Source organism: Anas platyrhynchos, chromosome 6, assembly GCF_047663525.1.
Source record: "Anas platyrhynchos isolate ZD024472 breed Pekin duck chromosome 6, IASCAAS_PekinDuck_T2T, whole genome shotgun sequence".
Taxonomy (NCBI): domain Eukaryota; kingdom Metazoa; phylum Chordata; class Aves; order Anseriformes; family Anatidae; genus Anas; species Anas platyrhynchos.
Genome location: NC_092592.1, coordinates 38,941,509 through 39,229,866, shown reverse-complemented (window position 1 = coordinate 39,229,866; position 288,358 = coordinate 38,941,509). Strand labels below are relative to the sequence as shown.

Genomic DNA, 288,358 nt, shown 5'->3' with positions numbered 1-288,358 from the left:
TTGTCACCATATGTCATGACACATGACAAATAGCTGTTCAGACTAAATGGCCTACCTCTATCATACCTCTTCCTGCAAAACCATAGCTAGGTTCACAGTCACTTTTGAGGATGCAAATGCTTTTATTACACATCAGCTCTATGGGCTTGCTCTATTTTAGAAACCATCTTTCTTTAAAATCTGTCTTTTAATTATCAGGTTCAAACTTCCCTATCTGACTTTTTAGCAAATTTTGAATCCCAACAACACATTATCAATATAAGACAAAACTGAAAGAATTTCTCAAGTTTCCATTTTGCTGGTAATTATTTACAGACAGCATGAGAGCAAGACACGGATGAAGAATGTATGTCCGCTTTCATATCCATGAAAGTTGCACTCAGCACCAAGGGGGAAATGTTTTAGCCGAGGATAAACTATGAAGTAAACATTAGAAGCAAATGTGAGTCTTGTTTCGGTAAATCCATCCCTTGAAACTGTTTCTTCCTTCAGTACCAAATAGTCTTTCTAATCTTTTGTCTTTTCAAATAGCTGTGATAATATTAAAACCATGCTTCATGGCAAATAGCATTTCTGGGATTTTCCTAAGAGATGTGGCTTTGGATAAGAAAGTGCAATTGAGTTAAAGCAGTAGGAGAGCCCGGAGTCAGTGGGGTTTGTTGTGATCAGTTGACCACTTCCCAGTAGGCGTCTCTGCAGTCGCTCAGAATTACTAAGAACCGTTTCAAGGAATATAGGTAATTCTGTCTACCAAATAAATAAATAAATAAATAAATATAACAGACAAGAACAACAACAAAAATAATAACTAACCCAGCTTAAAATACTTTTTAAAAAACCCTACTGGCATCTGAAAAGTAAAAATCTGTTGAGCTTGCTTTTAATCCTGGTGTACTTAACTAAGTAAAAATCAGATGGACAAAATTTCCTTATGTGCACATGGATTACAAAACAGGTATTTCTGTGACCACTGAAATTTTTAAGATGGAGAAATGACAAATGCAATAAAATAATAATATTAATAATAATTAAAAACAAACAAACAAACAAACACATAGAACATACCACTTCTTTCGTGCAAGTATGTCACATCACTTTAGAGATTAAATAAGAATGCACTATTTGACACAACAATTTGGAGTAGACATTAAAGCTGAAGAAATTCCTTGCTGTCAGAAAAAAAAGCATGTCATGTCTGCCCTGCCCTAAGCATGGCTCTCTGTGGCCTGGCTCTGATTTTTGCTGGAGTGCCCAGAAAAACTTTGTAATCCCAGTCATATTTTCTCCTAATTTTTCATGTTGAATTGAATTGAAGCTGGCTGATAATAGCCAGGACAAACAGCTGAGGAGCTCTCAGGTACAGCTCACACAATTTTCAGCCTCTTGTCTTTTCACTTAAGAGTCCCTGATCTAACATCAACAAGAAAAAAGAAAAAAAAATGTTAAAAAAGAAAAAAATCTAAGCAGGACTTCCGTAGCTTCTATTGACACATAAATGCATGTATATATACATCCATACAGATGTCACACACTTCCCTAAAATACTGGTGCATGCAAAATTGAACGAGCACTATCTGCTCTTATTTTACCATTATTGCACTTCTAAGACAATACCCTGCTACCTCTATAAAGAATGATAGGGCAGGCAGGCTGGAGTAGCTGCAGGGGATCCTATGCCTGTTGACTGCCAAAGCTGCTTACTACTTAACAACTGATCAACTGGCCCCCAAGGCAACAGCTTAACAAGCCCCAGTAGAAGTGGACTCGAGATTTCTTCCTCAGCAAAGAAAATGAAACCATTTACCAGGTATGACCAATATCTAGGAATCAAGGGTAGCCACACCAACAACACTTCAGCTCCTGAGCTCTTTAGAAACAGCAAGGTATTTCTAGCCTGAATTCCTAAAGCCGAGCACAGCTTACTGGCATTGCAGCAAGCGGGGGGAGCGTGGTCGGGGGCTGCCTCCCCCGCGGGCACAGGGGCAGAGGGGGGCTGCTCGGTGGGAGCACCGCCGTGCCCATGTGTTGGGTGTCAGGAGGAGAGAAAGGAGAGGGATTCAGCACCGAAATGCAGCAATTCCTCTGGGGTGAGATGTGGCAGCTGTTTACCAGCACAAAGCAATTCTGTACAGCCGTTTCGGAGAGGAAATGAAGAATACTGTACTTGGCCAAAACTACAGGGGGGATTTTAGGAAGGCAGAATTTAATTACCCAAGTTGGAATTTGGCCAGGACACCAGGGCTCACACCTCTGCTCTTGCAAAAAGTGCCAAGGGGTCTTTAGTAGTAACAAACAGTCAAGATTTGGGGTTAGTGTTTCACCTGAACGACAGTGCCTTCAATAACATTTTGCTCCTTGACAGAGTGCTAACAAAACTTTATTCAAAAGCCCTTGGTTTTGCAGTCCTGCAGTAGTGTTACCATGAAGAATGACTTTTCTTATGAAGTTTCTGTTTATCTCAGGACCTTCTAGTGAAAGGTGCCTTGTAACACTTCTTCAGGTCCGCTGCAGGAAATGAAAGCAGTCTTTCCCATTTTCAGGTGGGGTAGACTATAGAGACTGGCACCTAATATATCCAGATTAGCTGCATCAGCCCCGTAATCAACCAATAACCTGACACATTTCCCAAAGCATCTATACCCCTGTTCTTCCATCCCTCAAGTCAGCAATATTCTCTGTAGGAGACTTTTTTAAGCAATTTTTCAAAAGGAAACTTGAAGCTGGAGGGAGGGCTGGTATTTCTCAGTTTGTTTCTTTGACTTGCTTTTTTATAGTTTTAATCCTGCAACCATCAGGAGAGGTGTGAAGAAAACCTGCAAGGACAAACTTTATTTGAAAATTGGAATGACCCGTTGACAACTCACCTTCCTGCACACAGATTTACTAGCACATGTTACTCGGTGTATTTAGTAGGGCGTTATTTGCAGGACCAGGCAAGTGTCCCCCACTTCACTTTTTTTCTCAGTTTTCACTTCTGCCATTTCTTATTTAGCCATAGTCTCCAAATTAAACCTTCAGCTTTTAAAATATTGTTTGATTCATGACTCCTGCTCTTCATTTCTAGGTCGTTATTCAACTTGTCTCTTTATGAAATGTACTGAAGAACTTGACAATTATGAGTCTGCAGACTGCTGATACATCTCTGTATTACGTTAACCAGTGTCACATCATTTCTTTCTACTTGTAACAGACTGTTTTAAACTAAGATTGAAGCAAGAGTTGTTTTCCATTCTGTGCCACTGCAGTGCCTTCTACGGAAGGACTCATAAACTTTTCTGTGATAATCAAATTACTGCTATTAACAATAATAACACACAAGATATTGACTCTGGAACCCCACTAAATTTCCAGAGACTCTTCCACTAACAAAAGCTTCTTAGAAAAAATGAAGTTTTAAAAATTCTGTCTAAATCAAAAATATATGTGATGACTTCTAAGAAGGTCAGAGTCCCCGTGAAGGAGAAACCATACAACAATGAGGTCCTAAGCTTTTGGAAGAGCTGTGCCAGGTTTCAGAGGCAGATTTTTGGAGTTTACCAGCAAGCTCCAGCTTTTCTCAGGTATGCTTAAACTTATGCATTTCAATCAAGTTTGCAAACAGTAATCCTTATAACATTATAACACTCTCAATCTGTAGGGAGATATAAGAAGGATCTTTAGGACGTTTCTCAATGGGTTCCAATAAGTAAAAATTGAGCATAAAAGCAATAAACTGGTTTTACATCATACTCAATATCACATTCAACACATGAGAAATGGATGACATGCTACGTACACATGATCTCAGTGGAAAATTAAAAGGGTGGGGGGGTGGCAAAAAATGTTCAAATTTACTCAACAAAAGTATAAATAAAAGCTTTAACTCAAAATTCTAAGCATGACTGCCCTTGCGATGCAGCAACAGTATGTGAAATGTGAGCTCCATGTCTGCCAGCACCAAGAGGATTTCAATATCACAAGTCTTAATGATTTCTATTGCCTCATTGTAGAATTCTCTGAAAGAAAACACGGGACTGGATCAATGTAGTCATTGACTGACTCAGTGTATGGATAAGTGATGCACATTAATACAGTCTGCATTCAACTGGAGTGTTCCTCAGAATTACAACTAAAGGTATAACAATGCAACCTCAACCTGACTAATAGTTGAATTGACTTTTCCAGTTCTGTTTTCAAGTAGACGCTGCTAGCTCCATTGCAAGGTAGTGTTGCAAGCCCCCAAGCATCCTCTCCATAAAAAGTGAAGTATCTTTGGATGAAGTTACCCTCTGATACAAACCTTCATAGAATACATCAGCACCGTTTAAAAGTACTTTGCACTTCTAAAGCATCTCTGTAGAGTATACTGATCTATAGGTGCTTTATATATACTTTTAAACCTCACAGGAGATGGTGTGAGATAAGAATCAATATTCTCAGTTTATAGACGAGCAACCAGATTAAACAACATACCAAAGGCTACAGATTTTTGCACCATGTGCTCTTAAACTGGAATCCTTTTCTGTTGCTGGGATGCATATACAATTGTCTCCTAAGCTACAAAATTTATCCTTGTCTCAACTACCAAGAACTTGCCTGTAGCATGTAACTATTCTCCAACTTTCCAACTTGCTTTTTTTTCATTTGTTTGTTTTACTGACCCTCTGTATCACCTCTATAACATGAAAACCCAGACAAACCATCAAGTCCTGCTTTCTGACATAGCAGAGCAAGGGGATTAGAGAATAACAGTTCAGCCTGTAAAAGTAAATTACATATACTGTACATGCCATACTGCATTTTATGTGCTGCAGAAGAGATCTTGTCTGTGCAGCTGAGGGCTGAACAGGGTCCTGGGTGTTACACTGTTTATTTCAATGGAAAAGTGACCAGAAGTAGGAAATCCCTATGACCAATAAAATTAACACTGCAGTTCACTAGTACCCAGAGGCCAATGGCAAGCCATACACTTTGAATTTTTGGGCCATGGATACCTAGCAACAAATAATTCATCATTCCAAGATAACTACCCAAAGTAAACAAATACAAAGTCTCAAACACAGTTTTTAAAAGAAATACAACCTTAAATATCTTCTTCCCAAGTGTTCATCTTGGAGTTAGATTAGTTCAGTGTTTGGTCCACTTTTTTGGCACAGAAAAACAAGCAAAAGCTACTTCTGTGATGGGAATATTTGTAAAGAGAAATGAGGGGAAATGTACAGAGAAACTTTAACCTTTGAGAAAGTTTAACATCCAGAATTTTAGAAAATGAGATTCCAGATTCTGCTTCAGTGTGGTTAAGTTGCACCTTTGGATGTTATTTTGATTGGTTTCAGCAGCAAAACTTCCTTTCTAATGAATGAAGAGAGTAAACCGGTAGCATGGTGTGAAACACAATTATCCACAGTACAGCTGCTAACAAAGTCACTGCTATAGAGCTTCTTGGTATATGTCTTCTATATTGATTGATGATGTCATTTAACAAATAATTAATAGGTAAATGTATCAAAATAATGTCAAGATTTGAATATGAAAAATGTGCTTTTTTTGCTTGCTTTTCCTTTATTGAAACTGATTATTCTAATTTCACTCTTAGAAAATAGATCAATCATGAGAGTCATTTTTGCAGCTTAGGTTATTCAGCATGGACTAGTCCTCAGTTTAAAGCAGAGAGATCATTGTTTTTTGGTTCCATGCCACATGAAGTCTACCAAGCTTAATAAAGAATATAAGGCATAACTGTGACTTCTGTGAAATAAATACAAACTTTCTCCAACTTTCTCCAAAGAGTCACCATGACTCTTTGGGGTAACATGTATGCAGGTACCCTTAGCCAGAGATTTATCCAGTATAGGTGTACTCATGGTATAAACTTCAGTTCCATTGTTCCTTCTAAATAATGATGATAAATAATTTATTGTGCTATCAGATCTCAGCTATGAAAGCTTTTATTTAAAAAATAAAAATAAAATATCTTCTCATACTTCTTCATTTTCTACATGGTATAATTTCAGAAGTTCTCAGTAACCATTTTCCAGTTATTAGCAACTCTCAAACAGGACAAAAGGTTGTCACACACAACAATTGCTGTAAGTACAAGGCTAAGTTAGTTAAAATTATACTGTTAAAATTCAATATCTAACTATTTATACATATATCTGTGTTTTTGCTTCCATGTCTTCCTTCACAGAAAAAAAATCCAAAATACCTGTTAGGTTGCCTAGACAGACGTTAGATATGCTGAAACATTTTTGAAGATTTAAATTATAGCCACCAAAATAAAGTTCATGAATATTTTCATGTCTAGGTGTATCTACAATTTTTCTTTTCCACTGAAAGAATTTCGCTTAACATCATGGGTCAATCAAGTGTTTTAGTCTCAGGAGAAAGTGGAAGAAATCACTTGAAAATGGCTGGAAAAAATCTTAGTTCCAGAAGGAGTTTTGAAAAGGTGGATTCAAGGTCAGCAAAGTGCTAAATGCTGTTCCCGACTCTTGCCAATCCCTTGGTGCTCCCGTTCATACAGCAAGTTGATTAGAACAAGCAGAGCTGACTGCCTTAAAGATGCCTTGTAGCTGGCCACACTGTATCTGTTAGACTTGTAAAAATAAGGTATGTTTTATGGAAAATGAAGGCATATGTCCTTATACATCTTAGAAAAGGAACACATGCTCTGAGTCTTAAAAGGTATAAATGTATAAGATGTGATTTTAGTCATAAAGATACATAAATATATTTTATGAAATCTCTCTCAATTTGCCTGGAAGATCTGAAGAATGGTGCAACTTACATGTCTAATCAAAGTGGCCTTTTCCTGACAAAACAATTTTTCCAAACAGAATTTAACGATAGAGCAAAGGCAGCTTTGAGTTTAGTTAATCCTGTTCTGTTAAGCATGTATACATAAAGCACAATGATCAAAGTAATGAATGTCATAGTATTTTGGAGGTTACTGTCTTATCTAGAGAGCAAATACCGCTATTGACTTGAATCCCAATAAACTGACATTATTATGTGCCAACCAGTCATTTTTATATTAAGAATAAGATAGTACATGTAGAATTGATTATAAAAGCTAAATGCTCTTGGGATCCCCTACACTGAAAATAAGCTCAACAAGCTCACAGTAAAGCTAAACAAACTGTACAAGCTTGTGAAGCTTTGTTTAGGCTGGAGATACCGGGGAAAAAGAATAAAATAAAAAATAAAAAAAATAAAAAAAGAGAAAAGATTTTAAGGTTTGGAAGTAGGTCTTCAAAAAGATCATCTCAATAACTACTGGATTCTTTAGCTAGAAGGAGGTTAATTTTCTTTTTTTTTAAATTTTCTTCCCAGTGTTTTCACTAATTCAATACATCCCAAACCAGTTCAGAACATAGACATCAATAGATGACCTAGCAATTAGCTGACCATATTAGGTTTCTGACTTTACACAAACTTACCTTCTTGTTTAACTTCAAGTACACAATTTTTTGCATCTGTAAATTATCAAAGGTAAAATAATGTATACAAGATTACATGATATGAAAAGTGAAAATTTTAAATTCTTATAACAGTTATATTTTGGGAGAAATCAGTACTTTTTTTAAACATGCATTCATGTACTCACTTTCTAGGCAAAATATATACATACTTTTCAACAATAATTTGAGAATTTCTGCCACCAATCATTTCAGAATTAATTTTTGTAAAGTTTCAAAATGTATTAAGAAAATCTAATATAATATAATCAGCTTTTTACCAAAATTTCACCTGTACACAACAATTTATGATTTAAACAACTGGAATCACTGAGGTTTACCACATGAAAAATATGGTGTTCTATATCAAAAGAATAAATTAACACTACTGTAATTTATAACTACCATTTTGAATTTCATAGAGGTAATTCAGTAAAATTATTTACCTAACTTCATTAACACAAATGTCTGACATACAACAAAGTCAAACCTCAATTTCAAGCCAAAGTTTTTATGTGATTGATAAACCATAAAAATAATACAACAGCACTCTTACCACATTGGATTAAAATTAAAACAGGATGCGGACTGTAAACCAAGTTGGTTTTAGCTAGTTTTTCTGTTTTTTTCAGAATTTCACAAAGAACCTTATTTCATCTCTAACAACAACAAAACAAACAAACAAACAAACAAAAACGTTTTGATACCTACCCCTTTTGCAGTATTAAAAATCACTTCAACAGGACTTCAAAAGTTTGGGGAGTAATTCCATAGGTTTTGTACCTGTGCAAAACTTATCTTTCCATGCTTTCCTTAGAGCTTCTATATTTCTACCAATTTTCTATCTAATAGGATTTCAATGGTTACAAAGTCACTGTAAGATTTTCATTTTTTATGGATTTGTTCTGAAAATAGAAGCCTAATGCATGAATTCCTTGGTGGAATTCCATGACTGCTTATGCAGAAGGCCAGGCTGGATGACCATAATAGTCCCTGTAGGTCTTAACATCTATGAATCAATTAATATATGAATATGATATAATTTAGAGTGTTGTTTTCATGGATTCACTTGAGATTAAATACAAATGGTTAAGCCTTAATTATTTTAACATCTGATATTTGTCAAGCAAATTGCTTCAAAATCAAACCATGACTTTCCATCCTGGTGAAAACATTTAATTACACTAACTACTAGTAAAATTAGTTCAGTCTGGTCTCAAATGCTTTTGGTTAGTGTTAAATACTGACATGCCTATTTATCATCCCTCTGGGTTCTGATGCTCAGTAATGTTTCCCAGTTCCGTCAAGAAAAATGTTGACACACTCACCTGCAGCAGAGGCAACACAACAACATACTTGTGCCTTGTTCAAGCATTTCCAAAGCGCTGAAGTGTAATAAATATGATTATTATGAATACAAGGACATTTCAGAAGAGCTAAAAACATGAATTTTTTGTATAAGCTTAAGAACTTTTTTAAAAGCCCTCCAAACAATAACTCTAAGTCAGTAAAAAGAATCGTCAGTGACAATTCAATTCACATAAAAGGAAGCAATGCTTTTGACACACAACCAATGGAAGGTATTATGATTATTAGTAAATCACCCTTCTGCTGAGGACCTGACAGTTTTTTGATAACATAACTCACATGGAGAAGGTGGTAGGACCAAGAGAACTATATTTTCATGAACTCTTCAATCTGTTTTCCTTGTAGCAGCTGAAAATTTCTCCAGGAAAATTCTTCCATGTTGCAAAGATTTTTTTGGAAATGGGCTGACAGTGAGCCAAGCCAAGAAATAGCAGAATTCTGCAGGGAAACAGAGTGTTGTTTAAAAATGAGACATTTACTAACAGCGGTGTTATGTTATTTATGGTTATTAATATGAGAGTGACCACAATAAACTGAGGTAGCGTTATATTGTTTTCAGTTGTTTGTACTCTACATTTTCTTCATGACAGTGAAAAAGGTTCTCTGGAATTACTCTAGCACTGCATAACTGGGAATAGCACAGTGAAATATAGCAGAAAAAATAACTTTCAGCCAAATAATGTGTTACTTAACACTGTGACAAAAACTGGCTTTTATTACAAGAAGTCCACATATTTAAGTATCACATGTTCTGAATGCATAACTCATTCTTACATTCTGAGTTTCACTCATGCGGGAAGGCAGCCTGCTAAAACCCTGTTTTAAATGCACATTGTGATAAAAAATAATGTCATTGCTTTAATGTGAAGATTTCTACAGGCTCAGGTCCTGCTCAAAAGCCATCACTGCCTGAGTAGCTGGTTCCAGGTCTGGACAAATATTTCTGTGCTGGTAAAGAATCAAATATATCCTATAAAACCACCTCAGATGAACAATATATAGAGAGAGAATTAAACTAATTTATACCTATGTAGAATTGAGAAACATTAAATATGAGCATTTTAAGATTATTAAAAAAAAAAAAAAAAAAAAAAAAGAATGAGATAGTTTAATTAGGATTTTGTAGATCTGTTAAAATGTATAAGGGTAGAGCTCAGGCTGCAAATACAACCTTACCTTGAGAACCTTTCCCTGATAGGATCTCAGCAGAACCTGCTCCTAATAGTGTTTTTTTCTCTGTGTTGTTTCTTTTTTTGATTTGGGTTGGGTTGGGTTGTTTTTTTGTTTGTCTGTTTGCTGTTTTTTGTTTGTTTGCTTGTTTGTTTGTTTTTTCCTAGGACAAGACACACACACTGGTAGAAAGGTGTAGTCAAACACAAAATGCTCTTCAGGCTGGTAGTTCTGATCTCCTTTAATCTCCTTCTCTTGATTAACAGTAAGGGCTTCTGTGAAGGACAATTGACTTGGTGCAATAGGTCATTTTCCGGTCTCAACCTTGACAGTGTAATCAGATACATGGCATGCTTAATAGAGGTCAGTTAATGCAAAGATTAAAATTAACTGGAAGTCAATAAGGGAATAATAAAGGAAAATGATCATCCTGTTGCTCCTACTTTGAAAGAGTAAACCTTACATTGCAGGCCAGTAGTAAAAAAAATTTAGTCACAACTGATCCAATAGGCCTTCATAAGCCCTCCAGCAAACAATTTAATGATTTCAGGTACCCTTTAAACTAAGTGGCCAATCACTGTTAAATCCTTTGGTATTCATTGTAATAACATTGATCATGATGAACTCTTTTGGTATTAATGTGGATGTAATATATACCTTTTTAATTATAGAACAAGAAAATCCAATTACCCCTTTGCCTCATCAAAGTTCTTTGCTAGCTGTGACTATTTAAACATACATTATGAAACATTCAAACTGAAAGAGATTTTTGTGCAAAGCAAGGGCCAGATCCTGCTGGATGCTGACCCCTCTCATCTCACAGGCATTTCGGGAGAAAGCAAGTGTGCCAAGCACCTCTGAGCAGGCATATGGTCCTTTGCAGAATCAGGCCTCAGTAGCACATGGAAGGATACAGAATGTAATGAGCGGCTTTAGGAAGACCCTGATTAAAAGGGCAGAAAGCATTTGTTTATGTAATGGAGTGGAAGCTGTTCTGAATACTTAACACGGTTGGTTGGGACACAATTTATTCTGCAGGAAAGGAGAAAAAAAAAATGATGAGCTGAGCAAACTGATTTTGTTTTATTCCATGTGCCACAGGCTGAATGCTCCAAGTTTTTGACCTGGCTGCAGGAGATGAGTTGTATTCCAGCCCAGGTCTCCCAGCCAAGCACCCAACCTCTGATGGCTCTCGCCCACCGCACCACCAAGCAGCCCATGGGAACAGATCGGTCTTGCTGGCCTTTCCTGAGATCTGCTCAAGCCACTTACCACACCATGTGGGCAGGGATTGTTTACACAAGTAAGACCACTATGATTTCCCCCCAAATCAATAATGAGAAAGAATTATCTAGCAGAAAAAAAAAAAAAAATACATATTCTTCCCAAGAGATTAAAGGCTATTTTCTTATTCAGTTCCTACTTCGGGAAAACTCTGACAAGCTGAGCACAGAGTTAGAGATTTAACTGTCGGGAGGTAAAAGCAAAAGAAAAATAAAGATCTGGAATTAAGCTCTTCTTTTTTGAGTTGATCCTCTGATGTAAATAAAGCTAGCTTCAGAAATATATAATTACACTGTGAATCACACAGGTTCCCTTACACAGTGGGAATCGACCTTTTTGAAGGATGAGCTCGTGTCCAATGATTGATCTTCATTAGTTAATGAAAAACATGGGGGCTTGTTCAAATATATTTAGAGTTGTTTCTTCCTAGTAACTGCCCAATCAAAACTCAACTCAGAGGTTTTATATTTTGCTTGGGTTTTTTTTGTTTGTTTGTTTGTTTTCTGACCATCCCATCATTTCAGTCCCTCAGAAGCAATATTTATCTGTCAGAACAGGTCCAGCAGAACTTCTTGTTTCATAATGTCACCAAGGTAGAGTATGAAATATTGCAGAAATCTGCTGCTAAAATTAACCTGTTTTGTATTTTCTCTTATTTCAGTTCAAAACTACCACAGAATCACACAAACAAGAAAATTGCTTGATGACAGCAGTATATTAATCCAGGCACAGTTGCTCAAAATGGCAAGTTGCAGTGGGGATAGTAAAGTACCCAGCTTGGTAGGTATGCCATTGGACTTGGGATCGAGTGAGTGATGTACTACAGTGTATAAATACACCTAAATATATAACATATACTTAAATATACCCAAACTATATGTGCTTTAATGGGAAAATGACATTGTAATCATGACAGACTGGAATTCATAAGTTATCACTGAAGATTTGTGAGCTAATTGCCTGATTTCTATAGCTCCATTGCAACTAGAACCCATTAATCTCAGAAGTAGGATTCAGAAGGAACAATACCAAATTTTCACAATGCTTTAATGCTATGTGAGGCAGTTAAGGATTAATAAAGATATTTTAAACGTAGAAAATCTTGTTCTTTCTTTAGAAATTACATTCTGAAAATCTTTCCTAAACATTATTTGAATAAAGCCTCATTACTCACAGTCCAGAGAAGTTCATTAGGAGAAGATCACTTTGGAAAGCATTCAACTAACTAGCCTTTCTTCTCAGCAGTGAATTACATTAGCTACTTCCTAGTTATTTAAATCTTGAAATAAAAGATGTAAACGCTACAGTGACATCTTAAGATCATTGGTAAGGCAGGTCTTGCATGCACAAAAATGCCCAGCTGGTCTGGAGATAAAACAGATTGATAATTAGTTGCAAAATGTAACATTTCATCAGGAATATTTTGAATAATCCAATTTATCTTTGTCAGATATGCGGCACATATTTTTTTTCCTTCGGAGGCTCTTTGTTCTTTAACATAATATTATAATTTCAGCCTCCTAATTAAAGCGCCAGTCGGTCGGACCTGCCTTGATGTCACGCGGCGGACCGGGGGCTGGCGGCACGGCGCGCAGATAAGGTGCGTGCCCCGAGCCGCACGCTGCCACGGCGCCTGCTGCCTCCCACCACCCTACGGAGGCTGCAGCCAGTTTGATACGGGGAGATCAAAGCCGGCCGGTTGGAAGGGAGGAGGCCTGGCTCTGCTGGCTGGGCCGCGCGATCGGGGCAGGCGTACAGCAGCTGGGACCGCTGCTTCTTTGCGCTCTCAAAGCAGAAAGCAGCCCGACAGCGCGGGCTCCCACTGCCGCGTGTTTGCTAATTAACTGATGAGATGGCGCCATCCCTCCTGGCTGCCCACGCCACGCATGGAGGTGTGTGTCCCCAGGGATGTCCCAGAACCGGTGGCAGTACCAGCGTTTGGTGTCCCCATTGAACAGGAGAGCACTGCCTGCCTTTGCCTGTGCTGTCTCGTGAGATGCCCACCGCCTTTCAAGGCTCCAACCTTTAGCCCCAGAGCAGCAAAGGATGTTCCGTGAGCACACGTGGCTTTTTAGTGCACCCAGCCAGGAGGCCAGGTTTACTACAGATGTATCAAAGATACAAAAAGGGCCTTGCAGAGGCTCTTGCAGAGCCACCGAGTGCCTGTCGGAAAGCCCTGTCCAGCTCATTCCATGTCCAGATCCACACGTGTCAGAGAACAGCTTGCAATGCCAGAAGGCATTTAGCGAAGCTGTTTTCTCAGAAGTGATACAATACCCAAATATCTCAGCAGCCTAAACAAGGCTGAAAGGTTTCCTGTTGGCTCTTGTAACATACCTGTCAGCTCCTTCTCAGCCTTGCCATTCCAGCACTTACATTTATGCACCATCAGGGGCCAAACGAGCTTTTGTGACCTGCAGCAAGAGCTCACGCCCATCCATGCTGCTGGCTATTGCATGTACAACACATGAAGTAAACTCTGTCTCACATACAAGAGTCTGACTTTTCTAATTTCTATTCATATTTATGAAAATAAAATTAATTTGGGACCTAGATTAAAGTTTCTCGCTTGTTCTTTCCCAAACTACCTTCAAGAGGAGATGGAAGTCATGTAGCCTTATCAGGCTGCACCTCTGATATGATAATGATATCTGTACTGCCCAGAAAGTAGGTCACAGTAATTCTTCATAACAGTTTTTGTAACCTACTCAGGGACTACAAGGCCAGCTATTTTAAAGATAATTCTGAATTCCTTTAATAAGATTTTATTGGATTCAGATAATTGATCCGATTATTGAAACCTGGGGAAAGTGCTATTGACCTGAATATATAAATCAGTAGTTCTGTTTCTTAAATGAATTTAGGTCATTACAAACTTACTACCTCTGCTTAGTATCAGGAAAGGTGCTCACTGCAGGCCTGACAGACACACATCCAGTCCTCATACATGGTCCTGTGCATGAAACATCCAAACTGCTCCAGCAGCTCCTCCCTCTGCATCTCAAGATGGATCAAGGATCTTGAAAGTTAAGTTGAGCTCATCACATTTTCTTTTATCTATAACAATAAGCATCATGGCTTTTGCTTTCTTTATTTTTTTTTTATTATTTTTTTTGTAGGCAGCACCAGCAATGTCTGTACCTCTACAGCTGTTTGTTCTCGTTTCCAGTATTCCATCTAGATCTGACAACTCAGTGCTAGAAAATTCCAGTTTCTTTTCCACTTTACTCTTTGCCTAGTTTCCCTACTCTTATCTATATTTTTCTCTGTAATTTTTAATTTTTTTTTATCCTTTCCATGCTCACTCTGTTCTCATCCATCCTCTCAGAGAAGGAGGACCCAGGAGTCCGTTCCAGTCACACCTCCTCCTCTTGCTCGCTCCTTGCCCCATTACCTGCCCTGCTGCAGGTTGGTTGGGCAAATGCCTGGCCTCAGCTGCTCCACAGCCACTCCCAATCCCCAGCCCAGGGGGGCCACATTGCACAGAATCTTTCTGGCCACGTGTCCTGCCCCACACTGGGGTCTGTCCTTGCTTTTCCCAGCCGTGTGCACTTGCACACACACACTAAAGGCTTTATCTAGGTGTTGTGGAAGGAAAAAATCCCATTTCTTCACTTCTTGCAGTTTATCAAGTCTTGGTGTGGGGTGACCAGTTGCTCTGATTGCCTGGGTATGCCCCACTGGCTGGGCCATTGCTCACCCTATTTCTTTACTTTAATGCAATGCACTTGATTAGATCTCACACACCAGATACAGCAGTGATGGACATGATAGAAATACGCACAGAGACAGAAAGCTGGAGCATCCTCATTCCCACTGGTCATATATAATGTTACTGAAATTATTTGTACAGCCATGCCAGGGACGTGCTGCTATCATCCCGGATCAGTTCCTGATGACTGGCCTTCTGCAGAAGCGGTGGGTTGCATTCACGAGGAGTTGGGGAAAAGAAAAAAAAAAAAAAAAAAGCACAATTTCTTTTCAACAATACTCAATTGTATAGTTGTCAAAATATTTTTTTCCTTGACCTTAATAACCACACTTTTAATTTGACTATGCAGACTAATTTTTCCTTTCACCTGGATTTTGCTTTTTACATGTACCTTTTTCTCTCTTACAAACTCCATGCATCACTTGTGCTACTTCAAGTGTTTTCACAGCTCTTCTGTCCTGAAGCAAAAGGCTTTCTCCAAGTACTATATCAGCCTGTTAGCAGCTCCAAGCCAGTGGCAGTTCTACCCATCTTTCTTTAACCCCTCTGAGTTATCTGAAAAGCTGAAACAATAGGAAAGCTTTGTCTATTTGGGTAAAGACACAAAAAGAGAAAGTATTAACTAGAGAGTTTAAAATAAAGACAACAAGCAAGCCTGGCATTGCATACCATTGCTCTTTAAAGCACTTTCTCAATGCTCTCCAGTGGTTGCCTCCATCCTTCATGTTCAGCTCTATTTTAAGACGCTTCTTGAAGACTACCTGGGATGAGTGGCCAAAGCCATCCTGACTTTGCAACCCTGAAAGCTCTCCAGAGCTTTACTCCAGCCCTCAGTAACCAACCTGTTCAGTTGTGCTTCTCTGTGATTTCTCCTGTGCGGCTGCATTTTATTTTGTTGTTGTGGAATTACATGCTCTAATTGCGTAAATAAACAGTCAGAAACCAGCCCAAACCCCTGGGCGTCCTGAGGGCTTTCCCTTCCCTGCAGACTCACTGTCCATTTCCAGGTTCCCACTATCTTTGCTTTTCTCCTTTTTTCCTGCTTGTACTGCCTAGAGGGGAGAATTTGTCACTGAGCGCAAGCAACTCTCAAACTTCTGAGAAAATCGTAAACAGGCTGCAGTCCCCTATGAAAGTGAGGAAAACAAATTTGTGAAAGGAAAAATCAACCATCTTTAGTTTATTTAGCATTGAAAAGCTAATTGCATTCATCCTCAGAAGCATTAAAAACACCTCAAAGAATTGCAAAACACACAAACTCTTGAGCCGACCTCTGGGACAGTCCCTCTCACCTGTGCTGGGGGTGGATGGAGACAGAGCAGCCCTACAGACTCCATCCCCCCAAAAGTCCCAGGCAGGGGTGCAGGTCCCCACCCCAACCTTCAGGGCAGGGAGCAATGCCCCAGCACAGCCCAAGCAATTTTGTTGTCCTTCCCTGAGAAGCAGAGGCTGGGTTCTTTAATAATATCACTAAAACTATTAGATTTTATTTTTTTTTTTGAATAAGACATTGTTCAGTCAGATGTAAGGAAAGTAACTCCATGAGTAATTTCCTAAAGCTCTTGAAAAAAAAAATTGACTTTGATAGAGTCCTACAGCATTTATTAGGTGCAATTCCTGAAAACATCTAAATAAACATACAGTCAATTCCTAGAGAAATTACTTAGGAAAAAAAAAATAAAATAGAATACAATAAAAAGAAGGAAGAAAAGAACAGAAATGATAATGTTACCTGGGATTTTTGCAAAAATAAATAAATAAATACAAATTTCTACAGTAAGATAAAACCCTCGATTAAATTTTACAGTCTAGTATAAAAAGCACTACATAAAGGTTGTTATTTTCTATTAACTATTGGGTTTTTCTTTAGGGCTCTCGCTAGCTCAGCAGGGTTTTTCTCAGCCCTGATTTAAGACAGCCGGAGCTCAGACCAAACCAGTGAGGAGGATTTTCTTGAAAGTCGAGGGAACTGTCAGGTCAGAAGAAGAGCACGGGCACAGTACGGGCGATCATTTTCCCTTTCCCTATTCCCAGACGGACAGCACAAGGACACGCAGAAGCTGGCCCCAGCTGCAGCAGCTCCCAGAGGAAGATGCTGTTTGCCCAACATTAGGCAATGCAACTTAAAACATGCAATAAAATACAATTAGCATCTCCTGTAAACACCAGCTTCCAACCAGGAGACCGTATGAGGAAAAAACATGCAAACAGGAAGCTAGATGAATAGAAAAGAGAGAAACTGCAGGGGACAGGTGGTGAGCAAATGTGCATGGTCCCCACCTCGGTGGTGCCCTTGCCCCCTTTGGGTTTGGGTTGTGGCCTGGAGCCCATCCCAAGCCTTCAAGCTCCTGAGTGTGAACAATTTTGGGGTAGTATGAATTTACACAATTCCTGTTTTCCTTTCCTTTTCCTTTGTAAAAAAAAAATAAAAAAATGAATAAATAAATATATGTTGTACGTAAAAAATATTGAATGCTTTTAGCACAAGAAATAGTTTTTTGTCTGCTTTATCTGTATGTTATTTTGCTGTAGGCTTCTTAGATATCTACACATCTCTAGTTTTGAAACACAGGTTTTCCTTTCTTTTTGTTGATCCTTTCCAGTAAAATAATTGCAAGTACAGTTAAGTTTGTGTGTAATCAATATCCTCCTGCCAGGTTAAGGGGCTGTGATAACAAGAAGACAGTCCCTCTCCAAAACTAATCACTGACACTTACTATTAATCATTTCTGAAGGTGTTTTGTTTGTTTGTTTTTTCAAACCAAACATGAAGAAGTGTATTGTTTGTACGCACAATCATAAAGTGATCATTTGCGAGAGCTATAGATTATCTGTGTGTAGTATAATCTTTCATCGGAGGTTTGTGTTGGATGGGCCACAACATTTTATATAAATGGTAAATGGTACATAGCTCAGCGACATGCTGAGATGTATGGGTGAGTCTGCAGATTAACAAAGTAAATGTACGAGTAGAGGAAAATACCACTTTTTTACCAAATAGAAGCCATTGTCTTTCCACAGGCTTTGTAAATATGTCATTTCCAATCTGAAAAACACATTTTCAGTAAATTCTCAGAGCACAAATATCAAGAAAACTGTACTAGAAAATCTGTAACATTAGGATGTCTCAGCAGTCCTCTCTTTTTCTCAAAAAAAAAAAAAAAAAAAAATCCTATTTTAATTCATCCATTTAGGAAAAAGGAAAGAATATAACTTATACCAAATGAAGATGACATATATATTGTGATATATCCTAAAATTCAATCATAAATTAATCATAAAGCAAAAGTAAGTTGAAGTCAGCGTGAAAAGGAAAAAGAAATAAAGCCACACCTAAATTGAAGAACTCTTTCTCTCTAGCAACTTCGTCAGCAGCTCTGACTGTCATCAGGGGATAAATCAATTTGCAGCAGCTGCGGACAGCTATTTAAGTGTGAGCCCTGAATAGCTTAATTGGGGAAGTGTGTTAAAAGTTGAAGGCATGGAGTTGCATGTGGTTTGCAGTATCCTTGCAGGTGTGTGTGTGCAATGCACTTGGAAAATGTGGTTCTTTAGAAAATCTCTTTCTCACCATCCTGGCAGTCATGACATGCTTGTCTCTGCTCATCCATGAAATTCCCAGATATTGTTATCTGATTCATGTACCTTTCTCAAATGAGAGGGCAAAATGATGACACAGAGTGGGTTATGGAACTTATTTAAAAGTTAAATTTTAACTTTTAAGCAAAGGTGGGCCTTTGAGGACAGGAGATGAGAGTGCTGGTGGTACTGGGCAGGTCCAGCTCTGCCAACAGACTCCAAAACCTTGGGAAAGGCTCAGGAGATCCTGCAAAGCCCCTGGGAAACACATCCTTCAGTCCTGGCAGCTAATGGAGAATGAGATTATATATCCCATAGCTTTACCTCATCTAATGTAAATATTGCTATCCAAATCTCTAATTGCTCTTTTTTAAACCCCTGACTCTCCATACTTCTGGAAATCTTGTGGCAATGCATCCTACTTCCATGTCCTTTCATCAGCCTGAGACGTACTCCCTGTCACCTCCTTTGGCCGTGCCTGTATTCTTGCATCAGCAGAAAGGGAGAAAAAAGGGTATCCTGGATAATTTTCTGAGTACTACTCATTATTTGATACCTCTTTACCATTTTCATTCTTGTTAGCCACAAAATTCATCTTCCGATCTTGACAGCCTCTCATCATGCACAAACCTAGCCCTGTGTCTAATCATTTCCATCAACTGTCTGTGAACTTTTTATATTTCAGCTGTATCTTTTTTGAAATGGAAATGAATACAGTGTTCAAGGCAAAAGCACATCACCCCTTTATGTAACAGTATTCAAATATTTCAGCACTATTTTCCCTTCTGTATTTGCATACATCCTGTGCTGTGGTTTGCTTTGTATCAGCGGCGATGCGCACAGAAACTGGTTTCGATGAAGGACACACAATGTGATGCCCACCAATTGATTTGGTGGGCAGAAGTCATCTGGTTCTCACTGTTGTCACCAAGAAGTGGGTCAATCTTTTTCTCCATACAGTACTTTTGCCCCTAGGAGGCTAAGAAGAGTACTCTGGGCACTTATCAAGTGTCCTGAGAAGAGTTAAGTTGCTTTACGCATCATCAGCACTTACCTTGATGTCCTCGAGAGACCTGACCATGTTGGGATCACCAGACAGAGCTGAACTGTTCCTCAAATGAAGAACTCAGACCTGCTCCTGACACTCCAGCATCCCAAGGACGGGGCTGTATTGGGCACGGCCAGAAGCTTTTTGCTCTGCTCCCAGCATCAGCCACACAGCATAATGGCCGTGCTTGCTCTGTCTAAATCCATTTGCTTTTGGATGCTTAATAAAGCTACTTTTAAAGCTGCTTCTTTACTCATGAGTGGAAGTGACACAACAGCATTATTTTTCCAAATATTGGAACCTCAATAATATATCGCACTACTCTCTTAGCCACAAAGGTATTTTTTAACTAAAGCAGGGTGTTTTTTATGGGTCAGATGTTGTTGTCCTACTGTACCACAGCTTGTATCCTCCTGATACCACACATGTTTGTTCTCTACTTAATTTTTAATGTATGAATTTGTTTTTATATTAAAATTCAATAAAATTTTAATTATAAAACATAATATATCACACTGAAGTATATATATCTGCAGAGACACACATCTGTGGTTTTACAACAGATGTGTGTATCTCTGCAAATATTTAAGATGCAGATTTCACCATTAAAACAGGCACTTACCCAGTTTGATTACAGCTGAAAATTTCAGGTAGGCCCAGGTTGAATGCCCCTAAACCAGTCCCCGATCTCAGTGGAAGCTGAAAGGTGATAACTAGACACTGGGTGTCACAAGGGACCAGGAGGAAAAGGCATTTGAGTCATGGGAAGCTGAAAGACATGCAGAAACTAACAAGTTTAACTAGTTTTTGCACCAATGTGTATTTATAGATCTGAATGCTTTCTAATTTGTTTGGATTTTAGCCTTTCTAGGTAAGGACATCTTGCAGCCTGACTTTTCTGAATCTTTTATCCACCTAGCATTGAGTGGCAGAGGAGACATGGCTCTGTAGGTATCTCACGTGCTGTATGCACAGCATATTTTGTGTGAGGCGCTCTTTGGTGGGACCTTGTACACTCCACTTCCTTTTCATTTTGTAAACCAGGACTGATTCTACCCCTGCAGAAATGAATGGACATCCATATCTGCCACATCTCCACATGTCGCTTCCTGTGCCACAGATACAAGATCAGAGTCTAAGATACACTTCAGAAGGCGTGTGGGATGAGAGAGAAAGAATTAAAGATAATAAAGAGTGGTCAAAATTTAGGGCTGGGTTCATGCTTATTAAAAATAGTCTTTTGCAAAGTTTTGCAATGATCATGTAGGTATAAATCAAAAGGAGCCCCAGTAGGATAAAAAAGAAAAGTTATGGGAGGAGAATGGGGTCCTATGAAGAGTAGGTATGCAGAATTTTTCAGAGTAAAATGCATCAAAATATTTTTTTGCAGATCAAACCCCAGTGTTCCCAGTTTTACTGGTGCAGTTCTGGTACCGAGGGAGCACTCTAGATTTACACCACCGTAAGTAGGTGCTAAACATGGCTCATGACATGCAGGGAGGTCGCCCTGGAGGTAACCTGAGCTTGCACCATGGCAGCAGCCTTCATGGCAGCAGAGAGAAGCCTCTCATATGGCCCACGCCATGGGTCAACCAAAAGCCATCGAGGATCTGGGGCCTGGCCAGGATGGAGGGGCCACCAAAAGGTCCTCTCGCAGCTCCTTTGTCTCCCTTATCTCACAGCCAACTTTCAGTTTCTCATCTTACACTTTCAAATCAAAATGTGGAATATTTAAATCCTCATCTGAATAATAAATATAAATAAATCCCCATAAATCATCCAGAGGAGCCTCCTACAGCATACATCTTGCTTTGCAGTGCCTCTTAAATTGGCATCTTACACGTTGTTGCACCAAGCATTACCAGCATTTTCTTTAAAGACAGATAAAATTCAGTTCTTGAAATGCAGCATATTTTCCTATTCATTGCCCACATCATAAGGCTGACCCACATAATTTTAAGCGAGAAGCTGAAATCTTAACCAAATTCCACAGAGATTACATGTGATATTGTTTTAACTGTTTGCTGAACTCTTTCTGTTATTATTTGTTCTTTATTTTGGTGAAATAAAGTGAATAAATAATCGCGTTTCACCTGGGAGTATGAAATTCTAACAATGAGTTTTTAGCAATGAAACCATTTTTTTGGGAGGGATAAGGGAGAAATCTGAGTCTGCGAGCAAGGTCTGCAGGTTGTCTACATGTTTAAAATATTAATCAGTTGGCAACCTTTCTCCTCTGGAACAAAAAAAAAAAAAAAAAAAAAAAAAAAGAGAGAGAGGGAGAGAAAAAAAAAGACATATTATGTAGAGCCAATAACACTCACAACTTGAGAAACTGTAAGATGATCATTTCCTCAGAAAAATCCATCACCAGTTTAACTCCTAAAACAGAGTTAGTTCTCAGGATTGCTTTTTTTAAACAAATGAAATAGCTGTTAGTTTTCTTAAAAGTATGAAATGGCTGATGCTAACGATGAGTTTCTGTCATAATTGCAGCAAGCTGTCATCAACAAGAAATTTCAGCTAAGACCCTGCTTTGGCAGAACTCCTGGGAAGTACAGCACAAGAGTAAAATCTTCCATGTCAAACTTCTGCAGATGATGCAGATTTATGCTGTCTATGAGACTCCAATATTATGTGCTGTCGTTCACCTTTTTCTTTCTTTAAAAAAAAAAAAAAATGCTATTATTAATAATCTCCTTGGCATTTACCGCTCTGTGATTTCCTTTTTAAAATGATGACTGAATCTGAAGTTTTTAACACCATAAATAAACTAAAACCTTTGTGCTTCAACAATGTCAATCCTGTTTCTGTGGAGCTTTCCCTTTTTTCTTCCCTTTTGCTTCTTTCAGAGAAAACCTAAGCACACTGTCTTCTTAGACTTTCAAATATGACACACAGATCTATTTTTAAGCATCTATTTTCAGATGCAGAAATAAACTCTTTCCTTGTTCATGTCTTTTTTTTTTTTTTTTCAAATATTATGGGAAATATGCCTGATGTGACGTTCCCTTCATTCTCAGCACTCTCAGACAACTTATTCACTGCTCATGCTGGAGACAGTGGGAGCTCCAAACGTGCAAGCACAACACGCCAAGCCCAAAGTTCAGTCTTGCTCTGCCATCAGGAACTGCAGGGAGCAAACTGGGCTTTGGCACAACACTCAATCCTTTGAAAATCAGTGTAATATAGGTGCCTCTGTTTTGTAAGCCATCATTTTTATATTTCTTTTGCTTATAAGAATGAAAACCGGACCCTCAAAACCCTTTGTAATTCAGCCTAGCAGCCATGAAATACAAATATTTCCATAATCCAAGTAAGAATTAAAAGTCAAATTACTTTATGGATTTATTTATATTTGTACACCAGGGACATCATCAAAACAGACCTCAAGAGCTGAAAAACAATTTTTTTCTTAAGCACAGTTTTTCTCCTTCAGTGTTAGGTTAACAGGTTCAACTTTGTGATATTGCAAGCCAAGAGGGGAAAAGCAACTCAGTGAATTTAATGAATCCGATACTCGTGGTACAAGGCATCTAAACATGTGTGAAAGAAGTGTGAACATGTTACAACAGCGTTTTAGTGCAAATGTTCTCAGACTCATCTGCACAAGTGTGTTGTTGAGATTTGCATGCGGCTGCACCATGCCCTCGGTTCAGCACAAGCAGAGGGTGATGCACCCAAACGAGCTCCATCCCTGTGCCACAGGGACTGAGGAGTCCGGATGTGTTCCCCTTCCCTGCTGCATATTTACCACGCAATTTTAATCATGGCTTTGTGGTGAGTTTGCTTCTTTTTTTTTTTCAATAGCTCGCCTTTCACATTTGGGGGAATCTACTCTTTTTACCAGTTGAAATTTGGGATTATGTTAAAAAAAAAAAAAAAAAGAAAGAAAAAGTGACCTTTTGATGCAGCCTACAAAGTACTCCCACTAAACAGGCAATAAGTGAATCTAATAGACACCCCAACCCACGCCAAGTCCCATAAAATCAGGGTGTGAAGCATAAGGGAGAGAGGGATTCATATTAATAATTCATTCCAAGCAACCCCCTGGAGCAGTTTTACTATGATATGCTATGCAGAATGCTTCAACACACTAATTAATATTTTCAAAGTGTTCCACGAGCCCCTTTTAAAAGCACTTTTGCCATTCATTGAGCATTCTGCATTTTCTAAAGGAAAGATGAGTTTTGCCCCCCAAACCAACTGATGAGCTGCCCTCTTCAGCCGAGACTTTCGGAACGGAGGAAAGCACTGCGAAGGCAAACACACCAAACATTTTACATTCACTGGATTAATAGCCTGTGCATCTTTGCTCTTCAAATCCAAAATTAACTGGAATAAATTACGCTCCCTTTGCAATACATGTAACCAAAAACGCAGGTGACCTCAAGAGATATCTCGTAATTGCAGTGAAGAGTCCCTGCCGCATTCCCCTTCCTAACTAATACAGAAATAAAAGCACTCTAAATAACTTGATATTGATACAGCACTAACTTCTTCTAATGCACAGTATCTTTTTTTTTTTTTTTTTTTTTTTTTTGGTTTGTTTGTTTGTTCTGGTTTTGTGTTTGTTTGTTTTTTGTTTTGTTTTGTTTTCAATACGTTAGAGCATATCTGCTATTTATTCCCAAACAGCACAACTCCTTACTCCTATTAACAAGAAAATATAGCAGGAATTATTCTATGATGAAAACGTGGAGCTTTATGAAGAATGGACTTAAGCCAGTACTTTCACATCAGTAGAAAAACCTATCTGTAGCTGCACATCAGCATAGGTCTCCCCATCATATTTCTATTAAATGCACTGTAACACATTAAAAAAAAAAAAAAAAAAAGACCCAGGGATAACACGACCCACACATGCACAAAAATCACAACAAAAGAATTTCTTTAGTAAAAAATGAGGCAGAGCGTACAACGTGAGTGAACTCTGCCCAAATGGTTGTTTCCTGTTTTGTACCAATAATCTCTTTTTTAATTAAGCACTGAAGAATTCAACTAGTAAATTATTTTTAACCTCTGACACACCAGAGAATATTTTGAAAAAGTCAGGGGTGGGAAGCGGTCTTCTAATAAATGAGACCCTAATCTGGCACTGGGATAAGTTGCAAAAACTGATGAGTTTTAGATGGAAATGGTGGAGAATTAAACTGTGGAGCCTGGGAGTGTGGACTAAATATGCTCAAATCTCCTGCATGCATGCAAAACTCAGGCCCTCCTTGTCCTTTGAAGAGCCAAACAGTGCATTTTTGCAGAATCCCTGCACGGGACTCACTGCACCTCACTCTGGGGCAAATGTCAGGGTTTAACCTGAAAGAGGTGCAGTCAACCAACCTCTAGAACAGATTGTACGTTAAACTATCTTGTCCTTAATGAAAAAGAAAAAAAAATAAGATTGTCCACCAGTTAGATGGATTAGCTGCTGTCCAACAGGCACGAAGCAGGGTAGGGTCTGTTACTGCACATGCATGTACAGCAGTTTTGCCAATGCAAATAGTAACAACCAAGGTGATCGTGTTGGTTTTGGACACTCCCTGGAGAATGCCCTCAAACCCCAGCCTGGCTGTTGTTGGAAGATGCAATCCAGTACAGCTCTGAAGTCCTGTTCCCAGAGCCTCCCCCTTGTACCTAGGAGTGTTAAGGCAAAGCCTGGCAGCCCACAAGCACCCAGAAAAGAGCCAAACTGTTCAGAGAGACACCAGCGGCAGGTAGGGACTGAACCACCACGCTGGGAGCACACACAGATCAGCCCATCATCCCCCATTTAGCCAGGCAGCACGGAGCCAAGACCCCAGTGGTGCTGTTACCCTGCCCAGCTCCCCCATCCCACTGACACCCCCAGCAGCAGCCCAGTCTCCTGGCACCACCAGGCTCCGTTTGTGCACAAGGGGTCAGAGATTTACCCTTTTTTTCCAACATTTGCTGCATCTGCCCTTGGTTTGGCAACACAGTGACCCACTGTTACCTGTGTTTGAAAAGGGGTTGGGCACAGTTTGGTAAGGTTAAATCAGAGCACGGGCAGGTTGGCGTGGGGACAGCGGACGTGAGGGCCATGATGGAGGCCCTCTGAGCTTCACTCCTGGTCCAGCTGCTGGCACTGTTAGGGGTGGGTTTTCCAGCAGTGAGATGTTGATGTGAAACTCGCTTCCCTTGAAAAATGGGTTGGCACACGCTGCCTTGGCAGGGGCGGTGGTACTAAGTGCTGGTGGCTAAAACCTGGTGGAGAAACTTAAAGTTCTGCATCCAATAGGTGGGTGATACCTTCAGGTGAAGAAGGGAACAAAGGAGGGAGATCTTGTGCTTTCCCTGCCAGGAAAACATATCGGGTCAGCGACCTGTACACAGACCCAGGGCAGGCTGCTGGCTGAGCAGCCCCGTCAGGCTGCGGAGCCAGAAAATCCTTCCAGAGCCTGACCACAAGACCCAAACCCACCTGGCAGGCAGGGGGAAAGGAGCAGAAATTGCTTCCACGGCTGTGCTGGTGTGCAGTGATGTGCTGACTTTTCCGACAGGCACACACATACCTCCCAGACAGGATGATATAGCCATCAGGGTAGCTGCACGGCGAAGAACAGGATCTGCCCCCAGCACCCCTCCGCCTCCCTCCCCTCCTACACGCGCTTTAATATGGAGTAAATTTAGCACTCCCAGAAGTTGCCAGATTGATAGCGAGGAATTCTTGTTTTTAAAAGACCCTTAATAGCTGAAACTGTTGGAGAAAACAGCCCACACTGACTTTTGTACAGCTTAGGCTGTGCGGAATAAGCTACGAAACGCGAAATATGACCTTTCCCCCCAATAAATGTCCAAACACGAGCCTGCCCTTGGGCTTGCCTCCGTGGGCACCGAGGCTGAGGAGGGGCCGGGGACAACCCGGGACGTTTGGCCTTGGAGGGGGACTCCAAGTTGCATGCCGCGTCCCACCAGCTCCTTCTCCTTCGCTTTTGGCAGAGGGGAAAGAAAAAAACAGATTTTGCATTAAATGCAGAGTTAAATGAAATCGTTTGAAAGCTTAAGAGTGCCATCGTGTGGATAAGGAGACCCTGCTTCGAGGGCCGGGAGCGGGGTCGAGGCCCTTGCCCCAAAAGCCCCATTTCAGGGGTGCAGCAGCGAGACCCCCACTGGGGGTGGTGCCCACCCGGCCCCAGCCCCTGTGCGGAGCCCACCCGGTGCTCAGGGTGCCCCTCGTGAGGAACACCGCTCCGGGGTGCCCTCTGTGTCCCCCCGCTGCACATTTGGGGTGGGAGGGTGCTGGTGGCAGGCACAGAGCCCCCCGGCCACTGGAGAGAACCAGGCCGGACAGGCACCAAGCCTCCCAAAACGCCCGTGTGATTCGGGAGCACAAATCCAGCTCATGAGCCTAAGAAACACAGAAATGTTTCTAAAGCCCCCTTCTCCCTCACCAAACACAGCGGGCTTTACTTTCCTAACGAGTCTATTTTGGGGTCCACTGACTCATCCACCCCGCACTTGCTCTTCACTCTTTTTTTTTTCTCTATACAGTCATCGTTATTTTTTATTGTCATTGCACTTCATTACCAGTTTAACCTTTTCCCTTTTTTGTTTATAGAACACACTTTGTCCTGGCACAAATCACATGAAACTAAATAAACCATGTTACAGGGAAGCAAGAAGAAAATAAATGTCTTCATTCTGAAGCCATTTCCTTTGTGCTTTTGGACTACAGGGCTATTTGCATCTCAGAGTTTCATGTTTTACTTGACTTTACCGCCAAATTAGAAAATAAAATGATAAACTGCTATTCGTGCTTTTGCTTTTGCAATCTATAAAAAATTACATTTGCAATATTGAAAATCTGTGAGGTTCTAAATTCCATACATATTTAGGAAATCTCAGCTATTTCCATTTTTTACGGAAAGCAGACTACGTTTCACCAAAAAAAAAAAATATATAGTAAAAAAGCAGGGAAGGACCTTTTTTTCTTCAGGTTTGAACAGCCATAGGCAACAAAAGACTTTTCTTTTTGTCAGAGTAACTGCTCTTAATTAATGAAATACTGTTAACAAGATATTTAAATGCACGGGACTGATCCCTCTCTGAACTTGACGGCCAAATTCCTTCTCTATTCAGGAGCTCTGGGTTAAATATCGGTGAGTTTTGTGCCAGCAAGGTTTTAATCCAGGCCCACTGAAGTCAGTAGGGTGGCTTAGGCTGCCTTAAGGGGGGCACCTTGAGCCCCAGAAGAAAGCTTTGTCCTTACATATCTGTCCTTAAGCCATCCAGGCCCCATATTCGACCTGCCATCACGCTCTGCTAAAGAGCAGCTTCTGGACTCCCAAGCGTTTGCTTCTTTCTTGAAGAACTTCCAAATTCGACCGCCGTGGGGGGAATGCTAAAAAGACAGCTCATTTCCATGGGGCCACACAAAAGCAACGCCACGTCCCCTCCGAGGACAACTGCTCAACACCTCCTGCCTGTTTCCCAAGCAGCACGGCCATCAATCACCGCGACGGCGCACAAAGAGCCCGGGTCCCTTCCCGGGTGGTTCGGTGCCTGCTCCACTCCACGTCCTCTGCATCATCTTCTTACGAAAAATAATAATAATAAATAAATAAAACACCGCCAAGCTTAGGAAAAAGAGCAGCATTTTACCCAAAATACTTTCAGGGGGGGTCAGCTATCATCCACCCCACCTCATCCCTGGGTCACCCCCTCTTCTCCAAGCACCAGAACCTTTCTGGGGACCAACAGCTCCCCGGTGACACTTCCAGCGGGTGACGTGTCACCAGGAGAGGCACAGCCCCTGCATCCCATGTCAGACCTGGGGGCTTTCCCTACCAGGGGCTGCAACCTCAGCTCCCTGTGCCCCCACGCTGCAGGGGGAAGCTGCACCCATCCACTGCAACTGCACCCAGCAGAACAGACAGGGAGAATACCGGGGTGGGAAACTGCATCTAATTTGTTTTAAATCCACAGAAGTCTTAATCTTTTGGGACGTATTTTTACTTTACATATTTGTTAATGTGAAATGTTCCCGTTGCCAAATATGCTTAATATGCAAGTGGAAACCGATTCTGCTTTCACCTCCTTACTCTTCCTAAAACAAAAATAAATCTGCTTTTGCATTACACAGATTTCCCTCGTACACCCATCCTTTAAAATGCCAGCTGAGAAAGTATAAGCACAAATGTCACCGGGAGGGTGGGATTTTCCTTTGTTGTAAAAGATGTTGTGTCAGAAAATTCCTGCGCTCTGCTTTTCTAAACAGATATTGTTGTGGCTTTGGAAGAAATAGTACAAAGCTTTTAACACGGGGCACATTTATTTCGAGTGTTAAATCTCAGCAACTGAAAGTGGCTCTTACAAACTTCATTTTAAAAGCAGACTAGACGCGGGCTATTACAGCCCTGAAATTGAATAATTCATATTATTTGCAATCACTTAGGAAAGCTGCTGAATGCAAACGAATAAATATTTTGAGAAGTACAGAAAACTGTCCTTCAACAACAGGGAAAATAGAGACTTGCTGGCAGGAAAGAAGAAAAGCATCTCTGTGTCAGACACATTTTGCTGTGTGATGACACGAGTAAAGGACGGGTTTGAAGAGCATCTGCCCAGCACAGCCAAATAAAGGGTTCGTAAGAAATTGTCTCTGGATGGCTGTAAGCCCAGCCTGCCCGTGATGAGCCCAGGATGTCCTCGAGGGGCTGCCCATGGACAAGTGGCACCCCCGGCAGGGCCCAGGCACCCGCCACTCACTATGGGTTCGGCTCTGCAGCCCCGTCCGAGGCACAATGCTGTTTAGGGTCTGGAAGAAGCCCTGCCTAACACGCATTACTTCTATTACTGCATTTGTCATCAGTCATATGATGGTAATAAAATTTGTAACTGTTTCACTTACACTAGTGCTGCGATTTACCTAGTCTAATAGACAATGCAAATGCTAAAAGGCACATATACATCTTCATTATATAAGCTGGTGCCTGAGTCATTTTCCTCCAGAGACAGTTTTATTCATTTTTATACAATTTGCCTACTGTACAGTGCAGATGGTTTCTATTAAGTAAAATATCTGTTTGCTTCCAAATTTTTAGTTTTCATGATTAAATTACTTCAAAATGATGGTACATTGTATTATCCTCTTTCATGACTTAATTTAGTTGCAACAGCACAAGTATAAGCTCTAAAACCCCGTTTCATCCACTTAGAAGGATGGATATTTCGGCCACACGCTGAGAATTTCTTAGGTCTGGTTTACGCCCGCCGCGGCATTTTCCCATCGGCCGCACGCGTGCGGATTATTTACCGCATGCACACCCTAACGCAGGGCTTAAACAAAAGCGTGGGACAATGCCACAGGAGGAGGGAAAAAATAAAACCAGCGAGCGGAGCCCATTGCTCGGCAGCGGGGCTGAAGCGGCGGCAGGGGTCTCGGAGCCCCCCGACAGCCGTGGCGCTGCTGCCCCCGGGTGGACGCGGGCCCACGCTGCACACCGCAGCCCCCCGAAAGCCCCCCGGGGTCCGTCTGTCCAGCCAGGGGCTTCGAGCAGCCGGGGGGGTCCGTTGGGGTGGCTGCAGGCTGTTGGTGTCTCCCCTTTGCTCTTCTTTGATGATCCCCGGCGCCCCACTCTGAGCAGACATCCAGAAGGGGAGGCTGAGGGGAGACCCCATAACCCCCGTCAGTCCCTGAAAGGAGGCTGCCCGAGGAGGTGTCGGTCTCTTTTCTCAGGGGACAAGTGAAAGGGCACGAGGCAACAGCCTGAATTTGCACCAGGGGAGATTTAAGTTGTTGGATATCAGGAAGAATTTCTTCATGGAAATGGTGGTTGAGCATCGGGACGGGATGCCCAGGGAGGTGTCAAAGAGATGTGTGGAGATGGTGCTTAAGGACCTGGCTGAGCGATAAACTTGTAGTGTTAGGTGGTGGTAGGACTTGGGGATCTTAAGGGACTTCTCCAACCCAAATGATTCAGTAATTCTCCAACTGTGGTCTCTCCCAAGCCTCTCTACTGCCCCGTTACCCCAAAGAGTGGGTTGGGTGCCCGGCCAGCAGCCCCTGCCTTTGCACAGGGCCACCCCCCTTACACCAAGCTCTCACACAGCCACATCCTGCCAGCACTGGGTCCTGCCACACTGTGTAATATAAAAACCCCGTCTGGGACACGGATCTACCACAGCTGGCTGCTTTTGAAGTCCATAACAGCGGACAGGGGTGTAGGAGGTGGGTGAGGGGTTGTAGGGTGGGGAAGGGGGAGCACCAGGCCCTGGCTGGGGTCTGCTGCCTTAGTGAAAGCACACTGGCTTTGGGGACAGCAGCAAACCTGCTGGGATGAAAGACTGGCACGAATAAATAAACAAAAACAAGCCACAGCATGTCTCTTAGCCAGTCCTCGATGCCAAATATGACCTAAAAACAAGCTAACAACACTTTCAGGCGTGCACAGAGCTCTACTAAATGCCAGAAATGCTAGCAAGGCAAACTGGTAAGGGAATAAGTGATCCAATTTCATGATCTGCAATGGCAATAAAAGTTCCCTCCCAGGGACCGGAGGATAGAAGCAAATCCTAAACAAGCGGCAGCCCCAAGCCGAAACAGTTCTGGTGGCTCACACAAACAGTAGCATAAACCCTTCCTGTTCCCTGCCCAATCCAAAAAGAAAGCTTGTCGTGTCTTCCAGGATGTACAAATCTTCTGGAGGAAGATAAGAGGAAGAAACACACATCTGTAACAAGTCTCCACAACGTCAAGTAAAAATCCATTATCAGCACAGATAATCTACTGGCAATGGCAACACATCCTCATAAATCAGCCAAAGCAAAATATTACTTTCATATCCGTTTGAGATGTTCAGGGAAATAAGGATCTCATCTCTTTAACTGACACAAAAATTATCTGTTACATCAGAAAAGACAGATTTTGAATGTCAGCAAAAGCAACAAGGATATCTATTATATTCAGCTTGTCCACAGCCTTTGTCCTTGATAGAGGCCGGTGGAGAAAACCTTACAGGAACAAATAGCAACCTCTGCTGTGGTCAGAGTAGGGCACATAACAGACTCTTCACCAGAAAAGCTGCCCGGTTGCCCACTCCACACCCCTAAACATCATCTTGAAGGAGATAGGACACGGAGAGCAGATCACTGGCTAAAAGCACCCAGGGGGACCAGACTTACGGTGTATCACAGAAAAGCAAAACTGGAAGCCAAACACTACTCCTGTCTCCAGCCTGGCAGGAAAAATGGCAGGCGAAAATGTTCTTATGGGCCTGGGTAATGTAATCACACACATACAGAGGAATGGAAAGCAACCACAAACACAGATTCCTGATACAGGCTGTAATCTTACAACTGTCTTATCTCTAAATTTAGAGATTTGTTGAAGATAGGAAGCAGGACATTGACATGTACAGCATGCTGGGTATCAGTGAAATGTACGATTCTTGTTTTCCCATCTGCCATCCCTCAGCAGGGTAAAGAACTTCCTCCTACAACACATGAACGCCTTCCATTTTAGAGTTTTTCTATGGAAAGCAAATGAAAACTCTCAAACTTTGGATATATCAAAACCATCTTGAACGGTCTTTCAAAAGCCACCTTTTCTGATAGCTGCACCAGCTGCACTTAGTGATGCCAAATAATTCCTTGATGGATATCCAGTGAGGTTCAAAATGTAACTGGAGCACCTGCAGTTCAAATCCACAGGATGACTATATGTGGTTGATAACACAGAGAAACGTGGTTGCCAACAGAAACAACACTGCAAATGAATTACAGGTAAGCAATTCAAGTAAAGCCAACATTTTTTCAGAATTAAATCCCACAGTATGATAACCACAGAATAAAATCATTTCCTGGCTCTAGCACACGACTTCATTCTCTGTCTACATGGGATCTTTGTAAGCACGATGCCTGAAATATGTAACTACAAAGTTGCTATCAGAAGGATGATGTCAAGCTTACAACCAATGTCCAATGTGAACCACATCACTAAAGAGAAGCAGACTGTGCTGGAGCTGGATTCGTATGCAGTTAGCAAGAAAAAAATGTTGACCCCAAATTCTGAAGATACTACTCAAAGTTTTTCATTTTTGAGCTTCTGTGCTCTTAAGATATGTCTCCATTAGCAATTTCATGCACTCCCAGGACAGGACAGAATCGCAATGCCTTTGAAGGTTTCTGGTCCCTAGAGGCAGCAGCAGTTTGAATTTTAAGTTCACCGGGAAGTTTTGTACTTACTGAAAAAAAGGAGTCTGCAGACTAAGTGGAACATACTGAGGTGCCAAAGCAAAAGTGCTAAAGTAAATTAAGCATTGAAACAGCACTATAAAGCATAAACAGAAACAAAATCTTAGTATCTGGAGTTCTCAGAGAAACGTCCAATAATTTCTTTAGGCAGGAGGAGGCAAAAGCAATATAGTACTTGAAAAGGTACACTGATTTTCAGCTACCAAGCAAAATGATGATGAACAGAAGACACAGTCCTATCAAAAAAAGTAGAGAGCAGAAGATGGTCACCACAGGGTATTGGGTATTTCAGCAGCCACACATCACCATACTCCCTGGGTGAGAGATACCAAAGAAATGAGACCTCTGAGTACAAAATTGGCAGACGGTTCATCTAGAAGAGAAATATTGTCTGTTCTGGAACTGACTTATCTCTTGGATATAACATTAGAGAATAAACCATGATGGCAAAAGGGAATAGTGCTGTGAAACCTTCCAAGGGTGGGAAAGGCCAAAAAAGTCAACCGCCCCATCGTCCTCCTTGCCCAAAGAGAGGAGAGAGAAGCTCAGAAACAAGCTCTTACCCTGAAAGTGCAGTGGGCTTTTGAGCAGCCTGAATTCAGAAAGCCTGTAAGACAGAAAGATAGTGTCCAATCAAGCTTTACATGAAACAAATATAGCCAAAACCAGAAACTATGTCTCCTGTTCAGAGTGAAGGGCAGAGAACACAATAATTGGCCGTGGTAGTGAAATAAATAAGTCATATCAATGAAAACTCTCACAGACAGAAACACTTCACAAAAAGTTACCTTTAGTGTTAATGTCATTTCATTTGAAGTGTTATTAATGCACAGTGATTACTTGTACTTCAACAGAACAGGAAAGAGAAGGAGTGTTGTGATTTAGGACCACTCGTAACTGGCCATGTCAGAGAGACAGCCCATCTTGTAATGAAGGTGAGCACCTGTCCCAGAGTATGTTTTGTTACACAGAAACTATAGCATGATGTGCTATATTATGGTGAAGATTTGGGGTAATAATGCATAAATTGGAATGTAAATGCAGTATTTCAGAGGTGGAGGAGGAAAACCAAAGAAAGAGGAAATAGGGAAACTATTCTCTTTGTGAGAGAAAAAACATCTTTAAAAAAATTTTAGTAGAGTAAACGTTTTAAGTGCAGTGGTATATAATGACAAGCACCACTGCAAATGGCAAGTAAGTGAATTAATCCCCTGTTCAGCAAAATGTTTAAATCATCACCTTGACAGGACCATTCACATGCCTTTGGGATCAGGTTCTCAAAGGGAAATTAAGTCTTGATCTTAAAGCATTGGAGTGTGAGTCAAGAAACATACTTTTCAGGCTCTGCTTCAACACAGGTTTCTTTGGGATTCTGAGCAAGTCACTTATGCACTCTGTACATCCATTACAGCCATATAAAATAGTGCATCGCTGCTGTGCTCAGGGATAAAACCTTATAAGCACTGAGATGGTCTCTCAGGAGATTTTTAAGGCGCCTTATATAAGGAGAGCCATTTTTGGTTGAGACTGCAATACAAATAAGAGCTGTTCACAGGTATTCCCAAATCAAGGTCAGCAGACCAGGTCTGCTACCACATCCAGAAGAGTAAATACGCACCTTTGTTCATATCTCCTGATATAAATCTCTTTGATTTATATCTCCTGCAATCAGAATTGTGACTTCAACTTCAGACAGGTGGCCAGTCCAGCAAGTTTATTTCAGTACTGTGGCAGTAGTCATTAAACCTGATAATGGACTAACACTTACAGCAGTAAAGAACTTGCCCTGTCTGCTGAATAACTCAGGTTCTAGTGAAATGAGTGGATCCATCCTGGCTGCAGGCCAGCTGAGAAGTAGAAAGATTTATGAAAACTCTCAAGAAAACGTTTCAAACAGCTGTAACAGAAAGGAAATCCATGCAACATCTGAATCACAGAATTATTACCCTGCCACTCCATACAGTATTGCCAGGGTCCCTCCAGCAACTACATTATTTAATAGACCATTTAATAGACTATTACGAATCCAGTTGTCTTCATTACAGCAAACAGGCAAAATGCACAGATAATGGAGCTGTTTTGTGGGTGGAACAACTGCTTGGAACAAAAGGTGAAATAACACACAGAGAAGCCTCACAACTGGCAGAAGTAAGAGTGCATTATATGGGCTGAAAAACAAAATTTCAGATACTAAAAAGCTTCATTCTTAGGCTAGCTTCGACAGCAGGAAAAAATAAGTAAATCAGTTTCTATGAATGGGAGGGTGGAGGCATGTGGTGCTAATTACCTGATATGCATCACGTTTTAAAGTGCTTGCACAGATGTTGACCATTTTTTAGGGTGAGTCAAGATACTGTCTGGTTCTTCAGGACAACTGCAACACCTGCAAACAATCAAGATGGAGACAAGGTCCAGCATTTCACATCACTCTTGCTGCATACGGTGATTTAATATTTGTAGGGTCATGATTCAATCCCGAAACTGAGTGTGGATGAGCCACGCTGTGTCTGATCCAAGGAGGCACTGGACGCATGCAAGAGAACAGAGAAAAGCGTGTTCAGGAACATGCCGAGCGCTCAGCACATGACAGCACCAGCTCCTAAATCAGTCCCACCCGCGGCCCTGCTGAAGCATCACGGTCAGTGCTGGGTTTGGAGGCTGGAGATTACTGCACGTATCTAACAAACACGGCGCTCAACCAAAACACCACAATAAGGCCAGGGTAGTCAGGAAATGCTTTTTTTTGCTGATGCAAAAACTTTGCAGATTAAAATAGGGTCCTCTTCAAATGCTAAACTTGCAGCACTTTCCAAAGTGAGAATCGTAAAGTGACAATCCAAAGCGACTTTCCAAAGTAACAATTGTATCACAAAATATACACTAAAATAAAAATTTACAAAGAGTAACTCCCTTTTTCACAGCTTCCCAGCCACCTTGACTTCAGCAGTGGCTTAGCAATTGGCCCCAGCTGAGGAGCAGCTGTCTGAGAGATGGAGCTCAGAGCTGCAGGGCATTCCCTGCCTCCTGCTGGTGATAACACCAGAAAGCAGATTTCTTCCCCTTTTTGGAGCAGCAGCACTCTCCTCCATGACATCTGCCAGGGCTGCAATGGGGAGGAGGTTTGGGGTTCTTGTGATCCCAGGAGGAAATGTTGGGTGTTATTTCTTCTCCTGTTAACTCCATGCACAGCCAGCTCGGAGCCACAGCAGCAATTCCTCCTGATCCTAGTGTTCCTGTCGGTGTCCATCCCTCACGAGGATCCTGGGTGTCTGCCACTGAAGGGGCCTCCAGTATTACTTCCTGACATGGCTTTTAATGAATCATTAACTAAATATTAGAGTAAGCCACCCAAAATGTTTTCGATTTTAGTACTTCATAGAGCAAATTCAAGATAACTTTAGTATTTTCTATATTTTAATGAAGCAGAATTCAGGAAACGTAAAGTTTTACCTGTTCTTATGACAAGGCAGAGTGACGACACCTCTGAAGCTCACAGAAACCTCTCGCGGCATTCCCAAGCAAAGAAGAGGTCCCACTGAAAAGCAGAGCGACGCAGTATGTTTAATACTCCTACACAAATCAGGGAAATAAGTATACCATATAGCCTCAAAAGGAGTCAGAAAAACATATAGCTGTTATTTTTTAGACCCAAGACAGCCAGGCATTTTAAGCCTGATGCCCCACACTCTCTAAATCTTGGGGTGCCTTGGGGCTGTGGTGGGTGCGGACCCACACAGACATCCCAGGGCTGAAGCTGTCAGGGATCCCACACCTGGGCACAAAGAGGATTTGTTGTTGTTTTTAAAACAGTCTTTCAGAAGAGTTCCACGTGGTTCTGTATCGCTAGAAGAGAACTAGCCACTAATCTTGCTTTCCCACTCTCCGTGGTGTAAATTAAAACTCCTCCAGGACTGTTTACTGCAGAAAGACAACGTGTGGTAGTAACAAGCCATTTACAGCAGTGAACCCGAAATAAACAATTTGGACACTTTGATTCTCCACACACTTCAGCTTGAAAGGGAAGTAAAATAAGCATGTGGACTTGCAGCTCTGCCCATGTGCAAACAATTTTAAAGACAATTAACCTTTCATTTATAAGACTAAAATATAGTGCTGTGTCGGAGCAATCTATCGTGCCTGTGCTTATATCCAGTAGCTCTCACTTCTGAAGATAACTTAGAGAAAAAGCAAATCCACTCTTTCAGAGCCCCTGCTGTGTCTTGAAACAAACAGGAATCTACAATTATTCACATTAAACATGCTAATATAATCTGAACAGAAAATTGGATCACTAGGAAAAATAAATTCATATATGAAAATTTTACCAGAGCCATCATTAACACAGATCAGGATGTCTAATGTAAAGTGTGTGCTCCAGTGGTCTTAAATACAAGAAAAAGTATGTCCTGGTAAATTAGTTCTCTGGAGGCCAAAGTTGAGAACAGAATAAGAGCATATCTTCATTTTCAGCAAACATCAATTCTTTTTCATGGTAATATCATTAAACAATCCTGTCAGCGCAAAATTTCTCAGGGAGCGTTCCGGGACAAAAGTCCTTTTTCCTCCGGGATTTTTATCATGCCAAGCAATCAATATTTTAGCAATGTTTCACCCATTTAAGTGCAAGCCCTGCCATAACAGGCAGATGATAACGTGTTCAGAGCTCAGGGCATTTCCAGGGCATGTTGTCACCTGGTGCATCACCGCATTGTATGATGCGTTTAAACTTTTTCTTGGTCACAGGAAGATCAAATCACTAAAGAGGTGCTAAAACTGAATATATAACACTCAGGGAATATTGCTTGGGACTGTGCTTAATTCTCCCTTCCTGCTGAAGATGGGCAGGGTGAGTTCATGGTAAACAGATCCACTGGAAGCGCAGGAAACCAGCGCTCACAGCCAGACCTCGCTCCATCAAACCAACCAGGAAGGCATGTTCCCATCTGGATATTAAATAAGGAAGCGGCCCTCTGTTCTGAATGAGCCCAACATCCACATTTTACTATGCTAGCCACATTAACAAGGTTTTGCTTTTTCTAATTTCACAGTGTATCAAAACAGACACAAAATGTTCTAAATTACCAGTGCAAAATTGTAACCCGCTCTAGAGCCAACGACAAAGCCTGATAGTTTCCTAGGGAAAACACATTTTTCAGCAAAACTGAAAACTCAGAAAGTGTAAAATTTGTACTAGCATTTGCGTTGGCACCCAGGGTGCAGGTGCTGCTGCATGGAGCATAAAAAAGAGGAGAAAACAGGAGGTTTTCTTGCTTTGCAGTTGAGATTCAGCCTTCACCAGTTGTGCAAGACTCCTCACCTCACAAAATAATTTCAAGAGGTGGGCTTTGAAAAAGAAAAAGCATTTAAATTAAAAGGTGTCACCACCTGCACGTAACTAAATGAACTTGCTTACCTCGCGGTGCCCAATAAACATTAAAACTTTGGCTTTTATTTGTCCCAGTTGTAATCCATGGAGTGCTACCATGTTTCTTTAACATCTGGGACTCATCTTATCTCTGCTAATGACTCACTGGTCTGCAGAAAAGGCATGCTGAGGCGCAGATGTGCAGTGTCACACAGGCTTAATGGCATGCAAAGGGAACAAATAAAAAGGTACGTGTTAACGATTACGGGGGTAAGTGCACGCGGTTCAAAAGGTGGAGGATTTACATTGCGAGTGGGGAGGCAGCCAGCAAAGCGCTGCAGTCGGGAGCAAGCAGGGCTGACTTCCTCACTTCGGCACGGTTATTAGGCTGGGGAATGGGCTTTGCCAGAGATGCACAGTGCAAGATCTGCCTCCTCCGTGCCAACATCCACATGTTGCCGCTGCTCGTGCTGCACCCAGCTGAGTCTATGGAGGAGATGGGTATTTATAAGACATGTAAAGTTACGGTATGCAAGGACACATCAGTCAAATCCTATTTCTGCTAAAGAAAAGGGAGACTTTTTCAAAAGTGGTCCATTAATAGAAATTTGACTTTGCCCAAGACATGTATCTTTAAACCGCACCGTTGAAGAAAAGCTATTTCAACAAGTACTTCTTTTATAATAAATACAAGGAGATTCGCAACCAGAAAGGAAATTGTATTTAGGAATAAATTTGTGTTAGGATTTTATTACTAATTCATTACATTCTTAATCTGAAAAATCCTGAAGCAGCACAACTACTTTAGAATTATCATTAATAATTACACTGATACTGAATTCTTTTATGCAAATAGTACAGTAGACTTAGAGATAGGACCCTTTGTAAACCTCCTGAGTGTTTGCAGGAAGTTTAATTCATTTCATATCTCCTCTAGTTTGCAAATGAGGTGTGAAACAATTGTCTGCTTCTGGAAGGTGTCAGCATTCAAGTGCCACACAGAGTCCATACGCAGCTCCGTTAAGTTAATGGATTGGTATATACTGTCGTCCAATATATCCAATGTCACGCAGCATCGAGTGAGGTCATCCAGATACTATTAATTATTACAATTTACTGAGTGCTGACAGTGTGCGTGGCACCGTATGGCTGGCCTGTGTCACTTCGCAGTGAGCCTGAAGTCTCCGTCTGCTTGCCATCCCATGGGGAGAGGCAGCGAGGGGCACATCACCCATGGGAAGGGGGCCAGGCACAGCCCCAGAGCACAGGACCACGCTGGTAGGAAGGGGACCAGCTCTCTGCTGCCATCGGGAACGCCTCTGCCTTCCCCAAGGAGAGCTGAGCTTCTGAGCAACCATCAGGACAGCTGATTAACGAGATGCTGTAACCAGCCTCCCAGATACCTTTTTTTTAATTATTTTTTTATTTTTGTAAGGAAAGACATCTTGTTGCCAAATATTTCTGTGAAAGAAACAAAACAGTTTTGCTAAAGAGATTTCATTTGAATATGTTGTGTCTGAGCCTCATCCTGGAGTGTCTCAGCTTTTGCATCACCCTCTGCTAATGAGTTTATCTCCCTGGGTAGTATGTGTCTGGTAAATTTTTCAAGAACTGATCATTAGCAATGTTTTGTATATTTTATTTTCCTGTTTTCACTGTATATAGAGTTGTCATTTTTAATTCATTGCCCACTGGAATTTTATGAAGGAAAACTTGCATTCTCTTAAAAAGAATACTAGCATGTTGGTACAGATTTTAATAGAAACACACTGTGCTGCAGGTGAAATCTTCTGATTCTACCACAAGTACACGAGAAATTGGGTGACACAACCAGAACTGTGCTGAGAAAGCACAGAGGTAAGAAACATGCTCATCCCATGCAGGAGGAATATTGCACCAACAGGTTAGAAAAGAGTCCTAAATTGTCCCTGTACATACCATGGCCACTGCAGTTTCTGAAGCACGTTGCTCCTTCTGGACTCTGCCACCAGATTAGAGAACTTGAGCTCAATAAATTGGGGATTTTGTTGGTGCAAAACCCTGAAAAAATCAAGTTTAATCCTGATTTATGGGGAAAAGAGTAACATAATCTTCTTACATTATCTTATTTAAAAACGCATAGCAGAATTATCAAGTAGTTTAACCTAATTTAGCTTTTTTTCTATTAGATTTGCAAAACAAGACTAAATAAAATTAGTGTGCATTCACATAATGCTTCTTTTCATAATGGTTCAAGAAAAATTCTGGCAAAGAAAATTCCTTATTGTGATACGGTGTTATAATGTAATACAGTGCTCACTGTTAATGCACCCTTATTTTTCAGTTTAATACACCACTACATCAGAGCGCTGACGTTTTTCTCTATTTCATCATACAGGAGGTATGTGTGATTTGCAGCTTGCTGCGGTGTCTCCCAAGTTGCAGCTGAGTCCCAAGGAGATCATTGTTTCAGTGAACCTCAGTGAAGTTCCCGTTCAGCACAGGCTGCATGTCCCGGAAATAAAACCACCTTTCCTCTCTTCTCAGCTGTCTTCACCCATTTTTTACTATAGAGAAACACTGGGCTCTGTGGAAGCACAAAGCACTCCATCCCCAACACCTTCCCACAACATGGGAGACTGAAGAGAAGTCCTGCTAATGAAGCCTAAATCTATGAAGCTATATAGCACAGAAGCTGGTGGGTCTCAGTCATTTCTTCCTCCTTCTGAACTAAACCTCAGAACCACGAAGCTCAGAGCAAGCAGCTCCTTTCTTGCAGCTCCATTCATGGAGAGCAAATCTACAGCCTTTAAAAAGAACCTCAAAAGCACACTGATATGGGTTGCCTAGCTGCCACCTCCGAATTTGAAAATCCCAGGTTCAGAGTTTAGTGTACAAAATAGATTATATAAACAGGGCTGTTTTCAACGCACTTGAATCGGTATTTTAGAAACCGTTTTCTCTTGCACCTTCGCAGTGAGAGAGCACACAGTCTGGTTTGGGATTTCACTGTCTGAAGCACTCCAGGAGTGCAATGCAAATCAGCTGTTATCACAGCCCATCCACGCATCTTCCCGATGCAAAGAATCCAGTTTTCACATCTCTGAATGTGTCACAAACTAAAGAAAATCCACCAGAACATCGCGCAGAACACTTCTGAATTTCTACTTGAAATCACAAACGTCTTTGCTATGATGCTCATTGATCATGAGGCCAAGCATTTAAAATATCACAACAAAACATACTGACAACTCCAGTGTCTCTCAAGGAACATACAGAGCAGAACAACGTGGACATTTTGCTGAAAACTGTGCATATTATATGACAGCATATTTATCTGTTTTTGTTCATCCTCTGAAAACACGTTTTATTGTGACTAAAGAAGATGGATAGTCTGAATAAGTTATGGGGTAACTAAGCCCAGATACCAGAGGACAAGGAAATATTTGACATCTTAGTGGTAATTTTTAATCAGAAGACCTACACAGAAAAAAAAAAAAAAAAAAAAAAAAAAAAAAAAAGAATACATAATAAAATGATTCCACAAGAGAAAAATGCATGACTTCAGTCTTACCTATAACATTATAAATGGATTTTGTCAGCTTGCAGTCTTACAAAGCTCGTTGATAGTAAATTAAATTTGGTCAGTTTATAAAGGTATTGCTTTCATGTTTCTCTCATAAGATCTTACATTCCTCCGAGGTTTGGAATCACCTTGCTTCTCCTAGCTTGTCTTCTGTCTTCTATTCTTCATTACACAACAGATGACCTATCAGATATTCTTCTTCTACTCCAACAGATTTCCCGTTGCCAACCTTCAATGAGAATAAAGCCTGCAAGCCTTTTTATCTTCATTCTGCTGCTGTTTCCATCGTGTGTTTTTTTTTTTCCTTTTTTTTTTTTTTTTTTCCTAAAGATCGTTTGCCAGCACTGCTTTCTCAGTTTTACCCAGTGGAACAAGCAGTGTCTTCTGAACTGACAATTCTGACTTTTTGCTGCTTGTGATTTTTCTAAAGCATGACAACTACTTGCATGAAGACATGGCAAACCTTTTCAGATAAGGAACTCAAAAAAAAAAAGAACAGCCTTTCAAAGAACAGTAGTGGTTACTGCAGAATGAAACAAGTCTCTTATGTATTAATTTAATTCAGTCATACCTTTTCCATGGCAAGAACAATTAGAATCATGTTGTTTTGTGTTTTTTTTTTTAACACATTGTATTAAATTATTATTTTTTTTCAGAAAACGTGCATTATTATACAAAATTCAGAATGTTTTTTTTTTTCTAGCAACATACAAAAAAATAATAATATTTGATATTTTTTATTCTGTATGAAAAATATAAATTGAAATAAGTAGAAATTGGATCGCCTCCGTTGTATTACAGGAAAAGGAAGGTTAGAGACATTATTTATTGAAGTATTATTCTCTGCGTGTATGGGATCTGCCACTTTGCAAATTAATTATTGGTCTATCAGTAGTCATAGGCAGGCAGAGATGGATGCCATGGTTGCTACTGGTTGGTGTTTATTCTTCGTAATTAAGCATTAAGGGGCTGACAAAGACCCAGCAGCATGCCCCAGCTTCCCACCAGGAGCAGGTGAAGCTGCAGAAGTGAAATGTGTTCATTCCTGTGCCCCAGGTGCCCTGGTTTTTCTCTGGCAGAACATACTGGCCATACATTTGGGTTTGATATTCCTTTAGCAAAATGTCTGGGAGTTTTCCCTCTCTTCCTCCTCACTGCTTTTAAATAGGAAGGAATTGTCAACTCTCCATCCTTTCAGTGCTTGCAAGGTGTAGGGTCTATTTTTTAAACGGCTGCCTGGACTACGAAGAACTAAAAGAAACTGACTGGTTTCTGAAAGAAAGAAAAGGGTCCTTGAGTGCATGCCTAGGAGCTGCTTCTGTAAAGCCCCTGGTGTGACTAATCTAGCAGTGTGAGTAACGAGGCGAGGCTGGGGAGGGAGCGGGGGCACCGAGGGAGCTAACAGCACGGCGCTGCCTAAGGCAACGGCTGGGTGCTGGGGTGCAACAAGGCAGGCTTACGGGCAGACGTGAAATAAATAAACAGTTCTCGAGTCTACAAGTCAGTAGGGATGGTTGCATCAAGGCCCTGCTGTGAGGGCTGAAGCCTGGATCAGGAGGATGTGGCTGAAGGGGACTCGGACGATGCTCAGGCAGCAAGGGATGCTGCCAGGGGAAGGCTTTCTCAGGTCTGCGGTTTGAGTTGTAAAAGAATTACTAACAGTGATGACAGAGGCGGTGTTTGTTTTGCACAGCTCTCCGTACGGCTGATAGAAGTTAGAGGAAAAAAAAAAAAAAAAAGCTGGATGCTTTTCATAGTGAAAGGCATTGCCCACGCCTTTATCTCTGCTCTTCAGTGGGAGTTCTCATCAATACCCAACCTAGGTGAAACGCTACGAAGACATAGTACTGAGGACAGCTGCTGCTATAAATGCAGCTGGAGGAGGGTGAGTCAATAGATCCTTACCTACAGAAACAAAACTATTTTATCCCTCTTCCGTAATGGATTGGGAGAACAGCTATCAGGTTATATTATCTTATTGTAAATGTGAATGGAGGCAAATAGCCTTCTCCAGTGCTAAATTAAAAGGAGGATTGAATCAATATATGTGAGAAGATGAATCAAGTGTCCATTTCCTTGAACTGATAGCAAATATAATGTGGTAATGCATGAGAAGCCCTACTCTAACATTGCTAGTGTGTAAGTATAGGGTTTTCACTCAGCGCCAGCAAGAGAATGGGGCTCTTCTGGCTTGGGAAGCCAAAAATGAGAGCTGATGTAAAATGCATTGCCAAAAGAAACAAGCACTGTGAGTTCAACTGTTTACCAATAACTTTAGCTCGGCAGCAAGTCTGTCAACTCATTTGTTTTTCTTGTCTGCCAGACTGGAAGCAGTGCAAAACAGATCCTTTAAAATCATTTATTATCATATCTGCTATTGTCTGTGCATGCTGGCAGCATCTCCACCATAAGTGATGGCCCTGTAACAATTCCAAACTGGCTTTAGGAGTTATTTTGAAAAACTAAGAGGCAGCAATCAGTAATACATCACCTGCTATCTGCTGACTTGCCTCAGGCCAGGCAAAACAGTTTATAGGTGAGAGCATGCAATGTGACTCGATCACACCTTCCCTCCTCACAGTGTATCTTTCTTCTTAATGCCATCAGCACTGCCCATTGCCTTAAATTTTTCAGAGGATTAAACTACAATTGCAAAACAGTGCCATTGCCACTGCCATTATGTTTTCGGCAGTACTGATTAATCTCACAAGCTTTCAAACAAATTAGCAAGTTCCTCACTGAGATAATGTGCAAGGGAAAAAAGAGGTAAACGAGATGGTTATTGACATTATTAATGTATTGATTTTGGAATAAAGAGCCTCTATTCTGTTTCCAGCCCTGTCACAGACTTTGGATGTGACCTTGAGCTTCTCACTTCCTTCATCTCATTTCCCTACCTGTACAATTGAGACAATAATAATTCCTCACCCTTCACCTTTGTGCTGCAATGGGCAACACAGATTATCTTTTGACAGCACATTAAAGCGCCTTTCCTGAGCACACTTAGGTATGATATAATACAGATATGACCTTTTCCTCCCACTGACAGTTTTCCTTAAAAAATAAACATTTAAAAAAAAAAAATATCTACGTGAATATGGCTTAGAGCCTGCTTAGTATTTCAAATAGCCTTACCATATACTTGTACTATTGGTATCTGTAAAATCATCATGCAATAACAGGTTGGGAGGAACCTCAGGAGAATGTCTAATTCACACAGAGCAACAGTTTTAAGCTTTTATTCATAGGTAAAAAACTGCACAACACATTTGCCATTGGCTAATATGAAATATAGCACAGAACAGCCCAAGACAGGACTATTCTGCAGGACACCAGCGAGAACTCCTTTTTCAGGGAAACTAAGGCCAGTTCTCTAATTCTGTCAACAATGCTCATCGTTGTTTCAGTCCTATTTCAGCAGCCTCTATTCATCCTTTGATGAAATCCCTAGATCCACAGGCCTTTCTGGAAATTAACTGCTTCTCTTTCTCTTCCCTTTCAGTTATCACTTTCCTCTTTTGATCTCTTTGCCTGACTCTGCTGGCCACCCAACAATGGACCTCGACCTCTCCTGGCAGTGAGGTCAGTGGCTGAGCAGCCAACCCACACAGACAGTGTAATGTCCATTTTTACAGAAGTGGCTCTCAGACCTGCCTCTTCAGTCACATTTTGCCTCCTTTCATCGAGCAATGCCTTTCACTCTCTCTTGACACCTATTCTGCCATGCAAATTCTAATTTAAAGTAACTAAAATTGGACTCCTGATGTCCTCTTAAGACAATCTCCTCCCTGAATTCACTGTCAGCCCTGTTAATACTCTCATCTCTCCTGTCATTCAGAACTGTAAATGAAGTGGCCGTTAATGATGCCGTCGTATCTTGAACATTTTAGCCAATTAACAGTGACTAAAATGACAGAGATGTGAAGATAATGAGTACCTGTGCCATTGTTTGTAAATGTATCCACGCTCAGCTAGAATTTCAATTTTTATCACTGAAAAATATTATCTTAATATACTTATATAGAAAACATATTGTACATAGTATGGACGTGCTAAATCTAAAATCTGGAAATAAAGCCTATTAACCATTACAGGTTTTCTGTAACTTCTCTGAAAAATATATTAAATATTAGAAAGAAATACTTAGAATGGTCCCTAATTAGAATAAGTTTTTAACAGGTGATTGATGAATAAGATGAATAGGATAATAAGATGAAACATGAAAGTTTATATGTTAGATCTGCACTTTTAGAAAAGTAATGCGTTCACATTATCCCTACATATATCTAATTCTTTCACAGCATTAGCAAGGTCTTACAGAGGAATTAATGTGTTTTTAAAAACTGTGTTATGGGTGAGAATGAAACTCCTGTATATTCAAACACCTTCTAGCAACAGGGACCTGATGCAGGTCACGTGCGTGCTTCCACACTACCCAGTGAACACAAAACCTACAGGTATCAGTCCTGCTCAGCCCAGGCTCTCAGATACAGACCCAGGTGGAGAGCTGAGCACCGTGCAGATCGACAAAGCATATGTTCATGCACCGCAGGATCCCAGCAGTCATCGTGTTTTTCCCTGATCCATTACCGTGTGGTACTGCTAGGCAGAGAGGGGGAAAGAAGAACTAATAAATCAGCAAAGTGCAGGAGGGAGAATTATGGGCAATACTAGATGAAAATGTAGCTCTTGCCTGCAAAAAGTAATTAGTGTGAGGACTAGCACGAAGGATGCAAGCCTCTGAAGTTCTCTGCATTCTTCCCATATGCACCAAAAGTTGTGTTCTTTGTAATTAACACAGATAACAAATAAAAATCCTTGTGAAAACTTTTTTTCTTTCTTTTAAATCACAGATAATCTAACATATCTCAGGTTTTATGCTTCCCTTCCTACTTGCTACAACAGTTTCTTAACCATAATAATTACTGACTTAGCCTGCCAGACTCTGTCATGTGGAGAAGCTACAAGACCCTTCTCCTGTTGCAAGACTGTCGTCCTGCTGCATCTCTCACATGCCTTCTGGCTGTAGATGCTTTCAGGATCCCCCAAAGGCTTCTTCACTCTGTCAGAAAATAAGTGAGCATCTTGTTTCTGTGCAAGATGTTTTCTAACTTTTTTTTTTTTTTTTTTTTTTTAATTTAAGGTCTGGAACAAAATAAGGCATTGTCTTGAAATGGAAAAAGCACACGCTCTGCTGTCTGCCAGGTCTTGCAGCTGTTTGAGGAACATCAAGTAAAGTCGTCCTGGCTGAGCTGTGCTTTGGTTCAGAGAAGAGCGTTCAAAGTTCACAAGGGGCAGAGATTCCCCCTGTGAAATCACTAATGGCAGGTTTGCAGAGTCCGTGTCAGTCCTGCAAAGATACTTAACATAGATCAGACAAATTAAAGTCTTACACAACCTCAGCTGGCTCATTTAATTCACTGTAAATGCATCTTGAAACTCCAGATGATTCTAGGTGCTTGCATGAAAAAGAAGTCGGTCTTCCTAGATAACACAAAGGAAAATTCAGAGTAGGGCTGAATAATCTTTTCCAATCAAAGACTCATTTGGGATTCCAGCAATGTTGCCAGCACAAATGAAAGCAAGACTTGTCATATTTCTTACCAAAAAAGAGAGAGAGAGAGAGCACATATCCCAGCATTGTCTATTGCTAAATGATCGGGACTTTCATCTGGGCTGCAGGGACTCCAGTCAGTCCCTGTGATCTGCTTGATTCAGATGAAAAAGCATACAGGTGATATTTCCTAGACCAAGGTGAATAATCTGACCACATTGGTATTCTTGAACTCTCACACCCTGAGCATGAATTTCATCCTAAAACGGAGACAGGTCTTCACATAGAAGTCTTTATCAAAATTGGAAGTCCTGGCTTTTCCTGCAGGTGTGCATCTATCGAGGGAAAAAGAAAAAGGCAGTAACACAATTCCAGGCAGGGCAGTTCAAGGAGTTCTGCATAAAGATGTAAAGCAGCTTTAATACATAACATTAGACATATCAGCTGAAGGACAATTTGTCAGACTTCTCTAACTGGGTACTGCTTTTAGCACTGCAAACATAGTCCTGGCAACACCCCCTCAGCATGGATAAGTACTGAGTGCTTTCTGAAAGTGGCAATTTGTTCACATAAAAGTGAGCAAGATACAGTGAGAATTCCAGTCACAGGCAGTGCAGCAGCTATGGCTGGACCACAGGGGAGGCTGTGCTGGGCTCTCAGGGGCATGTGGTGGCCCTTGGGGTTGAGCTCTGCTGGAGCCAGGCAGGGGCAGCAGCCACCAGCCAACCCGCACCAAGTCTCCTTCTCATCCTTCCATAAACCAAAAACATATATGCAGAAGAGCTCATCAAAGTTGTGAAGAGGACTTAAGGAAACAGCTTCAGAAACAATATTAGGTTTATCATAAAAATAAAAATAAAAGTAAATAAAAATAAAAATTAAAATTAAAATTAAAATTAAAATTAAAATTAAAAAGAGAGAGAGAGAGAAAAAAAAAAATGAAGTAAAAGACAAGGGAACTACCTGCCCCGAGGCAATAGTGCCCTGTGCCAGTAAGAGATCTGGCTTGCAGCCTTTTAGCAGCAACTTACTTTATGCTCATTTGGGGTGAAATCTGTGTTAAAAGCAATGGCTTCACACCTTGACTCAGCCTTTCCTGCAGCAGCCCCCATTGCTCCTCTTCGTATCGTCCTTGCTCCTCTCAAACCCACGAGGTGTGGTTTTACACCGCAGTCACCTACATTCCCCCAGCACACTGCAGGAGCAGGAGATGGGCAGGAGGAGGCCATCATCCTCCCTCCTTGGCCTCTGCACCCCGAAGGCTCATCCCCAAGCCAGGCATCTAGCTGGTGTGCTAAAAAAACCTTGCGCTTGTTGCATCGGGGATGCTGCTGGTTGCTGCTATGCCCTGGAGTGGCTGTGATGCTGTAGAAGAGCAGCTGAGAGCAGCCCATAAATCTACACTTGCAGCTCATTCCATATCGAAGCACTTTGATTTACTTAGGAAATAAAGTATCTTCTGTTGCTCCATTCAAATGTTATATACAGATTTAATCACAGGCCCCATGATACTTGGTGTTTTTCACAAAGCTGTGCTTCTCGACATCTCAGATTTCTTTTTTTTCCTTAAGTACCCATAAGGTAAAAACCAAACAACAACAACAACAAACAGAAGCAAAATACAGGGACGCCAATGACATTTTGCTTTTTAAATCTTATTCTTAAGCCAAATGACATGATCTGAGGAACTCACCTTAATTTTGTGTGCTTGGGGTTGCTCGTGCACTACGAGACATGCTCTGTCATTGGCATATAGCACATCACAAGGCTTTGAATACCACAAGTGACTTGACAATGCTCTAACAAAAGGGAACGCAGTCTGCTGGGGGGTAAAACAAGGAGGAAAGGAACAGAAGCAAGCTCCTGGATTCAATTTAGGAGAAGAAAAGGGTCCCTTGAAAGCAATAAGAGCTTAGGAAAAGGAGTAAGGAGAACAAGCTAAAAAAAGGGAAAGGTTGAAACAAAGATTTGAAAGGGTCACACTTGTATAAAGATGCTTATCGAAACCACCAAAGCTTTGTCAAGACTGAACTTCTGAACCTGCTGAGATATCAAATCCATCTTTCACTTCCCTGGACTCAGAACATGTCCTCACACTTCCCCTCCGCGTTTCTAACCTTCCCTCCCCAGCTGCTCTCCAAGACATTTACCAGTCCCCAGGGAAAGGAGCTGTGATTCAGCTCGACCCCTGCTAGCAGGCCCCCAGCATTTAGCTCAGAGACCTTCAGCAGCAGCACCGAGGCTGGGAAGTGCAGAAGCCACGGGGCTGGGAGCTGGAAGGCAGCACCAGGAGCAAGGAGACAGCAGCAGGAGAAGCAGGTGCAGCAGCGGGGCTAAAACCTGCTCAGGCCTCCTTAATTTAATATGTGCACTAGGTTCAGGAGAGCTTGCACTTACTGGCCCTGCTGATCCTAAAAACTTACTACTTGTGTACATGTGTTATATATGTATATATATATTCCAAAACTATGTCTGATAATTTATGAAAAAGACAGTAAAAGTTTCCACATGAACATATTGTTGTGGATTGTTGAGCAGATAAAGAGAGAAAAGCCACAGCAAATCTGGCTTTTTTTTTTTTTTTTCCCCTTCCAGAAGCACTTTTGGATGTGTTTCTCTTTGCTGGAGGGTCTCTAAACACCTTACTGAGCTTCCCTGGTGTCTTGGGGTCATTCATGGATTATCCAACTTGAAAACCTTCTGGTTTGCTTGAATACATTTCTTCTTCACAGGTATCAAAAGTTCGTAATCCTTGGAAACTGTACTGACAGCAGCCTATCATGCCATATCCTCTGACCTTGGATAATTGCTGACTTTCTTCATAAATACTTCATGAACTCTCACTTAAAATGGACCATACCTCCGAGCTCTCACTTTCAGACAGCCTCTTTCATTCAGCGACCAGGATTGTAGTTTCTGAAAGCATTCTTGGTTCTTTTGCACTGAATCCTCTGAAAACTTCCTCTCCTTCAAATCTTGTCTACATTTCCTAAGCCATGTTTTTGGTGCTTCATACGCTGTGCCTTGGGAAAAAGAAATACCTTCCAGAAGTACTTTCTAAGGGCACAATGTCCCTTTTGCTGCTGTGCTCACACACTTCTCGCTGCCTGCGTTAGCCAGGGAGCTTTGTTTGGGGGAATCCTTTGATTCCGTTTCCTGACGTGTTTGCCAGCACTGACTGCATCACAGACAGCCTAATTGCAATTTGGCAGCCTCCTGCATCAGTGGAGGGAGGTTTGAGAGCAGGTGTAGGATCCTGCAGCCCATGAGCACTGCTCTGGTGCCTCCTCGGCAACTCACATCTCCTGGCCGAGGTGCCACCAGCGGTGACACACGAGGACGGGCAGCAAAGAACCAGGCTGACAGCAGCGGTCCAGGGATGGACAGACAGCAACAAAACCTCTGTAGCATGAAGGATATTTAAAGGATGAAATAACTGCTAAGCAACTCAAAAAGAAAAATGCGGAAGTAGCTTTTGTCTCTAAGTGGATGTAACACTCCGAATGTGTTTGTTATTTTAAGCACTTTTGTCTTTCTTAAATGTCTGGCCGTAGTCAAATTTTGTGGCCAAATTCAGCCCTGCTGTAATTAGCATATCATTTATCTATAAATTTGTTTCTCAGTATGCCATTCTTCCTGCCAAATGCCTATTCCTATTCCAGTAATCATAGCCATGAAGAAAAAAAGAAAATAGATTTATGTACCTCGTGGCAGTGTTTTTTCCCAAGGCAGATCTGCAACTTGAAGCACATTTCCCCCATGTAACTGTGGCAATCACCACCCTATTACATTTGGGGAAGATTGCGTCTGGACTGCCAAATTTTCAGGTCAAATCTACATCGATTAGAGAGAAACGGACACTCGTATTTCCATCAAAAACCTAAGCCAGCAGCAGTCAGGTGGGTGAAACAAAATCCAGGAACAATTGGAGCTGGGGAGAGACCGATGCAGTGCCAAAGGGCATCTTTGGGAACTGTCCCACTGCCCTCAAAGCCTTGCTGGACCGAGCCATCAGTGACCAGGTGCACATGGCCCTCACCTGCCTTGCTGGGCTCTGCCACAACACAGTCAGCTCTTGGAAAGTGAGCAATGAGTTATCGCAGCGTCCTTCAGCAAAGGCATTACAGGAACAAAACACTGGGTACCGGCCCGCCTGTAAATATGTCAAAAATCAGAGCAGACACAAAACTTAGGCTGCTGTGGTTTGAGTCTCTTTCTGTCTTTCCTGGAGCCACAGCTACACCCCCCTGCAGATAAACACGGTGCAAGGCAGAAGGAAAAGACGCTGTGGAGCCCTCCACACTTGCAAAGGTATCTGGTTAAAACGTGGCCACATGACAGAACCAGGTTCAAGGTATAAAAACCCAAGGATTGAAAACTTTGCTCATATATATTCTTCAAGTGGTGTTTAATACTGCTTCTTTTGTTTGTTTTGACAATGGATCTTATCTTTTGGTAAGGGCTGTGTTCAGGACTATTATTACCCTATATAAAAGCCTCATAGTCTTTCTTTCCACTTGTTCAGCACACCAGAGTGGCATAGCAAATTTAATCGAAGAACGCAGCTCCAGGGAGAGCCTTTTGAGACTCTCCCCTTTTTCATAATGCTGTTATCTCCACTTCCTTGTGTTGGGGATGCATAAAAATCACAAAAAAGTCATTCTGAGTATATTCTTCCTGATAATTATTGTCAGACTCCGAGATAAGTACCCTACGTGATGTAATGTGTGTTAGAACCGGCTCTCTGAATGCAAATCCTGCAACTCTTATAGGCCCAGACAATGGTAGCCCTAAACACTAGGGCCTAGTATTTTGCCACAGACAAGAGAGAGCTTTGATTTTTTGTGTTTTGATAAGGCACAATCTGGGTGCCTTTATCTCAGCTGTTATATTTAAAGATGACATTCTAGCCTTGCAGCCTTGCCTATTGTTTTGACCCTGATTATCTCCAAATGTTGTTGTTTAGTCAAACTCACCAGTTTAATGAAAGGCCTGCTCCCAATTTAAGGAAAATTATTTAAATGCAGAGTATCCTATACACTGTGGTTTCGAAAAGAACTAGGCGGTTAATCAAAAGTTAATTGTATAATTCTCATGCAGATTAGGGCCTCTTGCAAATGAATCCCAGGTTGTGATTATTAAAAAAAGGGAAAGTGCTGGAGAAATGCACAAGGGTCTTCAGTCTGGTAAACAATCAGCTAAGGTTTAATTTGTGGTAAACAAAGTGCTGATACACTAGGGGTCTCCAAAGGAGACAAAAAGGTGAAAATAAATTAAAAAACAACATACAGATATGATCTTTTTGTTTTTAGGCATCTTTCAAAAACACCAGCTAAATGAATAAAAAGTAATCCATTAATATTTACTGGCAGCATCCTGGCAATATGCAAATGACAGCAGTTGTATAATTATACTCCAACCCTCGGACAGGGATCTTGATCATGAAATGTCGCCACCATCTCCAATAAATACCTATGTGGTGCTCCCAAGTACAATAAATGGCTATAATGAACAGTTTGATTAATCGCAAACTGTTTCTCTATATGCCAATAAACAACCTTGGCAGAAAAGAGCACAAGTGATATGTTTAAAGCCTGTAAGTATGCTCCAAAGGTATCCGAGCAAAGGAAAGGAAAGGGATGCTTTCTATGCCACATAATTATTACAAAGTTAAAAATAAAATAAATAAAAAGGTTGTTGAAGTCAATCTTTAAAGCCTATCATGATGAAGTGGTGACAATTACACTGACTGAATTGTTTTTTACTAGTTGGAGCTATCTGTGATGAAAAGTAAGTGATGTGGACACAGTTATGGAAAGGCCGTATGTGACTGCAAAGCCCACTGATGTGGCGCTGTCAAGTGGGACAGGACAGTAAGAACCAGAAGTGCCTGTCTGTCTGCCAAGAATTACTCTATTATTAGCTTATTTATTTACTGATGACAATATGCTTGGTCCTGTTCAAACCAGACCTCGGGAGCATCCCCAGACCAAGACGCAAACCACCGCGTAAGCCCTCATCCCGAGAGACAGATGCTTTTTGACTGGTCTTCAATTTAATACAGGGTCTCATGGACAACTGTACAGCTAACCCTGGCTCTTCAACACACCCTGAATCATAATTTTTTTTCTCTGAGATGAAGAGACTTATCCTTTAGCTTTCAATTAAGAACAGGATCCTCAGCCAGACACTGCTGAATTAAGCAAAAACTTCAAATGTCTTCTTAGCTGGCCACATTCAGTCAGACTGAACAGTTTTCAAGAAAAGAAAAGGCTAATGTATATTTAGATAATTATATTTATATATGCACAGGCTCACAAATATAAATACTTATGCATCTCTGTCTATATATGTATATTTATGTATGTATAAAACTATAATAAACATTTTCAGATTTTCAGCAAGAAATAGTAATGCAGCAGTCACAGTCAGATCCACAATTAAAGCATTAGCAGAACATGCACAGGTTTTACCAGAATTTGGCACAGTTTCTGAATGTATTAAATTAAATATGGAAGCAGGAAAGAAAAGCAGGGACTAACCACAAGAAACTATAGTTCTACCTTCAGTAACAAAATGCTACCATTAACTACAGTTTCAAGAAGAAATAAATGCAATACTCAGAAATTCTAAATGCTCAGAATTTTTTTTTTTAAATATATTATAATCTGCCAAGTATAAGGATTTTACAGAAATCATTGCAATATTTTAAAGACTATTTATTTAAAAGGTAATCACCAAAGATAGAAAGCCTTCTATAATTTGTGCTGCAGCCTTCATCTGGAGGTGAAGGGAATGCTATCTGACATTAATTAGTAATTAAGGCACACTTGTATTTGCCAGTAAATTGAAAAAGATTACTAAGAATCAAAAAAAAATGTCTCTAAAGGGGGTTTTATTTCCTTTTATTTTTAATTATTTATTAACTCTATTATTTTTACTTACAGCATTTTATTTTGAATGGAAGGCAGGAATAATGCTGCCTTACAAATAAAAACCTGGAAATTATTAATTGCCCATTATTAGCTTTAAAAAACATCAACGTCCACTCCCATATATGTGCATCATCATAATTAAAATAATTTCCCAGGGAGCTGAAGTCTGCCTGAAAACATTTCGAAACTCCGCTGTGGTGTTACTGCGTGCAGCTGTAGGTGCTCCAGGAGTGCACTACAGCAGGAATCTGCTGCGCCAGGTCCTCTGGATGGAGCTTGTCTTGCGGTGACCTTTGCAACCACATCTGCAAGTCGTCTGCCACCATCTGCCCCCGTGTTATTGGCGTGGTTTTGCCCTGCATTTGTAAGAGAGGAAGCAAATGACATTCCCTGCAAAAAGCAGGAAACCTGGAGCGTCTCGAGATGCAGGGCCACCATACGGGCTCCTGGGGCAACAGACGAGCAATACCCACTGCACACAGAGTTTGAGGTTATTGTTTCTTTTAACAGAGGAACCCCAGAACATCAGAGACCTTTAAATAGCATTGCTTGGGGTGCAGGTAAGGTTAGCGTTGACTTTTCCCATGTTTCAATCAGACCTTCGCAGATACCTAATAAATCTTACATCAGAGAAAGACTTTTGAAACTAAATTGTTCAGTAATATGCATTTTCAATCAAAACACAAGGGAGACTTTAAAAATTTACTGAGCATAAATAAAATATTTGATCTTTCTGATTCTTATTTTCCAAACCCTTACAGACACTTCATACTAATATTGACATTAAACTTCAATATTGATGTAGGAATGATGAAACAGAACTGTGCAGTATAAATATTTTAATAGGATGCAGTGGGACGTTTCCACAAAAATAAGTGTTTTTCAAGGCATGCTCATGCTCGTTTCCCCACTAGCATGAAACACAAGTCCCGGGTGGCTGCTCCCACACCTGATGAGGCTACCAAAGCCCCATGGTTGCACCCACAACCTGCAGGCACCTGCAGGCAGGGAGGCAGGGCAGTGGCAGCAAAGTGCTCAGAACTGAGCAGCCTCTTACCTTGCTCTCAGTGTTGGTGGTCCCCACTGCTCCCTGGCTCCAGGCAAGTCTGCAGAGATGCTTAGAGAAGGCTGCAGACTTCTCCCCAGCCTCAGCATGGCTGGCAAAGCCCAGGAGCAAACAAATCATGCCCCAAGGATGCACCTCTCTGATGTGGTCCAGTCCCATGTACCCTGTGCCACTCATACTCCTCAGGTGAGTTGAGACATCTACAGAGTTATAGTTCCTACTAAAGCACATTAGATGCCTGCTCAGCCTAGCAAGTAAAATCACAGTCTCCAAGGCACATGTTATTTTTTTCCTGAAAAGCATTTTGGTGTCATTTTATTTTATTTATTTATTTTTTATGAAAATCCCCTTTTTATATTTAGTCGTACTCATTTCATTGTGGAGGAAAAAGCAAGGGATCTGAGCCAACATGAAAAAATAGAGTCTAATCTACTTTAAAAACAACAACAAAATTCAAGTAATTAGAGCCAGGTTGCATGGGAATCATTAGAGAAGTCAATATCCAGCACCAGGAAAGTTATCTACAAAGTACCAGATGGTCACTAGTAAAATAAAAGGATCTGAGAACTCAAATGCGATCTTTCAGGGAAAATAATAATAATAAAGAAAAAGGAAAAAAAAAAAAAAAAAAAAAAGAAAAGATTGTGAATTTTCCTTGGGGGAAAACAAAACTAATCAAAATTACATTCTTCAATTTTGTCATGAGTTTGGCTAATCGATATGTAAACATAAAGGCTGGGCTGCAGGGTAAGCTCCTCTTGCCTTTCACATGAGTAGAGAGGCCCGGCTTTGAGGTACTCAAGCAGTGAATTCAAAGCAAGAATTCATCAAAATACTTGTCTGAATAGGACAGAGCATATGGAGTAAGTAAGGAGAGAAGGGAGCACTCATAATACCTCTCCTGAGGTACCTCCAAGCCAGCAACATCCCTGGGCCACGTGCCATCTCCGTGTCCGTGCAGACAGGGCCCAGTGCTGGGGTCCTGGCATGGTTTCTCCTCCTCACACAGCCTGTCCTCCTCACACAGCGTGGCCTTCCTTCACTAGGCAGGAGGGCCAGGAGGTCTTTGCAAAGGCGTGCAGATGTTTCTCCAGTTTTCTCTTACGCAATTATTGCAAGTGAAGCTCAAGAAGTCACTCCCCCAATTAACCTTGGATGACAAAATTAACTAAGAACTCTTCTCACATCCTCCTGAGAACTTGCTTTTCACACCATGCCTTTAGGCATCCTATGGCATCCAGCAAAAGTCTTCTTTCCCTGAACAAATGGGACGTTGCCTTCTTTGCCAGCAATGGAAGTGTGCCCATGTGGTCGCTGTCAGATAGTCTGACTAAAGTCTCCGAAAAACTGATTGCACCCACTGCAAATTAAGAAGAAAGTCTCAGCATAAATACATGTATTTAGAGATACTATCAGACTGCCATTTCTACAGCATTCTTTTCAAAGTGGACTTTTAAGGTACAATAGGAAAGTAATGGAAGGTGGCAGATCAGTTGCTAGCACAGTTATTCAGAGCACTTAAAGTAGACACATCTTGGCCTGTTGAGGGTTTTCTGTTAATTTTGTTAGGCCTATTTTGAAGTGATCAATGTTTGCGGAGATGCAGGCAAGCAAGCAACAAGCAGGCATGAGCTGCCTACTGAGGCAGAATTTAATTGCAAATGTGACAAGGAGAAAGGTCCCAGTCAGAGACAAGAGAACAACAAGACCTGGCCACCTGAAGAGTTTCAGCAAACCTCCTGGGATCATGGGCTCTTCAGATCCCAACAGCGCAAACTTTTGGGAGCCCCTGGGCTGAGCTGCACATGGGCTGACACCTCGGCCTGCAGAGACGCATCCTAACCACAAGCTCAAAAACTCCAGCCTTGAGTTTAACCAAGGCACTTACTTCTGCTTTACCCAAAAGGAGGCCCAAGACCAGTGGTGTGATTACACACAGGACAGCTAATTCACCCTTAGTGCCTGATGGATGACAGCAAAATGCACACACAGCAAAATCTGATTTTTAGATGAGGAACTCCTTACTTCATAGAATTTTTACTAATATTTTGGCTATGGCTGAAGAGAGTAACAGCTGCAGTACAGGAAAAATAAAGGAAAAATAATCAGCTTGGAACAAACTGTCACTGATTTCCTTGTAGTCCATGAAATTAGGCATATTTAATCCAAGCATGTGTTAGGTTTTCAGCCCTGAGCCTAGGGCTGAAGTGTGCCTCAGAGTATGGTAGATAGGTGGCCAAAGTAAAGCTAAGTGTCATTTTTAATTCTCTGAAGCTTCTTTGCAATGTAGGGTTGAAGTCTTTTGCAATCTGTGAATTCATAAATACAAAAACATGATCATTTGGCATGAATTTAGTGTAGGTTTTGATTGTATCTAGATATCACTCTTAGCAGTCTGAAACAGCCAAAATTAGTGTTATTTCAGCTAAAGAATAACTTAATTGTCTGGTAATTAAGAATTGGACAAACGGAGGAATGCTAAGCATACTGCCCAGTACTTATTTGGCTTTTCTGTAAAGGGTTAAGATAATTTTCATAATTTTATATTTACCTCAAGTTTTAAGACACTGAGGTCACCTATGCAAATTCCCCTACTGTTAGCTTAAGTGCAGAAAATATGCAGAGGCATTAAACTGGTAATTTATACTCTTCCATGAATCAGTCAAGGGCTGTTTTCATGAGTGTCAAGACTGAGAAAAAGAGGTTAGACAGCAAATATACATTAAAATTATAAAGCACTCAGTGATAAACATCTAGAAGACCCTGTTTTGACTTGTACGTTATTTCTGCCATCCATTAGATAACAGATCAGTATTTCTACTATTGCAATGAAACTTGAAATACTTTAAAGCTCATACAAAATGAATTCAGCTGTACAGCTTCATGGATGTTACGTTTGGTGTAACAACCTACAGAGGAGTCACTTTATTTTAAATGAATTAAAGATGAAAAGTGACTCCATGACATCACCCTGACATTTCCTAAGATGGCAAGAGCAAGCTGATGTCACACATATTCTAAGTAAACATGTTGAAATATATTAGCTAATATTTTTATCTGGACAGCAATCAAATTAAGTCAACAGAAAACAAAATAGGTTGAAAGCAAACATTTCAATTTTTACTCTCTTGAACAGGAAAGAACAAATTATTTATAACACTGCGGTTTTTATGTGCAGGCAAGACCTTCACTTTAGACTTTAGGAAAGAAAAAAAGAAAAGAAAAAAAAGTATTACAAGCAAGCTTCTTTTCAAGTCTGCACAAATCCAAATTTCATAGGTGTGCAAGCCAACATACCCAGAGGACCATGATTCATAATTCTATCTAGAAATGGGCTAAGTAGCACTTGTTCTAATGTGAACATTGCAAGAGGTTGGGAAAAATACCAGATGCCTGTTTTTTTGTTTTTGTTTTCACAGAGACAGACACTGTTTCTGTCTCTCATCCCGGTCCCACTGTGAATCACATAGACAAATACTGGCACTTCTCAAAATTGCATTTCACCCAAGCCTAAAAGGCAAATGGCAGTGACTTTGCAAACCTAGAGAGACTCATTCAGAAGAGTTTGAATCTCTGTCAAACAGCTTGCTGCAGCTTTAAATAATAAATAACATTTTCCACATTATTGACACATTTGTCATACAAACAAATGATGGGAGAGAGCGATGCCCATCTCTGTCTCCATGAGCCTCAAGGCCCCCATCCCTCACCTGTTGCACAGCAGTGAGATTAAATGTCAAACCTGACACCAGGTGGAAAGCTGTTTTTATGGTTTTATCTACTTTTTTTTTGTGTTGGCTTCACACCCAATTTTATTTTCAATGACAAAGCATACTAGAGTCTTTACATTTTAGCAGGAATATCTGGTACTAGGAAGAGATTACAGCAACAGCAAACGTGGCAGCTCAAGCTAAAGCACAACTGATTACAGCCCTCCTAACTCAGGTGCTCTTAATTTTCTCAAATCCCTGTGGGGCTGAAATTTTCCATGTTTGCTCTCCGCCCAGAGGCAAACAGTTTGTTGTTGAAAGAGTCAACAGAACCTGTTTTGCTTTCTGTAAATGTTTAGGGAAAAGTTTTCTTTAGTCCCGCAATCCAGCAATGTTCACTTGCAGTTCATTGACAGATCATTTTTGACCATTTCCAAGGTATTAGTGTCTGCGAGGAAAAAATTAAGTTTGAAGAAAAAAATGTTTGCACATTGGGAACTACAACTCTCAGAAAATTTAGAAAGCTCATTTGTATAATTGGATTTTTCAGCTAGGATTTTTTTTAGATCAAAGTTGTGATCACTTGTTATTTAGAAATTTTCTTTAATTGTAGCTTATGTTAAAATATGCAAATACACAGGCCTTTCAAATAACAACTGGAGGAAGGAGAAGCATTACCACCCAGCTTATTGATGCCAAAACCAGGCTACTGAGAAAAATTGAGTTTTTGGCAGAATGAAGCTCCCTTTGTATGACAGAAGGATGCCAGAATTTGTTTGGTGATGAAGATAATTCAATACCAGAATCAAGATCAGAATGAAAGTTCTCGGGCAACATCAAATTTACTGAACTGGATCGAACTGGAATGAACTGGACAAATTTACCTCCCTGTGCCCAAGCTTTGACACCTAAAGAATGGATAAAATAATCTGCACTTCTCATTAGTAAAAAGAGTACAACTTTCTCGTACTCTGTTCTCTAATATGCAAACACGGAAGAGGCAGGTAAACTCTTTCAGCCTGTAAGAGAAGTAAAGGCTTATTCCTCATCCTCAGAATACAGCTTAGCAGAAATAGTTTTGTTGATGCAGAAGCATATTTTATAAAAATAAGAATGAAGGTACGCACTGTTCCAAGTAAGCTCTTTGGCTTTGCTGTAAGGGATGGAAAGAGCTCTGAACATCTGCTTTCAAGTATTTATCCGTACTTAACCACAGCTGCAATCTTTCACAAGGCAAGATCAGTCTTTATCTCCAACTGGATATACCACATTACATACAGTGAACTCAGTACATTTTTCAGAGAATAGCATATAAACTAAAACCTTTTCTGCTCTGTAGACATTAGGAAGTACACGGTGGTTTTTGTAGAAGTAAGGGATTTGTATAACTGTCCCGATATTTAATTCCTTTATGGATGGTTGTTGGACAGCATCTCGCATGTCAGTGGGCTGATGCTCTCCTCCCTGAGAAATGGTTGTGTCCAAATAATTTCATTTGTAATGGTTAAATAAAGAAGAAAGAAAGAAGATTTAAAAGGCAAAACAATATCTTGCTAAACTTTGCTAAAATCTTATTGTAGTAAACCCTTCTGAATTGAATTTTATACCGAGTAACTTTGTTTACAATTGTAAAAAATGGCCAGTCTGTGGCCAGAAACTTCTGAGGAAAAGTTCTTCTAAAACATTCCGATCTCTTCTTTTTCTTCTTCTTTTTAATATTTATTTTTGTTTTTGCCAGATTAAGACAAACTTTTGCTAAATAACATAGGAACACCATAGTGATTAATCATCATGTACACAGAAAAGGACATCATCACTTGTAAAATTTCATGTTTTCATTGCAGTAGCCAAAAAAGTGCAAAGAGTAGATGGGCAGTTACTCAGAAAAAAATCTCACACGCAGGGAAACAGGAAGCTTTAGAGAAATGCAGCCTCGGCATTCATTTATTCAGCATTATTAATATAGTCACCTGCTTGTCAATTTACCTGAAATAAACAGTCTGTTTTTATTAACAACATTTTGTAACATTTGAAATAAATGCAGAATGATGAAAAAAAAAAATATTTGAGAAATGATTCTTTTCTTGTCACAGGCCAACAGCCACACATTATAATAGCTTGCTGTATTTCTTGCAATTGTTTTCCTCAAGTGCTTTTTTTGTTGAACATCTACTGTGCCATCTTTTTGCACAGGACACCAAGGGCCTGGGGCATATCTTTTTGCCCCATTGGAGACTTTTTCCTCAGTCTCCCATGCTATGGAAGTACTACCACACGAGTGATGCTGAACATTGCTCTTGCCTTTGTAACATTTCAGTTCTCCCCAGTCATCCAGTGTGTTTTAACTAGCTATGACGAATAACTGCTGGTGGTCTCTTGACACATAAACCAGATGTTTAGGAACAATAGAGCTGAAGAACATAGCTTTGGTGCTGACTTGTTGGCAATGCCTTAACACATTGCTGTTCTTGCCTTGTTTATCAGGATATATTACCAAGATCTCACTTTATAACAGGGCATGAAGACAGTACGTATGGAAACAACTACACAGCATAAGATAATGACTGTAATTGTCCAAAATTCACAGCCATGCAGAAGAACAATGATGACAGCTTCACAGCAGGAATTTATTGTTTGAAGCTAGCTACCACTTTTATTCCATGTCTTTAATGTCCCAGATCTGCTCAGGTTTTGCTATTTTCTGAATATTTTCTTCACCACCTGTGCCATATTTTGCGATAACAAAGTTTGTCTACAGGTCTTATTCCTGCATTATGCGCTGTAAGAGTCTGAAACAAGATTTGCTTTCATATGCAGACCAAACCACTGGGCTCTGCAGGCAACAGTCCTTGCACAGCTACCTAATCTGTGTGCAGCAGTTCATGGCCACACCAGCTGCCCTGTGATCTTCAGGTAGTGTGGAGTCTCTGCAGACTGGCTCCACTTCAGGTGTTTTTAAATGCCAATTGTCTCTAAAACAGTAAATGTTTAAATTGGAATCTGCGCGGCCTTATTTTACAACACATTGACTGCAAGGACTCTGCCTTTGCCCAAATCAAATGTGATGCTCACCTGGCATAATGGAAAATGTCAACATTTTCCAGTTTTTCTGGGCATCCATGTTTGTGCAGAGGTTTATGAAAGCCTTCACCTCTATTGACAATGAAGGTTTGGTTTAATACAGCAAAACTCACAAGTCAGACATTGGAGCCAAAGTGACTTTTTGGAGGAATCTTTACAAGCAGCCTCACTAACAAATGAACAAATGCTAATTTTTTTCCTCTGGCAAAGGCTTTCCATCAGTGGAATGTTACGAGATTCATGGGTGGCTGAAAAACAGATGATGTGTAATAGTATATGTTCAACAAAACATACATTGTTCCTAATGTTCTAAGGATTTTACTTCTAATTGTATATATACAATATATATACACACAAAAAGTTTGAGCTTCACTGCACATAAATGCATGTTTAGAAGACGGCAGCAAACACTAGTCTATAGTACAGGCTCCCCATGAGACAAATATAGACTTACTTCATCTTTCAATTCTGGCATGCACTCGGGTTTTATGGGTCTGGTACAAAGCCTGCTGAAAAATCACTCCATTGACTTCATATTTCTTTGAATTAAACTCATCTTGACCGAAAGCACCAGCTTCTAGTGTAGGTTGGCCCCTGGAAATACACATTATTTTATCCATTAACCACAAAGAAATTAATTCCTAGTTATGTATAAAGTTCCAGCTCTCTCTCTAAATCTTTCCTTTTGCTTACACATTTCTGCCATTGTGCTAGAGACAATATTTGGCACTCAGCTGATGGCCTTGGTATAGTCCTCAGTAAATATAAGGGACTATACAAAAGCAAATGAAAGATCAGATGTCAGACCGCTTCCTCTTTCAGCTCTGAAAGGCTGAGCATTTTGAGAGCAGCTGTATTGGCTCCAGTGAATGTTTTGTCGAGCTCTACAAATTAGTTTGCTGTAATTCTACTGCTGAATGCCAGCAGAAGGACAAGTCAGTTTCTTCTTTTTTTTTTTTTTTTTTGTTTCTTCTTCTTCAACTATCCAACCCACTCATATTTTAGTGCTCAGAGGCTGTACTTGAGAAGAGGCAGTGATACCCCAGATTACCCCTAGGCGGTCCCCTAGCAGTGTCCAAGCATTGCCGCAGGAATCTGGCCGTGTTTGTTCAGCTTTAGTAGAAACCTAGACACTCCAATTTTCACTCAGTTTTTCTTTTAACATAATCCTGATGCACCACTTTCCAGTAATTTCAAGGTCACAAACTATTCCTATGACAATAAACTGTGTTCACCAAAATCTGTTAGTGTTTTGAATGAGATTGCTCAGGATGGGATTTTACTGGGATTGCTCAGGAAAATACCTAGTGTGGTTTGAACTACATCAATCAAATCTTCATCAATGATCTGGATGACGGCATTGAGTGCACCCTCAGTAAGTTCGCAGATGACACCAAGCTAGGTGCGTGTGTCGATCTGCTCGAGGGTAGGAAGGCTCTGCAGGAGGATCTGGATAGGCTGCACCGATGGGCTGAGGTCAACTGTATGAAGTTCAACAAGGCCAAGTGCCGGGTCCTGCACCTGGGGCGCAATAACCCCAAGCAGAACTACAGGCTGGGAGAGGAATGGTTGGAGAGCTGCCAGGCAGAGAAGGACCTGGGAGTGATGGTGGACAGTCGGCTGAATATGAGCCAGCAGTGTGCTCAGGTGGCCAAGAAGGCCAACGGCATCCTGGCTTGTATCAGAAACACTGTGACCAGCAGGGTTAGGGAGGTGATCGTCCCCCTGTACTCGGCTCTGGTGAGGCCGCACCTCAAGTACTGTGTTCAGTTTTGGGCCCCTCGCTACAAGAAGGACATCGAGGTGCTTGAGCGGGTCCAAAGAAGGGCGACGAAGCTGGTGAGGGGCCTGGAGAGCAAGTCCTATGAGGAGCGGCTGAAGGAGCTGGGCTTGTTCAGCCTAGAGAAGAGGAGGCTCAGGGGTGACCTTATTGCTCTGTATAAGTACATTAAAGGAGGCTGTAGAGAGGTGGGGGTTGGCCTGTTCTCCCACGTGCCTGGTGACAGGACGAGGGGGAATGGGCTAAAGTTACGCCAGGGGAGTTTTAGGTTAGATGTTAGGAAGAATTTCTTTACTGAAAGGGTTGTGAGGCACTGGAACGGGCTGCCCAGGGAGGTGGTTGAGTCACCATCCCTGGAAGTCTTCAAAAGACGTTTAGATGTAGAGCTTAGGGATATGGTTTAGTGGGGACTGTTAGTGTTAGGTTAGAGGTTGGACTCGATGATCTTGAGGTCTCTTCCAACCTAGAAATTCTGTGATTCTGTGATTCTGTGATTTTCCTGAAACATCAGTAAACTATATAACACTCAGGCCACAACATCTAACAGTTAATACATTAAGGTACCACAGACCCAAAACAAGTTAAGTTTCAGGCTTCATCTGGTAGAAATTAACATAAACCCACTAAAGTACATGGAACAGCACAATCACATTGACTTATCTATTTTCAACACCAATAAAACATGTTCGTATGTGGCAACATTTCTGTGCACAACCCTACAGCATGTTTTTTCTCCTCTGTTCCTCACAAAAATTTAATTCTACCTGCCTTACATCAATGTGTTTTTTATATTTCAGGATATCTAACGTGTTCTTCAAGACATCAGACAAGATCTTAGCAGGTTCACATAAATAGCAGCTTGGACAGGACTTTTCAGGTTTAGCTATTCCCCTCCATTTGTCTTTTCCCTCCACAGTACCTTTTTAACTCCAGATCATGCTTTATTTTCTGCCATCTTCAACCACTGGAGTGCTATATAACATTGTTTTGTTAGTTAGTGCCTGCTAGATATAACACAAAGATTCAAGACCTAAGGAGCAAGAAATCACAAAACGAACACAAAGCATTAAGTGGCGATGCCAAACTGTAGGGGAAAGAACAGGGAGCTGACAAAACACAAGGATGGAAGCAACATTCCAGGGGGAGATGTTTCAATTACGCTGAGGAAAGCATAGCCAGTGGTGAGCCTGTCCTGTAAATGATCTCAGCTTTGATCCAGCTTTTGTCTGCCATTTCTTTCTGGAAAACACTTTGGAGATCATTCTCAAGGCCACGTAGCTCCAGTTTAGTAACCTTCTCTCTAAGCCATCACTACATGATCTGCTTAGATGCAACACACAGGAACTGAAACCTCGCTAAGATCCTAGTTCTGAAGGTAGAACCTTTGACCAGTTCCTGACCAAGCAATGATATTGGATAGCTGTGAAGACTTTGAAATTTTCTGGTCTAATTCTCATTTAAGTGAATGTGAAAACACTATGGTTTTATTTATGTTTTTATTTATTTTTCCTGAGGTGCTCTTTGGAGGACAAAATAATTAAAACAACTTTTTAAAAATTATATTTGGTTTTCACCCTCATTGAGGACAAATATTTTTGAATGTTTAAAGCAATGTAGTGCATAGATTTTTAAAAAATGATCAAAAACTATATCCTGGACACAAAAAGTACAATACTTCATTTTTGCTACTGCTTTTGAATAAGCACCAAAGTGCACCTCTCTGGAGATGTGTGCTCAATATGTGCTCAGAATCAATTTGTAGTATATTGTAGTGATGGACTGGACTGGAGCAGCTACAGTCTATTGTGTCAAAGTGTATTTTGGGCAGCCTTTAATCTGAAGAGCCACTCGAGTGTTGTGTAACTAGGTATGTTAAACTCATTACATTTTTGATAGAGTATAGTAAGTCCCTATTCACAACAGCCACTTTCAAATTTGTGACTTTTTTTTTTTTTTTAATAATAAAGACCATAGTCTGCATCACTAGCTGACAATATTCAAGACCATTGTATAGAATAAAGTGATTTAAAGTGACAGTGGTCCTCTGGAAGGACTCTGTAGCCTGGAAATACTGCGTGTGTCACCATGACTTCATTTATCCTTTGCATATCTATTAAAAAAAAATAAATACCATATGTAAAAGGAGATCATTTATATTTAGGTTAACAATTCATTATGCATTTGTACTTGCAAAGGTCAAATATTTACAAATATTAGCAAACAAGAAGCAATGCAGTGTGAACGAAAAGCTTTTGTTGAAAGAGGGAAATGAGAGAACTTCAGTGACTTGCCCCATCTCCATACTGGCTTCCAAGACAGCAGCTGATGTCTATTTACACTTTTCCTCCTCAGAGCAGGACTGCTTTTTGCCAGGATTCCACTCTGCACAAGTCCTAAAACAAAAAAAATGAAAATGAAATGAAGGATGCTTTCACTTGCCCACCCTAACAAAAATACCTCTTTCTGCTGACTTTGCCAGAGTTATTATGCCTTTCACAGAACTTACTCTTTTTCTAAATGATCCTTTGCCTGAGGAACACAAATAGCTCAGGCTCTGTATGAATACCCATCCCCACTGTGACCGTAGCTGATAGTCTTCAACCATTATTGACTTCTAAAAGCAATGCTAGGGAGGGGACACTGCAACTATCATTCAATCCCTTGTTGCCGAAATAAAAACCCACTAGCAGAAATTCCATTTAGCAGGGATAAAAGATAGAAAGCAGAAACTGTATTAGCAGCGCCATTCAGCTGCAGCTCTGGGTTTTCTCTTTCTCTGAACTCTGACCTATTCTGAACTGTAGACAAGGCAACTGGCATACCCCAGAGGAAGGAACACATCTCTGCTGAAGAACTTCTCATCCAGGCTTTGACCTGGATGAGCCAGACTCGGAACCAGGCTCTGAGGGTGCCTGGCTTTGTGGTGGAGCTCTCAGCTTTTTCCCAAAAGTAGTCCTGAAAGAAAAACCTGCCGAGAATAAGCAAAATGATGTATTCATATGAGCAGATTACGTGTCCCTTGAACTAGTACACACCCAAACATCACCAGTGTTACTCAGGAAAGCTAGAGATGCTTGTGAAAATTAATTAAGATAAGCTTGGGTCCACTTGAATCAAAGGTCAGGAAAGACTATATGCAATCAAAATATCATAAAGGAGATAAAAATAATCATAAAAGAGGTAATGACAATGACATGAATAGGCTTAGGACATTACAAACTACTAATTTTTCAATGCTTTCTCTCTTTTGCTGGGCACCTCAGAGGAAGCAGGGCCTGAGACACTTTGCAATACATCTCTGCATAAAGAGAGGTGAGATGGCAGCATACTTTGTGCTTGTAACAATGATCAAAAAATTACCTAGCAATATGCTTGCAACATACAAAAATCTCAAATGCAAATTTGTATGTGAGCATAGAGTCTCTGGGTGACAGACAAAGATGGTTTACAGCCAGACAGAAATTTATATGACATATAGCTAGATATACAATATAAAGATATTAGATACAGCTACACCAAGCTCAGAAAAAGATAAGATGGCTACAGAAATTATAAACAATTAAGAATTATTGATACCCCTTTAGAAAATCGATAACCCTTTAAGCCACATGATTAATTTCTTCACCACTTAAGTTCTAAGGAAGGGAGCCCCACCATATGGATGTCCTATGTCTTGGCTCTCTGTTCCTTCTCTCTCCTGAATTCACTCTGGCAAAGATTTAGGTTAAGGTTTCTACAAGTGAAGTACAGGGTATGACATCTGTCTGTAGGTCTGCAACAGGAATTTGGGAAAGAATGACAGGATCAGTTGATAGCCCAAGAAATCTGACACTTTTAGAATCAATAATGTGTGTCCGGAGCTGGGTTATCAAAATGATGTGGCCAGAGTCCTGCCTGAGCCTTCTAGTGGTCCTGAAGCTGATGAGCACAGGAAAGGAGAAATAAAGCAGTGCCAGGGCTTGAGACAGGGAAACGGTGCCTGGCAGCAGTCCTGGACTTGCCTCTTCACGGGATCAGATCTGCTGGCAATTGTACCAGGAAGTGATGAGCAAAAGTTTCTGCTTGTGCAACATTTTCAGGATGGGGATTAAGAAACCATTCTGCAGGCAAGACTTACTAAGGGATGTTACGGAGACTCAGAAAGCAGAGCATTTTAGGTTGAATTAAAAATATATGTGTATACACATACCAAGTTCACAGACTAATTGCAAATTGCATTCTAGCATCTAAGAAAACATACAAACCCTACTAAGGCTAATACTTATGTAAAACAGTGCTCTTCACTCTTGCTGGTCTCTTTGATACCATATTTAGTTCCCTTTCTCTGGGAATATTTCTAAATATCTAAATATTCCTACTTAGACTAAATATTTTCTAGTGCATTCAAATCCTACTTTACCATACACCATACAAGAAAAGTGCAAGAATGTGAATTCTCTTCAGAGCAGAGGTAAATCTTGTCAACTCTTCCCATACTACAGGTGAAAAAAAAAAAAAAAAAGAAAAAAAAAAAAAAACAAACGTAGTCAACCTGCTCCCCAGTCCAGGTGAATTATGCTGAATCACTGAAGATAACCTGAGACACAATGGCACTTGAGATACAAGCAGTTTGCAAACATCTGAGAGGTGGTCGTGCAACCATCAGAAGAGCTGTGTTGGAAGGCCTGGTTGGAAAAACCAACGCCTGCTCACCTGGAGAAGAAGAACAAGGGCTCCCAGTGTGTCTTACCTGGTTACTTACTGAGGGACTTTAGTAGCCAAGCCAGCCCACACTTGCACTGGAGTGGTAAGAGCAACTGCTCTCCTCAAAACTCTGAGAGTCCTCTTGGCCATTGGCTTTTACAGACCCCTCAGACAAGTTTCCTGGCCTCAGCTGTACAAAACTTCTGGCCTGGGCTCAGCTGAACCTCTGGGGAAGAAATATCTTTGAGGATATTCTAAAAAAATATACACCGAACCCTTCATCCAACCTGAGAGAGTATATAGGAATACCCAATTTGATTAAGGTAATATTAAGGAAAAAGGCAAAAAGAAACTCTTTGTTGAAGGTAAATTGAGAACTTTTGAGGACAGAAGTTACAAGAAGCCAAAACTTCAATACTCAAAGTTGAACACTGTTCCCCATTTAGGAATGTTATGATTTTCCATCTGAAAAAAAAAAAAAAAAAAAAAAAAAAAAAAAAAAAAAGCCTGGATATTGCTGATGAAGGGTACGTCTATGTAGACCTTAATATGAAAAAGGGAACACATTTTGTTTGAACATTACAGCCGTTGGCATCTGCTCAGCTGCTTATTAATTTTTAACCATACCTCTCCCTGTGCCACATTCAGCCCGCTTTCGTTTCACTGGAGCCAACGGTGTTACCCCAGGGGTGAGTTTGCCCCACTGCAATGTGCTGCGTGGTGGCCTCTGGTGAGCAAATTAGCATCTTTCAGTTTCCAAGAAGGTGAGCAAAAGGCCTTTAAAGCTTAGTAGGAAAAAAAAAAAATTAAAAAAAAAAATAACCCTGCCAAATAGTAAAATTTGGCCATCATTATTGCTGACTGTTTTTCTTTTGAAAAGCAAACTTTGTTGTCAGCTAACTCAGGTTTCCAAAATTAAGTATATTTCTATTTTGAAATCTGTTAAACTACAAAGAATCCTATGGCTTTAAATCTGGGTTGGCACACAGGTATTTTTACTGCTATTAATTATTTATGTTCGTAACAAAATCTGTCTTACATTTCTGTCACTTTCTTTTCTATCAAAATTCAAGCCAATTTTCTACAGGAGTTGATACAACTTTGGAATTGCCAAACTTGACTTAAAGTGTCATAAATAGCATGGAACTAATAAGGCTCGAAGTATCAATAGGTTATATGAAATATTCAACAAAAAGATCAGAAATCCTATTTCTAGATGCAGAAACTTCATGATTCTGGTTTTCTGAATATGGGGAACAATTTTTTGTGTTTGTTTTATTTTTGTTTGTTTGTTTGTTTGAAAACATGTACAGGTGACATGTGCAAGGCAGAATTACATGGGAGGAAACTGTTAGAATTGTGCTGGAACTAATGGACTGACAGGGGCAGCTGGCAGTCTTTATCCCATGATGCTAAATTAACAGGACTAAAACCAAAAAAAATCTACTATAAAATGGGAGATTATGAGAGAGAAATGAAAGTGCAGGAGATAAAATGTACCTGTTGTTTGTAGGCTGATCCCAGTGAGACAAGGATTTCAGAATAATAGAAAGGAACTATAAATACTTGGCAATTCTTAATGTATTCTTAATCTATATTAGTAGCTTGTAAATGCCTGCAACAACAAAGGACTTCTTGGACAAAAGAGAAAGGTGAGAGAGTCTAAGAAGAAACACATTTTACAATTTTGTAAGAAAATTAAAAGTGTTGTAACAAATGCCTCATACATGTTTAATTGTACTGTATTTTCTAAAGCCAAATCTGTTGTAAATTCTCTTATACATGTACCCATATAGTTTACAGTGAATCCTTGAAAAGTTCATCTTCCCATTACAGTCTCTTTTTTAAATATACATCTGGGAAAAGGACAGTTTTTTGTTTGTTTGTTGATTGTTTTTGTTTTGGTTTGGTTTGGTTTTCTGTTTGTTTGTTTTAACCTGATGAGTAAGTGCTTCTAGTTGAGGCAGCTATAGGCTCAATTAATTGTAGGAGGAAGTTGGCTTCACATACAATCTATATAAATCACACATTTAAGCATGTGTATTTTTAATAAGTGTTCCTTAAGAGCACATATGAAATAAGATCAGCTCAGTATTTCAAAAGCAAAATTATTCAAGGTTTGATTCTATTTCTGCTTAGACTCAGCATCTGCTTCGCTGGGTGATGGGTGTCTCTTGACATCAAGTACACATGAAGCTAAGGGAAAAATGTCAGGAGAACGGTAATAAAATCTAAAGAAATAGTTCCAAAGTACTGTTTCTTTCTGCATACGTTTCTGTATCACTTCAACAATACCTCAAACAAATCAGAAAGCTTGTTTGAGTTGCTTCACTTCTAAGTCTTTGATTTTATTACTTCTGTAACTTTGGGCTTTGATTTTAATTGTTTGATTTTACGAGTAGTTTATAAAAGGACAGCTTTCATGTATGCTTATTGTATATTCAAAAATAATTAAACTGCTAATGGTCAGGTATTTACAAAATCACTTGCAGGAGACAATATAAATCAACTGCTGATGCCAGAAAATAACCTGAAGCAGGAAAAAGATGGGTCTTGGTACATGAAGGTTACTAGAAAGATTAGTCTAGGAACAGCAGTTTAAGTAATCTAATGCTATACTTTTCAAGATTTTTTCCCTAGGAAAAGAACAAGACCTATTTCTTTTACTTCTCATTTACATTTTCAGCTTTCCTCATAGACAGATATTTACTTACCTGTCTCAACATGATTTCTTTTCATTCTCAAAAGGCATTTATGTAAACCATTCAAATGAATTCATGCCTCTGTATAAAAATAAAATAAATGTTTCAATTCTGGGCAACCAGTTAAGCTCCAAACCAGAGCTGTGCCAGGTGCTGGGCATTCAATTGTCACTGACTTTGTTGGGTAGTAAAGGTGTCCAGAACCTTGCTGGTTCAACCACAAATCTTTTGTCTGCATAGTAAAGCACCTATTAATTAAGTACATGACAGTTCATAATTCTGCTTTAGAGAATTGGGAAAACAGAATTGTTTGTACTGATAACATGCAAAACCACTTCTTTATCAGCTGTTTTCTACCTTTTGCAAACAGCAATGCATTGATATTTGGTCATGAGTAATAATTCCGTTGCCCTGCTGCCAGAGTACATTACACACTCAAATACACGTTGTGAGTAGGCATTAGAAAATAAACTTCCCTTTTGCATTCTTCAGCTTTGCATGCTAATTGTCACACTCCTACAGCTGAGAAATTACATCAGCCATCGCAGTGCTGGAAACGCTCTTCCATGCTGTTTTGCCAGTACACTTCAGTCCTGCCCTTCTGCATCCCTGTTATTCCAGCCTTTGCCCTCTCTTGAGCAGACGCTGCCAATTGTGTTAAATTGGGTAGTGGTTTTGGAATTGAACAAATTGGGACTAGAAAAAGACCCCAAGCTCATTTTCAATTTTGTTCTGAGCTCCTATTTGAACTCAAGTAGTTAGGAAGGCAATAAATAGGCCAGGGCCATAGGGGAACAGCACTTGATGTACATTTGGGTCAGGGGCTACCACTAGGATTTCTTTAGAAATCCAGATGATATTATATTAAAAAAAAAAAAAAAAATCAAACCACAAAAAAGTTTTGTATGGAATATTTTGGCTAGTTACAGACACACTACTTCCATAGATACTACAATAACAGCAAAACCTCAAAAGAGGTAAGAATAATATTTAGAACAAAGTTTATTTTACCCAGTTATTTACACATAGTAAAGTTAGCTTCCCAGATGTCTCATCTTCCATTTTAAAATTGTTATTCTACACTGTTTACAAATAATTACTATGAAAAGAGAATAATTGTGGAGACCTTATGTTTAAATCTGTTTTTAATAAAATCCATAGTTTAGTCTGTAATAAATCAATAACAGCTTAATAGCTATTATTATTATATACTTACAAAATAATAGTAGTTTACTATTATTATATAGTAAGCTATAATAATAGCTTACTATTATTATATACTACTATTATATAATTATACTATATAGTATAGTATAAACTATACTATTATTATATGTATTATTATGTATATATTATATATATACTTTAAACTGCATTCATGATTATATTATCCAAGTTTCTTATAGCTGTATAATTAAGCAAGCACACAGATCTGTCTGCACTTTTTTTTGTTCTTCAGCTTTTTTTTTACGTGATTAAAAAGGAACATGGTGATGGAAAATTGGTTGTTTATTTTTAATAGAGACTTTATTATATTTGTTTAGAGTTTGGTGGGCTGTTTAGCTCAAGCTTGCTATACTTTTCTGATGCAGAGCCTGTTAAGGATTTACATTAGAATGGGCAAGCTTGAAAAAAAGATATTTGTGCTTAGAGTGGAAGGTGATTAAGTTCACAAGGCAAACACACTCCCTGGATACTGGACACACAGTGAAGTGTTTAGCTCACAGCGTGGCAATGTAGTGGATTTGCCCCCACAGAAATTTCCTCATGAGATTTTCATAAACAGAATTAAAAATATAACTTTAATATCTTCAGCTGAAATTTTGGGAGCATCAAGATCAAGACTCTTAGATAATTGCAGACATATCCGGGTTATCATATGGGACAATGTACTACATGAACTGATGCTATGCATTCTAGATGTGGGGTGATACAAAGAATGGGATTTCTGTTTTAATTGTATCTTTGCAGAGATATTATAATCTCATTATTTTAGAGGGCTCTACTTGCTTCTTTTTAAGGCACTTTTAAGGATATGCATAATTAATAGTACATGAATTCTTTTATGTTCATTATTGGCATGACTTTTGAAGTAATGAAGGGGATATTTTACTATTCATACAAATAGTTTTGATTAATGCAAACAAGCAATTGTTGTTTCTCTCATTCCCTCAGATTTGGACAATGTTTATTAATGCTAATTTCTGAGTGAAAGAAAACATTGAAATAGTTCTTTTAATTGAATGTATTATTCAAATAAATGACCAAAGAATACATACATACATACATACATACATACATATATATATATATATATATACACATATACACATATACACATATATACATATATACATATATACAAACACACCATGAAACACCCATCTTTGCTGGTATGGAGACAATGCCCTTTAGGGACACTCTTGTATGTTTCACTAACCCTAAATTTACTTCCAGGAAGAATAAAATCCACAAAAATCTTCAAATTGTTTACAAAATTGTCAGAGTGGTATGAATAGTAATTGGAGGCGTTTATTCTCATTTTCTTTGAGATCCAGTTTCTATCACTTTAGCAGTCAGAAGTTTGCAGCCCTTTAAGTGATACAGAATATGTTAATTGAATTAGAAATAAATTAGAAAAACAGTCCAGGAAACAGAAATGACAAAGCTTAGAGCTATACTTTTGAACATTCCAAGAGCAGAGCGGTTGGTTTAAAAAATATAACTTCTACCAATGATATGATACATACTGGATTACACAAAGGTTTGCCACTTTGGTACAAAAGGATAAAATTGTCTAAAGACAGTAATAAGGGTACATAAGCAAAATGCTCCAGTCAGTTCACACCACTAACCATAAATATCTGAATAAATCCCATGACCCTTGAAATAAATCTAAGAAGTTTTCTGTTGAGGAATTGACTAAACTTTCTTCAAAATGGGACACAGATTTAGAACAGCCTGATAGTATCTGTCTCAATATTATTTGTTGGTATTCTAAAAAGACAAAAGAGATTCTGAAAAAAATAAAGACTTCTTGTTTATACAGTGCCAACTCCTGGGGCAGGTTGTTACGTTGATTTTAGACCTGTGTACAATACTTTTATCTAAATAGAAATTATATTCATTACATTAAATGCAGAAGAGCACTAGGTTATAACATCCAGAATGTCTACTTACTGAAAGATTTTTCATTCACGCTTATCACAGGGAAACAAGACTTCATAAAGTCATAAAGTTGTTAAGTTACTTTTTGGTAAGAAGAACATCTAAACAGAAATATATGACCTGGTTCTGGGTAGGTCCTGAATGACATGCAGATGTAAAAGAAAGCATTTAGTGAATATGGAAATATCTCACTACTTGGTAATTAGTTTTTATACGTTAACTTCAGGTTTATGTGAACTGACTTCCACCAGCCATACACACAACCACAGCCCTCTCATAATCTCGTCTTCAGCTAAGGTGAGAAAACTGGAGACTGGGGTAGGACAGACATCAAAAGTGAATCTGATCTACAACAGCTCTAGCATTGGTTTCATGCTTTGCCACGATGGTGAATGAGGTAAGGAAACCCTTCCCTGTGTGTGGTAACACCTGGCAAGGCCAACAAAGTTGTCGCTCCAACTTGCAAGAAGTTTTGGCCGGGACTGGTAGCCAGCACACTGCACACTCTACACAATGCAGAGGTGGCACAGAAGTACCAAAACCTTAACCCCCAGCCCCCAGGTTGATAACTTCTTCCTAGTAATGACCAGAAAGCAGCATGGCAGTAGAGAAACACCTGTAATGACATCTGCTGTATAAGTAATTTGTAATAAATAAAATAATAAAATAAAATAAAATAAAATAAAATAAAATAAAATAAAATAAAATAAAATAAAATAAAATAAAATAAAATAAAATAAAATATAAAATAAAATAAAATGGAAATAAAGTTACTGGTTAAAGCAGAAATAGTTTGGGAGATCACACTTTCAGACGATTAAGAGCAAACAGGGTGCATTAAACATTTTAGAAAACTACTCTTCCAGATCTAATAACAGCACAGAAACTTTTGGAGGAGAAATGATGACTTTTGTAAGTCTTCCTACAGCTGTTTTCCATTTTTCTGCATAGGGAATAAACAAACCTCTTCATTTTCACTTAATCATCTTTTTATGCTTTAACTTAAGCTTCAATGTCAGCCAGTTAAAAAAAAAATGAGAAAAATTCATAGCTGCTAATCAATCTACCTTTTTTGAACATGGACATTTATTTCATTTATTTGTTTGAAACTAATTTACTTGAAATCAGGTTATGTGACTGTAAACACTAAAACTGCATCTGTAACTGGCCTGTTCTCAATGCAGTTGAGTGACTGATGCCACGTCAGAATTCAAATGAATTAAATGATTTCAGTTTAATAAATCATTGCCCAGAGTACCTACATGTAAATATTGTACAGCTGGTTACTCACTTTAATCTCTCAGTGACTTAGACAGAATTAGCTCTTATTATATCTCGAACTTGATGTTTAAACTGATTTCTAGTAAGGGCTATGTGGTCCTGAGCCAGCATAATATACATGTATTTTGCACATTGAAAAAGTCTTTCTGTCTTCATTCCCTGAGGCAAATGTATTTCCTCTTTCCTTCCTGCTTTTCACAAGGGAACTGGTCTTTTCAAAATATTAAAAAAAAAAAAAAAAAAATCAACCTGGAAAAGGCTATCACTTTCTGAGATATTAAAAAGTTCTTAGCATGTGTAGTCTAATGACTTCTCTTAATTACCAGATCGGCTCTGTCAGATCTGATCATTGCTCTGTGTACATGTACAGGTATGAGAACATGAAAAGGCAGGGAGCAAACTAATAAACACCAACCATATATTTCAGGCTTGGAATTTCAGAATTTAGCACGAGCCAGGATTTGAGGCAAGGCGGGGATATGCTCTGCTAAGGTAACAAAGAAGCTCAAGCTATTTTTTTACACAACAGCAACATTTAACTTGGCGTTTTAAAAGATGATACTCACAAATACGGTTAAGTCATGTATTCAATTCTGCCCAACTACTGGTGTGAAATTTTAATCAAAAAACTAGAGAGCTCATTCAAAAAAGAAATTAGTGAAAAAACTTTGGTCGTCTCTCATCAGTGAAAACTGATTTAGTTATGCAAATTACTGCTATGAATATTAAACCACTGATGAAAGGTTTTTAATGAAGGGATCTTTTGTTTTGGAAATGCAAGGGTATATGCTTTAATTTCTTGCTAATTTACTGTTCTTTGATAATGTTCGCATTTTCCCCAAAGTGACTTCACTGATGGGTTTAATACTGTGAATAGAACTACAGGCCAACAATACTGGTTTTGACAAGCCTTCCCCTGTGTAACTATAGATCATGATTTGCAGCCCCTTATGCACAATTCTATTAGGGTGAATTTTGTCTACAGGGCTTTCCATGAAATGAATTCTCATTTTAATGTTAGCCTCCTGCAGTTTTTAATTTTTAATCTGTAATATGAAATTGCAAATTTTACAAACATCATTTGAAAAAGCCACTAGGACAGAACCGAATGCCAAAGTTTACATATTGCCTAATTAGACTGTTATGAGAAGCAGCTTATCAATGTCAAGCCAAAGATCATCAAAAAATCCAATTACTAATTTGAAAAACACATATATTTATAGGTTCATTTTGTTTAATTTGCATCCGATTAGCTTAATAATTGTTTAAAAATTGTATTAAGGTTAATAATTTTGGTTCCGTTCTCAACACACCTGGGCTGTGAAAGCAGTTTAGCAAATTAGTCCACTACCCTACCCGAAAGAAAGCTCAATTGCAATCTTTTCCATCATAAAGCCCAGAGAATTCATTACTCAGATGACAAGGCAATTTTAGGTATGAAAAGACATTAGATCCACTTACTGGCTGTCTCTCTTCACAGCTGTATTACCGGCCAAGTGCTAAGAAAGGGAGAGCTCATTCTGTGGGGGCACGTTGAACCTTTTTGAGGTAGGCACCTTGACCTGCAGCACGGTGCCTTGTACAGGACAACCGAGGTCTGCTTTGCTAGCCTAGCACAGCACAGGAGGATTTGGACTATTAAAAGTTGGAAATAAAAGTGGCCACGCAGCTTGTGGCACTAAGGGTTTTGTTTGCTTTTTCCAAACTGTAAGGGAAACTTTAAAAACACACATTTATAATTACAGCAGTGAATAGATCTGTGAAATAGATGCCCCCCTCAACGTTTCTTAATGACTTTAATTCACGTGAAAGATTCACCCCACTGCCATTCCTCCCTCATTCTGTCCTCCTGGTGAGGCCAGGAGTGTCCCGAGAGCACACAGAAGTGTGCCCAAAGGGAATTGCTGATTTTGGAGGCACAAGGTGCCTATGGGGCCAGGTCGGGAGCTGGGCTGGGATGAGCTCCATCAGGCAGCCGGACCAGGCCCGTTTCCAGCGTGGCGGACGAGCAGCCTTTGCCCTGAAACTCAAAAGTCAAACTCTGTCGCTGACTTCCCTTATTAAAATGGGAGCGTGGTTGAGAGGGGCCATCTCTTGCCTGGGGATGCCAGTCTTTCCCTGTAGTTAATGGAAAGAAGGAGGCTTCTCTAGAGGGCGAAGGCGAGCTGAAACCTCAGCTGGAGTGCCCTGGAGGTACTGCTGTGTCTCCACTGCCTACACAGGGATCTTGGGAGGCAGGTCTCCGGGTGATCAAATTAGTCTTTGTGTCTGCCTCATTCCCTAATTGTCAGTAGATATCCCAACTAGTGAACAATGTACAGCATAACAAAGGAGGCACACATATAAAAAGGAGCAGAATTAGCCTGCGCTAATTGGTGGGCCTGACTTTGCTGACAGGAACCAGGCAGTTAAGAGGAGGGCTAGGAAGTAATTCACTAACTAAAATACACCTCAGAACACAGTAGTAAAATGATTTTATCTTGGTGATTTGACAGACTGGAACAGCAACAGATGAAAGTTTTTCATTTGTTTGTTTGTTTTAACCTGGCCCAGCTACCAGGTCAGACTGCTAGAAGTCTCGGCTGTTGATGTAAATGAGTTGAAGGCTTTGACTTGAAACTTGTTCTCGGTGGGTCCGATTAAAGTGAATTTGGCCCTCGTTTTACATGTGATTTCTGACAAAATGATCTGTCTGACCCTCCTACAGGGTGTTATCATTGTCCTTTATTTAAAAATAGATCATTTGGAGCTTTATGTACGTATGCAAAATATTAAGTACAAAATTCACACAACTTCCACAGTTGGCTGGCTTGCAGAATATTTCTCTCAAACAAAACCAAGGATTTAAAACTTTGCCTTACTTTGCCTTAGTAAATGTGCTTTTAGCTTGTTAAGAAAAGCCCAATCTTTAAATATAATTTAAAGCTCTAATTAGTTGATTTTAGGCAATTTTTTTTTGACATTTTAATGGCAAGGATACCTGGATTTTTTCTGGTATTCATGAAGATATTTGATAAAAAGGTAGATGCAACTCTCTCTGAAAATAGCAAAAAAACAAGTTCATGGGATCTTTTCTAAGCCATACAGTAGCCATTTAGATTTTCTTATATGCTTTCAAAGCTATCCAGGAGCCTGGTAAAGGCTCTTAATTGCAGAACTTCCCAATTTCTACTCCACTAGCACTTCTTTAACTAGGTCTTTTCCTCCAAAATACGATCCTGTCACTGAAGGAAATAATACTGAGGAAATGAAATATGGAAGTTAAATATTAACTTTTTTTTCCCTTTTTAGAGAAAAAAAATAAATATATATATATATATATACTTTTCAGATGGCTGCAAGTCTGAGCAGTCCTTTCATCTCCCACTCTCAATGGCAAAAGATGCATTTCTAGAAATGGCACGCAAGTTTTATGGTTAATAAAATAGTTTATTGCGCCATTATTGTTAAGAAGTTTTTCTTGCAATGGAAAAGCATTCAGGTACACACTAAAACAACACCAATCCCACAGAATATTGTGTTTGTTCAAGCATTCAAACTTGATTAAACTTCTCTTTCAAAGTACTGCTGCATCACAGTTCAGTGAGCCCAAATCTCTCCTAATGCTTGGACACTTCTGATAAAGGATTTGTGTCAGGAACGTGTTTTAAAGTGCTGTTCTGAAGTCGGAATAGTTCTAGACAGAGATATTCAACTTCCTGCTAGGGAGAGGTGCTCAAATTAAGCATAAGAAGGTACTTGTATCTACCCTGAGTACCATAAAAAGCTATCAGATGACCCAATATAACTAACAGTTAAAATTCTACTTCTACATCACCTTCTTCCAGTGTATTGCCTCCCCAAATTTGAGCCTTTCAAGTGCACATACAAGCGCAAGTCACAAGCCTCAGAATATTCACTAACTGAGTTTTGGAGATGCAAGTAACCCCAAAGGCTTTTTTTTTTTTTTTTTTTTTTTAAAGAAGGGTGCAAGTTCCACCTGTTTCAGTTTTATTTTGTTTGTTTGTTTTCTTTTGTTTTTTCTTCCTCCCCTGAGGACAAACCATAAATTCTATCCTAAAGAAGCAAGAAAGGAAGCTGAAATAAGAATCTATGGAGATGACATCCTCAAAGATCATCAATTACCTGATATCTTTTAATCTTTGAGAATTGGCTCCATCAGATCTCAGCCTTTGGGAAATTATCGAACCTGACAGTGTTTACAACTCAGCATCAAGGTTAACAACTACAATCACACTGTTCTCTCAAAATAGCATTGCACCTTAGTGTCAAGTCAGGAGAGGAATGCCATGGAAAGATACAAATTAAAAGATGGAAAATTCAAACCAATACAGGTTTTCTTGTAATTAAGCAGCTGATCTTGTTATCAAGAAACATTTTTGAGCTATGAACTCACAGTAGTCAGAAAGGATATTGGATATGAAAGAGAAAGTCAAGAGTAAATGACATATCTATATATAAACTATACCATTGATTACAGTACAGGTTTGAAATATTAAAATCTAATGTCAGGATTATTTTTTTTTTTTTTTTGGAAGATTGCTTAGAAAATATGAATACCGAGTTAACTAAACGCTCAGCCTTACAGCGAATATTTTAGTTACCCATTTTAATAAAATGTGACCAGGCTCTTAAACAAAAATAGAATAATAAAAAATAATAATAAAATGGACTGCATATTTACTATCTTACTGTATCCATGTAAAATGTTATTTAAAATTTTATTTAAAAGCCTTTCTGGAGAGTATATATTTATACCATTACTGAAAATTATATTATCTTTACATACTTGCAGGTATTTATGGAATGTTCTTGTTTCTTTTGGACAGATAAAATATATATATATGTTTTTGCCTTTCAAAATATAGTTTTCAAATATATTGAACCCAAAAAAAGTCTGATGCACTGTCAGGCACCTCAATTTCTTATACGTCTCCCTAGTTTGGTATAAAGGAAACAGTCTGCTGATGAAAAGAAAGGCAGCTGTGATATTCTATCTTATGTTTATTTTACCTGGCCATGGATATTCTCCACCACTCTTCGCCAACATTATTTAGTACTCATTCTCTACTGTTCTACTGTCTAAATATCTCTCTCCTCCTTAAAATATATTTATAAATGTAAAAATATATAGACACATACAGAGAAAACTATGAATCCAAATAAAGCCATGAGTAACTGTAAACATATTTTTATGAATCCCTGAAAGCTACATTTATTATATAAAACAAACAAACAAACAAACAAACAAAAACACAAACACAGAATTAAAGTCAACTTTATTTTATTTACTATTGTCAAACAAAAACTTTCTAGGGCGAGACATTAAAAGAAGTGAGGCATATATAGAAACTTAATTACATTCTTTCAAAATCCATAGTCAAAACATCCTAGTTCAATGGACACATAGCACATTACGTGGTGTACAAAAGTGTTATTGCAGATAAAGACATTATGGCGACATCTGCCTGGCACTTTAACACCTCCTTATATTAAAAATTACATACACTTCCAATGCTAAGGATCAGCTGTTTCTCCACCTTATGTTTTCAGTCTATGCCTCTTGAAAAATGCAGAAATATTTCTTTAAGTGAAAGCCAAACAGTATTTGGAAATAAATAAATAAATACATAAGTAAATGAAGTCTTTGCTATGATCACTTACAGTTCATACCTGGGGACAGAAAAGGACACTGTAAAGTCACATCCCAAAGGTAAATAAATCAAGGTAGTGATAGAGTTATAAATACCTCCACATAGGATATTTTACAATTTATATTGAAAATAAGCATTACAGAATTTCTGAGTTTCTCTTAAATTATTTTTGTGTCACTTTCTTTCAGAAGTTCTGCATAGGTACCCTTGTTTTTCCCTTGGATATTTACCTAGCATAAGACTCAGAATATTTTAGCTTGAGACTCAGACCATTTTAGGAGATATTTTCGTGTAATAAAAGAATTGCAATTTGCATTCTTTAAGGACACCACCACCTTCCAGAAACACATTAAATGAAGCAGAATGAAATCGAAGTAGGGCAGTTTGGGAATTATTTTCAGCTGTGTTGCAGCTCTGAAGGGCTCTTTCAAGTTAGGCATTCAATTTAGGCAAAAATACCTGGCTTCTTGTAGAGTTTATAACCTAAAGGCTATTGATTTGGCAGTATCAAAGTCGGTGAAGATTCCTGGAAGGAGCTGAGTGTCGGTGTACACTCAGGAGATGACCAATGACACAAGACATGGGATGACAACCGCACATTTATATTTGCCATCAAAATTTTTGAGAAAATAGTTAACTTGAGACTCCTGGCTATACTTGAGAGCAAATTGCAAGATATTTATGCGTACTAAGTTACAGAAAATAATCCTATGACACATTTTTCCTTGTGGGGCTGTGAGTCTCACGAGATGAAGGTTGACCACCTTCTGTCCCCCTGAACTACTGTAATGGTACAGATCTGGTCAACATGCCTAGGGATGGATACCACTTTTTCTTTACTCATGTTTAGCTTGTACTAAATAGTAATATAAAAGTAGAAAATAAATTAGTTCACTGCCACAGAGATATTAAATGTATATCAAGTATTAATTATGCATTTAGTATGTTCAGAAATTGGTAACTCAGCTCTGAAAAATATATATAAGTGTATAACTTTGATAACTTTATATGCATACTTTACATATACATAGAAAGTCACAAACTAGGAGCAAACAAAAAATGAGATATCAGACAGAATCACTGGAGACAAAAATATATATATTAATTAGAATCAGAAAATATGCCTGTGTTCAGCTCTATTTCTCAATAAGGCTATAACGTTTGCATACGTATGGTTCACTGGAGATTGTTCTCACTGTAGGGGTGTTGGTAGGACTTTGCTTTCCTCTGAGATTCTACAACTAAAGTAGGTTATTTTTTCCCATTCTGTGTTAAACAGACGCATAATTTACTTCAAACCACTGTTACCATTGCTCCCCGAAATGATGTGCATAGGCTGCTGATCTTTAAAACTTGTTAAAATACATGTATATACATATATATATACATGTATATCAGTTTACTAGTTTTGAAGAGACAGACTTCAAAACAAATCAGAGACACCAAATACTTGAGTTTAAAATCCTGTATAAAACCTTTAACGTGACCTGTAGAATTACCAATTCTGCTGCATGAAAGTCACAGATACTGTCTTAAAACAAGAGTGTGGACTCTTTCTGCTGGTGTCAGTTAGGACGAGACTGGTTTTTAGAATAAAAGCAAGGACAAAACTAACAATCATCTTTAGAAGGGAATTTCTTGCACTGCCCCAAAAGGCCATTAGGACCTCTTTTGCTAAGCGAGGCCCCATTTCTGTAGTATCTCAGCAGACAGAGTCAGCTGCTCTTTATGGACTATTATTTACTTATTAATTAGATATTTCAAGTCAATTTACTTAGTCTGGGCATTAGCTGCTCAACAGAAAACAACCACAGAGCAGTTACTTTCCTGTGGATCGCAGCCCCAATTAATAAGCCCGAGTGGCTGAATGGGGAGCAAGCTCAGGCCCTGTGTGGCAGTGGGGTTAAGCAGTCACAGCCCAGCTTCTGGCACGCTTCGTTAGCCCCCGCTCATCAGCAGACACGTGCTGACCACAGCTGAAGTGGTGGGATGTGTGATACCCTAACGCAGTGTGCCAGGTGCTATGAAAAATGATTTGCTCCTAGCGGCGCTATCTAGTTAAGGGTGTTCTCTCAGTTCTTCTGAAATAGTTTGTGAAAAGGAGCTGAGAATCCCCCCTCCTGCTTCTTTCAAGAACTTTGTTTGAAAAAAAAAAAGAATATTGCCCTGTTAGGAAAGCCTTAATTAGGTTTTATCCAATGAGTCAAGAGTAACATTTATGCAGAACAGCTTTTGTGTGGTGAATGTCTTGTTTGCACAACCTGTGACACTCAACAAACCCAAACAAAATGCCCCTTTGCTCATCTCGCTGACGAGCTCTTCACTTTGCACAGCTTGGCACAGAGGCCAAGACGCCCTCTTATATCCTAGTTGCAGCTACTGAATGGAAAACAAGGCAGCTCCTTCAATGCAGTGATGGAAACTTGGCAAGTGTTCTTCCTCTACCCTCACAACTCCGTGCCTCTGCCCAAGGCTTTCATCTCCTCTGGTATGGAGGCCGCCTCACTATCGAACACGTACTAGCTAAATTAGGGAAGATGGAATGATCCCTTATCATTAAGGCTGTGTGTGATGCAATTAAAACGGAGCATTTGCTCACAGCACAAGAGTTCAGCCCTCTTATCCTGGAAAAAAATAAAAATAAAAAGATGGGGTCTGCCTTAGGACTTTAATTTGTTAGAAATTACTGCCTTGAATAATTATGGGATGATATTAAAGACTGAAATGACAGAGAAAGAGCAACTTAGAGGCACTTGCTTCTCTTACATAACTGCAAGAACAGAGAAAATTTACAGATGGGAGCACAGAAGACAGCAAGGCTGTGGAGCTGACCTGGAAGCGTACTTATATCATGAGCTTCCAGAGGTTAAAGCACTGCTGTTATTTCCTCTTTCTACCCACATTGCATAGGGAAAGCTACTAAGCCAAATGACAAATTGATCCCAAGCACATCACCTTCAAGGGGTTACAAATGCCAAGCTGCTTTGTCCTGTTTCTCTTCTGAATCTGTTGGTGGCTATCACCAGGTTTCTTTGGAAAACAACCAAACCAACCAAAAGGGATACTTCTAAGCAGCAGCCAGTAGGGGCCGACACAGGATTAGGTTCATGAAGATGGCTTTGTGAAGTCTCCCTGTTGCAGTTAAGGAGACTGAGTCACAAACAGAGCAGGAGAAAATGAGTGCAAGGAAACTGGAGTTGTTCAACATGCAAGGACTTCATATAGATCCAGTAACATTGGTAAAATTCTGTAAAACTCCAAGGTCACTAGTCTAGACCTACTGCTTGAGTTGTTGCTGAGACAAGAAGCATGAAGCTACATGACCTGGAATTTGGGATGATCATAAATCCTGCACCACAGACCCAACTAAACATTTTGGGTGAAGATACTCCTCTCATTTCAGAGGCTGCAACCTAAGCTGGTGGAAGCAACCCCTCACTCCTCTTGTGGAAACACTTTGAAAACACGGATTTCACAAATCAGAACTTGCCCAAAGGGCCATTCATCTTCTCCAAAAGAAGCCCTAAGAAAAACATCAGAAAATAAACTCTATCTGTCCTTCCATAGAAATCTATTACTCCTCCTAGACTATATGAAAATGTAGGTTCTTAACTGGGGTTTTAAAAATGCATAGATACCTGAGCTGAATTTTTTTTTTTTTTTTTTTTTTTTTGCATTTCATAGAGGAACAGAAAGCTACCACCCTTTGAGATGTGTGCACGCCAACATTATCCACAGGCCGCAGACACTGACCTCTAGAAAATATTCTCCAAACCACATTCAGTACTCCACATCAGCTGCAGCTCTGAAAAGGGCAACATCGCAACCTGATACGCTCACTGCTCCTCTTCCCAGTGCTCACCTCCCTTTACAAGCACTGCACAGCGTGGCCATGTTTACAAGAGAATTGCCTGAATTTCAGAGGCACCCACATTACACTTCCAAAAATTATGGCATTTGGCTAAAGAAAATTAAATATGGTTGTAAGAGGACAGTAGTAATTACATCTTTAATTATTCCTAAGAACACAAAACACTTAAGTCCTAAATTGTTTACAAATTTAATGGCTTACAAACCCGTACTTCTCAGTAAAATTATTATTTTTTTAAAATAGCATTTTCATTCATAGTAGTTCTACTAATAAAACTATAGTTTTTAAAAGAATATTTACAGAACTTTAATGAAAAAATAAGACTTAAGCACATAAAATTTAAGCAGAAAATAGCTTACAATTACACTGGCAGTAAAGTAACATGGCTTCCTGGCTACTGTACTCATTACCATAAAAAAGGGGATAAATACGAGCATAAAAGATTTATTTTTCTACCTGCCATTCTGCACAAGCATCGCATGGTATAGGAACCACTATATGTATCTACTAAAACAGGCGGCATCATATCTGTAAACATATTCAGAAAAGTACTTAGATAATATCATCAGCGATAGCTTTACAAAATCTGAACTTAAAATCTGAGTGTAAGTCAAGTCACATTAAAAATTCCAATGTCATTTACAGAATCATTCTAAAAACTGGCTCTTTAACTGTTAAGACTATTTTCTTGTTCTTGCACTTGCTCTTGTGCTTGATCTTGTTGTCCTGTTCGTCCCTCCAGCAGTCTGAGTTGTCTTCACATTGCCTTCAAGTTTTTCTTCAGTTTTGTTTCTTTTCCCTTTTTTGGGTGATCCGTTTTCATCATTCTCTATTCGTAGACAGAAATATTAAATGGAAATTTATATCATAAATCAAGCATTTTATAGAAAGTCAATCTTCAGTTCCATTGTTTTTGAAGGGAGATGTCCCTAATGACTACGTTCCAAAGCTTACATCTATGAGTTCAACAAACCAGTTACAAAACCCACACTTCTGCACATCCAATATCCTTTAAAATAGGTCCCCAAGGACATACAGCTATTTCTGAAAGTAGGTTAACATTAATGAGAGCACCAAAACCAATTAGCTATTATTTTAGCTAAAAATTCTTCTACTGATATGTAAAACTAAAACATATCTAACACTGAAGAAAAAAACAGCAAAAATGAATGTACAGCAACTAATTTATTGTCCAGCTAGAACTGCAAAGTCAGGCTTGTAGTTGTAACAAACACACTGGACGCTTCTGGAAGAATCTAGATGGCACAGACCAGTGAAGCTGCTCCAAGAGATGAGCATCGACCCAAGCACCACCACTAAAATCCATGTGGGGAAAAAGGACCTCCCCCCAAAAGAAACTATTCAGACCGGGAGAAAAGCACTGAAAGAGATCAGTCCTTTGGGAGGTGCATGTAGCAGTGTCAAGAAGTGAAAACTAGCAGAAGTGTGAAGTCAATAAACCAAGAGGGGAACCTGCCACAATAGATGTACGTGTTACGTTTGGATAAGCACATCTTACAGATAAAGAGATGAAGAGAAATGAAACGAGAGCATGGCCAAATCACAATAGGATTAATGCACATAACCTGCCAGAAAATTCTTTGTGCATCTGTAAAGATTCATTACTTCCATTTGATTATATTTATTTGACGATAATTTCTTATTACAACGTGGTATCTTTAAAATTTTATCACATCCAGCTGAAAGGTTTAGGGAATATTTCAAGTGTCTGAAGCTAGAGCTCTATTGGCTTGGGGAAAATAAAACTGAAAAACGGGAAAAGTGAGAGACATGTGGAACTTCTGCTGTCATTTGAGCTCAAATACAGCTCCAAGTCCTTCTAGCACCAACTTCATTACAGCACGGATAAGTTGTACAAGCTACCCAAAACCTGGACATACAAAAGCAGGAGCTTAGATGGTATTTAGGAGAAAACAAGCACAGACAATGGGTGCTACAAATGTAATTATCATGCTATGCTCATAACCACCTGTAAGTTAGTTAATTGCTGTTATTTAACCTGCAAGTTACGGATTGAGACAGCAGAAGAGCATGAGGGCATTTGAATCACTCAGCAGAAGAGGAATACAGCTGTCAGATGCCATACAATCAATCCATTCTGCTTTGGAGAAACATCTGGTTTGTACAGGATAACCTAGCCCCTTCTTTACTTACCTCTCTTTGCTACATTAAAGACCCACTCTCTATTTACATTAGACTATGGCAGCCAACAGTAATAACAACCTGTACAAAATTCTAAACTTAGCTATATGTAGAAAATAGAAATATTTTTTTTTCCTCACCTGATTTTGATTTTTTAGGTGGTACATCATCTGCTGGCAACAGACATTTTCTTCTGCGAGAAGTGGAAGTTGTCTGTTGGGTAGGGTTAACCTCTTTTCCTTTTCCAGACTGATTACTTTCTTCAGAACCAGTGGGTATCAAACACTGCATTTCCGAAATGTTGCCGTTTTCAGGCAAGTTGCCATTATCACGAAGAGAAGTAGCTGCCTCTGGTTTGAATTGTACATTTTTCCTCTTATTTCTCAGTTGCCTTTGTTTTTCCTGGGATGAGTTATTTTCCAGAGCTGTACCTTCACCTTCCTTAAGGATTCCGTTTTGACCTCTGTCTTCAGGCAAGACAAGCTTTTCCCTGAGAAAGGTTGAACTAGTTTCTTCAGATTTGGAAGGAACTATTTTCCTTCTGCCTGCCTTCGATGGATTTTCTTTTCCTGATTGGGTTACTTCCAAAAGTATACCCTGTTGCTCTTTGGGAGTTTCATTCTTACCATCTTCTGGCAAACCTTGAAGTGAACTAGAACTAACAGCCAGTGAAGTGATACTACACTTTTTCCCTGAGTACCCTTTTGAAAGGTCAATTTTTTCTTCGGAAGAGGGTTTTTCAGAAATCATTTGTTTAGCTTTCCTATGATTATTATTTCTGCTACTTTCTTTTGATAAGTTACGTTTTCCCCGAGCAGGAGTAGAACTTGTGGCTTCTAACAAGATGGCAGCTTCATTCCTTCTGCCTCTTTTTGGTTGATCTTTTAGACTTGAAACAACTGCTCCTAACGGAACATTTTGATCTTTAAGAGCCTCTTCTTTACCATTATCTGCTGGCAAACCACGTTTTCTTCTAAGAGAAATGGAATTAGTTGTGTGTGACACTGGAGGAGTTTCTTTCCTTCTGCCCCTTCCTAATGGCTTTGCTTTTGCACAGGACACCGATTCCAAAAGCACCTTTTCTTCTTCATTAGTACTCTCCTCTTTGTCATCAGTTTCTGACAAGCCACGTTTTCTCCGGAGAGAAGCTGAACTTTTTGCCTCTGCTGCTAGATCAATCTCTTTTCTTTTGTCCCTTGCTGATGCATTTGCTTTTGCCTGCAAAGTGCTATCTCCCAATGCTGGATTTTGATCTTCTTTCACAGTCATCTTTTTATCATCACCTTCTAGCAAGCCACGTTTTTCTCTGATAGAAAGAGAACTCACCGTTTGTGATGCTACAGCAACCTCTCGCCGCCTTCGTCCTCTCAGCGGAACTTCTTCTGTTGAAGAGGGAATAGCTTCCAAAGCTGGATCTTGATCTTTTGTAGAAGTCTCATCTTTACTATGATCTTTAATTAAGGTTTCTTTTTTCGTAAAGGTAGAACAAGCTGCTTGTGGAATGGAATCAGCTTGCCTTCTTCTGCTCCTCCTTACTTCTAAAGGATTTTCTGAAGCCTCACGTTGATCATGTTTGCAAGCCATTCCTTCCTCATTCCCAGGTAAATTCCTTTCTTCTCCTAGAGCTTCGGAACTGGCTTCTTCAAGTTTAAAATTAACTCTTCTTCCTCTAAGTCTTCTACGTGTAATTCTATTATTTGGTGTTCCATTCTCTTGCAGGATTTCAGTTTGCTTTGGTTCATTTGCTTCCTGCTCATTTCTTGTCTGCTTTTGATGTCTATGAGCAATGCCATCACTGTTTAGAGCAGTTACCAATGTGTCAGCTGTGTTGTTCTGGTCTTTCATTACTTGGTGTGCCTGCTTGACACAACTAGAGGCTGAAGACTCTTTGGGAGAAGATTCCTCTGTTTCTGACTTACATTTAAGCATAAGATCTAGGCTGTTTACATCCTGGGCAAATTCATCAGCCTTCTTCTCTGAAGAGTCTTTTTTCCCTCTCCTGCTTCTAGTTCTGTTTGCTTCTTGTTTGAATTCCAAGTTGAGAACAGTTACTGGCATTTTATCTGTCTCTCCAGAAGGTGATTCTGACTTTAATCTTTGAGATGCCTTTGTAGGATTTTCCTGAGCATTTTCCGCTTCATCTCCCAGAGATACTTTCCTCTCATTTTTGGTGGGTGATTTTGTTTCGGTAATGGTTTCATTTGAAGTCTCCTTGGCTTTCTGAACATTCTGTGTATTTTCAAGTGCCATCCCGCACATGTCTGGTTTTACTTCTGTTGGTTGTTTTCTAGCATTTCTTGAAGACTTACCTCTTTTTTCTGTTACCTTTACTTCAAGTTCAGTTCTGTTTCCAGATGCTTCTGTGGGGGCAGTCTCAGAAGTCTGCTCATCACCTTGTAGTAATTTTGCTGATTGGTGTTTACGAAGTTTCCTTGTCGTCCCATCAAGTTCCTCTGAAGGAGCTTGTTCAACCTGTTCATTCCTAGCTCTTCTTTGTCTTTTGGGTGGAAGCAGTGCTTCTGTGTTTTCTATTTTTTTCATTCCTCTAGACCTCTTCTGATGCAATAGAAGAATTTCTTCTCTGTCTTCTACACTACCTTTGTCAGATGCGTTTTCAGATTTTTTTAAATCTGTTTGCAGTTGGTGATTTTCATCCTGAGTGCTACTAGATACGCCTTCTGTCTTTCTGCTTTGATCATCTTCAGTTACAGATGTGCTACTGATATCATACTCCTGCAAAGCCTGTTTCCTATTTGCAGGATCTTTTTGTAGCACTGAAGAATCTTTTTCAGAAGACTCAAGATCCTCACTAGGATGTTTTAACTCCTTAGGTTCCTTAGTTTTACCTCTTCTTGGTCTTCGAGTATCAACCTGCGTTTCCACAAGTGAAACAGTTTCAACTGTTTTCTCAACAGGATGCTTTGAAACAATTTCTTTTTCCATGCAAAGATTTGTTCTCCTTCCTCGTCCTGTATTCTTAGCTACTGAAGTTGAAGTACTGATCTCTCCCATCTCTTCTTGGATGCTCTTTTTCTCCAGACCTTGCAATTCTTTTGAATTTAAATCCTTTTCACACTGCTTTGTTGAAGGTGGATGTACAGTCTTCCTTGGTCTGCCCCTTGTTAGTCTCTGGGTAGAGTGGTCTTCACTAGTTGACAACTTTTGTTGAGAATCTTTATCTTGTGAAGTATTTCCTTTGTCTTCTAAAACAGTTTTATTCCCCCCTACAAAGTTTGTCATATAGAAAAGAGCACAATCAAAAGTTACACATTACTATGCCCGATCAAAGTATCTCTTGAGTTTTCATTTTCCTAGTAAAGCGGTCTTGCTCAAATGAATCATATTTTATTTTAAAAAGTAACAGGGATTTAAACAGACTCCTAGAATAAAACCCAGTTTAGTACACAGAGTTATTTGTTTTATTTGACAGGTAGCACTCAAGCTTTAAGATATATTTTGAAAGTCTTTGCAAATAAAGGTGATTTTAAGTGGATACCTTAGCAACAGGTGATTTTTTGTTTGTTTGTTTTTTACACTGGTATGTTTGGAGATGCCACCGTTATTACATCAAACTACTACACCATTTTTTAAACACCAATAGAATGCCAACACTGGTTTGTGTTACAGATTACTGCTCAAATTCCCTGAGATATTTGCTCCTTCCATACTATATAATTTGGAATTTTTACAACACGTTGAAACTTCCTAACAACACACACAGTCCTGCATATTCATTATTACTCTAGTTAAAATAAAAGTGTTTGTACTTACCATACTCACGACTGCCATTAGTACAAGCAGTTACAGCATCTTCCTGCTTAGGATCCATAACATTTTCTGACCTGACCTAAGGAAATAAGCAATAATCAATACTTTTGTGTGTGTCTGACAGGACAAGAAATAGTTAACTAATAGAAAATTGGGAGTGAAACAGTTGAAAAAAGTCCTGCCAAATACTTTATGAGAAAATGAAGCCAACTTCGTTTGCTAACTGCATCATATATTTGGTACTACCACAAAATTGAACTTAATACTTGTTATCTGAGCTAGTGTAGCAGTTTTTACAGTGAAAGACAACATAGTAGAGTTTTAAAAAGCATTCAGTAAACGGGCTGAAAATTGTCTAGTAAGATTAGAAAAAGAGGGTTATTGAATCTAAATCATTTGAATGTTTTGAAGTGTTTTATTGTAGTTCTACACAGACCAGCAATACTCATTTTAATCTATGGATCTGGGAGTCAACAAAAATCGAGGCTAATAAAATACACCAATGACAGGAGTGATGAAGGTGCGAATTGTAAGGTCAAAATGGTAACCCAGAGCAGCCTCAGCAGCCATTTAGGTAGGGTTCCTCTAAACAAAGTACATCCTAATACAAGCAAACAGAGTAGAATTGGTGTCCATTCAGCAAGCAGTGAATGAAAGCCTTATGGGCATGAAGAGCAATCAACTGACTACGTGGTAACACCAAATTTTGGCAAAAGCTCAGTGCTCTTGGATGTTTAAAGAAAAAAAGTGTTTTGAATTTAATCTACAAGCTATGAAGAAGCCTTACAAAAAAAACAAACATGCATATATCCCACTTATGAAAAGGAAGGCACGGAAAGAACTCCATTGTAGTCTGTAAGTAATTTAAGGGTGCTTTAAACATAACAGAAACAAATGACTAGAAAAAAAGTGCTCCTTCAAATTTGTACTCAGCTGCATCTTCTGGTTTTTACCCATTCACACCTGGACAAAGCTACCAAGGAAAACACAGGTTGTCGACTTCACTGTTTTCAAATAAACATCAGGTGCTCTTCCAGAAGGTATTTTGTCAGCCACAGGTCTTGTGCATGAGATATTTTAATGAAAATACAATGATATAAAACATGTCTTATTAGATGGCCTAAGAGTTCACTTCAACCACAGGCTCCAAGCTTAAATAAACTCTTTCCAAAAGCTAAAGAAAATATTTTACCTTTGTTTCCTCTGATGCATCAAACATTTCCTTAACTCCAACATAGTCCACTTCAGAATCAGGATTTTTCTGTCTGGGTTCTGCCATAAGCCTCTCCAGACCCACAAAGTCATCAACTGGATGATATTTCTCTCTTGGAGTTTGCACTAATCTACTAATCCCAAACATATTTTCTATGGGTTCCACTTTTTCCTTTGGAGTTCTGAAAATACGGCTGACTCCAACCATGTCTTCTACCGGCTGATGTTTCAATTTCGGATTTTTCTGGATTAAATTAACTCCTGTCACATCTTTTACTACCTCCTTGTTTTGTACTGGAGTCTCTGGCAATTTCTGCAAGGCATTTTCATCTGTAGTAGGTTCCAATTTTTGCTGTGGGGTCCTTGTGAGCTGCTTGATGCCTGACAGGAAATCAGTAGGCTCTACAGGCTCTGGTTTCTGCTTGGGGGTCTTCATGAGCTGCCTGATGCCAGAAAGGACCTCAACTGGCTCTGGTTTCTGCTTCGGGGTCTTCATGAGCTGCTTGATGCCCGACAGGACCTCAACTGGCTCTGGTTTCTGCTTGGGTGTCTTCATGAGCTGCTTGATGCCAGAAAGGACCTCAGCTGGCTCTGGTTTCTGCTTCGGGGTCTTCATGAGCTGCTTGATGCCCGACAGGACCTCAACTGGCTCTGGTTTCTGCTTGGGTGTCTTCATGAGCTGCTTGATGCCAGAAAGGACCTCAGCTGGCTCTGGTTTCTGTTTTGGGGTCTTCATGAGCTGCTTGATGCCTGACAAGGCCTCTACAGTCTCTGGTTTCTGCTTCGGGGTCTTCATGAGCTGTTTGATACCTGACAGGACCTCAGCTGGCTCTGGTTTCTGCTTTGGGGTCTTCATGAGCTGCTTGATGCCTGACAAGGCCTCTACAGTCTCTGGTTTCTGCTTTGGGGTCTTCATGAGCTGTTTGATACCTGTCAGGACCTCAGCTGGCTCTGGTTTCTGCTTCGGGGTCTTCATGAGCTGCTTGATGCCTGACAAGGCCTCTACAGGTTCTGGTTTCTGCTTCGGGGTCTTCATGAGCTGTTTGATACCTGACAGTACCTCAGCTGGCTCTGGTTTCTGCTTCGGGGTCTTCCTGAGCTGCTTGATGCCAGAAAGGACCTCAGCTGGCTCTGGTTTCTGCTTCGGGGTCTCCATGAGCTGCTTGATGCCCGACAGGACCTCAGCTGGCTCTGGTTTCTCCTTCGGGGTCTTCATGAGCTGTTTGATACCTGACAGGACCTCAGCTGGCTCTGGCTTCTGCTTCGGGGTCTTCCTGAGCTGCTTGATGCCAGAAGGGACCTCAGCTGGCTCTGGTTTCTGCTTCGGGGTCTTCCTGAGCTGCTTGATGCCCGAGTGGACCTCAGCTGGCTCTGGCTTCTGTTTTGGGGTCTCCATGAGCTGCTTGATTCCCGACAAGACCTCAGCTGGCTCTGGTTTCTGCTGCGGGGTCTTCATGAGCTGCTTGATGCCCGACAGGACCTCTACAGGTTCTGGCTTCTTCTTTGGGGTTTCTAAAAGCTGCTTGATGCCTGATACAACCTTGACTGACTCCAACTTCTGATCTGGAGTTTTCCTTTTACTTGCCAATTTCACCCGAGAGGCTTGTTTCTCTGCACTTACTGACACGCTATCCACATCAAGATCTTCTTCCAGCATAGCTATTCTTCTTTCTGGAATTCTGGAGGACATTATTTCAAATATAGACTTTGGAGATTCCTTCTCTCTCATCAAATCTGAGATGTCATGACAATCCAGTATCTCTCCTGAAGAATCTGGAGTATTTAATGGTGACACCATCATCTCTCCTGAAATAAACAGTAGGTTTATCTAATTTGGCAAACAAACTAAGCAGAAAATCCAAACATTCCAATCGCTGTATAACTAAGTAAAAAATGGATTCAATCAGCCAAAGCTTTCTACAAGCTAAATCCAAAACTGTGTTTCAGCAATTGGTTTGGTAATTAGCAAGAAGGCAATTAGCTCCTACAAGGCACAGCATACGTTAAAAAAATTAAGCCTAAAAAACCTTGATGATTTTTTATTTAATCTGATAAAAATCATTAGTATTACTACTCTGAATATTGGATAATTCATTCTTGATTTTTGTTGGTGATTCACTAGATGCTCACTTTTGCTAAATTCTTAGTAAAACAGAATTTAAAGAATTCTGAGTTATTCAGGAACACGACTGATATGCAAAGTCATATGCAAAAGACAGAAAAAAAAAAAGCTAAGGATCATCTTAACACAAATCTTCCTAATCTGACATTTTTCTTAAGTAGAATCTTTGCAAAATTCTACAGCATAACCACTCCCTGCCATAAGATTTTGTCATTGAATCTAGATGTATCCCCTGACAATTGATTAAAGGATTGCCATGCTTCAACACAAGGTTTGCCTGAAACAATACTTCAGCATTTAGAAGTTCGATATAAAACTGAATGAATAAAAAAATAACACCTACCAAAAAAAATAACTGGAACTACTGGAAAATGTCCTCCAATACATGATAAAAAAAAATCAATGGTTGCAAGATGCTTTATCTCTACACTAAGTCTGCCTAGCATTAGGCTATGCACTATCAGTGAGTTGCAGACACAGCTACCCCAAAGTATACTTTAATAATTTCTTTCCAATTAACAACCATACCAGATTCTTCAGGAGTACGCAGTTCAGAAATGTCCATTGTGGTGCACAGTGGTGTAAGATCACTGTCACGAACAGTGCTTGAAGGTGATGTTTTTCCACTCGTATTTTCTGGAGTTTTAAACATCTCAGCCAGCCCTATAAATTATATTCAGAAAAATGAGCACTTGTTTTGGAAAAAAAAAAAAAAAAAAAAGTGCACAGTTGGCAGAACCAGTAACAGGTTTTAAAAATCTCACAACGTACCTGTGAAGCTTTCATCCATATTCAAGTTTTGTTTCGAGATTGGATTTTTCACCACTTTAGGGACCTGTCCAGCTATTCTACCAGTGGTAGAGTGCGCTCTGCCTACAACTATTGTAGCAGGAGATTCTGCATGACCTGTGCTAAAATGACCTTTTATTTTTCTTTCTGGAGTCTATAAAGGAAAAAAATAAATAAAAATTAGGACACAAAGATCCCTTTTATTTAAAACCTAGCCAGAATCACTCAAGAGATTCCACAAATTTATTGGTCGTGTTTAGCTAATACAGACTGCTGGGCATACAGAAGTGGTTAAATTGCAGCTACTTTAAAGGGCTGATTCGTTGTGAAATGCAGCTCATATATTCGTTTAAGATTTGAGTGACTACGCTCAATGAGCATCTGAGACAAGTTTTCTTAGCTTTCAGAAACGCTCAGGGATTATCCTGAGAGTCTTTCAGTCTTACTCCTTTCCACCTGCATAGAATCCTTTAGGTTGGGAAAGACCTTCACCATCATCCAACGACCAACCTCACCACCACGTAAAGTGGTTAAACCGGAACAGAACCTCTTTCAAACAGCACTACAGCTTCAACTACAGACAAGGGACAAATACTTACTCCATCCACCCAACACAATTAGTTATTTAGATACATTCTTAAGATGTTTTGAATTAATACATTTCAGTAAATTCAAGTAGATTTACACGCTGTGAGAAAGACACCAATACCCATTTAACATCTTGCCAAAATCTCAAACTTCCAGCTTCTGCAGTTAAATGCCAACAAGCTGTTTCAAGGTTAAGCAAACCCCCAAACCTTAAAAAGAAGTAAAACAAATACCTTTGGTGACTGTGTTGTCTTCTTCATTGGTCTTCGTTTTGGGGCACGTTTTTTAACGGCCTTTACCTGTGGTCTTGCAACACCCAATTTTACCACTTCTGCCCAAGATTTCGCAACTACGAAGCAAAACAGACACAATAACCTTAACTGGCAGCTGTGTAAACAGGACTTCACAGCTATTTATGATTCCAAAGGATTTGCTGCAGTCAGAAATCACAATTTCAAGCTGAATCTTAACCAGTGTCCAAGCATCCAGTACAGACACTGCACACAGACACTGCACACAGCATGATATTCACAACTTTAAAATAATTCTACAAAAAACGAAGATAGCAAAGAATAATAAATTGCCAGATGAATGTTGTTGTTGATGGGAAATTTTAAATTTGACTTTGAAAGAGTCAAATTGATATAATTTGTTTTCATAAATTAAAGACATCTCATCTTTAAGTGTTTTCATAAAGATTAAATTTTCAAGAACCAGATTCCCTCTCAATTTTTCCAGTGGTATCAAAACTATTTTGACCAACATTTGAATTTGAATGTTCAACAATTAAAATATTTGTGTCTCAATGGTTATCATCCATGATGTCTGCCATACACCCAACACTTACAGGCAGTCCAGTCTACAACTGACAGTGTGTGAACTGGTTAGGGAAAAAGGCATAAAGAAACTAAGCTGAATACAGGTAAAATGCATGTTTTCACCAACAAAAATTATTGAACTGAAATTGTATCAGTTATATACTACTCCAAATTGAGGGACTTGGAGGATCAATACCGCAATTAACCTAACAAACAGAACCTTAATTCTACCATTTTTCAGTTTCTGAGTATTAGGATTTGCGTTCTAAATACCTTGTTATAAATCGAGTTGCTAAAGCGATGGATAAGTGTGAGAACATAAAATTTTGCAATTCTCAGATGATTCAAAAAAAAAAAAATCCCCCAAACCATCAGAATATACACCGATCATTTGGTGGTCTCAGAATAAAACTAATAATAGGACTACTTCAGTTTTGTAGCTGTTTTTTAAAGCAGTAGAAATCATATTAAAATTAACTGCTGAAACAAACCTAGTAAGTTGGCAGTAGAGGCACCGCTTCTTCTTTTTGAACTGATAACTGCTACAGCACCACTCCTCCTCTTCATGGGAGTCTTCTTCATACTACGTCGTGAACTTCTTGTTAAGTTGTTAGGTGTTGCCATTGAGGTTTTATCATCTTGGCTAACACCATTAGATTTAGGTGTTTTCTCTAGGGCACCATTTTTCTCCCCTGTATTCATATCTTTTGCAACACCGTTCTGCTCTTCTGCAATTGGTGATGGTGTTGTGATGTGCGAAACAGAGAAACGCCCTTTTGTGTAAGGTGCTGGAGAGCCTGTAGGAAGCTGCGGTGTTGCTTTTCCAGAGTCAGGGGAAGAGGCAGCTGGGGGCGTCTGGGCTGGCAATTTTTCTGGTGACATTTTTTCTTTTTGCAAACATACAGAAAGTTCCTGGTAGAAAAAAAAATAACAAAAAATTACTGGGCAAAGCTAAACTACAAGTGTTCTTTTCTATCTCTGAAAGTAAATGCAATAGTATAAAATAGCATCAGATCAGTTGAAAAAGCCTTAGATGTTACTCTCTAAGAAGAAAGCAAATTGGCAACAACTTTTAAATTTCAAAAGCCTCCAATGGCCTGTGCAAATCCAACTGAACAAATTAACTTTGTTACTCTAGTTTATTCAAAACAGTCTTATTCCCATAAAGTGCACTACAGGCTTTCACTAGCTTAAATCAGCAGCTGAATGTTTTCAGACTTCTGGCCAAGCCACACGGCCATAGCTTGCATAGTCTGGCAAACTACTCTTTCTAGATTGCGTCTGTTTTCGGCTATTTATGATTAACTGGTGCCAGTAGATTCTGCTGTTAAGCACAAGCACACAAACATACTCCTAAACATGCATGAGAACAAGCAAAAACGTGTGATGAAATAAAGCACACCCCCTGGATAAAGAGAGGTAGACGAACAATAAGCTGCACATCCTCCTTTGGAGGAAAAAGTTTAAAAACGCTGATTAAAAAATACCATTATAATTCCCAGTCAATATGTCCACTTCCTAACATACATCTTTATTATTCATTTTGAATTCATTTTTAGAAGTCTTTGAATTTACAAGTTCTGTTCGTATCACTTAGCTTAGCGACTCGATTAGCCTCAGCATTTATTTACCTGGACTGCAAAGTGCTTCAGCCCCTGAGCCTTTTTCAGCACTGCGCGTGGGGAGCCTCCAAACGGTAAGCTCAGCCTTGCAGGAATCGCACCTCGTTTAAGGGGTGAGTTGGGAGGCAAACTTTTGTCAAAGAGTTCCGGACTTAGATGACCACCAAAAGACACTCTTTTTCTCTTGCCTAAAGGCTGAGGTAACAGATCACCGCTCTTCCTCTTCTGAGATACTGTTTTTGTGTTACCTAAACAAAAAAATAGCAATAATTGAATATATCTCCACAAATCAAAGAATCCAGGAAGTTACCATTTTAACCAGCACAGGAAACAAGGCTTACTTGGGCATTTGAAAGGCAGAAACATATTAGAAAGTAACTCATTTACATTCAATTGGAGAAAGTTTTATAGAAATTACTGGTTATTTTTAGGGTCATATATATAAAAACATGATGTTACAGAACCAACGTATCAGCAATTAATTATATATTTAAATGGAAAAATTCTCACGAAAATTAAGAGATTTTCTCCAATTAAGTGCCAACAAGGCACAAAATCTATTTACCTGATTCTTCTTCAGCCAACAGGTCAGAAACATTCATTTCTGCAACAGCCTCATTGCCTTCCAGTACACTAGCACTTCCCAAAGACCTTTTTGATGATGATCTCCGAGGTCTTAGAACACTAGTATCTTCCAAATCTGATTTCTGATTACACCCATTGGTGGCCAGATCTTGTTGAGTTCCACTGTCCTGTCTGTCTACAGTCTTATTGTCGTGTTCTTCAACTGCATTTGTCTCCAGTGCTTTCTCAGTTCGCAGTTCAGAGGTCCTCGGCCTACCCCTTTTTCTTCCAGAGCCAGATTTCTGACTAGCAGGAGATGCCAGTTCTGATGTTATCTCTCCTGAAGTTGGTGTCTCTGAATGGATGCTTTTGTTTACAAATTCTTTACTTTGTCTGACATTTCTTCTGGGACTCTTGGAATTAGAAGCAGGAGACTCAGAATCTCTCTTTTTTGAATCTACATTTGTCTGATCACAGATTTCTTTCAGCACTTCTACTTTCCCCGATTTTCTTGGTGTATGTTGTTTACTATTTCGTCTCTGGTTTATGCATTTATTTTCTGCCAAAGGCTGTTGTTGGAGGCTATCATTTCTGCACACTGAATCTTCCCTTTGAATTTCAGCTGAAATTTCTGAAAAAGACTTGTGTTCCAACAACACATCTCCTCGAGCTGTCGGAGTACCAATATTTACAGAATCCACCCCAGTAGCTTCGTTGGTAGGTGACATGAAACAAGATCGAGGACTCTTCCTTCTGGGGGTTGGTGTAGACATAACATGTTTGTCTACTTCAGAAACGTTTGTCATGTTTGTTGTCTGTGCTATTTTCTCTGCTGTTATTGCAGAGTTGTAGATTTTCACCTCATCTGCATAACCCAAGCGTTCTATGGAGCATGGCTGCAGCAGACATACTGCATTTCTGTCATTCTCCTTACTGGGTTTGGGTGTTTTGGCTGGAACTTCAGTGCCTTTAGATTTACCTGGTGTACTTTCTTCCTTATGATCTTGCAAGTTACTTCTCCTGCGAATACTTTTTGTCATCTCCTTTGAAACAGAAGTTCGCGGACTTCTGGTAAAACATTTCTTGGTAGCACTTCCTACCATTGAGATTTGATTAAGTTCTGAACTAATTACTTCTTGTTTCATTTTATATTCTTCATTATTTTCACTTATGCCAATTTCTTTTTCTTCAGTAGGGCTTACATGATCACAACTTGATGCGATTTGAGCACTTGGTTCCTGCAGGGCACCCTTACCACCTTCTTTTCCAGCTTTTTCAGGTACATTTCCTCCTTGCAGAGTTTTTTTCACTTTAATCTCATGTTTCAGCGTTTCATAGAGTTTACTAAAGGGAGACATTTCAGTTTGCTTTCTAGTAGATTGTTTTATCTTATATGAAGATTTAGGTGTTTGTAGCTTAACTGGTAAGGCTTTGGACATATTTTCCTCTGTACTTTGTTTATTTTCATCAGCATTTTGTTCTTTGCACTCAGAATGATCTACAGCGTAAGCAAAGCAAAAACAAAGTTATGTAAAAAAAGCAGAAACATAAGTAAAGTTCCTTAAATACAGATGAGAATTCCCTCCTTTCCTCTACCAAGGCTAGCAACCAGGCTCCAGGATATGGGACTGTACACAAAGCTCTGTTTACAATAACAATTCTCTCATAATAAAAACATTAGTTGTGAAATGTTTAATAAATTTTAAGTTGCAATCTGGACCTTATCCCACATTCAGATAAGGCAATTTGTATTTCATGCTGCTGTTTTTCTTTGGTGGCTTATATATCTATCTTTCGCGGCTGCCACAAGACAAATCTGTGAACACAGAACTAAACAATCACTGAGATCGGCTTACCACAATTCAGTCAGTTTTCTGTCTTGCATTTACCCAGGTGCTGTATTTGTTCTAACTGTACCAATGCTTCTCTAGGGTAAAGCAACACAATAAAACAGAGCTAGCACTTCCCAAATGAGACAGAGCAAGTGACCGCACGCATGCTGGAGGCCTGAAGTAACATGCTTCACTTCACATTTTCCACGCAGAGAGCAGTCAGCTAGCAGGGTTCATCCAAGAAGTTGCCTTTCGAAACCACAAGAAGCTGAGCCCTTGTGAACATTTACACATCCACAGTCTCAACACTGCCATATACCAGCATGAACATCTACTAAAACAAATGCTGACATGTCCACTTCTCTTAGATGCAACGGGAAATACATGTAAAGATGGAGAGACTAACAGACAAGGAAAAAGCACACGGATCAACTTTTGGAAAAGGAGATGGGGGTTAAGAAGGAGATCTTTAAACGTGATCTTTTGGGATTTCAGCAAAGCGTTCAATACTGTTTCTCAAAAAGTGTTACTGCCCATTTGTCAGAATGCAACAATGTGTTTTCCCCTGGCATGGGTAAATCACAGCATTTAAGTACAATGCAGTAGTACACTGACACAGGAATGTGTACTGTGCTCAGTTTGAAAAATCTTTAAATATATTTATTTTGCTCTTTTCAACCTTGTTTTTCCTCCATGTGCTAAGAATTAAAATTAAGGAGGAAGATGAACACAAACCCCCTCTAATACAGGTACCAACCTGAAGATCTTTTAGATCCTGACGTTTGCTTATGTAATAACTCCACTTCTGCCACCTGCTGAACATGAAGAACCTGTAAATTTGTACAACGTTACAGCAGAGCAACAAATATTCATTTAGCTTTCTACTGAACATTGAAAAAGGCTAGATTTATAAATGTGTAAGCATTGCATACTGAACAGGTTTAAAAGCACTCAAATTAAAACCGAGTATTTCACCACTTAAGAACACTAACCGATACTCTACACAGCAAGAGCTCAAGTCTTGTTTTATTATTATTAGCTCTAAAAGCAGCTGTAGCATATGAACATGTACAAGCACATTCTAAGCTCACTTTTGTACCAGACCTAGTGGAAGAATTTTATTTAAAGAAGAGAAACATCACGTACAAAAATCTTCAATAGCCACAGTACTCGCTAAGTAGCAATATCCCCTTGAAGGGTTAAAACATTGTTGGGAATTAAAAAAAGAAACAAGTGCAAATCAATTATTAAAAGATAAACTTAGTTTGATATTTATAAATTCCAACAATTTACTAGCACATAAAACAACATACTTTTGGAGGAAAAAAATGCTCAGGTTCTAGGGCAAACATCCCCATTTAAAAGCCCAAGTATATCCAATGTTAATACTTTGTTTCCTGCATCCTATCCTCTCCTCAAAAAAGATAAGGATTAGTTTCAATAGGTTGCCTATAATCTTAATAGATGAGTAATAGATCTATTAACAGAAACTGATAACTCTAAAAATAATATATTGAGTTTAAAAAAGATAGGAGTTCATTTGCATTTTCAAACAGAAAGCTAGCCTACGATTGAAAAAATATTCCTCATTTAAAAAAAAGCAGACAAAACCCACAACAAAACAGGGAAATAGAATTTATCCTTATCAATACTGATACCAATGTATTTAGAAGTAAGCCTGTCACCACAAATTTACCTGCCGCGTTTCATCTTTTGGAGATCTGGAACGCCTTTTTCTTGGAGTTGATTGGAGAGGATATTCAAACCTGGATGAAATATTTTAAAAGTAAAATCAAGCATTTTTTTGGTTAAATAGCTGATAACTAAATTCGCATTATTAAGATAAATGACCTAGAAAGAGTTGTCCCACTCCCAGCAATACCAACATATTGCTTTAAAGTACTTTCACTACATCAAAATATTCTCTTCTCCTAGAAATGTGTTTGTCCTTGAAACAAAATCAAAATGATCTCTCCAGACAATTCTATCTTTATTGATTTAGCTTAATATAATATATAAAAGTAATAAAACAAATCTTTAAGCCGTCTTGCCTTCTGGAGAAGCTCTATAAGACATTGTAAAGAGATACAAAATAAACTAAATTATCTTTCTGAAAATGGTAAAACGATGTTTTAGGTTTTCCCATTCATCTACTGCTATCTCCTGTATCTTCATCCGGCAGGTAGAGACCGTCCACAGAGTTCCCCACACTGTTTGGCTGCAGAACATGTTCTAGGATCAAGGCATTGTCTGTCAGAGACAGTTTGTCACTGGCACTTACCTGAAAGAACGATCAATAATAGTTAACACATCTCCGTGCTTCAGAGGTACAGGTTGCTGAAAACAGCTACCGTTCAGCTGCGTAGGATTTACTGTACTTAAATTTGTCAAGATTGCCTAGAAATAAAACAAAAATTTCAGTAGCCCGATGGGATGCAACAATGCAATACAAATGTCATTAAAATATGCATATCTTACCTCCTCGTTTTCATTTACTTCAATTTTACAATGTTCTTTTGAGACCTGAGGCAACTGGATGCGGATGTCACATTCTGTTCTCCTAGAGGTGAAAATATAATTGGAGTTTACAGACATGCAGAGAAGACAAAAAATCTCACTGCTGTAGAATTTGGTGCTTTGACATCCCAAATTTCAGCTAATAATTTGGATGACTGTACACAGAAGAACAAAGGGACAAGAAAATACATTGAATGAAATACTTAACGTGATGTCTATCGCACCAAAAGAGTTTGGAACACTAGGAAAAAGCCAGAAAGTTATTGCTACCACAGGGAAACCTTTTCTCCACCAAAGAAAAAAGTGAATGTGATCAGCAGTTTAAATTCCACCACTTTTCTCTGGACACATACATTTAATACATGCCAACAAACCTAAGGCAAGAGAGCAGTCACTAAGTTCTCCAGGTAAGAAACAGGGGGAATGCTGTACTTGGTGCTAATTTCTGTGATGAAAAGTGGTGGAAAAAACAGCACTGCAGTAAAAAGGATCGAAAGAGAAACGCGGAGTCTAAAGCTCGGATTCTAAGTCACGTTATCAGCAAAATACACTCTGTCCAAAATCTGTCCTAGTGCTAACAATACAGAGATCAAAAAAAACAGTGTCTGAGTGGCTGAGAAGCAGCCTTTTCATCCGCCAGTAAAGCCAATTATTATAGGACTGGCTCCAGTGTGAAGCCGCAGATTACCATTAGTGGCCAAAATTGTTAGAATGCAGGCTTGCCCTGCCTAACCCACCAGGGAGCGTTGAACTCATTCACCTTAATTGGATAAAAGAGTTGAGATCCTGAAGACAATTAAGTCTGAAAAAAAATGCAGGACATTAGGCAATGAACGGGAAGAAATGAACCACCTAAGGCTTTCAACTGTGACAAAAAAATATCAGGAGCTTATGTTTCTGTAATGCCGGAGAATCCATACTGGAAAAAAGGTAAAATAACCAAAAATCTGTTCATGACAAGCCTAAAAAGACATTAAAACTAATTATCATCTGCCTGGGCAGCTCTGCTGAAGCCAAAGAAGAGCATTATTGACACTGCAGTGCTTCCCACAGACTGGCACTACGGGATCTGATGCAGGACTGGATAATTAGTTAAGATATTAATCAATCAATCGGAGAAGTACTGAGCAAACCCAGGTCAAGAGAAGTAAAAACATTTATCAATTCTTGATACTAGCTCATGCATTTCATTACTGAGGCCTTGGAGAACCAAAAAAATAATTAAAAAAATAAAAATAAATGCAAAAGAGCACTGGTATGAGCACAGTCGAATGCAAGCCACTTTCCCTTCTGCACTGCTTGGTTCTCTAGGACCTGCCCGCAGATAAGAGTGCCACCACTTGCTAATTGGACACACGTCACATGTAGATTACTTGCAATCTCATAGCTCTAGCGGATCTCTTTGACAGAAACTTCGGGGAAAAAAAAAGAACTCTTTTTTAAACAAGGAAAGGTCAAAAAGCGATGACAAACAGTAAATTCCGCTCAAGTAATGTGAGTCCAATACCACTTTTCCTACCTTGAACAGCATTCACAAATACAAACATTTCTTTCTTGCAAGTAAATATTAAAAAGATTCTGTCTGCAGGAACTATCATTAATATTATTTCAATGCATCCGAGTACTCAACACATTCTCACCTTCCAAATAAACAAGAACTTGCAGTGAGTGGGAAGTGAATTCCATCGGTCCCATTGCGTTTAATTACAATTATTTTCCCGAAGAGCGGCATCTTCCAACATAAGAAGTCTTACCTATGTGAGAATGTCAAAATTACTCATCCAAGTCATGATTTATTCTCATAAATATGTAAAGCAACGTAACCCTTTTTTAATGCCGTTCAAAACACTCCTAAAGTACAGCACAAGAGCCTTGTGCCTGTGCCACGTGAACGAAGTGCCATTTCCATGTGTTTCCCTGCACCTGGGAACTATCCACCACGAGCATTGGTTGAAATCGTGCACAGGAGCGCGGGCACTACACGTTTGGAGGAAACAACGCTTTTAACAGCGGTAAGAGCAGTCATCACGTGCTCACACAAACTTAGCAATACCGCTTTGACGTATGCCATAGCTGCTTGGTATCCATCAGAGCCTGCAAAGAGGCAGCACCACTCATACAATGGTTCATTCCATGAGCGATTTAAAGCTATTTTCAGGCAAGCAGTCACTCCTGCTCACCTACACCTGGTGCGTTACCTTCCTCTCATCTACTGGGACGTCCTCGGACTTGGCTTTCAAGCAAAGCTGCCTTTGAAGCAAACCTGGAGAAGCCGTGACTGCGGCTGGAGCTATTTATCTGCAGCTCCCTGGCAGTGCCAGCTCTCACACCCGCAGAGGTTTCACAGAAATCCCGCTGCAGGCTGGGTCTCAGAAGCGACTGCGTCCCCTGGGCTCTCAGGGAGCTCCCTCCTCCAGGAGGAGGCTGAAGCACCCGTCATTACCACAGGATCAGGGTCCCGAGCGTTGCGTTAAACACAAACCTGACCAAACCACGACATTTCTCACCCCTTGGCCCGTCAGCAAAGGAAGGACCGAAGGGGAAAGGCCTGGCAGGAGCCCCGCGGTGCCGGCTCCCTGAGGGGCTCCCACAGACACACACAGCGTGTGACAGCACTGACAGCGCCCCTCCGCCAGCAAACCCTTGGCTGTGCCTGTGCACGGTGCAGCGCCACATGTTGTTCATTTGAAAGCAGGCCCTACAACAACACCTATAACCCGCGCATGGGATTAAAGCCCAGCACCCCCACGCCACAAGCACCGTAAGGGCAGCACCACGGAGCGATCCCAGCCCGCTCTCAGCATCCTCCCCGGCACTCCGCTTCCCCCAGCAATAACCACGGGTGGCTTTTAAAGTTTCTTCCCAACGCCAGCAGCCCCCCGCCCCCCCTCACCCCGTCCCGTCCCGTCCCGGCGCTCACCCCCTCAGCGCGGTGCCGGCTCCCTCCTGCTGCCGCCGCCGCCGCTCCCCGCGGCGCCCCCCTCCCGTCCCTCCCGTCCCTCCCGCCCTTGCCGCGCGCGCCAGCGCCGCCTCCGCCCGCTCGTATCCCTCCGCCGCGCCGCTCCAGGCACCTGAGGCACCGGAGACACCGGGAGCTGCCGGAGCCGCCCCGGGGGGACACGGCCCCACACACCCAGCCCCGGTCGAGCCGCCTCGAGGCCCCTCGGCTCTATCCAGCGCCGCTCGGCGGACGGACTCTTTTAGCCGTAACGGCCGGCGCTGTGGCGGAAGGAGACCGAAGCGAAGCTCAGTGCGCATTCGAAAAGGAGCGCGGAGCGTCCCCATTGGCCCGCGGGGAGCGGCGTGTGGCGCGGCGCAGCCAATGGGAGGCCGCGGAGGGCGTTTGATTTCAAATGGCCGCCGCAGGGCTGGCCCCGGCAGCGGGAGGGCACGGCTGACGCTGTGGGGGCCCGGGAGGCCCCAGTTGGGCAGCAGCTCCCTAAAAGCTTCCTAAACTAACGCAGACAGCCGAGTCTGGCTTCTGAGCCGCTCCTCCCCTAATTCAAATTGGTTTTGTTTTCTTCATCACAAAAACAGGGCGCTTTGAAGGGGTAACAGTAGGGGGAGCGCGGAAGGAAGCAGCAGTAAAAGTGTTGAAAATAAAAGCAGCGCTTTAAGTCTGTTGTCGTCATCTAAGTAGTTACCTGCTGTTACCTACAAAAATTTATTCCCTGACAGGAATGGAGTACTAAGGCTTAAAGTTGAGACGCCGAGAACTCAAAACAAAGCCCATGCTGCTCTGTATGTGAAGATTTAAAAAAAAAACAACAAAAAACCACTGGTGAGGAGCCAGGGTGACTCAGGCCTTGACCAGAAGGCCTTGACTGCATAAAAGTAGAAAGCTGATACGAGAGAAAATTGTCATCACCACATCCAACATCACGGCCATCCACATTCTTGGCCAAGTCTACACTTGATATCTATCATTTAAGCAAAAATTGACTTCCAGTCAATGAGATAATATGGTATGAAAAATGACAAGAAACCCTGACTTGAAAATAGGCAAGCAGAAGATGCCTTTGAACCCTTTAAATGTAGACTCGGGTCAGAAACATTTTTAGACTGGAAGGACTCCACCTCAGCCCTTTGTGACATAGAGAAGATTATTTTTAAAATGCTCTTTAAAACATTTAAGCACAGATGAAAATTAACTACATTAAGACACATAACTTGCATCATTATGCTCAATTCTTTCTTCATTTTGCACATTTTTACCAGTGGCCTGCGGTTACAAAGCGCAGGCCCCAACTACCTCACGTTTCATTCTCCAGCCTCCTCCACGCAGTACATAAAGCCAATTTAAAAGCAAGTCATGTATTTGCTCTCTGCTGATTCTCTCTGAGGCTTAAGGGAGTCACAAAAGAGTTTGGACTTCTATAAAAGGGATTGGAGGGTACGGCTCTCTTCCCCTCCATGAAACAGAACAGGAAAGTTCTTAGAAATGAGGGAGTAGAGGTAGGCCAGGCAGCAGATGGAGATGCAGGTGACTTAATGCTCCTCCTGCTCTTTGGGCATTGGTTAGCCTGGCTGCTCGAAACCTCATTTTCAGGCTGTGGTTTCACAAAAATGAAAGCCAACCTGACCTTTACCTACTGCCAGAGTTAAACAGAGTTGAGGTATTTAAAATAAGCACGAAAGAAACAAAGTACGCCTAAAAGTTCTGAATCATTAGACAGAGAGAACAATTTACTCTTACAGATGAAATCAAAAATACTTCAAAAACTCGGGATTGCTAGTTGGTCGAGGGAAATGATTGCCTTGCTCTGCTCTGCCCTGGTGCGGTCTCACCTCGAGCACTGTGTGTGGTTCTGGGCACCACAGCACAAAAACGATGTGAAAGTGTTGGAGAGTGTCCAGAGAATGTCACCATCTACAGGATGGTGAAGGGCCCAGAGGGGAAGATGTATGAGGAATGGCTGAGGACACTCGGCCTGTTTAGCCTGGAGAAGAGGAGGCTGAAGGGAGACCTCATCACAGTCTACAACTTCCTCATGACGGGGAGCAGAGGGGCAGATCTCTTCTCTGTAGTGACCAGTGACAGGACCCAAGGGAATGGTGTCAGTCTGTGACACGGAGGTTCAGGCTGGACACCAGGAAGAGGTTCTTCACTGAGAGAGTGGTCACACACTGGAACAGGCTCCCCAGGGAGCAGTCATGGCACCAAGGCTGTTGAATTTTAAGAAGTGCTTGGACTGCTCTCAGTCATATGGTCTGAATTTTTGGGTAGACCTGTGTGGAGCCAGGAGTTGGACTCAAGTTGGACTCAATGATCCTTGTGGGTCAATTCTCCCTCAATTCATGCTGTCCACCAACATCATACTCGTATGGTTTTCCACCCAAGGTGGATGGTGAAAATCCAAGAGAAATTAGACACGTTGAGTGATGCCTGAGGTGTTTTTTTTTCCTTTTTTTTTTTTTTTTTTTAATAAAAAAATAATCCGGTAACCTTAACTGCAAATTAACGAAGTTCTGTGTGTGTGTGTTTGTGTGTGAATGGGTGGGTGGGGTGGGGGGAATACAAAGGGAGAAAGGCCTTTTACAAGGTCAGCCAGTCTTTTGTGCTTCAGGCGATAAAGATCCTAATATTCAGATCTTTCACAAAGCAGAACTCCTTTTGATGTTACTACTTTTATAATTAATTATCTAGTTTGCCTCAAATACTATTTTTATGTGGTATAATGACTTTAGGGGACTTTGGATATGATAAAGTTAGATGTAAGCAACTTAGATTTTTTTTTTCTTTTGAATTAAACTACTCTGAAGTCTATCTCATAAGTTTCGGTAGGGGGTTAATTTAGTTTAACATATTAACACAAATTTATCATCTCACCTTCAGCTTGTCGTGACAGCTTTATGCTACTGGATAATCTTTTATTTAGGTGTAAACCATAAAACTTTCAAGCAAAATCAGAACTCTTAACACTGGGTATCATTGCTAATCAATAGATAGCAAAGTCAGATCCTTTTGGGGGTCTTCACAAGCGTGGTTGTAACAGAAGTTACTAAAAAAAACCACCAGTTTACACCACCAAAATTATTTAAAAGCCTAATTCATTACAGTGTCTATTAGCCCACATTGAATTGAGACGGCAGCAAAATAGCAATTTTTCCGCTATCAGTGTATAGGCATTTTTATGTTGACAAGGGCTCTGCTGTTTTTACAGGAAAAAATAAATAAAAAAAAATATTGCTCTGCAATATGCCAATAATTGTATATTCTGGTATGATCATTCAGTGCTTTATTAGTGCACTTACCATGCAGTATCTTTTCACAACCTTTGTGATAAACGTCTCTGCAACAGAACAATACCTACAAGAAAACACAAATTATAAAAAAAAAAAAAAAAGATTTTGAGAGTGCTTTGCCTCAAATCCATCTTCAAGAGCAGCAGTGGTCTCTTAAATAATGGATACACAGATATTTGCAACAGTATATCTACAGGAGGGAAAAAATGACATTTACTTCAAATTTTCTGTTGGGTAATATTTATCTGTCAACATTTAATTTACTAGGATTACAAACCACCACATACAAATTGAAGTAAGACAATTGACTCTCAAAATGTGTTGAAAAGTAGTTTTATATAGTAGTTTGAATCAGTCCTTGAATGCGCTTGCCATCTTAGACATTTTTTAACTTAAATTAAAAAGAATTGAAAAGAATTAGAAAAATTAACATCTTAATTCCTCATCTGAAGGTCCTCATACAAGACCATTTGTTCTAGATTCTACACTTCAGGCTACTGATGCTGTGTAAAGCAAAGCCCAGTGATTAAACAAGTTATTTTATGATGAATCTCTGAAAAAGTATCTATTTATCTATTTTGCAATAGACTTCTGTTCTTAAAATGGTTTATTGCTCTGACATTATCCCACCTAAGATTTTCAGATGCATGTATTCATACAGAGAACCAAATTTTGACAACTTACTCTCATGTGAGAGGAATCTGTGTAAGTTTATGAACCAATAGGATTGGTTTTCCAAAATGGTTCCTATCAAACGTGTCTGCTGTTTGTGTAAGTAAACGTGTATGTACACTCGTTTATTGTGAACGGGCCAGGACGCCACTGAGCTCTGTCAAAATAACTTAAAAGCAAAATACGAATCTATTTCATAGGGCCTGAGGCACTCGTGGTGTTTCCGAGAAGCCAGGAGCAGAGACCACGAGCAGGACAGGCTCAGCCTACAGGCTGGTATCAGAGCACTGCCACTGAGCACACACCTTGAGCTTCATAATCTTATGCCACTGCCAACGTGCTGATTCCTTCTCGAGCTCCTCGAAAGTGGTTCAGTTTTGCTGTTCTTGGTGTTCACCCAACTGGCATGCAGTAGCAATTTAGATCTGTTCAAGGGTTATAAATGGGTTGAGCGCCGTGCATGAAAACACAGGAACAACGGGCAGAGGGGAAGGAAGGATTATTTGTGCAAAGAACTTCCAGGACAAAGTCTTAGCCGGATTAATAATTTGCTAATTCTAACTGTGTGAGAAGTAGCATAGAAAACGTATAGAAATCATTTGAAGAAAGTTCTTATTAAAATATCGAAATCACAAAATAATCCTAATACATAAAATGAAGAACATTCACAGTAAAGTCCAATTGCTTGAAAAATTCTCAGAGGCACTGAGCAATTTCTGTATGAAGGAAATCTTGGCTTTGACTTGACATTTATGCCCTATACAGAACAAATATGGCTTCGAGCTCGGTTAGTCTATATTGCTTAAATAGCCTATTGAAATAAATGTATTGTGCGAGTAGTCTAAAATGGAAGTTTGTTATTTCTAAAGTCCGTTTTCTATAAACATAACTATCTGCAAGCTGTAAAATGCAAAATCTGCAGAAAGAAAATGCAAGTTGTTCAAGGACAGAAAAAAAAAAAAAAAAAAAAAAAAAAAAAAAAAGGAATAGTGCAGATTCTCATCAGATGAGTCAAAAAATGAATTGCTGGAGAAATGGAATGACAAAAGTAGGTTTTACATATAATCTATGTATATAAAAATTACAGGCTGCACACTTTGTGTAGTTTTATTATTTCTGTATTTTAGTAGTCGTGATATTTTTGTTTTTTCCAGATTTGTCGCTAAAATGGGACATAGTAGAGAGCAGAGGGTATCTGTTGTGAGAGCAACATTTCCACTTGTTGGATCATAATTATACCGCCACCTCCTCCCTAAAATCTCTTTTTACTGGATGTTAGAGGCAAATTTGAAAACTTTATTATTAATACAGTATCTGAACAGCAGTTTGTTAGGTACTTCAAGGAATGGAGGATCACATTATCCCAAGTTCTTTCTACAATTTGAGGTTTGTTAGGAAAGGTGCCTTTTATCATTGATCTTAAATACAGAAAGAGACCAACGGAAGCACACTACGATGACACAGGAGAAAAGTCATTCTTCATGTCTCATAGCATGTAACCCCTACTATTTAGCTTGAATATTTTAATAATGGTGATACTCCTGTACTGCTAGACAGAACCGTATCATACTAGGAATTGTGCAAATGAGCAATAATTGTGATAATAATTATTTAAATAAAGCAGTAAGTAGTCAATAATTACTGATTAATGATTGAGATTCTTCTTTTTTTCTGAAAGCAAAGCTATCAGTATCTTGTTCTTGCACAGCTGACTTCCAGTGGCCTCACAGGCTGTGCATCTCGATACATGCTAAAACTCTGATCCAATCGCACAAAATATTTTGTCAGGTCATCTGGAATTACAAAAAATAAATTAAAAAAAAAAGCTTTGACATGTAACAAGTCACAGAATGACAGACAATACAGTTACTCCTGTAACTGTAGCGCTGAAAGCAGCAAGATTACCACGTGCGAATGCTAAATGTTGGAGCAGGGCATTTGACAAGCATCAGAAAACAAAGAAAGTTCTGTAATAGGTCAGCATACAGTGCACAAGGAGGACACGCAAGCTAGAAGTTCTTCCAAACACGCACGGAAAAAGTAATTGAAAAATAATCTACGCTGTCAAAACTCTTACAGAATTGGAAAGGCTGGAAAAGCCCTCCAAGATCCTCTGGTCCAACCGCCCCCTAGCACCAGTGTCCCCACTGAGCCGTGTCCCCAGGCACCACGTCCAACCCCTCCTGGAGCACCCCCAGGGACGGTGCCGCCACCACCTCCCTGGGCAACCCGTCCCAACGCCTGGCTGCTCGTCCTGAGGAGAAATGGCTCCTCATTTCCCACCTGAACCTCCCGTGGCACAACTTGAGGCCCTCTTGGCCTATCCTACACTTGATTGATGACAGGTGACAGCTGACAGGAGCCATTGGAGCTGTACAAGAGTATTTGGGGGTTGTCCTTGTCACCGTACTGCAGGGCCAGGCTCCAAATCATTGAAGTGCTACATAAGGGAAGGCTGCATGGGGCCTAGTCGTGTCTGTGCTGCACAGGGCCTCACCATGTTGGAGCTCTGTATCGATCACCAGGCCTTAATTATTCATACTCTTTGGGGAGACTTGGCCTGCTAACTGCTACCCTGAATTTATCCATGTTTTATACGTGAATCAGCACTACTTCCAAAGAACTACAGGTGATAAGCACCAAAAAATTACCTATCTAGGTAATGGCTTTTCAATCCTTTGGAATGGTTAACTGAAACGAGCACACAGGGCGGGAATGAAATTAAAAGGTTTAAAGAAAGTAATACGGTTTAAGAATAACAACAGAGCTTTGTTCTTGCATCAGAATGTATTAGATCTTGCAATTTGCATATACAAAGAATTCAGCAACATTCACCGGCATTAAAAACACAGCAAGATCAAATTATAAATGTAATAAAAGAAAATAATAGTAGCTGAAACTGTATAATACATACATATATTATAAAGATTTGACAAATTAAATACAGTTTGGTCATACAGAAAAGTTTCAATAACTTTACATTAAAAATGGTACTAGGGAAATGAAAACATTTCAAAATATTGAACACAGGCGGTCAGGCTCATTTCAAAAGTTTAAAAAACTGATACGTAAAAATACCCTAAAAAACACTGGTAATTACAGTATGCATTCTTCATTAAGGCCCAATTCAGCAAAGCACTTAAGGGATTGCTTCGGGAACAAAGAACGTAGGGTGCTGTATGCTTTGTGGAGTAGCGATGTCGTAAAGCAAATGCTTAAATGCTTCGGTGAACTGGAACCCATCTTAACACGTGAAAACAGTCAAGTCACATAGTGACCAAAGCCACATACCGATCAGAATGTACAACTTCCAATCAACTATTTGGCATTTTAAAGTAATTTCATGCAACGTAGGAAAAATTTAAAAGAAAAAATCAGATATATCTATGTCAAGATACAGCTCCCCAGTTATGAGGCTGCTGCAGTAAGCAGCTTATTCCCCAAACACAACTGGAAAGCAAGCGTCTCAGATTAATAAAAAAAAAAAAAAAAGAAAAAGAAAAAAGGTCATTGTGTTTGTGACTTCTGAAATGTGTTACATTTTTTTCTGTTCCCTAATTGATAAAATAGGTAGCAACTAAAACCAGAGCACCCACTTAACATTTGATGTTTCAGCTTAGCTCCAGCCCGCTCTTAGCTGCTGCCCATCGGGTCCCCGTAACATCATGCTGCGTTGCAGTCCAGCTGAGGAGGATTGCTTCACGAGGCAACTCTCAGTGTAGGCTTTTATGTGAGATCCCTAGGAGATGGGCTGTCTGACAGACAAATTATTTTTCTATTGCAAAGTAAACGTTTGGAAAGATCCTAGGATCTAACGGGACTGTAAGAAAAGCTTCTTTGGAAAATAATGAAAATTTCTTTGCATTCTTTTCTATCATCATTTAACCTCTCTGATTCTGTCTGTGCTGCAGATGATCATACTGAAAACCTCGCTGCATTGATTTTCCTACTGAATTTATTTGATGCCTTTTTGAAATTTGATAGAATTCTAGCATGCAGTAGTAATGTAAACTTTGCGTTTTTTTACTCCTCAACGCTTTCTGTGTTTTGAGTGTATCTTCTAACAAGTCACAATAAATGTTTAGTCTTTAAACAATTGTTTTTAAGTGCATAATTTACTGTACAAATAAATACAGAAGTGCATCAATGGGAAGACAAGAAGCGGTAAATGGCAGTGTTCAGAACGGTGTGCTTAGAAATGGCTGAACTGCACCTTTTCCATTCAGTACGAAATGAAAGGAGAGGGATGAGCACCTCCCTTGTTCCTTGCATTGTACGACTGTTCTACTTGTTACCAGATACGAAAAATGGTCATGGGGCAAAACAGTGCAAGAACAGTGAAATGATCAGTTTAAGTTGTTTAATTTTAAATAAGGCTTTTATGTTTGCATTGAAAAAACCTAACCAACCGGACAAGACAGGACTATTGCATATTAGTTAAGTAACTGAAGTACATACTTTGTGCTCATTAATTCATATATGCATTTTAAAGAATGTAAAAGAAATACTTTTGAATTATTCAACATTCAGATGCCCTGTGATTTTTTTTTTTTTGGATTTTCTAACCCCCAAGCACATCCTGTTCTGGGCTATAATAAGACTTTTAAAATTTATTTCACCAATTATATTATCAGTAGTACTTTCATTAAAAATATATCTATATACACAATCATATAACCCTTTTAGATAAAGATCTTTAGATCTTTTTTCTTGATAACATACATGGGAAAGTAAGAACATAAAGGAACTTTCAGCTACAGTGCTCAATGTTGCTAGTGCTAAAAATTTACTCTATTTTTTTTTTTCAAAATTTTAGCAAATACTATTAATTATTTTGTTGAGTGTAATAAAAGAAGGAGAGTAGAGCCTTTTGAAGAAGACAAGTTCAGGAGCTGCAAAATAGACTCTTCAGATATGCAAAATATTCTCAAATAGTGGCAAACTCACATTATTGTATTTCTAGATTGATTTAAGCTGGTGTAATATTTAGGAAAGAACAAAATAAATGGACTTTTAAAGTTATATTAAATCAAAAATCTAAATCTGTATTTATAATGATTATATCTTATTAAGACTCAAAATAGAACTGCCATCCACTGGGAGGTTCTTAAAAACAGACTTTAAAAGCAATTATATTTTTCAGCTATACTGTACATTATTACACAAAAATGGCCATTTTCTGATACCTCGAAGTCTCCTTGCCCTTCAGTGAGACCAGGAAATAAATTACATGTAAGCATGAGTAGGTTAGCAGTGTGTGTCCCCAGATAAACATCTGTTTTCATTTGCTGTTGACGTCAGTGAAGAAAGGTTTATGGCCAAAACATGTTTAGTTTAACCATATATACCACAGTTCACTTTTTTAGTATGAAATGTAAATCACCTGCATCAAGTTTCAAGAACTGGGAGACAGCATTATTGATAAATAATTGTAAGTGGGAAAAAAAAAAAAAGAAAAAAGAAAACTTCAATAATTAATTTACTGTTATTTAGAATAAAGATTTCTCTACCATCTTATAGTAATATACTGTATATGAACATTATACTTTGCTTTAGAAGATATTTATATTTCAGAAATAATTTTGTACAGCAAATGCAACTTTTAGGGCAAACACAAAGGCATATTTACAATAAAAGTCAATCAAAATGACACGGAATAAATTAATATAATATACAACTATTTATACAGACAAATTAAAAAATAAGGCAGGAATTTTCATTTGAAATTAGCATAGTCAGAAAATATGTCGATGAAATCTTGTACCACTCTGTAGCAGAATTCATACTGTTCCTGAAAAACAGGAAGAAAATATCAAAAACCATACGATTACGTCAGGAAAAAAAAATCATTCTTATGCAAATCCTCGTGGTAAAGGCGAGGTGCTCTGGTTTGGAGCACTGTGAGTTCACAGCAGCTACCAGTTCCACCTAATTGCCCACCGATTCAAAGTTTCTGGTGGCTGCCCACAAGTTCTGTGCTCCTCTGTGCCTCGCTGCTGGCTGGTTCCCAACCCTGGCACCGCGAGGAGCTTTGAAACCAAAGGCCGGTGAGCTGAGGACCTCGACATGGTCCTCAACACGAGCCGAGCCACGGTTTCGCCGTGGGTTCTGACATGAAAGGCTTCTCTCTCCTCTCACACACAACCAACTTTTAATAATAGGCGGATGGTAACACCCTGCCCTCAAAGAGCCACCCACCCGTCAGCAGGGTATTCTCTTCAAAAACGCCCGTTTTCCCTTCATGTGCAGGAGGAGCTGAGCACGAGTCTACCTTGGTTCTTTTTTTTCTGTAATAAAAGCATCGGTACCTCTCTTTTGTCAAATACAGGCTGATTCTTGCCTGTCAGTTAAAATGATTTCTTCAAGCTTTCTAGGGGATAGTTCTTCAAATGAACATCAATTCTTAAACCTGTCTCCTCATTTAAATGAAGCTGCTGACTGCACCTGGCTGTTCCCCATCTCATGCTAAAGCAGGTAACTCTTCCTGCGCCTTCCCCGGGGAGCCCGGCTGCTTAACTTCAGGCTTTGAGCTTCACGGCTGAAACGGTGTGACAATGCAACTTCAAATGCACAGAACTTGAAAAAAAAACTCTAAGTTCATTTTTTTTTCTGAAGTGGAGTTTCACTTGTAAATGCTCTCTGTGTGTACTCATCCTCTGGCTACGTTAGCCTGCTGGCTAGTCCTCTGCATCCCAAGGATGGGGCACAGCCCAAGCTCGTAGGCATGCTGATAGCCTTCGACATGATTTGCTGCATTATCAGATCTCTAATGCCTGATAATGAACGGAACTGGCATCTGAATTCACTCATGCTGGAAAGCAGAGTTTAGCAGAAGCCTTTCCACAGGCTCAGCTGGGAATATCAATCCAATAACAGCAATTACACCCTTAACTGACATTATTAAATCACAGAGCCAGAACCCCAAAAGAAAGATTTCATCCCTGTCTCAGCGTGACTGCAGATAATCCAATTCCACTTCTTCAGCCTCTTTCCCCTTTCTGCACTACGGAGAAAACATCTACCTGGGAAAGGAGCTTTGAGATAACTTCCTAAAGAAGTTTCTCACTGCCGAATGGGAGCTGCTATCAAAATACCAAATATCGGCATTATGTGTATTCCAAAAACACGCCTCCATAAAACTTTCTAATGTTTATTCTGTAAGGGTAAGTGTCAGGACCAAGCTTCGCATATTCTTTGTAGCTGACTTTAAACAAGTCAGCGTCTCCCTTTCAGAGATGAACTGCAAGCCTGTTTAAGCCTCGACACTGTCAGGTAAAGAAAGAAAACCTGATATATATGGCTTAAAAGGCATTTACTTCATAAGTTTTGTCATCTGTAACTCTCAAAAGATTTTGGTTTATTTAACTGTCACCAGTTCCTAAAAAAACACTGAGTGTTTAGCCAAGTTTTATTTTTAGAAATGCCATAAAAAAAAATCTGTAAAAATACAGATTTCTGATAATACCTTGTACATACACAGCCATCATACATAATTTATTTCCACCTGCAAAAAAAATCCTTTGTTCTCTTCCCACAAGAATATTTACAAACACACATCCTTTGACAAAGATCCGGGTTGTTAAATATCATACCAGTGTTTGCACCATATGTGGCCTCTGCAGTCTTAAGCTCTTCACAGCTTGAAATACGTCGAGGAGCCCTTCAGCCTTCACTCGTTCCAGGATGTTGCTGAGTGCTATGAACGTACCTGTTCTGCCAGCACCAGCGCTGCAATGGAAACACACCTGGTTGGCATGCAGCAGGGTAAAAATGCTAAAAATAATATTGATAGAGAATACCCAAGCTCGAATATTAGCCTATTCTGCCACTTCAGCCACGCTAGAAGGGAGCCAGCAGTAATCGAAATTAATCCTGAGCCAGGCAGGAGCTGCTCCAGCCCCGTTGCTGACAGCTTCTGCCCTCAAACAGGAGATTGTGAGCAGCAGCAGCAGCACATGGATGCTGTCAGCACCAGCCTGGCACTTGAATTACGAGCTAGCAAAGCTGCTTCTTCATGTATCCATTAGTTTTCAGCAAAGAAAGCTTCCCATGCTCTCATGCTCTGCTTTCAGGTTTGCTCTGGATGTGGCAGAACACAATCAGAGCCAAATATCAGAGCCAAAAAGAATTGGCTTTCTTAATCACACAAATTACGGGCTATCTGTCACCAAAAAACAGGGGCTGTGCCCTGGAAGGCCAGCAGCTTTGATAGGAAATAACTAAAAGCAGGATGGAATTTGGAATTCGGCAGTCAGTGGCAAGATGAAGCAGAAGGTTCACTGGACTGAACAAGGATAAGCACAAAATAATTTATTAAATTTAAAATTTTCATGTTTTTTAATCATTTATAGCAGGTGAAGTGTAATCACACATCATTGCTTCCACCTTAATTCCATCAAATGGAAAAAAAAAATCTGATAAGCATAGTCTTATGAAAAGATTAAGTGCAAATGCATGTATCCTCAGCTGGATACATTAAAAGTCCGACTGGAGGGAAGATGAACAGGTACAACATATTAGATGCACTATTCCCTTCAGACAATTACTTTTATCAGATTAAAGAAAAATGCAAAATCCAAAAGGGTTCAGGCTTATTTATTATTATTAAATATTAAATATTATTTATTATTAAATATTATTATTTATTATTAAATATTATTATTTAACTGTATGAAGTTTAACAAGGCCAAGTGCCAGGTCCTGCACCTGGGGCGCAATAACCCCAAGAAGAGCTACAGGCTGGGAGAGGAATGGCTGGAGAGCTGCCAGGCAGAGAAGGACCTGGGAGTGATGGTGGACAGTCGGCTGAATATGAGCCAGCAGTGTGCTCAGGTGGCCAAGAAGGCCAACGGCATCCTGGCTTGTATCAGAAACACTGTGACCAGCAGGGCTAGGGAGGTGATCGTCCCCCTGTACTCGGCTCTGGTGAGGCCGCACCTCGAGTACTGTGTTCAGTTCTGGGCCCCTCGCTACAAGAAGGACATCGAGGTGCTTGAGCGGGTCCAGAGAAGGGCGACGAAGCTGGTGAGGGGCCTGGAGAGCAAGTCCTATGAGGAGCGGCTGAAGGAGCTGGGCTTGTTCAGCCTAGAGAAAAGGAGGCTCAGGGGTGACCTTATCACTCTGTATAAGTATATTAAAGGAGGCTCTAGCGAGATGGGGGTTGGCCTGTTCTCCCATGTGCCTGGTGACAGGACGAGGGGGAATGGGCTAAAGTTGCGCCAGGGGAGTTTTAGGTTAGATGTTAGGAAGAATTTCTTTACTGAAAGGGTTGTTAGACATTGGAACAGGCTGCCCAGGGAGGTGGTTGAGTCACCATCCCTGGAAGTCTTCAAAAGACGTTTAGATGTAGAGCTTAGGGATATGGTTTAGTGGGGACTGTTAGTGTTAGGTCAGAGGTTGGACTCGATGATCTTGAGGTCTCTTCCAACCTAGAGATTCTGTGATTCTGTGATTATTTGTCGTTAGCTAATCTGTGGTAACCTCGTGTGCTTTCTAGAGTAACCCATGAGTGATGCACTTTGGAATAGGTCTACATACACAAAAAGGTGAGGAAATAAAGATATAAAGTAAAGCTGCACACAGACATCATCAAATGTTGCTTATTCACTTATTCACACATTGTTTTCCACTCCATTGCTTATACTGTCTGTGTTAGATGCTCTCTCCTTTCTTCCCAAAACATCTTTTTAATAAATCCTTAAAGTCCATGTAAGGTTTTTGGTCTGTTTTGTTTGTTTAGCTGTTTTGGTTTGTTTTTTCTTTGCTTTTTTTTTTTTTTTTGTTTGTTTGTTTTTGTTTTGTTTTGTTAATTGGCTGAAAAATTTTGGTATGGAGAACTAAACTGCATTTGAAATGCAGGAAAAACACATGTGTTGTCTCACGGGAACACAGCACTACTCCTTTCATACTCGCTTCCCTCTCTGTACTTCCTTTAACACTTTTCTAAAGGGAAGATAACTTTTCAATTTGACTCTCAGACTTCATTTCTTGAGACAAAGTTCAAAAGCAAAGAATGCTCCAAAAGGGCAAAGACCGGGCAAAAGAGTGAAGCAAGGGATCTTTAAGCAGTCCTGCCTGGTTTATTATGGTGCAGAGAGGAGGAGACAGCAAAGAGAGAAAAAGCACAGGTAGCTATGAACTAAGCAGAAGGCAGCAGGAGACAAACACTGGGATTTAGCAGATTGGCTTTGAATTCTGTTGGCAACTAAGTTAGCAAAGCCCTTCTGAAACTATTTAGTGCTAGGTCTTCATTCCACATACAAATTATCACTTCTAGCTGCTCCTGAAACCATTCATAGTTAGAAAAAATTAACAGAAGGTTTCACAAGTTCATGCGAATGCTCTGAGAAATCAGTCTTTTCTTGAAAGGTGTTTACTTATTCATAAATTTACATTAATCTACATTTGAAGACTCAGGTATGACTGCATGGAGCAGTTAAAGTGCACTGTACATACAGGCTGTCAAAATAGGGGCAGGACAAAATGTGCAATATTAAAAATCCTAGGATACACTGCGTGGTTGCTTTTATTTTCTTGTTTAGTGAATTTTTATATTCATTGCAGTGATTTGAACAAAATCTAGGAAAAACTCGCATCAAATAATTAAGCTGGTGCTTCACAGAGGCTGCAGCTCAAAAAATGTAAAAAAGTAGAAGCAATATATGCCTCAGATAGTTCTTATCTATCTGATTTATGTATATCAAAGACATCAGTTGCTTTAACCTCTGATTTTATTGGTTAGAACTAGTTGATACTTTACCCACTTTAATTATCATGTAGAATTTTACCTCCCTAGCATTTATAAAGAAGCAGCTGTCAGAACTGGTCAAACTGAAGCACCAAACACAAAATATCATCACCAACATTGAGTTCAGCCACCATCGGGTGGGAAAACCCACGGTCCCCTAGGGAACATAAATGAAAACTGCAAAGAGAAAACACTTCAGAAGCACGGAGGAAGAAGTTTTAGCAATTAATACACATTACTGTATGCTCCTATCCCAAAACGCCAACAAATCCAGGAGCTCCCCGGATCATTTTGCTTCAGCAGCTGATGAAAATACTTGTGACACTTCAATAGCCAAAATACAAACCACACTTCTCAGAGAGTGAGACCCATTAAAACTCAAATCAGAGCAAAATAAAAAGTCAGTGCACTCTGCAGAGAGCAGCTCTAACAAAGCCTTTCCTATTTCTGACTCTAACGGCAACCATGTGCTCTTCTAGCAAAACACTTCCGAACGGTCAGTGAGCACACTTCCCTGCAGATAATGCTACGAGACAATCTGAGTGTCACATAAATCACTGCTGCAATTTCTGCAGCATGAAAAACAACCTGTTGGGTGTCCTCTGCAATGCAGGAAAGCCCCAGAAGCAGCGCCAGACATCACCGCTGGCTGACACAATGCGGGAGAGCACAGCTCCTGCAGGGAGGATCCCTGTCGTAGTACAGGTGCCAAGCATTGCTCAACAGTGGGATCACAGAAAGGGGAAGAAAATACCACAGTTAATAATAATAAATGTTGTTAGATATAAAAATACCAGGATCTCAGCCTCTGTGCATGGCTTGAGGGAGACCACAGTCCAGCAACAGCAGCTGAACTCATACAACGTGCTCAGGAAGAAAAGATCTAATCGGCCACTATCTAACCTGTATTACCAATTCTGAGGGCAATGAGAAATAAAATATGTCACGGTCGAGCTCCAATCACAAGAGACACTCTACTGCACAAGATCTTAGACAAATGCAGCAGAGACGAGGCCCCTGCGAAACCCGGTCTGGGTAAGAGCAGCACTGAATTTGCCAGCACCTCTCCCACGGCAAACAGGTCCATGGAGCCCACAGCAGCAAAAAAGTTCATGTCAAAGGGTGACCTCTTGAGGTTAATAACTTCTTATTTAGAAGACAAAACAAACCAGGCACCTCTCTTCTGCTGCCTCTGCCTCTGTGGACTGTCAGCTTGACTTTGTATTGACCAGAAAAAAAGAAAAGGCTTTATTCACTTATAAAAAATCCAGTATTTTAAAAGGAAAGTGTTATTTCTGAATTAGGCGGAAGCAGAATGATTGTTTTACTACTACTTTTAAAGTCAGCAGATGTAGTGCAGAAATGGAAAAGAACAATTTAGAAGACTGGTAAAAAGAAAAAAATACTCTAAAAATAGCATTTGAAAACACAAAGGGAAAGTCCAAAAAATACAGCTTATTAAAAGAACTATGGAAAAAGAAAAAATGACAGTACACTGGTTTTTCTGTCTTTCATGCTTTCAAAAACAGAGGTACAGTCTGTGTTCAGATTAGGTTAAGGATATATTCCATCATGCCAATAATTTGATTACTTTGATCCTGATAGAACATTTGAGCCCCGTATTGCTGGGGTGTTTTACAAATCACTACAAAACAAAACAAAACAAACAACAACAACAAAAAAACTACTATTGTTTCACATTTATGTAATCTCAATTTTTCCATTTCTCTACCTTTTGCTCATATTTCTTAATTTTTATTTTTAAAGGATGCAGTCTACTTACAAAGAACTGCTGTAACCACAGCCAGACTGGAGAAAAGGTTATCAGCTAACTGTGGGAAGGAGAGGGGAGCCTTACCTGCAGTGCACTGTGATCGGGTGATTCCCTGTCTGCTGCTGCTGCTTTTGGACAGCTGCGATCAGGTCAATCATCCCTTTTCCTTCAGCAGGAATTCCAATTTCTGGCCAGCCATGGAAGTGGAACTGCCGAACCAGCCTGCTTTGCTTCTCGTGGTTACCCTACGTGCATGCAAAAACCAGATTCATCCAGCTGTTAATTCCAGATGGAAACACACTTCTTACATTCAACAGCTGTAGCATAATTTTTTCACCATTACAGTAAAGCGGGCTAATTTCAACCTGGTCCATAATACACCGCTCATGCATACCTGATGTTCCTACAATCCCCATGCACTGTGCTAAAAAAAAAATCAGCTAATGAAATCCACTCATCTTTGCACAATGCTACCTGTGACCTTCAAATTTAAAAATTATTTGTCTTGTCTTTATGCTTGCTGACTAAAAGTTCATATAGGTATTAATGCCATACTAATTCTGGCAGGCAATCTGAACATTGCATCGTTATTTCAGAGCTAATTAAACAGGATTGTTGGGAATGGACTTCACTAGTGGTGCTAAAATAGTGAGTTGATACATAAGGAAGAAAACCATTATTACGAAAACGAAAAAATCAGAAAAACCAAAATTATCTAAAATTGTTTTACTCAGGTTTTAAACACTTTCCAACAGGACAGAAGTCAACACAAGGACGAGGACTCTGTGTTGTGAGCACAGTGTGTATTTGTGCCTTATCCACCACCTTCCTTCAGAAGGAAATGCAGAGCCCTTTAAAGCCCTTTTGCTTTGCACGTGCCAACTATTTAAGTGTATAAATTACATGTAACACAATAGATAGTTAAATTAACGGTATGGTAAATGGCAAGTAGTGTGTGGTTGTTTTATTTTTTCAAACACAGCAATGCAAATCGGTTCCTAAAGAAGTAGTTCAGAAAGTGAAGAAATGCATGTCCAAAAGTTCAAAAAATAGTCATCTGTAGAGCATGCCTGCAGTACAGCAGCATTACGGAACAGCTGGTAGGCAGAGAATTTGTATTTGTGCTGTAAATGCTTCCCAGGAATTTAAAATCCTGAATCAAATTCTCTGTACTAGATATATGGTAAATGGTAGAAAACGCAAGACCAGCAGCAACAGCAAAGCATTACCAAAAAAAAACTCTTTAATCAAGGGCGTGTTTTACTGACCAGGATTTTCATGGGGTTTTAAGCGAAATATTTCCTATAAGTTTCCTCTTGACTGCTAAAATGTCTGCAGTTATCATTAGATAGAAATTCCAGGATTTAAGTTACGTAATTATATTTGTAAATACCTTCAAATGTAAAAAAACAAAAACTTATGCAATTTAAAAACCATACCTGATTATACGTAACTATGAAGTCTCTTACACTTATGGCATCTAAAAGATTGTCATTCTTTATTTCTACATTTATGTCTCCGTGAGTTACTGAGCCCTCTGATGGCCAATACTGGAAGCATTTTTCCTGCAAAATTGAGAGAGAATTGTAAACATTCCGTGATATTATTTTTATCCCAGTTATCTGCATAATGACGAATCTCTGATATAAAATGTGAAATACAGCTTAACATGTTGTAGACAGTTTGCAGTGAAAAGGCTAATAACCAAGAGTATTGGAATAAAATATTTCTACAGTGTAAAGCATTAAGATGAAAAGGACTCAGAAGTCATAGTTGATAAATACTGCTTTATAAATAAATCAGAAGGAAATTAAGTAACTCCTACAGGCAATGCAATGCAATGTTGTAAAAAAGCCTCCCAAAAACACCAGAAAACATCGCAGAGCACTAAAACATGAGTTGAACACCGAGTTTGCAACACTGCAGGGATACAGGTCTCTGATAATTCATGAGGAAGGATGCACAAGGAGAGGTTCAGAAGCTTATAGTGGTGAAAAAAAGGGGGAGTTCCTCAAGAAAACATTGTCAGCTGTTCTAAAATCCCAAGCAACTCTTCCACAGGCATTCACACCAGGAATCCCAATAATAATTGTGATTTTAATGTGAACTGGGCCCTTTTAAAAAACATAAGTTTCTGTGTTCTTCCTGACAATTCAAGCAAAAGCAGCAACACTGGCCTACACCTAACAGTGAAGCAAGAGGTCGTTCAGAGAAGGCAAAAAATCTTGCTAAAATTTGTATAAGGGTTTATACAAATGGTATAAGTAGTGTAAATATTATAAATAGTATGTAATAGTGTTTATCCAACACAAAGGCTCATCTTTACAGCACTTTTAAAAAGCAGCTGTGCGATGCATACCTGCTCCCTCTCCTGAACTTCTGTGAGCATGACGATGGTGTGGCACTTCCACTCCCACACCATCCGCCAGAAATCCTCCACGGTATGGGGCAGCGGTCCTTGAGTGGCAATGAAGTAATCCTTCTGGCGATAGCCCTGCAGAGAAAAGAGACACGTGAGTGTAATGACACGTGAGGATGAGAATGACCGAAGCTGGTATGCAGAGAGCTCAGCACCCAGCTTCTCTCTGAGCCTCTCTGGATATAATTAATTCTCATATTTAAATAAAAAAAAGTGGAAGGTGTTGGCCAGGTTCCGTGAGGAAGCCAGGAACAAAGCCGGCAATTATTGCAGGTCTCCCCAGGTAAATCCTGACTCCCAAACACTCTGAAAGCCTTTCCCCATGCTAAATACATACTCCACCCTCCCACCCCTCCTCTAAGTTAGACAACCAGAGTCAGGATGTCTGTTAACCTGCATGCAGATAACAGAACCTGTTTCACTCCCTGTTTTTTCAGGACTTAATACAAACCTTAGTTTATACATCTCACATCAGCAATGTTTAAAGTACACAACTATTTAAATTGAAACTGAAAACGCCAGATAAGAAACGTATTTGGAAACTCTCATAAGCCAAACCCAAATAAAAAAGCTACTGTTCTTCATAAGCCAAGTTGGCCACGTCTCTTTAAAAAGACTTACAAGCAACAGCAAAAATATTTGACTTGTAGTCTAAATATATCAAAAACATTTATACTTACATCTATGAAGGAAGCATTGATGTAGTCTGTATACTCCTGCCCTCTTTTCATTGACAGAATCACTCTATTAAAATCATCTGGAAAAACAAACAAACACACAGGTCTATTCTTTCTTTTGCTAACTGTATGTTGACTGCTTCACTCTTACATTTATGAAAGAGCAACAAAACTTTCAGCTGGAAGCCAGAAAGAGTGTCTTAAAGATCTTATCCATGATTTACTGAGCGTGTGGAGGAGAGCACTAGCTCTTCTGTGGTTTATTTTTACTTTCACACAGGATATGACAAGCAAGGTCTGAAACTTATTTTCATGAGCAGACATTGCAGTGCTGCTCCAGAGTGGGCAAGGAAACATACAGAAAGTATGCTGGTTAAGTGGGTGAAACTGCTGAATTATTTCATTCAGTCCTGAAAAAAATCTGGTCATTACGTATTTTACATTGAAAAAGTTCAAATAAATAAATAATGTGTGTGCAGACACTCCATAAGGACACCACACTTTACAGGGACAGGATACTCTGCCTGTGTCGTTGCCCAAGCGTTGAGCAGCCATGTCTGCAAAGAGGACGACAAAACCAAAGGGAAGCTAACTAAACCCTCAAAAATGTGGTCTACCTAAAAATGAAACAAAAACAGTTTTCAAAGCATTTGAATTTTACAGGCAGTATGTAAAAGTTACAACTTTTCCTTCTTCAAGGCATATGCAGTAATTATTTGCAGAATTACAGTTTCCAAGTTTGGGCTTTCCTCTCTTCTGGACCCAGCCAACGCAGCCATATGCTGGTACGAGGTGTGCTGGTACCAACACGCAGGTAGAATATTAACTTACGACAACCTTAGGACAGCCATGTACTTATAGCACTTATTTCTACAGATAAAGTTGATCATCTTACATGGGATAATCTGGATGACTCTAGCTTTTTTCATATTTGCTGGAAGGTTGCCAGTTCTCATGTTTTCCTTCATTATTCGGACATTTGTTAATTTCTGCAATAAAACACACAGATTATCTGTAATTATCTGTACAGTATAATTACGAATGATGGTCATGTAATTTTTTTCATACTAACAAATATTTTTGTGAGTCTGAACATGCTTCCAAAGCGTATCGGTAAAGTTTAAGTGCAATAAAATGACAGCAGGTTATCTTTTTTTTTTTTTAATGACACTTCTGGACTACTTGAGCGTGGCTTCCAGAAGCACAGAGTGCCCACGCCCTTTGAAAAATTTCTTCAATTTCAGATTCAGAAATTGAGTTTCACAATTTAGCCACTTTTGAAAACCTGTCTGCATTACCTTTTTATCAAATTAATTTCATTTTTGCCTTCCCAGCCTTTAAGCAAGCAGAGGAAGGTCGAGGAGCACACTGAACACTATTCCACTCCTGCAGCTCCAGACACTGCCCAGGAGCTTTGCAAGCCCGGCACTGAAATAGCGGCCGTTTCATTTCCACATTCTTCTCAAGTGCTAAAATACTTCTCTTTCATAAACTTCACTTCCCTTATCATCCAAGCACAAACTCATTTCATAAGCATTCATACTCATTTCCTTGATATTAGCAGTGTAATGATCCTTTTCAGATTATTAAAATTCTGAGATGCACCACTGGGCATAACGAGGTTGCACGAACGTGGGGCCGGCTGTGCACTACCTACTGTAACCAGGCTCTATACATTTCCAGCTTTTGCTAGCAGAGGGACCAAAGGATGGTGGTATCCTCTGTTATTTATTCAGTATAGGATGACAGTATTCCCAGGACATAGAAAACAAGCAACATTTCCCCAACATTTTTTTGTAGTAGAGATTACACATAAGATTGTGCCCACTACCATTAACAGGCTGCTTCTGCTGGGCTGGGACCTGCCCATCAATGACTGTAGTTACACAGCTGCATTTCAGCAGCTATTTAATACAAACTCAGTTTACATTTATTTTAATTTTCAAGCTGCAAGCAGTTTTTCAGGTACTTCTCTGTATTTGCCAGATACTGAGCAGCAGCACATCCTAATGCCAGTAAAGGCTCTAGTACCAGCAGCAAACCAATAAAAAGAAACTCCCATATCTCAGAAATCACTTTCCAGTTAGTCTGTAATGCCATGTTTAACAGACTTTATGTCAGAGAGTCTGGTAGTGGTTACAGCAGAGTTCTGCTCTTCTTCTGTGCAGATTGGCTCAGTGCTCCTGGCCCATCTAAATGCTTTTCAGAATACACAGCCGAGCTAAATGTTGCTCTCTGTACTTTGTGACAAAGGCTAGCACAGTGGACAGCAAAAAAAAACCAACTCCTTAGGAATTCTGAAAAAAAGTGGAATACTCAGTGTGTTCACTTGCTTCCTTCCCTCAAAGAGTGTAAATCTTTTGAATGTTGAACTTTTTGCTGTACTTTTTACTTAGTTTTCTTTTCCCACTTCCCTATTTCTGATTAAATTAATCCATTAAAGGAAAAAGAGAAATTCAGTTAACACTGAATTCATTTGATTAAATTACTAAGTCATTTAATGCCTTCAACCCATATATAGAATAAGTCTTTTAGCACAGTAAATGTCACAGAAAAGTTCTAACTATTTCCTCAGTGCAGTTGAAGTCTATTTTAAACAGGGATCACGAAAGACAGCGTCACTGGTATTTCCAATCAGGGCTTCTCCACAAAACAAGAATGCCTTATTTCTCCACTTTTTAAATATATATTTTTCCCTCCTGGTAGTTGTGGATACTCAGTACAAAACTTGAAAACTCTCCATAATTCACTCTGCTGTCACGGTGGTGACTGAGTTAACATTTCTGTTGACATGCCAATTCGGTCAATGTAACCCAGCTCCGTCTTCCAGCAGTATCTGATCTGGCATCCAGTACAAGACTGAAAGAATAATTCCATTTTTCTTCTACAAGCAAACCAAATGCATATAGGAAAATATCCATCAAATGATGAAGGTTTGAACGTGCATTTTTCGAACAGGGTGTTAAGGCCAGGCCTCCTTCACTGATCCCACAGGATCCGTTCCCAATACATCCACTATAAAGTGGGTGGTTCAGTCTTGACAGTCCCTTTCTTTTTTTAGTTGCCCTTCTCCTGCTTCTGAAGTATCTTTGTGTCCCAAGTGTTTCAACATTTGAAAATCTTAGACCCTTCGTACTTACTTTAAATTCTTCTTCCAGCCCTATTTTGACAAGGTTTGGTGCTGCACTGTGCGATGTTTGTAGATGTTTTTCTAGGGATGACACATCTAGCTCCGTGTCACCGTAGAGGTAGTATTCAAGTAAGGCTTGATAAATGAAGGAGTACTGCATCTGGAACAAACAACAGGCATATAAGCATGATGCACGTCAAGGAAGCCAAACCATACCATGTCTGGCACGTTCATTCACCTCATTTGGCCTACAACTCACTGATCACCAACGTATACCTTAGGCTAAAAGAGAATTCCTGTTACATCACTCCTTAAATTCCACTTAATTGTGCAAGGGGAAACCCTGGACACCACACCACAAGATAACGTGCATTACAGTGATCTATCTCCATGCCAAAGACTGAATGTGCCTCTATCTCCTTCCCCAGCATTACCCTTCTGGGCTTTGCTTATGTCCCCGTTACCCAGGTGTGCAACAGAACAGGGAATATCACACTGGAGACACAGATGCGCATTAATCGACTTGAAGAAAACATGAAAAATTGTAATTTCAACCAATTCCTACTTACGTCAGTCTGAACCATCTGTGGACGCTGATTACGGATTCTTGAAACAAACTCAAAAACATCAACTTTCTGTTCAGCATGCATCATGTCTATTATGGCATCTATAACGATAAACGTGCCTGTTCGGCCCACACCAGCGCTTAAAAAGGAGAGAAAAAAAGACAAAAAAAAAAAATTGAACTACAAAGTCTGCAAGAATTGCTATGGCAAGGACAGAGGTTGAACTTGTGCTGTTTCTACTGAACTGAAATACTCAATGTGCAACACGTTTTCACTTTTGATTCTAGTAGGGACAGCAACACAAAAGGATCTAAGTTTTTAACCTAAAAAGTTACCATTTCTAAGCTGTTTGAAGAGGTAAGATCACAATTATGTTACTCAAACACCTTTGGTAAAAACAAACAAAAAACAAAACAAAACACACAACTGTGCTTGAGCAGTTAAAATAATTGTCTAAAATTAAATTTTAAATATTTTTCCTTTTTTTCCTCCTCTTTTCTGCATGACTGCTGTTACAAGTTCTACACTACCAAATGCTGCTATCTCCAAATATATATATATTTTTTAAATATCCTTCAACAGCCACGAGAGGGAGCAAGATTACTATAAATTATATCGCTCCTGATTTCCAGCTCTTCCTTTCACAGGAAAAGGGCATGGCATCCTGTGCTAGGCATTAATAGCTCTGCCTTAACCTCCTGTTAGCTTACTTCATACAGCAACTGCCGTGACGCCCAGAAACACCTTCTGAATCACGCCAAACGTTTCTCCCCTCATCCCCACGTGCCCAAAAGACGCAGAGTAACTTTCAGCAAGGAAACGGCAGGTTTTAAATCATCTCCGAAGAAAACAATTACCGCATGCGGCCATTCAGTGCAGCCAGGCCTCCCTTCCCTCTCGCTTCCTTTCATTCACGTTTGACCTCTCCCACAGCGGCCGACTCCACCTCGAGCCCTGCTTTCTTGACTCACACTTTACGGAGATTTTCCTCCTCCTGACGTGTCCTGGAGGCCACCCCTGGCCGTGATGTGCCCTCTGCCACCCACCCGCTGGCCTCACACCCCGGGCCCCTCTCTCGTCCCTCACCCATGGGTGCCCACGTCCCCTCTGCCTGTGGTCAGCTTCCTGCAGACCAACATCAAATTCAGTACGACAAAAACTTACTTTGGCAGAGACTGCCGATTCCCCTCCCCTCCCTGTATTTTACCTACTGCTTTTTACTCCCAAATGCCAAATTAGCGTTTTTTTTTTAACCTTCAAAAATCTCTGACTGAGCAGTTTTTACCCAGAATGACTGGATGATATTTTTGTAAAAGCTCCCCCCCCAAATGCACGGTTACTCACTATCGATGAGTTTCCCTTTCCTTTTCCCAACAATTCAATAGTGTCATATCCTGCCTGTAGCGGAAATTAAGTGTCACCTTTCTCATTCGTTACTTCTAAAGCAGGCCAAAGTGCCACACAAATCCCCACCTGGCATGTAGTGCAGTGACAGCGTGCTGCTGGACCAGTATATAAATATAAAATACCTGATTTAATTATAAAATATCTCATTAGAAGTCTGCAGAGATTTATCTTTATTTTGTCTCTACTTTTCTTAATTAAATTAAGCACAGAACTTCCTTCTGGTTCAAAATAAAGCTCAAACCCAGTATTAGTCTCCACAGAACATCACGGCTAAAGGCTGAAAAAATACAGTGGGTTTCTCAAAGGAAAGGCTATGTGAGACTCCTAAAGTCTTGTTCCTTCTGAGGCTTTTCTTTAAGACTCTTATGTATGGCACATGGGAGAGAAGACAAAATTTGAATGGAAACAAAAAAAGAAGAGGCTGGCTGGGCAGGACAACCATGCTCTTCTCAGTAGTGCACAGGGAGTCCTCAAGGACTCTCAGAGTATTTCTAGATGTCCGACAAAAGTAACAGAAAATAAAGAAATATATGAACCTACAACCATTTCCTTGAAAACAAAACCCAGAAAGACAAAGCTGCTATTCTTTTCTTTTTACTCTAACCTCGCTCAGTACGATAATTGTTCCTAAAAAGTCACTTCTTCCTCAGTTGTAACATTACAGTTGCTACAGAGATTGTAATTATTCTTTTAAAAATAATTTTTTGATTGTGGTTTCATTAACATTTAATTTCAAACACCTTAGCACAAACTTTTAACAGCAGCAAGTTCATGTGGTTGCGACTGAATGAGTGGGATTGTTTTCTGCATCGGTATGTAGTACATTTCTTAAATTGCAGCATTTCAATCTCTTAAATACAAGCCTTTATTTAAAAAACTTCAAGGCATTTAATGGACGATTTACATAGCAAACTAATTTTATTGTGGGAAAAGTGGAGGATGAATTCTCAGAGGAGCATTTAGTGGCAAAGGTCACAGATTTGTATTACAAGTCTGTTTTTCTGACAAAGAGCATATTTATACCAAAGATCATCCATGGATAAAACAAAACCTTCTGTCTGAGTATTACAGTGACAGCAAAGACCTATCTTTTGAAACTGTTCTTACCCCTGGCTCTAAAAAGCTTAGCGTACTATTGACCTTTATATGCATACATATACAAACAAACACAAAAAAGCGCGTAGCCTATTAACAAAAAATAAACATTCAGCTTAAATATTCCATGTGTAACTCCAGGCCAAACTAATGGAATGGTTTGAAGAGTTCAAACCTACCTGCAGTGAACCACTACTGGCCCAGCATGGGCAGGATTCAACGTTTTGACTTTCTTCAGGAATTTCAGCATCCCAATAGGTGTGAAAGGCACTCCGAAATCAGGCCAGCTGGTGAAGTGAAGCTGTGTGACAAGCCTCAGTGCTTTACAACCATCATGCAGCTGCAGGGAACACACAGACTGAGTTGGACATCTCATTTTCCACGCTGAGATTTATAAACAAACTCCCATGATTATGACTTGTATTCCTGCAACACCTGGATCCTGACTCAAGGATTAGACACTTACAGCATATGTACAATATAAACACGGAGTAGAATTACCATATATTCTTAAAATGCATGTTTGCAGAGAAAACTGGAATAATCCCAAATTAAGATATGTAAAGTACAAAATTCACAATTCATGCAAATAATGGATCAAATCTCAAGTCCTTTTTCTCTTATAAAATCCTCACGACACTCCTTTTAGCAACTTCACATGAAACTCAGAAAATTCACTCTAAACATTGAAGACCTGCATCACTATGAGGTGCCGAATGCCAACTTTAGCAAACTGCTTTATCACAAAACCTGAAAGATGGGGATAAACATTTCACATCAGTGCATTAAAGGACAGTTAAAAGTATTATCCACTGCTTTACATGGCCTGTGTTGACTATCAGCACTCTGTATCACACGCGAAAAATAAAATGAAAGTAGTTCTATATGGCTGGACACAGCTTATCAGCACTCACTAGACATACTGCCTGAAATAAATATTGTGATTCAATCTGAAGACTTCAACCTGCATTACGCTGTAATTGCATTACAAACACAGCAACTCCCCTTTATGGGGTGAGGATCTCTGGGAGCCTGTCCCTGTAAGAGGCAACACACTGTGGATGCGCACGCAGTCATCACCTCTGTCTCTCTTGTGATCTAAAGTTTTCATTGTGCTGAAGACCAAGGTTATGAGAGAAGCCAAACTCTTAATGCTGTCTGACTTTGGCCAGCCAGTATCCAGAATCCACAGACCACTCTAAAAGCCCAGCTATATTCCAATTTACTCATTTATCTATCTATACAATTTGTCCCCCAAAAGTTCATCACTCTGCTCCTGTGATAATTACAACGAATGCTGTGGTACTTGGCTACAGGCAAGAAGAAACCTGAGCAGAGCCTGTTGCAATTCATTAAATGGCCGTGGCCACGATGCATGCTGTCACACAGAGCCCACCAGCTGGCCCAGATGCAGCAGAGAACCCTTCTAGATTTGCAAATGTTTAACCTACTTTCCAAATCTATTTTATTTTAACTTGGCATTGCAACAATTTGCTTGAAAAGTTAAAATGGAGGCAGAGAGGAGCGTTGTTACTGACCGACTGGACGCAGAACTTGCGAATGGTGTAGTCCACGAGAACGATGCAATCTTCCACCGACACGCGGATGTTCCCGTACGTCCAGCACCCCTGATCAGGCCAATACTGATAGCATTTCTCCTGTACAAACACACGGTGCAGTTTGTAACGCTGAATCTGACTTCACTGCTGGTCACACATAAAACAAGGCAGGTATTTGAAAACTGTGCACAGAAGTGCACATTAGAGTATGTGGGGTTAGTCATCTGACAGAAGACAGCTTTAACACTTTGCCAGTGCTATCGATGATTAAATTTATGCAGAGAAGGGTGTGAAAAGCTTTGAAGCTGTTTTTTAAACTATCCAGATCTAAACCACATGGGGGGGGGGGGTAGGGGGGGCTTTCTGATGATAGAGAGGGAACTTTGATGTCTTGACCCTTTATTTTTAAGCTTTGGGTGTAGCCAGTGAGAAATGTGAGGGAGTCCTTATGTAGGAGTCATCAGGAACATCGAGTTTTAACAGTTTAACAATTCTGCCTTCTCACACTGGAAACAAGCTCTTCTTACAGACTGCTTTGCAGTTCGAGAGCTTGATCAAGCAACGCTACAATTACAGTAAAATAAAGCAGAAATACCATGGTGAACAGGCAAAGGAGAGCCTTTCCTCATCACTGCTGTGAGATGAGAGTACCTGAATTGTATTTTCTTTCTTGTTTTAAATAAATAAATAAATAAATAACACTTATGAAGGCCAGTGTGCCATTTCCCCCAAGCCATGAGCTGCCCACTGCCGTCCCAAGGCAGGTGCCACTGTCACCACCACAGCACAGCTGGCAGGAGAGGTCGCCTCTGAGCAGCAGAACAGGCACCAGCAAGCTGCTGGGCTCTGCCTGCTTTGCCTCCTGGCTTTCACAGCTAACAGGGAAACGAGGTTTGCTTCTGGTGTACGATTTGGAGGACCTTAGGTATTCATACAATAAGGCTGTGGCACAAACAGCGTAGCAAACTTTCCCCCAGAAGGAAAAAAAAAAAAAAAAAAGACTACTGAAGGATCTCTTGTCAAAATCTCGTGATGGTGCACTTCCTTAATGCTTTGACTTAGCTTCTAAGATCTCCGAGGCAGGAAAGAAGTTAAATGTTTGAAGCTCGCTGCGTCTCGGTGCTCAGCCAATACGCGCAGAAAGTCTCACGCAACAGGAGGAGCACCGCGCGCCGGGGGAATGTGGGAACAGGAAGCAGCAGAATCGCTCTCGCAAGAGAGCAGCCTTGTTTTTCAATTGTTGTGTGCATGCCCCAGAAAGGATTTTGAAGCATAATACTCAGCATACAAATGAATAGCGTTTTTCTCTTCGTTTCTAACCAAAACCACCCACAAGTGAAGTCCGATGCTGACAAAAAACAAAGGCACAAGAATGTGCCTTTGGCTATGGGTGACGCAGGACAAAATCAGCTATGAGAATTTCATCCTCAAGATCTACCAGCATAAATTTGGACTTTGGGAAGCTAAAAGTACGTTCATTAGCAGGCACTCAGATGAGCTTTCAGCTCCTTTTAGGGGCTGGAAAAGGAAGTGGTCAGATACACGGCTGGCCAGGTGCTGAGCAGCCGCAGCTACTTTTGGATCACAACGTTGGTAGAGACATCCTCTGTCACGCTGACAGCTCCTTACCTCCTTCCTTTCTTTCAAGTTTGTTAACATGACGATAACTGCAGACTTCTGCTCCCATATCATCCGCCAGAAGTCATTGACCGTTTCTTGCTTGGGTCCTGCACACAGAACACAGCTCTGCTCAACAGATGTGCCCAAGACCAGCAGCACCGCGGGACGCGCCAACATCCCCTGTGCTGGGTGCCCACCCAGAACTGTGTTTACTACAAACTGCTCATGCTTTGACCCACAGTGCTTATTTCTTAAAAACAGTAACACTAATACTAAATAAATAAATAAATAAAATCCTATTATTTACACAATTATTTTTCCTCACCCAAACCCCCAGATGAGACAAAAGAAGAGAGAAACAAAGTGGAGATGGAAGTGGAGAAAGGAAATTCTCCAAGCTAAGAAGAGTACCTGCAGGTTGAAATGCAGTGGGTGCCCCCATGCTCACTTCACTTTCATTTACAGTCTAACATTTAAAGTTCACCTCACATTTGGCCACCATCTGAACCCGAAAATAACCTTTATAAAACTTCTAAAATTAAATACTTTCAGCCATAAAACACACATAATAGAGAGATGAGAATGAATTACCTTGTGCTGCTATGAATTTATTCTTTTCTTTATAACCCTATGGAAATAAATATCATAGGAGTTAAAAAATGAAATGTCAGTGTGTGCTGGCAGAAAAATGCCTATTTAATATTAATTTACAGTCAAAGTTAGCAGTTTGGCTAGCAGTGGAAAACTGAACTTACATCTATATATGACGCATTAATGTAGTCTGAAGGTGGGACTCCATCTATTTGGGACAAAATCACTCTGGAATGATCATCTGGAAAAAAAAAAAAAAAGGCATTACAAGCACATTTGCATTTGAATCAGTCTTCAGTATGTTACTTCCTTATAAATGTCAGGACAGGCTTAGCAACAGTTGTCTCCCAAACTGCAGGCTGCACCCCAGCTATCTCAGAGGTGCTCTGCTCTGTTCCAGCTAAACCCTGTGGACACCACGAGTGGGTTTTGGTGGCCCTTCACCTCCTCCTGCCAGAGCCTGAGAACGGTGACTGTACGTGCAGGCTGCAAAGCACAGCACTTTCACAAGGGTTTGTGGCTGCAAGAGCCAGACCTGGAGGACATCGCTGCCCAAAGCGGCTGTGGGGGCTCTGCTGAACTCAGCAGCAGCTGCGTGCTGTCCCCAGCTCTCATCAAGAAACTTCCTCCACACAAGTCTTGCTTTGTCCTCACACTTGAGGGTTACTGGGACTGCATCTCCAGAACAGTGGAAGCCCAAACTTCACTCTGTTTTCTTTCAGCCCTGAAACACCAGTTTGCCATACAGTCGTTAGGTAGAACACTAAGTTTTTATATCACAACACCTGATTAGCATTATAGAAAAACATGACTTAGGATGATCAACAGCTAGAGACATGCCGCAGCAAAATAAACAGGTTTTACAGAGATATGAGGAACACCTGTGACCAGTGAGATTATGTTACTTGAGTATTTTCAGCAAATGAACACCGCCACCATGCTCAATGCCAGACAGATAAAGCATCTGATTTAGAAGAAAAGGTAATGTCTTACATGGAAGGATGTTAGGGTATCTGTTTTTCTCCCTGTTTTCTTCCTTGTTTGCCATTTCAAATGTTCCCTGCACATATCCAGGTGTTAATGACTGCAAAAAGACACAAAGAGTCATTGTGTTATAAAATAGCTAACTGCTGACTGCACACAGCATAGGAAAAATCTGCATTTCTACATAATGCCTCTCATCCAACAGAATTAAACATATTTTATTTTTTTTCCAAAAAAATAACTTTCATTACTCTAAAACAGGAAACCATGGCCTGGCAGATTTCAGTGCAGAAAACGAGTTCAGCAGTTTTGAAAAATAAGTAATTTTTCCACCAGAAATCACAGTTATTTAGAAGACTGTTAAAATCTGAGCTGCTGCTTTAAGATGCCATCTGCCATCATGATTCATAGCGCCGTGACCCAGCCATGCGGATGCATCGCTCTGCCGAGCTCTGCTCCAATAGCTACTTTTAGCAATAGCAGTTGGTTCAATAACAGAAACAGAGTTTGATTGTTAATAGCTCAGCGCTGAGAACATGAAATATCAACCGTCTTGTCCAGATCTACAGGTGAGGCTCCAACTCTGGCAGAAAGGGAGGAATAAAATAAATCACAATTCGTTAGTAGTGAAGCTCAGAGCTCAGTGTAAGAGCACGAGTAAAAATTTTGCTTGTAATCAGCAAGATCTAAGGCTGCAGATAAATTTAGTCAGGCTTAAAAAAAAAAAAAGGTCTTTCAGAACAATCAAATGAAAAGAAGAAATGAGAAATGGAGAGGAAGATGGTGAAGATAAAAAGAAGGAGGTGCCAGAGGTGGAAACGCTCCATCTCCACAGTCAATGCTGACAGGATACCATCACCAAGAGGCCACGGGGGCTTCCCTGAAAGCTGGAGAGATGTGGCTGCTATCGAAAAGGCCCACGGAAAAAAAACAAGGAATGCTGCTCATCCAGAAACACAGCATGAGACTCATGTTCCCTGTGCTTTGAAATGCCCTGCTCATGACAAACAGTGTAAAGGAGCATGGAGGTCCATCAGGTTTGGTACGTTTATCTCCTCAAACAATGCTAGTGTGTGTTGGATCACAGTGAGGTAAAATCCCAGCAGTTTGGGAGTGCAGAACCTCCTTCTCCCACCCCCTTTCACTTAGGGGAAGGGAAAATTGGGAAATGACTGTATTTTAAGAATTAGCTTAAAGCAACTGTCCCTGCTTGTCTGTCATAAAGCACTGTTTGGACTTTCCCCTTACAAACAGAAATCAGTGTTGTCAGGGTTACATAGCATAGAAAGAGGGAGGAAGGAAAGGAGGGAGGACCTCACCGACACAGAAAGAACAGCAACTTGCATTTTTTTTTTTTTCTTTATACCACCTAAACTTGTGAATGTAAGAGAAAGAAGGTTAAAAAAAAAAAAAGAAGAAAAAAAAAGAAAAAAGAAAGAAAAAAGAGCTACCAGTTAAAAAAGAAAGCTACTTCTAGTAAACTGCCTAATTCCTTATTCAATTGAAACCCATGCTTTTGCTAATTAAAACTAATCAAAACACAGTTACAATTTTAAGAAACAGAAATGGAATTTATGTTTTGCATAACAGTAAATAATTAGCACTCATTCTGAAGACAGCCAAAAGAATTCCCAATGAAACGTCATGTTAGTCCTGCATGTTTATGTGAAAAATGCATGAAAAATAATTACCACTCCACAATAATCTTTCCAGTCCCTGCTCCTTACTTCTGCAAGTCCACGACACCTCCGTGGATACTTCCTAAGGTCACACCACACTGCTAAAGGAGTGCTTTGGACCCCATACAAGGACACCGCCCATTTCAATGGGCTTCACAACCCAACCCAACCATCTCCAGAGGGGAGGATGGGATTCAACAAAGATGCACTTGATCATGTCCTCTCCATCCTCCCACATGTCATGAGGAGATGATGAGTCTTGGTGGCACTGGGTTGTCTGCCCAGTGGATACTGGGTCACTGCGATCTTATCTGCTCCCACTTCACAGGAACCCTAAAAAGCTCTGCGAAGTGATAGAGCAGTATGACCTATCCAAGCATCAGCACATTTTCTCATTTTTTTTTTTCACTGCATGAACCACAGGGACATCTTAAATTAAAATTAAAACTTCAAAGGCAAATTCTTAGGAAGGTTTTCAGACATTAATCCAAAGATTGAGGCAATGACCTAGCCATCACGCACTTCAACGAGCAGCCAGCTCATTTTGTGTTATGGATAATAAATAGAGGTAAGACTTATTTGAGGGACCAATACAGGAAGGAATATATTTGTTTTGTTTTGTTTGTTTGTTTTGCTGTGAAGAAAGAAAACACGCTTCCTAGTGCCCTATGTAAACACAGGAATCAAATAAAATTAATAAAATGAAGATACCGAGGGTAGGAGACTGCTATTTCAGTGTACAAGTGTAACATGTGCAATTTAGGGTAGTTTAGGCTTTAAGGGTAATATCAAAAGCACTGAAGAACACAATAAATCTAACAGAACTGTCCTCAAAAATCCTTTCTATCTGCTGTGCACTGTTTGCCTACCAGTGCTTGCTTTTTTACTTCCACTAGAAAAATCCCTCAGGGCCCAACTCCTCTGGGTGGTGCAAATGTGCAGCCGCTGCTGGCTCGCAGGAGTGCCAAAACATCAAAATCAGCCCAAATCCACTTCAAATTCTCAAGGAAGAGACCCTCTATGTGTTTCCTGGGACATTATATAGGCCTGGTGAGGTAATCCTGTGGCCAGCCTGCTGGGCTGGAGCTGCCACGGCCTGGTGCCTGGCGGGAGCTGAATTTGGGCCTCTGAAGGAGGGGCTGGCACGTAGGCATCCCATGCTGGCAGGTCTCAAATTCTCAACCATTTTCTTTCTCACATCGCAACAGCAGACTTCTGTTTATCCATTTTCCTGTTTTATGTCATAATATTGATCACTAAAGTTCAATTTTCACCTTTCCTTCCCCTCTCAGGCTTGAGCAAGCAGCACATACAAGTCCGCAAGCAGCCACAGGCAATATAACGGGGAAAAAAACAGCACAAAACCCATCAAGCAGACGTTATGTACCATCACCCACAGTCACTTACAAGCCTGCTCTACACGTGCCTGTTCATTTACAGGTATTGGAGCACGGTTTTCAGACTTGGAGCTTGTGTGCAGACAGAAGCTCACCCGCTCGCAGCACGATGCAGAAAACAATCCAAGCAGAGCAGGTTTTAAAATAAAAATAGATTGCTTGTTTCACTCCTGACTGTGGAACATATTAATCAGGAGAGTCAAAATTCACAACTGTGCATCTTGACAAATTAGTTTTCACATTCATTTTGTCGAGTTAGATAAATATCTCCACAATGCTGCGTCTCTTGCAAGGCAAAGAAATTATACCTTTTAAATATACCATCAAACAAATTGCAGATATAAATATGCTACCAATTAAGAAGGTAACATAACAGGCTGTCTAATTAATGCATGCATTGGCTTTGACAACTCTGTATTTGACATTTAATCTACTGCTCTGTGCAACTTGCTTCTGCTGCTAAGGCAAGTGAAGAGAAATAATGAAAGTTTGGTAAAGGCTCATTAAATAGGCATGCGAGGGCGGGCTGGCAGTGCCATGTTTCACCATGGACACCGGTCTGCAGCAGCTCACCACAGGCTCTGGTTACGACTCATTCTCACAACCACACGCAGCTGTTTGGGTTATGTGGGGAAAACAGAATCTCCTTTCTGGCTAAGGCAATGCTTCAGAGAAACCCTCACAGCTGAGATACTTCATGGAAACGTATCTACTAGGGCACCAAGACCTATGAAAAGGGAAGTGATGGGAGGATAACAGCAAGCAAAAGGTCAGATCACCAAAAAAACCCCAAAACTCATTAGGGCAATATTACAGGCCACACTCTTTTACCCTAAGTACTTCCCATAGAGGTGAGGCACTTGTAATAATTGCTTCCCCCTACCAACAAGAAAATCAAAGTTAATGACATTCTTATTCCACTTTCCTCTCTACCACAGACCTTTAAATGCTAACCTTTCAGTTAACCTTTCAGATTTTGCCACAGGGCGGTGAGAGCAGGTGTGCAGAGGGGTAATGCCCAGGACAGGAATGCTGAAGCAGAACATCCCCCTCTTCAAATGCCCCAAGCAATGTAATAAAAACAGCATTTTGGCCTTAAAACTGATCCAGACAAAATGAAAAAGTGTTAAAGGAGGACAAACTGTACCAGCACACTCACACAACATGTGCTAAGGTTCTGAGATATCAGCATCACACACACATTTTTTAACAAATTGTTAACGTTTGTAGACATTTTGATTTTCTCCCTATTTTTCACTATTCAGCTGTTCACCCCAAATCTGATGACTTACATTGAACTCCTCCCGGAACAGTTTCCCTTCATCTGCTGATCGGATCCTTATTTCCTCTTCAAGATTTTCTACTGGAATAGGGAAATACTTCTTTGGGCCCGAAGGAGACCTGCTGAGCAGCATCACCCTTTGCTGTTCTGTCAGTTCAAGGAAAATAAAAGTTAAAGCCATGTTCAGAGCACACCAATAAATTAATTCAAATTGCAAATTAATTGTACATTGGAGGATGTCAAAACATACTTCTCAAACGAGACTTAAATCAGTGATAAAGCTGATTTTAAATGAAATAAGAAACCACAGCCACAGGCCAAGTGACTTCTTCAAGACACACTCAGCTCAAGTAGAACCACTACTGGTAAAATCAATGGTTTCTGTACTCACACCAGATTACAGTGAGACCAAGTTTTGTTTAGGAAAGAAGAAGAGCACAGCAGGGACTGGAGGGACAATTTTTGGTATTTATCTGCAGGAGATACTACTGGATTACTTCACACATAAGGCACCTGTAGCCTGGCAGACGAGCATGACACTTCCAGCAGCCAGGCTTCAAAACTAAACCCTCCCAATGAGTGCATGAACCACTGAGGGACAGGCACAGAGAAACTCCAGAGCAGGTTCAGCAGGGCTTGTGCACAACCGCCGGGACTGAACAGGAAGCACCCGGGGTGTATTCAGAAGCCTGACTTTCTTGATGTTTTCTTCCACATTACTTTAACCAAGTCTTCAGTTCATATGTAGCATTGTGGATTTGATAGGAAGAACCACCGTAACTGTTCCATTTCATTACATTTTCCTCTTTGTTATGGCCACAAAATTTATAAGCAAGAAACTAATGGCTCCTCCACATGTACTATGTTTGAACTTCCTGAGCCCCACCGAGCCACCAGCCCTGGGGGCTCCCTGCTCAAGGAAATACAAGCAGCACATTCAAAAAAGCCAGGGGAAAACATTTACCAATTCCTGGGAGTACTTTATTTTAGTCCAACTGGCTTACAATACAGCCCTATCTCATCCCCTTGCTTGCCTGCTTATGTGCAGGAACAACCTGCTACTTTCACAAAGAGTTAAGGGCTTTTTATTTTATTTATTTTATTATTTTATTTTATTTTGTCTTTTAAGATGAAATATTGCAATCCTTTCTCTTAATATAATGATCACAGTGCCAGAAACTTGAATCTCAGTCAGCATCCTAATAAAACATTTCTAAAGAACCTGAAGAACATTTACGAAGAAGTATTTTCTGCATCACAACATAAAATGAAAGTTATTTAAAACCAACACCTGGAAGTTAAGATAAATAGATACAGATAGATAGATAGATAGATAGAGACAGAGATAGAGGAATAGATACATGTACATATGGACCTCTTCTGCTGTTTTTGTTTTTACTATTTTATCTTTATTAATAATCTTAGAATTTACATTATAAAATAAGAGGCAAGCATAATTAATGCTTGAATAATTGAATTCCTGATGAATGACACAGTGTGTGCATACACCCAATTCACACAGACAAGGAAAGCAAATCTCTCCTTACCTTGTTCTTCCAAGATCCCATTTGGCATCTTTTTGTCACCGGAGTTCACAACAGCTTTCCGATGTCTTCTGAACCTTTAAATACACACGCCGCGTTAATCTGAGAAACTACGTTTAAAGGTAACCTGCATTTTCCCAAATCAGCCTTTACCAACCATGTAAGCCTGGAGAAGCTGTTTCTGTTCATCTTCCCGCGAGCTGCTACGGCGAGAGCCGCTAGCACCACGGCTCCCTGCCCTGCGCTGTGATGGAGGCTCCTGCCGCACCATGCGCACGCACGCTTTCGTTTCCTCATTAGATCATATCAGAACAAGACTGAACTAGTTCTGCACGCAGAGCTCCACACAGACGTACCTGAAAAAATAGCCAGCCAACAGAATGAAGATGATGAACACCAGCAGCAGGATCAGCATGGAAGTCAGCAGGTCCCTGTGTAAATTGTTCTCCTCTGTAGAGTCTGCAAAATGAAAGACAGTCAATGTGAAGCAGTACAGATGCAGACTGCCTCATCCAGCACAGGCAGGATCAGCCTGGGATATCAGAAATCATTGGTTCTACGAAACAATCTGCTTGCACTTACTAAAAAGCATCACAAATTTATTTAATATATGCAAAGCTGAAATTAAAACCCTTTTTTTTTTTTTCCTTCAAAGGCACACACGCACAGAGCACTCTCTATCTGTTGCTGACAGTGTCACGTATATTTTGGGGATGACTGGTTAGAAACAAATTTACTTGTAATTAAAGTAAGTTTAAGTGCTGCAAGGTCCTGAACTACATTTGAAGCCCATTCTACAGGTTTCCTTGTGCAATTATCCCTGCATGCAGCAGCTGCTTCTCAACCAGCCAGAAATCATCCAGGAGTGCCACCCGTTCCTTAACTTTATCTACTCCAAAGGCACGGTGTCTGTTTCAAACACATGCAACTTATCCAATGTGACACGCCACGATGTATGCAAATACAGGCAGGGATTTTTATACATGCTCAGAATGGAGATAAAAACAAATCTATGTTATATCCAGTATGAACTGCAAGTCTCACCCTTCTGTTAAGTGTTTTTTTTTTTCAATGTATGTGGCACTTCACATTTCAGTTTCAATGTGCTTTCTGTAATCTTTTAATGCTACTGAACAATATATAACACATTAAAAACACACAAAAAAGAGCATGTTTTGTTTAAACAAACAAAACTCTCAGCCTTAGTCTTCAGCTAGCAAAATACAGCCTTGCTGCCTGTTCTCCTTCCGACCAGGCTCGTAAACCCAAGTTTCAGCATCGGGGTGGGCAGATGGGGTCAGGAATTATTGCCCAAAGCTCGTGCAGGTAGACAGAGCTCTCCTTGGTCACAGCCAGATGAGATCCCTGCAGTAGCAGCCCTTGCTCGTGTTATCTGCCAGTATGGGTCTTGGGACCCCCACTTCTCCGTCCGTACAGCAGCCTTCCTCATGTGCTCTTGTCAACCTTCTTACCAACATATGCTCTACCAAAAAGAAGGCAGTTTTGGTTGCTGGTGGCTTTCTTTTTAAACTGTATCAACACATTCTTAATGAGTTCCTCACAATTTCTACAGTGGTCTTTGAATGTAGAGAGAGGCAGCAGTAATTCTAACACCTCTTGCATTCACACTTACCTAAACTCTTTCATTTTATTTGCAGCAAACACTTTCTGAATAGGCCACAAGCCATGACATAAAATATCATTCAATCACAAGATTACAATAATTACCTAAAACTACAAAGTGGTCCTCCTAACTACACCAGCCCTGTATCAAACGATATTTTTCCACGTCGTGGGTAATCACCGCTTCAAAACAAATGAGCCTAGTCATATTTAAGTCACGGGTGAGAGAGCAGAAGGCAAGCTTGATTAACACTGTTAAAAACAAACTCCACAAAGAGGGGAAAAATAAAATTTGGAGAGAAGAAATGTGAGGTTTCGCAAGTAGAATATTAGGGCTTGGAATAAAACCTCCTTTATAGGGATATCCACAGGGCAGACAAGGAGAGAAGCTACCTCAGTCAACATAATAGCACGAAGAAAGGCAAGGCAATAAAATGCACAAAATTTAACATTTCAGTGGTATATGAAGACAAAAGTGACAGGCATGACAAAATCGTAATCAGAAACCAGCACTTGATGGCCTTTCAGAAAATCACTATTGTAGGAAGTGTCTGGATGGAATCACATCAGGCAGAAGCAGCCTAGCAATTTCTGTGTAGCGCTTCGCAATACTGAACTCGCTATAGAAACAATGATCTGGCAAATAAAGAAACAAGAAGTATGTATTTGCCTTTCACGGGCAAAATGAACCGCTTTAGCCCACTTCTGTAGTTTGGAAATTTGAGACTGAATATTTCATATCCTCCAGGATTTGGGGGTTTTGGTAGTTCTTATAATCGGTTCTGTTTCAAGATGCCTAAGACAAAATGACAGCAAAAATTCTGAGTCACGGGGGAATTAAAATTTCCCGCAGTCCATTACACAACACAAAAGCCCCTGTCTCTACTTTTCCGAAGAGCTGACACATCCCACACCCTATTTTTAAGGGGACTTTGGAAAAGTGATTCATGAACAAGGGCCACAGACTTCTTCCAGTGCACCCCTGGAGCAGTGCAGCCTCCTGCCAGAGGGCTGCCCACGTTTCTTTCAGCACAGGGCAGCCCTGCAATGCCTGGTGCAATTCTCTGCATCAAGATCTTTCCTTTCCCCCTACAAGGAGATGAGGTCAAAACCCATGAGTGGCTCTTCCTTCCTCATTTGTGGGCACATCTATTTCTGAAGCCTTGCAGTGGCACATCAGTGGCCTCACCTCTGCAGAGCCTGCATGTAAGGCATCACATGTTTTTAAAGAGTTGCATTTATTACCTGCATTTTCTTCAGTGTCCGCACTGGTGATTTTATAAACACAACCAAAAAACTGCAACAGAAAGCTGTGACAAGGCTTAGGCCACTGCAGGTTCACAGATGGAAAGATCTTTGGCCAAGATAACTCTCTACGCATTAAGTCGGATTTTAGTGGGAGACTGAAACAGAGATGTGAAATATTTCTTTAATCACTGCTGCTTCCAAAGTTGACAGCTGAAACATGAGTAAGTACATGCAGAAAAGGCAGATGTCTTCTAAAGCATCTTCTGTACCACAGCCATGCTGGGAAAAATTTCCTGCTGCTCCAACACAAAGAGAGCAGCAGCCCAAAACCGCATGGTTTTCTGTTCACAGCTACATGGAAACAATTGTCTGGAGGGTACATTTCAGAACTGCAATGAAATAGGGACTTTGAACTTGGCAAAGGATGAGTGTTGTCACCAGAAGGATGGTGACAACCCCTCGTGCTTCCCCTGCCACCCACTGAGTCTGACTCATGGGTCCTTCCCTGCTTTATTCCCTGCACTGCTGCCCCAGTTGTCTTTAAGGCTTTTTCTGGAAATGCATCACCATTTCCTCCAGGGTTAGGATGTTCCTAGTTTCAGTGTGCTAGCGTTAAAAACAAAAGCAACCGCAACAAAAAAGGGAACTTACGGCAGTATCTATACAACAGCGCGTGTCCTGCTGTCCCCCTACCATAATCCCTCCACAGGTTTGCTCCTCTTCATCCCTGGATCACTTCCTTTACATGTAGGACTGGGATCATACAGTGGCCCATTAATGCAAATGACAGCAACGCCAGCATACAGGCAGCACTCCTGTCAGACGAAGGATGGATGAAGAAGCTCTTGGCCACATCTCTGCTGAAGATTTCAGCTCACCTTGCATCAGATTTTGCACCCAGCTTGCCTGGTGGCCATGCAAGACCTCATGCCATAACTTAGGGGAGATGTCAGACCAAATGATCCACCTCATGGGAGTGCTGCGTATCTTTTACATTGATCTCTGCTCATGTTTCAAAGAGCAATCAAGCTTCTTCACTGTTAATTGTGGCCTTTCAATGCTCCTCACAAGCCCCAAAGGGCAGATAACTCTTTCCAAATTCACCAAGAGTAACTGCAGGGAGCAGCCAAGCTCCCCAAAGCGTGCAGCCCTGGCACAGAAACCCTTTCACACTACTGCTGAGCTGCAGGTACCGGGGATGCTACTCGCACTGCAGATGCACGTGTGGCACAGGCTGTCCTCGTGCTGTCCTTTGGACTAATTCTGTGCTGAAGATAGACCCAAGAGACATACTTTGGGCAGGCCTTAGCACTTTTCATGGACATGGGCAGTTCTGAAATCTCAGGACTCTGTGAGTAGCAAAATTTTATTTTGTTGCTGCCATAAAAGCTTTTGCAAGTGCTTAACTTCAGTTTGCCTCTCAGCAGGTTTAACAGTGATTGATTTGCCATAATCAAGCCTCTTGCAATTACCATGTGCTTTTCAGGCTCTGAAAAACCTTAAAGCTAATTCACTGCTCGCCTCCTTCCTCAGTTTCCCCAGAGCTGTGCTGCCTCCTACAGGCTCGGCTGAACTCGTGCTGTGAGGCAGAGCAGAAGTGCCCCACACAGCAGGGATGCCCCAAGTCCAGCCTGAGCCCCCTCAAGCTACTTTTGGATAATAAAACCCCGTAGCAGTGAGTTGCTGTGCTTCACAACGGCTGCTTGCAGAGAGGAAGCAGACAGACAGTCAATAACCAGGCTTTGATAGGCATAAAAAACATACCCAAAGTGAAAAAAAAAAAAATAAAATCCTGAAGAAAGACTAAAGGAAACAGAAAGGTGGGGGAAACAAACCAGCATCCAAAGCCCACTTCTCTCCTCATGTTCTTCAGAAGCAAATGAAAGAATCGTGCTGGCATTTGCCATCCCGAAGACCAATTTTGCCTCTTGCCCACTGACAGGCATGGGGCATCAACCACCTCTTTAGGAAGCTCATTCCAGTGTAAACAGCGCTGAAGTCCTTTCCAAACATTTAAATTTAAGAGTTTTACTACTGCAGCTCCCAGGCTGCTTTGACATTTAAATGACATAACTAGTGTAAAACAAAACAAAACAAGAAGAAGAAGTAAAAGAATCCTGGCTATGATTAACCCTGGATAACTAATAAATATTTAAGTAACCAGAAAATATTTGAATTCAATGCACCAGCATCATCTCTAAACAGTTTGTTACATGTATTTGATAGCATAAAGTTTTATCTACCTGAAACGTATGTGCAAATCCAAATAAACAAATTTAGGCAAATCCAAATAAATAAATAGTGCTTTATATTTTATGCAGTTGAATACTGAGTAAGTCACAGTACAATTTCTCCAGTAAATGGCGTTGCAATAAAACCCAGACTATTCTGATTGTATTAAATGGGAATTTCATGGTAGCAATTTCATGGTACTCCTGCAGGAAGCAAAATGGCAGCAGTGCTGAAAAATTGAGTAATACTCAAAAACATCCTATCTTTTTGGGTCATTCATCAAATCTGCATGCAAAATGACAACTCTTCTCAGTTATTTCTGTACTTTTTAAAAGAGTTTTCTCAATACTTTAATCAGAAATATTTATTTATTTATTTTTAAAATTTTATTAGCTCAGTAGCTATTAAAGGTATTAGATAATCCTATTATCTTGGAACCCTCTATACAGCAATCTACTTGCAGTGTGCATGTTTTGTTTATCAGACAGAACTCTGCTTCTCACAGCAAAGTAATGAAGGCTTTGATATTTCTAAAAAAAAAGTTTAGTTGTACTAATAATTTCTAACTCACCTCACTGAAATTAAGATTTAATTAAAATATGGAAGATAATATTACTCTTACCCACATCATCATGCTCATATTCAACACAAATTTGAATTAAGTTGTGAAGGTGAACAGCATCTTTGGGGAAGTCCTTTTTTGTTTTAAATAATTTTATTTAAATGTTTTAGGTATTGAAACAGCTAACAAGGTTACTTCTCAATTCCCATATTCCTACAAATATATATTACATATTCAGACAAATATAAATAACTTGTTTTTCTAAAGCTGCAGGTGCTATACAAGAGGCAGGGCAAAGACAACTATTTGACAGTATTTCAACAGAGCTATTTATTAGTATCTTGTATGTAGCTTCATTTTTATTTATATTAACATTTTACTTAATTTGAAAGACCTAAGCAAAACAAGGGAAAGCAGCACACTGCCGGACCTCTGCTGCCCTGAAGTCTTACACCTTGCTGAACACAAATGCCTAAGACCTGAGTTACTACAAATACAGACCAAAATGATGAACGTGGGATCCAAAACCCACTGGTGACACATGAGTTTTTTGACAACCTGAAGAACCAGCTCTGAAGTGCAAACAACAAAACTTATTTCCAATGCTGCTCGACTGAATGTCAAGTGGCATTAACACCACAAAAAAACAACGGACCAAAGCCAGCCCTGCTACTGGCTTTGTCCCTTGCAGCTGGATGAGAAAAGGCCGTGCTGCCACGGATCAGGAGCTCAGTCCCCACGCAGACCCTCCAGGCCATGGGCACTGCCATCAGCTGCGCCTGGCAGGTGACTCTTGCTTGGCTTTCCATCCATAGGGGTGTGAAGTTCACAGGCAGATTAAAAAGAAAAAGAAAACAGCAAAAACACACCCTTCTATAAAAACTGGATGACAACAACAGCGACCTGAAAAGTTACTGAGATTTTAGCAGAGTGTTCATATGGAACACAATAGCTTTGTTATCCTTCAGCCAAGGCCACATAGAAGCTATTCATTCCTAAATCCATCTCTGAGGTGAGCACAGCGCCGTGCATGGCCACTGCCTAAACCAATAAATACGCACTGTCAAACTGCCAATGCCCAGCAGCAGCCACACAGGCATTTGAAGACACCTACCTAGCTTTATGAAGGATAAGGACAATGTGCAGCTCAGATTTGTCATCCAGTCATAGAACATAATAGCAGAATCAATGGTCTTAAATTAATAAATAAAATAAAGTAAAATAAAATTAAAGTAAATTAAAGTAAAGTAAAGTAGGCTTAACTAGCCCCTCTACAGGACTGTGCTGTGTTAAGCCAGTTACTGGAGGTCCCGAAGCAAGAGGAAGAAATGTCAAAGAAAGAAGGAAATGAGGAGAAATAGGAGATGCTACGGTGGATCAGAGAGTAGAAGATTGCTCTCTGGTCTTCGAAAAAAAATGTTTTATTTTTCACCTGACCTCACCTGATGCAGGATACCTGCACTATTATCCACCTCCAGCTCTGCCTTAGATAGCTCACATCACTGAAAAGGCAACAAAAATATTGTAGTTCCTCCTGCTGTTCTCTCTGCTGTTTAAGCAACTCTGCCTCTATTTCAAAATATCAGTGTGCAAGTTGTGTATTTCCCACATGTGGGAAAGAGAAAGTAAAGTTACAACACCAATAAAAGAGAGGTCAAACACAGATGTCATCAGGCAAGATTAGAACATTATGGAGAAATATTCAGGAAGTCACTGCAGGGACCTCACCTGAAGTCCTTTTCCCTCCCTATTCCCACCCCTGCCAATTAAATGATGGCCTTACTTGTCGTTGTGGTGGGCTTGGGTAATTCAGTTCCATTCGGTGGTAAAGCCTGCACGAACAGAAAGCTAACACAGAGTAGCAGGAACGAACAGGGATGTTCCATCCTGGATCTGAAAGACAAGAAAAGCGTAAGATAAATTTTTGGGTCAAATTACTATTACCTTTTTCCGCTCTTCAGAACAAAATTAAAGAAAAAGCAATGCTTACTTTACACAAGGGAAGTTTTAAAACTTGTTGCCTTCTCACTTAACTTTCTTTGTTGATGCAAAGGGGAAGGAAATGCAACTTGTCGGCATTAAGAATTCATTACAAATGCTTTAAGTGCAAGAACAGGAAGACAGCATTCAGCCATCATTCAAAGATGATTACAGAAATCGGGGCAGAAAAGTTGTTCTGTGTCAGCAACACACGGCAGCTGAGGACATGGAGGCAAGGAAACTGGAAATCATTTCCAAAATACAGAAGTACCAGTAACTGGCATCGTGAGAGTAAACAGGGCAGAAATTGGGCATGGAGGTTTGGTGGAGCCTGTCCTCATTGCAGGTATCACACCTTTTGGGGCTGTGAGCTACCTTTATATGTTTTCTGACATTGCCTTCATTCTCCAAGCACACATACACAGAGCACCATGATGTATTTTTTTGGAGAACACACGTGCCGTAACTATCAAGCTATAAAATATGGCATCAGAGCCTCCCAAATACAGAAAATTTCATATTCTGTGGGACCAATTTCCAATGTAGAAAAACTTAGAATCAAGGTGATGAAAATGGGCTGCTGCTTTGGGGACTGTAGAGAAATTCAGGAGCTTGCTGCAGGAGCAGGGTGAGTCGGCAGCTGGGGGTAGACAACCCAGAAGCACTCCAGTCCCTCAAAACTGAGGTACGTATTTATAATGGAAAAAAAAATTAATCTTGTTACTTTTTCTGAGCATTTATCTAGTCCCTAATAGTCGGGTTAATTACAACAGGCTGCCGCCCCAGGCAGCAGGCAGTCTTGTTGGATTTTCAAGTGTCATCTTTGGCAAAAACGCTGCACCCAAGCACTGTGGGCACGCGCTGGCTTTCACAAGTGGCAGAACACGGCCAGATGGTGGGTCTGTGTCCATGGCTGAAATTTTAACAGCAGCACTACGGCACGACAAAGCTCCCCGATGTTATCAGCATAAATATTTAATAGCACAATTTACACAGGATATTATATAGTAGCGCTTAACAACAGGCCAAAAAAAAAACCACCCAAAACCAAACAAAAAACAACCAGCACAAACGCCGGTAGACATGAGAATAACCACGATGAAAAACCTCCATACAGATCATACATACATACAGACAGACATACAGACAGACATACAGACAGACATACAGATCCAGACGTCTCGTATCTGTTCTCTTCAATGTGATAAAGCGTAGCATGATTACACATTTGATGCCCCCAAATTTATCAGAAACAAACGCACCTACAAGGTTTATGCAAATTCTGGGATCTAATTTTTATCTGAAGCCATGATTAAGTGCTTCGTATTCTTGCTTGCCAAAGGATGGATGAAAAATTATAGCAAATGTTGGGGGCAGGTGCAAGAGCCTGAGCTCAGTACGATCAAGTTCTGCAAAGCACCAAGTGCTTGTCTTCAGACAGGGGTGGATAGGGAGTAAGCAAGTTGAATAAAATACATTAAAATACTGTGAATTTTACTGTGTATGTATATTTATCTGCTTCATATGCTGAAACGCATGCAGTTACTACAGGACCTCAACTACAGCATTTTCTGAAACCAAAAAACCCAACCCCTGTAGACAGAGCAACGCTTTCCTTTCTCAAGGAGGTGCAGTGTCATGATAATCTGATAAAGAAAATAAAAAATAGAACAACTCGTCTCCAGAAAGAGCAGGCAGGCAGCAAGGCAGCGCTGAACAGGAAAGGACAACCGTGTACACTAAAGAAGCCTCTTGCTGATAAGATCAGAAAGGAAGAAAGCGAGGTGTGAGGTGCGCGCTGTCGTTATTACACAGCTTTCACAGGGCTCAAGGCCACCTTCCTTCTGCAAGACCACTGCTGCCTGCCTGCAAAAAGCCACAGCAGCTGCTTCAGGAACTGCATGAGGATGTCGTGCATTTTGCCTGCTTGTATCCCACGACATCCAGTCCCTATTTCATGGATATTTGTGGGTAACTAGCTGAGGCACTTCAGCTTTACCTCCATAGAATCCCATTTTTTGTAGTAGAGGTTATTAGCTATTCCTGATTAACTAAAGCCTTAAAATGGTGAAACCTGTTAGAGCCTGCTGCTACAATCACAGTTCTAAAAGTCGGCATTGTTACAGAAAAATGCTTCCATGTCCAGCAGAGAACCTGGCAGCATGACCAAAAACGTCACTGTGAAACTGCACAGCGAGCTCCAATCCTGCCCAGGAGGCATGGCATGTAACGCCCAAATGCAATCCTGGTGTAGAAATCTGTGGAAGATGCAAAAAAGCCCCTGCCCAGCATTTGTCATCGCCACTGGTCCTTGGGTGGCCCAGGGACACGCCACAGTGGATGGCTCAGCCCCCAAACGTGAGGAAATGGCACTGTTGGCAGGGATTACTGCACTAGGACACGTTTAATTTCTGTCTTGACCACACAACTGAATCCCCTTCTGACCTGACAGTTTTTAAAATTAATCATTTGATTGTGGTTTTCCAAAATCGCTTAAAAAAGAAGCACACCTATCCAGCAGGGATGCCTGTTTATGAAACTCTGGGAATCCCGCTTGAGAAATTAGCGCAGAATAAATGAAGCGCTCACTTAATGTCAGGGTAGTGTGAGTACAGAATAGAGAACTTACTTCATAACTCATATCTAAGGATTTAATAATACCAAAAATAGCAAATACATGGAAATAGGAGAGTGGAAAGCCCTAAATGAAAAATTCAGGAAGTTTGATAAAAGCTGAATGTTTTGATCTGCTTTAAAAATGAGGAACTTTAGAAAAAATAAATACCTTAGGTATCTTTTTTTTTTTTTTTTTTTTTAATTCCTGTAATTCAGTATTGCTCAGAGAATTAGGATATCCTAAAATCCAGAGGATAAGGAAAGAGCTTGTGATAGTTTGTCTGCATCTGAGATAAAGGTTAGCTCAAAACTGAAAAGCACGCCTGACTTCCAACAACTGATCAAGCTGCCCTCCTGCAGCGTGCACTGGGAAAAAAGAAAAAAGATAAATGCCTTTAGATGTATGAAAATATAAATATATACATATATACATCTACACGCTATCTATCTGTCATATACACAAAGGTCCTCATCTGGGCAATGCAGCGGTGTAGATGAGCCTGGCAAACTGCGTGAGCTGATGGAGCAGAGTCCTATCTCTTTCTGTAATGACACCTGGAAGCCAAAAACACAATGAAAGACTGCAGTAAAAAACTAAAATTAGTATCCTGAGCTACTCGGAATGACTTGAATTTGTCTTTCCAACCTCCGCTCTTTGTGACTGAGTTCATTTTTCAAAGTGCCAGACGAGCCGATCGTGCGAGTGCATCCCGTGCAGCTCAGCCAGCAAGAAACTCTGCCAGGGATCACTCTACGAAGGAGATATTCCTAAAAATCAGCTGCACAGGCTGCTGCACAGCCATTTCTTAGAGGTGAGTTATAAAAACACTGCGATACTGCCATTAAAACCTATTTGTTTTAAAATGGGACTGCCTACAGCACACTCACTTCCATTTTTTTTGACATATAAATACAGATTTTGCTACTGGCCTCTTCAGGAATAGAAACAGAATGTAAGAGATAAATACTTAACATTTAAAATCCTATATAATTTAATAGAACTGCTCGCAAAATTGTGTCTGACAATAATAATTCCCGATGTGTATAGACTACGTGCAATAAAGGGCTTTTAAAAGAGATGGAAATAATCAGATTAAAGACTACAAATTAGAATAACCATTTACACGTAAGAGATTGAGTGAGGCAAAGTACCAATTAACCGAATAAAATGAATTTTCATTTGGAATAATGAAGCTTGATAGACTGTCTTACTCGCTTAGTCACTTCGTCCCTAATTCACACAGACAAACTATTACATTTGTTTTCACTTTCAGGCGAGGGAAGGTCAGCATATGGAGCACAGAGTTTGTGCCTGGCAAAAATTTACAGCGGACAGCCGAGAAATGCAAATTTCTGCTCTGCCAAAGGCTAGTTTGGTAGGTAGTCACACTATCTGTAGGTGCCCACCTTCATGGACTATAACACAGCTTACAAGAGTTCATTGAGAAAACATGTTATCTGTTAGAAAAAAAATACATGTTTTAAAGATAAACATCTTATTACAGACCAAAATCAATATTTTTGCAGTATATTTTTTTTTAAATTCCACTGACCATGTAGAGCCAGTCCTACGTATCTTTCTCAACATCACAAGCAAGTCTCCAACCCTACCATGGCTAGCAGTAGTTCAAATCCATTTCAATTAGTAATGCTGAGCTCTCCAGTGAATATAAATCACCGGTTGTCACTAGCAGATTAAGCACTGCATTAGCAGGTCTGCTCCGCGAAGGATTAAATGACAGTGTTTGCAGTGGGGTTGACATGCCACCATTAAAAAGTGACACTTGCCGCATTAAAAATGGCGAGAAATTTTTCAATCAAACAGACTTTACAAATACATCAAGGATCATGAGGCAGTTGTACGGAGTATTATAGCATTTTATTTTTTTTTTAATTTTATGTGCTTGACTTTTTGGCGCTGCTACTTACTGGGATTAGAATCAAAGTAATTATGGAGATGTGCCATAAATCACAGCAAAAAGATAATTGCTTTAGAAGTGTTTCAAACCAGGAACATATTGAACTTTGGCTGTAGCCTTAATTTTTGGAAAACTCTCCATATTCAGGTAATGTGTGCCTTATCTGAAGGGACACTTCTTTTTCATGCTGTGCTCAGCGGCTCTCAATGAAGCAATAAAAAGGCTGTGAAGGCTTTAGGGATGCCATATTTAAAATTACACAGGTGAGACTTAGAACTCTCAGTTTCCACATCACAGAAATCCCAAATTAGGAAAACAGTACACAAGATCAAGCCAACAATAACAGTGAAGGAAGGACAACTTCAGAGAAATTAGAATTGTTTTCAAATTCAAAACTATGCTTCCATGATGAAGTAAACAAAGCTTAGGACAATTAGTGCATTTTCTTTCTCACAGAGGTCCATAGATTTGCATACACTTTAAAGAACTCTTTTCACTGCTTTTGCAGTTGTCTGATCAGCTCTTTCAGTAACACTCTCAGCAGGTGCTTTTCTGAAGTGCAGATACTCAATCTCCATCAGCTAGCACTGAGTTGAGATTGGGCTAAGGTAAGTAGGTCCACACTTAATGAAGTATACTTAACCAGGATGAAGTCAGCAAGCAAATTATAGTTAATAAAATAGTTTGCCATATGATCGCAGAATGATTTAGGGTGGAAGAGACCTCCAAGATCACCTAGTCCAATGACTAACAAAAATATTTGTAGATAAAACGCTTTTTCTTCTAGTTGTGATAAGTATTATTAAGCATGTCTTTCTCTCAAACCTGGACTGCTACAACCAGGAGCTATAGAACCACAAAATATCCAGGGTTGGAAGGGACCCCCAAGGATCACTGAGCCCTGATTCCACAAAGGACTTCCTAAAAATGACACTGTATGTCTATTATTCCAAGCGCAATGTACAAGGACACCACCTCAAAACTTTCATACCTAGTATATACAGAAAACTGCTTCAATACCCCTGAAAACATAAAAATTAAATTACTGCTGTTCCTTCCATTATAAAAAAAACTCACACCTATGTTAACTAAAAATCCCCAAATAACATTCTTAAAAAGATTTGCACCCATTAACACCCACAAACTGAGTTTTTAATCACAAAGGAGTAAGTTAAAATAACTCCAATCTGAGGCTAAGTGTAAAGCCCCATGGTTTCAATGTAATTAAGGAAATGAATCATTTTTTATAGAGGTGCTCACACAACTGCAAGATTCTAAATATAACCATGATAGCTGCAAAAGCGCTGAATAACACAGCTGAGTGAGAAGGGCCCTCTTCTGGCAGATCACCTCGGCTGGACCTATACCACTCGTGATGTCTGTATGAAGAGTGCTTCTGAACCTCCAGCGATGCTCTTCAGCACCCCTCAGCAATGTGTCTCAGTCCTCCACTTGTCTGGGTTCTCTTGTTTTGCTGTCTGGATGCTCCCCCACCCCATGAAGAGCCATCCCATCATTCCCATTTGAGCTTCCTATGCTTGCAGATGCCCAGGTCCCTTTGATCATCTCTTTAGGAAACAATTAACAATTGCTTCAGCCTCTTTGAATGAGTCTCTTCTAAACCCTGGTGATTCTCATGCTCTGACCTCTCCCAGCCCAGATCTTTCCCCAGGTGCTCGCAGGGCATCAGGAAGGCCTCACCAGTCCAAATGCAAAGGACACGATCCGTTCATGGTCTCAGAGGTTGGCACACTGCACGCATCGTGGCAAAGGACGGATCGCACAGGGCCCTGCACAGCACTTCCCCAGCTCGTCCTGTACCACTCGTTGCTCCTGCTTCAGCCTTCTGCACCTGCTCTGCATCTGCACGCTGTCCTCTCCACAATGGCTCCCTAATTACTCAAGGCTGCTTTGAATGCCATTAATATAACACTTCCCATGCAAGCCAAGCCATTAGCAGACACAATACATAACACCACACAGGGGACTGTGAAGGCCACACACCTGCACTCCTCAGGGCAGGGTTTTTCCAATTAATCGCTGCTCTGAAGGCCTGGGTTTCATCGCATCCATCTTTCCCCAAATTGCTTCCCAGACAGCATCCTCGGAGATGGGGTCAGGACCTCTGGGCAGCGTCTGTGGCTGCTCCATATGGGGCACGTCACACTGCCACAGGAACACGCCTGATCCGACAGGGCATGCCACGTCACCTCCTGCACATCTTTCCAACTGCTTCCCGGGATATTTAATTGTTTTGGGGTTTGTCCTGGAAATGAAGGTAAGCTGACCGGCCTGTGAAACCTCCAGCTCCCCCTCACCTCCTTCCCAAAGTGGGCTCATACGGTATCTTCTGCCAGTCTGAGCACTGCCTGCTGGCCCCCACGAGCTCCCAAACACGGCCCCTGTGAGGCTGCTTGGTCTGGGTTGGAGACACCAAGCCCTTTGGGACGCCGTTTGTCCTGGCCCCACCGCAGACTGCAATACAGCACCAGCACTGGATGGCCCAGGTGGCCTGGTCCCTGCTCCAGGTAGGGCAGGAGCCTCACGAGCAGCACTGAGCATCCATGGCCCAAGGAGATGCTCTTGCAGACCTTTTTTCACCTATCTATTCACACGTGGGACCCCCGAAGGACTGCTTTGTTCAGCGACACCTAAGGCAAATCGATCCCAGTCATCTTGTTAGGGTACAGCCGATAAAGGAGGGGAACAAATTCAGCTCTGCAAAAACAGAAGTCTTGTCAGCAAGCAAAAACTTCACAAGAAGTTGGTTCTTTTTTCAGCCACAGGGACAGGTGCTCCTCCTCCTGGCTTAGCTGGAATTCACAGCCCTTCCCTCAAACAGCAAGCACAGCTCATCAGAGAGATAATCTGGACCCCAAATACCAGATCTGAGCCAGCCCAAGCGTCCACCACGCTACAGCTTCAGCCAGCAGGGAGGACGCAGAGACTGAACCCAAAACACCAGACCCTCGATGCCATTGCTGTGCCCACCTGCCCCTCACCTTGCCTGGCATCACTCCAGCCGCCACACACAGCCTTGAGCCTGCTCCCAGGAGAGGCACAAAGGCTGCTGGAGATGTGTTTTCTGAGCTAAGATAGCTGGAAGTCTGCCGTATTTATGTCTGCAGTGCTCCTGCAGGCTCACCAGGTAATTCTGTAAGGTGAAGCTCCGTGATATCCCTTCTTTTTTTTTTTTTTTTTCAGAAAGAACAAACCACTTCCAGCTTTTTGCAGTTTTCCTGCTTCTACCTCTTGAACTGATTCCCCCGTTTCCTGACCACTTTCACCATTTCCTTTTGGTAACACCCCTGGTTGAGGCAGTGGTTTCTGCAGTGCAGGTCTGTGTGCCTGACAAAATCCACACTGAGCTTGTAGAGAAATGCCTTACGGAGAGCAAGTCCTGCGGCTGCTGGGGGCAGAATGTAGGAAACAGTTAACAGAGCACCTCACATCGTGTTATCAACATCCTGAGCCGGTCCTGCAGTTTTATATGCAGAAAAGCTTACCATCACTGCAGAGCCAGCCCTCCCTTTTCCGACAGTCCCTTGTGTGAGAGAGCATTGTATCAGCATTTTGATGAACATTTGAATAACCTCAGCTTTTGGAGCACACAAAGAAGAGCAAACCTACTCAAAGGGTGTAGGAGGAAAGGCCTCAGCTCATTTTTAGCAGAGGAGGTTTATAAATTGCTGAGTTATTACTTCAGCCTCAGCTCACCCCATTGATCCCTTTGCTACCAGGAACCACTAGAAATTCTCCATCAGGGGCCAAATCCTAAGAGACCAGTTCAAGTTTTGTGAGAGATGCTCAGCATGGAAGAAATTACCTCCAGATAACGAGTTATAAAGTGAAAAGCCTGGGTAAACCCATGGGAGGAGCAGCTGGTGCTGCACAGCACATGGCCTGCCTCACAAGGCACAAAACCTGCATTTTTTGGTCACCAGCGCCACGGGCACACAGCCTCAGCCCAGCTGCGGTCCCCTGGGTGATGCTTACAGCAGAGCTGGTGTTAGGGGCTGGCCCCCACCCCAGGGCAGGATCCAGCCACAAAATTCTGAGTTGAGATGAAAGCACAAGTTGTTATTACGGTGAAAAAGGAAGGAAAAACATTGAATTATTTTATAAGCAGATGTCTACCATTGGGTCTACACCACAGCCATTTTACAGCCCTATTTCATATCCAAACTTGTCTCCTGCTGCATAAATATTCATTATCTGTCCTTCTTGGTCTAATTTTAGTTAAATAAAGATCTCTGCAGCAAGGCTGTATTTTGAATTATTTACCATCTCACCTACAAGCTCACCAAAGGAGTAAGTTCACAAAGACAGAAACATGGAGAAAGAAAAGAGCTTTATCCGTCAGACCAGGCTTTTCAGGGCACCAAGCAATTAACATTGGCCAACAAAGAAGTTGCAGGGCTTCTGTATAAAATCTTATAGGAACTAACACTGCAGGACAAACATCTTGATTCATTTTAAAGTCTCATTAATATCTTTGATAATACTAAGCAATTGCTGCCCACACCCTACATTCATTACACTTTACTGAATACGCATGCAAAACCTTTACAATGAGCAAAAAAAAATTTGCATTTACATTTTTGCAAGTTCCAGTATCACTTTTTTTTTTTTCCCCCAATAGGCTTGTACAGGAGATTGAAGTAACAAATTAGGGTCACCTTTTCCCATGCGTTGTCAGCAAATCAATTTGCGACGCCTTTCAGACAGAGTTCATCCATAAATTAGGCAGTCTGCAATTGATTCACAGGAGAAACCCTAGAGCAGCAGAGTGAAACACCAATAAAATTTTACAATTAACTTGAGAAGTTGCCTTTTGTTCCATCCCAGTGGTCCTTTTATTTTTCAGATGCAGAAAACATATCATCATACAGATGCTCCCTTGTAATAGATCTATATGAATATTTAAAATTGGTTCTTGAGAACTAAAGCTAATTACATACGATGGAAAATACATACAGGAGAATTATGTGCCACACAATGGCCAGATTAAATGCTTGTGTTTCAGTGGCAAAGTATTTCATTTGGGAGGGAAGGAGGGGAGGAAGGGAAAAACAGCAGCACGATGTATGGGCTGTCTGCACATTCAGACAAACCAGAAAAGGAGAACATGACGTCTGGATATTTGAGAACTCACTCATAGCACATCAAGAAAGATGCTACCCAAAAAGTTATATAGTAGTTTTGTGACTTAAATCACAAAGCACCATCACAAATCACACTGCTAACTGCTCGGGTTAAAACAAGCCTCCCAGGCTCTGACAACTTTCTTCGCATGCAGAAACCTTTCTATAACCATGCTTAACCCCGTTCTGAACTCCCATTAAAATGTGGTAACTCTACAACCTGGTGAATGCAGACCTGGAAATGCAGGAAGGATGCAGCCACCCTGGCACCCAGTTTGGCATCCCTGTAACTGGGAACCCCAGCAGGGCTGGGATGGGGCTGGAAACCCAAACACTGGCAGCAACACAAGCCAGAACCGTCCCAAAAACATGGGAGCAGCAAGAACAATGTTGTTTTGGGGATTAAAGCTGCAGCAACAGGAATTCCTGCAACCCAGACTGGCACAACACGGCCGGGGACCACACTTGCAGGACTCGACCCCGCAGCTGCCCACAGCTGCTTGTGGAGCCTGTGCCCCAGCACAAAAGCATTCCCACTGACCAGCAATTCTCTCTGGCAAAAATGTGTAAGGAACCATTACAAAACCAAGGAAGTGAGCCAAGCCAGATGCTGAACTCATGCCCTGGATAAATCCTTTGTACCACCTGCTCTGGGATGGCTCCGTACGGCGAGGCAGCGCCCTGCGAAATGTGCCGAGATTCACTCGGGGTAACAGCTGTGTGTGCACGTAGGGGCTGGCTGGGCACGCACCAAAACCTGCTCCTTGGGTATTTATTGCAGGGACACAGCTGCAGCGGGGACAGACGGCAGCTCCGGGGTCCTGCAGCTCCCCGGCACCGAAAGCCACAGCGATAGCTGGGCCGCTATTGCATGGATACTGCAGCAGCTGGTGGCAGGGGGCTGTATTTCTCTCCTCCTGCAACAGTCACTAAGTTAGCAGATAAATTTAGCTACATAAAGTAAATATATGACAAAAAGCAGCAGCTTTAATTCAAAATCAGGCCTTGGGACATGAAACGCATCTGATTTTCTCATGCATTATTAAGTCACACGCCTACTAATAGGCCATTTCTCTCAAAAAAAAGGATCATTACCAATGCAAATATCTAGGGATGCTGAAGTTCTTCACAGCCTGGAGGCTCCAAAAAATAAACAGAAAGTTCTTTACAGCCTAGGGTCTCAAAAAATAAACAGAAGCCATGCATTTACTACTAAGATTAAGCTAGCAAGCCTCTGAGTTACTGGAATGTAAAACCCAGGCCGGCAGCCTGTGCTGCACCCCAGGATGTATTTCAGGACAGATTAGGCTTTCTTGGGCAGGAAGGGGCAGGGAGGAGATTTCCCTTTGCTCAAGTTTGAGAAAAAAAAAAAAAAAAAGAAAGAAAAAGCATTAGCATCATAAAAGAGGAACGAGAAATAAAAAGTTAACCCTGAGAGGAAAAGCGCTGATGCAGGCTGGAAAAGCCCCCAAGGCCAAGTGACAGCAGCGTGCAGCCCAATGACACTGGTGTTGTGCAGCAGCTTCCCATCACAAACACCGATGCTGGGCTGTGAGGGTGACCCGCCACCGAAACAGCCTGCATGGGAATGCAGCAAATTTTCCATCGCTTCAGCTCCAATCAGCACCAGACTGCCGAAATGTGCATAAACAAGAAATAAGGAAGCAGCACGGCCTGAGGTGCAGCAGTGACCACGGCAGACAGACAGACAGACACATGGTGTGCCAGCACAGGGAACCCAGCCAGGCTCAGAGCCTGCAAATAAGTCTGGCCCCAGCCAGCTCACCCCCAGCTCACCCTCATCCCTATGGATGTCCTGTTACTAGAGCTTATGGCTGGCTTTTCGGGATCACAGCCATGAATAGCATCAGACAAAAAACGGCCTTAAAACTTTTATTTCCTTTAGACTTGCTTTTTAAAGGAAAGAAAAAAGCAAACCCACTAAGACAACAAGAAAACCAAACATATTCCAGCGAAGTGCTTCAAAATCTCCGCACACAGACTGCATCTCTTTATATTAACAAGAATCATTGCACTCAAAATTCTTTTTTTTTTTTTTTAATGTCCTGTTGTATCTTTTAAACTTCTATCAATCACTTCAAAGAAAAGAACGATCAGCAAAACAAACAAACCAACAAAACCCACCACTCACCTGATCTCAAAAAAATGTATTTTTTTTTCTTTTTGAATTGATGTCAGAAAAAGGAGGAATGAGAACCCGAGGCAAAAAGTACTTCTGTTTCTGTGGCTGACCCAGGATTACAGCTCGACATGTCTATAAAAGTCACTGGGACAAGACAGCCGACCCCCAGACGTACAAATTACGAGGCTCCCCATGAAGGTCCCCCCCAGCAGAAGCCGGCAGGGTGGCGTTGTGCAACCTGCCAGAGGCGGTGTTGTAACCTTGTTCCTCCTGCAAAGCACCCGGTACACACAGCACGCTGCCTTCCTTCTCTCCTTGTCCATGAGGAGAAATATGCAATGGAAACAAGAAATAGATACCTGGGAGAAGGTGAAGATTTGGGGCCTAGAAACCTACTGCATTGATTAGGCACTCTTCAGCACGAACTGCGCGATATGTACAGTAAGCGTTAAAAAAATCTTTACGTTAAGCTTGGGAAAAAGGAGAAATCTTTACAAAGCTAAAGGCATTATTTGACGGAGCACTGTGTGCATTGTTAAGCTTAAAAATTAAGCTGTAAATTAGCATACACTTTGAAATGATGCTAGGTACCGCATGGCAAATGAAGACCATTTCAGATAAAGCTGGTTCTGAAATCAGAGACACGGAGACTTGAAGTAAAACCCACCGAGGAAGGCAATGATCTCTGGTGGATCCACTGACAGCAGACACCGAGCTGCCTGAACTGCCAGCAGCTGCACTGCCAGAGGTGCCCTTCACACGTGCCTTCCTTACCTCCCCTTCATCGTCCTTGTCTCAGTTTTACAGCCCTACAAAGGGATGGATTCATGTCAGTTCCTGGAGGCAACGACACTCGTACTGTAAAGCCAGGCTCTTGACATGCTGTAAAAGACTAATGGGCACTGCAAATTGGGGCTGGAAGCGGCAACTTTCCTCCACAATTATGATTATGGTGGACTGGGGGATCTCTGGGGTGGGCACAAACAGCACAGCCAGCTCTCAGACCTCCCCAGCCTGCTCACCTTCCCGGTTAACATGAATTTTACCACAAGAAATCAGAGCCTCAGTTTGAAGGTGCTCCGATTGTACAGTAAGAACTTACATGTGGGTCAACCCAACCCAACCCAACCCAACCCAAGCCATTTCACCCACTCCTTCTTTCTTAGTATTTGGGCAACACTTTGGCACTGTGTGCATACGCTATCTACATAGAAATACAGTACGTAAGAATGGTAAAACTTCCAATACACAAGGAGGAATGCAAAACAGCCCGAGGAACAGGTTAAAAGATCATCAGGAGGTTTAACAGACAAAGAAATCCCTGCTGGAACTGTGCCCCCCGCTCCCCCCTGTGTTACCTGCTGGGGGCCGGGAGCCCTTGGCCTCCATGCGCCCGCGCTGCCGCCCGGCTCCTCTTCCTCTCTCCCATCCACTTACCCAACTGCACGTGAGTTGCACTCTGTATCTCCAGCCCGATGAAGCAACACTCTTCTGATAAACACGTCTTACAGTCTCACGCATTTTTTGCTACTCTAATGAAGGAAGTACCTCAAAACAAAAGCGAAGGTTGCTGACCTGTTTTTGGTCTCGTTTGCTGCTGACCACACTGCTCCTTCGGCCAACCAGCAGATGTTACGATGCTGTTCAGAAGCTGCTAACATACCGCAAGGTTGCCCTTTTTAATTTAAGGAAAACCCACAACACTTTCTAGTTGCTGTTGGTACGGGGAGGACAGGCACCCAGGGGTCGTGTGGCTCCCAGAAGCTGCCGGCACAACATCTCCTTGAGCTGTCTAACACCAGCACACCGACCCAAACCCCTCAACTTCCACATAAAAAACCCTGATGAGGAAGCTGCTTTTTCACATCTGCTCTGGACAGAGGTAAAGCAGTCCTCTCCAAAGACTAGGCTGACAAAGGCAGCAAAGTGTTAGCGTTTTCATCCCAGGTTGGCTAGGAATGATGAGCTACCCCCGATGCTGCAAGTCCATGCCTAACAATGCCCTGCCCATCAGCAGCACCCGGACACACACTGCCTCACGTAAGAAAACTGGATACTTTAAACTTTGTTAAGTCAAAAAATTATTTACATTCTCATTTGTGTATTAAAATACACTGGCAAATGCAAAAGTAAGTCCATTTCTCTTTCATAATTAATCTGCCCCTAAAGCTCCTCGTTTCAGACAGAAAGGTTAAGACTGCAGCCTTTAGGCGCCAAGAGCCCCACAGATAATTCTCTCAGCTTTTTCTGTCTAATGTCAGCTGGATCTAATTTTTTCTTTGGAATGAAAACGTAAATTTCATTACTGGAACATTATTAAACTTTTCATTTCTTAACCTCTCCTGAACAGCGATAATTCACTCTCAAAACAGGGACAATTTCCATCTAAGCCAGTAATTAATCAGGAACAAAGCAGAGCAGTACAACACAAGCTATACAGTGTGCTATACAGGCTATAGCGGGCTGTGACTCCTCGTACCTGTGAACAGCTCTCAGTGCCTGCACTAGTGCACAACCTCAAGTTTGTGATTTCTTATGCAAGTCAAGAAAGCTTGCCTTAAATAAGGGCTCTCGACTGCATTGATTTTCTCCTTCAGGAGACATGACAAAATGTATGTCCCCAGTTATACATCTCCACTAACCTGCAGAATGGCAGGATGTCTCGTGACAACGTTTCTGCACTGGCCAGTCCTCTGCTCCTCTCTACACAATTCAGTCTTAAAGGTGAAAAAGTTATCCTGTTTCTGTGATATCTCACTTCTTCCTTCGTGTCTGAAAAACTCTTCACAGCCAGTACGATTTGCTGAAATTATTATTTCATAGAGTGTTCATGTGCATGTGTATTTGATGCTCAGCATCGTGCAGCCCTGTGCTGTGCACAGATGGTTCTGCACGCTCAGGGAAGGAGCCGCCAGGTGAGCTCAAGGAGCTGGGTAGGGCTGAGAGCACACACGTACTTGCAAGTCTGCCCGTTCGTTTCCCCATGCTGGAAGCCTGGCACCCCTCAGTGCGTTCATTTAAACCTGGATGCTAGCATCCATCCTTAATGAAGGAGATAAAACACCCAGGAGTCCTTTCCTGCTCTACCAGGACACCTGGAGCTGGTGTGCTGGGGACACCTTGGCTGGAGTCACCCAGGAACGAGTTCCACAGCCGACACGGCAATTCTCTGTACCGCAGCTTTGCAGAAGGAGCAAGGCATTTGCAGACACACCGATCGCCCTCTTCCGCCTCCTTTCCAGCCCCCGCTACCCCTTGTTTGCCGCGACTTCCCCAAAGCACTGCAGAGAAAAACCACAAGGCAGCGGCTGGAGAGGTCAGCAGGGAGCGGAGCCCGGCAGGCAGCACCCCACGGGTTAAATTGGAGGAAAACCAAACTACCTTACTGCACAGCTCCGAACCGAAGTGCTGAGCTGCGGGGGCTTCTCCTGAGAGCACACACCTTTCTGGGCACATACATTTTTCAGGGAGTTTCAAAAAGTTCAGGAGACAGGACTGCTTTTGTACAGCCCAGCACACTGTTACGTGCTCACAGTATTGCTCTGCAGCGTAAAGATAACAGTCCGGGCAAAATACCTATTTTTTTTTTCTGGATAAAGCAGAGTATGAGCAAAACTCAGCCCTTCTCCCTCATGTCCCCTCCCAGAATCTCTCGGGTATTTGCTCTGCGATACGTGCCAGGACGTACGTCTGCAGCCTCCTTACCGGGCTAGGGATGTGACTTCCAATGTGAGAACATTGGAAAAAAACTCAGTGTTCACAGCATAAAAAGATCATTGATAGCACCTCATCAGTAGAAAAAAAAAATAGTACACATCTCTACCTAGTGCCTTGGAGCCTTAAAGACATTTGAACTGTTACGGCCAGAAACTGTTCTCCTCTGAAATACCACTGAAAAAAAGCAGTGAAAGTCAGGTGTGATATTCAGTCTTACACAGTGCACTTTCAATTTATTCTACACCTCATTGCTACTGCCCACATACTAATATACTAACATTCAAGATGATAAATTGCAGAAAAATTAAGGACTGTAAAGAATGTGCAGTAAACAATCACGGAAGAACAGCTCGTGCAATTTTTATTGGGTCCTGTAACCTTTAAAATCTCCAAACCCTTACTGATACAGAGGACCAAGCTTAAGATGGGTTTTTAAAAAAAACCTCCCTGTAATGCAGTAAGTTCTCAGATAAACATGTATTTAGGTCAGTGGCTTCCCCGCCCTCTCCAAAAAGTGTGCCACTTACCCAAAATACGGGAATCTCTCTCCGGTAGAGCTGCTGCGTCTTTTGAGAGGATGTATAATTAGATCCGGCACCCAAGGACATAGCACTTATTTTGTTCTAATGGTCTCTCTACGTTTTTGTATCAGGATTTTTCTCTCTTCAGTGCCACATAAGAACAGCCCTCAATATAGAAATAGGTTTTCTGGTCAACTGTGATGTTTATTATGAACTCCTAATCCTGCAATTTCTGCAGGAAGATCCTCTTTGAAAACCTTCAGGAAAAATAACCAAGGTTACTCTCTGGTGCTTGAAACGTCATTTTTGTACCCCAAATTTTGTTCGTGAAACTTGCTGATTTCTGTTTTGTCTAACTTTTTACTACTTAATGCTTCCTGTTGCAACTTCAGCCCGCTATATTATGCATCCACAAAGGACAAAACTGGGCCAGAAGATGCAAGTTGTCGGAAAATAATAAATTGATTAATGACAAAGCGAGGAAGAGCAATACTAAGTATGGGCAGCTCAGCCATCCTATGGGAACTGCAACGTTTGCATTCGTCTTTGCGTGACTGCAACCCTGCAGCACCACTCAATCCAAGAAATTTCAACAAAAAGAAAAGCAAAATGAGTTGGCCTGAGGGGTTTATGTGGTTCTCCCCGTGCAACATCTGTTCCCTCTCTCCTCCCCACTGCTTCTGCTTCCAGCCCTGATGAAGATGCAGCGCAATGCATACATCTGTTCTGCTCGCAGGTTTTAAATAAAGCTGGAGATCCCAACTTGATTTGTGCAAAACAGGCACGATGCTCATTTCCATACGCACGTGGCCAAGTTTTAAGCATCAGCCATTTGTGCAAGCGCTGCTGTTTGAAGGAGCTGGGTTTAAAATGCGAGTGCGCAACACAGGGCTAAAGCCAAGCAGGCACGATGCCAGCCAACCGAAGGGTAACCTCCCAAAGGTGGCCACAAAAAGCAGATGTGAGAAACCAGTGGCAATCCTCCAGCCCGTACCAGTGCATAGAGCTGCTCTGCGGGGCAGGACCTGGCATTTCTCCTTGCTGAGCCCCGTGTCCCCCTGCACAACAGCACGGCCACCACGTCCCCCATCAGCTCTTCCCATGCCACCTGCAAGCTGGCCTGGGGGACTGCCAGGTGTCAAGGGGTCAAAGATGCTGGAAGCAACCCCGAGGGACCCTGCGAGCCTGTTTTGCCCCACTCATGCTCCCCTTGGAGCCCCCCAGTTCAGCCAAGTTTCGTGCCACCTCACTGCCCCTGACCACAGCCTGCGTCTCTTGCAGGGTCTCACAGCCTCACTCAGCCATTTTAATAGTGCAGGAGTGCAGCATAAGTCTGTAACTGTATGCACGGCCTCCAAATTAGTTTCATCGCTGCCTACGCACTCAGCAGTCACATTCACTGCTTCAGAAACACGACAGCGAGAGTGAGCTTTTCTTGCCCCAAACAAGAGCAGAGAATTATAAATTAAATATCACCACTATATATAGAAAATAAGCTCTCTTTCCACTGCAGTTATAATTATGGAAGTGTCATAACAACTTCAGCTTCCCGGGATAAATAAGTATTATCTGCAGCAAAAACATTTAAACATGACACGTCCTCACCTACGTTAACGTCTGTGTCAAAAAGGTGTAGGTCAAAAACCCCTTCCCATGAGAATCTGCTCTAAGCAAGCACGCAGTGTCAGTCACAGCTCTCGTCCCCTAACTCTCCTATTCCCAGCCCCAGAAAATCCAGAGATTTGGGGCAGCGGCTGATTGTTTGTGTATGAAAAGTGAAGACAAGTTTTGTCCGTCAGAGATGAGCAGAGGATGCCAGATGGCCTTTGATCTGAGAGGTTTACACTCAACCTTTTATTTTTCCTTCCTGGATATTTACATCCTGCTGGCTCAGAAAACCGAGCAGCAAGATGCACACAGCGACCTCCACAAGGGAGGCTCAGATCCTTCTCCTGGACGAGCACCTGTGCCGCATTTTTTCTTTAATCCTAAATCCGGGGAGAATCTTCTACAACAATAAATCTTCCGTTTAGCTCTCCCGGCATCTCAGCTTTGCTAAACCACGATTCCATGCAAACTTTGTCAGTATTTCTAAGATATTGGCCGAAAAAAGAAAGGATTAGTATTCCAAATACACAGGCAACATTAATCCAGAAGAAATTAAACAGAATCCGAAATGTGACAGCTGCAAAATGTAGAGCACCGATGATCTGAATCACAATCTGCCTTACCTGAACTTCGCTACAGCCACTGAACAGGCAGAGTGTTTGGGTGTCACTTCTAAAATGCATACTTGGATCTCACAGCAGAGATGTAGGGCTCGGTTCTTCACCAAAATGAAGACTACTTGGAAAACAAGACGTGTTTATACGTAAATAACCGTCAAAGAGGCAGGAACACTCATTTATAAGATTTTCAGGATTTTTACTTGTCTTTTTATACTCCTGTAATCTTTCATTCCTCCTAATCAACATGAAGTACACTGTTTAGCTGAAAGCGAGCACATTTTTATTGGGTTGTAAGAGGCATCACACATACTCGGAAAGCAAGGCACCGACCCAAGCGGGGAGGGAACCCCTTCGAGACGAGGACAAAAATCTTCGATCCAGGCTCTGCATCCCCTGACAGGGCAGGAGAGTGTTTATGGCTGCCTGATGGGAGCTCTCTGGCGAGATTATCTTAATTGTAACCACGTTTAAATTACTTAGGTATTATTTTGATTGTGAATAATTTGATAAACATCACCTGCAGAGATTTTTTATTTAATTCATCTGCTGGAACGCACTGCGACATACCCAAAGTAGGCATTGCCTCTATGCAACAGGTACCTTGACTTAAAGGGAAGACTCCATCGCTGGTGAAAGGCAGGCTAATGCACTGCACGCTCATGACAATGGGAGTTGTAAGCCTGTAATACTTTCCTGATCCATTCTTGTTAACCAAAGGATTACAATCCATTCACATCGCTGAGTTCTCCCAGCCACTTAGGCTAGTACAGCCAATACATATTTATTGAATTTCTTCAAGCAAACCCAGCAAAGCCCTTCAAATTTAAGCCCAAAGCATTAAAATCAGCTTTAAGTTTTCTTCGGGGCTGTTTCAGATGCATATTTTATATAGGCTCATTGGTAACACAGTAATCTGGAATAATTATGAGGGCTTGATAGCAAATTCACAGAGCGTTCCCAGATATGTCCAAAAAGATCTGAAAATGTTCCATTTTGATGTTAACTTGGGAACTGTTCTTTGAAAAAAATACAACTTCAAACACTCAAGTGAAGTCTAGCACATACCTCTAACGTACTTGTAAAGTGTCCTTGGAGCTTCAGCGTTCAAATGCAGCACAGGCGAAGATTACAGCAGTAATTAAGGCACTTTCTTTTAGAACTGGCGCCAGAGATTCTTCTATATCCCTCAACAACAAGGAACCACAATGGACTGCAAAAGGCACCACTAGGTAGGGCTCGCTGCACTGACTTTTGACAAAAAAAAGCAAAGCTTTTGATTTGCTTACGTGTTGCTTGCGAAACAGCCAAGGCAGGATCTCTGCAGCCTCACGACATCCACAAACTAAGGATCGTTTGGTCAAATCACAGTTTATTAAACCTAAGAGCTTCTGATTCTCTAATTTCAGGTATTTACTGTCAGTAAGTGTTTCAGGTGAGTTTTTACTTTTCAATTCAGGCAACTTAATCCCTAGCTTTAATATCTCAATGGAGACAAGAATATTCAAAATAATGGGCTTGAATGATCCAAATGATGTACAGCCCATACTCATCCTGTCCGTACGTTCAGAAAGGTCATCCCACTTTCTCAGGAAGGAAATGGCATATGGAGCTCATCTATTCAACTGTCAGGTTTTTTCCACGTATAAACAAACAGAGGAAAGCCATCGCAGTCTTCAAATGTTAATAACGGGAGGAAAGGTTTAGAGGTCAGCTCTTTATTGCGAACTTCAAGTTCCACCTTAGGAAAAATTGATGTAATGGACCAAAATATATTTCCCCAAAATAACTTAATTCTAAGGCTGCAGTTACAAACAAACAAACAAACAAAAAACTACCAACGAAACAAAAAACCCTTAAAATGCCTTTTCTGAGTAAAGCTTGTTCATTATCTTGTATTCCTAGTTAACCTCGGGAACTGGTTTTATATATAACGAAGAAGTGGTACTTCCCAAATTATGTAGAAGGCTAAAAATATTTCAGCAAGTTCCCTACAATTCTTAAGTTTCTATGAGAAAAGTTGTTTCCCATAGATAAAATCACAGCATGCAAACCTACAGTTTGAAAACAGCTCATATTCGCTTCTAAATATCTTAAGAGTAAGTAACCCACCACGTCGGCTCTTCGAATCAGGTATAAGGGGAATTGTGAAGGGGTACTTTCACAAGGTGTAAAGCATGGTGCCTCCATGCTTTGGCAAACTTCATCAGGAATCTTTTGCTTCTTTTAAATATCTAAAAATGTATGGATTTAGGCTATCAACCCAAAACGCTCCAGTAATCTAAGTTATCAATATGGACAAAACCAAACTCCAGCCACCCTGAGCAGCAGTACTGCTATTTGGAGACCTGTGAGTGTGTTTCCTACCCAGGTTAAAATACTGAAGTCTTACTTTATGATAGAGGTCGAGGTCACTGCAGGCAGGGTAGCAAGATGCGTGCCATGAGAACAACCGGCGAAGCTTGACAAGTTGGCTGGACTTCTCGTGAGAAGGGGTAGGGGTGCTTTGAAATTTTACATTTAGCATTTAGTGGTTAAGCAGAAGCAGAGTAAAATAGGTGTTATTAAAACGCCATATGTAATATCATATGGTATTTTCTTAAATAGTTCAGCTTCTTAGCTGAAGAGGACGTGAAATGATAATTCAATGCAAAACAGGCTCTGACTCAGTAGCACGCTGCTTTGTAATTATCGATTTTTCATTTTTTTTCCACAGTTCTGTTCAAGACTTTTAATAATTCAGTAACTTCCAGATAAAATTTAATACCAATTCTGCACGTTTTGCATATAAAGAACTAGAGTGAACTGATGCACTGAGGAGCAGCAGAGGAGCTCGCTATTAAGAACATGTTTTGCATTTAAGAAAATGACTGGATGCATGCATATGTCCTCCGATGGCTTTAAATAAGAACGAGAAAATATAACTTAAGCTTCCCTTACAAAATCAAGGTGCTCTGGTGGCTGGTTTGTTTGTTTTTACACCTATGTACAAACACTCCAATGGGGATACACACAACTTGCACTTGATAACTTTATGACTGTAATTAATGCTGCATTTCTTCAATACTTTGGGTTTATTCCCCTTTATTTTTATTGAGCCAACAGTGCTGATCTACAAGGGCCTTTACAAAAGCATTAGAAAAATCCCCATCACGATTTGTTTTCAGCAATGAGAAACTTTGAAAGAAGAATGTGACAGCACTACAGCCAGACACTAATAATATTTCTTGGCTGCAAGAGAATTTGAGATCTCTCATTTTCCCAGAAGGGGCCCTTATTTTCCTGGGTTGCCATGGAGATTTTCCAGTATAGCTGCTCGGGACCTGCAGCTCCCCTTGGCCAGCCCGTAACGTGATGGCTCGCAAGGTGCAGCACCCCCAGCGATGGCACCCGCCGTGGGCACCACAGTGCTGGAAGGAGCAATGTGCTGGGTGGCAGAGGAAATGATTCCTCCGACTTGCAGCTCAGATCAACACACAGAGAAACATCCCTGTTAACTTCTACACAGATGAAGCTAAACCACATCCATTTATTCCTTTGTTTCCTACCTACAAGAGAGGGGTTGCATCACTTGCTATTGATCTGTGCAGCTTGGATACACTGAAATTCGTACTGGAGGATGTTTTTCAATTTATTTCAGTGAAGTTGCAGGCTGCTGCATTTGTCTTTGCCTCTGAAACGCAGGGGCTGGTGCTCTTGAAGCATGCTGCAGGAGAGGAGCAGACTGCAGTCTGATTTACTGCCAGGTTTATATGCTCTTAAATGGGAACGTGAGGCACAGGCAGCAAAGGGCAGGTTGCTGCATCGTGCCAAGGCCCTGGGCTCAACTAACCACCCCAAATGCGAGGTCTGTGGTTTCCTGAAGCTGCTGTTCCAGGGGGGACAGCAGAGGATGATTCTGCAACAGCTTCCGACAGCAATTCCCTGCATGAAGGAAACCTTATTTCCCCATAAAGCCCCCTTCTGAGGGCAAAATGCAGCTCAAACTAATTTACAATGCAGGGCCGTACCTTCCCAACAGGCAGCATTTTATTAAAAGGAAAATGACAGTGATAACTTCTCCAATATTTTCTGACACCAAACTTTTAAATTTCTAAGTATGGCACATAAGTCATAATAATAATAATAATAATAAAAATAAAAACAACAAAAAGCCCCCAACAAGCCGCGTTTTCAGTTTGCTCTCTCCCTTTCATAATACAGAGAAGGGATATGACACCAACGTAGTCATTTAGAGAATACCTAATGATTTAAATCTGATTACATATTCCTAATGAACTGTGCTGCACGTGCAGATCCTTGCAGCAGCGTGTCCTTGCATCAATCTGTCACACGACAGCAGAGCAGGCTGGTAAAGTAAATACACTTTGGATGCAAACACGATGGGGCTCAGCAGAGACTGCAAATAAAAACCAACACCGAAACCTGCTTCGCTTCCCTTTACTGCTTACACTTCAAAGGAAAAAAGAGGTCACATCAGTTTGGGTGAAGTCAGCTGACAGTGTGTATTTAGGTTTTTTGGGGTGTGCTTTAGTACTGCAAATCCTGCCCTGGCAGCACGATGAGAAGGGTGACGATGCACAACTGGGCTCCTGCATGGAAATGACCGAGCCCTGCTGCACAAACCAGACACTGCCCTTCATGGGGCCACCAGCACAGCACTGGGGACAAGGAGACACGTGCCATGTCCCCACTGTCACACTCCAGAGGGAGCCACCAGTGAAGAGACTAGGGAACACCTCTGTACTAATACAGCACTTGCTTTTGTAATTATTCTAACGATCCCAACTGAATTAGGTAGCAACACAGAAAAGGAATTACTAAAACTTTATTTATCAACATACTTTTCCTACTTTTTCACACTTTTTGGTTTGGACCAACTGAAAGCATTTCACTGACAGTGTGCAAGGCGCAGAGGACAGGAACTGACCATCTGCTGGAGGAAAATTCCCTTTCCACCCAAAAAAGAAATCTGCTGGTGCTACCTGCTGAGACAGACACACATCTGACCTTCCCAGTCATGGGGTATAGCATATGGCATTGGGAAAAAAAAAAAAAAAGAAATACTTTGGAAACAAACCTGCAAAGGCATAGCTCGTGGGCACGCAGAGCCCACAGCCCACAGTGCTCGGTTTGTCTGAAAATTAAGGTTCTCACCTGCAAGCCAGACTGACAGCAGGCAGCTGCTCAAACACCGCCACTCCTGGCAGCAAAGCCCACATAGTTATTTTCTAATATCTGAAAGATTTTTTTATTTTGTGCACAGGCCGAGTTACAGTACACGCCCGTATCTGTAAGCATCGCACGCACATTACAGCTGGGTTTCTGGAGAAGACGGACACTGCACAAGATCATCAGCGTGAATTGCCAGCTGGAAGGTAGGCAATCCCTAGTTTCAATACTTTCTGATCCCACGGCCTAAAAGCAAACAGAAATTAAAGGTTTGGCTTAACCAGACCTGTAAGGAATGCGACAGGAATAGTTGTATTTGTTTTTTCATGTAATACATCTAATTTTGCATCACAGGAGAAGGCTGGGCAGAGCTGCTGCAAGGAGTGTTTTTTTGGGACCTGCACAAAGCGTGCAGCCCAACAGTGCCGAAATTTCCCCCATAAACACCAGTCAGTAGCGACTGCATGTACTGAGAGATGGAAACGTGGTGATTGCTTCTGGGTCGATGTTTTTTGCCTGGACTGTTACTCTGAACCTGCAAAGAAGCCTTCCAATTCCAAAGCAGCACACAAAAAGGGTCATAGCTCAAGGAAGACAATACAGCTATGCACCCTCCTTTCTTTTGATTATTCTCATTTTATACCTCTGAAATAAAAATGCAGCCCAGGAGACATCCTGGAAGGTTGTTATGGAAGCGATAATGACAAAAGATGATTCCTATTACAGAAGATTTCTATTACAGAAAACTGCCGTGACCAGAGCGCGCTGACCTGGGCACTGCTCCTGGCAGCCGAGCACGCGGCCCCTGCTCGGGGAGATGCCTTTCCTCCTCCCCGCCAGCCACCCTGCAGTTCTCTGATGCAAGGGAAATGTGGAAGTACAGGGCAGGGAACGCTGGCACAGCTCAGTCCTGGATGGAAAAGGCAGGTGGTGAACGCAGCCCTCCCCTCGTGTCCGTGCACGCCATCAGCCACCGATGTCCTCCTCTGGGGGCTCCCCTCTAGGCTCACCTCAACTCCACCTTCTCCAGCAACACACCAAGCTCTTGCCTCCAGTTAACAGCACTGCTCAAGGATTAGCAGAAGGGCTTTCAAGGAAGGAAGGAGCTGAGCAGGCGTTTTACAACCTTTGTATGCGTTTGCACTCCCCACTCCCACCCCCTAATCCAATTGCTTCTTTTACTGCATTTAAGCCCACGGACAAAGGCAGAACCACCTCTCCAGTTTCATCCATGGTTTGCAGAAACTGGGTTAAAGCAATCAGAAAAATGCATTTGTGACATATGTAAACAGGAGAATGAAAAACTTGCAGTGGCTGGGAGCAGATGGGTGCCAGCTGGTTTCTGAGACACGGCTGTAGCTGCGCGTGGTAACGTGGAATCAGGAAGGCACACCAAAAGAAAAGTTGAGCGCTGAACACGGGGCAGCTCTGTTCCCTTCTGGAAGGCTTATGGCTCCTTTGGGACCTTCACAGGTACAAACACCTCACATCACAGGTTTAAAGCCAGTGTCCAAGTCGTGGTGGGAGAAAAATGACAGAATGTGGAGGAACTCCCCGCTGCAGCATTAGGAACTGAGGCCAAAGGGCTGCACTTTGCCATTACCTATTCATGAATGAAGTCCTCATAAGTCCTTCTGAACTTTTTTTTTTTTTTTTTTTTTTAAGGGGGCTGGACTTCAAATCTTGGCAGCGCAGTGTTTAATTAGCAGATAATTTTGAGCAGTGCATTTCAAGCAACACAGGCAGGTTGAAAGCATCGCTCAAGATGGAAGGAAGAGGAACTGGCAGAGGCCCAGTAACTGGGAAAATACAATGAGAAATAAATCAAAAGATGATGAGACATCTTCTCCAAAGCAGAAACAGAGGCTTGCAGGCAGGACGGCAAACCTTCCTGGAATATCTGACTGAGCACGAAGCCCTGACGCTCCCCAGCCTGGTTGCAAGCAGACCTCGCTCCATGCACCCACGCTGACCATTTGTGCCACGTGCTATTAATACGCAATATAAATATACAGTCCCCTTCTGCTGCTGCTCGGCTATCGAGGACGTTAGCTAACACTGAGTGCACAAGCATATGCTAACGTGAGGCGGTATCATTCAACAGAAACAGGCTGGCAAGAGGCACCGCCTGATGGAAAATCCATCCATTGATTTTCCGAGGGCTTGCCCGATCGTGCAGGAATGTCGCTGTCGCTGCTCCTGCTGTCTACAAACAAACAACCCAAATAATATTTGCTTTCCAGAGACAGCTGGTGTCAACAGCAGCATGCATTTACTGTCCTTTATTCTCCAGAATAAACTGAGATTTTATTATTGAATATGCTTTAAAAATCGCCTCTGGAATTCCTGATGGCATTACCGTTGATAAACACCTGTGTATTTTCAATCCCTGACAAGGCACCGGTTAGCATTCAGATTCCTATCAATTCTTTTCAAGAACTGATATTAAGAAGAATTGTTACACTCAAGCACATTTACTAAGGAATAGAAGGGGAAGAAAAAACTGTATCTGATTAATAGTACAATAACAGTAATAATATAGAAATGTGCTCTTGGGAAAGATTTATCACAAGCAAGTGCTTCTCAGAGTATTTACAGCAGATTTTCTTATAGCTCACAAAAAAATATAATTTTGTAAGGATTTTTAAAAACACTTATTTCTCTTCCTTACTCTGTATGTTGGATTCTGCATAAAGGAATGTTTTCCTTTATGGAAAGGGGTTAAAAAAAAAAGTCACTCTGTTTTCCCACCAATCCTGAACAGCTTTCTTTAAAAGACAACACATGCAGAAAATAGAGACAATATGAAATGCATAACAAGTTGTAGATTTGACCATTATGTTTAGAGATGCCGGGCTATTTCATCCAGAAATATTTTGGTGGAAAATACCCGTTGGTCAAATCTGGGTTGTTACCATGGGAATAGCTTTTTGGACCGAAACTGTATCCTGGACCCACGATCAAAGAGAATTATATTTCTATTTTGGAAATGAAGAAGTATGTTAATTTTAAAAAAGAATCCGGCATTTGTACAGGACACTCCGTTCCCAGTCTGCAAGCTGTATTTGCACAAACACAGGAGCAGACAACAGCAAGAGCAGCGTCTGTAACCCCACTCAGGGGAACGGGCTGGTGGGCACCGCACTGCCCTCGCTCCCCTTGGCTCCGAGTGCCAGGAGCACCCACTGAAATAATGGGGTGGGGAAGTTCCTCCCATTGCAAAACCCATTGTTTCCTAAAGTGCAAAATTATTATTATTTTTTTAATTTAAAAATTCATATTTTTTTCTGTCCCAATGTTTATTATCGCATCCTCTGAAATAATAAAGCTGGCAAGAGCTGCATGTCTGCCCGAGCCATCTGCTGCTGCCGAACCTGTCCTCCAGTTCCTCGCTTACACTGCCTTGACTTCACTTATTTCACTGGCACACTGAGGGCAGGACACAAGCAGGTTTGGGGTGAGAAGGAAGGACTGATGAGAAGCACTTGTCACACCACAGGGGCACTTCAGCAGCCACCCCCAGGGGCTGTGGAGGTGCTGGGGTTCCCACTCCAAGCCAGGCACCCGCACAGCTGCTCCAGGGCAGGCATCGCATGGTACAGGAGTAATTTGTTATTCCATATCCCCCACACACCCTTCCTTTTGCTTCCCTGCAGAACAAGTAGTACCTGCACACAGCCACCACAGCCCTCAGGGCCCATTTCAGAAGATGCTTTTGCTTTTAATATGAAGAAGAACGTGAAGCTTTCGCTGAAAGTCTGATTTTATAGGTATCGAGCCAGGTTTTTATGGATCGGAATAGTGTGCTCCCATTACTTCTTCTGACATAAAGAAAGAAAAAAAGAGACTGCCAGTATGACACAGCTAATTAAACAGCAGCTTTTTAATAAGACAACTATAAAACTTGAAGATGAGCCGAGATTCCCTTAGGCCACAGCACCATAAACACTTAATTTTAGTTTGTCAGATACAGAAATCCTCCAAAATTACTTAAATGACACTTTTAGCTTCAGAGAATATGAAACACAGTGGTCAACCTTCCTTCCTTTTGACAAGCCATTCTGAAGAAACAGGTTTAAAAAAGCATCTCGGAGATCTTCAGTATGAAAGCAGTGTAATACACACGTGCACAGGTGCTACGTGCCCAGATGTGCGCTCCTCCAGCCCAGCGCCTTGCAGCTTTTGGGCAAATTTACCCTGACACGTCGAGACAGGAGGCACACACACCTCCTGTATCTCCCTTCTGTAGTCCCAGAGAGCGCACACATCTCCAAACACAGACACATTTGTTAAATTACTTTATACAAACTGATTCTGTCAATTTGCCTTTTATTTACCTGTTTTGCAGTCGATGCAGGACTGCAGGAGACCCAACGCCGCTGCCCCAGGGGATCCATCTTTTCAGATCACCTGAACGCTGCTGCCTGTCAAACTCTTCCTTCACAATACTTCAGCCAAAGAAAGGGTGAGCAGTTTTATAGACCAAATTCAGCGTGCTTGTGTAGTCCCTCCCTGGTGATGGAAACCTTGATTTCTGAGTATTTTGCTTGCAGCTTTAGCATGTGATAACTGCTCATCCCATGGATTCAATGGAATAACCCAAGATGCTCTGCCCATGCTCAAACATTAAAATTTTCCTCCTGTGACTGGAAAAGGAGACGTTCAGGTTGATGGATGACTGGCTGAAGCCACAACAAACTCAGATCCTCTCTTTTTCCAGCCGAGCAGCCTACTGAGAGCCTGGCCACACTGCACGTATTTCTACGCTGGGAAACAATGAAGGAAATCTACCTGTGATCCAGCTACATGAAAAAAAGTCAGCAGACAGTCCTCAACCTCATCCACCAAATCTGAAAACCTTTGGAAAATGTAAGCCAGTTTTTTTTTTTTATTTCCAAGTCAGAGTGTTTTAACCACAACTCCATTTTCAGAGTCCCAAAAACTGTCACACACCAACCCCAGCGGGCCCACAGGGATGTCCTGTCCCCCAGATGGCCTTTATGGCCTCGCAGACCTACTAAACCCCTGTGTACCATTCCCCCTAAGAAGGAGATGTTGGCTTGTCCCCATTTCGCACACCTTTCAACAGCAAATAAATGGAGTTGTACACACAGCACACTGCAGTGATGGAGAGAAATAGAACGAGAAATAGAGAAATAGAGAAATAGAACTACATCTGCAAGCAGCTCTGCATTGTGTCTGAAGCAGATCCCTTCCTTTTCCATCACATCAGACGTTAGTGACAGAAACCTGCCCTGTGGCACGCATATTTTGTGCCTACGATCTTATTTTCCAGCTGAAGTCATTAATGTACAATTTAGTGCAAGTTAGCTGTCTCATAAAACATATCTTAGCCTTATCAGAAGCAGCTCCAGAGCAATTCTCAAAAGAAATCATACACTGAATTCTTCTCCCTTTATACTCAAATACACCACATACATTCCCTGAAAGGCCACCAAAGAACCATAGTCATATTGCTGGGAAGAAAAAAAAAAGAACGAAAAAAAATAATGGGATTGCAATTCATTTCTAGGCTCCAACTGATTTTGCACTCCTTTCACTATCTGAATTTTTTCTCTGTATCATAGGACTACACTATATAAAGATTAAAATTAAAATTAAAATTAATAAAATGAGATCGCTGGATAGCACAAAGCCACAAGGCTAATTATCAACAAAAGCGATGGTAACTAAACTTAGGTCAATTTCTGAATACTTCATGTACCCATCTTGTCCTCTCAAGGAAAAGTGTATCAACAACCAAACCCCTATAACGTGTACAATCAAAACACACTGGCTTCCAAGAGACCTTTTATTTGTCTATGGGTCAGGTAGGTCAACTCTAAAGGAAAGAGAAAGCATACTTGTGGGAGGAGAGCAAATAAAGTTATAAACATCCCATGAAACTGAACTCCAGCATGTCTGAAGGAAAGGTTTCCAGCCATCACCAAAACTGCCATGAAAGCTTTAAAACTGTGTGGAAAAAGTGCAAGAAGCAGTCAATCAAACTCCTCACATTTCTGGACCTCATGGTCATCCCTTGTGTACCCAGGTCAGTGAAAGAAAATGCAGCCGTCCAGCTACAGGAAGAAATGCACAAACAGAAAGCTAGCTTACAAGAAGTGGAATGAAGTATCGGGAAAAATTACAGGTCAAAGTACAACAGGCAGTGAAATGCTATTTCCTGGTCAGGTCAATCTCTCAAACCCCTTCAGATCAACCCAGAAGTTTTGCTGCCCATAACGGATTCAACAGTGACACAGTTATGAACACAGCAGGGTTGAAGGAAAGAGAAAAAAAGTATTTTGACAGAGCTACACAAAATCCCTGAGATATGCCACAGAACTCCTGTTTTATGGAAAACCTTTCGAGTTTTCATTGATTGACAACCTATAAACTTTTCTCTCTCTCTCACACAGGCACAGAGCTTTGATTCTTCCAGGGAACCAACTAAAGGCACTAACTAAAAATAAACAGATCAGCTTAAGCATCTCCCTTAAAAAAATATTCTTATTTCACAGCATGCTAATTAATATAACAGAACCAATATTTTCATATCAAGATTAAGAACAGTTCATTTTCAGCATTTTTCTCAACAGCAGATCAATTTAAGATGCAATTACCACCAATGCAATTATCTGGCAATTTGCTCACTAAATGACTTTCAAATATGTGTTACTGAGATAAGGCAATGCCTTCCTTAAAGTGACTTTGAGCTGGTGAAAGAAGAACCTGCAGGGAATATTTTCTAAATGATGCACATCATGATTCTTCAATAATAAAGCAAAACTCTTGCTTCAGGAGTAACATATAGGCACACAAACAAAATGTACAGCTTTGTGGAATAGGAGGGGATCACTGGGAATAATATTATGATACAAAATGCATCTAAAGGATTTTCCTCAAAAAATATAAAACTGACTTCAAAATATTGACATCGTCATATATCTAACCCCATGACACAGGTGACAAACGGCTAGGAGGTGAATCACTTACTTCTGCCCTTTACTTTTTCTGCTCTAACTACTTACAGTTTTTTCACAACAGTCTTTCACAAGCAGCTGCACTGGCATCTCGACAACACAAATGAAAGAAAAGCCATTCTTCAATGACCTGGAAAAAGGACAGATAGGGAGGTGACAAAATCTGCAGATTTAAAGTTATTTGGTCTGGTCAAACTTTACATTTCCCGATTAGAACTAGGGAAAGATATGACACAACCCAATTATGCTCAATGTAAGCTAGTAAAACATGGAAAAATGCTTCCTGTGCACCCTGCTGGTCATCTCTAAACTCACCAGACAGCAAAGACGTTGAGGAAATCTCACTGCCCCTGAAAAGGGCAGTAGAGAATTCAAACCTCAGGAGAAAGCCTGGAAGAACTGGGGCTTTGAGCAGCTTCTGCACCTCTCCAAAGCAGAAGCCTTTGGCTCAGCTCTGGGGACCAAATCACAGCACCTAGGAACACCCATCATTGGTGGTCCTGCCTGAAACCAGAACAATTCTGCCAAATTACTCATGCAAGCAAGCATGAGTGCCGCAGGCAGCTGCTGCCCCATGCTGCTTAGACTGGAGAGGGATTTCCCACTGAAACACAGAGGTGCTCTGTTAAATGCAGTACCACAACCATGGGGGTCACTTGCCGTGGCTCCTGACCACCAACTCTGCCTCCTCACCTACCAGCGCTGACAACGAAGCACTTCTCTGCACAACAGAGGCCAAAGGAGCTCCTCTAGTGGCTCACTCATCTTTAGCTTTTCTCAACCAATGCAATTCCCCCGGCAGAATATAATCCTGAACTTATCTGCATATCCGTGCAGCTTCCCAACCTTCTCCTTCCACTAATACCTAAATCCAAACAAATTCTGTGTTAATGCTTGAGGCTCACAGAGGTTCCTCCTCCTATTCTGCAGAAACCCTTCCCTGCTTCAGCTGAAAGACTGAAGAAAATCATTAACGATCCATGATATTTAACAGTCTGTGACTTTTAATTAGTACATGCTTATTCAGATATGCAAAATGCATTTCTAGAACCACAAAAGCAGACTTATCACAAGACTAACTGCACCAGCTTGACCAAAACTGACTACTTTTCAACACAGAAAATTCAAACGAGACCAAAACTTTGTGGTAGCTGTGACAAACCAGTATCTCATTTCCTTTACAAACCGTTCCTGTTTTAGTGAGGTAGGAATAGCACTATTTTTGATATAAATACGATGGGATGGTTCAAGAAGATGAACTCTTTCCAGAGGACAGGAGGTAGTGACTGACCAGTATTCAAACACATTATCTATTGATCCCTGAAATAAGGATTTACTTTAGTTTCTTTAAAAACTGTGAACTATGGACTCTAATGATGCTTTTACAAACAGTTTTATTCAGGAAGTCAAATATACTGATCAGATTTACATTACAGAAAAACAACTCTTTCCAGGTGTAAATAAAGCTCCCACTTTGCTTTACAGTCTGCTAGAGGCACTAATATTTTAAGCATTACTTACACATAAAATTTTGCTTTCTGCTGAATCAACAGAATAGGTTTTGATTTTTCGTAGTACAGCAGCTAACATGGCTAAAAATAGCAACATAAAAGTACAGCCACTTTATGAAAATTAATTTAAAATATAATTCAATGAGCGGCTACAGACAGAGGATGTTCGAAAGCTACGCATTCCCACAGAGCAGCACAACCATCTACAGTGATTAGCTATGCTGTTCCGTCAGTACAAACTCTCAACATAAAGGATAAACGTTTTCTTAGACTGGTCATAATAATAATGAACAGGTTAATCATATTGATAATAAAATCTTGCAGGATCTCCTGTGTTTTGGGATAACACTGCATGTACCTGAGTGCAGCTTGAGTTGCACAGAGATGTGAATTCACTCTAATAAGACATTTGGGGAATTAGTTTTTTGCCCTATTTCTTTTTTCCTTTATTCACAGTTATGAAGGATTTTAGCTGGGCATCAGTGCTGGGTGAGACTGAATAGTTTCGGCTGAGAAGGCCCTTTGGGCAAGGCCATGCTCTAGGGCGGTGGGACGGGTGCCCATGCTGCTGGCTCCCCAAGCAGGGGTGCTACAGCCTCACTGGGCCCCTTCTCCACCATTGTACAGCACTCTCATGAGGAATTTTCATCCCATCGTACAACCAGCTCCAACTTTTCTTGATGCAACTTGCACCCACTGCCTCCTGTCCCCGTGCTGGGCAGTTCGGGGAAGAGCCTGACTTGGTCTTCTCCACCGCTGCCCTCAGGTAGCTGAAGACTGCAGTTTGGGCCTACCCTGCAGCCGTCTCCCCTCCAGCCTTCACACGGGTGTGATGTTTACTCCACGTCCTCATGGCCTTGCACTTGGCTTTGGCCAACACCAGGAGGCTCCCCATGCCTTCCCCGTTCCCCACAGGGCAGCCCTGCCCTCCCGAACCGGGCCACCTGCCAGGCCGCTGCGCAAGCACTTCATCTCACCATCCCCGTCACCGACAGAGATGTTACACGTGAATACATGGCTGAATATCACCCAGCAGAAAATGATGTATACAGAACTTTGCTCCCCTGTTTGTTCAGATTAAACGAGGAACAGCTGCTGTGCAAACGTGACTGCAGTTTGCTCTCTGCTAGAGCGTCGTAGCAGTCATTTCATTCTGATCCCACGGGGCCGCAATGATAAGGAGATATCACATCCCACAAAAGCATGAATGATCTCCTGGAAGGCCCATCCTCCTTCTGACGTGCAAAGCCTGCCAAGTTTCGCTACCTACCTTCCGCAAGCTTCCACAGATGTTAACTGATTTGGCAGTTTTCTTCATGACAGAATAAATAATTTTTTAAGGGTCCTGGCCAACATAAACAGGAAAAAAGCTCTGTGTTCAAAGGTCACGCTGTGCATGCCTTCTATGTTTTTGATGTACAAAGGATGTTTGTGAGGATGTTTCGTATGTATACAGAATACAAACTCAGGAGGACATTAACTAACATCCAACTCGTCCACTGCATCTTAGAGAAACAACAAAAATTGCTTCATGATGCATATAAAACGCTCTAAGAGCTGCAGTTATTTCAGCAGACTTCAATTGCTAGTGTTTTGACCATTTGCCACAAGCACTCAAGAGAGACAAGCTCACAAATGTCACTACATCTCAATTCAGCAGGAAAACAGCTCAACTCAGACATTCCCTGATAGGCGTGCAACTGCATTTATTTCCATCACACTGGTTACTCTCCTGCATTTCTGGATTTTTTGGCTCACCTCCACCCCCCAAATAGGGGAAAATAGGTTGAAATGGGTTTATGCGTGCCTCCTAAAGGCTTCTCTTCAGCATTCTTTTTCACCTGAAATAAATTAATTGCATCTACTGACAAGATTTCAAGTCCCGAAAGACGTATTACAGATGTTTTTAAAATTGACCATAGAAAACTCAAGGGTGGCAAGGAGCTCTGGAGATCACCTGCTCCAATCTTCTGTTGAAAGCATGTCCTTAGGCTACATCTTCCCACAAGTACTGCTTACATGTATTTAGAATAGAAATGATGACAATGACTTTTACCCCGTGCACATTCAGGAACTTCCTTGTGTGCAAGGAACACCGGTGTGCAAGGACTCGCTGCACACCCAGCCGGGGATAACCACACAGATAAACTCTGATGATACCAGAGGGTGGCACTACACCAGACCAGCCCTCAGCAGTTACACAGCTGTCTCAGGGACCTGCCCTCCACATGCCTTCAACTCGCCTTCAAAACAGCTGCTCTGCCTGAAAAGCAGTGAGAACTGCTTCGTGGGACATTTATAAGGCTGTCCTCTCGGTCTGTGTAATATCCAGGCATTTTTCTACAGCGTTTGTCCTGAAGCAGCACATGAGATCATTGGGAAATGCCTCTTCACCTGGATTTCCAGGCCTGTCCACGCTGCTGGACAGGGCAGGGACTCAGGGATGTAGCACCACAAAAGCCCCACACAGCACCTGGGTCATGCTCAGATACAAACAGTGGTGGTTGATGTTCCTCTGCTAATCCTATTCCAGCTAACCCCACTGGAGCCAAAGCAAGAAGGGACCAACCTAATTCCAAAGAGAATAATTTGCACTGAAAGTTTATATAACTTCAGTCATTTCTTTAACATCTGGGCCTAAATGGAACAATGAAACATAGCAGATGCAATGCATGCGGCTTGCAGTGTCATTTAAAATATTCAACTGGTACAGTTTTCACCATAAATGCGTAAGCTGGCCCTAAGTCCGTCATCTTAGCCTACTAAAATTTCACAAGAAATCACCCTGCGGCATGTTTCTTGGCCTCAGATGACCGCAGTCCCCAAACAGTCATTTATTATTATCCATTCCCAGCACAACGGAGTACAGCAGTTTCACAAGATAGTTTTAACCATCTTTATAGTTCAGTCAGATGTCATACTCTGTGTAAGTCAAGTCAACTAAACACAAGAAAAAAAGAAACAAAAGGCTTTTCTGCCTTTACTCATCAGCTATCATTTGTACTTTAAAATACACCTTTCCTACAGCCTAAGCCATGTTTGCAGAAAATAGAAACCCCAGGAGCCAGAGGCCCACCTTAGCAGGCTGATTCTCCTCAGAAACCTGCCACTGCAGGTCTGCAGAAAGACTCAGCCACCTGAAATTGGCTGCCACCATAAAATTCAGTAAGGCAGAAGGAGATACTTCACCTTATGATGTCTTTCACTACTGCTTCCCCACGTATCATCAGCTTTCACACCTTCAGTCACTTTTATTGACCAGTTATACCAGAAAAATAACACCGAGACTTTATGGTTTTGATCGCAGAGCAACAGATGGGAGACAGGTTTGGGAAGTAGAGGTGGAAGGAAAACAAACAAAAAATACAGAAGCCACAAACTGAACCATTCAGCTGTCAGGGAGGGAAATCCTGCAGGCTGAGGCTGGCTGGTGGCTGGGATCACTCGGTCCTCACCATGCACCTCCACTTCAGCTGGCATCTGCCACCCGCCTACGCCAGGCTCTTCATGCTGTCCATCAGCCATTCACGCTGACATTCCAACCTTCCAAAAGCTAACTCAAGCAAAAGAAAAAGCCTCCTCGAACTGCTGAGCACAGTCCTCGACTCTGCTGCCAGATCCTGAGAAAGTTCTGTGAACTCCTCATGAATAACTCCCCCGTAGCAGCGAACACTGCTGGATTCATTTAGAAAACAAAAAGCGTATTATAAGAAAATATGCTGCTCACAATTCTGGTGTAATATCCTCAAACAACAGTGTAATGTCAAAAATGGCATTTTGCTTTCTCTAACTTGAACAGTAAAATTTCTGGCTCTCTCTAAACAAGCAGAAATTTCAGGTTTCCTTCTACTGTAGAAGACCCATTTTTTCAAGACAATTTTATTACAAAATAAGATGTCTAAGCCACTTTTAATGACTTTGTTCTGTTTTTCCATTTTAATTACTGCGTCTCAAAACTCCTTGTACGATTAGAGAATTTGTACAACCGCATACATCGCACAAATGCACAGAGAACTTGTGCCTGCAGCAAACCACCGTTCTGCTACGAAATGTCACAATGTTCATTTAGAGCTGTCTAAACTCATGAACATGAAAAGAAATCGCAGCATCTCTGCCACTGCAGTTTTTGCTTCTTCCAAAACAAAACGAACGAACCTAAGAGAAACTTTTTCAGTTTCTGGGAAGAAGGCTTTCATTCATTCTTGCTGCTGCCTGCCTCCTGCCACCTCTCCCCCAGCGATGGCCCTGCCACCATCAGCTTAGCTGGGACCAAATGCACACCTGAGGCTGTATTATCCACACTACTTCTTGAACTTAACGGTTTATGCACTTACTTAATCACACATAACCAAACACAAACAAAACACTGCAATATTCTTTAAGAATATGGCTGTTTCCCTGTTGATAGCCCCATTCCTTCTGTTCTTTAGTAGGTATTGTGGAGGAAGCACCGTGAGTACAGAAGTGCAGCATGGTACAAGACAGTCATCTTTAGGAAAGCTTGTTCTTAATTTCCTCAGTATTTAAATTGCATTAAGATCACCTAGTTAAAATTGGTGTACATACACTATATTTACGAGCCATGTAACAATTTCCATTTGTTACATGGAAACATAATTTTCATAGCATTTAGGAGTTCTCTGCAATGGAGATGCATTTCCTTTAAAAACAAAAACAAAAACAAAGGTATTTACATTATTAGTTTTTTCCTCCAACTTTGAGGTTGCAAAAATAAAGCTTTGGCTATTTAAATATATGATTCAGATCAGATATTAATGAAAGGTCAATGTTTACATTTTGGCCTGCAGTCTCTGAGATCAAACATGTAGAACTGCAGTGCTTTAAAACTTACACTATAATTGGGAATTGAGGTTCCTAAAACAGTAATAAAAAAGTAAATTCATTTTCATCCTTAACTTGAAACCTCAGCATCGCATGAATATGGATTTTGTGTTTTATATATATAATCACAAGTTTGTAAGGTGCCTTGGGACCTTTGAAGAAGGCACAGAATAAATGAAAATAATTTTAATTAAAAGCAAATTAAAGGGCCTCCTAATCCAAGCAGCAGTAGCAAACCCATGGAGACTTTTTAGAATATGGATCCTTGAAATTACATTGCTTATAACCCTCCCTAATTCCAGTTTCCTTCCTTCACTTCCCCCCAGCGGAGGCTCTGAATCTGTAGGAGATCAGGTTTATTATGAAAATTCTGTTCCAGTTTCTAAAAAAAGATTTTGCTCTAGTTTCTGAGTGGCCAGAAGCATCAGCATCCACATGGAGCAAATAAAAACAAAGAAATGAAAAAGGGAATGTTTTTCTCACTACAGGGAGAACAGCTAAGATCCTGTCTTATGCTTTTAAAAAGTCATTTCAACACTGATTAAAAAAGATGGAGTTCCCTTCCTCGAGAGGAGGCTTTTTAAACACAGCTCAAAACCAAAACAAACCAAACAACATGCTAAAATGCTATCACAGAAATGGCTTCATACTAGAAATCTTACAAGTTGGAAGAATGTTTAGAAGTAAATTAGGCATTATAGTTGTAATCTTTTTCTGTGCTGTTCTGACAGCAGGAAGACATTACCCATGAAATAAGTCTCACAGTTCTCTCACCACCTGTCCCTGGTTCACTATTACTTGTTCTGGTAAATAAAAGAATGAATTTACAGATACTGCTAAAAATGAACAGAAATCTAAAATCAGCAGTATGATCTTCATTTCTATCTGAAAGATGTTTTTACATGTATTTATCTCATTAAGCTATTACACGCCTCCATTAAGAGAAAAAAAATAAATCCCAACCTTGATGAAAAAAAAAAATCCAAAACAACTGAACAAGAGAACAAAAAATGAAAGTGGGCAAAATGCCTAGAGAAACACTGCTTTGATTCCGACACATGGGAATAAGTGGAAAAAATATTCAGCTCTTTTTTAATCAAAACATCTCCTATCTCGTGTGCAAATTTCAACAGCTGAGAAAGCATCCTACTCAGTCTCCCCAAACTGGTGTCAGCATGTTTTATGTAAATACTAGTTAACAAGGGATGTGTGTTTGCAGCAAACATTTTAGGGTTCTACTTTATAGGTTCTGGATTTACCCCCAGTGTTGGAGGGAAAATGGTAACGCTGAAGAACACAATAGGAGATACACACAGAGGACACAAGAGAGTCTCCATTTTTTAAATTGACAAGAAGACACATCTGTCATTGAAGGCATTTAAGTAGTTATTTAACAAATGAACAGGAGGAGGATTTGATGACTAAGCTCTGCATCAACATGCAGCAGAGTATGTCCTGAAAAGAGTTTTATTCTGCAACGTCCAGAAATAAGGCTAGGGTTTGATAACAGACTCTGTCTGAAATGATTACTGAGACCAAGATAATTCCCCCGGGGCAATCAGAGAAGTGTCAAATGAAGTACACATCTGACAAACTAAGCTCTACAAGAGTACGCTCTCAAACAGGGAAGCAACAAATTGAAGTCATCGCCTGGGGTTATCAGGCAACACCAAACTGCTACTCCAAGGTCAGCGTTGGCTATGGCTCCTCGCAGCACTGCCCAAGGAAGGGGCAGCTCCTTCACAGCCATCCATGCTTCTATGAAGACACGGATCTCTGAAGCAAGTTTCATACTGATTCAATGGTAAAAATGCTATTATTCTTAGCGTTCAGTTTCTTTTCTTTTGTATTTGTTGGGCATCTTAGATACGACCACCAGCTGTGCTGTGGCCACCCTATGGCTTCTTTCCAAAGCTATGCTGAAAGGAAGCACAGCTCACAGCACTGGGAAAACAAGCATGCAGCGAGTGGATGAATGCAAACAGCAATAAAAACAATGTCCAAGATCAAATGTAAAAAAAGGAGGCTTGAAACGTACTGGAAAATATGACAGTTCTTTTGAACATCACATTGAGGTTCAGGAGATATGGATTAATTTTCTGGGTTCACCAGTTCATTTTTATAGTCACACGAGCTTTAGTTTGGGCACAAAATCAGCCTGAGAATCACCCCAGCCACTCTGCAACACACCACCACTTGCCTGGGCACAACCATTTGCTATACACCAGCCTAAGAAACTCTCCAGTTTAAAAATAAATAAAATACTAACGCAAGGTCCTTCCAGAAGGAAACATTTCCCTGATCTGATTTACAGCCACAAATAACATTATACATCATCAGTAAATGGCAGCTCAGAGGCATGAAAGCAACTAAGGAAAGGCAGAAACCTATAACAAACTTCTGCTGGAAGATGATATCCACAGAACCTTACCAGCCTTCATTCACAATGACAAAATGAGAATACCACTACTTCATTTATTTCAGCCTTTGTCTGTCTTCTCTATTTAGTTTATAACTTTTCCTGTCCAAAGCCTCCTTCACATAATGGCTTCCTGGAGGCAAAAGCAAAGACAAACAGCCCAGAGAGACCGACCCCTCTGAGTGAAACAAATAGGAGCAAATCTGAGCCATGCTCAGACTCTGCTCACAGGTCCCGTAGTCATCTCCATGTAATGCTTAAGTAAATTGTGAACCACTGGCACAGACAGCAAAGGAGTTATTTCCAGTGGCAGAAACCATCATGCAAGCAGAGACCTTAGCCCCGTTCCCAACCAGAAGGACGTCACCAGCTCTGCTGCAATGGGTGCTCCTGGAAGCAGAGTCCACGCTGCCAGATCACTGATAAGAGTGAACAAGTTACTTCCTTCCATTTGCTCTTCCACAACCCATTTCATTCAAGTCTACTTCACGTACTTGACAGACTGCATTAATTATTATTTAAAGAATATATTTTTCCATCAACTGGAGTGCCTCAGAAAAACTATTCCAAATACAATGGCACAAGTCAGTGGATGGTAATTTCTGTTTTTATTCTTCTCTGAATTTTAGCAGCTTGAAAGAAAGGTAACTCCTAGATAAGTACAACAGAAACAGAAACAAGAGCATTGCGTACTGAGGCATGAAGTTTTATCACAACAGGATTCTCATAATCGCATACCTCAATAAAAGGGAACATTTAAATATCACCTTAATCTTCATTTCAGAACAGCCTTACATTAGACCTAGCAGTAAGCAAGATTCAAGTAATTATGTGCCGACAGCTACACTGTAATCTAACGCTACAGTATAGATGTGACTTCCCCCCCTTTTCAATTGACAATTTTCATTAAAACTGTGCTTTGATAGCAAGTTAACCTATAGCCTTTTTTTTTTTTTTTTTTTTTTTTTATTTTGAGTTTAAGAACAAACATGAAAAAACTGTTCTCTACAAAAAAAAAAGTTTCTCTACAGTTTGCAGAGAAGAAACAACAGGTTGGCAGAAGAAACTCCCAGCTTCAAATACAGACCTGCCTGGAGAGGACCCTTCCCTGGAGGCCCTCTGTAGGTGTGCAAAAAGGAGGACAGCACCCACCACAGAGACTTGCAGTAATGCTTTAAGAAGATAGTTCCAGGCTTGTTTTCTGTCACACTGAGGGGATAAATAAAAGCTATTGCCCTCAGGGAGCATTTCATGTTTGCATTTATACATAGTTTCCTTGATTTAAATACTCTGGATATGTCCTACAGGGACTTGACCTTTCTGCTTGGATGCTGCCATCCTAAGACCATCTTGCAGAAACTCAGAACCACTACTTTCTTAACACAGGAGATGAAAAACAAAAACTGGTGTAAGTTTGAGTTATTTCAGCTATTCTTCCATACAACTATCCAAAGCGAAATGGTGAACTTTGTTCCTCCTTAAGTCAGTATTTCTACTGGCTCCAGAAGCACATCAGATGTTCATGTTTGAGGCTTGGATAAACAATCAGAAATCCAGATGCAAAACAAAATCTACCAGGGGGAGAGTGAAATGAAAATAGATAAACCTCCTTTCAACAACAGGAGATTTCACATGGAGCCTTACTATCTTCTTATACAACGAAGATAGAGTTGTACAATTCCAGGGTGAAACTGATAACAAATACCTAGCTCAAGGCTGAGGACAGGGACACATACTGGGACTCCCCTAGAGTCCCATGACTTCCACTGTGTACATTGCACATATTTTTTCAGAGTGAAATCCACACGTAACAGGTTTGTTTGTTTGTTTGAATGTCAAGAGGTCTCATAATTGCATGAGTCTATAAAGCTTTTGTGAAAGCCTGTGAATACACTAAATGCGTCAGATTTCCACACTTTCCTTGTCATAGAGGGTGGGCGTTCAAGGTGAAAGAATAAAACACTCCGGAGAGGCTCTTCTGATCCCCTACTTTCATTCGCTCCTTAAATAGTGGACAGTTATACCCAATCACTGGCAGATGTCATCTATTTTTCCATGAATAGAGTGTCTTCTGCAACTTGATTGCCTTCAAAAGACTCAAAGAAGAGGGCTTGTCTCCCAGATGAGCCTTTCCCTCTGATATTGGTGGTCATGAAGGCCTGCAAGGACGAATTCAACTCCCAGCAGTAGAGAACCAGAAATCAATTATCACATTAGGAAGGTGTTCCCCACTCATGTGCTCTTCTCTCCACTTGCTCCAAGGTTGAAGTGGCAGAAGGAACCGAGATGGTGCTGGCACCTGGCAGGCAGGTCCACAAACCAGCCACAGTGATGGGAATTGCCCCAAGACGGAGAGGTCCCATAGATGCCTGGCCACGGCCTCTGTGGGGCTGCGGCACAGCATCACTGTGTGTTCCTCTGCTGCATCTCTCTGGGGAGCACAAAAAATCCCCATAACTGTGATTCCCATGGAGATCCATGGGAGGGGACAGAAATAGACAGGGTCTGGGGTTAACCTCTCACTGCCTTCATCCTTCCACACGAAAGCAGGACTCTGAGGATGCTGAGACGGGGGCGCGTGAGCTCAGAGCTACGCTCAGTTTGGCAGCTTCTCATCACACTGGCAGAAAAAAGAGAAACACTCAGAACCATGCCCCAGGGACTTCAGAAATGAAATGATGGCACCAACACTGAAAGCTGAGGACAATTACCAAGTCAAAAGCCTCTAATCATTACAATCCTTTTTAAATCTTTTTGAGGCAATATGCAAAATGTCTGAGTCACTTTTACTGATGGCAGTAAATACATCTGTGCATTTAGTGAAGGCACAGCAGTGGTGAGATTTCTCTCTCTTCATTCCTCCTGCATTTACTGTGAAGGCTAAGACCTCTCTGTAGCTCTTCTTCTGCAAAACCTACTTTTGCCAACAAGATTTCATCAGTTTTGTGGCAAATTATGTACGTGATCACGAGAAAGGATTTTGTCATTTCCTATGTGACTGCTATCCTTGTTCCTCTAACAAACAAGCAACATAGGTACCTCTTTCTTACCACAGAGGATCACTTCATGCTTTAGCAAAAACATTTAAGGAAGCTCCTGTGTGACCTGTCCCCACCGGGCTGCCAGCAGAGCCACACTCAGCTCCCCCAAATAGGCATAGACTCAAAAGGGAACAGCCCAGTGTACCAAAACATTAACGTAGATGCCCCCAGCTCCTGAACACCATGCAGTGATGTACACAATATCATATTATGTCCACATATATCATATGCTTTGCTCACAATAACAGCAAGTGGTTTATTTCAGGGATAGCAGAAGTGCTGCTGACTGCACAGCCCATGTTGGTTAGCGGCTTGTCCTTGAGCAGAACCAGCCACTGAAGTTCACTCATCGAGAACACGCAGTAAGTTTGTTCCGTTATGCAGAAACACTGCAAAAGGAGAAAGAAAGCGCAGAAATTTTCTGGAAATGCTGACAGCAAACCCAACAGCTGAGCTGACACAGAGCCTTGCTCAGACACAGCCACGCACAGTAACCGCTGCTCAGTGGTCCCAACAAGAAAGTCATTCCTTCTCTTGTCCAAACAACCCCGGGAACACCCCAGTTCTAACAAATTGGACACAAACAGCATCAAACTGGATGTCTGCATTGAACTGGGGCCAGGCCTGCAAAAGCAAGGGGAGGCTCCTGCTCTGCACCCACCCACGGCACCCCTTGCCCCGCATCCCCTCACATTCGGCATTTCCAACTACTTCAGTTCCAGCTAGATGAACAACACAGTTTGTCTCAGTAACAAACTCCCTCATTATCAGGGAGTGAAGCGATAAAGCACAGAGTAATCACTTTAAATTAAAAAAAGGGCAGGTTTAGATTAGGTATTTGGAAGAAATTCCTCCCTCAGAGGGCAGTGAAAATTTAGGCACAGAGGGACGGGGACTGCCTGGGCACTGCAGCAAGGTGTTTTTCCCTTGCTTTCACTTTTCCCATTTCCTTTGGCTGTTTCAGAGCCTTTATCCCCACGTGGGGACCTGGAACAGTAATGGCAAGTTATCAGGAAACAATGCTTTAAAATACAGTTTTAAACACATGGAATAATTATTCAAAGGGTGGAAGGAGCAACAGTCTGGATTCAAGCTTCTGGACCACAAGGTGACCACACAGTTTTTGTTCCCTTTACGAACCAAAACTACGAAGGCTCCTGGTTCATTTAGACACAAGTGAAAGATTTGGGAAAAAATTTGAAAGACTTCATATGATCTGGACAAAACTCAGGGGCTGACACTCAGGACACTCTCACACAAAGTCTATCATCTAATGCCATACTCAGAGGCTCCCTCCTGCAATGCCATTTATTTAAATAATTTATATCTTTTTTTTACTTTCATTTTACCTTCTGGCACGACACTAAATCTATATTAGTTGGTTTGATCTGTGATGAGAATTAATGTTTGCTGAACTTTTCAGATACAATGGTACACCACCAGCAGATTAGCTACTTTGGCATTCAAATAATAACCTGCATCTTAAATTAAAAAAAAGAGAAAGATGAGGGATAAAGGAATCAGATGCATTTCTAAAATAAGGGAAGTTAGGTGTCCATTTGGAATTTTCCGTGATTGCTCAGGATATCAGGTCAGACTTATTAAAAGCTATTTCAAAAAAAAATATGTCCCAGAGGCCTAATACCAATATCCTTTCTCCATTGTCCTGACTTTGTTTGCTTGGAAACAAAGAACACACATGATTCTGGCATTCCAGAAACCTTAATAAACAAGATCATGTGCCCATTCCTATTACAGAAAGACATGACAGCATAAACACAGTCAATACCTGCTTGTGTGACTTGGGGGAAAAAAAAAAAAAAGGAACAACAACGGCTGACACATAATCCAGACACAACACGGGCTGTGGGGATTCGGTTCAGAAAAAGCTCTTGTTTTGGGACCCTGCAGCTTTTTGGAATTGCTACTATAAACATAATGTTTGCTTGATCATTTAATTTGACCATAATTAAATAGACAAAAAAAAAAAGTATAGGTTACTGTCCCAACAAACAGCAACCAATTATCACTGCTCACTATCCTGGCACATCAGCTTGAATCTGATTATGTATTTACCACAAATCAAGTATGAAATGATTTAAATGACACAGTATTTCACAAATTCATATTGCCAAACAGCATGTGTTGCAATTAAAAGAGTTGTAGTATTTAAAAACTGATCAAAAAATAGATACGTGATGCAAGCATTTGTATGTTTCCAGGGAGACCTAAAAAGCTAGGAAACCATACAAGAAGAAGAACCTGTTGGTCTTTAAAGGTTTCCAGAGGAGTTCTTGCACATCTACTTAAAGATTTGTTTTCCTTTCTGAAAATTTACAAAAATATTTAATAGATTCTGATAAAGTATTGGCTGCTGTCCAACTGCTGCAAGTCCCTGAGCAGCAAACCCCAGCATGCCATCAGTTCTCAAAAATTGCAGCATTTCTTGCAATTTGTACATATTGTAATCTAACTATTGATTTTATACACTGAAACTAGCCAAAAAGTTCCCTTTTCCTTCTGTTTTCAATTGCTATAATATTTTGAAACTGCATTTATATTCCTTATATACAATTCATCAATGCACATATAATCAGTACAGTATTAGGAAAATAGACAAGTGCTAGGAGGGATTTGTATAGAAAGCATTATGTCCAAGACTCCCAACATAGTGAGTCTTTAAAAAAATACTAGTTCCAAAAAAAAACCCAACAACATAAAAATAAAAACAATAACAAAAAACCACAACTCACTTGTGAGGAAGGGCAAAGCACGGCCATAAAGCCCGGGCAGAGAAGAGCTGCTGTCACCTGCAGGGACTTCTCTACACCCCTGCCTCGCTGTTGGCAGGATGAAACAAATTGTTGCTGAGCGCAGTTATTTTTCTCAAGCTTTGTTCTGTCCCAGAGGAAAATTCGAGTTTCTATGCCCAGATAAAGATTGCTGTCAGCCCCTTGAATCAGCCGGCATGAATAGCTCCAGTGTTAGGCACTGCGTGACGGGGAAGCTCCAGCGCCAGCACAGCGCTCAAAACAACGGGGTTTTGTGGTTCCTCACATTAGGGTTGAGCACCAGCCTACCACACAGCAGCAGATGTGCTTTTATCACCTCTGCTAAAAAAATCAAAAACTCAAATAAATAGAATAGGTTTTGGATTTATTTTTTTTTTACAGTCAGCTTTTTTTGCTTCATTCTCGCGTTCACTTGAATCCCTAAGCAACCTGAAATACTGCAACTGCCACAGCCATGGAGCGTCCCAAAACGAAATGCAATCAGAAAATGTGCTTACCTGTGTGAAAGCTACAACATGCCCAGATTCAACTCATTAAAAAAAATAAATTAAAAATATGATGTTTGATTTTGCCATAAAAATTGTCTTCACATCAAGTCTTTTACGCACATAAGGATACATTTGCAAGGTATTCAGATTTTTCATACTCAATGCTGAAACAGGAGAGTCCATTAGTAATCACTTTTGCTGCAACTTTTTTTTTTTTCCAGCTATTTTTTACTGAAACTGTTAGTCTGATACTGGTCTAGCAGTATAGATCTTTATACAGGTCTTATGAACTATTGGCGAAGGAAGCAGCAATTTCCCAGGGACACTACTTGATGTCCTATGGCTGGAGAAAAAAATAAAAATAATAATAATTAAAAAGAAAACAACACTCCATTTGAATTTCTTTTAGCTGCAAGGAAAAGAAAATCATTACAAATGCGCAGACATATGAAATGGACATTACCCAACATTCAGACTTGAGCAGTTAATCTCCCCACGCTCCCTCCATCAGTCAGGGACTGGGCAGGAGCCCGCTGCAGGTGCCCGAGCTGCCTCGCAGAAAAGTCTCTTCAAAGACTGAAGGGAGAGCTTAAGGCAGGCAGCTTGCTAGTTTGTGGGTTTAGTGCTGGGTGGCGCACATACCAAAGTTTATAAACTGGAAAATACAAGCTTTTAAAATTCCAGTAATACTAAAATAGCAATATATCTGCCTTCCTGGGGGCTTCAATTATGCAGCATTCGCAAATGGTTTCCACCCTGCTCATGGCAAAAGCAGTGCCCTCAGAGCACAGTCAGTGTGAACACACGTTTCTTACACATGTAACAGAGAGCAGTGTGTGTACAGACACACTGAGGAACAATATCCTTGCTCCAGCCTGAGCTCCAGCTGCATGGGTGTGAAACCTTGGATTCAGCACTTCTCCACCAAATTTCAATGTGTTCACCATTTAAAAGGACAGCAGATGAACCTAATCATTAAGGCAAGAAGCATCATAAAACAGGCTTGTCATTCTTGGCAGGACAAGCCTTGTAGGCATTTTTTTGTTTTTAAGAACAAAATACAGTAAAAACAATGTTCCTAAGTTTACTTTTATAAAAGGAATGTTCTCAAAGTGGTCCTACAAGAACATTTCCTAACATAACTATTACCACATGATGCCAGTCTGCCTGCCCACTGTTCTTGAATTACCAGCCCCTTTTTCTTGGCCATATTAATGCACAGCAAGCGAGGAGGCTCTGCTGGTTTCTGTAATGCAGCCCAGGTACTTGAAAACCACTTGAGCCATGTCACGCCCTTACTCTGTCTGTGACAGTGACCGCGCTCCCCTTATCAGCCACACAATCACAGGGCTGTCTTCTGTGGACAGCTGTTACAGGGTTTATCAACAAATGCACAAGCCCAGGAATGCAGATGAGATGCAGCTACTCACTTATTCGCTTCCAGGCAGGGTGTACTCATTTTAGGGGAAATAACCATCACGCGTCTGAGTCACTGACAGCTTCAGAAAAAATATTTTGCAAGCAGCTTAGTTAAAAAAAAAATAAAAAAAGCCAAACCTAGTGGATCCACTGAGCGATGAGGGTGTTAAATACAAGCTGCACAAGCTGAGATGCAGCAGGGTGGAGGGCAGCAGGACGGGGCATGGCACAGCTCCGCAGGAGAGCCCCACCAGCAGCACCACCATTGCTGTGTGCTGAGCTGTAAGAACAAACAAATCCAACCTGCCAGCCGACCTCTGGGCAGGAACATTGCCAGTGAAGAGGTTAAGAGCTGCCCAAAGCACTGCTGGAGAGCTACAGGGATACGCACCAGGACGTTACGCAGAGCAGGGGAGTCTGGAGGTGTTGGACAAGGAGACGATGTTCCACAGAACCCATTAAACTTAGGACTTGGAAACAGATTTAAAGCAGGTATCAAGGCAAAAAAAGCTTTGCATACACCTCTGAAAACTGGTACACAGCTGTGAGTAGGCTTCTAGCCTAAAACCTAATAAAATGCTGCCTTCCCCCCCTCACCAGAGGCATGCTGTGCGGCCCTGCAGGCCAGCCCCTTCCTTTCCCACGCTCCAGCAGCGGTTCTGCCTCCAGCCTCCAGTGACAGCAGTGTCACTGCATGGCATCCAGCCACAGCCCCGCTCCTCAGGGCAGCTGGGACAAAGCTGGGGATGCTCTGGCCCCTAATGACATTATATTGCTTATAGGGGCAGAGAAGTTGGGCTCAAGAGAGGACAGGGCGCAGCAGAGCACATCCAGACAGGACAGGAGCAGTGGGTTCCTCCTCATCCACCTGCCAAGTGCCCCGACACGAGTTTCATCTCCAAAATCACCGAGGTGATTCAGGGTCTTACCTTGCCACAGTGGTTAAGGTAAGTAAATGCACCTCAAAAGCCAGAAGGGTTTCCTCTTGCTAATCTATTTCTAGATGAGCAAGCACGGCCTGCCCTTGATCTCATTTTGCAAGCAGGATAAATTATCCGATAAAAAAAAAAATTACAGCCCTCCCACCAGAGGGAATTTTCTAATATAATCTTCTCTCTCCTTTCAGCATTTCATAACCAGCTACCTTTAAGTCCAATTTGAATGCAAGTACAGCAAGAGCATTCTTAAAATCTATCTTGAGCTCCGCCAGCATCCTGAAGCGTCCACCACAGAAAACATCAGCGCTGTGGTGGCAGCTGAAGACAGCGGCACCTCCCAGCAACCCTGCACTGCTCCCCCTGAGCCCTCCCCACAACTCAGTTCTTTTACACGGTCCCCAACGAGGAACAGAAGGTACCCCCAGTGACCACAAAAGCTGTGAAAATAGCAGCAGCTAAATATCATCCAGAAAGTGAAACGGCTCCCAGAGATGCTGGTGGTGCATGCAAGACTCTCCGATTCCTTTAGCAGTGACACAGACACATTGCACAGCAGTGTGACAACAACGTGAGTCGTCTCCTTGCACCTCCCTGCCTGTAGGATCACTAAAAACAAACAAAAACACAGAAGGGTTTAGAGTAATTGGGGAAAAAACCTCTCTCCTGCAGACACCATGATGTGAAAGAGACTGGTAGATAAAGACGGAATAAAGGAAAGAAACACAAAAACCCACCAAAATCTAAAAGTGCATGATTAACCGGCTAAAATCTCTTCCATTTAAATGTGACATTGCCAGAGGAAAAAGCAGGATGTAGACCCACTGGCAGGGCAAACAGCAGCAGCACGCTATCAGGACTAAGCTTGAAGATTTTATTTGCACACAGAAGTAATTCTAGACAAAATGTGTAATTTCTTCTGGAAGGCATGAAGCTTTCATTTCAAATAAAAAACTGCTAACCAAGGGCCTTTAGAAATGTAAAACAGCATTTACAGATAAAGTGTTGAGGGTTCAGTGATTTTTAAAGGAAATTATGTAAGTTTCTTCCTCTGAAGCTCTTGGTAAATGAGGCTCAATTTCAGGGGCAAATAGTTTGATCCAATGCAGCAGTTTTCAACCTTTTTCAAAACAAATTGCAACTTACACTCCCAAGTTACATGCATGCAACTTAAATTACTTTGCCATTTTGTTAGTTAAAAACATTCAGAAAGAAAAAAAAGTGAAGGCTGTGACTGCTCAGAGCTTTCCTGCGCATCGCTCTGTATTTGCAGCCAGATGCCTGTGTTAAACAGAGAGGGGCTTGCAGCAGACTAGGAGTGTCCCTCCTTGGAAATCATCACCTGATATGACAGCCCCAATGATCTCAACACCACATCATCGTACATTTGTTTTTAACAGTTTAAACTAATGCAAATAGGTCGCTATTTGAATACAGGTCCCAGTTTCCATCTTTTCCTCCTCTTCCTGCCTTCCCAGAAATACTGAAGTCACCACAAGTCCCTCTCCCAAAGGTTCTGCTGGGAACCAGGGAGGTGCCACAGGGGACAGCTTAGCCTGTGAAAACCAGACCGGAACGAAGTGTTGTACCCGTGGCCTTGCAATGTGCCCACAGCTGGGGTTTTAAATTAGCTTTTCAAGACCAATCAGCACACATGTAATTTAAAAGCAATTTGAAGCAGCAAGCTAGGTAGTTTAACTTCAAATTAATGAGCTTTTGACAACTGCAAACAAAATGATAATGTGGATCCATTTAAACTGATCCCTATATTTAACAGGGAAAGCGTATATCATTTTAACTTGGTTATACAAAGGCTTTTCTTCTGCATTCTGAAAGCTGTTTAACCACCATCTAGCTCTCAGTAGCAATTTACAAACTTTGCCCAATTGTACAAGATCAGCAGGATGGAACACGGCAGATATTCAGTTTTTCAACATTTTTTTTTCCAATTTTTAAGAGACATTGTGCAATGTAATTAAATACGCCCATGAAATACAGATCTAAATTAAATAACTCAGAAAGCATCCGAGACATCCAATCCCACAGAACACAGGATACAAGCAGTGGTCATTGCTTGTTTGAATCAATACTCCGCTATTCGGGAAAAGCACCGTGCTGGAGCTCAAGCAATAGACAACACACAACAGCAGAAGCTAAGGCAAAGACAAATAATGATCAAAGGACAAGCAGCAAAGAGGATAAGATTAAAGGAGAAATGACATGATAAAAATGTAATTTACTAAGAGAAACAGTACATGAGGTGAAGGAAGGGTTAATGCATTGATTTGTTTTGGATAAAGACTGTTTTTGTTACTTTGCTTGTTTGTTTTTTAATTTCCACTATTAGTTTGGAACTCAGTTATGAAAACAGCTACAAGGGAAGAAATAGGCATGTGGAGCACTAAGATCTTTTAAGAAAAACAGTAATTTAGGTACAACTTGGCAGATTCAAACTCCTAACAAAGTTTTACAGCACCGTAAGCTTAAAAAGTGCAGCTGAAGCATACTAGGAAGCGGCAGCAGACCCAGCATTAGAGTTAGGCAGGTTACAAAATAAGTCATGTTACAAAAATAATGTCCTCATAAGTTACAGTAAATTCTTGGTGGAGTTCACACGCAGACATGCTTATGAACTGCCACACTGTACCAAAAATAAGTTAAAAGCCAGAAAAGTTGGTTGAAAAGAGAATTGGCCTTCTAAGAAAATGAGGACTGCGCTGGAGGCAAATAATGACAGCTCTTAGTAAGAAAATATTTGCAAGTAGTTGACGGTCTTCAACCACAAGTTCTCACAGTTGGCTTCCAGTGTTGATCACAAGGTCTTTCTGTCACTGGTCAAACCCTCATCCTTGATTTCTGATCAACATTTTCATTAAAAGCAGCAAGGGAGGTGGCAAATTCTGAAAGCAAGTGACAAGAGAAGTGTCAGGGTTTAATGGTGAACCTGGCAGGGCTAGGTTAAAGGTTGGACTGGATGATCTTGGAGGTCTCTTCCAACCTGAATGATTCTATGATTCAAAAATGGATTATAAAACCTAAGATCTAGATTCTAGGACAGATCCTGCAGATACAGCAGGAAGGTCACAGAGCGCAGCCCCATGCCAGGACCACCTAAACAAGACAGCAGCAGACCATGGGGTGCCGTGACCTTAAGGTTGCAGGACCTCAGGCCCTGGAAGTAGAAGCCCTGTACAACCCAACCAAACTTCTCTCCTTGGTGCAATGCACATTACAGCACATCTACGGGAGAGTGAGTGACATTTATGAGCCCCACGCTCCCACAACTCATCTCAGTCTGATTATTCTGGCAGATAACACTGGGCTGGTCTTGGGTTAGTGCATTGCAAGGGGCACGGCCACGAACTGCAGCAGCTTTCTGTTTTACTCAAGCTTTCTTTAATCGCTACATCAGATGAAAGAGATGGCGATTTTACTGAAAAGGAAGAAAACTCAAGAGCTACAACTAAATTAAAACCCAACCATCAGAAAACAGGAAACTCACTTGTATCAGAGCGCTGGTATTATCATGAATAGATAGTTGCATATTTCTTTCTAAATTATCTTCTAATCCTTCCTAGAGCAACCAAACCTAGAGGTGGGAGGAAACCTCTTCAGTCATCTAACTGTGGTTTAGGCAGAGAAGTTTGTCCTCCAATTTACCTAAGTGTTCTGCTTATCTTAACCAACGCGAGTATCGCAAGTTTTATTAACTTCCATTGTGAACCTTCTGCAATTTCTCTTATTTGCTTTTACCTAAAACTTCATACTGCTGTTTATCAAAAGCTTTACCCAGACTGCATTCTTCCTGGTGATTCCTGATGTAGCTGTACCCGTGTAGGTGTGCGGTGCTCAGCGGTACAGTCAGTGCAGGCTCCCCTAGGCATTCCTCCACAAGGCACCCGTCTCCTGCACAGCCACACATCACTCATTTTATAGTTTGCAATCTCACCTCACCTCCACCTAATTTACACTTTTGTTTCTACCTGTTCAGATCCCTTATTCTTACTGATGATTATCACTTTACAGTCAAAAAAATGGAGATCTGTGATAATCAAAGTTTTAAGGCCTGAACTCTCTTTACAGCTGAGATTAAAAGGGACAGAGAAATCCACAGCTGAGTCATGCCATGAGTTCCTGTAACAATAAAATGCCACTGCAAGCAATAACCAACCCCAATAGATTTATTTCCACTTTTTGTTTCTTCTCTTGGCCAGATTACACCCTTGGTAACAGACAGGACTGTTGTCCTAGATCTCTGTGCCCAGATCCTCTTACTTTGCCGCTTCAGCAGTGAGGCAATAGGAGTCAAAGGCAGAAGGGCATTTTTAGGGCATTGCTGTATCCCTCAAACTGTCAGCAGATGTACTCAGCGGGCTGAGGAGCAAAAAGACTGGTTTACAGCTCACTCCCCACAGCCTGGGAAAAGCGCAACACCCAGGGACACGCCGCAGGCACCCAGGCTCTCCTGCAGCACCTCACCTGGCAAGGCCACCTGGCTGGCCCTGCTGTGGAAGAGCATAAAAGTAGAAAAAAAAGCCTTTAACTGCACTCCTGTTCAGGGAGCTGTCCCACTGCAGGTAATCTGCTGGTTGGCTAGCTGTGAAAGAGAAATCTGAGCACGCTGCAATTCAAAATCCAGTGCGAGGTATCAGCCTCGCCTATCAGCAAGGAAATCTCCCGTCCATTCTGCCCTCTCCCACAGGCACCCTCTGCAGACAACACGGCACATTTTGGCAGGTGAGAGGATTAACTGATGGAATCATTACACCTGCCGAAAGACGACTGAATTAAAAACACAACACTATAGACATACCTTAAAAATAGGTTCCATACTGTGAGTTACTCAGAAAAAAATAAATCCTGTACAAATACTTCAATAAATTGCTGGTGTAGGGTTTCTCCTAATCTCTGCCTTACCAGCATCTCACTGCAGCTCTGATTCACACAATTCTCCCAGTCTGTCTTGTTTAAGACATCTACATGTCAGCAAAAAGTTTGGAATAAATAGGAACATTTTTTTTTTTTTATACAACCCTTATACTCACAGAATTTGGGACTACAGAATACTTATTATTAGCCAGGACAGACTACACCTGGATAAAACGTCACGCAGAAAGGCACAGGCAATGAGGAAAAATAGAAGATTTCCACGAGGAGAGCTGCAGAAAGCCTGTGTGTAGCAGCCTGGTGGCTCCAGCCACTTTTCATTCAGCCTGAATTCTGCTGCATCACATCAGCTCCGGCAGTGTCTGAATCCCTCTCCCAGACCGCTCGCACCCCACAAGACGAGCAGTGCACGCAGGCGACCGGGCACTCATCTCCGCAGCGAAGGCACGATTCACAACTTAATAACGCATCCATTCAATGTACAGCACTCTTGATTGAGGGAAACCACAGTGTATTTTAGGTTATGGGAGCCTCTGTTTTCCTTATATCGTATCGAAACCAGCACCAAAAAGCCCCACGGCCTGGGAGCCGCCTCCGAGCTGTGTGTGTGGGGAGTGAACGGGGGGCGAGCCCCCAGCCCGCGCCCCCTGCTCTCAGGGCTGGTCTTGCTGCACTGTTCATGCAGCTGTTTGCAAACGAGTATTTCCCTAAAAGGCAGCCTGACAGCCCAGGATCTGGCTAAACCACATGTTTACCTCAGCAATCAGACACACCGCTGGACAGCCGGCCTTCCATTTTAAGCAGGCCGCAGTTCCTCACGCATCTCCCCGTCTGCCTTGAACACATCGCTCTTGATAACCCTGACGGAGCTCCCAAGAGTCTTTTCCAGGAGCTGCTTTTCAATAAACTCACACACGTACCAGCACGCTGAGCAGTCTCCCCTCCTTGCTCATCAGCATCACCCTCTGAGGGCTTGGTGTCCTGCTGGGGCTGCCGGGTTTCCCCACTCCCCAGGCAGCAACACAGCCCGATCTGTCCCCTCCCTGATGACCTCCTGATGTGGGTGGATCAGCACCTTCTGGCAAAATGTGGCTTTTTGGCACCTGCTTGCACTGAGAAGTTTTCGTGGTACTTCAGACAGAGCCATCCAGCTTGGTGCTGCTACGTAACGACACGGCTTTTCCACCGAGCCACAAATGAAGGTAAGTGCACTGATATGACTTCCAGACACGGGCTCTCGCTGGTGTTAAGCCCTACCACAAATCCATGCTGAAGATTATTTTGGAAACGGCTTGAAATACAGCATTGTATTTACAAAATGACACACTCAGAGGAGATACAAACGTAATCCTCAGACTCTGCGCAGCTGAACAGCTCCTGCAGAACCGCAGCCGGGTATGGCTGAAGGTTGCTTTTCATTTATACACAATGTTTGGCATCCTGCACACCTTACAGCACTTGCCTCGGCTTGTTTTTATTCCTTGCTGTAGTACAAGTGACCTGCTCAGGGATCCTGCTGGACACCCGCACGTGACAGCACAGGAGGAAGGTGTTATGCCGAGTGCCCAGACCAGGGCTGCCCAGCTCATGGCCATATCAGACCATTTCGGGCCACCCAGTGTATTTCTGGGTGGCCCGAAATGGTCATCAGTGGATGGAACATCAGTGGGCTGCCTAACACAAGACCCAGGAAGGCAACAGGGGGCAGGGGCAGAAAAAGAGAACCAAGGAAAGCTGGGGTTCAAGGTGGGAACTCTAGGCTGAGATAGAAAGCACACAGATAAGCATAAACGTATGAAGTGGAAAGGAGGAAGAGAAAACAAGATACAAAAGCAAACAAGGACCCAAATGTGCTAAAATTGTCAGCATCACACCTGCACTTCACAGGCTCGGGATAAATTACTGCAGTCCACACATCACAATCACACTGACTGAGGTATATGAAGATCTCTGGTTTTATTAAAGGTGTCTAGGGCATAGGAAGCTTTCAGTGTTTGTTTTTTACCTGGAAAAATACATTAAATACGTTTAGGAACACAGCATATGTTACTTAAACACAGCCAGAGAGGACGGCTGGTGCGACAGAGCACAGCGCCTGCACAACTCTTTAATTTGTAAGCAAAGACAAAGCAAATTAAAGGAATCGCAGACTACGCCCATGTCCTTTTGTTTCTCCCATCATTTTCTCTGCCTTCTCCCACATTTCTACAATAATTGATTTGGTCACTTGAGCAAACAAGTGCCTTGAGCTCAGCTCTCCTCTGCTCACCCACACACAGAGCTACCTGTGCTCGCCCACTCCCCACCTGCCCAGTAGGGCACAGGAGCCAGCCCCAGCCCCAAAGCAGCACCCTGGCAGCATCAGGGCCAGGACCAGGCACAAACCGGGAAATTAACACGCCCCCCAGCCAAGAGAGCTCCTGTGTACCCACAGAAAGCTCCCTGCAAAATGACATCGCCAGTTTCCAGCTGAATGCCATGAATTGCCCCCAAAAGTTAATCCCTGTGTTCATTTTTACAGTCCCCTAACGCGCAGAATATCGCCGCGCAAACAGCAGGATTTCCCAAGGTATGGTATTTCCCAATTTGTCGTATCCCTCATTTCTCAGTCCCTCTGTGTCTCCTTCCCAAGTTTTCTCACGGAGCTTGTAACACCCCGGGGAAGGAAGCGGGGTGAGCAATGTCATTGCTCCCAAGCTGCCAGCCCCGACACCGCGCAGATCAGAGGCGGGCAGCGGTTCAGCAGCCCCGCAGCATCACGCACAGCACCCAACTCCTCCGAAATAAGCAAAAGGAGAGGGACCTCAGGAAAATGGCACTCAGGGCTCCCCTCTTCCCATTACACACCGCCAGTCAGGTTCACAGCAGACACCCCACGACCCGCAGGGCACAAGCGCAGCGACACCGGCTCCTTAGGGGAGCCAGCTGAGAGTTGCCCTTGCCTTGCTCCCTTGGAGGCTCGGCTGCGTTTTCCCCGCGTGTGAAGCAAAACCACGAGCAGGATTAAAACCACGAGCAGGGGAGGAGAAGCCGCAAAACCCCCCCGCTTTGGGCAGCGCTCCAGGATCACTGCCATCCCAGCCCCGTGCGAGCCCTCCCCGCGGGCTGCACCCACAAACTTCTCGGGCGGAGAGCAGGGGGACCCCGCCGGGCTGCGAGTAGGGTGGGGGGGCCCCGCACATCCCCAGCACCCAGCCCCGACCCCCCCGGGCCGGCCCCGAGCCCCCCGCGGACACGCGTGGGGAGGGCGGCACGGGGATGGGGACCCCCAGCGCGCTGCCCCACAGCCCGGGGGGGGCTCCGGGCTCCATCCTCCCGGCTCCCCGGTCCCTGCTCCTTGCTCCCCAGTCCCTGGTTTCCCCCCCCAGCCCCTCGCCCCCCCGGCCCCGCTCACCCTCGGGCTCTCTCTCGCCCCCCGCCGCCGCGGCGGCGGCTCGGTTGGGCCGCCCTGGCGCTCTCCGGCCCGAGGCGGCGGCAGCCAGGCAGGAAATTTTTTTCCTCCTCCTCCTCCTCCTCCTCCACCTCCTCCTCCTCCTCCTCCCCTCGGCACCGAGCGGCCGCGGAGCCGCCTGGCGGCCACGGCCCGCAACGGCCGCCCGGGGGGGCTCCGAGCCTCGCCCCAGCCCCGGCTGGTTCCTGGGGGACCGGGGGAGCCCCCATCCAGCCCCCATCCCGCAACCCCCAAAGGGGGCTTCGTGGGGTCCCCCCCCATGCCTGCCGAGGGATGCCGGCGCCGAGCGGTTCGGCCCCGCTGCCCGAGCATCTCCGAGCATCTCCGAGCATCTCCCTCCTCCCTGCAGGGGCTTAGGGCACGGCTGGGTGCTCGCCTCCAGCCGGGGTTTGGCCCCCGACCACCTTTCCCCAGGGCTCTGCTGGGGCATGGCTCAAGGGGACCTGAGCATCCTCCCGGCTGCAGACGCAGGTCCCCACCGCCAGCCTCTCCCTATCACCAACGGGGCATGGGGTGGCCACCAGTGGGGTGGGAGCACCTTATTGGGGCCCTTCGTACCCATTTGCCCCTCCAGAAAACCCCTGCAGCAGCCTGGGCTGCAGGAGTCAAGGCGGTGAAACCCGGAATAGAAACATCAGGCTGAAAAGTAGGGCAGGGAGGAGGGGATTGATGAAAGAAAGGAGAGAATCAAGGAGCCTAAATTCACGTCTTGCCTTCTTTTGTCTCCAGTCCCTAGGATACCTCATCCCGAAACTGAGGAAATCTTCCCGTGGAAGAAACCTCTCCTCCAGGAGGTCTCTTCCAGCCTTTATGATTCTGTGACTTGCACACGTGTGACTCTCAAAAACCCATGTCCATGTGCACCGTGTTGACTTGAAGAGCACCAAAGGATGGCAGATAACCAGGGACTGTGGCAAAAGGGGCCGTCAGACCAAAATATTGCAGCACCTGTGAATATTTCTGTCTTCTGCAGAAAACTTAATTGTATCATAACAACATCCCTTTGGCATCACGTTGACCAGGAGGCAGCGATTTACTACAACACTAAATTTTTTCAACAGAAATAGAGGCACAAGTGGGCACAATACCAGGAAGGTGTTTGATTTCAATGAACACGTTTGTAGATCGAGTGACTTCAAGTCAGCAATTTTCTTGCGAGTAACTATTTACAAGAAATTGTATACAAATTTGAATGGCTGCTTACATCCAAGCAATAAAATAAATGGGATTACTATGAATATTGGATAAAATTACCACTCTGTATTACTGCAGAGATTAGAAGTCCTATTTTATTGTGGTTCAAAAATTATTATGAAGCCAAAGTTGTACAAAAAAGAAACAAAGACAATGCACGTGATAGTTATTAATACATTACTTGGGGAAAAGAGATTTCCTGTAGGCAATGGGAATATCTAAAAAAATAGTACAAACGTGAAAAAAAGCTGTGAAAGAAGCTTGGGTGGCCTGTATACTGCATACAAGCCCTGTGTCATTGCAGCACGGGGCACAGCTCGCACACGATGTCCCCAAGGGCTGAGGGAGCAGGAGGCCACGGGCACAGCCCTCAGGGGCTCACACGGTCACTCTTGCTGTAGCACCTCCTGTACCCAGGACACTTCCAACCCCTTTTTAAGGGGCTGATGTCTTCAGGGTACACTAACAAGCTGCAGGCAGATAGCAGCCAGTAAGCCTCAGGCTTCAGTTGCTGGCTAGTGTGAAAAAAGCAAAAAAAACATATGTTCTCTGATGCAGTGCTTTATCCAGACAACTAGGATGAGACCGCAAAAAGTCCAGGATCTGGTGATCTGAAGAAAGAAGCCCCTTTAAACCTGTTGTCAGTGTTCTCCAGACAGGGCCAGAAGAGAGTTTATGCTGTTGTAAAAAGGGCAGAGCATGAAAAGCGAGGCTGTTATGGCAGAATTCAGCTATGTTGACAGAGCATGCTTGCTTTATCATAAAAATGAAAGTAAAAAATCAAGAAATTAGAAAACTGAAAAGCTGAAGCAAAAATAAGGTAACGACCCATAGCTGTTTGCATGTGTATCCTGACAGAGCTCCAGCAGTGGCCTTTCTTTGTCCAGCTCACGGCCCACTGGTCATCTGTCTTGTCCTCTCTTTCCATCACGGATCAGACACGCTCCCAGCAATGTCATCTCTTTGGCAACCGTCCTGTCCTCCCTCCCAACCTGCCCGAGGAGCCGCCAGACCTCCTGCAGGACCCGACACCCGCAACCTCTCCTTCCCCGCTGTGCCAACCCAGTCCTTGTGGCAGGGGTGGAAACGTCCCCGCGAGCAATCACAGGCCCTTTGCTGCTCTCCGGTGTCCTCTTGGCTTCGAGCTAAAGAAACGCAGGATAAGAAATACACAACAACATTTTAATGCCAATAATTTATTTCAAGTATTCCAGCATGGTATTGAGCCTCATAGCAGGAAGAAAGGCAAAATTGTTTCCTGCTGTCTGGACAATGCCTGTAAAAACAAAAGACAGTAACGAATGATCACAGCACCAGAGAAAGGATTTCAAGGAGGAGCATCAATACTCCTATTAAAGTATGTGACAGAGAATCTAATCCTTCCCTTGCCTTCACTTAGAGAAAAGCTCTCAAGATATTTGCAAGGCTTTCACATTTACTGGTAAGTGCCCGTTATACACTGGGTAGCAGCACAGTACATCAGTCTCCTTCCCAACATGCTGGAACACAAATTGTGAACGTGCTGAAGAAATTATAAAATCAGGGAGCACAGCAAATAACAGATACAGGCATCAGTTTTGTAGCTGCAAATATATCTCAGATGAAAAATACAGGATAAATTCTCTAAAGCACATATAATTGAGAAAAAGCGCATGAATACATAACATCGCAGCAGTAGCTAATTTAATGACTTCAAAGATGTATTTGGCTAAGATTTTTACATTTGGAGTCTGAAAGTATAAGTATCTGGGAATATATTTAAGTATTCAGGGCTACATATCTTTATAATTGTTACAGAATTTGCAATAAATTAAAGCCTGCTCTGCCAGCTCTTCTCTCTGTTTCCACCTCCAGGATTTGTTCTAAACATTACAAACCTTGAAGCAGATCAAAGCCACGTTTTATTAAATTGAAAAAAAAAAAAAATTGCAACAGTGGTATTTTCTGTTTCATGCAAGACCAGAGAGTGTTTTTTTTCTCACCTTCAATAAACAATACTGGGCCACTCAACTTGCAGCATTCAGTCATGAATAACAGCAGCTTTTTGATGCCTAAGATTTTTATGTTTTATTTATTTATTTATTTTAAAGTCCAGTCATCTTTGGGCCATGGAAGCGATACCCTCGGATGTCTTCAATGCTTTAATGGCACTCAGCTGTTTTGGTAGCTGAAGTCACTAGCATTTGGGTATAAAGAAAAATAAATGGGAAACATCTCTATGTTTTCAAAGGTTGATTTTTATTTATTTATTTTTTTTAACTTCTTACTTTACCAGAGTAGACTACACTATCCTTTCCAAACAGCTAAGAACTTTAAGAAGCTGGTACAGCCACATGCCCAAGCAACCACACACACAAGTCCCAGTTGGGCAAGGAGCTCAAAAGACAAAGCTGAACATGACTTCTTCTCTCCCAGGATGAAGCACATTCAGCCATGAGCTCCTCGGATGCCTGAGCACAAAACACAGTTGCATTATAATGCTGTTTGGGAGTAGCACAGATTGTGCCTGAGGATACCAGAACAAACACCAGCCAGCTCGCTCAGATGGTGAAACTGAAGGATGCTCGTACAGGAGGCGATCATTTTAAAAATGGATTTTGCTCATCGCATTTCCACTGATACCAATGTGGTGGCTGTGGGATCTTCTGCCTTTTTTTTTTTTCTTTCTATCAACACAGAAACCAACAGTCGCTGCTTCCGATAGCTGCTCAGATGAAAGGATGCTGCTCTGGAGGGGCCGGAGGCAGCGTAATATTCCAGCTGTCACTCCAGGGCTTACCAATACCCTTCAACGTCAGAGCTCAGGAATCAATAACTATCTAGTGATGGAGTTCTCAGTTGAGAAGATTTAGTCATTTTCTGGGAAGAATTCCAAGCGGCATTTGAAACGTGTTTGTTTTTCTTTCAACAGTGCTGTAAAAAAGATCAGAGCAATAGAAGAAAGAAGTCGGAGGATGTAACAGTACAAATCCACTGCACAGCGGCACTGGGAACAGACACACAGAAAAAGTATCACATCCAAGTTTCCCAAACAGTTGTTGCAATAATTTTGCAGTTCAGTTGAGCTTCAAATTTTCATCTCCAGCATCTCCAGCTACAATAAAGTTCACGAAGCCTTATCCGATTTCCCTCACCCAGTCCAAGAGGCATAAGCAGATTCCTATTTCCACCACCTCTCAGAAAGCTGGCTGCAAAGCTACCAGGAAAAAAAAAAAAAAAAAAAAGAAAAAAAAAAAATCAATCTCTTTCTTAGTATTCTCTATTACATTTATAGCAAGTTGTTTCAATTACCTTTTGTCCAGCTTAGAAGAGGCAGAAACAATTAATAATGCCTGGCCTGATCCTGCAATGCTGTGCACACGTGGAGCATTATCGACCCCCTTTTGGAGCCAAGAGCAGCCCAAGGACTTGCCATCTTAGCTACTGTGCTCCTCTGCAATTAGATGTGGAAAAAAAGGAAACTAAAAAGAACATAAAAGCTTTGTGTGATCTGCCAGAGGGCACCTCAAAGGTGGAGTCTGGGGAAAACTGCAAATACCAACGCACCTGCCAGCCAGACACAATGCTAGATTCACTTGCCTTATAACATTTTTCTAAACAGAAGGTTTTAACCAAATATGGAATTTTATAAACTGCCAGCAACAGTCACTAAATGCTGAGGTTGCAATAGAACAGAAACTGACCTGCAGTGGCTTCACCGTGACTTTTCCCCAGCTGTGCTGGGCACGGATGAGCGCACTGACCTGCGAGCAGCTCTGCTGGGGCTGCTGCAGCCGGGGGGTCCTCCGCCCAGAGAAAGCATTTGCAACATAGGAAAAGAAATAACCTATGAAATGTCATAAGCCACCACAGGAAAATGTCTTTGGGTTAGCTAAAGGAGGCTGTGTAGCCTGGCCAGAGACCATTCACGTAGCCTTGGTTAGCAGGGGCACGGGGTATTCCCTGCCTGGATCAGCACCAGGCTTGAACACTCAGTTTATAAGTAAAAGCTTTCATTTTATATTTTTTATAGCAGATCTGGATGCCTGGAGCAAGCTAACTTGTACATAATTGTAAGATAAATATATATTCCACCTTTAAAGATGCAGGGCTCTATGCAATTTTATCCCAAATCTATCTGCTGTCTGTGACAGTGAATTGCCCTGACTTCTCTGGTCGACTGCTGTGCAGGACGGCGTCCTCACTGGCTGCAGCAGAGCTGGTAAGCTGCTGGTGGGGAAACATTTCATCCCAGCTGGAGGAAACCAATCTCTTCTCTTTTCTCTGAAGTGATGAGGCGTGTCATGTCAAACTACAATTTCCATGTGAGTGCCTGATCTGGAGGAAGGCACAAAAATGCTGCCACTGGAGGAGAAAGCTCCTTGCACGGAGCTAGCCTGCTGCGAGGACTCGGCCACTGCTCTGGCGAGCCCCTGGACCCATTAATGTAATCCTTCAGATTTAGCAGGAGCAGGCAGCACCACGTTGGCTAGCGATGGTTTCACTCTGGAGGGGTTGTGAAACGCATAAGCAATGTGCAGAATACACATTATACATTGCTTTTTAGGTAGCTGTGAGGAGAAAAGATACAAGCAATTGTACCATCATAAAAGGATAGATTAACTACAAGGTAACAAGAAAGGAAAGGGAAAATTATGAGCTTATTTGCAGGGCGATTCCCCCAGCCTCAGGAGATTTTCAACAACTTGAGCCACAAAAATTTGAGCATAGCCACTGGAAAGTAAAGATCATTAACATTACGTGGAGAGAAAGTACAGATCATCCCCTGCAGCTCTTAGTCTCTTATTTAGCATTTTTAAAGGCACAAAAGCAAATCCAAGTGAGCTGAGTATGTGCCAAAGGAAGACCACTGAGCAGCAGTTTCAAATGTCTTCCCTCAAATTTAGTACCATGACAAAGATTTCTAGTTAAATTTGTATCTTTTAAATGCATTTCATAGAGGGGCAAGTGGCACAGATGAATCAGTACAGGAACTTCTCCTTTTTAACAGAAGTTTCCTGGGAGAGGACCAGCAGCACCTCCCTGGGCACAGAACCACACAGCAAGGAGAATGGCTGGGATAACAAACCCAGTGACCAGTCTGATGAAGTCTACCCGTATTTCTGAGGTTAAAATTTAACCAGAGGTCTGGAAGGAAAATGGAGACGGGTCTTTTGTTTCTTATTTGCTTAGGAGGGCTGAAATGCTTCCCTTTGGTCTTCAGTGCGTAAATCATATACTGAGTGACATCATCTATGTACATATGCAAAATCTGACTATATATGAGGTACATACATGATTTATAAACAAAATAAAAATAAATTCAGAAAAGTGATGACATCAGAAGTATGATTTAAGTCCTATCTAATGAGGTATATACACACAAGGCCATATTGTATGAAAGCCCAGTTATACATCTCAGAAATAAAATGCACTGATTTCAAATCTGATTACTGCTTTAAAGCTTTGAAACAAAAAATCCTAACACTAAAACAATTACAGCATTACTGGATTCCCAAACAGCCATTTTCTCCTCCTGAGAAGTTCTTTGCCTTTTCAAATTCATGAAACTTTAATCTCTCCTAATCTTTACCATACAAAACAGGCGAGCTTCAGGAATACATCTCAAGAGGCTAGTTTAGCAGCACTGTTGAAAGAGACTGCTTTGCAAAGGTTAGATTCTATGATTCTATGAAAATCAAGGTGATTCAGAAGCATGGCTTCAAGACAGCAAATAATAATGATGTTATAATTTAAAAAAATAAGAGCTAATAGAATATTTTTACTTTATCCTGACAAGAGATACTAAATCAGGTTTCACACTTCAAACAAACAAAACAGGAAACTGAATAGCCAGCTTACTTAAAATTCTAGAAATTCAGCTTCAATCTTATTAATAAAAAAAAAAAAAAAAAATTCTGGTTGAAATCGTGATATTGGTGTCTTGTCTTTTTTTTTTTTTTTTTTCTCTTTTAAGTCAATTTGGGCAGAAATACCCTTCTTGCTCTGTAGCCCAGGGCAGATTTCCCTCAGTATTTCTTCCTTTACCTACCCACTACCACACTGAAATGAGTCCCTATTTAAGGTATTTGTTTCCTCCCTGTAGAGCACTTAGGCTCACTAGCAAATAATGCATATTTCATGTCTGAGCTGAACAAGAGCTGAAGGCTGAAAGCCCCATTGGTAGAGTGCAATCAAAGATCATTACACATTTAAAGCAACTGATGCTTAGAGAAATTAACTGGAACTTAGCAGAGTCCAAACAAACAAAAACAAAACAAAGCCAAAGCAAGGAAAAGGGAACACTTATTGTGGGGAAACACATGGAATTTAATTAGGGATTAAAGCTTTTCCTTAGAAAATAACTTGTTGATACTACAGAGAAACTCCTTACCCTCAAGGAGCCTGGAGCAACCCAGACTTTTTGCAAAGAGCATCAAGTATTTAAGAGGCCTCAGAAGAGAGCTGTTAAGCAGGAAGGGGACCTGGACAGAGAAGGAACATTTATCAATCCTCACCATAACAAATCAGAATCTATCCCTCACTTTCAAAGTGGTCTAGATATAGAGCTAGCAAAAATTGCTTCTCAACTAGGTATGAGCCTTTCATGAGAAAAGGCAAGAACAACAGGGAAATATTGTTGGGGAATGAAAATCTTCTAGAAAACAGCAGGTGACCTGGGAGACATGGACCTGCTCTCTCTGGGCTCTAGCAAAGCTCTGGAGATCAGGGATTTGAGCAGCTCAGCCACCCTTGGTGCCTCTCACGGGGCAAAGCCACATCAGTAAGCCCAGTACGTCACGACTGATGGCAGCCCTGGTGGCAGATCCCTCCCGGCCTTTGTCAGGGGAGTTTGATTGCAGCCATGGCAACGCCTTTCCTCCAGACCAAAGTTCAATTATTTTACATTTTTATTACTGCTGCCGTTTGCTTAAAGTTTACCAGGATAGCGTTCAGCTAGCACGCAGAGCAGATTCCAGGGAGTGAAAGGAGAAAACCACCTCACGCCAAGCAGGGCTGAAAGGAAGAAAATCCCCTGAACCCGTGGAAAATTTCTGTCTGCCAAAATGCCGACCAGAGAAAAGAAACTCATGTTTGGAGCTGCTTTTTTAACCAGCGTTTTATCTTTCGTGATCATTTGTGTCGTTCTCGGAACCCAGAGATGGATCAGCAGCACAATCTACTTTTCCCAATCAAACAGCAGCACTTCGGTAACCATCATCTACGGACTTTTCAGTGGCACCTGTGCCTCGAAAATCGATGCTGGAGTTCAGTTTTCAGGCGGTAGTTTCCAAGGTAAGTGGTGCGATGCCTGGCGATGGAGGGCAATGGGCAGGCTGCACGGGGGCACCCATAGGAGCAACCCGGCCTTTCTGCACCCGTTTGGGGTTGTAAAACATTGAGGGAACGCAGGAATATCTACAGACCAGCTCAGGGATTTAAGTGGTGTAAAATCAGACCCCAAAATAGTAGATAAATGCTGAAACACTCTTGCTGATAGCACCTTCTGATTATCTGTGACCTTAACCTACGCCTCTGAAGAAGTTAAAAATACAGGGTAGGAACTCTGTGTGAAATAGATTTTAATTTTCAGAAACTCTAAGTGAAAAATAGGAAAGCAACACTCTATTAGCATTTCATTAAAGGATTACAAACCTCATTTGGTTTCCTTTAAATTTCATTATGTTAAATTAATTGTTTGATTTAAAACATTTTGCCACCTACGATCAAATTAGCATCATTTTAATAGAAGAAGGTTCTGAGAGGAACTGCTTAAGGGAGAAGAACCAAAAGTGTAAAGCTAATTTAGACAGATATGGTGTTTATTACTTGTGTTTGACCTAAACTTAAGGAAAGTATTCCTTTTATTTCTTCTTTCAAGACCATCCCATTCCAGTTTTAAGTGTTCTTATTAAACTGAAGCATTTAATATTTTCAAAATTTTTGCTTGCTCATCTTTTTTTTTTTAATAATAGTCTATGAAGTATGTAATACAACATAGCTCATCTTTTATAAGCCCTTTCTTTCCCCACCCAAGGCATAGTTTTCAGGTGACGCCTCCTCATCACGACTTTCCAAAAATATGCAGGATAAGATTTTGAATCCAGGCTATTAGAATAGCATTTCAGCAAAACAAAACAAAAACAATAAACAAACAAAAAACAACCACAGATTCAAATTAAATGTTATCTTTTGTTGACATGTACCACGGCTTTTTTGTACATCTATGGTTCTTAGTATTTATCCTCAGTGGTAAAATTCTTACCAGAAGGAGAAAAATTAAAATGGTTAAATGATTAAATAGATACAAAGAGAACAGAACAACTGAGGGACTAGGGAGGGGAGATGCTACACAGGAATAAAACAAAGGTAAAAAATAAGGGGAAAAGTAGAAGGGGGCTTACCTAGTGTGACCTTTGAGAAAGTAATGACAGAAGCATAAAAATCCTAGTATGTGGAACAAAACATGAGAAAAAGCAGAAGAGAAACAAGCAGTGATACATACCAAATACAAACCACAGACTTGATTCTGATTTCACAAAGTTCAGCCAAGATGCATTTATGCACAAGTCTCTCTGCCTATGTTAACAGAAATATTCCAAAAGCACAAAGGTAGATAAACCTGCACTCTGCTTCAAGGTTCAAGGATTTGCACCCATTTTCTGTATCTTTGCTTCACTTTGGGTTCAAAGCTGTAATGCCTATACGCACCTCTGAAAGTGAAAAAAAGCAGTCAAAAGAAACCCAACTACAATTTGGAAGAGTATATCAGATAGTTTTGAAATATGAGATTTACTTTAAGATTTTTATTTTTTTTTTTTTCTTTTTCAGTAGGCTGTAGTCCATCACTACGAGCAAATAAACCACCCAGGTAGAACAAAGCAGATCTAAGCCTATGGAAGGTTCCCATCTCCCAGCTCTTTCCCATTGCATTTAGTACAGAAATTGTATCTGTAAAACAGGCACCCAAATTACCACAGTGACAGAGCTATACCGTGCAAGCCAATTGACATAGTAGCGATCAAATTTAATGAAAAAAATGAGTATAGCAGTGTTCCTAGCAAAGCGTATAGAAAATATTGAGATCACTGCCTAACAAATGTAAAATCACAAGTCATTCAAGCCAATGTATTTACAGTCATATCGGAATAATCAGAGTAATTTTTAGAAAATCAAATATACACTTATAAAAATAGTTTATAGATGATTATATCTCCTCATGCCAGTTGGCTCTAGCCCCAGACTTTGCTCCATGCAGGCAGGCTCTTGCTGATTTTAATAGGGTGCCATGTGAAAACAGGAGTCCACCCATGCAGAGCTGATGGCAGGGCGGGGATGCAGTCTGGCAGGAATTTGGGGCACGTGTCTTGTCTTTCCTTGCACAGGAACTAACACCAGCAAATCCCAGGGTCTGGGCACTAGCACCCTGTAGATTTTAATCACAGTTATAACAAGCATCAGTAAACAATTCAATTCTTTGCATGGTCTATGTTCATTTGTTTTTTGGAGGTGATTTTTTCTCCAGATTTAATTTTTTGTGCTCTTCGTTTAGGAAATGTCATCATGATTCTCACATATAAGCCATTTATAGATGAACAAATCAAGTGAGCTTCAGGAATTGCTGGCTGTTTTCAACAGCTGCTGAAAGAAATGCTTCATCCGTAGTCTAAATGAAGATTTGCCCTCATCCTTCCCCAGTTCAGTCAGGTGTATCTTCAAGATAAAATAAACTCATTTAAAATTAATTCTTCGGCTCTACGCTAGGTACAATTACCACATTTTGTATGAAGTAGGATTCCAAGCATTCTTGAAACAGGAGAAATACTTCACAGAACTGCATGCATACATACTATTTTATGAACTGAAATAGCCAGGTTACCCTAAGACAGTAGGATGTCCTTTAGTAAATGGATTGCCTGTACTATGGAGAAACAAATTGTCATGAATTCTCCACTCTGACATCTCAAGCAGCAGCAGGAAGCATTATGAACACCCTTATACAGCACAGCATGATCTGGCATTCAGCAAGCATGCCCTGATGAGGTCTCTGGGTGTTTTCCAGATGGCACTTTCGTATTTGGGTGTAAATCAAGGAGAATGAATGGAAGTCACAAAATAAATACTGAAGAGTAATTCAAAGAAGATACATTGACTACTTGTTAGCAATAGTCCTGGTTGGCTCCAGTAAAAGACCATATGAAAGCAGATTATCAACAGCCTTTACAGAAACAACAACGTTGTTTTCCAAAAACCACACAATGGAAAGAAATTTTTGAGCATAAACATGAAAGACAAAAAAAAAAAAAAAAGGAGTACAGATTCCACAAGTATACAGTGTCTGAGTGGCATGGCCAGGGCAGACCTGGGGACGAGCAGCATGATCTGGCCAAACATAGACATTAAGTAACGTCATTCCTAGAGCCTTCATTAGCCTCTTTAGTCATTTGTCTCCGAAAGGAACAACCTATTCACGTAATAGGTTGCACAAGGGCTTTTACAACTGTGCTCATTTCCAAGTCAAACACATAAAAACAGTGAGCAAGGTGCAGGGAACGGCACGCCCGGGGAGCCCATCAAGTCGGGTCAGCTGGGCATCAGCAACCAGCGAAACAACCCACACCCAAGGAAGTCTCAGAGATTCACTACAGCAGAGGAGAATCAATTCATTTTCTATATTCAAAAAAAAGAAAAAAAAAAACAAACTTGAAAATTGGTGGAACCAGAGTATTCAACAAAGTTCCCATCAGTTTCCAGGTAACCTCATAAAAAGTAAAAAGTTAATTTTAACTTTTTTTTTGTGTTTAAATGAGCAATTCATTCTGTGTGATAAGTGATCAGAGATCAGTGAAAGCTGCTAAATCTACACTGCTTCAAAAGGGCATTAAGGCTGGCTTGAAGTCTTTAAGCCATTCACAAACAAGTCACTAAAAACTTGGGAAACTGAATCTGGCCACACAAGAGTTACAGATGAAAAAAAAAGAAAATATACAGAAAAATAAGAAGAGATGGTGGAGGCAAAAACCTCTGCTTTCATTTTGGAATTAGGCTATTTTACACTGATGCAGAGGTTATCCAGTTGTGGGTTATTATTGATCAGATTCAAGAAGATCAGCTACTGTAGAGTCCTCTAGTTTGTTTTATTTAGAAAAAAAATCTGCCGCCATGAAAACAACATTTAAAACCTTTAAAAGTCCTGAGCTGTTGCTGGCATGCCTGCAACAAGTGGGATCTGGCAAAATTATATCCCTTAAATTGCAGCTCATTGTCAGGGATGAATGAGATCCATGAGGGGGTGCCATAGACGTAGCCAGTCAACTCTGGAGATGTTCTGAGTGATAAAATTAAGTGAGGCTGCCAGAGGGAAATTATCCACACCTGCCTGGTTCAGCTCCAGCCCTATTCCTTGAGGTAGGCAATACCCCAGCAGTGAGGCTGCTTCAGCACAAGCACGCGGTGCAGCTGGTGTTGTGCTCACCTCCATTTAATTGAGTGATGTCCCCTGAATGCCTCTTTCCTATTCTTCTAGGAGAATTGCTTAAATTTGCATCTGATTTCCATAACACATCCTTACCTGCCATTTGCTCAAACAGAAATTAACTTCCAAGAATAAAACGGTAAATGAGATAGCAGCTCTCCTTTTAATTTATTTCCAGTAGCTCTTCGCTTTGTTCTGGGTGTTTATTTTCTTTTTATGTGCGCTTGTTATGTTTTTGCTATGATTTCTGCAATTTATATGCTAGATGAATACTGCAGTAAAGGCTTTGTATTAAAAGCAGCATAGAAGGGAAGTTTTCCTGTAGATGGCTGCCTATCACAATGCCTTTTGAATAGAGCATGAAAACACTGATGTCAAACTTGTTATAGGTTAAGGCAGCCACAGGCATGTTATGGATGCCTTTTCAATCTTTAAATTGAAAGGAAAATAATATATTTCAACGCAGCTATACTGCAATTACACTTTGAGTATATTGCACCCATATTTGTGTCCATTATTATCAGCAGCATATCAAACAACTAGGAGGATTTAGGCAAAAACAACAAAACTGGTGACAGTCCTGGAGGGAGGGACTGTACGTGCTGCGTGCCTACAGCCAGCCATGCATACAAATACAGAAACTGCCCTGGAACAGCCTGCACACAGAAAGTGCAGCAAGCTGCACATGAGGCAGAGGAGCCGGGATGCTCGATGCTGAGGGGTGCAGCAGCTTCACATCACCCTCCTGGGGAAGCAGAGCCCAGGATGCACCCGTCCTCCACGGATAACAAAAAGCAGGAGATGCTCCTTTTTAAATAAATAAAGGAGGAATTCTCCCCACCCATTTCTTTTCTGTGGGACAAGGCAAGAGACAGATCCAGCCGGGGTATGAAGAGCAGCTCAGTGGCCAGCCATACCTCATCCGGCCACGCTCAGACACATTTGTCCTACAAACACATCTGACCCTGCCAAGCTAACAGCTTTACTGGACTTGTAAAAGCTGTTCTGTTTGTCAGATTTATTCCACTTGAAGGGACTGCTGCTGCATTAAAAGGAAATAATCTACAGTTAGAGCCAAGTTTTAAATCAGGCATTTGTAGAAGTCACCAGACACCTCAGGGATGATGGGCAGGAACAGCTAGTTTCCTCATCAGGCTTACCATAAAATTTCTGTCGAGCTTTGTCAAGATGAGATATCCTCAGAAATGTTAGGGAAGAGCAGTTTGCTACCCAGCCCACTGCCCATGAAGTTTGTGTGCCAGCAGGATTAGCAGACATGCACTTATTTCAGATGAAGGTACCTTCATCCCACTGCAGATTTGGGTTCGTGTACTGTGCCAAACCTACTGCTCCTGTTACAGCTGGCTCTCTGCAGCTCAGCCACATCTCTGCTTATTAGCTTTTAATTACAACTAGCTATGTAGCAGTAAACCCTAAGCTTGCTGGGCACATTTAAACACCCCAGGCACTGAATCTGCCCTCCCCTGGGTGGGGCTGGGCACCCACCACTGAGCCGTTCTCTTTCAGTTGCAGAACTGGTGAACAGCAGCAGAAAAGGCATCAACGTCACGATCATCGTGCTTCTGGTCCTCAGCTTACTCAGCTCCCTTCTGAGCTCAGGGTTTACATTCACTAACGCTGTGAGCAATCCCTACCAGACGTTTCTGGGACCCATTGGAGTCTACACCTGGAACGCCATAGGTGGTGAGTAACGTGTCCTGTACTGAACACTTTCTGCATGCTCTGCAGATTAATACTATATCCTCATTGATGCCAAGGTTAAGAAATATATATTAAAAAAAGAAACACTTGAAAATGTGTTCTGTTCAGCTGTTTTTTTTTTTAATGGTTTTAACCATATCTGCTAGGTTATCTTAAAGCTATATTTTACACACTGGTAAAATCCAGCAGGAAGCTGGATTCACTGGCAGCAAAATGCACAAAGTGATGCTACTGCGCATGTTGGGGTGTCACATCATGGCAAACATGATACACATCAAGAACAGAGTAAGCTGACAAATACAATGTTAAACCAGAACAGAATTGTGTCCATGTATATGACTACAATGCAATTTGTAATCTCTTAAAGACTCTGTGCCCCTGCTTTATGGTATTTATAGCGTAACTGTTCCTGGGTTACCTGCATTCCAAATTAGGCCTCTAAGGTCTAATCTGGGAGATGGATAATAGCTTCACTTCTGAAAAATGTGTTGAATCAAACACATCTAAACCAGCATTAACATCAAAAGGGGAGGTGGTTAGCAGGGCTGAGTCACGGCAAAATTTATTTCCCTCTGTAAAAACACTTGCAGAGATCAAAATAAGTTTTAACATTCCCTAAGCAGAAAAAATGGTAGAGGTGCTGAGCTGTCAGAGCCGTGAACTCTGCCAAACAGCTCCCTGGAGGTGCAGGCTCTCATTCAACCAGCAGGCTTGCATCTGGCTTCTCCTAATGCACCTTGCTACACTCTTCATCTTGCTACGGTAATGACTGCAGCTCTCACACTCGATTCGTCTCGAGAGGATTATGCTTTCCTCTAATATTAGGCTAGCACTGAGAGAAATTCCTTTTAAGACATCTGATTACGGGGTCCTTCAGCACAGGTCCCTCAGGCACGCTCCAGGTCCGCGTGCCTACCTTGCCTGCAGACAGCTTGGCAGTAGGGCCGCACGCTGTGTGCTGGTCCCCAAAGCCCTCAGTGCTCTGCCTTGGCCAGAATCTGACCTCAGGGAAAAGGGAATCATATTCAGGGATTAGAACAGCCCCAATTGTAGCAAGTACAGGTGTGAAAGCCACCCTACCCCAGCTGTGACTAACGCAGCAAGCATATAAATATAGATGCTAGTACAGCTGGGGATGTCTTGAAAGAGTTAAAAAAAAAAAGTGCAAAAGTCTAAATTACACCATTACTCAACTTTTGGGACAAGCAGATTGGTGTCTCATTGCAGAGGAAAGCCCAGCTACCATTATGTAGCGTGGATCCACAAGAATTGACCTGAAATGAAAGAGCTTGCCAAACGAAATATTAGTGAGAAAGTTGACCAAGGATTGTGGTTACTTTGTACAGCCCTCCAAGTGCAATGACCTGGAAGTGTATCTTACCACGGGCATTTTTTTTTTTTTTTTTTTTTTTTTTGAGAAATCATGCATCATTTGATACGTACCTTGAAGGATCTTAATCTCTGCACCAGATGGCCTGACATCCCGGTGCCCTCCTTGCTGAACCTCTGTCAGCAGGAGCATGGGTAGGGTGGTGCATCCAGAGGGAAGGAGCAGAAGTATTTTCTCCAGTGTACAGAGGTTATACCTCTGCTAGCACTATGAAAGCAAATAAGTAAAAAACATTATTGGGCTAAATATATCAAAGTAACCAAGCACCATCTATATTAAGGCAACTGTAGGAAATGGATGCAGATTCAAGACATCTCATTTTGGCTCATCACAGTAGCTGAATAATTTGGGTAGGAAAGAACCAAGTCTCCAAGTTTAAGCTCTTGCTCAGAGCTGTGCTAGCACTGAACTCAAACCAGGTTGCTCAGAGTCTTATCCAGTTGTTATACCACATATTCCATGAATTTGCATTCATATCAAATAGCCAACCTGCAAATCACCCGAGGGCTGAATATATTATATGCATCAGCACCAAATGCAATGGAAAAAAAAAAAAAAAGGACTTTACACAGCCTTATCTAAAGATAGTCAATAAGAATCCATTCATTTTAGCAGAAGATAGTTTCCAGTGTCAAAGCACCCACTCTTCTAGATGGTACAAAAGTTCTTTAAATGCCCTCAGATTTTATTAACAGAAAATATTACTCTCATTTGTTCTAGTCCTGGCATTCTAACCAATTTAAGTGGAATCTTTCCAAGTAGCAATTTATATAGGCACTTAATACAAATATTTATAACACAAATAATATTATGTTTCCACCCCTAACATTTACATTTATATTTTCTAGGATTCTTCACGCTCATAGTCATGATACTTTTTGCAGTGAACGTGCAAGGCAACAACCTGTCTGTAGAGCTGGCCACCAAATGCGCTTCTATTCAACAGAACCATACCGGATCTAAACACAATTATGATTATTCCTACTGGATCCTGCTGCTTCACATTCTTTTTAGCTGTGCTACTATAGTCATCATTATTTTCTACAGCTGCGCAAGGTATACTAAGAAGAAAGAACAGGAGAGACCAATTGAAAACGCATCCAAAGACGTCATTCTGTTTTAAGGATATCACTGAAAAGAAGGCATAAAAGAAAAAAGTATTTAATGTGGACAATCATGGCCAATAATTTATGTACAAATTGAAGGTATGTGTATAGCTCAATTACCAGAATAGCCTGTTGCACCTCCAAAGCAGATTGATTCTACCTTACGATGTTAGATGTTATAAGCAAACATGCTGCCTAGACACCCCAAACAGAAATGCCAGAAGTGCCTGATGCCAGTGCCAGCCATTGGGCTGGGACTTGAGGCACTGCACAGGGATTTTTATTTTTTTTATTTTTTAATTTTGCTGGAAGGATCGCTGCAAATGCACCTCTAGAAGGGAAGGGGCGGCGGCACAAAGAGCTGCTGGCCACTGCAAGCCTGAGGAGCCTTTGCAGCCACGGCCAGCCCTGGAGAGCTGCAGCACGAGGACTTGGGGGCAGCTCGCTTCTTCATGTGCTGCCTCTGCCTGTCTGAAAGCCACATTTGTGCCAGCCCTGCTGCTGCACAGCACGGAGCGGGTGTTCCCACCTCCTGCTTTCAGGATCTTGGCCACAGGACAGAGCTGCACTGATTGCACCAACACTGGTGCGTTGGGAATGCAGCTCTGCTTCACCCTTTGGGTCCAAAGGCGAAGATCAAAGAGACTGGATTGCATTTGCCCTCTTGCACCTCGGGGGCAGAAGCAGTGCGAACACCAGGACTGTTGGAGATGATGAGAAGTGGTCGTGCAGTATCAGTGCTTCATCCAGCCTGCAATTCTTGCTGCTACCCATTTTCTGCTCTGGGACCTTCTCCTGCAGGTCCTTAAAACACTTCCCTGGCAAACAGGGGTGGGCTTGCAGCCCCCTTTCCACTTGGACAAGCCTCTTCACCACCAGTCACTGCGCCCCAAACCCCACAGCAGTGTGGCACCAATTCCCAGCTGAGCTCAGCTTGCTCAGAGCCCAGCTGGAGAGGCACAGTGCTGCAGTAGTGAGGGGACTGGCAGCCTAAACAAGACAGCACAGCAGCCCCGTATCGAAGTTCTTTTTCTATAGAAACCTTAGCAGAACCTGATTGAACTCTATTTATAGACATTTGATAACACAACCATAAAACCCCATAAAGCCGCACCTGCGTTGGGTGGGGCTGTCTGCTCTCCCACAAGCTGTGTTAGGCTGTCATTTTGCCCCCATGGAAATGCCAAATAATGAGTTTTATTAGTGATTTAGGGACAACTTTTTTTCCATATTTACAGTGTAAATCATATATAATGCCTACACAACCACACACAACAGCAGAGCTGTGCAGAGGGGGTGCACTCCCATCCCACTATGCCAAAGGAAATTTAGCAGCTGAGAGTGACCTTTCCCTGGGCAGGGACACAGGGAGCACACTGCCGGGTGAAATCACTCTCAGCACACATGTTCCTGGAGACGAGCACAGTGCAGAGCAGTCAGCGCCTGCTGCTCCTTTGCTCCATACCTCTGTAGCTACAAGAACAAGTTTTTATTGCACCTTTTTTTTTTTCTCCTTTACAATAGGATTTTCACAGTCACGCTTGGTGTCTGTCCTATGATGCAAGAGATATTCATAGAAAAATATAGCATCTCTGGGGAGAGTACGAGAAGACATACAAGGCGACTTCTTACTATTTATGTCAAAAAATAAAGCTTCAGCATTAAAGTGCCCTGTACTTTTTGCAGCTGTGCTCTTTCAAAGGAATCAAAGCAGAGTGCCTGTTTTGTAAGCATTTGACTAAAAGTAAGATGAGGCAGAGTGGCGGGGGTATAAAAGAGGGTTTCGAAGACTTGAGGAGTGGGATGGGTCAACATAGCTTATTGCCTTATCTCCCCTCCGTTGCTGACAAGAACCATGCCTAGAACTGCCTCTCACTGCTGTAAACATTTCAGCTAAAACCTCGGATATTTTGCACCCGGGAGCTAAACTGGCGGGAAGTCAAACATTTGCCAGTTTTGCTTTGGCTGCAAAAATTTTCACACAGTTCCAGCACGCATCTGTCACCGTAGCGCTCCGCCAGCATCCATCACGCAGCACAATTACGCTCCTATCAGGCACTGGCATGGAGAGAAATGAAGCCGTAGCAGAGTAGTGTCGGAGGGGAGGAGGCTCCTGCTCTGAGGAGGAGTGGCTCACCATTGCTTCGGTGCTTCTGTCATAATGAGGGGCTGTCTGAAATGGAAAAAAAAATAATGGAAAAACAGGAGTGATTCTTTTAGGAAATGTTCCCATTTCTGGGTGCTGCAAAGGAGGCACAAACCATGCAGGTCACAGCACAGGTGAGCTCACCCAGCGAGGGAAGCACAGCAGCAAGAGGCAGCAGGTGATGGATGCAGGTGGACACTACAAAATTCTCTGTTTCCCCAAAGATGTACCAACAGCCCTGCAAGGCAGCAGCGAGATGCTGGGCTGAATGGGGGCTGTGCAGGGTGCTGAGGTATGAGGAGGAGAGCTCCTGTTTGTAAAGAGGCCATAAAAATATCAGCTGTTGGGTAACTGCCTGGATCTGAAAGCACCTGCTCCAAATTAAGTTACAAAATATGAGCCCCCTGGAATAAAGTCACCTGTGAGAAGAGAGCAGAGCACACAGAGCTCTGCAGGTGGAGCTGGCCTGTGGCACACAGATACTTGGGAGGAAAAAGCAAGAAGTCAAACAGTTTAGGTATCTATTTCCTGCATCAGAGTTCAGTAAGGGGAGATCATGCATGTCCTTGCAGCCCATTGCTACCAGATGAAGGGGGGAGTAGGGTGGGGTGGTGGGAAATGCAATATAAACCAACCTCGTGATTTGCTTTTAGGATATCAGACAGGAGCTGGTCTGGCTCTAGCCACCCAGCCAGCCTTTGAAATGAATGGAGCTGCATTCAGCGCATTTCTTCTCCTAATGAGAACAAATCCTGGCAGTTTACCCTTAGGTTAAAAAAAAAAAAAAAAAAAAGCTTGCACTGTCAGCTTGATGCACTCCTGAAAGGAAAAAAAAATAAAAATCAAGCTCCCATCTTATCTAAAACCAGGGTAATTTTACCCATTCATCACTCTCCAGCAGTTGAGGCCAGGAGCGATGTCTGGCTGGGTCCTGGGAAGGCTCAGGGATGGGGCTGGGCATGGCTCCGGGGTGGTGCTGAGCACACTGCTGGGCACAGCCAGCACCACGCCTGCCACCAGCATGAACCCGCAACCCACTGCAGCTCATGGAATCCCTGCTGGGAGCGTGGCAGCTGGAGAGGAAGGAGGCAAAGAGCATCCAGCAAGACCTCTGCCCCTCCTCTGAGGAGCAGAGCAGGTCCCTTTGCCTTCTTTTTCTGCCCAAGCAGAAATCCACGGCCACCCCTCAGCCCCATCCACACCGTCTGCTCTAATACCCACCCATCCGAGCAGCAGCAGTGGCTAAAGGAGTCACCTGCATGCTTCTGCTAGAGTGGTCACAAGCAAAACACCGAACAGGTATTAAAATAGCCAGATACAACATTATCTGGTCAGGAGTTCTTGCTTCAGAAGCTGCAGAAGCTGTTTCCTATTAACCCCAGATCTGTTTTAGCTCTGTGGTTCACTTGAAAAGTTTCAACTTGTGCAAGAATTGCACCAAGCTCAGCAACTGCAGAAATGCTGAAAAGCAGCAGCTTTTCCTTTGAAAACATGGAAGATCCACGATACCCAGTAACTCAGTTACCTTAATGATTAGCAGCAGCTGAAAACATTTAATAGCACACACCACAAACCTCACAGCAGGCAGACGTAATAATTTTTGATGTCGGAATATCTACTTGACAACACGGCAGAAGCTAGTTAACTTCACAATTATAGAAAAAAAAAAAAAAGAGCCAGCACGGCTTTGCTGTTAGCCACAGGCAAAGCAGCTCAGTCAATAAAACCAATTCCTGTCCCCCAGGAGCAATTCTGCTAAAGAGTCATCCGGCTCACGCTATTTAAAAATCTCTGCTCGCGGGAGAGCTGCCAGAATTAACAATCAATGTTCTAAATCAAGCGCGGCATCGCCGACGCGGTAATGATTTTTATTATAGAAGTATCAGAGAATTAAAAATAAATCTCTCCCCCAGCCCCAGGGCCGTACAGCAGGTCTGGACAGAGGAGCCTGAAGCCAGCATGGGATGAGCAGCAGCGTGCCCCAGGGACACTGGCTTTTGCCAAAGTGACAGGGGACAAAGCACACGACCACAGCTTTTTCCCTGAGCATCCCTTCTGCAAGGGAAGCTCCTGTGACAGCTTCTCAAATATAGGCCTGCTCAAAGAATTTTTGCAGGAAAATGTGCAGCAGAGCTTCAGCCTGACACCGATACAAGCATTTTATTCTCATGGTAACACATATCAAAGACCAGGTTTTAGTGCCCGGCTGGGTGTGAGGTCCCTCTGGAGGGGAGCTCTGCCACAGAAACCCCAGAGAAATCCCCACTTGGGAAAACATGCTGCAAGGACACAAATCTTTTACCTGGATCTAATTCAAGTGTCCCTTCTCCCCTTCTCTGGATTTTTTTTTTTCCCATCAGTGCTTCAAGATCAGCTCTCTGCTCCTTTATCTTTTAAAAGCATCCTTGATCAGCATTACAACTTTGATGAGTGCCTCTCAAGTTCTCTTTTGGAAAGGACACAGTGGCACCCCTCGCATCACAGCGCAGCAGTGCTGGGGACAGGAGGAAAGACCTGGCAGGTGCACACATCTCAGCTGGATAACAGACCTTTACAAAATGAGATCAGTGTCAAAACACAGCTGAAAGGAAGGAAACCTGCTTAAAAACAGGCTCCAGACAGGCAACGAGACTGCGACCTTCCTGCTCGTCACAGCACTCTCCGCAAGGGGCACGGCTCCCAGCAGTGCCCAGCGAGCTGCCCACTGCTTTTTGGGTTTTGATGCATCAACTGCAAATCCTCGAACACAGACATGGCACGAAACTCACTTTTCTAGGAGACAGGCTTTATATGGTGCTGACAAACATTTCCATGAGCAATCCTGACACCCTGTTAGGGAAGTGAACCTCCCAGCATCACCTGGCTGCTGCTGGAGGAGCACATCTGGAATGGTCAAACTGCACCAAACCACAGCTTGCTGGTAATAAAATACATAAAAAAAAAATATATATATAAAAAAAAAAAGTATTCACCACCCAAAATTAGTGTGAACAAACACAAGCTGTCTATACTAGGTTAGACTACTTAGATTTGTCATTTTGTCATTATTCCCTATCAGTCACAGACCTCTGGCTGCACCCAGCATGAAGGGTGCCCCAGCACTGCAACACACCTAATTTCTGCCCAAAGGTACATGTCCCAAGGCAGCACTAAGCAGTAACCATGGCACTTTTCCATGATACAAGTGTGTTACACTTACACTATGAGATTTTTATCTGGATAGGCACCTCAGCTAACACAGTTTTCCTTTGGGCACCATAAATGCCTGAGTAGGTGTACAACAGCCCACCAAAACACAGCCATGCATTTCCAAGCTTTCATTCAGAATACCCTAATCCTTTGGGATTAGGATATATTCCAGAAGTATATATATATATCCTATATGCCAGAAATATAATATAGTTGACTATAGCAGAGCTCATGCTTTTGAATATTACCATTCAATTTCTGTAATTTATGCCAAAAAAACAAGTTCTCTTAGAGGAAAAAGGACTGAAAAGCAAGGGAAACAAAGCCCCCCAAAACAGCATTCTCTGCAATAATCCCGGACACGGAGAGTTATCTTTTCCTGTGCAGCCTGTGCTGTCAGGCAGCTGGGCTCTGCTCCTGTGCCTTGCAGGAGACCTTTGGCAGGGGACCGGGGGCTGCCCTCAGCTGCCCACCGGGAACCTTCCCCGCTCTTCGCCTTGGAAACCATGAGAGGGCAGCAGCCTCCTTCCGAGGAGGAAATACCTGCCTTTGCTTTTTTTTCCCCTTTCTATTCTGTTTTTCTTTGAAGCAGGGACTGAAAGAGAGAAACAGAGCCTTCTGCCAGCATTGTCTGCGTGCATTTCACATGTACACTCCGAGACAAGAAAAACAGAAAAGCGTTCCCCAAATGGCACATTGATTTTAGGTGTGCTCTGCTCAACCACCCCACACATCTGCGGGCACCCTGGAAACAAGCACAACAGATACAGCATAGGAAGCTGATGGCTTGCTTATACAGGACCCCTGGAAAAAGTTTTCTTGACTACCTACCAATATTAGAAAAGATAATTACCGAAACTACAAAACAAGACACAGCAATGCACGTGAGCCTGGGGAGCAATTCAAAGCCTCCCAATCAGAGCTGATGGTGTGAATTCTGTAGAGCTAACAAAGCTATTGATTAATGATGGATGGAAATATAGAGTCAAAGAGAAAGGATGATTTCATTCAGTCCCAGTTCTCAAAGTAAGGGTAAAAATAGTGTTTTGCAGAGATTGCCAAGAGAGCATTCATTTATATGTCTTGACAACATCCCAAATAAGAATAAAACAATATTGCTCAAAACTATTTTCCAAATATTTCTAGTTATCTTGTGGGTATAGGGAAGAGAAGACATCCGTGACCACAAATGGGGTCGCTCTCCCCTTCCTCATCTGAGATTTTTAAGAAAATTATGCATTGCGGAATTGTATTGTGCTGCAACTTGTACACATTTTCCAGTGCTGAAGTTAACTTTTCTGATTAAGAAATATCTGCTTTTCTTGGATTAGAAAAAAAAAAATCAAGGATGTTTAATTTCTACATTTTTAAAACTTTTCTGAAAGTGCCCCAAAGCACAAGATTGTGAGTACAAAAGATGGCCAGCAGTGCTGGAAATCCTGCAGTGGTGACCAAACCAACTCTAAACAGTATTTGGACCATTTATTTTCATGCACATTTTTGCATGTTAAGGATCAGATTCACCTTCCATTGCTCATCTCCCAGTGCTCCCATCTGTCTGTTGGGACTATTTGAGAAGTGACTATTTCAGAAGTGTCATTCAGTGCAGAGAACCCAAAGTGATGGGAAATACTCAGACTACTGCAGATCAGGGCAATACATCAATGTGCTGGTGCTCGGTCCGTCTACAGCCCCAAGGTAACTGTCAATGCTAATAAAGCCACTCAAAGATGGATGATATCCTAATTATAGGAGCTTCAAAGAAAATCACTAATTATAACAAAACTACAGCTTAATTTCCTAAGGTCTTTGGGGCTTAACATACACATTGTCTTCTCCTGCCTATGCTCTACTTATGTGCAGTTTCTGGCCTTCCTCCCGAATCTGAAGACTCCATTTATGAAATACCATGGCAAGGAGGAAACAGAAGCATTTAATATGATGTGCCAAGAAATCATGGGTTAATATTTAATCACACCTCTCCCCCCAAAATTTAGTAAATCTCATGAATTTCTGCGTTGCACCACTGCCAAACACTTCAGCAGAAACTGTTTCAACAGTGGCTTTTGACAGCAGTTTCCCAGCTAGCGTAGACTACACGTACAGGTTAGATATGCTCCTTCCCAAAAACGAGGAAGGATGCATTACTGGAACAGGTTCAGAGAAAGGCAACGAGGGTTGGAAAGCGTTCTTGCCTGACCAGTGACTAAGGCAGCAGGCTTGCAGCGGGGCCAGCCCAGCACCACGGGGCTGTACCAGTGCACAAGCTGCCAGCTGGGGCCGACAGCCACAACCCATGCCCACATTTAGACACTCCACTGCTACAGGCTGCAGCACTAAGTGAAAAGTAAAGTAAAATATAAGCTATGGGTCTAGAAATGGTGTAAAATCCAGAAGCCTGTCCCCTTATGACCAAGACCCAACACACAATCTCATGGGACAGATAGGAAGTGTTCGTACAGTCAAAGCTGAGGGTCAACATCAGCTGGTGGCTTCACCAGCAGTTCCCAGCCAGGGAGTACACCCAGAGAAGTTAAAATCTGGATTTGTTCTGCTAAGGGGGCTAGAGACAAGCACCAGGAGCTCATTCTCAGTCTGCTTTGGTGCCTGAATGAGCTGCAGGGTCAGCAATGCACGTGGATGACACAGGACATGAGGGGATGCGTCCTTCTAATGTCCCCTGTCCTGGTGGGAACCTCCCATTACCACATCAGCCCCAGCACTGCCACAACTCCACTACTCTCACCTGCTAGCACTTTGAGCTGCCTTTTAGAAAAGGCCTCTTCCCAAACCTCCGTGACTTTATTCTTTGTGACACAGAAGCACGTTAAAGCAGCAGCTGAAATTTTCCTTTCCCAGGGGGAGCTGCTGCGTCTGTGCTGGGGAAAAAAAAAGTTCTGCTGATTTTATAAAAAAGCAATTGAAAATAAGGAAAAATAGGAACTTTTATTGTCCTTAGTGGGCTTCAGATGAAGTTGTGAACAAACTAACATGACAATAACATGGATCTCTTCATATTTACCCTCCCTAATCTCATCTCCCTTTTCCCGCCTCCATTTAAAGATAACATGGATTAGAGAGACCCAAGAGTAGTTTTTGCTTCAACCACCAAGATTTATTTTTTTTGCTTCAAGCACCAAATGCTTGAGAGCATTTGTGCATCTTTGTGTGTGTGTTTGGGGGGAGGGAGCTACTTTAATACCTACATTAAAGTCATTAACAGTACTGAAAATCAAGCACTTCTGTACACACAAATTGTTACTAAAACACTGATACACCACTGAATAAAAAAGTGCAAGAGGTTAAGCACAACAGTAAATAAATTAATTATAGAAGTGCCATGTTTAGAAAACCCCATAAAATTACAGGAATTGCAAATTAACCATAGTCAAGGGCTTCAGTAATATTTGTGTATAACCACTGTTATAATAACTAGATCAGATATTCCAAATACATTACTATTAGCCAATACTAACACATCAGACTTATGGTTTAGAAGACTTTTCTGTTAGCAGACTTGTGTTTAGAAGATCACAGGATGACCACACTCAAATGATCCACAGGAAGATCAGACAAGTCCTTCAGGACATGCTGTCACATTAAACCTTGCCTGCATCATAGCTCAGGAATACCTGGGCAGGTGTTTGCCAACACCATAGCCCACCCTTGTAGGAGCCCTGGGACTGCACCCCAAAAAAAGACATGAATTTTGAGAATAGCCAGCAGAGGCATTGCACCAGAACTTAGCAGCAAAATCAAGCAGAGAATATTCTGCTTGTACAATTAATTAAAATGTTTCTTTTCTGATACAGGCCAGCTACAGACTTACTGCTGATTCTCTCAACAATTATCATTGATTTTCCTGTTTTACATCACTTCAAGAAAACAAGCTACAAACACCTTCTAGTTCTCGGTTTTGCAACTTACTCATTTTCCTACAACTCAATAGTGACAACTGTTTTTATGCATAGTTATGAAGCTAATACATAAACATCGATCTGTCAGTACTTGCTCTTGTAGAGGCGGTTTCTACCTCTTTCATGTTCTGAAACATGGCCAATGACAAGGCTGTAGCAGGAAAAGGACAATGTAGTGCTACAGAACTACCAAATAATTGCAAGTCAAGCCTTTGCAGTTGTAGAATAAAACAGATTTCAGTGTTGAGTGACAAAGATTGAAACCTGCATATCTTCTCTTCTTTCTCAGCATGAAAGAGATGACTCATTTGTAAGAAACAAATCTCCACTTCCCAGTAGGTGACTAGGTCTGGAACTTCACAAATGCTCCTCTACTGGAGAATTGAAGATATGGGCTTAGTTTTCTTTCAGATTTACACACACGATTTGCACCCTTTAGAACGTGGTGGAGATGTCTCTGCTCTGATGTCTAAATCAGAGACAAAGAGCTTGCATTAAGGCTCTGGTCAAAGCTCCTGGAAACACAAGAGCATCAGATGCAATCACTACTCTGCAAAGTGGCACAAAACCTCCAGTATTAAGGTTGAATACTTTAAAACTACTTTCCACATTATAACCATATTATACTCAGTCAGTTACATCAGTGGTTCCACATACTGAATTCACAAACATCTCCAACTAAGCCAGGCAATTATAGCCCATGAATTCAGTGCTGAATTTATCAGAACACATCACAGTATGTATTTGCCCTGATCTGTATACCATGACCATATTACCAATAGCTGCTTTCTCTCACCAATCACACATTTGTGTCCATAATACACTCAGAGAACACAAGTTGTTCCAACCTAGACCTGTTTTGAAGGAGATGACGTTCACAGACACAAACCTTCAGTGTTTTCAGCATATGTTGAAGAGTTTGGGGGTAACTGGTAATCTGCATGCAAAGTGTAGAAAACCAGAAAAGCCTCATTTTCCACAGCGACCTCAAAGGGGAAGAAAATGTAGGGGCTTTTTGTTTGCTTGGGGTTTTGAAAATCAGGTTGTTTTTTTTCATTTTATTTTTTCCATGATGACATTTCTAAAACTTGAGCAGTTTTCTTTATTATCAAAGAATTAGTTTAGATGTTCATCTTACAGACCACAGTATCTCTGAAGAACCTGAAAAACCATTTAAGTAAATGCAATATCTTCCAGAGGCTCTGGAAAGCAGCAGGTCCCATTCCCATCCTTTCCTCATCACTTCACACCTGGGTACCTTCCTGTATGTGCAGTACAACAGAGGCAGTGCCCGTAATACACGTGGTCTTCCTGCCATCCTCTCTCACCAGCCGGAAAAATCCCCTCCCTGCTCAGCACCAACTGCCTTCTCATGCATTCCCCACTTACCCCTCACTTCTGTCTGATGCCAGCGCTTTGGGGTTTGTAGTGTAAAATGAAAAATCCCAGTATTGCTGGGGTTGTGTTCCCAGCCCCTGTGTCAGGAGGGCGGACCGGAGGCACTCAGAGGACATGCCACTTGCCAGGACCAGCAGCACTGCAGCTTTTGTACCTGTGTCTTAAGAGGATGTTTTTACCAGCAAGCTGTAAGTAAGAAACAAGCTTTTATGAGCAAACCCATGCATTTATCAAATTTAACATTCTGTTTGTGGGGAAGAAACAACAGCAAAAGATGCTAAACAGCCAGCATCATGCTATGTACCACAGGTTATGTGCTAACCGTGATGCTGCTACCAAGACCCATCCAGCCAAGGGAAAATAAAATAGAAACCACACAGTGAAGTATTCACAGGAATAAACCTGCTGCTGTCTGCAGAGATCAGTAAAGTCTGAGCTGCTTGGCAAAAGACACTTCTCAAGTAACAGTTTCTAATTTATCAAGGTGGCTCAGACCATAAGTTGCTATTTTGCTGGCATGGCATCTTACCTGCAACGCAGCCATGGAGGATGAGCTGATGAGAAAATTGACAGCCCATATTCATCCATCTTCATTTGTCTGTCCCGATTGTGGGAAGATAAGTAGGGCCCCATTTCAGAGCGCTGGCTTTTACTCCCTGATACCATCTTGGAGGTTACTCACTTCCATCCCCCTTTGCTCCGCTTCCCTCAGTCTTGGCAATATGCGTTGAGACATGTTCAAGAGACCAGAGCTCCTAGACTTCAAAACGTTTTGTCCTTCCAACAACTTGTTGGACATGAAACTTCCATGGAAGAGATAGAAATAACACCACAAAGGGGTACCATTCCAGACAAAGTTTAAATGGGCACATCACTTAAATTCTGAATGGGACTTGCAGTCTCTTGTGGCAGTGCTCCCTGCAGATCAAAACTATTGCACGCTATATTGATTTTAATAACACCTCCAGCTTTAATATGAGATAATGAAAGAAATAAGCCCACAGAAGTCAATGTGTCCTGCAGGTTGGTTGCAACAAAATGATGTGAATGAATGCCTGAGGGTGACTATTTCTAATCTGGAAAGAATTTCCATTATTGAAAGCAAAGAAACAGGGTTACTGAAAACCACCTATAGCTTCTGGTCAATTCTGAGATACCTTTATGAAACCCAGGCTGAAAACACTTTTAGGCAACTAATCAGTGACCAGCATGACAAATACAGGTAAGACTGGCAGGAAGCTACAATATGTCAGAGTATCCAAGCCTTTAATCAGAGAGGAAGGCAGCAGGTTAAAGAAACTATGGCATAAAAGGGAATTGAACAGGGTAGGATTTTATTTTAATAAAGGAGTCAGGGAATAGGGCAGTGACCTTTTCTGTAGATACTTCATCCTCTACGGAGGCAGAAGGAAGTTATTCCAAAAGGGCTTATTCCAGGAAACATTCCCTGGAATAGACCTGCAAGAATAAACACCAGAACTTTAATTGCTTGCATTGGCTGTCCACAATAATTTCAAGAGACAAATCGTCTCTATGAAGCCGGCACTTGCAAGGATCCTACATTCCCATGTATGCTGTTGTCTGGTAGTTTGGAAGAGACATCTTTTGTACAGACAAGTATTTTGCATATATGGACCGTTGTCAAATGAAATTGAAGGCTGAATCTGGTCATGTATCCTGGGAGATTTTCCTCTTGCAAATTCCAAGCAGCTGTAGCTACTTGTTAGCATTCATTAAGACCAAGAGCACTCATCCTCATCCGCAGAACAGCTTGAAGCCCAAGGATGGTTTTATTTCCCCAGGTTGAAAGAAAAAAAGATCCCTCTGATCTGATGGTGCAGTGGAACTGATTTAATTACAGCTGTGAAAAAACACTTTCAGAGCATTCACAAGTTCGTTCTCATCACACAAACTGAGACATGTCAATAAGTGTGGGACATATCTGTGGATGCACTTAAACATGCCCAGGTGGCGCAGACTGGTGCTGGTGTCCAGGGGCAGCTGGCAGGGCCTCCTCCCCTGGTGTCAGGTGCATCACTGATCAATGGCAGGGAATGTGCCTGGGGGCTGCTGCTTCCTCCAAATCCTTTTTAGAGAAAGATATTGAAGCCAGTACATTCCTTCATAGAAATGGCAGGCAAGCCTTATTTTCAAAGTCTAGCAAATAAAAGGACTCAATTTGTCATTGTCAGGATGGGGCAGTGATCTTTTCCCTCTGAGCAGTAAAAAAAACCTCCCAGCACCTAATGGTGCTTGGCACCGAGACATGATCAGGTGGAAGGGGCCTTTCCATTTGAAAGCAGATCTCATTTTGAAAGTTAGTCTTTTTAGGCAGGGTATGGCAAAGTTACCATGAACTATCTGTTATAGTTCAGAAAGTGTTCACAAACATTTCCAACAGGTCTGTGAACTCATAAATGGGGGTAAAACTCATGGAAAAATCTCCAAGTATAGTTTACCTGGCATTTCAAGCTCAAAGCTTATGTGTCTTACATCTTTATGCTGCCAGTCACACTGCTTACTGTTTTATTTCCCCTGTATCTAGCAAGATATCCCCTTACACCTGTAACACCATTCTGAAATTCTGAGTCCCAGCACCACTGTTAAAACCAAGGAGAGCATGAACCAAGCCAGACGTGGTGTGGCAGAGGCGGGGGAAGGCCTGCCGGCATCCAGGCCAGAAGTGGCAGCTCAGAGAAGGCCAGTTCTGCCCAGGTGGTGCTCAGAGCTGCTGTTCATCCACCTCTGGTTGTGAAGTTCCCCAGAAACCTGGGGATGGGTCATCATGAGACCCAGAGCTGTCCTCCTTCACCTGAAGGAAACCAAGTTTAGCGTCCCTTCTCCCGCGGTATTTTCATGTCAGATTAATATCACAAACAACAACAACAAAAATTAACAGTGCAGTTATTACCTGAAATGAAGAGCAAAACCCCAGTGGCTCTGATCAAACATCAGAATTTTAGAAGACAGCAACACAAGACAACACTGGTGCATTTAGAGAAATGCCTCGCTAAATATCCAAGGCATGCTGGCCAGAAACTCCAGAGAAATTAAATAGCTCTGGAAGACATCCAGATACATCTAAGAGGATAGCAGGCTCTTGCATTGGCACTAGAGCTGCAGTCTACTTCAGAAGAGCTCTTCAGAGAGCAGAACTTTTGCAGAATAGCTGTGATTAAGTTTTATAAGACAGCCTAAAAGTATAACATGTCTAGAAATTGCTACAAAATTTACCAATTGGCACGTGATTCAAGTCGATCCCAAAGAACTCAAACAATGGGGTGTAAAGCGTTGTTCTTCTCTGCCTACAGGAATCTCTGGTGAATGCAATAGATACAAGGTGCAACAAAGAATAAAGAGATCATAAAGGTCGCTGAGGTCTAGGGGAGAGGTGAAAGAGCACGTGAAATTATAAAAGGGAGCAGAAGCATGGAGGAATGCCATAAGGTCAAGGCTTGAGGATCACTGCAGTAAGTGCTGCCCAGCAGAGCACTGCAGCAAAGGATGGATTAAGTATTTTAACTATGCACTGCCAGAGGCTGTAACAAGGATTTGAAGTTTCATTAAAGAAAAGTATAAACTGCAGGTTAAAATCTTTCTTGCTACACTATCCAACACTACCCAAGCAGTCTCAAACCAACAAAAAAAAAAAAAAACTGAGATGAATTCATAATCTGATGGAAAACTAAACCTTCTCTGCACATCCTGCAGATCTGAGAGCTGCAGCCTGCCCAGGGAGGGTGGCTCCATGAACAACCAAGCACACCCAGTATCTGCAGTCAGTGCTTGCTCCATGCACAGGCCAGCAGTGTTTATATATTATGCCTCAAGTTTCTTTGTGAGAGAATGGGAGAAAGACAAATTATGAAATAATTCAAGTCATTTTTACTGAAGACTCCATTCCTTTCTCTAGGATATTTCTATTCAAGGTACCAAGTAATTGCTTGCTCTCAGACAACTCCTGGTTTACTAAGGGTTTTCTTTGATCCACAGTTATCCAGCTGGCTACATTATTCAACTTCTTTCCAAGAACTTCCTTCTGTGGCCTTTATTTTCTCCTCTGTAAATCAAGGTGTACACTGCTTCAGTGTCTGCCATGGACTTCTGAACAGTGCCTGGCAGGAATGGGCCAAACAGACTTCAAGTCCTTGCCCAGAGCCATATCACAAAACCAAGCCAAACACCTAGACTGCAGAGTTCAGCTCTGCTAATGTTTGCTTTTTAGAGTTCAAAAAGCTCTCAACTCACTAATCAGTGCAAGTACCACATCTTGGACATAAACAGATACTTATTACTGTAAAGGTAATTTGTTAGAGTTATTTATTATCCAGCCCTAGGCCTTGACCTTTGTGCAGTTAATACAACAATTTGGTTTTCTGTACTTAATACTCTATCTGAAACTGAAGCCAAATCTCCACAAACAAAGCTTCATTAATAAAAATGGCTTGACACACCAGTGTATTACTCAGGAGATCTTGGTTTGCAAATACTTCCCCCAACCAGCAGATTCAATTGACTTAATCCAAGTACACAAATGTCTCATCTCAAATCCAGAGAGATTTGCACCATGTGGAAACCCTGCAAGGTACCTGCAATTAGGAAATAAAATTTGATGCAGAGATTTTATGGCCTTGTTTTGCTGTCCTCTCCAGCCGCTGAACTTCAGGAAAGGCTGCATTTTGCATTGTCTTTACTGGGCAACGCAGTATGGACTTGGTTAGTGCTTCTGTCTTGCCAGTTAGGTATCTGCTGCTGATTAAAGTTTGCCATTTGTCCAATAAAAAAAAGTGAAAATCTTCCAAAAGTTGTTAGCAAATTTCAGTGATATGAAGATAAATATCAGTCACTAACCAGGATGCTTCTGGAGAAGATTGAGAGAAAAATGGTCCCACTACAAGCCCTTTGGATAGGCAGGAAACCATAGCCCTGTGCACTAAATCTTTCCAACTGCATTGACTTAAACAATTGCAAATATTTTATAGTTAGAAGTAGGTATACATATACATGAAGTGATATACAAAATGTTGTATATAGTGTGGGGAATTGGTGATCCAAAACCCCACAACCATAAAGGATGCCAATCCAATTCTGAAGCCCTCCCAAAGTGTTTGAGAGGGACAGCACCTGACATACGTAGATACTGCAGCAAAAACCTGCAGAGATTACACGTGAATGGTCTGGAGCAGAGAAGAGCTCATCACTCCAGCCCTTAAAGATCACAAACCCAATGAGAGGCAGCACAGGTTGGTATTGCTCAGAAACTGATGAAGATTAACATTTTATTTCTCTGTAGAGAGCAACATAAAATGAACAAGACTCACTGGCATTTGGTTAATGGTGTCTCAACAAAAAAAAGCTGAGCAGATTAGGAGGTGGTGAGTAGTTTATGATCAGTTTAATAAGAATAGGCAATAAAGTCTGGGAGACAGCATGACTTTGAACTGAGTCTGGAGTAACCTAGCAAGCATCCACCTTCACTCACTGCCTTTCAGATTTAGCCATCATCCTTTTCCCTACTTTAACCACTATCAATTTCCCAAGTCAAATACACATCCAGCTGTCTCTTTCACAACTAAAAAGTTAAAACTATTGCAGGAAAAAAAATGTTTTGTCCTATTATTCCATTTTTGTTGCTAATATTAGAAAATGGAAGCAAACAAAAATGGTTGCAGAAAAGCAAGATATGGAGAACATGCGAGCTCAGCTGCATGAAGGAAGACAGGAGCTTTCTGAACAGATAAGGGTGTTCCTCTGACCTACTGTGACCCTAGTAAGGTACTAATTACTGGGCTACCAATACCCTTAAATCAAAAAGAAGTGTTAATTTAACCTGGCAAAGGATTAATTAGTTAGGAAAATGACCGAGGAAAGAAAGGACATCACTACCCTTCCTTTTCCAGTTTTGTTTCATTGGCAAACCATTTTTTTAATGTTAAATTACAAAACCAGGTGTGCAGCAGCTCTCAGTTGCAAGAATCACAACTGCAATCGCATGCCTGAACAGCACAACCCTGACTCCTGGGCTGTAGCACCAGAGGCAAACAGGACTGAAGCTGAAGTCTATTCCATCCCAAAGTCTCCTGTGAAGCTTCCTATCACAGGACAGGCATGTCCTTCCAGATAAGAATTTGAGTGCAGCCATAGGCCAAAAGGAATTGCTGTTCAGTCAGATAGAAAATGTCAAGTTAAGACATTTGTGCTACAAAACTGAAGAGATTGTAAAAGACTTTATACAGCAACAGCACAGCATGCAGCTTCCCTCTTGGTGTGCTGGGAGGCCAGAGATCTGGTCTTCGACCTCTGTGTTGGTCACACTTATTCTCTGCTAGCAAGTTATTAACTGAAATATTTCACAAGAAAAATACAGATTCTGGAATTGAAGAAATGCAACTCTTTAGGCAGCAAAGTGAAAAAAGTTTTGGAGTCCAGCATGGAAGAAAAAACGATAAGGCTGGAGAAGGCTGTGCAGAAGGTCAGGATTCAGCCTCACTGATTGTGGCCAGGGAAGCAAAGCTCAATCCAAGTGAATTAATTCATCCAGGGCCTTGTTTGCACTCAGATACAAAAGGATACCAAAGTATGAAGCCTGTAGAAACTAGGAAAAAAGTTGTATTTGGAAGGATTGGGTGCAGATGTTCAGCTTGAAGTTGAGAAGGAAAACAGTCCTTTTTTCCTGAAGCAGGAGAAGGGTCAGGACCACAGTAAAAACATGCAAGTGAGGGGTTAACACAGCTCACGTTGTTAGAAATTATCAGGCAGAGGTCCTTCTGGGCATTGCTCCACCAATGCAGCCACCAGATACTAAATGCAAGGACCAGGAATATCCCAGGTGCCCAGGGTGAAGGAGGGGATGGCAGCACAGATCCACTTTGTAAAGTTTCATCCACAGCATCTCCTTAGACAGCGTTCTTCTCTTTGGCTTTGTGGAAGGGGATTGCACCCTCTCCTTGAAGGATGTCCAAGAGGCGGTTAAAAATAATAAATAAGAGCTACATTGCAGAAGCAGTGTAGTCGATAACTTCTCCCTTTTTCTGAGATTGGCACCTCTGTTGTGGTGTTACCATAGTGACAAAGAAATAAGATCGCAAACTGAAATAGTTACAACAGTATTTCAAAAAAAAAAAAAAAAAAGGAAAGAAAAAGAAAAAGAAATGGGAAAACAAGCAAGTAAGGGTTCTTAAAATAATGCCCACTGGAGCACAAAGTCAGAACTCTTCCTGGGCTAAAACCTAAGGATTTACAGGGCACCAGGCTCCCAGGTTAGCTTCTTTTCTCCCCGTTTCTAACATGTTTTACCCTCTGGTGCCAGGTATAAAATTATGCTGTCTGTATAGAAACTCATATTTCAGCCCATGTGGGAAACGTTTGGACAAATGTGCTTTCTGAGAGAAAAGAAAACATTTTAAGACCCACAAGTATTTCGCCTCAGGAAGTTTCCCCTTAATCTTTGTGCTGACACCTTTCTCAGACACTCCTCAGCACTTTAAACCATGCAGGAGGCCAACAGCAACTATTCCCAAGGTATTTAGTTTCTCCCCACAGATTTTTGCAATGATTGTATGACTTCAGATCTGAAAGACTACTCTCCTCGTTAAATGACAGATAATTGAACAGGCGCACAGCAAGGGGTTGAACAATGATGCTTCCTCTAGAGCCCACAAGGGCAGCAACAACTGTTTCTTCCCTGAAAAGGGGCACGAGTCTCAGCCAACTTTTTTTTTTAAAGAATACTTCTAATAAAAAAAATTAATCCAAATCTCTGATTAAACTGAGATGCAGCAAAGACCATCCAAACACGATGAAGCGGTAACAGAGCACAACAAACACTGAATTTCCAGGGCAAACCCAGCTGCAAACCCTGGCAGGGGTTATACCAACATGCAAGGAGCACTCTGCAAGTACAAGGTCTGCTCTTCTTGTTCAGCCCCTCCTGCTTCAAATTCTCAGGTATATTGCAGACATCTACACCACCCCAAGAAGATTAGTCAATTCTCTTAGTATCATCTTCTACAAGAAGTGTCTACTTATACAGTTAGAAAGTCAAACATCTAAAGCTTTAGATACATAAATGACAGCTCTCAGCCTCCCCCAGACTTCTTTAACAAAATACCATTTTTAGTGTAGAATGAAATTGCTGCCATGGAGAGGGAGCTGGGCCATGGATATTACCCCATTCCCCAGCATCTGTGCCTTTTGTTTCCAGTTGGCCTCAGACCCATAAGCTTCACCCTTTTCCCTGTAGCCAGGCACCCTCCTGCCACTGGAGCCAGTTGCAGACGTGGTGCCCCATGTGGGGAGGCAGTTTGGTGTTACCAATCCCTGGGGTTTTTGGATTGCTGCTGCAGTGAAGTACACAGGCAGCTGAGGAGCTGTGCCACAAGCACAGTGATCGTATCACTCCAACAGCATCTTGGCCATCTTCTCCAGGCTGGGAGCACAAACCAGTGACCTGCTGCTGGCCTGGAAACACTCTGGAGCAATTCAGTAATTTTATTTATACTGCTAAAAGGCATCTTGCATTGTCCCCAGTCCTTGCTTTCACCATGTTTTAGCACACATGTTTATTTTCTCATATCTCTGTTGTGGAGGTTTGAGTCTTGGGGGAAAGAAGATGGATTTTGGCACCCCTGGGCTGTGAAATCCCTGCCATGCTGCCTGCCCACGCTGCCAGGCTTCCTGGACAGGTAGTGCTGGAAACGCCAGCCCAGAACTATGCCCCGTTAGCACTGGGCTCCTTTCTAAGAACATTATTATAGCTGACAGTACAAGATAAATTATAGCACTTCTGAGAAATCAGCATATAAAGTTATCACATTTATATAAGGTGGCAGATCTCTTATAAGAAAATGGAAATATATAGTGAATTTGGAGGAAAGTGTTTAAAACTTTGAGTCATTTAAACATTTCTTATTCTCATTCACTCCAGTTTTCACTAATTCTAATCTGTAGCATTGTCCAGATTAGCTTTTCTCCACTTTTTCTTCCTCACGTGAGGTGGAAAAGGTGTTGTCATGATCCATGGGCACGTGCAGACTGCTACTTGTTCTCAGCTCTGCACCTGTCAAAGTAAATAAGCTCTGAGGACATGGAAAAATCCAAGTTCCGTGCTCAGAGAATTACCCTGGAGTGGAAGCTTTATAGAACTAATCATAGCAATGTTTCCAAAAAGGAAATAAAAGAAATCTGATATCACCATCTGTAAGAGAAATCTGTTTAAAACATGGCTTTCCAGATCCCCAAAACAGATTTGCTGCTTTACCAAAATTATCTTCACCCTTTCTAAAACTCACTTAAACATCAGAATTAAAAGATCAAACAAATGATTTCTGAGCCTTGTAATATTTTTTGACAGAGCAAAGTAAGGTCTTGAACTCAATATCAATGCCTTCCAATCAGAGAAATACTGTATTTTTTCCTAATCACTGCCCAAATTCCCCAAGTCTCCTAGTTTCTAAGGAAACTGGAAAACCAGAAAGTAGGGGAAGTCTCTGGGTAGAGGTAAGTTAAGTAGCTCTTTTATGACAGCCATTTATCACCACTGCCCGGCTCTTTCACCTTGGCTGTACCCATGCTCTCAATAGTTTCAAGCATCAAGTAACTCCTGGCAAACCCAGGGCAGGACCTGCAGTGAGCAATCACAAAACCACACACAGGGAGGGAGAGGAGAACGGCCTCCTGAGGGGCTGAGATGAACACACAAATATCAGGATCAGCATCCTGTGCTTACAGCTAAGGATCACTGCTGTACAAGCATCCAGGGCTCTGAGAAGAGCATGAACATAGACATGGGACAAGCAGAAAATGCTCAAGATATCTACTGCTGAGGGATGGACATCAGTGTGGAGATGGTGCTCAAGCAGGACATGAATCAGGGTATGCAGCTTACTGCCCTGGGGTACCCATACCCTCAGGTGTTTTTTTTTTTTCCAGTGCCTTGTCAGAGGCATTTCAGAGACTTGTCATGCATCTTTCCATGTGCATCTCAACAACAGGTAGAGTCAGAGGCAGTGAAATCCAACAGGTAGACCTCAGCCCAAGAACACGGTAACTGATGGCTGGATTGAAGCACTCAAGGATTTCAAATAATTGTTATTTTCATATCCAAGTTACACAGCATAGAGCAACTATGATTGAAAACAGGTGGCTTTCTATTGCACTAAGGATGGGGAAGCCAGTTCCGAGGAAGAGAAAGGAAGAAACTTTCCTCAGAGCCTCCTGCTGAGCTCCACACTGAAGTGCAGAGGACGGCTCCCAGGGCACTCAGTACCCGAGACCTTTCCTCACCTTCTCTCTATGAAGCACACTGCTTCCACCTGCTGTAAGTGTCCCATTTTATCCCAATTCCCTGCTTTATCAGCCATCACACAGCACAGGCTGATGTGGTTCAGCATCTTGAACCGCAAGCAAGACTGAGCACAGTAAAAAAAAACCACTTTTGCATTTTAGGGCTGTACTACAGGTTTGGGGGGCTTTAAGATCAGTTCACTTGGCCAAATTTTTGCATTTGATGCCATCTGACTTCTAAAACATGCCTGGGCTGAAATAAAGCCAAGCAAACCAAATTCTCCCTCTCACAAGTGCTTACCCTAAGCCAACACTTTTTTTCTTCCATTGGAAATCAGGACCACAGAAGCTGAAAAGGCACAATAATATTTCAGCGTCAGGCACAGCACTATGAGCTGCTTTGCCATTTGTAACCTTTCTGTATTTTGTGCTACCTTTTTACCTTTGGCTGAGGCATCAACATTATTATTTTGAACTTTACTGACAAAAATAGTCTGAAGCCCTTTCAGATGTTGTGCAGGGAGGGAAGACAGGCATTGATGGTTGTCAGAACATGGAAAAAAGATGGGGAAAAAATATGTCTAAATGTTTACAAAAAATATCTTCCTCAGAAAAACACCTTTATCATATTTTAAATGGTAAAACGTGTACTTGCTTTGTCATGTCAGGAACACCATACAGAAAACTGTTACAGGTCCTTGCACCAACTTTCTGACATAACCAGCTCACCACCACACACGATCCAAAATAGAAGTCTCCCCTGAAACAGGGATTTCAGGGTAAAATTTCTCCCCTGAAACATGGGAGTGTTTCTGCCTTCCCCAACCCAGACCAAACCAGTGCCTGCTGTGGTGCTGTAAAAACATAAGTCTGCTTTGCCCTCTTCCTCCTCACTTCCCAAGGCAGGATGGTGTCTGGCCATCACACTCCAGCCACAGAGGCACCATGAAGTTAATCAAACTTAGGATCAATTTACAAAGTGCAGAAGCTAAAAGACAGGAGATAAATCAATGCAAGCAGTGCTAACATGAAGGAAGGAGCGATCTTAGACATGATGTGCCACACAAACATGGCCATCCACAGCCAGACACTTGCAGAATAAGACTGAAGTAGAGGGCTTTAATAGATTTTTGCATGTCAAGTTTGCCTCTTGATGGTCTTTCAGGGAGGATATGGACTACCCAAAGGGCCTTTTGTTAGCCTTTTTGTTTTAAGCTATAAAAAGTGTCAGTTTTTTTTTTTTTAAATTGACAGAAATAAAATTTAATCATGGCATCTTATTTCGACAAGAGGGGAAAAAACAAAGAACAGTTTACACAGCACAATCAATAATAGTCACGAAATAGTGCTGCAGGACATTTTTAATCAAACACTGGTGTACACTAGGCAAGACAGATTTCAGGCTTTAAATCATTCTGGAGAGCCATGCAGCAAGACAAGTTGTCAAGATTTTACCTGAAATTTTCCAGCTATATGATATTTTTGAAGAGAACCTGGACCTTGCTAGAGGCTCTGCAATGGATGGGTACGTTGTCTCTAAATAAGATTTTCTTTCATTCTCTGAAGTTTGTGACAATGTCTACCTTGACATATTGCCTTCACAGTGACAGTAAGTAGGCATTTGCTCAGAGTTTACAGTTGAAATAGCTGAGGCATAGACATGGCCTAAGATGACTCAAATGTCTTCTTTTAAAACCTGAAACATGAGGTGCTTTCAGCTGCCTCACTGAACAGTCCTTAAAAGCTTGCTAAAGTTTAAAGAACAGCTCAAGAACAAGATGAAGCACTGGGAAAGATTTTTTTTTTTTTTTTGTAATTACCTTGCTTCTTAGAGGTGCTTTGAGTAGCACCACTAACACTGAAGGCAAGCCTTCAAAGTCAGGGTTTTTTGGAATGCAACAAAGGGCACATCCATTTGGGGGCAGGGATGGAGAAGAAAGGAGCAACAGCTCCTGCCCCAGTGCTTCCTGGCTTGCAAACTCTCAATGCATATAGCAAAGAACACAGGCCACATTTTGGCTTACAAAACACTGCTAAAGTGATCCAGTTATGAGGACACTTTCCTCTCTACACAACAAAAATAACCCATTTAAATGGAGAATTAGGATACAGCAGCACAGGACTATTAGAAAGAGAGATATACATGAAATTTAATAACTTAACCTTATTTAAAACAAAACTTTCATCTCTTATGCTCTCCCAAAATGGTTAATGCTAAAGCAATAACATTGTCCAGTGGGTGTAACTGCAGCTCATCTGCACCTCCACATTGTTCAGCATCCCCAGAAAGATTTTATCTTTTAAGAGGTCCCTGCAGCAACAGGATCGGACGTTCTATGCTCCAATTTTTACCATCAGTTAGGAAACTTTAATTAAGCATAAGGAAAGCAAGGATTTTTTCCAACAATTTCCTGTATTTTAATTTTGTTCACAAGTACTTTTGCTCATTTTCATAAAGCTTATGAAAAACAAGAAGTTGATGTTAGGACTACTGGTAGGAGTTAGGTATTGGCATATACACCTGACTGCAGTTGTGAGTGTACTATGAGGACAGGCTTTCTAGAATCCACAGAGTAATTCAACCAGCCCAGAGAGACGCTACCCATACCAGAGACTCCATTATTTTGCACATGACAACACTGATCTCAAACTTAAAACCTAGTAGATGCCGTGGAAGCCTACTAAAATAGGGATTGTTGTGTCCAGCTATCAGAATATTTATCATTTTTCCTAAAATTTTAGCTGTTTCTGAAATAGGTCTTCAGACCATGAGCAGCACAGAAGCGATGTTGTTCAGTTTTCTTTGGGCAAAGATTAGCACTGCCCAGTTGTGACTGATCAATGGAAAGAAATTTGGTGGGAGCCACGTGCAGATTTTGAGCATTAGAAAGTTTTCAACTCCTTTACAATACCAGCTTTTAGCACCGTCTTTCAAAATGGCAGAGCAATCTTTTCACATCAGTTCACTCCCACAAGCAGTCGAGTGATAGATCGGCTTTCCTTGCAGTCACTGGAAATTAAAGGAGTTCAACGCTTTATAGCCAGTCTCCAGTTGTCCAATGGGTGCTATATTATACGTTATTTGACTATTCCATACACACACTGCTCAGATCCTGCCTCCCAGAAGCACTTTTTCAGGGAAAGAATACAATTTTGATTTATTCCTAGAGCAGTGGAAAACCGCAGTACAGAATTACTCAGGGGTAGGCTGCAGCATTATTAAAATTCATTACAAGCCCAGAGAACAAATTAAGTAGCCCCTATGCAGTGGGAGCAACATCAGAGCCTGAAATCAAGTCAGAGGCTCACGGCCTGTGCGCATCGCTGGGAGACACGTGGGCAGCTTCCCAGCGTCCCGTCACAGTTTTCCAGCTGTAAATTCCTGAGCTAAAAACTGGAAAAGAACATATTTCAACTTCCTTCTGGAGACAGCTACAGAAGGACTGCAAAAAGGGTTTTATGGTCATAAATAAAACATAGGAAATTAATTTTAGGGCCCTGAGCTACCATAACATTCTAGGCACTTCATAAGCAACATTAGAACCATAAAGCATACAACAAAAAGCACAGGGTATTGGAGGACCATAAATATTTAATGTTTTATCACTGTGCCTTTGTCATAAAGGTGTTCAAATCCTACAAAGATGTCCTTGCACTCATCTTCGGGCACATAATCCTCTTACAAGGGGAGGCCACATGCAGGGTAGAGGGGCTGCACCACACACCCACCTGCTTTAGCTTCAGACAAAACTTATGTGGCCATTTTCTCATTTCTGAGGGGGTGAGGATGCTTGGGAGGATGCTGGGGTGACAGCTATCTGCAAGCTGTGCGTGCTTTGTAAAAACATTATAGGTTATGTATGGAAAGCTATTCAGCTCTCCTCCAGCCATAAACCATGCCTCGTTGCTTGTGCCAGAACTGTGGCCTCTGGGTTACAACTGAAACATATCAGTAAATATCTGTGTAGCAGGTGCTCAGAAGGGCAGAAGACAAGTTGTCCTGATGGCATGCACACTGAGGAACACATCAGAAGGCCATATCCTGGTGATTAATGGGGAATCCATGAGCCCTGATCCTTCCCTTGCAAAGGACAAGGGAAGCTACATAGGGTTTCGATCAAGTTAGATATCTTCATGTTATAGCAGACCTCAGACTTGGATCCAGACAATATATCTTAACACTGGTTGTAATGCAAAAGCCAGGTTCAAATCTCAGTCCTCCGTAACACAAGTTTTATAACTGTGATTCTGTGATTCTATTAAAGCCAAGCCAATGGCAACATAGGACCAATTATCCACATAAGACCCCAGCAATACATATTATCTGATTTCATTCAAATTTTGTGAAAATTCAAGTGCTGCATAAGAAGAATAATTTTTTTAATGCTCTTTCAAGTTGATACTATTTTTTTTTTTCCTAAATTAGTCAGGAAATGAATCTAGGAAGTTCTGTAATTACATCTAAAGCAATCAACATATGAAATATTTTTAAGTGTTCACAGAAAGTCAAATTCTTACACTTGCAAAAATAATGCACCTTAGACCTCCTCAAAATAGGACGGGGACTGAGGAAGTCAAACAGTATTGAGTTTTCACTTCAGGACTATGGATCACAACAAGAGCAGATAGAAAAATATACAGAGAACCAAGGGTCAAAGGAACATAGTTTTAGAAATGCCCTTACAGGCTTTCTAATCCAAAAGGCTTGATAAATCAAAAGATTAATTTATAGACAGTCAGAGATCTCAATAAGAAGCTCATAGCTTTTTTTTTTTTCCCCTCATAGGAGCTTTTGCTTATAAGCCTAAGACTTTTTTTAAATATAAAAATGAAAATATAGAAAAAAAAATCAACACATGATTCCCAAAGCCAAGATCATGACAGAAGTAATTAATTCACTCTAAAAGAGCAAATTAGCAAAAATTCATCTCTTTTACAGAGTTGGCCATAGTTGGAAAGTTAAAACAAATATAACACCTTAATTATTCTGTACCAACAAATACACCTTGGGTGTTCAGAAAAGTGGCTTGATTCACTTAGCTATTGTTTTTCTTATCACTCTAATAAAAGCTTTTCACAGTAAGAAGAAATAAGATACAAATACAAGAAACATTTCTTTTACCTTTACTGAAGACTTCCAGCTCTTGCAGTGAGATCCTCACAATATTACAACATAAAATAAGCTGGTTTGGTTACAAAACTGTTTCACAGAGACCTGCACAGCCTACCACAGCCAACATTGCTCTGAATGAAGACTTCATTAAGAAGCAAGGACCACAGGTCCCTATTTAGCACCTCTTATTTCTTGATTGACAAGTCAGATTTAGTGGGGGGAAAGGGAACTAGAGCTGTTGTCCTGGCAGGTGGTAAAAGGCTCAAATAATTGTTGGTTAGATCAGCACAGGTTCGACAGAAAAACAAATCAGAATGAATCACAGCTGGCCCTATGGTTAGGGCATATATTTATGTATAATTAGGCAAATCCTAATTCACTTCATTATGGAGCTTTGGGTTTTTAACGTAGGGTCCAACTAGTGAAAGAAACCTAAAAAATAAAATAATGCAATAAATGTTTGTGAGAGCAACTGAGGTGTACAGGTCCAGCTTGGAGGGGATATTAATACACATCTATATTTGAACTAGTGATCTGGCAGGTCCTCTTTAAACCTGCAGCACATATATGTGTCAAAAAGATATGGATAGAGTATATGGATATGGATAAATTCGACTTTAGAGCTCAATTTCTTTAAGGATATATCTTTGCCTAGGTGGATGTTGCATAACAATTTGTGCAGGTTCTTGCTCTAAAAGGATTGAGAATGCCTTTGTTTCCATAAATACTTTGTGGCACTCTGCTTTAATTTGCTCTGAATTTGGTTTATTGCTGATGTCTGCCAGTTTCCACTCACTTTTTAATTTGCTTCCTTTTTTTTTTCTTTCTAACCAATAGCTCATACTGCATTCTAGTCATACAGTTTTGGAAGCAGCTTTAGGAATGTGGTTAGCAATGCGTATAGAACAGTATTTATTTATAAGAACACTTCCAGTTGACATAAAGGCAAAGTTCAGAAGAGCTGTCTGAGCCACTGCTTGCAGGTGCTGTCAGGAGAGGACTGAGGTGGAGATGTGGGGCTGAAGGACAGCTGGAACAAAATGACACAGGACCTTCTCACATTGCTTAGAAGGTTACAAATGCAGGTTTTAGGGCCAAATTTTGCTAAGTGTGAAGAAAATTAAAAAAAAAATTACAATGTAAGTGGTTGAGATTACTTAAGACTAGAGAGCAAGGCTTTAAGTGAGGAAGAAATAATGTGGTGTGATGTATGATACTTGTAATAGAAAATTTTACTTCAAAAGATGTATTTTTAGCAGATGATCTATAAAGTCTAGTTCCTCCTACTTTTTTTTTTTTTTTGAACTTATAACAAACTCTTTTCTTTTTTTTTTAATCCTGCTGCTATTACCAAGAAAATAGACACAGAAATACCCCTTCCTTGTGGCCTGCATAATATGTGAGAAACAGAAATGTGTAGGTAATGCCTGTTTTCTCATCCAGTGAATTGAACTGAGCTTTAATTTCCCTGATATTTCAGTGTTTACTTAAGATACATCCAACTCAGCATCTCACCTAAAATAAGTAAATGCAAACTACATCATGCTGCCATACCCCATGTATCAAAACTGAACCTGAACAGACGGGCCATAATTTGTACTCAGATAGCACAGGCTATTAAGGAAAGCAACATATGTGGAAGGGTAGTGTTGAGCTTAATTAACGATGCTAACACAGGAAGCTAATTTTACTCAAAGTATGGTCATTAGAAGTCTTTGATGTATGTAATTTATCCACAGCCATTGCTGACATGTGCGTATGGAGATAACTCAATGAAGCATCATTTTATCAGTGGTAATGCTATGCTTTCAAGGACAATATTTGTTTAAAAATGAGAAGCTGCTGCTGTCTTGATAGAAAATAATGACCCTGAAAGGCAAGAGGCTGCAAGTGTTGTCTGCAAGTAAGGTTGTGGTTTTCCTCTGGAAGGCCACGTCCAGGTATCTTTTAGCAGCCTGTCAACCTCAGTGAGGCACCAGGAAAGTCTGAGATTTCAGCCTCTGTGACACTGCCCATCAGGAAGATATATTAAACTGCAGGAACAAGACATTTAGAGGGCAGAGGTAATCCCAAGCATTTTATCTCAACCTCAACCATGAGCATAATTCAGCTGCTGAGATGAGCCCTACCCAAAACATGGACAGAGCCGGGCTGTTTCCTGAAAAGCCATGTCAAATACATCATTTTTTTTTTTGATGTCAAATGCATCGTACCTTAAAAACAAAATAAAATAGAATTTCCAAAAGAAAAAGAAAGCTGTAATTGTGAACTGCTGTGATGGCAAGGGCTCCACATTGAGCACTCATCTCACAAAGATGTGCTCCCAAAAGTTTGTTCCCCAAGCAAGTCTTTTGCATCAGTTAAAAAACAAACAAACAAACAACAAAAACAAACACCAAAAAAATATTATAGCTGAGAAAAAGAAGAAGAAAGCATTAAGAGGGCTATAAAACAGGTCCGAATCACTACAGAACAGCACAATGTCCTTCAGGGGTTGTTTCCCAGCCCGGGTCTGTACCAAGCACAGTAGTGTAGAGCCCAGCTGTGCATGCAGCATCAAGCAGCCAGGCAGCTATGAAGCACTTGCAAAACAGTTCTTTAGTCCACATTAAAACAATTTTTGAAGACACAATGCTTTTACAGTGTATTGCAGTGCATGCAGTCCCTCCCTCCAAAAAAAAAAAAAAAAAAAAAAAGGGGGGGGGTTGAGGCAAATTTCTCAGCAGCAGTTTGTAGAGACAAACCTTGCCCATCTCCACTCTTCCACTTGAGAAATTTTAACATGGGAAAGAGAATTTAACCCAGCATGCTATTCAGGTAGATCTTAAAGCAACTGGACTTTTGAAGATCCTCTGGGGAAAAGAAAAGTTAATTAATGGTGTATCATCTCGAGAGTGTCTTCCTGAAGCCCCAGAGGTGCCAGCTAAAGCCATTACTGCCTCATTTACAGTGACAGTCATCTTGGCTCTGCTGTTGCTCCCTTAATTTTCAGGGCAGAAGGAGTCAGCTTCTCATTAAATATTTGTATTTCTTCAGAGCTTTTTTGTTTTCCAATCTCTTTCATTAAGAGACCTTAATGAAATACTTATTCCATTAAGAATTCAATCCCTGCTGCTGGATAATTTTTCTTCCGCAAAAATATATCAAGATGAAAACAATGTTACATCCCTGATGGGATCACCCTAGCACCACAGCTACTAATCAGCCTTTGGCCGACTTGATTATTTTTCATAACCAAATGCATTAGGGATATATGTATATATTAATTTCTTCTTCTCTACTCCCAGTGCTATATATATATATATATATTTTATATTTTTTTATTTTTTTTTTCTTCTCATTTTAGGACACCCATTTTACCTTTTCATTCTAGGTTCCTGATTCTTGATTTCACTGTTACCTACCAGAGATATCTCTTGGGGAAGGCAGAGTCATTCAGGTCTCTCAAAAGAATGGCATTGCTGTAAGAAGTATATGACACAAAAGACTTAAATCTCAATTGTAGTGGCTTGGTTCTGCTGTGGGCATAGCAGCAAGGGAAATTCAGTTGAGCAACTTTAGTTTTGTCAGTAAAATATAAATGCAATGAAATGTATCTTGGATTTCAAGAGTCATTCCAGTCTCCTACATCGCATCCTCTCAGTTGAGCAGAAGGCAGGAGGAATGAATATAATTTTTACCTGTATTTCTTTATGAGATGAATGAATGAGTTTCTGCTGTCATTTGCAGTGAGAAATATGGAGAGTGCATATTATTTTCAGGATCTCCAGAGTGTGAGAAAATTTCAGAAGCATGAAATATCTCACCCCCTTAGCAAACCCTTTTGCTCAGTTGTTTTATAGCCAGCAGGAGAAAACTGCTGGAACTTTCTCTGAAAATTGATGACTACTGGTAAAGATATCCTAATGATTTGGGTCACTTTGAATTATAAAAGTCGCCATTGTACTCCTGACTATTAACTGTTTCCAGAGTACAGTGCTGTAAGTGTCAAACCCGAATGATGTGTAGTGCATTTAGCTAACCTCTGACTCAAAACGTATCTGTCTGTAAGGTTACACCCCTGTGATGAGAAGTGCAGATACTCGGTGGGGTGTCCTGAGCAGACACGGCACTCCCAGCCCATGCTGATGGGGTCAAGGGTATGGCTCTGCAGTCTCCTCACACATTTCTGAGACTACAAAATCATTTTAACATTCCCAAAGTATTGGGTGAGAAACTTTGGGAAAAAAAATAAATAAATTATACAGTTGGAAAAAAATAAATTGCAAATTAGAGAAACCGTGCTGTGGAGTTGCCATCCCTAGAGATTTTCAAACGCTATCTGAACATGGTCCTGGGCAAGCAGCTCTAGGACCTCTAGCTCCAGAGGTCCCTTCCAACCTCAGTCATTCTGTGATTCTGTGATTCATATCAGGCTCATATATGGTATGGCTCATGAAAATGTCTTCCCCTTCATGAAGAATGATCTCCAGTCTCCTGAGCTGTACCCCATCAGGCCTCTGAGAAGATAAAGCATTGCTGGGCCTCTTACTGCTCCTAAGCCCTTGAAAGATTCCCAGCATGGAAATAACCTTTCCAGCCTGGGCAGAGCTGAAATGCCTGCTGCCTAGGGTATTAAAATATTTGTTCTCTCTCAAATGGACTGCCACAAAACCCTCAACAGTTCCTTAAATTATGCCCTATTTCCAGCAGGAGTCAGAAGGAGCCCACCCTGGGCAGCATGCGAACCTGTGTAGGTCTGGGCTGAGCATCCACAATTTCAGCTTCTCATTCTTGTTGAGATGATGTGTTGGTGATGAAGATGACACTGATTTGAACACAAATAGGATTGGGTACACTTTGTTCATTCCAGCAGAATAAGAGATCCCATTGTCTCTAGAGAAGCAAACAGGTTGAAATGGAGCAACGTTACGAGTGATCTGTAATGTTCACACCAAATCAACTCAGTTTGCTGCAATTTCAGCAGGCTATGACATCAATTATTTTCACTGTGATGAGCTCAAATGGTTAGCTGCATGTAAAATAAAGGCCAGGAGAGCTGGGTGGCTGTGATCCAAGTCACAGCATTATCCTGCAATGGGACAGAGGTGTGCTGGAGACCAGGATAGACCTGTATATGGGAAAATATATGAGCAAACCTCATATATAAAGAAAAAAGTTTAACAACAATAAGGAAACAAAGGCACAACACTTGGCACAGGAGAATTTTTGTTTGAAAATAACTGGGAACTTACACCAACAACTTCAGTCCATTTTCCTTTCCTCGGTACATAACATCAAAAATCAGAATGTGTTTTATCAGCAACTTAACACATGGGGATAAGGGGAAGTAATCTGCAGTCTGAAAGCCCAACCTGTAGCTAGGTTGTACTTGTACATATTTAGTCTATTTTGGGTTTTGGTTAAGGTTCCTTACTTTAGGCTTTTAAATAGCCAACCTGGATGTATCTGCAAACAAGACTTAGAGGATTAAGCACACTCAGTGAACAAGTTTACACTCAAGGCTTCACCGATTTAATGAACCCAGTATAAAAGCACTGCTTCCAGCGGGATCTGGCAGGGTTCAAGATGTAATGTAGGAATTATCTCTGATAGCAGGTACAGATCTGTGCCCCATCAGTGGGGGCTTCCATGGGCAGAGCGTGCGGAGTTGTGTTACCGCTGTGGCTTACGGTTGTGGCGAGCCATTAGACTCGGATATCAGATGATGCATTTCATCTTCCATACCGGGCTGTGAGCCACATGCCTGGCCAGCATGTGCAGCCAGGATTTGCCTTGCTGCCATCATGTTTTTTGTTCCACAAGGTGCCCAGACAAATCTGAAGTAGAAGGTGTTTGAATAATCCTCCCGACTAGCAAGCTCAGGTTTGTGGACCTCCATCAAGGACCCAAGTGTGAAGACAGAAGCACAACTGGCTGATCATAGAGGTGTTTTCCAACCTGTGTGACTCTGTGATATGGTTCTGTTTTGATACTGGTGCAACAAGGCAGCAGACCTGAATGCGATGATGAAGTAGGTCTTTTATTTTATGGTGGAAGATAGGTTTGCAAATTGCAGCTGTCTCATCCCATCAGCAAAGCTAAAAAAGCTCTGCTTGAGGACAGGAGGGACTATAGCCTCCAGGTAACATTTTTCTCAACAAAAATGCAAGCTGCTTTACTGCTGTATGAAGTTTGCTTCCTTTTCTTTTTCTTATTTATTTTTATTCGTTTACAGCACTAAGAAATATCCTGGACCATACCTATGCAGATTAGAAAACGTGCTGTGAATTTATACCCTCAGCAGCACAATTTGCAACAACAGGAAAACCCTGAGGCACCCACCGCTGATTTATCCCTGCCTCCAAGCAGTGTCTGTCAGCTGCACTCCATCTTTTGAACACCGCTAGAGAGTGAGAGCTGAAAACTGGAGGAGCAGCCACCGTGTACATTACGCCAAGGAGTATCTGAGATTTGGGGAGCTGATGAGTGCTCACACAGCCATGGCCTCTGGGACTGGTGCTGTGCCCCCCCAGAACACCAGTCAGTCTGCAGGGGAGCCCAAGGAGAGAGATGAGCTATGGAAGAGCCCCTGGGACAGGGACCGGCCTTGTGTTTGTCCATTGTTTGAGCAGGGAAGGCCATCCAAAATTTCTTGCTGCCCCACAATAGAGCTGTAGGAAATATGTGGGAAACCAGAGGCAGTGTGAGACATGGGCATCTGAGGAGGGTAAATCCGAAGGTAGGAATACACTGCTTGGCTCACGGAGGTCAGATGCAGCAGTGGAAATGGGAAGGGAGTCCTTTCGTGCCAAATGAAAGGTGGTTGTCCCCAGCAGGCTATGTGATAGGAACCAGATGTCCAGATCGATCAGACGGTGACTGAGATCAGGAGAAAAGGATATCTCAAATCTGTTTGCATTTCCGGTGGGCACAGTAGTGTCAGAACCAGGGCAATACCTTACCTGGGACATCCTCTGGCTCAGGTGAGGGGAACTTTGGGCCATGAGCAGAGATAAAGATGAGAGTGAGCAGAGGACACGAGAGGAGTTCAGGCTATTAACCTTCACAGCCAGGAATGCCCCTTGCCTTGCATCTGCCTTCGGATTAATGAATTTTGACATATGGAGGTAGAGTTTTCATTACTGTGGTATAATTTAAGGAGATCTGGGCAAGCAGCTTGCTAGAGCCTCCACCTTTATTTTTCTTTTGCTGTCAGCAGACTGTTCTTCTGCATATGTTGTATTTTCTTGTATTTTCTTTAAAAGGAGGTATTACCTGACAATTTTTCCCTCCTACTGTGGTCTTGCCAATGGCTAGTACCAGCCAGCTTTAAAAAAATAAAAGGAAACTGCCATTGACTAACAGCCACTGCCTAATGAAAGGGCTGAGTGCCTCAGCGAGCAAGCACTGGTGGAGGTGACTGGTGCTGGTGTCGTGTCCTGCTCACCTGTGTGGATTCAAGCTGCGTTAAAGCTTTCTTCTGGGAGCATCTCATGGGCTCCAGCTCTGCAACCTCTCCAGTGCACCTATTCCAGATAAAAGCCCAGTCATGGAAGCACTTAAAGCAGCTCCTTGACTTTATATATTGAAATCTAACCGCCTCAGTAGGAATTAAATTAAGCACATGCTGTTCTTAATAAGCATGATTTTCTGAACCATTTCTTACTCTAAAAAAGCACAAAATCTCTCCCGTAATGTTCTATAGGGTAGTGAGAAGCTACGATTACCTGGCTTGCCATCCCGAACCACTAGCTTCAAAACTCCCTTTCATGTCTCGTATCTTAACAAGCCATGAGATGTTTAATTATCTCATTACAGAAACAGAAGTGTGAAACAGAGATGTAAAGGAAGGCCGTGGGTCCGGCCAGGATTACAAGGGGAACCTGAGGGGCCAGCCCATGTAATTTAAAAAAAGCCCATCGTTTAAAATTGCTCGGGTGAATCTGAAACCTTTAATTAAAGTATTAAAACTCCTCATTCTTGAGGCTGCTTCTATCTTCATGGCAATCCGGACAAATCTGCCCCGAGGCCTCCCGGAGCAGGGAGGGTTGCGAGCAGCAGCCCGAGGTGAAGTGGAAGCTCCGGAGCTGCCTGGGGCAGGCGCTGGAGTTAATGCACACCTCGGCCCCAATAAAGGGCTGCTTGTAAAAGCTAATGGCAAGCCAAAACCTACAGGTTCAGAGAAAAGTAATCATGGGCCACACTGAGCAATCAATACGTATTGAGAAGTCTCCTTGACAGTAAGAATCCTCATCAGTTACAGCCCAGGGTTCTCAGGAGGTTCCCATGTGTTTTTGGATCAACACAGCTCTTACACCGGCACAGGAAACACTTACAGGGAAGAATAATTTTCCCCCAAACAACTTTCACATGTGATTTTCTGTTTGCTTGTTTGATGGCATTTGTCTTTTATAAACTACACCAAGAACAAGGGAACAAAGCTGTGCTGTCACTTCTGGGTTTTGCCCCTATTTTATGCGGTAAAAGACGGCAGCTGAGCAAATCCCCTCTGCAGAACACTCATCTACACATCCAGGCACTGTAAAAAACTGTTAAACAGACATTAATTATATTCAGGTTTAAGGAGAATTGTCTTTATGTAAATGAGAGACTCCAGGGTAGAGTTATAGGACCGATATAGGATATTTTATTATCATAAAATCCCTGATAAAATTTAAAATTTATTGATCTTTCAGAAAACACTTTAAGGGAAAAAAAAAAAAAAAAGGCTCCACATGAATGGTGAAGAACTAAGCTTATTTTTAAAACTCATAACTGATATATAACTAACAGAGGATAGATTTAGACCAGACATAAGGAGGAAATTCTTCCACATGAAGGTGGTGATGCCCTGCCCAGGCTGTCCTGAGGAGCTGTGGGTGCCCCATCCCTGGCAGCGCCCAAGGCCAGGCTGGGGGCTTTGGGCAGCCTGGGCTGGGGGAATGGGTTGTGCCAAAGCTTAAAGTGCCCTTGGACTCTGTGAGCAGCAACACCATGCAAGTTAAGCCCATAATGAAAATAACATAAAATGTATTGTTCTGTTAAAAAAAAAAAAAAAAAAAAAAAAAAACATTCATAAATGAACTCGGATGCTAACAGAGATAGTAGTATGAAATCACTCAGCAAGCACGGTAGTAACCATGATAAAATAAAATAATAAAAGCAAATAAACTTCCCCTCTTCTGTTAGATATATGGGTGACAAAAAAGTGATTTCCTTAAAGTAAAAAATTACATATAGTTTAGCCACGTACGCTTATTTTGAAAGAAAAATAGAATGAGCTGCTGAAAAGATCAGATTAATCCTTTTAGGTAGACATGGATGGGGACACATCAAGAGAACATTATCTGGTAGCATTTACATATTGCAGCAGGAAGGATCAGGGAGCGTGCAATCCCCGATAAGGCCATATGATCTTAAAAGTCAGCACCAGGGTGCATTCAGACTATAATTCATTTTTTCCACCACCTCATTGTACTGTTTCCCCCCACTACTCCCACCTTAGCATCAGTTTGGCACTTCCAGGACAAGTCATTCATACCTGACCTGCTTCCACAAAGAGTCCACCTGGGTATTTTCCTCTGGTGCTGTCACAACTACCACCATCTCCTGTAGTGTGAATTTCTATACAAGGGGGAACCTACTGGAAAGGATGAATTTTCTGTTATTTTTATGTAACGGCTCACTTTCCCTTCAGCCCTTGTCTGATTGACTCTGAGACAGTGACTAGCAGATGGAAACTCAGATTAAATACAGAGGTGCATTTCTGAGGGAAATATTTTTAACTATAAGAAAGGTTAAAAAAAACTTTTTTGCACAATTCTCAATTCCTTGTGAACATGGAAGTCCCACTGATGCTCACAATCCACAAAATTAAAAACCTGTAGTCCCAAAGCCTGGATTTGGAACAGACTAAAATCTATTGTCACATGAGTTGATTTCACCTACAAAGTGCAGCTGTACAAAATTTGTCAGTACTCTGTTTTGTCAAAAGGAACTGGGAAGCAACGTCATAACATGGTAAAGCATAGGGAAATCGTAATGGTCCGTAAGGATGAATTGCATGCAAGTACTAGATCTGATGGAAAAGGGAATTAAAAAAATAATAATAAAAATAAACTTGATTTACCGCTTCCCATTTGCATTTATTACAGAGTTCTTCTGGTAAGCAACAGTCACTCTAATCCTTGCCTTTGCAATAAGATTAAAATATAGCTAGGATTAAAATTCAAGGGGTCAGACTCAGTAAGTAAACCACAGCAGGTGGTTTGGGAATATTCATAAAAACCCCAAACTCTCTCTCCTTTTCAGCTGGTCTTGGTTTGCCAAGACAGCAGGGACTGAGGGGACGGCCCCTGCGTGCTTTCGGGAGCTCATCAGACCCTTCCTCTCCTCCCAGCTAAGCCAGCAGACACCCCGCAGGCACTGTTTGCACGCAACCAAAATGATCATGCCCTCATGAGAGGGAGGTCACTGTGTGCTCCAGAGCTTTGCCCAATGCCTGCCGTGAGGGGCTGACGAGCAAATTCCACACGGCTGTTCTTTGTGAAGACGCCCATTGTCTGCCAGGAGCAGGGATGAGTGCTCCCAACCCTCTTGGCTTCAGACCTGACGCCAGGCTTGCACCGCAGTCCAAGAATGAAATGTTCAGTGCACAAGCACGGAGCCAGCAGCCGCGTCTTGGCCCCACAGCATGGCCTGTTCTTGAAAAGATGAATTATGGTTACCTGACAGTCCCTTCTCGTTCTTGCATCGGCCAACGTGATGCTCTCGAGTAAAGAAATCGTGGCTCTCTCATCGTGATGAAATCTAACTGGATAAAGAAACAGCCTAATTCCTAATCTCTGTGGTTTCATCCGTGAGTGATGAACCCAGGCTGTTGCTATCTGTTGCCAGTACTAAAGTATCCCCTAAAGCATCTTCTTGCACAAACCTAGAGGAACTCCTGCAGGGGTCTTTCAGACTAAACCTGGATGGTTGGGTATGGCTTTGACTGCACCATCTGTGGTACATACCATACAGGGGAATATGGGGAGAATGAGAAGACTGTCAGGAGCTCTCCTTTCCTCTAAAATACACAGAATAGAGCACAAGAGAAAGATGGAGAAATACAGATGGTAGCCTCCATGTACACACCGAATCACCTTCTTAAACAGTCCCCGAAGGAAATGTCTGGCACAGCACCGTGATCCTTCTGCTGACCAATCCACAGATTTCCATTAGCACAGCACCCAGCCAAGCCACTAATGAAGGCCACGCTAACGAAGGCCACGCTTATCTGTGGCTGAGAAAGCCTGAGGCACCTGCACCACCTGGAGCTCTCCTCCTGGTGTCTCTCTGCAGCTTCAGGTCCTGCGGTGCCTCACTTTGTCCCAGGGCAGAGAGGCTCAGGGTGGAAACACTGAGCTCAGCATCCCAGAACTTGGCATCCTGATGATGAAGGCAATGGGGCTGCGAGCTGTCCCTTATTCCCCAGCTCTGAGGTCCGTGTGTTGTCACTGTGTATCAGGAGAAGCCCTCCTGGCTAGTGACAGGGCACCAGTGCCGCTCTCCCTCCTATTTAAGTGTGTATTCACAGGAAATTCGTTCCTCAGGGAGTAAATTTCAGGGCCCAAAGGCAGGTTTTAAAAACTGGGACACCTATTTGCAACACACAGCTACTTTCACCAATAAATGAATTTATAATTTTATTTTATTGTTTTTTTTTTTTTTTTTTTTTGTAAAGACACAAGGCTGTCTCCCCTTCCCTCCCTGTATAACCCGTTAACCCTCAGCCACCTGGAAAAAAGCAGCCCAAAATGCAGCTAATCACCAAAATAATGTTCCTTGCTCTGCTGAATGCAGTAGCTAAAGGTCACCCTGCTGAAAGGAGAGCTCGAGGCCTTGAGCATTTTTCTACCTTTGAAAAAGAAACAGGAGTTACAATTTAAATGTCTTCTTGCTGGATAGCCCCAGAAAATAGTAACATAAGCAAGGAGGTTAGGTCTGAAATACCTAAAAAGCAGTTTGGGGTTTGTAATTTTTCCTGTATGAAGGTTTTTACAAACAGCAGGTTATAAAAAAAAAAAAAAAAATTAAAAAAAAATGACTGCATAAACTTGCACAAGATTTTGGCTGACAAGCTCAGTTTGCTATTCTCTTTACTCTGCATCTACTTGGATGCTTTGGAATCCTTTTTATTCCCAATTGGGCCAGGAAAAGCTTTGCTTACATGGCTGGTTCTCCACCTCCATCAGGGACTTGCACCTCCGACACATCTCAGGGTCTTACACAGTTTGGTTTATTTGTCTTTTGGTCAAACTTGCTTTATGGTTCTCTTATAAAGCAGAAAGAAAAAAAAAAAAAAAGAAATAAAGAAAGAAAAGAAAGAAAGAAAAAAAAACAAGGTTTCTGATTTTTTTTTTTTGTTAGCTTTTTATTTGAGAAAAGTGTATTTTTGTCCTAAGCAAGGATAAGTGGGACGGAGGAGACAGAGCCACGAGGGACAGGCAGCAGATCGTATAATTCTCAGCTTTGCTTTCTTCCGACTCCAGTACCTTCAAGGAGCAACTGGGAAGCAGGACACAGGCACTGGGCACTGGTGAGCAGGTGTGGACAACCAAAACCCTCGCATTTCAGGTCTTAAAACGAAAAGCCCAAATGAAAAGTGGGGCTGTGGACCGCTACAGTTGCACTTTTCAGGAACTTTGCAAATGGCACAGAGCTGGGATATCCCGTACGAGGTGGGAGAGCCAGCAGTGGACGTGGGGGGGCCAAGGTTAACCTCCCCTGGGGCTGGATATTAAAGCCCTTCCGAGGTGTCTGTGGGATGGGATGGGACGGGAGGGGAATGGACGGGACGGGTCGGGTGGCCTCAGCCCACGGGGGTGGGCGTGGGGCTTCAGTTCCCCGACGGGGACAGAGCTTCCCGCAGCCCCCCCGGCTTGGCTCCCAGCACACACACAGCCCTCATTCCGCCTCTGTCAGTTTATATCTCTACCAAAATGTACATTTCCGCGCTACAAAAACGCTCCTCGACGAGCACCTCGCTGCCGGGGGGAGAGGGGGGCAAGCTCAAGCCTGGGTCCCGGCACGACCGAAGGGGGCCCCGCTGGAGCTGAAGCCGCCGGGGGGGCCCCGCAGCCCGGCCGGGCAGGAGGAGCCCCCCGGGACCCCGCCGCTGCCCCCCGCCCCGTCGGGCGGTCCGGCGTCGGGGCGCCTCTTCCTCTTCCTCCTGAAGGTGCCGTTGTCAAACATCTTCTCGCAGTTGGGGTCGAGGGTCCAGTAGCTGCCTTTGCCTGCGGAGAGAGGAAAACCCCCGCGCCCGTCGGCCGCCACCCAGGCCCCGACGGGGGGAAATCGGGTGCACCCGATGGGGTGCCGCGACCCCATCCCCTCCGGGGCGCCTTACCCGGGTCGTCGTCGTCCCGCGGCACTTTCTTGAAGCAGTCGTTGAGGGAGAGGTTGTGGCGGATGGAGTTTTGCCAGCCGGCTTTGCTCCGTTGGTAGAAGGGGAAGGTGTCGGCCACGAACTGGTAGATCTGGCGCAGGGTGCGGCGCCGCCCGGGCGCGCTGTGGATGGCCATAGCGATCAGCGCCGAGTACGAATAGGGCGGTCGGGGGCTCTCCGGGGGCGGGCAGGGGGCGGCGGGGCCGCCGAGCCACGGGCAGGGGGCGGCGGGCGAGGGTCGGGGCCGGGGCAGGCTTAGGGTGAGGGGTAGGGGCAGGGGGAGGCCGGCCGGGCGGCCCGCCCCGTCCAGCAGCAGCTCCCGGCCGTGGGGAGGCGGCCCGAAGGCGTGCATGCTCCCGCAGAGCCCCGCTCCCTGCCCGCCCCGTTATATAGAGCCCCCCCCCCCCGCCCCACGGGGACGCCCCCCACCCTAGGTCCGCACCCCAGCCGCCCCCACCCCGGCTGCATCCCCGTGTGGGGTCTGTGGGGCTGTGGCATGGTAGCAAAACCCAGCCGCCCCCTCGGCAAGAGCCGACTTCCAGCAAAGAAATGCACTTGCAATAAGCCATCGACGCGCTCTCCTACATTTCAGTACAAAATAAAAAATATTGTCACTCGGAAATTGAAATTTCCCATTGTGAACACCCTGAAACCACAGCTGGTCCTGTATGTACACGTGTTCCCAAAATCAAACTCCTTAACTCAAACTAAACTCGCCATGATGAGGAAATTCAGGATGCTCACGCCCTTGCTGGCCCGCAGGCAGAGCCGCAGCAAAATAACCGAGTAATTCGGTGTGGCAGCTGGGCTTTCTGCTTGGTCTGGTGCCCACAGCCTGGGTTAGAAGAGGAGAAAAGGACTTTTCCTTCTGGTACTGCTGGCATTAAACTTAAAGTAAAACTTGCACTCTGCTTTGCTCAACATCAAACCATGCACCTGCGCAGTGCTGGTGGGATACTGCAGCCAAACGGATTCTACTTGAATCATTCGAAATGATTTCCAATGTGCATAGCTTGATTTTCACTTTATTATTATTATTATTATTATTATTATTATTATTATTTTTGACATATGCATGACATCCTATAGAAACTTTCCTTCTCCACTTCTCATTCTCCAGTAAAAGCAGACTTTGGGGTTATGCTTTTCCCACCAAAGTTGAAACAGTGAGAAGAAAATCACCTAAATTGTTCATCTTTTATAGAAAACATCAGTTGATGAAAGAAAGAAAATATTTTTAATTCTACTTCTATATATTCTCTTGCTGTAGATTACCTCCATCTTTTAGAAATTTCAGACCATTCCTGAGACATACAGGAAAAATGGCTTTATCAGTGGCTATAGCAATATGTAAGGAAATGTAAATGGCTACGGATTTGTGGTAAGGAAATAAAATACTTCAAGTGGCATCTCATACAAATAACATCATTTCCAGTTCTTAATCCATGATCTGTATGCTGGGACTGCAAATTTAGCTGTGAAAGAACATCTGTATCACTAAATCTTTGCATTTTTACTATCATTCTTATGGCTGAACCACTTTTTTCACTGCACTGTGTGTAATTTTCACATTCCCATGGCAGGTCGGTGTCATCCAGTGCGCTCTCCCTGGGAGCAGCTCGAACCAGATGCTCCAGAGACCTGAGAAACACTTAGGAGATCGAGTTTCTACCTAATGCAAGACAGCGGATAGCTTATGCCCTGGAGCATGAGTGTTACAACACATTTTACATATATATATGGGTGTTATAACCTATTTTACACATAGATGTATGCATATAGGCTTATACCAAGCCCCTGTGCCAAGCCAAGGGTCCGGCTTCTTTCCGACCTGCTCAGAGCCGGCTGTACCTCCTGCACCCACAGCTTCGCTGGGGCCCCTGCCCTGGCCCTTGCCATGTCGTGATAATTTGATAACGAAGGGTTACTGCTCACCTTCAGGCCATGCAGCAAGGCAGACCGATGTGTATGAGCTTTCAAAAAAAAAAAAAAAGCTTACAAAAAACATGCCAGTGGGCTGTAATCATGGCCATCTGCAGCTTCATGAGGTGGGGGGAAAAAAAATGTAAAAAAGTTGAAAACCATTGCTCTATAACATATAGTTTCCACTGAACACTTATGCATGCTCATAGAGAAATTACAAATAACTACTACTGACAGGGGATTCAGATCAGCTGGTTAATTTAAGCATATTTTTAGACGACCCATCCTCAAACCTCAGGTGGGCGAGGGGCGATGCTCCTTCCAGCCCCGTGAGGTCAGCTCAGCAAAAAACCAGCCGCTGTTCCCTGTCTCCCTGCTCCTGTTGATGGTGCAGGGACACCCAGCCCCACTGTGGGAGAGGTACCAGCTTGAAACTTGTTTTCTGGGCTTCCTCCACGGCTTTCCCAGGTGGAAATGTGCCGGGCGGTGCCGTGGGGTGGAGGAGCGGCACCCGCAGCATCCCGCACCCGGCTGCGAGCCGCGGGGCTGCGGTGCCACCTAGCGGGGTGCTGGCTGCTGCTGCTGCTGCTGCTGCTCCCCGAGCGGTGTCCCCTCGCATCCCATCTGGGTTATTTTAGTTATACGGCAGCAGCCGAGTGAGGCTGGCCTGTGGCTGCAGCGGGCGCGGTGTCGCTTGGTGCCTGGGGCTGGTAGGAAGGGGTAAAAGGAAGGCACCCTGCTGGCTGTGCCCGGAGAAGGAAGGCAGTGACAGGGATCAGCGTCTCCAGCTCATCATCCCAGCCTGTTACAGCAGGGCTTTCAAGCAAACAGGGCTAAATGTGAAGGAGGAATAACGCTCTGAAGTCAGGGTAGTGAGAAACAAACCCACCACGTGAAAACTCAGGACCCACTGTGTCAGTGCCACGAGTTTTTCCAGTTTCTGTCACATCCCTTAAAATCAGTACCTGGAAAAACGACCCAAAACAACCAGCAGGAAAGGAGGCAACTCCCAAAGCATGTTAGGTCCGAGATTAAATACCACCACCACTCAATATTGAGCATTTTCCCCAGATGTTGCAGCGAGGGTTGGCAGATCTGCCAGGCACTACTGTCGGTGCCACCTCTCCCACGGCACATCTTGTTAGCCAAAAATCCTCCTTCTGGGGTCAGGCAGGGCACTTCGCCCACCTCCAGGGCCGAGTCCTCCTTGCAGGATGATTGACTCCTCTGCATCGCTTCTCAACACATTCCCTTGTTTCTGCAGCCAAAATAGTGCAGGTAAATCTGAAGGGGTGGGGGTACAGAGCTTGTTTTCACTGCTCGCTTGGGAAGGGGCTGAGGGAAGACTGAAAGGCAGCAGTTCACTGGAACAAAGCGTTCTGTAATCTTCTGGCAGAGCTGATTGAAAAGTGGGCGGTTTGCACCAAAAACATCAGTCTGTGATTTCTCCTGAAACGGCGCACTTTAGAATAAACTCCCCTCATTTAAAATACAAAGAAGTGGGAGAAAGTGGAATATAAACACACGACGAGAGATGACAAACAACACATAATTTAACACGAACTACTCAGAATTTATCAAAACAGAAAGAAAATAGCAAATATTGTGAATACTAACCCAAATATTATTTTGAGTTTAACACAGCTCTGCTCATTTGGCATTACAATTACTAGCTAACAAATGGGCATTTTTCAGGTCAATCAAGCTTGAGCCAATTAGGCTACGGCAATTAACTAAATTAAGTCTAAAATTAGAATTCACATAATCTCCGCAATTATGGTTTAATCCTGTAATGCATCTCTTAAAATAAACCAATAAGAAAGACAGATCTACTGGAGTTTGCCACATTTCAGTTACAAAATATATAATAATTTATTTTAATATCTAACATTCAGCAGATCAAGCAATATTTTTTTTCCGTGGCCACATTAAGAATGGCTTAGTACAAGAGAAATGGCATTTGCATTTTTTCAGTCTTCTGTGTCTCAGAATAATAGAATTTGCATACACCAAAGGTTTTGGCATCACATGCAGCTCCTGAGATGTCATGTCCTGATTATTTGAATGTACATGTATATGCTTTGCATGGCTAAATCATTTCATTTATATGCACTCCTGATTGTTCATGAAAATTTATGGGTTGGAATTCATCCATAACTTTTCTTCTACCTTTATCAGAGTTTCAGTATTTAATTCAATCAGTTAATTTTCTCCCTGTCCATATATAAATACATATATATATATAGGCTTTTGGTAGTGTCTCGGGTCCCTATATAAGGTTGTGGTGTGCTACAGCCCATGGGTTGGGGTTAAATAATGGGTATCCCTTGTGTTGAAGCAGGATGCGTGCTCGGCTGTGTTCCTGGACAGCCTGGAGGAAGGGACTATCGTTCCCAGCCAGAGGAAAAATCCTCCTGCTGGCCAAGCAGAAAGCTTTGGGTGAGGATTCCTTGGCTGTGGGGCAAAGGAAATGTGTGGATGCATCCTGGCTGGGCATGGCGATGTCTTAAACCAGCAGGTGTACATCTTCGCTCTGAAAACCATCACCCAGTTGTTGCTATTGGAAATTTAACTTTCAGGCATGCGTTGAGCACAGCAGTGAGAAGATGTGGCCCATAACAGGTGCTGCACCTAACGTTCACATCTGCCTACTTAAATTAGTGTTGTTAATTCCTCAGTAAGTGGCTTTTCTGGGCTGGGAAAGCAAGAATCTCTGCTAAAGAAAAGCAGCACGTGATGGAAAAAAAAAAAAAAAAAGAAATAAGGGGGCACCAATATCATTTTAACATTTCTCATATGTACTGAAGTCACATATAAACTGTCCCAGCTTTTACTTTTTGTATCTAGAGTACAAGATTGCTTCATTTATGAGACAATATTTCTGTGTAAAAGATGCTAGCCTGAAAAGCACAAGCACAAAAGAGAGTTAGCACCTTCCCACCATGATAAGACTGTACATTTCTTCATTAAGTTTTCTTTCAGTCTAACTTTTTAGACTTTGGTCAGTCTTTTTTTTTTTTTCCCCCTCTCATTAAAATGATCCTGGATCAGGACCTGAAATTCAGAAGAGGTTGCCTTGAAAAATAAATTGACTGCAGCATCATTAGGGAGCAAACGTGCTGCAAATCACTCAGCAGCAATTTGGACATGAAAAGGGTCCGGTAGGAAGCTCTCCGTATGCTCCAGCCAAACACTTTCTGCCTTCCGGTATGATTGGGGTATGAGATGCCTGCCAGGAAAATCTGTCTGAAAGAAAGTGGGAAATGCATTGATTTGTTTGTCTTCCTTTGTCCATCACATTTCAAATTAAAGAGCTGTTTTCTTTAGTATAATCTCGCATGGTTATATGGTTATATATTCTATGCATGAGGAATATTTTTCAGAAAATCCATTTTAGAACTGCTTTTAGAATGTCACTGGTGTTATGTTTCATCTATTTCCACCTATAACTCCAGGCGACTTTAGTACTGTGACCTCAAAAAAGGAGCAAAATTATAATTAATGCCTTTTAGAAATATCTAAATTGACCTAAAATAACTTTTTCAGACACAACAGGATTCCATTTTTCAACACTCAAATTTCATGTTCTGCCACAGTTAGAAAACATGTAGTATAAAAGTACAGGTTATACAAAAGAGGCCATACAAATATTTTAATGCTCAGTATATTACATTTCTATTTCACTTTTATTTCTTATTTTATTTCAGCTCTGTATATCAGGGATCTGGTGTAGAGAGACCTTTTCAATTTGATAGTGTTCAGACATGTCAATATAAAGTGTCTGGTCTGTTGAATTCTGGGGGTGTGACATCTGCCTTTTATTGAGAAAAAAAATAAAGAAATATTATTTTATGGATTTTATGGAAAGACCATCAAACTGTAGTGGCCCTTGCTACAAATCTGTCACACATTAGCACCTAGATGGAAGGGGAATGCAACCCTCATTTCAGTGATAGGATTTGTTGTGGCTGCAGCACCAGGACAATTTGTCTGTTTATGAGAGATTAATGAAGAAGTCAATGGGATTCTTCTCCACATTCAGTAAAGAAAACACATTTGCCACCAAATTCCCAATGACCTCTCCTGAAGAGCTGGTGTCGCTGTGGCCTCTCTTGGTGGCTTTGCCTAGAGGGAAGCACTTCACTCTGTGCAGGACAGAAGAGCACTGTGATATACATACGTATGCTATGACATCTATCCATCTGTCAATATACTTTAAAACTGTAAATTGAGATTTTTATGGCCATTTTGTCAAAAAGCAGCCTACAGACATATCTCCTTTTCCCAAGGAGCTTCTCCTTTTCCATTATGCCCATGGACTAAACAGAAGATCAGTATCAAATGTTACACGTCCTGTGGCAGTGCCACCACAGGAGGGGCAGCACTTTGGGACCATCTTGTGCAGCTGCAATGGATCAACAAGAAACCTCTTTTTATTTATTTATTTATTTTTTATTTTTTATTTTATTTATTTAATTTTTTTGCCTTTTTTTTTTTCATTTTTATTAGGTAGGCTATTTATTACTGCAAAGCTCATGTTTAATGGAAAGACATTGCAGAGAATGTCTCCTCGAGGACCTGCTTTGTTTTTGAAAGCCTTTATGAGTGTTTACATCATGCTCTGTGATTTATTTTCAGATTGGCTGAGCCTTGCTGTGCTGGACGGTGGACAAAACCCATTTATTTCCCTGGCCAGGAAGCCCATCTATCAAAGAGAACATGAGGCGTGTTGCCAGCCAGGAGCCCGCGAGCTGGACGTCTGCTCAGCCGCTGATGCCAGCTTGCCCCCCTTTCTGATTTCTACCCAAAAATTTAGCAAAATAATGGACAACTTCTCCTTGGTGGTGTTATATGTACCAAGTACATCGATCAAATTGCTGCAGCCAGTGCTGAGGGGGTATCTGGAGGAGTAGGGCATGGTAACAAAAGTTCCCCTGAATAAGGCTCGAGCATCCTTGGCTCTCTGTTCCCTTCCTGCTGATCATCTCACCGTCTGTGGGCACCAGATTATGTAAATTTCTACCCATAAATTTATGTAATCTGATGAATGACAGACAGAGAAACTCACAGCAGAGCTCAGCCCTTACCACCACTCCTCCAGCCGTTCGCCATCACTTGGAAACACATCTCTGGTCACTGCAAAGTATTAACAGCTGAGCATTTGGGCTCCTGGCTTCCTTTGGGGGCAGCTTGAGCTATTAGGCAGTTTCATTTTCTGCTGGTTGTTTATGTTTCTTTGAAGTCCACCTTCATTAGTTCCAAGTGGCTGCCTTTGGATGACTCTCTCTGGCTGTTGTTCCAAGCCCAAACTCACCTGTTTTCGCCAGGCAGTGTCCAATGTCCTGAGGATTTTGCCGGTCATCTCATCAATAAATTTGCTTGACAGCGTTTGTACTTTTAACTGCTGACCTTTAATTCTTCATTTTCTAACTGCTTTATAAACAACTCAGCGGTTAAAAATATCCAACCTCATTTTGTTGACACATGGAGTATTGCTCATATTTACAAGTTCGTGACCTTCTGCTACTGGCTGCCGTGTATCTAGCACACCACTAAGTGGGATTTGTTTCCTTGCAACACTGGCTTTGCTCCTGTGCAAAGGTATTTGACCCCAAACAAAGCCTAAATGAAAGGAGATTTTTGACATAGCATTTTGGGCTTGTTTTGCACATTATAGACAGCTACAACTCAGTAACCAAAGTGCAGGGGAGAGATAACCACGCACCTGGAACTCAGCTGTGTTTTAGGAGTCAGGCGTTTGTTGAAGGGTTTGAAGTTGTGTGTAAATGAATGTGAGGCAAGGGCTGATTTAACTTGCTGGGGCCTTAGAGCATGCTTGGGGTCACCACTAGGGTCAGAGAAATACACCTTACCTAGAAATAAAATGAGATCTAGCGTTTAACAACACCAAGACTCTTGCCAAGTGCAGTCTGCTGAGCTGGAGAATTTGAGCGTTGAAAAACTGTTAAAAACAGCTGATGTAACTGATAACCTGGAAGCACAGAGATGCATCACCCTTACACAGAAGTGATCTTGGAAAAGAGAAGGCTTTCAGCCAACGTTAGATTTACCTCTCTTGCTGACATCTTCCTCATATATTAGTGTGATAAATCACACGCTACATTCAGCACCTTAACCATGATGACCAAAGTGACAGTCTTCTAACTGTTCATTGCAGTTTATTTTTTTAATTTGATTATAATGCCAAAAACAAATTCTTTTTTCTTTTTTCCAGCCTACTTTTTAAGTAGGCTCCTTAGTATGCTTTTCACCAAATACACACACACACACACACACACACAAAATAATAAAAAAATAACAACAAGGATTTAAAAAAAAAAAAATAATAATAATCCCAGAGGGCAGAGCATGTTAATTTGATGCATTTCATATATGCAACACTTCAAAGATTCCAGTGATGCAAAATCAACCTGAGATCATATTCATGGTTCAGCAAGTCTGTGATTTCCCTTTCAAAGGAAGATCAGGGCTATGTGGCATATCAGATTTATTTAGTTTAGATTGTACTTTGCTGTATGTGGTGTAACTGGTAGGGAACTACAAGATCGATTGCTCACTGAAGCATTTCTTACAGAAAAAGAGTCAAGGACGTTACATCTGAGAAAAATGTTTTTACATCAGGTGCAATATGTTCCCGATGTTACACAAAGACCAAGTTCTCACTCTCAGCCTCCCCATAGGCTGTTTTTCCAAAAGAGCACCACTTTTCCATCCCCACATTGACGAAGTTTGCTTGTCCCATATGGGAGATTTGTTTGGGTGTGTCCCATACCCACCCCATACTGGAGATTTGTTGTCCTGGTCTGGAGCCCCAGACAAAGCTGGGCTGGAGTGGGGCTCGGGACATTGTCGCACCACTGATCCATGAGCTGGTACAAGTCACTGAAACCCGACTCAAAGTCACAGGTCTGACCTCCCGTGTACTTTAATAGGTTTGGTTCAGCCAATTAGGCCCTTTTTCCTTCAGATCTCATCTGTATAAAGGATGGCATTAATACTTACAGCCTCGTGGGACTAATTGCCTGTGAAGTCACTTTGAGACCTTGGAGAGAAGCACTAGTGATATTAATTATTGTTATAGATACTGTAATGTTAAACATAAGTTCATACATTTATTTGGAAAAAGACTTGCAGAATCTAAGGAACTGAAGCCACCCCCAGGCTGTTTAATTATTTTATCGCCCTTCATTTGAAAGGTGATGCCTCTGCTCTATTTTTCTTCTCGCGCTGCGGTGTGCCAACCCCTATAAGCCCGTGTCCATGTTAGAAATGTGGTTCGCTGACTCACACAAGCCAAAGATAAAAAGAAGCATTGTTCACTTAATAATTTCTACTTCTAGATTTTCTATAACATACATTTTTTTTCTTTATTTGAATGCTTTAATTTTGTTCCCATGAGATACAATTAATTTGCTACTGTAAAAAGTCAGGATGAGCAGGGATTCAGAAAGCTAGGCTGTAACAATGCCAATTGGACTATGCAAAAGTATAGTGTTTGTTATAAATATGAAGTATTTGGCAGACAGTTTTCTTCTCATGATAGAATACCTTCAAACCAATGAGCAAAATTAATCTCTGCCCATGTTTACTGACATGAATGATGCCGCACCAGGTAGGTACCAAAGTGCCACAGCACAGGATGAAAATAAAACACGTAGATTATTTGTAAGGATGTAATATTATAACAAGCAATATTTGTCACTGTCCTAACACAAGCCACAAATCTGAGGAACTATTCATATAAAACAGCAGAAATAGAAACCTGACCCTGGAAAGAAGTTACTCTGTACTAAAGGTACTCCCTAGAGGAACTGGTGTCTCGATTTTTCCACCAAATGACCAGGGGAAATTAAAAACAACTCACTGCAGCTAAGGAAGAGTGAACATTTGCCACTATACTAGCAGCAAGCCTACTTCAATGCTGGCGTTTCCAACCCAAGCTGGGAAAGCAGCTCTCATCCTATCCTGGGTACATTGGCTGACTTTCTTGCCAGTAGAAGTCAGCCAGCAGCCCGTAATTATTCTGAATATCTTCCTGGAACCTTGCTGCCATAAATGGTGCCATCTTTTGAGTAATATATCATTGGTATGCCTTGCTCAGATTATTACACTAATATATCATTAGAGCAACAGCTTGCTTCAGTGATGGATTGGTGTAATGCGGTGTGAGAGCTACAGCTCGCTCGGGTAATGTATGATGCTCTTGCGCTGATGTATGGGACGGTGCATCATCGAGAGGAGCTGCTTGCATGATGCATTCCCCTGGAGACAGAGCAGCCTGGGGGCACTGCAGGGGGATGCTTCTTACGCTTCCTTGCATCAAACCTTTGCTTTACAAGCTTACGTGCTGATTTACACTCCTGACAAGTGAGGGATGTGGGGTCCTTGGCCTGCCGCTGGTGTCTCTGAGCTTTAGCTCACCTGGCGTCCTCCAAGACCTACCTGGGCGGAAAAGCTTTCTTGCTTTGATTACCTTCAGCATCATGCTGTCATGCTACCTTAAGCACTGAGAAACTCATGGACAGTCATCCACACAGCTGAGGAAAATAAATGAGATCACTACCACAGCTTAAAACATCTCTCAGTTTATGGAAAACACAAGGCTAAAACAAAATCTTCAAATACTTATTTTACAATCTCTTACTACACATATTCTGGGCTCAAAGCTTGATGCAACACCACACTCACACCTGCCTACTTTCACGTCAAGCAATTTACTGTGTCTTACTGATGTAAAGCTTTTACACTGGAAACACATTTTACACTAGTTTACATTTTTGTTAAAATAATCATGGTTGAATTCACTGTTCTACCATTTTTGTAGTTATGTCAGAGTACTGAAGGGTGAAAAATACAACAGGTCACTTTTAACCTGGGAATTGCATATCTTTATTCCTTTAAAATAAAAAATACCTTAATATTCTTTTATTTTATTTTTATTTTTATTTTTATTTTTATTTTTATTTTTATTTTTATTTTTATTTTTATTTTTATTTTTATTTTTATTTTTATTTTTATTTTTATTTTTATTTTTATTTTTTTCAGATAGATTTTGAACAACTCCTCAAAAGAAAAACAAACCCTGGGTTTTATTAAGCTTTTTTTCTCGTATGCACAAAACCAAACAATCACATCCCATAACAAAAACATACAAAACAGATTTCTGGCAGAGCTCAAACTCAGGCTAGCTCAAGCTCAAAAGGAAAATATTTGCATGATATGACTCAGTGCAAACAGTTTACCTACAGTTCTTTTTCCAGCTTTAATTACTGTGATTGTCACCAAGAAACCAATGAAATTCAGCAAGGACACACAGAGGTTATGTTTTTTTATCATGACAACAGCTCTGTTATTGCAACAACGTGAAAATATTTAAAATCATCAACAATCACGGCAAAAGTTATTCCTTCTATAAACAGGATGAAAAAACCTATAATAAAACAATCTGTGTTCTCTGCAATTTGTTTTGTTTTTCAGACATTCACCTGACCTCTACCTGGTCCTTCTGCTAGCCTCTGGCACGATAATACTGTATTCCAGCCATTATATGCATGGAAATTAAATTAAGTAGTGGGTGGAAAAGTGAATTAGATTTAGTAAGTTAAACAATGCATGGAAATTGAACTATGAGCATTATGCATAACCTTTCCTATGCTGCTCTATTCAGTGCTACTAAATGCATTTCAAGGGGCACCACTAAGTGACATGACTAGCATCTGCCACATAGGATACTTTCCTTTTTATAAACTGAATAATATGCTCATTTTATGATCTTTGCTGACCCTCCTTATCCTTAAATCCAAGCTGATCTGTCAGCCAACACCAGCCAGCCAGCGCTTTCACTACCCACCACCAAATCCTATGGAAAATCATCATTGCACATGCAAATCCAAGCCTTTGCTCGCAAGGGGATCACCTTCCCTGCTGAGGCTGTGCACAATTAAGATAAAATCATTCTGTTTCTCCTTCCCTGTACCTCCAGGGAAGGTGCCCACTGGCTTTGGCTCCAAGCCCAATGGTTTCAGCTTCTCCTCCTGCAGGACTGCATTGGCACTGGTGCTGCCTGCTTGCCTTTTGGGGTTTGGCTCCTCCACCCCATCCCTCGGGTGCAGCAAACACAAATGTGCTGTGTAAAAGAAGAGAGAATTGACAGATATTCCTACATCATCTATTGAGCTAACCCTCTGCAACCTTAGGGCCGTAATCAGAAGTAATCTGTGTAACATGTAAAGGACAAGGAACAAAGAGAGAAACAGCATTTAAGCAAGGTATAACGCATTCATCCAGCTCTTGACTGTCTTCTTTCTGGCTGGTATGTTAGATCTGGTTAATTCTCAGCTCTACCCACCTCCTCCCACGCATATGTTGGCCAGAGCCTGTTGGAGACACCTGCAAAAGCTTCTGTGGTGTTTACAGAAGCCCACATAGGATTACATACCCGGTTGTTGTAGGTGTCTATGTAATTGGAAGTGTTGCAATTCGATGTTTCATATTTCCTGAATTCTCCTATTTCATCCTCTCCCATCTAGCATATGAAAATGGAGCTCCCTCAGGCAATTAGTAGCAGTAACAGTAGTAGTAGTAGCAATAGTAGTAGTAGTAGTAGTCCAGTTCGTGTTGTGGCTGGCTGAAGAGGACTCCACCAAAACACACAAGTGCCTGCTGGCCCCCAGAACACAGACTCTAGGAATAATAGAGGAGAAAACAGAAGCACCAAAGAAAGAATGAAATTATGCTGGTTGACATGGAAAGCAGGATTATTTATTGGCATTCTAGAAGATGAAATAGGAAGGAGAAATACCGAGGACAGCAAGGTGACTTTGCAGCAGAGAACAAAGCTTGTTTAAGTATATTAAGTAGCAGCAGCCAAGGTCAGCACCATTGACTGGATGAGTGCAAGCGCTCTGGCTCCGTGCTGTGAAAGAAATGATAGGTAGATGGATGGAATTAGGCCAGGAAGGCCTTAAAATGAAGATGTATTGTTCAAGTTTGCTATGTATACAAGAGAAAAACAGCTCACATATTGAGAGTGGTGAGATGCTGGCAACACGATGTAATAAAGAATGAAGCAGGAGTTTAGGTGGCTGAAATGAAGACTAGATTACACCAGAACAGCCAAGGACAACAAGTAAAAACCTCCCGGAAATGTGTTAGCATCTTGTTACTTTCTTCTTTAATATTTACTCTGAAAAGAAGCACGGTGACATTTCCCAGAGCCAGGTGTTAAGTTGAACTGCGTTGAGACCTCAGCTGTAGGAGCGAAGAGAAACATTAGGATTGGGGCTCAGTGCTCAAGCAAATAGTGTGATACTGTTTGGCAATTACCTTTTATAATGGTAAACTCTCACATAAGTTAAGAATAGCAAAGATAATCAGTGGCAGCACCAGGTTACAGATACTTCAAATTGCCAGAAAGGCTGAAAATACAAAGTTGTAGAATTTTATACAGATTGGCTGGTTTCTGATCATGGACATAAATCTGCCTTCACAAAACACTGTTCTAGTGCATCAAGACAGCTAAAACACAAACAAATATCTTATTATTAGCCCAGCAGGATGGGAGCACAAATAAGGCAGGCAGACACCTGCCCTGTGAAAATTATTCAGGCAGGTTTGTTGTGAGTGCAAAAACTGACTACATCTGTTTTATTTTGTTTCAGCTTAGCTTCATTTGCCTGGAGACAGAAACTGAGAGCCTCAAACTAGCTGAAAAATTGCTTTACAAGATAATAAATAATTTTTTTTAAAAAAAGGACAATAAAAAAGATTGAAAATATTAACTCAAAATAGGGAATAACCCTAGAAGAAAAGTTTACTCATAAAATTTAACATGAGTTACAGGTGTAATTAAGTTCCATGGAATTGTCCTACAAAGTAATCTGAGTAAGGTAATGAAGCCCTATCAGTGTTGGGATTCTCTGCAGTTATCCTATGGAACTATATGGTAAGGATTTATTTCTTTCTGAAAGTCTGTGAATATTTAAATGCTCTGAATTTACAGGCAGAGCTGGGAATATCACTTGTAGTCTTCTGAGTTCTATTTTATTGTACTACTTAGGAATCACATTGTATCTCTCTCTTTTTTTTTTTTTTTATTTTTTTTCCCATAAAATTAATTAGGAATTTTAAAACAAAAGAGTGGTTAATATCAATTTTAGGGGAGAATATTTGAACTTTGGTACTTAGATCCTTCCAGTTCTTCAATGGCTGTTCCAAGATAGTGACCTCTATTTTCAGAGCAAAATCTATGATCCTGGAAACCTGATGGTGAGAGCACAATCTCAGGGCTGTAGTTTGTCTGGTTTTGTCCCTGTTAGTTGCCATAAAAAAATAAAAATAAAATAAAAATTAAAATAAAATAAAATAAAATAAAACCTGAAAGTGATTAGAAGTTTGCTTATGCAGAGTAATTATGTTGCAGATTGCATCTTCCTATTATGTTGCTAATAAAAACAACAGCCATGTACATGTATATCTTGGCCCAAAGAGGTTGGGAGTTTATTAAAGTTGTAAATTATGGATTCCACTAATGCAGGATAATAAGATCAAACAGCACACTGTGAGCAGTAATCATTCTCCTATTTTCATCTAATATTGTGTAGTTATTAGACTTTTTGTCCCTTATTAATCTTCTTTGACCTTCTTCCACAAATTCTCCTTCCTCTAAAAATGACTAACTGCTGAGAATGATAATGTGCTGATGAATGTCCATAAGGATAACAGGGCACTGCGTGTTACACAACGTGGGTGACAGAGCAAATGCCCCAGTGAGATTACTCCAGCCCTCTGATGTGGGACTGGACCTGCTGGGCTCACGGGTAAGGACACGTCCTGGAGTAACATGGACACCTAGGATACACTTCAGTAGTATATCCATTCCATGAAGGGACTGGGATGGTGATGATTTGAATAATATCAACTGACTATTTTTTGAAGCTTGCGGGAGAAGAATTGTGGTCTCCTAGAAGGAGAAGAAATATGGTCTCCTTGGAGGAGACCGCAGCCACAGACCTTGTTTTACTGGGAATCAGTTTAGCAGCAGAATACAGTAATACAACTAAATCATTCCTTCTGCTTGTGTTGGTGTGTAGTATGAAAATGTAAATATTTAAGGACTTCATAGCTTATTCGCATCAATCACAGCACTGCAGCTAAAGTGAGGCAGGAATGCAACCTACATGTATGCTAAGTTATTTTCTCAACAAACTTTAATTGTTATGTCTTTATTGTTTTTTGCCCTTACATACGGGATAACAAAGAGAAAAAAAACAAAAACAAACAAACAAAAAAAAAAACAACTGCAAGTTTGGAGTTGATCATTCAATTCTGTTTGAACAAACAGTAAATAAGATCTTACGAACTATAGACTGTGTTTTAATGAGGCTCATATGGCATTCCAATAAACAAATAGCTAAGATACTCACATTTAAAAATCAGCAGCCCTGCATACAAAGTAATCAGCTTACTTGCTCAGTCCTTCCCTGCAATGTCTGTGATTTCTATGTCTCACGTGTCACAGCAGAGACTGCCAGCCTCACAGTCCATTGGGAAAGGCTGATCCTCGTGCCCCCAGGTGACAGGGATCTGAGCAGTGAGAACCTTCCCACTCCAAAAAGATGATGCTGTGGCTGAATCTTCTAATGGCTTAAAGTTGCATCCCCCATTAGGCTGGGGATGGGAGACCAGGTGAAGCAGAAAATATATGTATGTAGCTACACATCCCTGTATCTGGCTGATACAAAACAGCTGGAACAGCTGGATCCTAATGGCCACAGCAACGGCTGCATCAGATACTCAAAGGACATTCGCTATGGAAGAATAAAATTAGTCTCAATAGCATCTTGTGCTCAGCCAGGCAGCGTGCAGGGGAAGGTGCCCTGGCCTCCTGCATCATGCACGCAGAGCCAGCATCTCCTGCTGCTCTGCACCTGCGGCCATCCCAGGTGGAAAACTCCATGCTCAGAGCCCGTGGAGCTGCACGATGTGCAGCCGTGAGGAGGAGCGGGTGGCCGAGGGCTGCCCAAAACCTATTGAGCACTGAGGGTTACTGCTCGTAACGGAGATGCTGCATTCAGAATGTGTTGTTTGCAGCAGGGGGCTAAAGAGTGTTATCCCAGCATGGAGAATAACAGCTTTTAAGGACTATTATGATTCTTTTATGCATAAGCAAAAAAAAGAGAAGAAAAACAAAACCAAAAGCAAAAACCACCCAACTCCACCGTTTGTGTCATTCAATGGGCTCTGTGTGAATGCTAAACAGAAGGAAGTCACGAAAAGAAATAAAGCAGAGGCACTGTAAGCAGCAATGAACTGTTATCTCTCCATGGTGTCTGCTGCAATTCAGCAGGCAACAAGTGGACTATCACAGCCCAGAGCTGAGGCAATTTTTAGGATCCTATGAGTTTTCATATTGAACCGGTTGGATTTTTAGTGCAGGTGTTTCTGTGCACTGCAGGAGGCTGCAAGCATCAGACACTCATCCACTGACAGACTACCTGGAGCTTCAGCACTAGCACTGCTAGGATGCAATGCAGAACAAGAACTTCCACGGCTTCATGCTTGGCCAAAGGGGTTATATTTCATGGGGTTGTTTTTAATTTTACACCCTCCATGATGTTTTATTTCATTTGGATGTGTCCTGTGTTGCTTCTGCATCAATGTTCAGCATGTTTTAAGCACTGCTGGGAGACCTGCTTTCTGTACGAAGAGATGTGAGGAGACAGCAAAGCCAGCAAACTAACCATGTGGCTGAGCATGCACTGCTCTATTCCCAATGTCACTTTTGTATACTATTCAATGGCTTTCCTTTTCCAATTGCTCCTATTTGTATTTTCCTCCTTTTCAGTGTACCATATTCCATCAGACAAAGGTCCTGCTGGCAGGTAAGGAACCATTTAGGGAGCCAGACTGAGGTCATTTCTTTGTCCCCTGGCACTAACGCCACTGTGTGATGTTGTTGGCTACCAAAAGCAGAGGATTTGGGATGAGCAGCCACTCTGCAGACCACAAAAGAGCATCCCTGGCATGGTGCAGAGCATTCACAGTGCATGACCCAACCATGTTTGGTGCGATGGAGTAGCATCAATGTATATTATATGAGATAGATGATATAAATATATGATATGCATATATCTCAGTGCATAGATGGATGCCTGAGGATCACCCCACCACCTCACACAGAGCAGCTGGATCAGCCAGCTCCCTTGAGCAAATCCACTTCCCATTTCAGCACTACGGAGGGGCAGGCTGGTTTGTCTCACAAGCAAACAAGACCATGCCGGTGTTGCAGAAGTTGCTTTTAATTAATTAGAGTGATGGAAATCTTTCAAAAATCAGCTTTGGCACTCAGGATCTGACAGGCAGCTTGGCATCACACAGCAAGGTGACCGATCCAGCAGTGGAGCTGCCTTGGCCACAGTGGTGCACACGTGGGCTCTGTGCGAGAGGCTGGAGGACAAACGGGGGCAGTGAGGACACAAAATCAGAGAATCCCAGAAAGGCTGAGGTTCGAAGGGACTTCTGGAGGTCATCTGATCCAACACCTGCTCAAGCAGGTTGCCCAGGGCCAGGGACATGGGGACATGGTGCTGTGGATCCAAAGTGGTGTTTAGGCCCTGCATAGGCCAGCCTGCTCCTCTTTCCCTCTTGCATACCAAAAAGTGCACAGAAACTATTAAAAGCTTGTCTCAGATTATTCTGTAAAGCTTATTTACTCCCACGTGGTCAAACACATATTTACTTTGCTTATTAGCTGTGTTTACTCTTCAGCTCTTTCTGAGCAACCTCCATTTCTTCTGTCTTTACAGAAGCAGCAGCTGTCACTAGTTACTTCCTCGGTCTGCTCTTTTTATATTCCTCTTGTATTTTCTATTCCTCCTTGTATTTTCTTGCATGCAAAGTCATTCTTCTATTCATACAACATTTCCACAGACTAAGATGAGTTTTCCTTTCCCTCTGTGTGCAAAACACCTGTGCAGCTGACCGAAGCACTAAGCAAAGCAGGAAATACATATTGAAAAAAAGCCAAGGATGTCCACCAACCTGGTCATCTCTGAAGGGATTCTTTGGCCAACATCAGTGAATTCTGAGAAAAATGTATTTTTGTTGTTGTTGGTGGTGGTGTTTTTTTGTTTGTTTGTTTGTTTTTGTTGTTTGTTTTGTTTGTTTATGTATATATTTTTTGTTTGTTTTTCAATAGCAAAGTACTGCAAGGAGCTGTGGAAGTTCAGAAAGTGTAAGAGGGGAGCAGCCACCCCTGCGATCCACCGCTGGGTGATGCACGTCCCTAAGTGCTGGCAGCTTCCCAGCTGTGCTCAGTGACATGGTGCTGGACATAACCCTGCTCACACACTCTTCTGCTGACAACGGTGGGTGCTAAAGTGAGGCATTTTCCAAAAATATCATCTCATCCTCCTAACCAGTTCCTCTGCTTTATCTATAAAAACATTGTTTTGTTTTTGAGTCAAAATCTAAAGTGCTTTGGAGTACAGAAATCATTAATATCTGTAATTATCCCACAGAAGAATGCCTAAGGGCAACAGCTATATATGCTAACACAAACATTTATTTTTTACTGTAATACTAATTTATTAAAAGCTTTCAATTAATACAAACTAACTAGAAATAAGCAAGTTTCCTTCAAGCTAGTCCAATACCCATGAAGTTTCTCATGGACTTCAATAATGTTTTCTGCAGGACAACGGTATATTCATAATCATATTTAATTAAAAGACTTTAAAGGCATTCTTATCTTAATTTTCCATATGTTGCACATGATGACTATTGAGTATCATTTTCACAGTGTCAGTGCTCAAATCAAGAGAAGGTCCCACCGTGCTGGATGCTGTCCAAATACATATCTCTGCTCCAAAGGCTTTATGATAATCTCAGGCCAGTAGAGCCCGTAACAACAAAAAAAAGGGGCACTACAAAACAATGAGTGAGGGATAAGTGGTTTATGCTCATGAAAGATGCTCAGAAAACACAATTCATGCTATGAAATTAATGAGATAAATATATGAAATTAAACCGCAGCACATCCTCGTCAACAGAATATTTTCCATCCCATTAACATAATTTTAAAGGCTTGTTAGTCTATTAGCAATCAGTGCAAACAACTTCTGGGTGTTGACCTTTCCCAGCCTGACGTGTAAGTTTTATGCAGGCCGAGACCTCCAACGTTAGCAAGCATGTTAGCGGGGCGGTCCTGCTCTGCACGCCACAGTCAATTCTGAGCTAATAAAGCAATGTCAGCTATAAATTTTGCAGGGCATTGTCATCTGGGTGGGAGGTAGAACATCGTATGCTCTAGTTCAGCTGCACAAACAAAGAAAACATGACAGAAAAAGATTTATATTTGTCCTGGAGTCATGCAACAGGCAAAGGTGTGAGTAAGGAAGATGGGTTATCTTGGTCTGCTGTGGTCAAGGCACAACTCCATGCTGGCACATGCTTTCCTGCACCACTTTGTTTAAAACCAGCCTTTCTAAGTGAATATTAACCAAGATATCATAAATGCAATAACATCTTTTCAATCATTCTAAATTTCATATTTTATAATCTTTTCACATGCTAGTAGTACTCAATGGAGTTTAGATTCTCAATGCAAAATTTAAGCTGCCTTTGTTATTATCCCCTCCAGAAAAAAAAAAAAAAAAATATATATATATATATATATATATATAAATATATATATATATAAATATTCTTCCCATCCTTCCATAAGTATTTTTCTAATCCGTTGTCCATTTCTCATTAAAGTCACCTAGCAGATTTCAGTATGCAGAGGAGAAATCTCTGATTCCAGCCTGTGCATGAAGAGTAACTCTCTGCAAACACTGACTTTTAAATGATATTTGAGTTAGAGCAAGGTTCTCTTGTTCAAAATCAACAAAAAATTAAGAGTGTTTTTGGGTAAGATAAGCATAGAAAAACACTGAGGATGATTGCCCTGGCAAGTTATTCAGGTATGTCCAAATAAATCTGTAACTTGGACTATTTTGGTCATTGCCAACTGTGACAATAAGTAGGTACACATTTTGGATAGGAACTTGGGATAGAAATTGATGCAGGGCATTAGTAAGATGTCAGTGTGTTTCAGTTTCGTCTCTTGATTTCAGAGTTTTTATTTATTTATTTATTTTATGTTTTTACAGATTACTAGGATGGAAATGTATGTAGAGTTAATAAACGTGAATGTACTAGCAAAAAATCTTTAAATAAAACTTATTTTATTTCAATAAATAGAATGATGTGAATTTATTAAAAAAGAAGATTGAAAACTTTGTGAAGTGAAACAATTTTAAATGGAAACATGTTAAATTATTTACTGTGGTAAAATAAGTATTTAATGGAGAAGCATTTAAAATTTAATTGACTGCTGAGATTATCGGTTGAATTATGTGAGGCACTTACATGATGTACAGCTTTCTCTTGTAATTGAAAACACTAAGAAAAACATTTTTATAAATCTATTTTGAAACATAAAAAAGATAATGGAATATTTGTTATAAAATGTTTTGCTATGTTATTACTCAAGTCACTGGAGAAAACTAAAACTGTATGATTTAGGGGGAGTGGAGAATGAGTAGGGCAGTGCTTATTATTTAGATGACTGTGACTAAAATTTTTGTCTAAAATTTTGGGTGGATAATTAAATAACTTAATTATGTCCTGGTACACAATCTAAGTTTAACTGACTTACTGAAAACTCATAATAAAACTGGAGTCACTCCCTTGTTCTTGCATTTGTTATCTTCTCCCACCCAAAATCACCAGCCATGGTGTTCTGAACTGGGAAAATGTATCCAAAAGGTCTCTGACCTTCCCACTCTAGCCACAGCCTTGCACCACTGCATCTCTGCTGCTCTTGAGTTGGATAACTCACCATACACTATGGGTTTGTAATATCTAATGGGAGACGTCATTGACTCAGAGCACTCCCCATGCACCTGCATTTTCCTTTGGGTGAGATAATTCATGCTGTCTTGCTTGGCTCCCACCAGGTCAGAGCACCAGTGCTTTAAAAGTAGATGTCTTCCACTTTACGAGGATTAATTCCTTTGCAAAATTATAAGAAATAATAGCATGTTTTTAAAAAATGACTGTGTAGTCATGTACTGATGAAAAATGGTCTAGGAAGCACCAGCTGAGTCAGCCATTAAATGATCATTCCAGACTATTTCTAGATTATTTATAACACTTGACAAAATATTACTAATATTAGGCATTGCCAAACAATGTGTCAGATTGCCACTCTAATTACTCCACCAGCAACACAAATCCTCTCGCAGCCGGTCACATTTGGATATGTTTGTAGCAACCCAATAAATTCTTTGTGTTATTTTTAAATTGTTGTAATTTTATTTTAGATTCTCTGGCAGTTGTGGTGTTAGCATAGGGCAATAACCATTCTTTTCATCACAGCACACATCTCACTGACATTTCCATCTATCCAGGGACTTTTCGAAAACATTTTTTAAAAAAACAGAATGTTTAACACATTCAAATGGAAAAACAAAATACATTTTGGCTCACAGTTTAACTGGTGATCCGTGCTTAGGATGCACAGCATGAAAAAAACACTTTGTTCTAGAAATTTCCTCTTTTTTCTTTAATACCTTTGTAGGAGAAGGCAGAAGGACACCTCATTCTGAGCAATTAAAAGCTTTAATATTTTTAACTTGTTAGCACTGTGCAAGAACCAATAACACGTACCACAAATGAATATTTCTGAGGACCCAGAGAAGCATTATATTATTACCCTGAAAAATTATGAAAAAGTAATGAGTGTATATTGGAACCATTAGTCACCGAAAATGGGAACTTAAGATTTGTAGCAATTTATTAGTTTTCAGTGCATCCAAGAACTGTACGCTGTGTATCAGGCTGACAATGAAGCTGGAGTATTTCGGTTAACACCTGTGCTACGATAGCCGCTGACACTTTTGCATCATCTCCACGGATGCCAAGTCTCATTGCCTGCCTGTAACACCTGATGGCAATTTGTGCACCAGGCTGGAGTCTGACTTACGCTGGGTAAGCAGGAGCTGCACCTGCCCACACAGTGTCCCTGGGTTCCCCCACCAAGAAACCTGTTATAGACACATACTTGGAATAAATCACTGCCCCTTGCAACACTCTCTTGAGCTCAGGCATATTCACACATCTAGACCACTATTTGTACCTCAGATCTTAAAACCCATGTTTTTAAAAAGTCGTCTATTCCATGCAAAAATAAATGGTATTGAAAAATACCAGCTCCCATAGTGCTATATAAACAAACAAACAAAGCAAAACAAAACAAAAACACAATCCAGTCATATAACCCATACACAATGATTTTTTCTTTTAAAATTAGTAATTAAGTTTAGTCTCAGCTGAGAATCAGCGTGCCAGATTTCAGCCTGAAGTGAAAATAAATGGTTGAATTATAAATCCCTAAAAATAGAAATTCAGAATGCAATCACTGACAGAACCTTCATTTGGGCCCCTATAGTATTATAAAAGACATTTAGTAAACAACAAGGTAGCTAATGATGCAGTGAGCATTTTCATACAGCACTTAGAGACAACTCACTACACATAATTAGAGCATTACTAGAGTCATCAACTGTCTAGTACCTCTGATAAAGAAATGTCACTTGCCTCAAAATATGGTAGCAATTCCAGTTGCCTTATGTGCAAAGCTTTAAAAATCAGAGAGAGAAGATGACAAAAACAAAGCTAATGACATAGCTCACATCTTGTTGTTTTGAAGCAGCACAGAAATTTGGAAGTGAGAAATCTTTTCTTCTGTGTCATCTGCTGAACTTTGTAATAAACACTTTTTTTTTTTTTTTGAGATTAATAGACCGGCGAAACCAAATGTTCTGTCCATCCCTAAGCAAATGTGTTGGATTATATAATGTCTGGGCTAAGGGCTTGGTCGAGCTCCAGCATGGGCTGCACAGGGTTGAACAATGAAGGCTGGATTCATCTTGCTCCAGGTTGACTATCAAACATGGAGTATATTTGTCACCCTGCCTTTTCTTACATGATAGGGTGATGGATGTGACTCCAGAGGATGATTCATCCTCTTGAGATGTTAACTCAGGTGGGCTGAACTGCCCTTAGGCACGTTGGTCTCTCTCTACTATGAAGAGAGCAAGATTGTTTAATCAGACATTTAGCTCTTAAATGACCGGAGTTAGATGAAATGGATTCCACCCTGAGTTCACTGTTCATACAGGAAATCTGTCTCATCCTTTTCTAAGCTGAACAACAGATAATTCAAGTGATTGGTCCTGTGGCAAGTGCTGCTTGTTCGTGAGTCTGTAAGCCTGGAGCTTCCACCACTAATCGATGGTAATACTGGTGGAAAACCATTCTAGCCTCTTGTGCAGTCAGGCTGCTAACAGGAACGTGGCATTTATAGAGTTCTCTATGAAGACAGATGTGTCCAAGTGCTGAGATCAGCACAGCACTATTTCCATGTGGTTTTAAACATTCATGGAGGTGACAGGAACTCAGCAAGCAGATTAGCATCAGTGATGTGGAACCACAACATGCACATAAATAAAGCATTGAGTGAATAGCGAATAACTCCAGCACTACAGGATAACAGGATCTTTGGTAGTAATGGCAGGATTTCAGTTGCTGGAAAATTACTATTTTCTACCCTCAGAAATGAATTCATTTATGGCTTTTACACTTGGAGATAATTCAGTGTGGATCCACAGGAATCTCTTCTTGGTCTAATTGTATTTGATATTTTCTTTTATGACTTGGATACAGGAATAGAAAATAGTTTGTAACAACCAATATGCCACAAAATAGGAAAAAAAAAAAAAAAGAAGAAGAAGAAGAAGAAAAACAAACAAACAAACAAACAAAAAACAGAGCTCAAGATTAGCTTAGAGTGAGGAAATGGTATGCATTCAGAAAGGTGACATTCATGTGGGGAGTATCTTTCCATGTAGCAATACTTAAAGATGTGGTGGGAGTAGGAGAATGATGCAGTATGAACCAGTCCTGTGACAGATGCAAAACCAATGACATAATTTAAGAAAGGTCAGAGACAAACTGTAGAGGTGGGAGGACAGTAGGGAGAAAAAAATAAAAATAATATTCAAAAAAGACTTTCTTAAAAATCTTTAAACATTTTATATCGTTTAATAGAAGACAAAGGGAGGCTGTTTCATGGAGAGAAACCAGCAGCCAGCTGTTCTTCTTGACCATTGAAAAACAGGCAAAATGAGATCATCACAAGGTTAACAAGAGACATTCTAAGAATTCTTAATCGATCAATCTTCCAGGAGCAGTCTAGACAGACAAGACCCTCATGTTTTCAGTGCCTCTAGTGTTGCTTTTTGCTGCTGCCACAGCAGGACACTTACCGACTCAGAATGTGGTTTTGCTTGGAGGCTATGCAAGATCTGGGGTTGAACCATCTCTTGAGTCTCTTTCATCTTTACTTCTGTGGGATTGATTTAATTGTGATTTTTTTTTTCTGACTCATAATATTAGTCTCCCATATTTGTTCATTTATTACTGTTGTATGTCAGAAAAGAGCCACCTGGGAGAATGAGAAGCCTCTTTTGAAGAGCAGCATGATGCCACAAGGAAGCTGCAGCTGTCCCTTTACCAGTAGTGGTCTTGCAAAGAAAGACATAATGAAAATACGCTCCCTGTTTAGTCATTGGGAAACAAGTGGTTTCATAAGCCTGTATTTTCCATTCTTGTTTTCTTCCCCCTCAGGGTAGTTCTTTCCCTCTTTTCCAAGAGACTCATGTTACTATTGGAAACATGGCAGAAAACAGCAGGCATTGTTAGCCTGGAAGATCTTAAATAATTTCTTATGTGAAAATATTTCAAAATCTAATGTATAATTTTAAGGTGCTGATTCCTACATTAACAAATTCCTGCAATGAGAACCCAAATACACTGAAGAACACAGAGATAACTCTTTGGAAGAGTGAAAGAGCTGAGTTTATTAACAATGTAGAAAACCTTTGACTGAGTCAACACAAAGCATTTTTCAAAGTGTTTGGCTCACACAATTCAGAAGTCGATTCCCTGTCAGAATATTTGTTCTGGACTTGTCAGGAATCTATTGTAGAAGTAACAGCTCTGTTTGCAGAAGTCTCTGCTGAATGCTACCACCATTTCTACTGCCTGATCACATACACTTGTAGCCACTCATTTCTTCTAAATATGGAGATATTTCATTGTTCCACTTTTAAAGTTGACTGGTTGTCCGTAAGGAGGACTTGGGAAACTAAGCTAACTTAATAACCTGATGCTTAGTTGATAACCTGCTAAAATACAACACAGAACTTCAGTACAGCATTACTTTGCTTTCATTCCTTGTATGAGTAACTTTCTGAAAGCTTCACAACTGTGTAATGTATGCAAACATTTTTAAGAGAGACTGTTTCATCTTTTATTCTATTAATTCATTTATCAAAGGGGAATAGGAGCCTTTGGGTTTATTTACATCTTATCATCAAGCAAAACATTGCAATCTAAAATAATCCAGACCAAAAATCTGCCAGGAACGTTGGGAAAACAGTTTTTCTTGCAGGTGTTAATGTGCTGAATCAGAAGTAAAGCCCCAGAAACAGACAGAGAG

At 41.5% G+C, this 288,358-nt stretch overlaps 4 protein-coding genes and 3 long non-coding RNA genes across 16 annotated transcripts; 2 read left to right on the top strand and 5 right to left on the bottom strand.

Moving 5' to 3' along the window:
* Positions 1-14,501: 14,501 nt before the first annotated feature.
* Positions 14,502-18,361, bottom strand: LOC140002850 (uncharacterized). The gene is made up of 3 exons (XR_011810388.1): positions 18,307-18,361; positions 15,365-15,536; positions 14,502-15,168 (listed from the first exon to the last, which is right to left on the bottom strand). It is a non-coding gene; the product is annotated as an uncharacterized lncRNA (long non-coding RNA).
* A 66,982-nt stretch (positions 18,362-85,343) lies between these two features.
* MKI67 (marker of proliferation Ki-67) lies at positions 85,344-106,247 on the bottom strand. 2 transcript variants are annotated; one of them, XM_072039918.1, is made up of 16 exons: positions 106,140-106,247; positions 104,860-104,973; positions 103,181-103,262; positions 102,984-103,099; positions 102,399-102,468; positions 101,460-101,532; positions 98,872-100,368; positions 98,316-98,554; positions 97,176-97,596; positions 96,100-96,215; positions 95,261-95,432; positions 95,018-95,152; positions 92,348-94,173; positions 91,159-91,234; positions 87,528-90,611; positions 85,344-86,053 (listed from the first exon to the last, which is right to left on the bottom strand). In XM_072039918.1, the coding sequence occupies exons 2-16, from the start codon at positions 104,949-104,951 to the stop codon at positions 85,905-85,907; spliced, it is 8,148 nt and encodes a 2,715-aa protein (XP_071896019.1). In that variant the 5' UTR covers positions 104,952-104,973; positions 106,140-106,247; the 3' UTR covers positions 85,344-85,904. The 2 variants fall into 2 exon arrangements, with proteins under 2 accessions (XP_071896019.1, XP_071896020.1); XM_072039919.1 differs by having other exon boundaries at positions 101,460-101,514; positions 106,140-106,229.
* Positions 106,248-113,856: 7,609 nt separating this feature from the next.
* On the bottom strand, positions 113,857-206,528 carry PTPRE (protein tyrosine phosphatase receptor type E). 7 transcript variants are annotated; one of them, XM_027460261.3, is made up of 21 exons: positions 206,422-206,516; positions 180,742-180,823; positions 150,057-150,166; positions 142,965-143,067; positions 142,612-142,685; positions 141,075-141,211; positions 136,716-136,806; positions 135,887-135,963; positions 135,723-135,759; positions 135,141-135,238; positions 133,491-133,610; positions 132,132-132,292; positions 129,454-129,589; positions 128,895-129,044; positions 126,650-126,743; positions 125,758-125,834; positions 125,018-125,152; positions 124,098-124,223; positions 122,743-122,903; positions 117,730-117,865; positions 113,857-115,928 (listed from the first exon to the last, which is right to left on the bottom strand). In XM_027460261.3, exons 3-21 carry the CDS (start codon positions 150,157-150,159, stop codon positions 115,854-115,856), a joined length of 2,091 nt encoding a protein of 696 aa, XP_027316062.2. In that variant the 5' UTR covers positions 150,160-150,166; positions 180,742-180,823; positions 206,422-206,516; the 3' UTR covers positions 113,857-115,853. The 7 variants fall into 7 exon arrangements, with proteins under 7 accessions (XP_027316062.2, XP_027316061.2, XP_027316063.2 ...); XM_027460260.3 differs by lacking the exon at positions 180,742-180,823 and having other exon boundaries at positions 206,422-206,528; XM_027460262.3 differs by lacking the exons at positions 180,742-180,823; positions 206,422-206,516 and adding an exon at positions 195,260-195,409.
* On the top strand, positions 156,709-159,050 carry LOC110353198 (uncharacterized). The gene is made up of 2 exons (XR_002403398.4): positions 156,709-157,066; positions 157,569-159,050. It is a non-coding gene; the product is annotated as an uncharacterized lncRNA (long non-coding RNA).
* Positions 206,529-214,718: 8,190 nt separating the features above from the next.
* CLRN3 (clarin 3) lies at positions 214,719-223,464 on the top strand. The gene is made up of 3 exons (XM_038181565.2): positions 214,719-214,947; positions 220,655-220,831; positions 223,088-223,464. The coding sequence occupies exons 1-3, from the start codon at positions 214,719-214,721 to the stop codon at positions 223,360-223,362; spliced, it is 681 nt and encodes a 226-aa protein (XP_038037493.1). The 3' UTR covers positions 223,363-223,464.
* On the bottom strand, positions 216,247-249,668 carry LOC106017929 (uncharacterized). 3 transcript variants are annotated; one of them, XR_011810182.1, is made up of 5 exons: positions 249,402-249,668; positions 233,987-234,181; positions 231,427-231,554; positions 222,293-222,446; positions 216,247-217,365 (listed from the first exon to the last, which is right to left on the bottom strand). It is a non-coding gene; the product is annotated as an uncharacterized lncRNA (long non-coding RNA). The 3 variants fall into 3 exon arrangements; XR_011810181.1 differs by having other exon boundaries at positions 231,427-231,559; positions 249,402-249,667; XR_002403406.4 differs by lacking the exon at positions 231,427-231,554 and having other exon boundaries at positions 249,402-249,663.
* A 12,125-nt stretch (positions 249,669-261,793) lies between these two features.
* FOXI2 (forkhead box I2) lies at positions 261,794-263,166 on the bottom strand. Its single transcript, XM_027460451.3, has 2 exons — positions 262,765-263,166; positions 261,794-262,651 (listed from the first exon to the last, which is right to left on the bottom strand). The coding sequence occupies exons 1-2, from the start codon at positions 263,153-263,155 to the stop codon at positions 262,428-262,430; spliced, it is 615 nt and encodes a 204-aa protein (XP_027316252.1). The 5' UTR covers positions 263,156-263,166; the 3' UTR covers positions 261,794-262,427.
* Between the last annotated feature and the right edge of the window lie 25,192 nt (positions 263,167-288,358).

Excerpts from the sequence above, each read along its gene's own strand:
- CLRN3 (XM_038181565.2), top strand. The coding sequence starts at position 214,719 with ATGCCGACCAGAGAAAAGAAACTCATGTTTGGAGCTGCTTTTTTAACC. Across the intron at positions 214,948-220,654 it reads TTCAGGCGGTAGTTTCCAAG|TTGCAGAACTGGTGAACAGC; the intron begins GTAAGTGGTGCG and ends GTTCTCTTTCAG. Across the intron at positions 220,832-223,087 it reads CACCTGGAACGCCATAGGTG|GATTCTTCACGCTCATAGTC; the intron begins GTGAGTAACGTG and ends TATATTTTCTAG.
- MKI67 (XM_072039918.1), bottom strand. The coding sequence starts at position 104,951 with ATGCCGCTCTTCGGGAAAATAATTGTAATTAAACGCAATGGGACCGAT. Across the intron at positions 103,100-103,180 it reads AAGTAAATGAAAACGAGGAG|GCAATCTTGACAAATTTAAG; the intron begins GTAAGATATGCA and ends TTTTATTTCTAG. Across the intron at positions 91,235-92,347 it reads ATGCATCAGAGGAAACAAAG|GTCAGGTCAGAAAATGTTAT; the intron begins GTAAAATATTTT and ends TTATTTCCTTAG.
- FOXI2 (XM_027460451.3), bottom strand. The coding sequence starts at position 263,155 with ATGCACGCCTTCGGGCCGCCTCCCCACGGCCGGGAGCTGCTGCTGGAC. Across the intron at positions 262,652-262,764 it reads GCGGGACGACGACGACCCGG|GCAAAGGCAGCTACTGGACC; the intron begins GTAAGGCGCCCC and ends CTCTCTCCGCAG.
- PTPRE (XM_027460258.3), bottom strand. The coding sequence starts at position 163,736 with ATGTTAGCAGCTTCTGAACAGCATCGTAACATCTGCTGGTTGGCCGAA. Across the intron at positions 143,068-150,056 it reads CAAGCCCACCACAACGACAA|ACTCTACAGAGGAGAACAAT; the intron begins GTAAGGCCATCA and ends TTCATTTTGCAG. Across the intron at positions 124,224-125,017 it reads AAGTTCAGGAGAGGGAGCAG|GAAAAATGCTTCCAGTATTG; the intron begins GTATGCATCGCA and ends TCAATTTTGCAG.